The following is a 211,018-nucleotide window of genomic DNA, read 5'->3' on the forward strand; positions in this document are numbered from 1 at the left end:
ACAGCAGTCATCTCTCAAAAACAATCATAGGTCATTTGCAAAGGCAGGCAGCTAAAGCTACCAAATGTCTGCCTCAGAATCAGCATCAGATCTTACTGCCCAAATCAACTCTGCCCCTAAACAGTGGATAAAACCTACTTTTATTTTCTTCTCTGTACTTCAGAGAATGACTTCAGAGAGGTCAACAGCTGTGTGATGCATGTAAAACAAGATGTGGCAAAATAAAAACAGACCAGGTCTCTATCTTTCGGTTAAATTTTGCACAAATTATATTGTGTAGTCATACAAAATGACACTTGAGACAAACTGTACACCAAGTCAGAGCAACGTTGATCTGACATGTCGTGTGTGTGTGTGTGTGGCAGTGCTCCAGAGCTCACAACACTAAAACTGCTGGAGTTTAACAACAAACACTGCTGCCAGCTGTACAAAAATGAAAAAAGGAAAGGTTTCTGCATCTCCCAGGGCCAGATTCTTGCACGGGCCATTCGCACAAGGTTCGTTTGAAAGACTATACACGCCCCAGAGCAGCTAGAGTAAAATCCCATCTCTCAGTGCTGCTTCCTCATCTCCCTCTGGTGCCTCTGATCGGTCCTCGTCGTGACGGTGGTACCGAGTTCTTCCCACTCCGGCTCCAGTTGGGCCCGCCCCTAGCTCCACCCCGGGGGGGAGGTCCTCCTGGGCCAACAAATGCCTCATCCCGTGGGAAGCCGTCGTGTCTATCTCCCTCGTTCGAGTTGGAGCGGCCAGGTTTGGACATTCGCAGCGACGCTGATGGGCCTCCTCGTCCTGTAACACAGCCCATTACAAGCACAGGTCATTTCAAGTCCCAACACGTTGTTCACATTGAGTATCTCGTAACAAGCATCACTGCACAAGCAACAATGCCAAACCGGCCCACACAAACGTCCTTCCTCGGTGCCAGCAACCCTGGTTCTATCCTGTCCTCGGTCACTGTCTGTGTGGAGTTTGCACGTTCTCCATGTGGGTTTCCCCTGGGTGCTCTGGTGTTCTTCACTGAACAGGTGAATGGTAAATTCTGAGGGAAATTGATGAGTAGGCAGGATGAAATGGATTGATATAGGGTTAGTTTAAGTGGGTGGTTGATGATCAGTACACATGGTGGGCTGAAGGTCTAGTTTCCATGCTGTATCTCGCTATGGTTTTACGTCAGCTGCACACCTGCCTGTCCTAAGCAAATAACAAAAGGCATCTCTTCAAAAGTTACATGAGATTAAGAGGTCAAGGTTAGGCACTTTATTCAGCGACCAATGAGCCAGTAAAGTTTCCAGTCAAGACCAAGCCCTCCAATTGAGCAACTCTTCCCTATCCATCAGACAACTGTGGGTCTTGGATACTGGTGCTTTCTGTACATTTTTTATAGCAAAAGGGGGCTACCCTTGCCATCATTCATGGTTGTTGTGCTGCTTTATAATGGCAATTTCCAATCAATCTCCCTCTGAAGTAAATCCTGCACAGGTTAGACAAAGTAGATCTGACAGTTTCATCTTGGCTGGATGCGCACATTTCAAAATCTCTTGGTGCCTGTCCATGAATGGACAACCAACGGCATCCAAATCTTCCCCATCAGCCACCAGGTTCTCTTTTAACAATAATCTGGCACCCCTGGCTTTTCCGTTGACCAGTGGAATTTCCAGACTCGTGGATATTATTTCCAGTAATACCTAAACACACTTTTATGTCACTATTTTAAACATCACGTAACCATATAATGAATAATTTTAACAATCCTGGTAAGTTTTAGAGGGAGCAAGATATATACCACGTCTACCCATGTCCCTGATGTACCGGACCCCACCACCACTTTAGACCCCCGTTTATATTTTAGAAGCCTGAATTAAAATTAAAAATCAGGATATAAAAAGGAAGTTCATGTTTTGCGTTGGAATAATTTAATCTTCAGGATACCGGGTAAGCTTCACAAACATTTTCAACACTGAGATTTACTGAGAGAGGGGCAGCTTCCGACACAGCTGTGGACAATCCTAAGGGTGTGCACATGAATAATATTATGACTAGGACACAGGGACAGTTCGCCTTGACAACACCACCTTCTACTGACAGTGTTCAGACTGTAGATGACAGAGATATCCCCCTGAACAAACCTGGTTCTCTGACAGGTTCGTGGATTTCTCCGCGGTCCCCTCTGCCACCCCAGCCGTCGCGTTGACCTCCTGGAGACAATGGCCTTTTCTCAGACTTACGGCCACCTTCAAATCGTGGGAAGTCATCATGGCCAGGTAGGGGAAGAAGACCCCCTCGCCCACCTGCAGAACAGTTCAGCACATTAGACACTGAAAACGAAGCAACTTCCATCATTGTCAGGGGCCAGGGCATCATTTGTGCCTCGCTATCAGGGATTGTCAGTACTTGTTCAGGATGGGTGGAGAAGTTGACAGTGTGGATGGAGGGAACCAGTTTCCACTGAAGTGAGAGCCCAGAAGGAGGGACATGGCCTGAAGCTAGAGCAGGCCATTCGCTGTTGGTCACAGAAGCTCTTCATGAAGGTCTGTAGAAATCCAAAACTACCTTTCCTTAAAAGGTTGTTGGGACTACAGGTCATAAAAAAATGTAGGTTTTTGTTGAGTTAGGATACCAATTGTTATAGTTGCATTAAAGTTAAGATAAAGATCAGTGATAATCTGATTGAATAGTGATGCAAACCAGAATACTTGATATCAATTCAGACACTGGGACACGGTTAGGTCTTCGAGAGGTTGCTTTATAAATTTGCCCAAATTTCGGTCTACTTTGCTGCACATTAGGGCTTGTAACCCGTATCTGTTGAAAATGCAGGTTATAGGGTTTATTAGTACGCGTAACCACATACACATTTGAACTCATTTTTAAAGTGCTGCACATTTGTGAAGATAGATACTATTTGTAGACGTTCATTGTACCTCGCATCACTCCACGGCCACGCCCTCTAACTGCTGGATCACGACCCCTTGCATTCTCCTCTGTTTGGTTAAACTCATCGTCCCCCATGAAGTCATCCATGTTGATAAAAGCTTCTCTCCCCCGTGGGCCACATCCATCGTGACGAGGTCCCCCTCGAACCGGCCGGAACCTTGAGAGAAAATGTTCTGAGTCTCACTCATAGTTCTTAGTTTGACTGAACGAAGCAGTTGCAATACTTTCACACCTCGCCATGACAGCAAACTGCTTTGAGGTCAGATTATTGTCTATACTTGAGTTCAGAAGAATGAAAAATATTTCACCAAAACACATCATTTCTTGAGAAGCTTGGCAGGATAATAGAGATACATAGAAAATAGGTGCAGGAGGAAGCCATTCGGCCCTTTGAGCCAGCACCGCCATTCAATGTGATCATGGCTGATCATCCACAATCAGTACCCCGTTCCTGCCTTCTCCCCATAAACCTTGATTCCGCTAGCCCAAAGAGCTCTAACTCTCTTTTGAATGCATCCAGTTAGGCGGCCTCCGCTGCTTCTGAAGCAGAGAATTCCACAACTCCCTGGGTGAAAAGGTTTGTCCTCATCTCAGTTCTAAATGGCCTACCCCTTATTCTTAAACTGTGGCCCCTGGTTCTGGACTCCCCCAACATCTGGAACATGTTTCCTGCATCTAGCGTGTCCAATCCCTTAATAATTGTATATGTTTTTATAAGATACCCTCTCATCCTTCTAAATCCCAGTGCATACAAGCCCAGTCATTCCATTCTTTCATCATGACAGTCCCGGGAATTAACCTCGTGAACCTACGCTGCACTCCCTCAATAGCCAAACAGCTAAATGTCCTTCCTCAAATTAGGAGACCAAAACTGCACATAATACTCCAGGTGTAGTCTCACTAGGGCCCTGTACAACTGCATAAGGACCTATTTGCTCCTATACTCAACTCCACTTGTTATGAAGGCCAACATGCCATTTACTTTCTTCACTGCCTGCTGTACCCGTATGCTGATATTAACTTCCCGCCCTCTCAGGTAGCACCACAACCACTTTTCATTCAGTCTCTCCTGGTCTTCGCCCTATCACAGACACTCTCCTGTTCTTTCCACCTCTTCCAAGAGCATGTTTGATTTCCAACTTTTCTTAATACTGATGAAAAGTTATCTACCTTAAATGTTGACACACTTGGATACTGACTAACTTGCTGAGTATTTTCAGTCACTTAATATATTCAAAGCGAGATCAATGTGAATCAAGGAATATGGTAGAACATGAAGATTGATGAGGATCAGCATGCTGGTCCTAGCCTGCCCATGTAGTGGAGCAAGCTCAGGCTTTCCGCTGCTGTATTTACATTTTTATTTACACATTTGAATGGACACATTTGGCACATAACATAAAGATTTTAGGGTCATTGTTTTGTGATTGAATGTTGGGTCAGTATCTCATTGTGTTGCTTAGTATTAGAGTTGTGGTCATATAGCTCGGAAACATGCTGTTTGGCTCAACTTTCCACACCGACCAAGATGCCCGTTTACACCTGCGTCAGCTACTTCCTTGGGCAGCTAGTTCCATATATGTACAACCCTGTGTGTGGAAAAGCTGCCTCTCAGGTGCCTATTTAATCTTTCTCCTCTCACAAAACCTATTCACTTCTGTTCTTGATTACCCAATCCTGGGAAAAAATGGTGTGCATTCACTCTCCCATGCCCCTCATAATTTTACACTCCTCCACAAAATCACCTAATTCTCATGCACTCCGAGGAATAAAGTCCTAGCCTGCCCAACCTCTCCCTATTACTCAATCCCATGAACCTGGAAAATCTACCTAAATCTTGTTTGTACTCTTTCCAGCCTAATGGAGTATTTCCCATAGCTGGGTGATCAAAATGGAACACAATATCCAAGTGCAGCCTCACCAATGTCTTGTACAACTGCAACATAATGTCCCAACTTCTATAATCAATTCCCTGACTGATGAAGGCAAGCATGCCAAAAGCCTTTTTCACCCCGTCTACGTGTGGTATCACTTTCAGGGAACTTGGTATTTGTACTGCCAGATCCTTCTGTTCTACGACACTCCCACAGACCCTGCCATTCACTGTGAAAGACCTACCTTGGTTTGACTTCCCAAAATCCACACCTCACACTTATTCTCATTGACTTCCATGTGTCATTCCTTGGCCCACTTACCCAGTTGATCAAGATCCTGCTACAATTCTTGATAACCATCTTCAGTGTTTCAGATACATCTACTGTCATACAGCACGGAAACAGGCCCTTTTGCCCAGCACAATGTGCTGACCAAAGCCCCCTCCCTGACCTAATCTAATTTGCCTGAATTTGGCCCAATTCCTCCTATCCATGTTCCTGTCCAAATGTCTTTTAAGCATTGTAATTGTACCTGTCTCTATCACCTCCTCTGACAGCTTATTCCATATGTCCACCAACATTATAGATCACTTAAGGGATCCCAATGGATTTATGCACAGTGGAACTGGAGATATTATGACCTATAAAGCACGTAATTACTTTCAAATATTCTTGAAATTACTTGCAGTTTAATTGTTTAGCTAATGAACAATGTACAATGAAACATGATTAGAATTCAAAACCAACCTTGACATGAACTCAGGATTACCTTTTAATCTTATTTTTACTTTTATCTTAATGGACACCACAAACAGAAGATGGCTCAAGAATAAGGGTCCATGCCTAAATTTCCACACTAGTTACTTATGCTACTGTGGTTATGAAGGGCAGCAGAATGCAAGCTGGATTCTTTGTCGACACCTGTGGCACACTGCTCATTGCAAGTCAGAGGTACAGCAGTTATACTTGCATAAGGTACCAGTAATACATCTAGGTTACAAATAGTTAGAGCCATCAGTTCTACATACTCATCTTAAATCAACTGTGCACATTAAATGATCTTGGTGCTTTGGTGTAGAATTTATTGATTAATGAGGAAACCTGCACATTATCAATTCATTTCATGTTCTCCTTATTTTCTGGTTTCAAAAGCTGCTCCGATGATGCTTTGGCGTATGCCAAAGTTTTAAGAAATCTGTGGGGGTTAGCGAGCATTTTGATGGCAAAACTCGTCATGAGTGAATGTACATGTAGAAATAATTGTTTCAATCCAAGTAACTGGCTGCTAATCTTGATCCATTACAGGAATTTTTGAAAATAGTAAATGCACCTGTGCATAACAACGAACATAGGTGTTATCAGCGCAGTTCCTTGATTTTGGCTTTGTGGACTGTCAGCATGGACCATGTAGATGACCTTGGTCACAGAGTGTTATCTTCAAAGCCAGCCCAGTCTTCAGATGTCATGAAAATTAAAAATTCAGTTATCAGCAGTTTAGTACTTGTCCTATTGCAGGGGATGTAGATTATTGGGGATGCATGATGCATCTTTTCACATATCTTCTTGAAGATCAGGGTGCTGCTTCTTCTGAAGAAATACTTCAATTTCAAGAACTGTAAATAATTCAGGAAAGAATTTGCCTGCTTAACCCTTTTGTAATTTCATTTTACCCAATCTGAATTGAGTTTGTGGATTGCTTATAATGCTTCAGCGAATAAACTACTCATACTTCTGATGACTACCAGAAGTATCTGACATGGCTGATGCTACCCTCTGAAGTGATACAAGGTACAGAATTCCTGCATGGTATCTTGTTCTATTTAAGAAGTTCACAGCTCATCTTGAGTAAGCGATTCCAGAAAGCAAACACTTGCCAGTGGTGCAGGTAAAATATGGGGACAAGGCTTAAACTGGAACAATGAATGCACTTTACCGTTGTCTTGAGTTAATAGTCCAGCTACACATGGGTCTGGTTTTGTGCTTGGCTGTGCCCAGCAGAATTTGATGAAGTGCTTCCATTTCCAATTTCTCATAGGGTCCAGGGGAGCACTTGGTGGGCATTTAAAATTTGATTTGCAAGTCAACACAAAAACACTTATGAATCTCAAATTGATCACATGGCCAATGCCACTAGCCAAACATTGCCATCTTGATCCAAAACCTGCTCAAATCTTTAGAAGGAATTTTGAGGCATCTGCCCTAACACTGATTTGGAGATATAAATGCTGACTGCCCCCCATGAAGTGGAGACAGGCTATCCCTCACAAGCTATTTTTGTGCCTACCCACAATTTGCAGGGCCATCCTTGAAGAGACTGAGATTAATTGTAACAGGGAGAAGATTCATACTCATAAACTTTCCAAATTTCAGCTATGATTTTAGTTACATACAGTGTTTACTATGAACTATATACACCAATAATTCACGGAACTGGAAGGGTCCATTTATCCCCAGCTTCAGTTGCTACATCAATCCTCATTCTCTCTCGAAGACTGAACCATTTCTACGAAGGTCATACTTCTGAAAATCTAATAATGGACTAGATCGTTATCAGAATCACCTCCACAAACATTCGAGAAGTTTGTGCAGAGGTTTGTTCATCACCTCCTCAAATAGATTCTAGAAGTTTGAGCAGTGTAATCTTGTTCATCGAATACCATGATGATACTATGTTACTTGTGTTGCTCAAATCTACGTTTTCAACATATTATGGAATGTCTTCAGTTTTTTGGAGGATTGAATTTTAGACTCTCCAGGTTTGCATGTTTTTTTAAACAGTAGAGAATATTGACTTCCAGTCCTCTGGTAGTGGATTATTTATGGAATTCTAAAAATGTCAAAACATTGATGATATATTTCCTTGCCTATTGTGTTACAATTATGTACCATGGTGCCCCAGAGCCTTCCCATTTCTGTGACAACATTTTCTTTACTAGCTTTTTGATGTTGCATATGCATGTGTCTGTGCACCAACTTGTGATCAATGGTATTAACGTTTCCTTTCGGAAAATATGAGTCCACGTACTATATTTTCATTAATCATTTAATTCAACGTACCCATTGGGTATCTCACGTACAAGTAATATAATTGTCATTCTCTAGCTACCTGCTGTGATTTGTTTGAGCTACAATGCTGCTTGAAATGCACTGTTAGGCGATGGAAGGTTGAAATGATGGATTCAATCTGGATATTAGTTCAAGTTATGTAACATGAAGTACAGGAAAGAAATAGAAACAAAAAGGTGCAGGAATAGGCCATTCGGTTCTTCGAGCCAGCACCTCCATTCAATATGATCATGGCTGATCATCCAAAATCAGTACCCTGTTCCGGCTTTCCCCCATATCCCTTGATACCCTTAATCCCAAGAGCTACATCTAACTCTCTCTTGAAAACATCCAGTGAATTCCACAGATTCACAACTCTCTGGGTGAAAAAGTTTTTCCTCATCTCAGTCCTAATTTCCTCATCTCAGTCCCCTTATTCTTAAACTGTGACCCCTGGTTCTGGACTCCCCCAACACCGGGAACATTTTCCTGTCCAATACCATGTGCACTAATTTTGCACATTAATCTCTTGTGTGGGACCTTGTGATATGCTTCTTGAAAGTCCAGATACACTACATCCACAGACTCTCCATTATCCATTCTACTTGTTACATCCTCAAAAAATTCCAGAAGATTAGTCAAGCATGATCTCCCCATAAATCCATGCTGACTTTGACTAATCCTGTCACTGCTTTCCAAAAGTGTTGCTATAACATCTTTAATAATAGACTCAAGCATCTTCCCCTCTACCGATGTACGGTTAACTGGTCTATAATTCCCCATTTTCACTCTCCCTCTTTTCTTAAAAAGTGGAGTACATTGGCTACCCTCCAGTCCACAGGAACTGATCCAGTCGAGAGAACATTGGAAAATTTTCACCAAAGCATCCACAATTCCAAGGCCACCTCCTTGAGTACCCTGGGATGCAGACCATCAGGCCCTGAGGATTTATCTGCCTTCAGTCCCAACAGTTTACCTAACACCATTTTCCGACTAATGTGGATTCATTCAGTTCCGCTCTCTCGCTAGATCCCTGGTCCCCTAGTATTTTCGGGAGATTGTTTGAGTCTTCCTTAGTGAAGACAGGACCAAAGTACTCTTTGATTATTCTGCCATTTGCTTGTTTCCCATTATAAATTCACCTGTCTCTGACTGTAAGGGACCTACATTCGTCTTCACTAATCTTTTCCTTTTTACATTCCTACAGAAACATTTAGTCAGTTTTTATATTCCCCGCAAGCTTTCTTGCAATCCCTTTTTTCCCTTCTTAATTAACCCCTTTCTCCTCCTCAGTTCTAAATTTCTCCCAGTCCTCTGGTTTGCCACTTCTTCTGGCCAATTTATATGTCTCTTCCTTGGCTTTAACACTATCCTTGATTTCCCTCGTCAGCCACGGTTGAGCCTCCTTCCCAGTTTTATTTTTTCGCCAGACAGGGATGAACAATTTCTTGAGTTCATCCATGAGGTCTTTAAATCTTCGCCTTTGAATTTCCACTGTCAACCCTTTAAGTAGAATTTGCCAGTCTGTCCTAGCCAATTCCCATATCATACCTTCAAAGTCTCCTTTATTCAAGTTCAGGACCCCAGTCTCTGAATTAACCGTGTCACTCTCCATCCTATTGCAGAATTACTCCGTACAGGTACACAACCTTTTATCCGAAAGCCTTGGGACCAGACACTTGTCGGATTTCGGACATTTTCGGATTTCCGAATGGAAGATTTTTAGCGTAGATTAGGTAGGTAGCGCGGGCGGCTTGAAAAGTCTGGAGCAGCTGCCTCCTCCCCGGAGACCGGGAGAATCATTGCATAAATGTTAGTCAGTTAGTTTGGAGGGATTTTATGTGGTGGTGGTGGTGGAGTAGGGGTGAAGGGGGAAACTTTAATTCTTAGTCCCCTACCTGGTCGGCGACTCCCAACCTCGCAGAGCTGGGGGCTCCGTCCGGCCGCGGGCAGCGCCGGTTGGAGTTCCGACCCCGGCAACTCTACCCCTGGCTGCGCGGCTCCAAATCCAGCGACACTCCAACATTCGCGTAGCTGGGGCGTCCGGCCGCGTTGGATTTGGAGCGCCTCGCAGCCAGGGGTAGAGTTGCCGGGGTCGGAGCTACAACCGGCGACGCCCGCAGCCCCACCGGCCACAGCGCTGCGGAGCTTACTGCACGGCGACCCGGTAAGGCATTGACTGCTCCCCGCCTCTCCGACCAGGTAGGGGACTAAGAATTAAAGTTTACCCCTTCACCCCCCCCCCCTTCACATAAAAGCCCTCCAAACTAACTGACTAACATTTAAGCAATGATTTACAGATGTTTAAGCGTCTCCCGGTCTCCGGGGAGGAGGCAGCCGCTGCAGTAATACAGACCTGGGTTGACCGTGGGTCGTTTCGGGTCAAGTTTGGCGCCAAACGCGAGCTTTGGTGCACAGACGACATCTAGAAAAAATGGCCGGTTTTTGGAGTTTTTCGGTTTCCGGAACACCGGATAAAAGGTTGTGCACCTGTCTTATGGTCATTGTTGCCTAAGCGGCCTTGCGCAACAAGATCGCTACCTAATCCTTCCTCATTACACAATACCCAGTCTAGGATGGCCTGCCCTCAAGTCGGATGCTCTACATATTGGTTAAAAAACCCATCACGTATACATACCAGGAAATCCTCCTCAGCACTGTTACCAATTTGGTTGGCCCTATCTACATGTAGATTAAAGTCACCCATGATAACCGCTGTACCCTTGCTGCACGCATCCCTAATTTCCTCCTAGATGCTATCCCCAACCTCCCAACTGCTGTTTGGTGGTCTGTATACCACTCCAACAAGCCTTTTCTGCCCTTGACTATTCAGTTCTACCCATAACGATTCTACAGCATCCAAGCTAATGTCTCTCCTTGCAATTGCATTAATCTCCTCTTTAACCAGCAATGTCACCCCACCTCCTCTTCCTTTCTGTCGATCCTTCCTGAATATTGAATACTCCTGCATGTTTAGCTCCCAGCCTTGGTCACCCTGGAGCCATGTCTCCATAATTCCGACTATATCATATCCCTCAACTACTACCTGCGTATTCAAATCATCCACCTTCTTTCAAATGCTCCTCGTATTAAGGCACAAAGCTTTCAGGTGAGCTTTTCTTATCTCCCTTCTACATTTTGCTTTTGTCCTCCTTTTATGGCTCTCTATCTCCTTGCATTGGGTCCCACTCCCCTGCCCTGTTAGTTTAAACGTGACAATTCCTAGATTCTCTTTCCCGTTAGCTGCACAGATACGCTGCCACGTTGTTGATTCCACCCCCGCGCTTTTTGGTTTAAACCTACCCGTGAAGGAGAAACGTGTGTTATGGTGTCAGGACATCAACCTAGCCCTTCACATCGGCAAGACAAATGAGTTGATTGTTGATCAATGGAAGCGAGAACTAAACAAAATCCTATGCTCAACCATGGAGCAGCTGCAGAGATCTTCGACTGTTTCAAGCTTCTACTCATTCATATCACCTAACCTGGTTCCTTCCAACTGATGCAGTGATCAAGAAAATGCATCAGTGTATTTACTTTCTTAGGTATCTGAGAAGAATCAGTATGCCCACAGGGATTCCCTCCAACTTCTACAGATGTGCCGTGGAAAGCATTATGGCGGGATGCACCTCAAATTGGTACTGCAATTGCTCTGCTCTCGTCCGTCTGAACCTGCAGAGAGTGATAAACAGCCCAATCACAGGCTCGTCACTTTCTTCACAGTGCATTGCATCAGGAAGGCTGAAAATATTGTCAAGAATGCCTGCCATGCTGACCATTCCCTTTTCCCTCTTCTACTTTCTGGGAGAAGATGCAGATTGAAAGCTTGGATGTCCAGACTCAAAAACTTCTTTGCCACTGCTATCAAGTTCCAGAACCAATCATCTCTTTCATATCCCATTCCCAGAGGTGTTGCCTTGTACCCTCACTATTAACTCTACCTCATTCGCTTATTGCTATTGTACTTTAATTTTTTTGTACTATAATATTGCACCATTCTGTGGTTTTACACTCATCAGTGTATTTATCGTTACACTATACACGGTATACTCTGCGAGCTGTATCTGAACAAGAAATTTCATTGCACCCTGGTATATATGACAATAAACTAACACGATCTGATGATTTTTTAAATCCAGTTCAGTATACAACTGTGAATAAAAATAAAGAATTCTTGATTAAATAGAACTTCACCTCAGTCTCCCACTCAATAATTGTTGGAAATTTGTTCCCACCTGTCATCTCTCCGCCCACGAAAACGTGCTTCTTCAGGCTCCCTCGGGAATCGCTCTTCCGGGGCTTTCCTTCCGTCCCAACCTTGGGGTGGACACCGACCTGGGCCCCTCTGCTCCGGGTCCCCAAATTCCCTGTACTCCTGATCAGGAGGAAAATCCCGCTGAGGACCAGGACCCCTTCGCCAACCCTCCTCATGAGGGTTCGGACCCATACGGTTCTCAAACTCCCGCGGCCGGTGACCGAATCGCTCGTCCTTGCGGAAGTCATCGTGGAATTGATCGGGTCCCTCAAAACGATCGTGGTAGTCCTGTGGTGGACCTCGCCTCTCTGCAGACCCTCTGTTATCGCGGTGATCCCCCCAGTCCTGGGATCCCCTGAAAGGAGGTCCTCGCTCAGGGTCCCGCTCGGCACTATGATCTCGCCTCATTTCTTGCGAATGGCCTGTGTGATGGTTTGGTGGACCATGAGAGTCACCTGTCAGGGTAAAATTAATTGATTTAATTCAAAAAGATAAATTACATAGGCACAAAAGTCAGATCTGTCCAACTTATTTATCAAGCCAAATGTGCAATGTAAACAGCAATTACAGCTCATTGTAATGCTGAAAGACCAATGCAGCAAGAAAAATTTGTAACTCAAATTGTCATCATTGTCTACAGTATTTTTGAAACATAGGCAAGGAAGTCACCATCTAACATCTTTCTTCAGATGGGTAGGGGACTTAATCCTCAGCACTGAGCAGTTCTGTGACACCTGTATCGAGTGGGCTGCCAGAGTCCTGAGTGACCTAACAACAATACTGGGTCTGGGACAGATGAAGCCACAATCAGCTCTTGGAAACACGTGCATCACCTTGCCCCCACTAATCCAACTGCCACAGATTCCCTTGTGCATTGCATCACCATTCGTGGCGTCCCTCTCCTACCCTGATACACAATGTTTTTTTCACCATATAAATGAGACTGATCAACAAGTCAAGCAATTTAAAATGAGACATCTTTCAGTACACATGTACACTTTACTACTATCTGTAACCTCATGATGGGCACATTCCCCATTACATCATTGCCATCAAACCAGAGAACCAAGCTAGGTTCAAAGAGAAGAGTGGGACAAAATGCAGGCAGCAGAACTAGACAGTCAGTTCCAAGAATAATTATAAGGCAATATGGAAATGGCCCACAACATGCCCATGACAAAGGAAATTAATGTTTCAGGTAGTGGGGGGGGGGGGGGGGGGCTCAAGTTTTGGCAACATCTTCAGAAATCTTCTCTGGACTCCTCCCAGCTTACAGATATCCTTCCTAGTAGGGTGACCAAAAATGAACACAATACTCCAAATGTGGCCTCGTTTTGCACAACTGTAACATAACTTTCCAACTTCTGCACTCAATACCCTAACTGATGTAGGCCAATGTAACTCATAATCCTCTCCAGTAACAGAGGTTACGCTCACTGGTCTATGGATCCAAGGTTTTGCAGCTTTTCTTAAATAGAGGCGCATTAACCACCCTCCAGTCATCCAGCATCTGACCCATGTGTAAAAATGATTGAAATATCTAATCCGGCCCCTTCAATTTCTTCTCGAGATTCCGACAGCATCCTCTGATATATCTGATCAGGCCTGGAAGATTTAACTACCTTCAGATACCCGAGGATATCTAGTACCTCCTCGACCATAATAAACTGTTCTCAGAGTCATGCAGCATGGGAATAGGTCCTGCAGTCCAATTTGCTTATGCCAACCTAACTACACCACCTGTCTGTCTCAGCTGCCTGCATTTGGACGATATCTCTCTAAGCCTTTCCGATCCATGTACCTGTTCAAATCTCTTTTAAATGTTGTTTTGTCTCCATTAACTATCCCTAGCTTTCATACTTTTTTTCCATGAAAGTTGTGACTTAGCATTTCAACAAGATAGGGAAGGGGAGACAAGGGTCCAGATGATTCAGAAGTCTCTGTTCACTGCAACTTTGTCAATCAGGAACTAGTTTCAGTGGTTTGGCAGGCTTGTTATTTTTCTTATGAAGGTATTGGCCACTGTGCAGAGCAGGAGAAGCAAGATCTTCATAGCACCCATTATATGAAAGCAATTTACTTTCAATATAGCCAGCACTAAGTATTGGTCCCTTGGGAACTGTCTGGGTAGATGAGTACCCAAGGGAGGACAAGAGTGTCCTTGAGTGAAGGAAATCTCTCCTAATCGTTGAAGAATTAATTAACTGCCATTCAATAAACATGTGAAAATGGGACTTGAGTTCCAGAAGCTCACTTGTTACCAAGGTGAGCAAGCCAGAACTGTCCTGCGGGTCTGCTTTGGTGTTGTGCCTCAGTTTTAGACAACGCTTTAGTCATTGGAAGATGCTGAGCAACATTTAGAGGAGAAATCTGAAATGAAATACATTTAAAACTGTGACAGAGATCGTAACATTTGACTCATAAAGCCCACTCTGGGCCTTTTTTACATGCATGTTGAAGTTAGTTTCCAGCTGTCACACCAACTTTCTGAGTACCCTACACACAATAATCATTCCCTTTTGTCACAAGTTAAATGCTATTTCACAAGACAAATTTAATAATAAATCAGAATTTCCATGCTTTAATAACCATTATTTACAATATTATTTAACAAGGAAGTTAGAGGTTTGAGAAGACGACCACCATTTAAGTTTGTCGAATAAATCATTCCATGTGCCCTGCTGCACTTCTCACCTTTGCTTGGCCCAGGACCAGCAGGCCCTTGATTGGATGCAGGCAGGCGAACTGGTCCCTGCCCCACCATCAACAACGGTGGCACTTGGTTTGAAGCCTTTTGTTAAAAGAGAATAAGAAATGAGTCAAGTGTGAGAAAAGGGTACATTTAAAGAAAACTGTTTTATAAACAAGACTCGACAGAATTCAGATGACACACAAACAGCAGGGAAAGCACTACATAAACTCAGTTTGCACCTCAATCTTTTGTAAAACCGAACTTGGTTTAAAATTGGTCTGTGTATATACAGTGCTTTAATTATCATTCTGTATAAACACAAATCTAACTTTTCATGTTAATGATCTGAAGGTGCAGATGTTGAGATGGAATTGAATCACAGGATAGTTAGGGCCCCAGAGGGTGAATTGATAGGTTTTAGGAGGCACATTTTTAGTTATAGTTGAATAAATAAAATAAACTTGGGTCAGAAAGGGGCGTGTACATCATGAACTCTAATCCACATATCCCAATTCACCTGCAACTTGGAGCAACAGAAAATGGGCAAGTTTAATAAATGTCCACTTTCAGTACCTCTAATTACTGGACACACAATATTATACAAATATTGTAAAAAAAGTGAATCATTGGATTTTCCTAAATCTCACAAAAATATTCTCTGCAAAAAAGTCAACAGAAATATCAAATTTGCCTTCCAATGATTTTTATTGAAGTTGAAAGATCATGTGAACACATTTCATCATCCTTTTGTTTGGGGTGCTGTGCTGTTACACCATATGCCACTTGATCTCTATAAACTGTTGTCACAGTTGAAATCAATAAACTAAATTACATGCACTCTAGCTCCCAGCAACGGACAGATTTGGCAGATCTGCCTAGAGTATTGTGCAGCTCTTTCCAAAAGGCTATTGGCACCCTCAAGATTGTTGATAGCTTACTATGCAAGTATAGGAGAGGTCCAATAATACCCAAACATTGGCAAGGTTGGTATTCAATATGACTATACATGTCAAAGTTAAGTTATTAGAAAGGAGCCTTTTCCAGAATTAACATGAATAATATGGTGAATGTTTCCAAAATATATTAATGTAATGGAAAGACTAGAATCTTCAGCAATATGCTGTTGGATGTATTTAATAAGATTTTTGTTTTAATTCTGTCAGTCATTAATACTTATAATTCAGAATAGTCCATGTTTTTAAAAGAGAAGATAGTAGAAATGGAGGAGGTAAGCTAGATATTTTCACAATACACCCTGCTGATCAGAGGTTGTAAAGAAAGTCACTGAATTGTTTAAGTTACACAAACTATTTGGAATTGTCCATTTAAATCAAAATGGAATTAATATGATCAATCCTGGGAACTTCATGGTTAAAGGTGGCCAATGTCAATCATATCTATGCAAAATATGTCCCCAATTCTATAATACTAAATTACACAAGAAGCATGCTTTTAGGCAGTAACCTTATTACAATTCTGATAAATATCCAAAAGGATGTCACATTTAATGAATCATTCTGAAGCACAGTAACATCAACTCACAGCACTATTAAAATACCTAAAAAAATCCCATAACACTTCACAGGACAATTATCACTGATGCCCAGCCCCCTAGAAGGAAAAATGAGGACGTGTCCAAAGTGATCAAGAAGTACATTTTAACAAAGGTTTTAAAAGCAGAAATGGAAATAGGGCGATGGAGGGGGTTTGAAAAGCAATTATAGAATTTCAGGCACTGAGATATGAACGGAAGGTTTCTGCTAAATTTGTCAGAACTGCATGGATGCAGACAACTCAGAGGACATTACACTGAACAATAGCATAAAGCCATGAAAGGATTTGTAACCAACAATGGGATTTTTCAAATAGGTGTTGCGTAGCTGAGATCTGTCGTAGGTCAGCAAGCACAGGAGTGCCAGCTGAACCAGGTTAAGATGGGGCAGCAGGAGTGAGCATAAAAGCCAGCCAGGAGTGTGTGGAACTACAACCATTCTGCAAGCAATACAGTAGCTAGTTTAGATATGGCCTTACTAAAACACTAACATGTTTCATGGCATGGTCGGCTGCCTTTTCAAACTTCACCATAGGAACTTTACCACCCATCAGAACTAACATTGGTTTATTGTTGATCTGTAAACGATCACAGTCAACAAGGTGATGAAGACCTCCCACAATGTTTCAATGGACAGTCGTTCAAGATTCTCAATATAGACTTTGATCTGCAACATTCTGACCCATTTACAAATTGATTCATCAACCAGTATAGCAGGGAACAAAATATGATATCCAAAAACACAAAACAGAAGCTGCGGAATTAAAAATTTAATTCAGAATATAATGAAAGTGTCACATTGTTCTACCAACCGTAGGCTTGGCGATCGCTTCGCAGAACTCCGCTCGGTTTGCAATAACCAACCTGATCTCCTGGTGGCTCAGCACTTCAACTCCCCCTCCCATTCTGAATCCGACCTTTCTGTCCTGGGCCTCCTCCATGGCCAGAGTGAGCACCACCGTAAATTGGAGGAGCAGCACCTCATATTTCGGTTGGGCAGTCTGCACCCAGTGGTATGAACATTGACTTCTCTAATTTCAGAGAGTCCATACTTTCTCAGCTCTCCCTCAGCTTGCTCCTCCTCTTCCTTTCTTCTTCTCGCCCTCCCCACCCTCATATCAGTCTGAAGAAGGGTTTCGACCCAAAACGTTGCCTATTTCCTTCGCTCCATAGCTGCTGCCTCATCCGCTAAGTTTCTCCAGTATTTTTGTCTACATTGTTCTACCATCCTATTTCATTCACGACTGCCTTTTAGGAAAGAAATGGGACTTAAAACACAAAGGAATGTGATTGAGAGAACGGGTAAGGGGAGGGGTTGAGAATGGGCAATGAGTCCACAGGGTTCCAGGTGGCCTTGCAAAAAACACATACATGGAGTAAACAGAAATAAATTAGATTTGAGAAGTGGACCACTGAGCCATCCATTCTCGGCCAGAGGGAGTACAGAGAAGGTTCACCAGACTGATTCTTGGGATGGCAGGACTTTCATATGAAGAAAGACTGGATAGACTCGGCTTGTACTCGCTAGAATTTAGAAGATTGAGGGCGGATCTTATAGAAACTTACACAATTCTTAAGGGGTTTGACAGGCTAGATGCAGGAAGATTGTTCCCGATGTTGGGGAGGTCCAGAACAAAGGGTCACAGTTTAAGGATAAGGGGGAAATCTTTTAGGACCAAGATGAGAAAAACATTTTTCACACAGAGTGGTGAATCTGTGGAATTCTCCACCACAGAAGGTAGTTGAGGCCAGTTCATTGGTTATATTTAAGAGGGAGTCCCTTATGGCTGAAGGTATCAGGGGGTATGGAGAGAAGGCAGATACAGGATACCGAGTTGGATGATCAGCCATGATCATATTGAATGGCGGTGCAGGCTCGAAGGGCCGAATGGCCTACTCCTGCACCTATTTTCTATGTTTCTATTTGAACTCTTAAAACTCAAAAGATAAATTAATCAGGTTTGAGTTGTTAATCTGCCCAATGTAGGTTCGATATACTTTGATTATGTGTACCACTGTCTGTGTAAAGCAGCTGGCAGCAATCAACCCTGGGCCAGAATGTCACGCTTTCGAGCTCCTCAATATGTCCTGGGCGCATAAAAAGGCTTTTATTTACTGTATTGTCACACTTTAGAACTGACGTTATAGCATTTTGCCGAGATTAGGTCATTCACTAATTGCAACAGATTTGTAGATTTTCCTGTTGTATTGTGCAAGATCGTTCTTTGCGCACAATATAACTGCATCCATCATAGATTTTTCAGATGAAGCAGTTCCACAGACTTCATTCATTAATTGGTTTATTGTACCGTTAGAATATTGCCAGAAATATTGAAGAAACTTGAATGTGAAACACGTGGAATATCAGTGAAATATTAAAGCCATATTTTTAATATATTTTGGTGGTGTCATTAAAGTGAACTCTTTATTTTTTGAATAACCTTTACTTCTGCACAGTAACATTTATCCTAAATTGTGCCAACACACTTTCCTCCTCTGCAAAGTGCATGCAATTGTCTAGAAGAACGGAGATTAAGTACATAAAGCAAGTAAATTTTTCATCATAGTGCCTGTCTCGTTGAAATATGCTCTGGGATTCATTCTGCACTTGGCCTCTCCGATTGGCATTCCAAGAACCGGTTCAAACTGCCAAAAGGTTTCCCGATGGGCCTCGGCTGTGGACTGGGAACACAGCTGGAGGCCCTTATTGAGGCTCCGCGGTCTCGATACCTCCCAGATTGCCGCGTAGAAGCCCGGGTCAGGGCCCGGTCGGGGCCTCATGGGTAGAAGCTTGGGTCGGGCGCAGCGGCCGACGGAGCCCGCGGCTGGAGCCCAGGTCGGCACCACGGAGACGTGAAGTGGGGCGTCGACAGGGGAGAGGCCTCAGCGGTGCAAACACGCGACGATGGGGCCTCGGTGGTAGTGAAGCATCGCGACGGCGTCGATGCCTCGCGGGTCGACCCACGGCCGATGAGAACATGGAGAACCATCGTGAGGGAAAGATCAATGGACAATGGGGGGGGGGGGGGGGGGGGGGGACAAGGGACAATGAATGGGGTCTCGGCGAGCGGGAACAGCTGTGGTGGGGGAGAGGGGGGACAAAAGGGGGAGACAGTGTGCTTTGCAACTTTGTCAGCGCCGTAGGTGGCTGCAATTTGTACACATTGTGTATGCAAGCAAAGAATCTCACTGTGCTTAGTCACATGTGACAATAAAGTATTCCAAATTCTCCTATTCCTATTTACTATTTTAGGAGTTAACTTCCTTAAAATGTAGCAGTGCAAATTTTATTCAGCAGTTTAGTGATTTCAATCATCCAGGCTGAAGAACGTTTGATTAAAATCCCCATCGTTTGCTAAGCCGTTATCGGTTTTGAACAATTCATTAAAACATAATAGGTATGAGCTTCCTTGGATTTTCAATTACTGTGTATTACGTATAGATATGGCTTCTGTAACACCTACTCAACACAGAATAGCTCACCTGGTTAAAAGGCATTCTAGGTCCATCACCCAGCAATGATGGCTTGGCTGGCTGTTGGAACGAAGAGGTTTGATGAGGTGGCCCTTGTGTGTTTGAAGCACCATGCTGAGAATGTGGTGGTCCTCCTGGTGCACACCCTGGCCCTTGGGGTCCCTGCGGTCCTTGCATTCCCTGGGGATGTCCTTGTATTCCCTGCTGAGGTCCCTGCATCGGAGGGCCTTGCATTCCTCTTGGACCTGATGGTCCTTGCATTCCTTGTGTCCCAGGTAATCCTTGGGGCCCTGGATGGCCTTGTGAACCTGGATGGCCTTGGGGCGCTGGATGGCCTTGTGAACCTGGATGGCCTTGGGGCCCTGGATGGCCTTGTGAACCTGGATGGCCTTGGGGCCCTGGATGGCCTTGAGGCCCTGGATGTCCTTGTGAAGCTGGATGACCTTGAGGCCCTGGATGTCCTTGAGGCCCTGGATGTCCTTGTGGGATGGCCTTGAGGCCCTGGATGTCCTTGTGAACCTGGATGACCTTGGGGCCCTGGATGACCTTGGGGCCCTGGATGACCTTGGGGCCCTGGATGACCTTGGAAGCTGGATGTCCTTGGGGCCCTGGATGACCTTGGGGCCCTGGATGACCTTGGGGCCCTGGATGTCCTTGTGAACCTGGATGACCTTGAGGCCCTGGATGTCCTTGGGAACCTGGATGACCTTGCTGAGCATGTGGTCCTTGCGGTCCTTGTGGCCCAGGGTGGTTTTGGGGACCTGGAAAACCCTGTGAAGCATGTGGTCCTGGGTGGCCTTGGGGTCCAGGGTGGCCTGGGGGTCCTGGGTGAACTTGAGGGCCTGGGTGCCCCTGAGGTCCAGGGTGGCCTTGAGGCCCTGGATGCCCCTGGGGTCCAGGGTGCCCCGGAGGTCCAGGGTGACCTCCTGGACCATGAATTCCTTGTGGTCCAATAGGCCCCTGCATTAGTGGGGGTACTTGAGGACCCATTTGTCCTGGAGGTGCTGGTGCTCTGAAATTGCCTTGCAGTCCTGAATGTCCAAGAGGCATGTTCATCTGCATCTGTTGAGGTGGATGTGCCTGCTGAAAGGCTTGTGGACCTTGTGGAATAAATCCTTGCCCTGGAAAGGTCTGTGATGCCATGGAAGGTCCTTGTTGTTGCTGCTGAACTTGTTCAGCCTGTTTCTGTGCCATTCTCTCAATCTTCAGTTGCTGCGCAGAAGAAACGTACATAAAATATATATATTTTTGCAATTTGGAAACATATCACAGATAACAATATCTAAAGAATAATTTAGTTTGGCATGAAAGTCTATTACAGGATTACATAATGGAAGCTTCCATTGCTTTTAGGGGACTAAAACAATGCAAATGTTCTTCTAATTTTCTTCTTCTGTCTCCAATCATATCAGAAACATTTAAGCTTTTGGGAATTGTTTTACTGTCTGGGATACAGCGCGGAAACAGGCCCTTCGACCCATCGAGTCCGCACCGACCAACAATCCCCGCACACACTATCCTACCACTGTCTGGGGACAATTACACTTATACGAAGTATACAAACACAAGCCAAATAACCTACAAACTTGTGCGTCTTTGTACCGTGGGAGGAAACCGAAGATCACAGAGAAAACCCACGCGGCCACGGGAAGAAAGTACAAACTCTGTACAGACAGCACCCATAGTTGGGATGGAACCCAGGTCTCCGGCGCTGCAAGCGGTATAAGGCAGCAACTCTACCACTGCTCCAACCTACCACCCTTCCTTTGCTCTCTGACTTCCCAAGCTTATAAAATCATTGTGCACATCTATGATATCAACATCTTGACTTGCCAAATTAATCCCCTCATCTCCCACTTTAAAAAAAGTATATTATCCCATTAGTATTTAACCAATCTGTAGCAAAATATTTTTAAATGGCAAAAATCATCAAAAACAAATGGACAAAATGTCCAAAAGTTGTAAACTTCACATTAGCTGGAAACCATGAATGACAAAGTGGCAAATTATAGTTTGAAAGTGTTCTCTAACCTCCAGAAGCAATGGATTGGTGTACTGCAGGGCAGCCATCTCCTGCTCAATTTCTGCTTGAGATTTCTTCTTTTCATCCTTTTTCTTCTCTTCTGTTCTCTCGATTTTTGGCTCCTCAACAGGGATTGTGAGAACCTTGTTCTGAGACCATGCCTGTGGATGAAAGAAAAACATTCTCGCAATGAAATAAATCTCCCATCTTCAAATCGCTTATCCCCCCCATCCCATGTTTCCATTTCTTTAAATTCCCATTACTTCACTCAAAGTGTTTATAAATAGAGCAAAAGGTTTCGTTCGCTGTCGTTCAACAGTGCTACTTTTCTACTGGAGGCATGAATTAATCAATTAATTATTTAATTAATTAGTTTATTGGCCTGGTATTCACATACAAGGAATTTCCCTTGGTGCTCCGCCCGCAAGTGACAACATGACATACAGTGACAGCTGGAATGACACATAATCTAAATTATCTAAATGGTGGTTATTATCTAAATGGTGGCCGATTGGGAAAGGGGGAGATGCAGCTAGACCTGGGTGTCATGGTACACCAGTCATTGAAGGTAGGCGTGCAGGTGCAGCAGGCAGTAAAGAAAGCGAATGGTATGTTAGCTTTCATTGCAAAAGGATTTGAGTATAGGAGCAGAGAGGTTCTACTGCAGTTGTACAGGGTCTTGGTGAGACCCCACCTGGAGTATTGCGTACAGTTTTGGTCTCCAAATCTGAGGAAGGACATTATTGCCATAGAGGGAGTGCAGAGACGGTTCACCAGACTGATTCCTGGGATGTCAGGACTGTCATGAAGAAAGACTGGATAGACTTGGTTTATACTCTCTAGAATTTAGGAGATTGAGAGGGGATCTTATAGAAACTTACAAAATTCTTAAGGGGTTGGACAGGCTAGATGCAGGAAGATTGTTCCCGATGTTGGGGAAGTCCAGGACAAGGGGTCACAGCTTAAGGATAAAGGGGAAATCCTTTAAAACCGAGATGAGAAGAATTTTTTTCACGCAGAGAGTGGTGAATCTCTGGAACTCTCTGCCACAGAGGGTAGTTGAGGCCAGTTCATTGGCTATATTTAAGAGGGAGTTAGATGTGGCCCTTGTGGCTAAGAGGATCAGGGGGTATGGAGAGAAGGCAGGTACGGGATACTGAGTTGGATGATCAGCCATGATCATATTGAATGGCGGTGCAGGCTCGAAGGGCCGAATGGCCTACTCCTGCACCTAATTTCTATTTTTCTATAAAACATTGTGTCAATGGCACAATACAGTCTGTCATTTAAATAAATAAGTTGAACAATATGCGAGGTGCTCATTTTGGGAGTAAGACATCCCACATTCTCGCTCTTAACTGATATAAACTCCTTCTCTCAATGTTACAAATCAGGATGGTAACCAGGATCCAAAATCATTTCTAAACTGCTTTGGGGTATCCTGAAACATGCAAAATTTAGTAGAGTTTCCTGCAAGTCAATCCAAATAAACCAGTATTACAGCAGTGTCACATAGGATTGAACTGTATTGATTTTGACTGACCTGCTGGAACTGTACAGGAATTGGCTTTGCATAAGGGACTTTCTTCTGTATCACTTTCTTTTGATCCTTCAACATCATTTCATCCATGCCCCAGTCCAATCCAGGAATTGCCATCTCCACTTCATTCACCTCTTCTTTGCCTACAAAAAAAACACATGCTTTATAAGGCTATGAAACTCGACAGAATATTTTTAAAATATTTTTGGAATGACTCATTTCAACACATTCACATACCATATATGCAGCCAAAATCTATTTAAATGGAGGAACTGCTGGAACCTTAACAGTACCAGTCAAAGGACCGTTAACCCCCTCAATAATTATATATTATTTGGGCTGTCAATTAATCACAGTATGATTAGCACAACTGAAAATGAACATTTATTAAAATGTCACTGAGAGAAAAGCAAATTTTAAAATTAATCAAGATTTACTATGCCAAACCCATATTTCCTCTGAAGCCTAGCCATTATTTTGTGGCTGACATGTTCACCTCATCCTCCCCATCAAGTGTCAGAGACTCCCCATCAAGTATCACAGATGCCCGACCTGCTTGCCAATTTATGAATAATGGCGGACTTCCTCCTCCAGAGGTTTTCATGCCGAATGCATCAGCCGCGCCATAATAATTTTTTTTCAGTGAATTTTGCATCATGTAATTAGTCCTTAATAGTGCACAGTTCTAAATTTAAATCAATGTCAGCCACTATCTGATTGCTTGGCCCACGACAAGTTAGTAAAAACTTTCAGCACACAATGTGAAGCTTCAGTCTCCTGGTTGTAAATGTTTAAATTATTTGTAGACTACTTACAGGTCTGTTCCAGCTCCAAGGCTTGTTTCAGTTGCTCTGGAATGCCCATCCCAGGAATATTGGACAGACTGTTTGGCTCAATGTCATCTGTGGAATTCCATAGTAAATAAACGTTCAGAATTTTTACAGAGTTCCATCTTTCTAAACTATTGCACTTTTATTCCTCTGTGACCACTCTACATGGTGGAGGAGCATTATAAACTATCAAATGTATAAAGTTTAAACCACAAAGTTTATAAACATAAAGAAAGCTTTATAAACGGTTGCAAGTAACATTTACTGCACAGAATGAAGTAGGAGAATTCAGAATCGGGACTCTCTTGACTCTCTTTCCTGGGAGCAAACAGAAATCCAATGAAAAGGGAAGAAAGAATACATCTCCCAAACTATCTCCTCCACCTTTTTTCTCCTGTGGCAGAATTGGGGTGTCCTACATTGGCAGAACCCAGAGACATGGAGTCATTCCCAGCCCTGTGAAACCTAGTACGAGTATGAGATTGTAAACATCTTTGGTGCTTGTTGACTATCAGATCAATAATTGGATAAATCATATTCATTATTATTATTATTTTTTAATTCTTTATTTCGAACAGAATAAAAAAAATAAAAAGCAAGTGTGAAACAGCATACAAAAAACAAAACAAAAATATTTATAAAGTGTCATAAACAATATCTATAAATAAATGAAATCGTATGTGTACGAAAAGGAGCAGGAAGAAGCCAAAGCTTACTAATTCCCACCCCTTATTCAACTGCTTATAATTATCTTATACAAATATAGCAGCTATGTGTACACCATATGTACACCAGCAGCTATATGTACACCAAATTATTTACATTTATACACTAATCAAATATTTACAAAGCCATACAAAAAAGAGAGAAAAACAAAAAAAATATTCCCATCATATGGAGAACTATTTAGTGGAAGAACTCTGAAGTTATCCATATTTTACACTAATATTTCAGATTATACCGTAAATTAGAATACCAATGAGAACTGCAATTTACTTTGATCTGATTGGCTCCACTAATTATTACACTGTAAGATATGCATAATATATTCTGATATTGTATATTTTTTCTTACCATACTCTCCTACAGCTTCGTCTGACATTCCTGGAAGCAAGTTGAGATTATAGCGATCTCTCATTTTATCTCCAGGTCTGTTTCGCGTCCAGAATTTACTGCCAATGAAAGTAAAGTTACAGAGAATAGCAGAGTTAGGGGAATGGACACTGTCCTCTGCTGCAAAGACAGAAAGTACCCAAGGTTGTATTGCCTGCCGGGCACAAAGGTTAAGGACATCAGTTTGGGGCTGGAGAGGTTGTTGGAGTGGTAGGGGATGGATTCAATTGCATGGATGTTGTAGGCATGAATGCCTTAGGTAGGACAAATAACGAGGTTCTGATGAGTGATTATGAGTAGCTTAGGGCAAAATTGAAAAGTAGAACCACAAGGGTGATAAACAATGGATTATTATCCAAGCCACCAGCAATTTGGTTTGGATGTTAATAGTCTAGGTGTTATAGTCCTTGATTATGTTGGCAATTTTTCCAAGGCAGCATGAACTGTAGATGGAGTAGACGGTGAGGCTAGTTTGTGTGATGGACTGGGCTGCATCTATAATTATCTGCAATTTCTTACGGTCTTAGGCAGAGCAGTTTCAAACCAATAGGATGGCTTCAATAGAAATTGATAAGCGTTGTTGGAGACCATCCAAATTTTCTCAGTAGTTTGAGGAAATAAAGGCTTTTTGGATGTAAAGTAAATGATTGGATTGTGATATTTGTGCTCAGGAACTTGAAGCTCTCAATCATCTATGCTTCAGCAATGTTGATGCTAACTGGGGTGTGTAAACCACCCCGTTTCCTGAAAACATGTAGGTAAGAGATTTAAAATAAATAGGAGAGTGGGCAGTGGACCTTGCAATAGCTCAGGAACAGGGATGTTTTATAAGAGAAAATGAGAGGGCAGTGGCATGGGAGAATGAGATTATTGACAAGCAAAGTGTGACAGACTGGGTACAGGCAGAAAATATGCAGCACAGAGCAAAGCCAAAGTTAGTAAAAAACTGTAAAATACCAAAACTTGACTTGTGTGTAGCATTTGCATGGAGATAGACGTTGATAGCAGGAGAAAGAAGTTATGTTTGAAAGGAACTGAAATTGTCATGGGAGGATTTAATCTATAGATTGATTGGACAAACCATGCAGGCAAGGGTACCTTGGAAGAAAAATTGTAGAGATTTGTGTCCTTTTGTGGATTAACCAATTTGTGGCTATTAGCATGCTGACGGAGGACCACAAATTACAAAGGTTTTCGATCTTTTGAAAATAAACAATCTTTAATTCTGCCTGACCTTCTGAGTATTTCTAGCATGTTTTATTTTTCTTAGTCAAACTATTCAATGGTCAGTCAACAACTTATTAGCAAGTTATTAAGCAGTGGATTACATCAGTATCATGAGATTCCCTGATGTTTTTATTCAGATGAAGTATACCTGGTGTGATCATTGGATCCTGAACAAAGTATGTGCCCAAGTGGGTGCCAGGCTAGACTCCAAATCATTCCTTCATGAGCCATCTCCATTCCTCCAACCTCCTTCTCAACACTGCAATCAGATACATCCATAAACAGAATCAGATCAGTTCAAATACAATGGTAGAACATACATCAGATCAGCATTAAAAAAAGGTCTTCATTAAGCCTTGCACAAAACACGAACTGAAAAGACGTTGACTGTAAGATTAGATTTTGTCTTCTCGCAGGTTGATGAAAAAATGGCTACAAAATCTTCAGATGCCGGCTGGAAAAATTATACATGGGCCTGTTTTTTCACCAAACAAGTAGCAATGTTACAACATTTTGAGATTTTAAAAATCAAGTCTGCAATTTATCCCATCAGATAAAGCATAAAAAGTTTAATTTGACACCTAATTCACTTTCATATCTTCAGTATTAAAAAGGTTATGGCCATTTTCATATTCTAAAATTAGCATCTTGTTTCCCTATTGCTTTTCCATTGACTTAACTCAAAAGCTGTGATTGAGGACAGTCTAAATCCCATAACTTTCTTACAAATTAAGAGAACTGAATGAAATTTTCAGTTATTATAGATTGAAGCATTCTGAAACAAATACGAAACAATCTTACTTGGATGATCTGAAATTAAAGCATATAATTAGTTAGTTACCTAATTGTAGCTAATTACAAAATTCAATTACTACATCTTAAAAACAATTTGTTAAGAAAAGGTTAACATTTTTCAATAGCCTAAGTGTCCAAATAACATTCACACAAGAATTCACAATATAACATGATTTTAAAATCTCATTGTCATGAATTTATAGGCCAAATGGAAGGAATTTAATGTTTAATTCCCGTAAATTAAGGGGCAACTTAATCATCTTACAAGTGGGTTTCTGTGGAACGCGATCAATTGGAACGTTGTGGTTGCAGTGAATTTGAACCCCATATCGGCAGGAAAAACACTGCCGGTTCGTATGGGGCCAAAATCACATTTTCGCCAATGAAATTTTGATTAAAGTCATCCTAAGAAGCAAGTTTATGTGTAAAATACACGACTTACCTTATCCCCTACATGAGATCTGTCCCGTTGTAGGTGATGACGGCATAAGGAGTAGCTTTTTATTCTACTCCAGGGATTAAATTGTCCCGCGATTTTTAAAGAACCTTCCGAGAACGGAAGTTGGAACGATTTTTCTGCAGCAGCTGAACAGCTTGAGAAAGTTTGACTCCGACAGGCAGGAGAAATTGGCATTTTAATCCCGCAGTGGGATAGTGGCAGAACTGCAGCGCCACTGAAGGTGAGTATTGTAACATCGCTAAAACAAGTCAAAGTCAGACAGCATGGAAACAAGCCCTTTTGGCCAAACGTGTCTACGCTGACTAGGTTTGATAGTTGTTTGCCCATGCTTGGCCTTTATTCTCCAAACCTTTCTTATCCATAAAGTCAGAAGGACAAAAACAATCAGATGGTATTTTACTCACCCAACATGCCAGAAGAGCAATGAGCCATCAGATCCCCCACTGGCAAATAATCCCTCATGCACTGGATGCCAACCCACAGCTATAAACAGACAGAAGTCAGGAGTTAAAGAGAGGACAGACTTAAATCACTTTGTAATATGTTTGACTGTACTGTAAACATTTTCTAAGCAAAAAGTATTGCTGACTATTCCTAATTAATCCACGCTTAAGAATTCCCTCCAATAACTTTCCCACCATTAACAGCAAGCTCACAAGTCTGTAGTTCCCTGGCTTGTCCTTGCTGCCCTTCTTAAATGACAGTACAACATTAGCCACCTATGGCAGTCACAAAAAGCTGGAGTAACTCAGCGGGACAGGCATCATCACCCATTCCTTCTCTCCAGAGATGCTGCCTGTCCTGCTTAGTTACTCCAGCATTTAGTGTCTACCTTCGATTTAAACCAGCATCTTCAGTTCTACACATTAGCCACCTATGGGTGGCTAAATAGGTCATACTTATTCAGTTGGGGTTCCACATCAACAACAAATTGTCTTATTTTTTTAAATTATTGTCAGAAATGGTACAGCTCAAGTTTCTATTTTATTTCAGATTTTCAGAAACTGTAAAACTTTGTTTTACAAGTAAATGTATTAGTTTTAAGTACAATGGTCTAATCGGGTATTAGTCATCACTAGAGCCAGGATGATTAGGCGCTAAAAAACTCTGAAATAGGCAGGCAAAAAGGCATAATAAAATTACAAAAAAGGCACGAAAAAGGCATTTAATGACAAAAAAAGGCATAAAAAGGCATGTATTTCCACCATCAAAATATGGTTAAAAATGATAATAGGTATTCTACATTAAATGACCAAAGTTGCCTGGTTGCACATATTTACTAACATTTTTTTCCAAAGAATCTGATGTTAAACTATGCCACCAGTCAGACAGAATATGCTTCAGTTGTGAAAAACTTCTTTCTACCTCAGCTGAAATCACTGGTGCATACCCGAAACAAGCAACCAAATCTATATTCATGTCAATATCTTGTGCATTACAACTACCTTTGAGAACTTTAGCTATGTTTTGTATTTCTTCAAGATCTTTGTTAGCTAAAATCACTCTCTCACATTTTCCTTGTATGTCTTTACCTACATCGCCAGGAATTTTACGGATATTTTATCAGTTACTTTGTTGAAAACCTGCAAGTTATTCACTAATGTTTCACTACGTTTCTCAAGGGAAGTGGTAGTTTGTGGGAAGTTTGCAAAATTGGAAGCAATAAACACAAGATTACGCTGGAGGGACTTTTTCTGCATGATTTCACCAACGATCCTGACTGCAGCAGATTCTTCTTCTTCAAAACAATTGACTATTTATTTTTAATGTTTTCAAAATTTGTAGCATAGTAGAGTACAGCAGAAAGCCATGTACCCCATCTAGTCAAAACGGGCTGAGGAGGTAGCGGAATCTCGGGTGCCATTTCCTTGAACAACTGCACAAGTGACAGTGCTTTGAGGAAGATTTTCTTGACATTGGAAACTAGACGATCGACATTTGGAAACAAGCTACGTATGTGCTCGGCAATTCCATGAAGTCCTTGCACTAAGCATGTCAAATGCAACATTTTGGGGAATAAAACTTTAAGAGCACGAGCAGCTTTTTTCATGTACGGAGCTGTATCAGTCACAAACAGAAGAACATTTTCGTGTTTTATACCTTCTGGCCAAAGTATAGCAAGTGAAGATGTAAACAACTGAGCAATAGTGGAGCTGTTTGACTCCTCCAATACTTCCGATGTCAACAAATACTTCTTTGATGGTTGACCTGCCTCCAGTGTACCGATGACCGCATTGGCAATATATCTCCCCACAGCATTGGTTGTCTCATCAGGAGATCCATATTTTGTTGCAAGCAACTTCATCTCTAATATTCTGCACAACAATGTTGAAGTTGCTGTCATCATCATTTTTCCGTAATGAATCGCTCAGTACATGTTCCTCTGTGTATTTCTCTAAAAAACCTCAGAGATTTGTTTTCCAATTTCCACAGTGGATGGATTTCCAGCATCGATGAATGCCTTGCACAGATCACTCGAAAACTCAGATTTGTGACTGGAGCCAGCAGTAAATGTAGTGAGGAGACAAGCTTGGTATTTTGCTTGGGTAATCTACACCCCAACATTGACTTCTCTAATTTTAGATAGCCCTTGTCTTCTCCCTCCTCCCCCTCACCCTTCCCAGCTCTTCTACTAGTCCTACTGACTCAGCCTCTTTCTTTCTTTTTCCTGCCCCTCTCACATCAGTCTGAAGAATGGTCCCGACCGAAAATGTCGCCTATTCCTTATCGCCATAGATGTTGCCTCACCCGCTGAGTTTCTCCAGCATTTTTTGTCTACCTTCGATTTTTCCAACATCTGCAGTTCTTTCTTAAATTGATCTTGGAGAAGGCTGAACCTGTGGGCAGCGGCACAAACGAATGAACGACCAATGGTGGCGCACTCGGTTTTGCCCCGGTGGTGGAAATTTTCTTGTAAGTTATACTATGTTAACACGTTAATAATAACCTATTAATATTAAAGTGTTAATATAGAAAACATCATTGTAATCACGGTACAACTAGAGAAAATAGCACGACCTTTTAGCAAAATGGCAAAAAAAGGCTGATTTAGGCACTCATTATCTTGGTGAAATCATCAAAAAAGGCATGAAAAGGCATTTATGGCAAAATCCTGGCTCTCGTCGTCACCATTAAGCATTAACAGATTATCATGGGAAATTCACAGGCTTTCTGACAATGGAAAGGAGCTTTCAGGGATTTATTAATTCCATGGGTGCCTCAGCATTGGTTCCAGTGCCCTGGAGACTTTTCCTATCTTTGCCACTGTCTTGAGCCCAGCTTCCAAGTATGGAGAAAAAGCACAAAGAGGAAAGTTTACATCTGCACAGATACTGGAACAATATCCATAACTATCTTACTAATTTTTGGAATTAGTCTGTCTGTTTCTGATTTCAGTGTACATACAGGGGTGAAGAGTAAAGCTTAGTAATAGGGATGGACAAACTAGTGGTGGGGTGGGGGGGAGAAGCATTTTACGTTTAGACTTCCCTCTCCTCTTAAAAACGCTGTGTTCATTCACCTGATTGATGCCCCCTTCAAAATAGCCGTGGCTAAATTTTAATAGACAAAATTTGTTCTTTGAAATACCATGCTTGGGCTCTCTTATCAACTGGTAATTTCACAAAAGAATATTTAAGATTTTCAATATATTGATTTCCTCTCTCATCTTTCTTAAAAAGCAGAATGGTGTGCATAATTATCTAATCTAAATTGTCTTGGAAGGACATTTGACTTTGTTCAGATGCCCATGGATCTGGACAAATGCACCAAAATGCTTGTTGCATCCTTGAGAACTGACAGAATTCTAGATTGAGATTTTACGATTGTTGCCTGACTGCAATCCAAGGATATGTGCATACTGTCCCGAGATCTTGGAAATGGCAATGACTACTTACCTGTAGCCTCTTTTTTGTGTCCTCTGAAAACCTGTAACTCATCCTTTAAGTTCCGAATGTCAAACATTTTGCAGAGATGATCACGTGATGCCGTAAGAAGCCAGTTCCCATTCTGATTCCATTTAACTTCCATCACTGTGTTCTTGTGAGCATGACTGGGAAGAATTGTCACAATCAACATAAAGCAATGGGCTCCTTTATGGAGCAATCATAAAATAATCTCATTGTCCTGCTTACAATCTTCCTGGCTTCTAACACATGTCTAATTGTTAAATATGATTACTTTGCCCTAACCAAATTAGACTCTGTCAATAAAAGCATTCTACACTTCAACATCCAGAAATTTTGCCTAATGTCTTTTCTCATTGCCTGATATTTTTACGTTGCTTTCTGCAACCTCAAGAAAGAATACTTTCCCACTTTATGGAATTCCAAAATGTAAACAAAGTACTATTAAATCTCCTCTCTCATTTTTTTACATGTGCCATCATTTCAACTCTCCCCCTATAAGGTTATCATGCTGAGGAATCGTGTCATGTCTGATGTCCTTTAAACTGTGCTCAAAACTACAAGATTATTTAAAATTAATCCCAGTAAATTTTGTTAGACCCTATTTAGAAAATATAGTGCACTGCACTAAGTTCAACATTTGAAAAGATATAGCTGACCTCGCCACTCATTTTGTTCTTTTACCTGCAGCCATGTATAAGTAAAATAGAAACCTAAGAGATAGCAGACGCTGAAATCGTGAGCAAAAAAAGCAAACTGCTGGAGGAAATCAGCAGGTCAAGCAACATCTGTGACGGGAAAATACATGACATTTCTTCTATTGGAGAAGAGTCCTGACCTGAAATGTCATCTGTCCATTTCCCTCCACAGATGCAACCTAACCTCCTCCTGCACTTTTTTTTTTGCTCATAAATAATATTATGTATATTATTTATTATATAAAATGCTGGACCCAACAACACCGTATATTGCAAAAAAATAATCTGCAGGGGGAACAGAAGTGCCCAGATGACACAAAACGTCATCCATCCATTTCCCTCCATGCTACCCGAGTTACTCCACCAGTTCACTTTTGCTGCTGCATCTGCAGTCTCTTGAGGCATCATATCTAGCTCCCTATTAATATCCGAGTTATTTTAGAATTATTGCCATCGGAAAGAACACAACTTAGTAGTGGATGTTGCTAATTTAGAATACTTTTTATCCTTGCTCCCCAGGGAAGAGATACAAAATGCGTAAGTGAGTGACTATATCTTGGCAGCAGTTTGTGATTACAGGTATTCATGAGCTCCTTTAGCGCTTAGACTGATCATGACTGATTTGAAACTTTCCCTTTCAAATGAGGATTACAGCAACTCTGGTCCACCCATTAAAACCAATCAACAAGAAGTGCTTTGGCCTCTGACCACAATAGGTCACAGCTTGGCAGTGCAGAATCCATTACAGAGAATAGTTATTTTCTTTTGTCTTTATTTTATCTTGGCTAGCTGAGACTCCATGAAATTAAGATTTGAAATTACTGTCAAGTGAAATTACTTTCTCTGTGTTAGTTTAAGTAAATTAATCCCATCAGTTTAAGTAGTCCAGGGTACACAAATACTGTAGATATTGTCCACATTGAAACATCATGACTTACAGTGTTGCAAGACTCTGACCCGTCTTAGGATCCCAGAATTTGATTGGCTGTTGGCTGTCTTTACTTCCAGATACAACCAATCCTTTGGTCGGATGCCAGTCTACACACTTCACATCAGCACCATGTCCTAGTGGGAGCACAAACACAATTGAGTATTATTCAGAATAAACTATTCCATAATCTTCTCATTAAATTGCATTTTGAACTCGCTCATCAATCTGCATGGACAGAAATCAACCAATTCTTAGCAAGTCACTTGTTCACCCCAAAACAACTCAAGGTGAGAAAAAACTTTTTCACCCAGAGTTGTGAATTGATGGAATTTCCTGCCACAGAGGGCAGTGGAGGCCAAATCACTGGATGGATTTAAGAGAGAGTTAGATAGAGCTCTAGGGGCTAGTGGAGTCAAGGGAAATGGGGAGAAGGCAGGCACGGGTTATTGATAGGGGACGATCAGCCATGATCACAATGAATGGCGGTGCTGGCTCGAAGGGCCGAATGGCCTCCTCCTACACATATTTTCTATGTTTCTATGTTTCTATCCTTTGCACGTGAGTAAACTACTTTAACCCCAGCAGCAGACAGCCCCGTTATATTAACAATGCACTCAACTAATGCACAATATGTGTAGCCCATCTTCGTACTCAGCTCAGTAAGCAAATACACTTCCTCTCAACAATGTAGATGTTTACAGCAAAGCAACATGCGATAACTTGGTTCTGAAAATGTTGACCCTATCTTACACCAACATATAACCACTCCACAAAATCTAACCAAGTTCACTGAACTCTTCGTTAAGTAGGTAACGGAATTATTCACTAAAAATTTACTTTGAAATCAGTCGGAAAGAGGTCCTGACTCATCCATCCGGCAGTTATTTAAAGTTAGAGGCACAAGAAGTATCGCAGATGCTCCATTTAAACAGAATGAATGGTCTATTGTGAAAAATCAGTTTGCTCCATACTAGATTTAGGAAACATAATTTATAAATCTCACTTCATGTTTGAGGTACTTGCCTAGTCGGCTCCAAACCAGAGAATCTGCGAGCGTAGCACAGACCTCTGACAAAATAGTGTTAGTTTTCTGCTTTCACCATTGCCTCCATGTGATTTTACTGCCCTTTTCAAACACTGTAAAGCAATTAATACCTTTACTAACTAAATAATAGCAACAGCACTAACTGATCTACTCACACCAGAAATTCTACATTTGATTATGTTCAAACATGCAAAATACTGGTGTCCTAATTCCTACCATGACCTGCACATTTATTCTTTGATTTCTATAAATCAAGGGCTTCCAACCCGACGTTAGTGTTTCCAGCACCATCCTCCCTGGTTACCCAAGCTACAGCATCTACAAAGCTCCAATCCCTGCAGAATTGGAGTATCGACAAGTAATCACATCATTTGTCATTGCAGTTTTAGACGATTTCCATTGGTCTCAATCCTTCAGTTAATTTCCTTGATTTCATTCCATGCTATCCAACTTTTCCATTTTCCATCTGCTGTCATCTGTACCCAGACCACTTGCTACCCAGTGTTCATCTGCGCTTGATGCTCTACAACTAGTGGCAGAGTGTTGTGTATTTCTCACCACCTTGAAAGGCACTATAATTTTCCTCTGAATTTATACTTTCCTTACCAACCACTACCAAAATCATTTTGACATTCAATTTAACAAAATTAAACAACTTAATTTTGACCGCATCTTTCATGTTCCTATATTCAATTAATTACTTTTGAATGAAGAAAGTGCATGAACCAATTTGCACACCACACCCCTCTCCAGCCATTCCCCACATTCAGCGGTGTCAATCAGCTTTAGGGAAGTTATTGAGGTAGAAACATTGGTCAGAATCATCTCCCCTGTTCTTCTTTGAGTAAAGAACTTTTAATATCCATTTGAGCGCAGATTGATTCTTGGGTATAACAATTCATCTGAAAGATGGCATCCCCAACAGAAGATTATCTCAGTACTGCACTGGAGAACCTGCCTTGATTAAATTCCAGTGGATGGACTTGGACCCAGAACTTTCTGATTTCAAAACAATCCGATTCACTACCAGAAAAGTGTAAACTGCTCTGCAACATTTACAACTGTTGTTGAGAACACAAATTAGTTAAACATTTTCACTATCTTTACTCCTAATTTGGAGCTAATAAATCATTTAATTAACAGCATGCAGCACTTTTACCCTTTGGTGGCAGAGAAAAATGTATTGAATAGAAATGGAAGAATTAGAAAGCAAGGGAAAAATGCATGGTAGATATTTGTGGTTAATTTTGCAGTTGGAAGGGCAACCATGAATGGTGCACCAATAGAAGGCAATTAGTCATATGCCGGGGTCGCATTGTAATTTTAAAAGCCACTATATTGCCCCATTGCTTTGCCCATGGTGTAAGCAGTCCTTTGCAAGTAGATGTCAACAAAAACAAGGCTCAATGATTTGGCTGGGCTTTACATTAATAAAACTGTAATTTAATCCACGAGACAAGACTACTAAGGGGAAATTAAGTTAGGCTTTGTAGAATTGAGGAACAGTTCCAAGATAATGATTAATTGACCTCTCTATGTGAACAGTTGATGTAAATTTTAAAGCTTTTAATTTTTTTTTAAAACAAATGATATTTAAAGTCAAGGTGGAATTACTTTTAACATATATTGAAAGCAAGTTGAGATGACATTTTAATAAGTGATATTTGCTGCGACGAAACGCAGTTTAAAAATATTTTTATCCGATGTCATTACTTGAAATGGAGCAAAAGATATGTCAGTTATACACAGACAAACTGGGCACTTATAACGCACAGATATTACCAAGGGGCAATTCTCATATCTCTGGTCCTTCCCTTTTTCTACACCTTTTTTTTGCTATCTCAAGGGGTAGGTTAGTAACTAATATGCATTACAAATCAACAGGCTTCCACAGCTATTTTGATCACACCTCCACCAGTCAGCTTCCCTACTTGTTTTGGTGAGATTTCCCACACCAGTGCTCTAAGATTTTTTATTTTTTTATTTTTTTTACCCATGGCATCCATTACATTTGATAGGGGTCTTTTATTGCATCTGAACCACTTACACAGTTCTGCTCACCAACTCTTCTCCCATCCACAGGTGGGAAAGATCTTTGGCAGTCCTCACATTCCACCTTCCCAGCTTCCATATTCAATAAATACTGTTGACACACAACATCAACTACAGGGAAAGGTTTATGGCAGATGTACTAACTGAGTACTTGGCATCTCCAGTTGCCAATGGAGATACAGCATCCAAAGTAACAGTAACTGGAAATTGTCATTATTGGATGATAGCATTTGAAAAAGAACGGTACAAGAAAAGATTTAAGTCATCAGGTCTGAATGGAATGCATCTAGGCAAATGTGGACGTGAAAAGTGGAAAATACATACAGTGCCCTCCATAATGTTTGGGACAAAGGCCAGTCATTTATTTATTTGCCTCTGCACTCCACAATTTGGGATTTGTAATAGAAAAAAAAAATCATATGGTTAAAGTGCACATTGTCAAATTTTAATATAAGCCATTTTTACACATTTTAGTTTCACCATGTAGAAATTACAGCAGTGTTGACACATAGTCCCCCCCATTTCAGGGCATCATAATGTTTGGGACACAGCAATGTCATATAAATGAAAGTAGTCATGTTTAGTATTTTGTTGCATATCCTTTGCGTGCAATGACTGCTTGAAGTCTGCGATTCATGGATATCACCAGTTGCTGGGTGTCTTCTCTGGTGATGCTCTGCCAGGCCTGTATTGCAGCCATCTTTAGCTTATGCTTGTATTGGGGGGGATTGGCCCCTTCAGTTTTCTCTTCAGCATATAAAAGGCATGCTAAATTGGGTTCAGATGGGGTGATTGACTTGGCCACTCAAGAATTGACCATTTTTTACGTTGAAAAACTCATTTGTTGTTTTAGCAGTGTGTTTGGGATCATTGTCTGATTGTAGAATGAACCACCAGCCAATGAGTTTTGAGGCATTTGTTTGAACTTGAGCAGATAGGATGTGTCTATACACTTCAGCATTCATTATGCTACTACCATCAGAAGTTGTATCATCAATGAAGATAAGTGAGCCAGTACCTTCAGCAGCCATACATGCCCAGGCTATAACACCCCCACCACCATGTTTCACAGATTAGGTGGTATGCTTTGGATCTTGGGCAGTTTCTTCTCTCCTCCATACTTTGCTCTTGCCTTCACTCTGATATGTTAATCTTCATCTCATCTGTCCACAAGACCGTTTTCCAGAACTGTGGTTGCTTTTTATGTACTTCTTGGAAAACTGTAACCTGGCCATCCTATTTTTCTAGCTAACCAGTGGTTTGCATCTTGCAGCGTTCCTTGGTATTTCTGTTCATGAAGTCTTCTGTGGACAGTGATCATTGACAAATCCACACCTGACTCTTGAAGAGTGGTTCCGATCTTTCGGCCAGGTGTTTGGGGATTTTTCTTTATTATAGAGAATTATTCTGACATCTGTGGAGGTCTTCCTTGGCCTGCCAGTCCCTTTGCAATTAGTAAGCTCACCAGTGCACTCTTTCTTCTTAATGATGTTCCAAACAGTTGATTTTGGTAAGTCTTAGGTTTGTCTGATGTCTCTAACAGTTTTTTGTAAGTTTCAGCCATAGAGGGAGTACAGAGAAGGTTCACCAGACTGATTCCTGGGATGTCAGGACTTCCATATGAAGAAAGACTAGATAGACTCGGTTTGTACTCGCTAGAATTTAGAAGGTTGAGGGGGGGATCTTATAGAAAGTTACAAAATTCTTAAGGGGTTGGACAGGCTAGATGCAGGAAGATTGTTTCCGATGTTGGGGAAGTCCAGAACAAGGGGTCACAGTTTAAGGATAAGGGGGAAATATTTTAGGACCGAGATGAGGAAAACATTTTTCACACAGAGAGTGGTGAATCTCTGGAATTCTCTGCCACAGAAGGTAGTTGAGGCCAGTTTGTTGGCTATATTTACGAGGGAGTTAGATGTGGCCCTTGCGGCTAAAGGGATCAGGGGGTAAGGAGAGAAGGCAGGTACAGGATACTGAGTTGGATGATCAGCCATGATCATATTGAATGGTGGTGCAGGCTCGAAGGGCCGAATGGCCTACTCCTGCACCTATTTTCTATGTTTCTCTATGTTTCTCAGTCTCATAATGGCTTCTTTGACTACATTGGCATAACTTTGGTCCTTTGATGTTGATAAACAGCAATAAAAGTTTCCAAATGTGATGGAAAGACTGGAGGAAAGATTCGGTGCTGAGAGCTCTCTTATGCCTGCATTAAGGAGGCAATTAAACACACCTGTACAATTACAAACACCTGTGTAGCCATGTGTCCCAAACATCACGGTGCCCTGAAATGGGGGGGACTATGTATAAACACGGGTATAATTTCGGCATTTAATAAAATCTGACAATGTGCACTTTAACCACATGTAATTTTTTCTATTACAAATCTCAAATTGTGGAGTACAGAGGTAAATAAATAAATGATGGGTCTGTCCCAAACATTATGGAGGGCACTGTAGATACTGGACAAAAAGTTGAAACATTGAAAATATATCTTTATGCAAAATTAATTTAAGGATAAACTCATCAACTACAGACATTATTTTTGTGTGTTAAGAAGCAAAGGATTGATGAAGCTAATCCAGATAACGTACATTTGGACTTCCAAGATTTGCTAGTGTGCCTTGCAATAGACTTGTCAGCAAGTCAGAATATCCTAAAATACAAGGTGCAGTGCCAACAGGAATATAACAGTGAGTGGTAAGAAACAGAGTTATGGTTCAACAATCATTTGTCAAACCTGATGAAGATACAATGGTCTTCCCCTGCACCACCACTTTTATTGATATATTAATGGCTTGGAGATGTATGGCTTCAAAATGTGCAGTTGATGTGGAACTTGGAAATAAAGTGTGTGGAGAATAATGAAAAAAAGTCAGATAATCAAACTGCTGGAGTGGGTTAGCGTGGGGCAGATATAATTTAACGGAAAAGAGTGCAAAATGTCACATTTTAATAAGAACAACATGGAGAGACAATAAAAGCTGAAGGATGGAAGTCAAAGTTCCAAAGTTGCCACAATGTTAAGAAAGGTTGTTTTCTCCAATGTTTTCGATCTACAATTTATTTGGTATACATCATTGGATCAGCAGAGAAAATGTATCAAAAACAACAGTATATTTAAAACAAATAGAAGAATAGACTTGGTACTAAGTATAGCCTGGTAACACAGTAGAAGCAAGAATAAGGGGTAAGCCATTTAGAATGGAGACAAGGGAACACTTTTTTCCCCACAGTTGTAAGTCTGTGGAATTCTCTGCCTCAGAGGGCAGTGGAGGCCGGTTCTCTGGATACTTTCAAGAGAGAGCTAGATAGGGCTCTTAAAGATAGCGGAGTCAAGGGATATGGGGAGAAGGCTGGAACGGGGTACTGATTGGGGATGATCAGCCATGATCACATTGAATGGCGGTGCTGGCTCGAAGGGCCTACTCCTGCATCTATTGTCCATTGTCTAAGTGTGCACCCATGTTGATTGCATGAGGACCTTAGAACCATACTATAGGGAGGAGCAGTTGGAACATAAAAAAAAACAAAATAGGAAGAGAAAGTTTAGAAATATAAATAAAATATACACTAAGTAAGCAGTCAGTGATGGTCAATCGCATGTTCGGACTGGGAACAGCCTTGCAGACTCGACAGCTTTCCAGCAAATTCAGCTGATCAGCATTTCTAACATTTACATATCATATTTCTAGCATTCAATTTTTTTCCTTTTATAAAACTTAAGGTAATTATTCTACTTTATCCCCACACACCTTCTTAAACTGAATCTTTAATTAAATCATCTGTGTACAAGGAAGGATTTCAGACGCAATGTTTAATGCATTAGTGAATTAAGAGAGATAAGGCTAATGAGAAAGGACATGCTCAATTAAACACTTAAAATCTATAGAATACTGTTTGAATTATACCTGGTAGCATGAAGCACAAAGCGCTGAAGGAGCTCAGCATATCTGGAGGGAATGGACAGATAGCATTTCAGATCGGTACCCATCCGAAGAAGCATCAGGGAACATTGTCTGTCCATTCCCTCCACTGATGCTGCCTGACCTGCTGAGCTCCTCCAGCAATTTGTGCTTTGCGCAAGATGACAGCACATGCAATTTATCGTGTCTCCGTATAACTGGCAGTGCATTGACCTACTGTGTCACTGTGCAGCAATGAGTGCTATTATTTTTTATCTACAATGTGCAGTAATCATAAACAAGAATGAAACTATAAATATATCCTTTGTGGAACAAAATTAAAGGAATGTAAGTGAAAGACATATATAAAGCATCTTTCATAACTTAAAAGTAAATGGGAAAATCTCCAGCTGGGACCAAGAGCAGTGAACCCTTGAATTCCACAGGGTGGTAGCATATTCGTGATTCCTATTGCTCGATCTGCCTTGGGCTGGATTTGGGTTTGGGTGAATGTGTTTATTTCGTGGCTTGCATAAATTAATTGAGAATAATTCCATAACATTTAATTTATTAAGGAAACCCAAGTTGAACTGTTACAGACCTGAGCACTGCCTTACAGTGAAAATAATTAGATAGTTTGTCAATGTGGACAAGCAAAAGCAAGATTACACACTTCAAAAGACAGCCAAAGCACACAATACGCCTCTTATTTTGGAATGGATGAAAGTAGGTATTTGTAAGATTGCCCAAACCCAAATCCAGCCCAAGGCACATCGAGCAATAGGAATCACGAATATGCTACCAACGTCAGAGTTATAAAATCGCACTTTAATTGAAAAAACACTCCCTTCCATTGTGAAATTGGGGAAAGATCATTAATAGTGAAGTGTTGTTGACCAATCACAAAGATGAGAAAAGTTTCATTGATAAAACAAGTTTGTTGTGGATATGGCGGTTGAAACCAGTAACCTGTTCAAATTGACGCTAATGCATGAATAAAAACAATGGTGCCTAGCAAGGATGAGTTTTAGTTGCAACTGCTCACATCCATAAATTATTTAGATAATAGGATACAGTCATGTGTTAATGCTTGACAATAAGGAAAAGCTAGGTGGTGTTGTAACCAGTGTAGATAAAACTTTACACTCAATATAAAAGCCATCAATTTTGCAATTCCAGTCTTTTTTAAATGCGCTAGATTAGAAGATCAAAAAGCCTTGAGGTCCAAAATTAGGAGAAATCCCCCAAAAAGGCTAGTTAATACTATGACAAACTTTTGAAGATAAATTAGAATGTATAAAAATCTTACTAAAAATACAGATCTTCAAATACTTGATCATGGAATAATGAAAAGGCAAAATTAATCAACAAATAAATAAGAAGTATTGCAGAATGCAATATCGTTAAGACATGCACTTTTCCTCAATTTTTGATGAGGATGGATTAGAGCAAGTGGATCAGAGAACTTCCCCGCAGTTCTACTTCAGCTTAAGTTTGTGATGACAGGTTGTAGGTGATACATGTTGGAAATAGGTTGCTGGAACAAATGGTCATTTTCATTCCATTCTGCTTCGCTGTAACTTGGCACTGTCTTTTTTTCCAGTATTAGTATGAAATTCTATGACCATTAAAGGAGCCCTGACTTTCTATTTAAAAATGGAAAAGAACCAGACATGTACAGAAACACTTTAAGGAACTTTCTGATAACCTGAACCTAAACCGACCTGCTTTCCATTTGGTTCTTTGGATACTGATTGAAACTTTTTAATCATAGCAAACATTTGCAAAGAGACGGTTGGTTGCCTAAAAACAGATCATTCTGCTATAACGCAAGTCGCATTCCTAAGAAATCTTGCGTTATAGAAAATAGCGTTATAAAAAACAACTGTGTTAATTAACAAAAGGAAGGTAGGGGTTCGAGAGTTCGACTTAATAAAAAGATAATATATTTAAATGTCAACATTGTTTTTCATTTTATTTAAATTTAATTATAAAAGTTATTTATCTCACAGGATTTTCAAAAATAAAGATCTTTATTACTAGATATAATTTATTTTTTGATGCTGCAAGCTAAAAGTACTAAGGCTGTATGTTACATTGCTTAACAGAGTATCATTGCACGTGTCAATTGAAGCAACTGTTTGACAATTTCAGTGTCCTCTTGTGGTGAAACGAGCAGCTGTGTTCTTCAGGGCCAATGGTATCTGATTGCTGCAGGGAGGTTATATGGAAATTATTTTTGCTCCTGAGAGTATTTTTCACAAAACAGCTTTTATTTCTACTGGTTAACTTCCATAAGAACTTTTGAACAATTTTCTAGATTCCGGTTGAAAACGCGTTATAATCAATTTGGGCAGCATAATGGTGTTGTTTATGCAGGTCGAAGATGTCACCTCATTAAAACTAGCTGCCACCAAGGTTCACAAGAAAATTAAGTTTATATGAAAAATCCTCAACTGTCTGCGTATCCATTGAAACTGGATTAATTCATGCCACTTGCCAGTATATGAAATTAATTCAAATAATTTAGTAAATTTAGTAAACCTCAAACATGTTATAATTTGCATGTTTATAATCTAAGCTGCTATAGAGTTTGAATAGAAAACAAAGGGAAGAACATTCCTTATGTGATTTATCAATAATTGAATGCTGATAAAAGAAAACACCTTTGTCATTGGAACATGGTATGAACTGGAATGACATCACTCCTTCTTAAATAGTATTTCATAAACTTTCCCCGATTTGATTACTTGATTATTATTTTTGACGTGGAGGTCAAACAAATAAGCAATAAAATGATGTCACAAAGGAAATCAACATAAGGATTCCGTTGAGACGAAAGTGGAAAACAAGCGGAAAATGAATAACAATCTCACAGTGCCCTCCATAATGTTTGGGACAAAGACCCATCATTTATTTATTTGCCTCTGTACTCCACAATTCTAGATACGTAATAGAAAAAAAAAATCACATGTGGTTAAAGTGCACATTGTCAGATTTTATTAAAGGCCATTTTTATACATTTTAGTTTCACCATGTAGAAATTACAGCAGTGTTTATACATTGTCCCCCCCATTTCAGGGCACCATAATGTTTGGGACACATGGCTTCACAGGCGTTTGTAATTGCTCAGGTGTGTTTAATTGCCTCTTTAATGCTGGCATAAGAGAATTCTCAGCACCTAGTCTTTCCTCCAGTCTTTCCATCACTGCTGGAAACCTTTATTGCTGTTTATCAACATGAGGTCCAAAGTTGTGCCAATGAAAGTTATATAAGCCATTATGAGACTGAGAAACAAGAATAAAACTGTTAAGAGACATCAGCCAAAACTTAGGCTTACCAAAATCAACTGTTTGGAACATCATTGTGAGAGAGAGTAAGAGAGAGCGAGAGAGAGTACTGGTGACATTATTAATCGCAAAGGGACTGGCAGGCCAAGGAAGACCTCCACAGCTGATGACAGAAGAATTCTCTCTATAATAAAGAAAAATCCCCAAACACCTGTCCGACAGATCAGAAACACTCTTCAGGAGTCAGGTGTAGATTTGTCAATGACCACTGTCCGCAGACTTCATGAACAGAAATACAGAGGCTGCACTAGAAGATGCAAATCACTGGTTAACCAGAAAAATTGGATGGCCGAGTGACAGTTTGCAAAGAAGTCCTTAAAAGAGCAACCACATTTCTGGGAAAAAAGGTCTTGTGGACAGATGAGACAAAGATTAACTTATATCAGAGTGATGGCAAGAGCAAAGTGTGGAGGAGAGAAGGAACTGCCCAAACGCCAAAGCATACCACCTCATCTGTGAAACACGGTGGCGGGGGTGTTATGGCCTGGGCATGTATGGTTGCAGATGGTACTGGCTCACTTATCTTCAATGATGATACAACTGCTGATGATAGTAGCAAGATGAATTCTGAAGTGTATAGACACATCCTATCTGCTCAAGTTCAAACAAATGCCTCAAAACTCATTGGCCGGCGATTCATTCTACAGCAAGCCAATGATCCCAAAAAAATCTACTAAAGCAACAAAGGAGTGGCTGCAATACAGGCCTATACTCCACAATTCCAAATTGTGGAGTACAGAGGCAAATAAATAAGTGATGGATCTTTGTCCCAAACATTATGGAGGGCACTGTAAATATCTAAATTGACCCACTGACTAAAGTTAATTGAGTGTTATTTTTATTTGCCAATTATATAGGACCAGAGGTTATATGCCAATTATATAGGACTGGAGCAGGAAAAATGTTCCCAATGTTGGGGAGTCCAGAACCAGAGACCACAGTCTAAGAATAAAGGGGAGGCCATTTAAAACTGAGATGAGAAACAACTTTTTCACTCAGAGTTGTGATTTTGTGGAATTCTCTGCCACAGAAGGCGGTGGAGGCCAATTCACTGGATTAATTTAAAAGAGAGTTAGATAGAGCTCCAAGGGCTAGCGGAATCAAGGGATACAGAGAGAAGGCAGGCATGGGTTACTGATTGTGGATGATCAGCCATGATCACAATGAATGGCAGTGTAGTCTCGAAGGGCCAAATGGCCTCCTCCTGCATCTATTTTCTATGTTTCTATGTCAGAGCTATTACTGCTCTAGCAGCAATGACCGAACTAGAACACAATCTGCAAGTACTGGCAGACTGAGAAACTGGAACATTAAATTATTTAATCGCCATTTGGATCCATACCATTTGTACAAGAGGCCCATCAAGATAAATTGCTTGGAGACTACAAATATTTTAATTCTGTTATCATTCAGTGCATCGAGTTGGACAGCTGGGATGTTCAGTTCTATAAGGGTTTGACAGATACAGGAAAGAATGAATGAAGCGCATGTTAAATGATGCAGTTCTGACAAAGGGTCTTCGACCTGAAACGTTAACTATTTCTCTTCCCGCAGATACAGCCTAACCTCCTTTCCACCATTATTATTTTAGATTTCCAGTGGATTGATTTTTAATTGGTAGGCGGCTGTAGCAGCAAATCCTGCGACTATTAAATAAGCCATCAGACTGGGTTACTTTCTCCACCGGGAAAGTGAAGTTCTTCTTTCAAACAAGTTACACCTTTTCAAGTTACAAAACTTTCCAATATTGGCCAGTCCTGTTGGGAGCCAACTAGCATGATTGTTGTATTCAAGCCACATTCTGAAGACTCATGCTACCATGCTTTTGAGGTGTGATAGATCCTTTAATTTCTAATTACAAAGCTAGTTGATACTTAAGAGCAATGCAAGCTTGATTCAAAGCAAAGCTCAAAACAGAGCTGAAAATATCATCAGCAGGTCAATTTCCAGGAACTTAAACTAATAGCAATGTGGAAGTGGTCTTTATCACAAGGATTAGTCAGATTAAAAAAAAACAATCAATTTGACAGAGGATTACTGCCCTTAACTCAAGAATTAATACAAAAAAAGTTCAGCCAATACTTAAAAGTAAATTATAATATGATAATGCACTGGTATTAATTTAGGACTTCAATTTCTAAGCTGGTTCAGATATATTGTTATTTAATTGGGCAGAATCTCTTGCTATTTCTCCATAGCCCTGTAAAATATTTTTCATGTGCATCCCCAGAAATTAAGATTACAAAAGGTGGTGGACACAGACCCGGTGTATCACTGGTACTGACCTACCCAACATTGAAGCGATCTATAAGAGATGCTGCCTCAAAAGGCAATCAGCAGACCCACAGCACCCTGGCTGCGCTCTCATTTCAGACCATCGGGAAGGAAGTATTGGAGTTTAAAAACCATGACCACCAGGTTCAAAAATAGCTACTTCCCAAAAACGATCAGACTCTTGAACACTACAAAACACTAAATCAACTATGAACTATGGACTGTCTTTGGTTACACTAAAAACTTTGGGAAGTTTTAAAACTTGTATTGGGGTTATTAATTTATTGACATTTTTCTTACTATATGTTATCTGTCAGCACTGTGTTTACAGGCCTGTTCGGCTGCTGCAAGCAAGAATTTAATTGTTCTGTTGTCAGTACGTATGGCAATTAAACATTCAACTCTAATTCCCTTTGAAAGTTGCTATTTCATTTGCATCCACCACTCTTTCAGGCAGTACATTCCCATAATAGTTCAAACCCTTCTTGGTCCTAAATGTTCTTCACTGGTCCTTTTGTTAATTATTTTATACCATGGCTTCTCCTGATTCCCAAAGAAAGTTGCCAGTGTTTTAGTATAATGTTTTAATTTCATTCATTTATAAAATTATATTTTAAAAACATTACTTGTTCATTTATTTAACCACCATTTATGGAATCGTGCTTTATGTAAACTCTTTAAATTTTATCTGCCCATAATTATGTGGGTGGGATTCATATGCAGTCGGAGACATGTTTGCGGCTGGGATTCTCACGCAGACGCCCTAGTAATTAGTTTAGTTTAGTTTGAAGAAGCATGGAGGAGCGGTCACAGCTTTCCACCATGCACGAGTTTGGCTACGAGTAAGATCAAAATGTACTTAAACAAGAAGTTTGGATGAATAACTTACTGTTTTTACTACTGCAATAAAGAAACTATTAATTAAGACTGTGTTTTGGAAGATTTATCTTTCTACGGCATTTTATGTCTCGTGGACAGCTCGTGAATGCCTATCGATAATCTCCAAACCCGCTCATAGTGACAGAAGAATCCTTGAAACGATATAAAAATCTGTCACTACACCAGTAGTAATTATACTTTGGATGTACTTCATTGTCTGAGCTGCAATACCGTGCCATCTGAGTGGCTGTGGTTGAGAAATACCTTGTAGAAAACCACCCTTCTTTAACTAAAGTAAAGATACATTGACACTTACTTTACATCTATAATTTTGTAAAGCCGGAAAATCATTGTTTTTAAGGATTTTTAACAAAACCACCCAAAAATATCATGAAATACAATACTTTATTGCCTTCTAAACTCTTAGGAATATAATTTCAGTAATGAAAGAAACAGCTGTACATTTTAATTTGGTCAACATCTGTTGAGAATTGTATTAACAGTACGATTCCCACTAAGAGGTCTATTTTCGATTTCCCTTTCATAAAGTTCTTCATGTTCAGCGCATTTTATCTATTAAGGTTGCAACTCTTAGAAGTGCTACTTTTTTCTCCTGTTTCAAATTATTTTGTTTTGATCTGCATGATCCAAATATTACATGTACAAAATTGATTATGTATTTGCAAAGAAGTGCTGTAATTTAATCAAATAACTCTCCTGGAATGAAATGTAATAAAAAGCTATGGTTTAGAAGTACATTTAACAAATCATTGAAGTTGGAAGCTGACATCTGAGATTCGACAGTCTGTAACAGCGCAGAATGGATTTTAATATAAAAAGCTAGCAGATAGAGTCAGAATCTGAGTCAAAAGGTTACATGGCATGGAAAGCGACCTTTCGGCCCAACGATCCTATGCCCGCCAAGTTGCCTTCCTGAGCTAGTCCCATCAGCCCATATACCTCTCAACTTTTCCACAAACGTTTTAATTCTAATAGTCGGAAAGTGTGTGGAATTATCATGGGTTGGTTAGATCTATTTTAAACAAGACCAAGTATCATTCCCAGAGCTAATTTCTCACAATATAAAATAATTTTATACTTTAGGCTTGCGTTTCGAAAGCAATTTATCTGTGCTGTAAATATGAAGGTCCAAGAGAGAACTAAAGTCCATTATTCGGTCAATTCATTTATGGTGTGCATCAACGTTAGAAGAAAAAGAATTGCAATAGAATCAATATACTGCTCCCACTACTTTATGTTGTGCCAGGGCTGAGAACAAAAAGTTATGATTTCTTTCCATGCAAATTGGAGCGCGATCACAAAGATTGACGGACACATCATTATCAAATGATAATGGATGGAACACAGTTGACCCACATTAATGCCGAGGAGTGAAAACCACGGCCTCCTTGTGGAAGTTCAGTGCTGAACCACTGAAGACGGCATCAGCAATAAGGAAAGTCTCTGCAGATTTGTCGTTAACTTAAAAAAAGCACATAATCATGCCAGACAAGACAATTTTTTTAAATCTAGATTTTCCAGAGAAAGGTATGGTACAGATGGAAGAGAAAGTAATTATAAAATAGAGAACAGGGGATGCAGGAAAAAAACCCCACAAAAATAAAAAAAACAATGGAACAAAAATTGCAGTTTGAATAGACTGAATGACTGGAGTCTGATGAGTGCAAAATGAAAGTTGGGATACTCTACAATTCCCACCTCTGTATACAGTTGAGGTTTAAATTCTAAACTGGATTACTGCACGTATGCTGGATTTTGTCTGAAAAAAATCAAGGCCAAGAACCATCTAAAAATATACAAATGGCTAGGTCATAAGAACTGATTCTAAATAGTCCTGGCTTGTCAACATCATGCAATATGCAAATCTGAGGAAGGCAAGGTCGCAAGTAATCATGACCATCGTCAAGTGATTTGAATCAATAGTAATTTGGGGAAAAAACGCCAGTTTAACTAATGGAACTGGTTGGTACTGTCGTAATGTCTGCCCTATTCTATTGTACTATGTGATTAATAAGATAACAGTATTCAAAATGGGTTTCTAAGTAAAAACATGTTTTTCCGTTTGCTTATTCTGTGTTACATGGTACAACACATAATTCATGCATGAAGTCATCTAAATGTGTCAAGAGCACCGAGCTGTTCTGTAGTGCGAGGCTAACTGGAATACATTTGTTTTTGGTTTATTCACAGCTGATCAGTTCTACCTAGGAGGAAGTGGTCAGAGCAAATTTTAAAAAGATTAACTTGTGGGGAATATTGTGGACTGATTAAAAGACTGAAGTGAAAAACAATTTATCACATACATTAAGAGAATAGTCTCCAAAAAATTTACCGGCAGAAATAAGGGATGATGATTTGCTCTTTAGGATTACATGTGCGGCAGTTCAGTGTTACAAGGATGTTTCGAGCATTAACACTCTGCTGCCCCCCAGTGCCCATTTTACTGCACATCAGATATTCAATCTTAGCCAACAGCATAGATGTTTATTAGGAGGCTAACGTAATAATCAGTCACCAGCTCAAAAACAAGCCCTTCGGCCCTCTATGTCTGTGTCAAACATCAAGCACCAATATCTAAACAACATTTTAGCACACTTCCAAAAGTGACTAGACTGTAATGAAGGACAATCTTGTTTTGTACTTTCCCAACTGAAGGATACGGGGCAATTGTGCAACATGCAAAAATCAGTTTGGTGAAATCTTGAATTTAGATTAAAATAAGTCTTTAAGAGACCCGATCAATACAGTTTGCCATTCAGTGGGGTAAACAAATTAAAGAAATGGATTTGGTGACATCCATTTCACATTGTCCTCGAAAGGATTACAAAAGTGACAATTAAGTGGCTCTCTGCAAAAGTACTCCAAGGATGGTTTAATTAGTAAATGGATCAATCTCACTGATCTTGTCCATGACAAAACCCAGATTATTTTCTGAAAATTATTCTCTGACGAATTTGATCTATAATGAACAAAAATGGACTGCTGTAATTGAGATGGGAAGAAAATCTGACCTGATTATATTCACAATTCATCCCCTGTATATACATATGTCGAGGATATCTTGCATGACTTTCCTATTACTCATCTGTGGATAATGTCGAAATATTGTAAATTGCAGTGTAGAATACATGTGAGGAGAAAATGTAATACACATTATTAACTACTATATTTAATAATGTTACATTTTCTCCATAGAATGGTAAATAGGCTATATCAGCACTCTGTTCTTGACAGACTTATTTGTTCAGCAATACTATGGAATTCCGATATGTTCTCATTTTTATGCATATATGTAGCATTGAAGGTGTAACACACTGATGTACATATTTCTAGAATTGAAACCATCTCCGATTTAATTCGTTAATTATCGTCTTTATACTGGAAGAAATGTGAATCAGTGGCTACACCTGCAGTTTTCAGAAGGCTGAACAAGTATCTACTGATGCATACTAATCATGATAAACTTGATAATTATGGCATTGGATACAACAACTCCTACGGAGCAGACTATTTATAGAAGAATCAGCTGTAGTACAGAACTAGTTTATATCCTAATTATGCATATTTAAAAGGGACATCATCAAACTAAAAGCACACCGAACAGAACAGGCACAGGTAAATTAGGATTCATGAAATAAAAAGTGGCATACCCTCTTCTGTCATGGGGTAGACCAAGACTGATTCTATCTCTCTTCCCCACCCCCCCCAAATTTCATGTTTGCGTTTTGTGTTTTTTAATGACTGTTGGCATATCAATTTCCCTCCTGGGATAAATAAAGCTATATTATATCGTATCGTAAATAGGTTGATTCCATCCCAGTGTTTTAAAGAAAGCACGAGGCATTTACAAATGCATTTGCTATAATATACCAAAGCTGTCATGATTTGCCAACTGATTGGAAAGCTGTGCATGTAGCTTCATTATTTAAGATGAGGTGATGGTGGATGAGCAGAGAATTAGTTAGCCTAATAGTTGTCAAGAAATTACTTGAGTCATAATGGAAACAAAAAGCTCCAGGTGATCAAACAGAGCAAGACGACATTATACTGGGTAGACAAGGCCTGATGAAATGGAAGAAGTAATGAACAGAGGAATATCTATAGACATTGTCTGGATGGGTTTCCACAAGTCATTTGATGAAAACCCTCAAGAGGCTGTTGGGTTTGAAGAAAATTTGTAGATCTCACCATGAAATTGGCTGAACAGCCAGGGATAGGTAGGGATGATGAGTCAGTGTCAAATCCGCAAGCTTTGACTATTGGGTCCAGGATATGTGTTGGGGAAATTCATTATACTGAGATGTGACTGAGATAGAAAGCAACATATCCATGTTTTGAGGTATACACAAAAATATATTGCAAACGCTGCATTTGAAAAGCATTAAGTTACAAAAATATATTAATACCTGGTGAGTGTTAACATTTTGGCAGATTTCAACATGGACAAAGTGTGAGGTAATCCACTTTGAGCTGAGAAGATAAGAATATTTTCAGTGGTGATACACTAGAACAGATCCAATGCAGATCCAATGAGGTCACATACAGTCCTCGTGGACAGGTACAAAAAGACAAATGTAATGCTGACCTTTATATGAACTACAAAGAAATAAAAGTTAGATGGCAGCTATGGAAAACTCCAGTTGGATCAGCTGGAATAATGAAATAAGTTTTAATCATAACTGTAAGGACTTGGCAGGGTAAATCAGTTAACATTTCTCCTGGCTGTAATGTCAAGGAGCAGAGGTCAGTCACAAATAAAGGAACATTCAGGAAACTGATGAGAAGAAATTCCTTAACGCAATCTTGCGAATCTTTTGAAATTTCGTGCCCTAGAAGTCTGAGAAGGATTCGTTACTGAGTATATTCATGGTCGAACTTTTAGGTGTTATGAGAATCAATGATGTGGACAGTGCAAAAATTGTGACAAAACAGGCAGGAGGAGTAGAACAATCAACTCCTAATTTGTGTTTCAATCTGAGGAAGGAAATATTGTCTGAGGAAGAAGCGTAGCATAAATTTTACATAATGAAACCAGGATTCAGAGTGTTAACCAATATGGAGAGAATACATAAACTAAGGTTGTACTTTCTGGAATGTAAAGATTTGCTGGGTCAATTGCTAATTTTAAATGTAATACCTTTAACCAATTGGCTTAAAGGATACAAGCAAAGCCTGAAATAATAAAATCACTTCAGAGATATGGTATGATTATTGACATCGATGCCTAAAGATATGTGCACATACGTTTGAATGCATATATCATTTCCAATGTTAGCCTTTATTGAAATGAAGTGTAGCTGACATTAAAGATGCAGTATATGCTGACTCCCACTATTTCCACAACTGAACAAAATTATCACAAGATTCTTGACAGCTGTTGCGTTAAAATAACCCTTCCCCAAATAGCTGGATTTAAATGTGATGTTCCTGTGATAATACAAAGGCCGTATTCAAAATTCCTATAATATGGAGTTCCCTCCAATATTGAAAAACAGAACAGATATTTGTGCCAAGTTTTCCAGTCACACAGATTTATGCATGAAGTGACATGGTTCTATAAACAGTCGTACAAAGCACACTGTTCCTCTTCTTTCTCCCATTACACACCATTGATGTAGTTGGAACCACTTGGGGCTTGGCTACACTGACAAAAGGGCTTAAACCATAATTTAACTAAGGTAATACAAGCTAATGGTCACTACTGAACCTGAAATGCAAGTTCAATATTCACACACTGCCACTTAAACCTTGAGAGTTCACTGCCCAAGGAATACTCCCTCCAATCTTCAAACAGGTGGCCAAAAGCAAGTAAGTGTGTGCGAGTGTGTGCTGGGCCAGAAAGAATGCAGGAAAACGGAAGAGTTACTTCAAGTGATAATACAAAGGCCGCATTTAATTTTTCTTTATGTGACTTTTCCTCCAATACACTGAAAAATAGAGCAGATATTTGTGCCAAGTTTAATTTAGTCAGATTTATGCATGAAGTGGCACGGATCTTTTAATAGTTACACAAAGCACACTTTTCATCTTATTTCTCCCATCACATGCCCTTGATTTAGTTGGAACTATTGGGGCATGGCTACACTGGCACAAAGAATGCCAGTGAACTGTAATTTAACTAAGGTAATATAAAGTCACTAGCAAAACTGGAATGGGTAGAAAAATGACAGATGGAGTTTAAATTGCGCAAGTGTGAGGTGTTGCACTTGGAAGGTCAAATACAAGCGGAAAATATACACTTATGGAATGATCCTTAACAACATTGATGAACAGAGGGATCTTGGGGACCAAATCCATAAATCCCTAAAAGTGGGAACACAAGTAGACAGAGTGGTAATGAAGGAGTATTGTATGCTTGCCTTCATAGGGCGACGCATCAAATATGAGTCAGGAAGTCACAATACAGCTTTGGTTAGGCCCCAATTGAAGCATTGTGTGCAGTCTAGTTTCCCAGAATAATGCCTGGATTAGGGGGTATTAGTTACAGGAAGAGTGGACAGATTTGGATTTTCCCTGGAAAGCTGGAGGATGCAGGAAGACCTGATAGAAGTATATAAAATTATGAGAGGCATAGTTTACCCTTTCCCAGGTTGGAAAAGTCAAATACTCGACCGCCAAGCTTTCTGCTGAGAGAGGCAAACTTTAAGGGAGACGTGCGGGGCAACTTTTATTTTTGCAGAGGGTGGCGAATGATGAAACCCGCTGCTCGGGTTGGTGGTTGAGGAAAATACGAATGTGTCATTTAAGAGACTTTTGTATAGGTAGATGGATATGTAGGGAATGGAATGATACGGATAATGTGGAGTTTAATATGAGATGATCTCGGCATTATGTACGGCAGACATTGCGAGCCGAAGGCCCTGTTCTACTTGGTCTCGCCATCAAAATTTATTGTGTGACAACACTTTTTTAAATTCAGGGGCTCATTTCAAATGTCTAAACCCAGCAAATGTCATCAGCAATGCTACAATATGCACTCTCTTTTGTTTTGCATGTTGCTTTTGCATATTGGTATATCATGTCTCACAACCTAATAATTTAAATTCATCAAGCAACAGTTGCTGTTACACTTCCTTCAAACACCAGTAAAAACACTAACAGACAAATTACTAGATAGGGAATGCATTTCATTCGTTTTAGAAATCCAGATACATGGAAGGATATTTCTACTAGAAATATATAGTCACCTTTATTTTAGAGCATCAGCAAATCTTTCTTTCAAAGGTTATCAATGCAGCTGGTAGAACATAAAACCTTAAAGGATGGCACTCAATAGTTTCTAGTCAGCAGATGACAATTAGAATTATTCTGAATACACCAAAGAAAATGCTCTAGAATCTAGATAGGCGAGCTGAATGGACATGGACTTCTCGGCCCCAAACTAAAAAATACTGTTAATCAATTATTCAACAGATAGTCTATGACAATATCAGGTGATGGGTTGCTTGATGGTGTACCAATTAAAGTGAGCCCACATACAATCATGAACACGCTCTTCCTCTAATCAATTCCAGCATGTGGTATACCCACATCAGCACACAACTCCCAACAATTTGCAATTACATCACATAGATCTTGTTGCTGAAGGCTTTGTAAGCTCTGGAGTAAAACTGCAGCCTACGATTCACAAGTCTGACATTAGCGGAGCTCACTGATATCTTCAATTTACAACCTCGGAGTACAATGATTAGTGAAATACTTTCCAAGCACAACTTAATATAATGATCTGCACAGACTGGGGTTGTGAACCGTTCAGTCACTGGAATGCTGAGGTGTGATTTGGTTTTCTGCAGCACAGATTGTCTTTGCATCACATTAGCATTGGGATGGGGTAGGCAACCGATACATTTGGGAGACAAACAGTTTACATGCTAAATTAGTCACATCTTGCGTATACTAAACTAAGACAGAGAAAGAGTGGATCAAGTAAACTGGCTGGAATGTTTCTAGGTCTCTTAGTCCTTCAAGCACGAGCCTCCTACAAAGCTACAAAGAGAGCCTTGTCGTGCAAAACAGTAAAAAGGGTAAAGCAAAAAATTATACATAAAAAGCTGGACGTGCAAAAAAAATAGTAACAATTAAGAGAAAGCACTGTATGTGTAATTTGAACTAGGTTCCCAGAATCTGCCAATTTATAGGCAGCATAAAACCAAACTATTTACCCCAGCCATGATCACAATGAATGGCGGTGCTGGCTCAAAGGGCCGAATGGCCTCCTCCTGCACCTATTTTCTAACCAGTATATACAATTTAAAATCCATACTAGTTTTCTCGCCAAACCCCATCCAATCTTCCATTCTATCATCTCAGCTTTTTAATCGTATAGACTAGGCCCTATTCAATGCCTTAAACAAATTATGATAGCCAATTTCTTTCTAAACTTAGAAAATATTTATTATTTCCCTCCGGTCTATTGGTAGTTATTGCACCAAATGAGGATTTGAGGCCATTGTATTCATTTATATTTGTTTAAATATGGAACGTTTTTCACTGATCATTGTAATCTGAGGGTACAAATTCATAGGATCATCCAGCACAGAAACAGGGCCTTTTGGTCAATCTCATTTGTGCTGCCCATCATGCCTTTCTCATTGAACCCCATTTGCATGTAATAGGGCCAGATCATTTAATGCCATACATATCCAAGTGCCATCCCAAATGTATTTTAAACATTGTGGCTGTATCTGCGTTTACCATCCATACTGCTAGCTCGTTCAAGCCCAAAGTCCCTCTGTACATCAACACTCCTGCCATTTACTCTTTTTGTCCTACCAGAATTCGACGCTTGCTGAAGCATACTTAAGGCATCCATGAGCTCAGTTTTTGATTCCCACCACGCAATTTTAAATGGCCTTTTAGATTTTGCCTAAACCTGTTCGTTACTTTCCAAGAGATGAAATCACAGCTCCACTTTTATCCGTCAATACTTTCGTACTTTCTCCAGTGTTTCTTCATCCTTAAGTAGAAACAAAGAACTGCAGATGCTGGTTAATACTCAAAAGGACACAAAGTGCTGGAGCAACTCAGCAGGTTAGGCAGCATACCTGGAGCACACAGATAGGTGGTGTTTCAGGTCAGGTCTGAAGAAAGGTCACAAACTGAAACGTCACTTGTCCATATTCTCCAGAGATGCTGCCTGACATGCCGAGATACTCCACCACTTTGTGTCCTTTCTTCCTCCTTTTTGGCTTTCAGAAATCAGAACTATTCATTGTGGTCTGCAAGCAGCCTAACCAGACTCATACATAGATTTGGCATCATTACAATTTAGCATTTGTAATTTGTTCCTGATTTACTATGCCCAGCATTGTGATTTATTCACTTGTGTTCTGACATTGTTTATCGTCCAAGCTGTAAACACGTGTTTTCAATTTTCCTGTCAATATCTCAATGCTAAAAGTTTATCTGCAACTTAACTACCCTATATTAATTTTAAGATGCAGTTCTTAAAGGAAGTATTTTTTGTTCTGTTTTATCTGCATTCTAGTTTAGCATTAATGTGAACATTTGGTAATTGCCCTTGTCTGTCATCACTAATGAAAATTGTACTGAACTTGTGGAAAAAAAATGCATTCCATAAGTACATACAAGAGAAGAAGCCAGAGTAGTTAAACCCCTTTCTCACGGGGCGACTTGACGCAAGAGTTAACCAGAGTTGAACATCGTGGGAACTTCTTGCAATAACCGTACGGCATTCGTGGACGTGGCGCTAACGGCAGGTACTCGTGTAACTTGGTGACTCGGGAGAAAATTCAAACAAGCTTGAATTTCTTCAAGAGTGACTTGTACACTTGTGGTTGAACATTGCAATATTATATGCACGTAGTGGCCAGTGCGATATCCGTACTGACTCTTGCGTGTACCGTGGGAACTCCTGCGAAAGGTGAACCCGGAAGCTGGACAGAGGGGACAGAAGGCGAGTAAAAATTGTCTTCTGTGGGATTGAATTTAAAAAATAAAGATTTGCATCTGCATATGGACATCAACTTATTCATGAGTTATGTTAATGAGATTCAAGAAAATAACTATAATCTTTAAAAGGGACTTTACTGAAAGGTCCCGCATTTTTATGGTCCGTGAGAAATTTTTCACATGTACTTCTTTGAGAGATAGATGCTGCTTGGCCCGCTGAGTTACTCCAGCATTTTGTGTCTAACTTGCTGATTCAGACAGTTTTTGATTATCAAGGATTCTGCGCTGACTCTTTACTCTGAAACACGCGTTGGAAATTTAAACTTGGGCGCAACTAACACCGTCTTACTACCGTGGGAACTCTTTAACTCAGCAGCAGTTAATTGTTGTTCCCTTCAGTTTCCCAGTGGGTCGGGACAGGACTGGAGTTGGGAGGGAAAGGTGGGGGAGTCGAGGGAGAGACAGATGGGGGTGTCTTCATTTACTGGCGGCGGGTGTGTCACTGAAACAGGCAGGTGAGATTTCACATCCACCTTGTGTGTGCCTCTCTCTCCCTCCCTCCCTCTCACACAGGCTGAGAGACTCTGCCTCTGTGAGTGTACGTCTCTTTCTCCCCCTCTCCCACACACAGTAAGACCGAGGTATTGTGCTCAGTCCATCTGTGTCTCCCACCCCCTACCCCGCTCTCCTTTCCCTCCCAAATCTGTCCCGTTTCCTCCTCCTCCTCTCCCCTCCCTCCCCGCTTCTCACCCCCCCCTCCCCCCACCTGGGAGTTTGGGGGGTGGTTAATTTGAGTGTGATACCGCAGCCCCCCCTCCCCCTCCCCCCCGCAAACGCTGTTGGGGAATCAGACCCAACGGGTCTGCACTTGGTCTAGTACACAGTAAAACTCTGCTTTGTGTGTGTATATACGTCTCCCCTCATTTCTCTCTCCCCCACCCATCATTTGTGTCACGTGTTGATTTAATTACACTTGACAGTTTACAATGTCTTTCAAGATTTAACGGGAAAGCTCGGGAGACGGACAAGTCACTCGCACAAATAACAGAAATGCCAAGTACGGTGGGAACTCTTTGTCTACCCCCCCGTTATATCGTGTGATATCGTGCTAGACCACGACCACTTCACTCTGGTCACATCTTGCGTCAAGTCGCCCCGTGAGAAAGGCCTATAACTCCACTCCTCAAGCCTACTTTGTCATTTAACAAGACCATGGATGACTTTGCAACAACGTCAACTCCACATTCCCATTTACCACAGGAGCCAACTTCCTCTTTATCAAACATCTATCTGACTTAAAAATATTGAAAAACACTGCTTCCATCAAGACTTGTAAAAACTCATGATGCACTGAAAAATATGCCTCATCGCCTCCTTAAATGGCCAGCTTATTTTTCAACGTCCCTCCAATCTCAAAACTACAATTTGTATCTAACCACAGCTTCATACCCTCAGCTAATTGGTATTAATTCACTCATTGTCCTATTTCCACTTACGTTGGTCTTTGTCAAGAGTTTACTATGGGTATGTTATCAAGTCTTCTGAAAATACATCAAGGGTCTAGTGCATTTGCCTTCTGCTTCTGTTACTTCTTCAAAAAATATATAACCATTGATTAACCATGACAGCCTTTTGGAAATCATGCTATTTAAAAAAAAAAATTATAATAAAATATTTTAATTATATTTTCTGCATTTAGCTCTGCTTCTATCTCTTTTAAATTTGATTGCAATCTCTAACCTGGGCAGTGAGCAGACATAAAATAGGAATTTTAACAAAGAAAGGATACCAACCAGTGTTGCAGGCCATCAAAAACAAATGCCTCACTGAGCTATGGAGACTTCTAACTGCTTCTCCTTGAAGAAAACGGGTCATTCTGCCAATGCTTGATCTTACAAAGGATGCTGATCACTGCCATGGTAATTTAGCATTAGATTTATCGTAAAGCTGTTGAGCTTTATTGTACAATTAACATCCCATTAAAGGAAAAATATTTTAGAATCCATTTACACAATTAACTCTTGAAGCGTGCAAAGCATTCAAGATGGGCAGCCCAGAAACAATTACATTATCACCAAGCATATTATTTTGTAGTAAAAATACTTTGAATTTTTTTGTTCACATTGCAAGATGTATTATTTCTCAATTCATGAGAAGTTCCTAAAACCCAAATCTGCCCAGAACTCACTACACTACATGGAGAATTTCAAATCCTAATTTACATTTCTACCTTCTCCTTAAAATGCCAAGGGGTCCCACTATAAGGGAAACCTAAAACGGGCATTCATGCAAATCAGGAACTGTATATCTTCACAAAAAAGTCCACAAATGCCCAAATCAGTAATGGGGATGTAAAAGCTGCACAATGCTAGTTTTCAAAACTGCTGGGATCAGTGTGAATTCCAGGTCAAAGCTCTATCAAAAATGGAACACATTGAAATTGCCTCATAAAATGTGAATGAGCAAGAAAATATATTTCATGTAAAGGTTTGACCCTATCATTGATCCCACTTACAGCTGTCTACTTTGGTCAGCTTTCTTTAGTATCATTAGCCAGTTTATCATCTTTGTCATTGATTACACTAAAATCTATATCATTGATTTCAACTGTTAATAATCTCAAATTTAGAAAATAACCATAAAATCCATGAAAGTCTTAAAAAATCCCATCTAATGGTCTTCAGGTCATGAATCAGTATAGTCTACACCTTGCCATACCCACCAATGTGGTTCATTCTTAAATGACCATGAAATAGCCTATCACACTATGGAACTCAAGACTGATAACGTGCCATGAATGCAAGTGTTGTTCAGATCTTGGAATATGAATGTATTAAAAACAACATTTACTGCAAAGATAGAGGTCTAAATTGCATCTTGCTTGTTATTAGTCGAATAACGTCATTAGTGTTAAGCTGAAATCACAATCGAGACTAGATTTTAAGAAGTATTATTGGTTAATGGTTGGATCTGCAATTTGTGGGAAAGGTCAGTTTTAAAGTACATTTGTAGATCAAGTTTGCACATGAGGAGAAAGTGTAAGAGATCATTCAGTTTCATCTCTGGTCCTGAAGAAATCCACAACAACAGCTACTTAAGTTAAAAAATAAACTGGTTGACGATCTTAAACAAAATTTGCAGCAGACATGTAATTTAACTCAAATTATAATTAAATTAATTATAAAATGTAATTTTGAAAAAGTATCAACTAATAGATGGCCGACATCAGTTGGCTGGTACAGTCTTCAATAGGTCTGAACTTGTCCTTCAGACTCATGGCCCATCGAATAATGTTCTGAATCAAACCTACGAATATTTACATGCTTCAGGCCATATGAGCTTGCAAATTTCTTCGGCTGAAGTTCTCACTGTATGCTCTTCCACAAAGCATTTGAAAGCAATATAAATGCCTGGGTAAGTGCAAGGAACTAAAGATTCCAACAGCTTGCTTTAAGCAGAATTTGAAGAACTAGCTCGGGTGTAGTGCATCCGTATTCTTCATGGTTTGGAAAATGCACTGTTCGGAAAGGGATGTTAAAACTACAACTGAAATTTAAGATTTCCTTTGTCATTCAGTGATAGAGTGAATTGAGACCGCAAATACGACAAACCTTAGAAAAGATGACGTACATTGATTAATATATATTCTGAGAGAAATTTCGTATTTTTAATATTTTATGGTTACAGCAGTTTTCTGCACAACAGAGAAAAGCAGCTCACATCAAATCTGGCTAATTACCATTAACATCAGCAAAGAGATGGAGGATGCCATCAGCACTGCTATCAAGGGGCATCACTTTGCTCACCAATGCTCAGTCTTGGTTTTGCCGCAACCACCACATTCCAGGTCTCTCCAAAACTGTGGTCCAAATACGGACCAAACGGCTGAATTTCAATGCAGATGAAATGTGATTGCCCTTGGCATTGAAGCAGCATTTAACTGTGTGCAGCATCAAAGAACTCTGATAAAATTGAATTCAATGGGTATAAAAAAAGAAAGCATTCCAAGGTCTTCAAATTTTCACACATTAAGATAGTTGTGGTTGTTGAAGGTTGATTATCATGCTGAGGGCATGAATGTAGGTATCTCTCAGGGAAATGTCCTGGATCCAACCAGCTTCGGTTACTTCAATGCCCTTTCCTCTATCATAAGACTAGAGTGGATATGCTCATTTCCATTCCCAACTCTTCAGCAAATGAAGCAGTCCATGCTTCTCTTTGTACAGAAGCTGCGTAGCCTGTTGAGTGTTTCCAAGAGTTTTGCTTCAATACAAGTGCAGCAAGATCTAGATAGGGCATGGGCTGAAAAATGCTACGTAACATTTATGCCACAAAAAGGCAAGGGATGTCCATTTCGACCAATAAGGAGTCCAACCACCTTACCTGCCCATTAGCACTGATTTTCATCAGAACAATTGTAGTAGGTCAAGGCAACAGTTCACCACTGTCATCTCAAGGGCATTTGGGGATAGAGAATTGTTGGCTCTGCCAGGAAAATCCAAGATCCCAAAAAATGAATAGAAAAAAGAGCAGGTAAAATATTTCTATCTAGCATTGGACACCGACATGAAATCCAATTTCAACATAAAATGCTTTCAAAGTAATCTCAGATTTTGAAAATTACAACACAGCACTCTTATATCACACAGACACGTTGACTGTGAATTAAACTTTGAAAAATCTGGACTAATTTTACTTGTCCTTTCCTTTAGTCCATTCCTACATCTTTATTGGCCATTGGGCCAGTTAGAGAGTCAATCACATTGATGGGAGTCACATAACGATCCTTTCTGAAGGACATTAGTGGACTGGATGCAATTCCACATTGCTATTATTAATGGGATCTTTTTTATTCTAGATTTTATTTAGTTGTACTTTAATTCCCCTGCTGTCATGATGGGATTTTAACATGTGCCTACATTAATGGAGCTGGAGTCTGGATACTAACGCAGTAATATGATCAATAAGTTGCTGTACACATACTTCCATAAGTCAGGGCTAAATATTAAACTTCAATATCTAAAGTAATCATTACACCATTTCTCTAAAGTTAACCCAGTCTGCACAGAGAAACTACATTTTAAATGTTTATAAAAATGTTTAACACTGCAAAAACATTGAAACATTTTCAGAAATTAGTAAATTTGCAGGAACTTGGCAGTAGCACCTTCTGAACCCAAAATGGACATAAGCATTCAGTGATACAAGGCACTGGAAAAAGTCCCTGCTTCAAGCTCTAATCTATGCAGAGTATTGAGAAAAGTGAACGCATTCGACCTCATGCAAAGGATGCAGAAACAAGCATTAACGTCCTAATTTATTACTCGGATGGCTCTGTAAACACTTGGGCAACCCTGATCTCATTTGATTACTATCAATCTATCATTTGATTGTTATCAATCCTTTCACCACCTACTCTGCAACTTGAAAGTAAGAACCTGTTTTTTCACTTGCCCAGTTGTGATGGGTTTCCACCCGAAACATGAACTGTTTATCTTTCTGTTGATGCTGTCTGACCCTCTAAATATTTCCAGCATTTTCACTTTTTTGTTTCAGATCTTCAACATCTGCAGTTTTTATGATTTTTCATGTTGCCTTAGCTTGGTTTATATTTTTGCTCACGAGTCAGGAGGAGGATTTATAATCATGATCTGACATTAATAATGCTGCATTATTCGAGATGCTGTTCTTCAACTAAGACATGGTACAGTTATATTTAAAAGGACATAATGTGGTGGAGTAACTCAGCAGGTCAGGCAGCAACTCTGGAGAACATGGATGGGTGACATTTAGGGCGAGACCCTTGTTCAGGCTGATTGTAGGGGGTGGGTGGAGAAAGCTAAATGAGGGGAGAGGCAGGACAAAGTGTTTCAGGTAATAGAGTTGCGAATTGCGAAGCTAGAGGAAGGAAACTAGCGTGCGGGGGGGGGGGGGGGGGGGGTGAGGAGGAACATGCCATGCTTCGTCTTCCCACTCCCACCTTTCTTCTCCCTCCCCACTACAATCAGTCTGACGAAGGGTCTCAATTTGAAACATCACCTATCCATGTTCTGTGCATAGTCATTATGAACGGACAACCTTTGCAAATCCTCATTCATCACTCCAAGCTGGAATTGGACATAAACAGTCGCTGTCAGATTTTGCTGTGTTCTTGCACCTGACCCAGAACATTATTGGTATGGGACCCACTTGCAGATTAATACAAAATTGAGGCAGTACTCCAGTACTGCACTGAGGGATATTGCATGGTGGAGGATATTATCTACCACACGAGACATGAAATCATAGTCTTGTCAGCCATCTCTGGTAGATGGAAAAAGCATAGCATACATTTTGATGTACTTGGCTAAACTTGACTGGATGCAAATTGACTGTGTTCCCTAACATTAAACAATGAAAAGCACAGCATTTATATCGTTCCTGTGACAACCTTAGGACATCCCTATTACTTCAGTCAATTAAGTACTCTACCTGTTGCAACAAAGGTAAATTATCATAACTGCAGTCTGAACCGCAATAAATAATATAGTATGATAAGTTGGTTTTTTTAAAGCAATCGGTTACGAAATAATTATTGGTCGGGTCAACAAGAATGATTCCCCTGTTGTTCTTTTCTGTTCTAGACCTGAATTTAAGCATGCAACTAATTGGCTCAGCGGTTGGAATGATGTCCACTGAGAGGTGCATGACAGCTGCAGGATTTCAAAAATGATTTTGTTCACAGAACGTGTAAAGCACTGCTGAAATACATACATTTATTTTAAGCCCATGTGTCACTGAACTCCAATTTGGTGGGAAAATAAAATATACCAACAAGTCAAGAGCAGAATGTTCAAACAGCAACATTCAAACTGCAGATTTTGATTATGACTTATTAACAACTCCTTGTATTGACTCATGATTGGTAGTGAAGAGCATGGCTTTCGGATTATAAAATGTGTATTATGCATGCATCTCAAGCAGTTAATTAGTTTCTCGGAAGAAATTCTTGAAACCAAAGGTACGTGGATTTTTCACCAGTGAAATAATGATTTCAAAACTATACTTCTTACACTGTGCCAACACAAACTGCAAAGTGAGATGCATGTTATAAATTCATCACCTCAGATGATGATGTATGATATGGGACAGAAGGATATAAAAGACAACAAGTTGAAGAGGAGGTGCAGAGTTAATAGGCAAGAACGCAAGTCTTTAAACAAACATGACAGGTAACATTTATAGATATGTTTGACCCGTGCCTTTGATAAGAGGGGCAGGGGTGTAAATAGCAGACATATGACGGTCCAAACCTACGTACAAAACTGTGTGTGGATTTCCGAATTCCAGGGTGAACATGCGTACTTAAATTGGTCGGCCCAGTATACAGTAGATACAGTATCATTTTGCTTTACATACCTCGAAGTATACGTTCCTCATGGCATCGAAGAAAGTCCCAAATTCGAACTGTGCCGTCATCAGAACATGTGGCAAATTTATTATCCGTCGGTGAGAAACTGTTACATGAAGACACACAGTAGGGGAAAGATGTCAGCATTTAACACGAGCCGAACTGAGCCCAATCTGGCTCATCCTCATTTAAGTGTTCTGCACACATGGATTCCATTAGTTAACTAGAATAACTACAATGCTTTAGGCTGGAACCTCGTTTATTGCCAACATGGGAGCGTATCCTCCACCAGCAGAAACTGAGATTGGTGGACAATCAAAGGTCTCCCTATACCAAGTTTCACAGCAAGTGCTTTCAACAGATTTATTATTTAAACAGGAGCTTCCAAAATCAATGGCATTAAACCATCTCCTGTTGGAGACAAATATGTAGAGACCAAACTCTGCACTCAGATGTAGAGTTCTAGCCACGTCAGGCCTCCCCAGAATTGAAGCCACATCTGTGGCAGGGTAAAAGAGATGCCATGTCTATGGTGGGCATCCCAGAGATTACACCATCTCAGTGGCAGGCCTCCTAGATATGAAGCCATGTCTATGGTAAGCCTTCTAGAGATGAAGCCATGCCTACAACAGATGAAACTATGTCTATGGCATGCCTCCCAGAGATTATGTCATGCCTATGGTGAGCCTTCCAGAGATGAAGCCATATCCATGACATGTCTGCCAGAGATGAAGCCATGTCTATGGCGAGCCTCCCAGGGATTAAGTCACGTCAATGGGGGGGGGAAGATTACTTCTCTTCCATAATAAAGAATTGGTAGTTGTGAAAATTCAATGCAAGGACATTTCACTTTCTGCTCATTCGATAATCTTTTACCAAATCTGGTCACTAATGAAACTTATAATTGGGTATAAACAAGTACCCTGATTGCAGGTATGCCTATAACCAAGGTTCCACCATGTTAAAGACAAAAGCTCCTGCACTGCCAAGGATAGTGCATACACTGCTATATAAGATGTTATCAATAAGATGAATAAACAGTGAGTACAACTGCATCATACTAAGGTTTGCATAGCAATGTTTCTACATAAAATTTCTTGGTCCACACACAAGTGCACTTCCATATGGCAGAAATGTAAATAGCACTTTGTATTTTTCTTTCTCATCAAAGCAATAACCCTACCATGTCATTTACAGAAGCAAAGGGATACGTGGATTGTTACAAAATATTACATATTGGCTGTAGAACCTGGTTGGGGTAATGCAATGAGTTAACGGAAACCAGCTAACTTCTACCATTGTAAAAATCAGTATTAAAAAAATGAGATTGTTATTTAAATCAGACTATTTGGATTGTAACTTTATTGACCAGTGAAAGGTCTTTGTAAGTGTGAAATTTAAAGATGCATTGTTGTACTGAAAGTATTGAATATTAAAAGATGCAGCTCACTTAGCCAAGCTGATGCAAGTATCACAATGTTGTATATCTGGTCTTCAACATTCCCAGCCACATCAGTGTTAGCAGTAGTGGTGAATGCTGTTGCTAGTTTACTAATATTTACCTTCTGTTCGTGAAGGTATATGTACTAAACTGTGTAGTAACCCTGTGCTGCCGTTTGGTACTTTGGGAGTGTCGTGTCAACAAACAATAGCCCAAGAATCAGAGCATAGTCAGAATGCTAATCCATCAGCACCTGGCCTTGATAACTGTTCACTGGCTTGTTTTGGCTCCATTATCTCAATTGAAAAGTTTTAGTTTCATCTAGTGATACTACAATGTAGTCAGTCACATTACCAGAAAAAAGTGACAAAACACCAATGTAATGGGTATACAACTGAAATGGGATTAAAGTTTACTAAAAAAAAAAAAAATTGACTCCTCTCCAACAAAAATCAAACCATAAGCAAAAATTAAAAGCTGTAAAACCCACCAGCTAATTTTACATTTTTTATGTTGGAAATGCTAAAGTAATTAAAAAATTTAATTCATTTTGTACTTCAATCTTGGTTGTCACTGGTTGTAGATGGATGTCTGTGATCTAAGTATTTATTTTTAACCTCTCCATGGATCACCACCACCGGGATACTGGTGACCATTTTACTTTGATGTTTCAACTGGCTTTATTTCTGAAGTTTTAACCTTTATTCAGTTTTAGAAAAAGGAAATACTTTATTTAAAATGTCAATCTTGCTTTACAAATAACTCATAAAAGGAATACGTGTACACATTAGCACTGCAGCAAAACTCTGAGCAGTAAAGCATACTGCCAACATCCACATTTCTCAAAATTGGCAATGTATCAATACCACACCATGGTTCTATAGTAGACATGGTTCTCTGTGTAAATGAGGAAACAAATAAAAATATTGAGCATAAAATATGAAGCATCACTCCCAGGGTTTCATAGAAACCATGCACAACTTCACCTAGAATACATGGAAATGACAACATATTTATACCAATCCCTACAGAAAACTGCATAGCATTAATCCACCTGGCCTCTCTAATCGCCTCCTTGTGAGCTTGGAACATCTTCACATTGTTCATGTTGGACTGCCAATACTTCACATATCCACCATGGTCGGCTGTCAGCATCCACATATCATTATGAGACCAGGTCATGGCTCTAACAGGACTGTCATGAGCCTATTGAGGAAAAAAAATATTGATTACATTCTCAGATGCCTCACAAGTTTAATTTCCATGTCATATGAAATGCACATTTATTTTTCTTTTCAAGAAAAGTATCGGTCTAATGCTAGCTTTAGTGATATTTCATCAGCCTGGGAATCTGTTTCAGGATAATAAATACTTAAATACCGGATAGACTGGTACCGACACTAAACCTAATTTTCAATATTTCTCTGAATGTTTGCACATAACTCATATATTTTTTTAAATCAACTAGGCTATCTCTTATAAAGTTACGGGCATGTGAAGGTATCCACTGTGAATATGGAGAAAGAGAGTAGTTTTGGCATCTGTCAGTGTGCAACACCTCTGCAAGAAGTAAGGACATAATAGAAACTAGACACAACCTCTACGCTATTACAAATCATCCTCAGCAACAATGACCTCAGTACTATGAACAAGTAACCCCAGGAACAGCCTGGGAATCTCTAGGCCATGTGGTAAGCTCACACATGGCAGACATGATACAGAAGTTACTTCTTTAAATGGGGATATTGTCTCTAAAAAGTAGGCACACTAGGCACAATCAGTAAAGTCTACCAACTGAGGTCAAACATCAGAACACAACACAAGTAGGATAGAAAGCAATAAGTTGAAATCTCAAATGCAAAATGAATAGCATGAAAATATATTAAATACTTAGGATTTTTGGGAAAGAGAATCACAGGTTATGAGCTCTGATGGTGTTGAGATGATCCTAGACAAGTATGTTGTCATGACAATATTTACTAATGTTGCTCTAACACTGTTTTGTGAATTGAAAATTATGGTTTTCAATATTAACACTACTCAATAAAGATATAGCGATGGAACAAATCTACGATGAAGAATAGACACTAGAAAGTAGCAGGGAATGTCCAATAGTATGTTCTTAATCAGTCTCAGACTCTATTCATTTTCAGTTGGCACTTTCTCACTTTTTTACTCTGATTCTGTGGTAGTTAATGAAGCTAACATGGGACCTGCAATGCTGTCACATGTTGGGTAAGTGGTGCTTGGCAGAGCAGGAAGATGAAGGGAGAGATATTGTGCTCCTGGGGGACAAGTGTACATTACCACTAGGAAGTGTGCATAATTTGTGTTACATTTTCCTTAAGGTCATATTTATAATCTCAGTTTGGCAATCAACAGGGTCCATCAAGATATGAAAGTACCAGGCAAAATTAGAATAAAATACCTTCTCCATCTTGTTTATATAAATTGAGACATGGGCAGAAACATGAAACAGGTGTCAAACTGATTTGTCAAAATAGAAAAGGCAAAATGGATAAGGATGTGAAAATATGAAAATTGCCATACAGCAAAGGAACAAGTGCAATGCGACTGCAGTTTCTGACAAAAACAGCCAGAAATTGTCCCACCAACAGCCTGGATAATTGTCCTACCTTCCCGAGCAAGAGAAAACTAACAAATGAGCATTTGTTTATCAATGTAATGACTGTAATGCACAATGGGTACTTATTTCAATGGATACATTTGAAATACATTGTTAGAAATGAATTGCTACAAAACAGAACACAACTCTACAGCTCCGCCCTCTAACATTAATGTTTCACCTTCCCTATCACCCACTCCCATACCTGTAAAATAGTTTCAAAGTTAAACGTCAGCCCATTCCAGAGAGTGAACTCGCCACTTGAAGCCCCGGTGACTAAACGCCTTCCTTCAGGAGTCCACTAGATCAGAACAAAAACAATCATTTACACACAGAAATAAGCAGCTCAAAACGCAGGCATAACATAAAAACACTAATACAGAAACACAAAACAAGTTCACACCTTTCAAACATTTCATACGTCTAGTTTTTAACAAGACTGGCAATTATTTCTGGATGGTCCATGGCAGAGCCATAGGCTTAGGTCAAATGTTTAAGATTAATGAAAGATCTAATTTAGTTTTCAACTTTAGTGGAAGATATATAGAGATCATTCATTGTTATTTCATGTTGCACCTACGAAATAAGCCTTCAAGCCTTCAAGGTCGCCAAAATAATAAATCGCAATTTAATCTAGGAATGCGTAAACCCACCCATCAGGTGAAAACAAATACATGGGCATAGGAACACTCCCCCAAATAGTCAGGTATGTTAAGAATATGCGAGTTTAACATGGACTTACAAAAGCAGTCAAATTAAAATTCCTGTGCACCCTTAATTCCCACAACCAGTTTACATAACTGCACATTCATTTCAGCTCAAGTAACAACATCTAGTGTAGAAATAATTTTTCCTACGTTAATTAAATGCAGACACAAAGAAAAAGTTTTGTGGTTTGTATCAGAATGGAATTCCTCCAATCGCAACATTGATGAGGAATAACACAGAAATTAAATGTTATGATTGATTGAAAGATACAACATGGAAACAGGTCTTTCTATTCAAGTCTACACCAACTATAATCATCCGCTCATAGTTCTGTTATCCCACTTTTGCTTCCGTTGTGTACACACTTGGGACAAATTACAGAGGCCAATTAACCTACAAAGCTGCATGTCTTTGGAATGATGGAGGAAACTAAAGTATCCAGAAAAATCACGAGTGAAATAAGCAACGTCCAAACAGACACAACACCCGAGGTCAGGATCGAACCCGCACTCTTTGGCATTGTGAGGCAGCACCACCCTATGGTGGCATTAGAAGTAACAAGTGTTAATACAAAGCAGAAAACAAAAATGGTAATGAAGTGCCAATTTAATAGCACTAGAATAAAATAAAGAACATCTTGATCAAAGCATTTATGAACAAATGTGACAAGCTGACCATAGTACAAGAGCAATGGAAAAGGTTGGTGTAATAGAGATGACCCTATTTATTGTGAACAGCAAAGAGAAATGGTAACCATGTTTTGGAGGTGGAAAACTGAATTGGATTGGAATTGAAGACTATTCATTACATCTGCAAAATTGATCTCGATGCTTTATATTGTTAACCAGTTCCACAGCATTTTTGAATCTGAACTTTTTATGGTCATCCAATTCCTTCATTATAATGAGGATTAAATGAATGTTTCTTGAATGCAGAGGAAATCCACTGCAAAGTTAGAAGATTCATAACTCTATCTTCTTTCCTTGAGAACTTACCCTGACAACAAACACTGGACACTTTACTTTATTGGTTGAGGTTCGGACAAACTTAGTTGTTACAGCATTCATTGGATTCTGCAGCATTCCCATGGGTGGCACCAGCTGGAAAATATTGAAGATAGATGTAAACCAACCTTTCCATCTGCATTATAGTGCAAGATTTACCGACAGGAACAATGGCAATGGCAGCAAGAGAACCAGCAGCACAAAGATATCACAACATATGTAAAATCATCAACAAACATAACAAAAAAATCATAAACCAAATCAATCCAACAGTACACCAGAACAGCTCATGCCATTGGCAGGCATTTCAAGGTCGTCATGAACTAGGTTTGCCTGAAGGACCTTTTGCTGTGCTAAATGGCTTTATGACCAATTATAACATATTGAAATTAAACCATAAGGTCAACTTGAGATTGATTCACCAACACTGTTCATGCTCAGCAAAATTCTAAAAGAATTGTAATGGTGCAGGCACCAAATATTTGGCTCATCCAGCTAATATTAGTACCAAGTTGAGCAATCGCATCAGTCACATTCATGTAACTCCTTCTCCAGGGACATGCAAATTATTTTCTTATAAGTGACTACATTCACTTCCATTCCAACGGTACTGATTGGTTCTATTTCCAACGTTCAAGAGGCTGAAATCCTGATTATGGAACGAGCTGCGGGGAAAAGTGACGGATGCAGATACAAAAGAAACACGAGGCATTTATGCAGACGCATGATTAGGCAGATAATGGAAGGACATAGACATCGTGCAGACCATCATGAAGTTTAAATTGGCATCATAGTCCGTACAAAAACTGTGGGTCGAGGGTTCTGGTCCAATGTTCTGCTGTACCGTTCTACTGTATGTTCCACATGCAATGAATGCTGCATCACTGACACCGAGGTCAGTTCCAACATTATGGGATCTCAAGGTGGCAGCAGGAGGGAAGCTGAAAGGAATGCACCTTTCCTTGACAGACTCTGCAAAACTCCTATTATTTAAATCACACGATTGGTTTAATTCACTATTACCCACCACTGGCTCGGGGTAGCATTCTCACCTCTCTCTGACCCACCAAACTCAACTTCTAAGAGAAGGCACTCCGTTTTAAAGTTGAAAAACATTGGTTTTCAGTTATTGCTGAATAGTGAAATGAATACTACGACTAACCTCCGATGTACTACTGCCACAGAATTTATGTATTTTTTTGAAAATATTTCAGGTTCTTTCAACAAAATAAGAAGAATGATTGTATTTTCATCCGACACCAATCCTTGAACCACTCCAGTAACACTGCTCTTTTTTCAGACTTCATCTATCTATCTATCTATCTATTCTATTATTATATAAAACTCTGCGGCTGCCGACTGCCGTCCGTCCGTCCGGCTGTCTTTCTGCCTTTTGATTCGTTGACGCCTGCTCCTTCCTATCAGCTTCCAACACACTTCAATACAAAGTTGCAAGACAGGAACACTCTGAACTTTTCACCTCAATGGCATATCACACCAAGTGCTTCAACAGGAGGGGGAGGGCCAATTGGTATTGCAATTGGAACTGCTGCAGCAGGCAGGGGAGGTGCAATTTGATTTTTTTTTCAATCCACTGCTGAGGGAGGCAGGGGTGTGCTGGAATCTTACATTTGGGAACGGCTTCAGTTCCGTTGGAGGAGACGGGTGCATGGTGGAATATTGGGTTGGGGGATCACACCATTGGGGGAGCAGACCCAACGGGTCTGCACTTGGTCTAGTTGCCCCTAAATATAAGCTTAATTCGTAAATTAAACCGCAATCTTTTCCAAAGCTAGCAACCGTAAGATGTATTAGTTAAAATTAAATTGTCACTTTTATTAGCAGTTTCTTTCGACTCCATATCCTATGAAGCATATTCACAAAATGAAAGTTCATTGTCAAAATGATTGAACTATTATGGAACTTAATATTCAAAGATATACGTTTATGCACCACTGCCTGCAAAACAAACAGATAAAGAGCAAGAAAACAAAGAGAAGCTACACATCAAACAATTACAGGCTATTTACAATGATCTTTCCTTACATCATTATAATATGCCGAATCAGGCTGAATTGCTCGGAGGTCTCTGTGATCTCTCTGCCAAACCCGGTTCTAAAAATGAAAATGGAAACAATCAGTAAATAATATTATTCTGACAATCATTTGGTTCTTTAAAAGGCAACAGTACAGTAGTTATTGATCTTACACACAATAAAAAGCATTCAGTTTTCTAATCACTACTATACTTTTAACACCCATTTAAAATTTTTATAGCTATCAGCAGTGAAGTGCCCTTGTTACACGCACACACATTGACTTCAGATGAATAATTCCATGGAGGACCAGTGTGAATAAAGTAAGCTGAGGAAGTGAAAAGGAAAAGGCAAACCAATTAGAGATACAGTTGCTCCTCGACCTACGATGGATGGGGTTACGTTCTGATATCGTAAGTCGAAAACATATTTAATACAATGTGATCACGTGACTGGAAGTGACATGCGGCTCGCTGCCGTTGCCGAGCATTTGACGATCGTAAAGTCGAAATATCGGAAGTCAAAGCATTGTAAATCGGGGAGCGCCTGTACAGGGAATAGTAATTGCCAAAAAAAAATGCAAAAGTCCACTGTAGGAGCAGGAATGGAGTGGGTTAAGCACCAAGCTAAATTATGCATAGAAAGGGCAGTGTAACCGGAATAACTAAATTATTATTTTTTACTGTTTCCAAAGAAAACTGCCAAAATCTCAGATGGGAACGTGATAAGAGAAATCACACGTTGATGAGCACAGAAAAATGAGCTGTGCTTAAACAAGATATTGGTTTAAATGAGATGCATCCTGGATCGATGAGAGAACTAAGAGCAGGAGTTATACAAGGGCTTCCCATGATCTTCCAAGAGTTCCTATGTAGGTTAGGCTTCAGAGGACTAAAAAGTGGAAATGGTATTGTTCCAACCTATTTTGAGGAAGCTTATAGAAATAATAAGATGAAACATGAACTTGAAGTTTAACTTGAGAAATAAGTTTGTTAAAAGCCAAATTGCATTTGGCCAACCCAATAGATCTTTTGACCAGGCCGTATAAGACGGAAGGAAATTCATTCAATACTGTCATTGCAGAATTTTAGGTATTAGATAAACATCTCTCAAGCACATATCCTGCTTGCCATTTATGAAGCAGGATCTCAAGAGATAAATTTTAAAAATATGGTCACGGCAGATAAAAGTCACATTTTGCCCGTCTGTGATTAATACCATCTGTTAGGCTCACTCTGATCTGTTCCAGTGTTAAGATAGGTTCTGGCCCTGTGCAACAATGTCATAACTACACAGAAACTGTAACCTGCCACTGCCTAATTACAGCAGTTCATTATTAGCTAGAATGGATCCTTGCAGTAGTAAGACACATCTGGTACACCACCTTTCACAAAGCGTGTGCAGTAGGACTGGAAGCAACAGGGTCCCACTTCAGCCGGAACTGAGCGAGTGGCCGATCTGGTTTGTGTGCTGCAATGCCAAGTAATGTGTGAACAATATAACCAATGCTGGCAGACCTTTTTTTCCTGCCTAACCCATTGGGCCTTGGATCATTTACCACCACCAAAGACATGGACATGGTGCAAATGACAGCAGAGATTGCAACATAAATATGCAAAAGTAATTCTGAATTGAACCTACATTTTAAGCCAGCTCAGTCACTCTTGACATCGACAGGACACCCCTCTTATAAAGGCATCATATATAGATTTGCTAAACCACATACATTTACTCGTTTTTTAAAATGCCATCCTTCTTCTTCTTGCGTATAGTGTGCACAGCCTAAAGTTGTAGGACAACTTGTTCTATTTGATCTTATTTGATTGTGCCCGCCAGGTTGATTGCATTCGTCAAAACAGGGCGGACCACGTGAAGGTTGCAATCTCCCACCCCTTTAATGACATTGAATGCCATCGTTAAATCTCGTACAACATTGTATGCGTAAATGTTTTTGATAATGGACTCAGTCAATCGACAAATCTGCCACAATCAAGACATCAAACTTTGAATGATGTAAGATGATCACTATCTGACACGTGTGATGCTAATATTGTATCATGTCAGACCATTCCCAAAGTTGGCCAGGGCATACAACATGCCAGATACATGGCTTGTTTTTTTCTTGAGTGTCAGAGAGATTGAGACGACCTGATAGAAGTTTTTTAAATTATGAGAATCGTTAGGGTATAGTCAGAATCTGTTTGTTTAGTTTAGTCTTTCCTGAGTGGATAACAGCATCTCTGTCACATCCACTGGGTAGCTCTATTCCAACTGCATGGGAGCATAACCCAAGCATCATCACATGCGAGTCTATTGCCCAGGGTAAAAGGCTCAATTCCGCAGAAGCTACATCAGGCCAGTGCATGTTTGTCAACTCCCAGATGCTGAATGGGGAATATTGCAGAATGGGCCATGTCAGCATTTTGTCATGTTTGAATAGGTTGCCTTGGGTGGGATGTTTTCTTATTGTGCTTGGATTAAAAGTTTGTGTAGCTTTTTCAGCCATTTCAGAGGCCATATATAAGAACTTATATATAACCACTTTGGCCCAGTAAGTTCAGAGAACCATTACAGTGCAGAAGGTACATCACACTGGCTCCAAATGATTTAGTCATCAATCCTCTTGCCAGTTAAAAATTCTATTCTTTCAAATATTTATACAACTCTCTTTTTGAGCTGTTGCATTTAATTTGCCTCCCTCACTAATCATGGTGGCACATCCTAGAGTCTACCCACTTAATCATGTGACTTTTGGTTCCTTTAACAAATATTCATTTTATGCACCCTGTTTTGATCCCTCTTTGAAAAGGGCCAGTTTCTCCCACTGCAATATCCTCTCTCCAATGAGAACACTACCAGCTTCTTCAGTCCACGTAAGTAACCTTTCACATCCTCTGGGATCGTTTTGGTCAATATCTTTGCACTCTGTGCAAAGCCTTCAGATCTTTCCTTAGAATGCAGAATGGGGCAAATTATGCCACTACCATGAAGGCCACTGTTGGGTGGGCTAGGGCAAGATCAAGATGTGGGTCTCAGTTCCATCTTAGTCAGTACAGTATGCAAGAGCTATTGTTAGCTATTATTAGAAATGGTTGCTCCACATGCTGACAGACAACTTAGATCATATGGGCAGTCTCATGACCTCCCGTTGCACGAGATGGAAGTTGTTATCTCCCTTTCTCTGTTGAGAACTGCACAGTTCTCCCCAGTATAGTGATTTCCCTATTGTGTTAGCTTAATCGCCAATGGCTACCATAGAGCATAACAAGAAGCAATCTCCAAAGAATGAGCGTGTATATCCATTACAAGCTGTGAATGAGGGCCAAAATGCAAATAGGGACCTGCACTTTAGAAAGAGATGAACGTGTGTTGCTGATAAGCTTTTATTTGATCATCTTCACTCTTGATCACAAGCTGAATACAAGGGAAATGATTTTGGAAGTCCACATACACTAACAATATCACATTTCCCTTAGTCTTCCCAATAGTTCAAAAATCTGTCAAACTAGCTAAGCATGATTTGTTTTAACCAAATCCATGCTGATCTTTTTGAATCATTTGAACCTAATGCACTGGAGTCCTGGTTCTGCCCTATTATTTCTATCTAGTATTTTCCTCATCATCAAGATGAAACCGACTGGTTTGTAGTTAATGGACATCTGTTTTTGAACAAGGGTTTAACATTTCTAGTCTTCAGACACCACTCCTTAATTTATCAATTTTTGAAACATTATAGCCACTGCTGCGCCAATTTTCTTCCTTACTTCCCTTAGCATGCCAGGATGCCATGGCTCGGATAAAATGACTGGTTCAGAAAAAATCTCAACTTAAGGTTTTTTTTCAGTCTTTACCAACTTTGGATCAATACAGAATCTCAAATGGCTCTTAGTTTGCAAAGATTCCATGGTAACATCATGCATGATGACTGACAAGTACTCATTTAGTGTCTCAAGGAATAAATTTCCTTTTTCGATTTCTGATTGGTCCCTCTTCTATTCTTCTACTGCTCTTCCTGTTCACATTCCCATAGGATAATTTTGGATTCCCTTTTTATAATTATTGCCATTTTCTTGTGCTCTCAGTTCCTTTTTCATTTCCACTCTGAAGCCTGGTTTTCACTTCAGTTTACAACCTGTCATATGCTCTTTTTTTCCCTCCAAAGGTGAATGTGATAAATGTCAGAGAAGACTTTGCATAAAGGTTTCCAAGTAAGAAAAAGTACTTATCTAGTGCTCAAAGGAAAAAGATGGTTAGTGAATGGTCTTTGGTCTGACCTTTATTCTGCCAGAGTTTATTATACTTGATTTTGAGTATTAAAGTAAAATTACTCTGTTTACCAATATCTCTTGTGGTGAAGAACACCCAAAAGTGGGGTTAAAAGTCAAAAACGTGCCAGACAGACTACATTAATCCTTCTTCTCAATATCCATGCTGAATCTATAACAAACCCTGGCAATAATGGGAAGTCTGAAACAAGGATTTGTCACATGTTGAGAATTTGTAAATGGGAAGTCTGAAAATTAGGGGAGTCAGATCAGATTGTTGATACATAAAACTTCTATGTACCAACAAAAAAAGACTGCAGAAAGTGGATAGAGTGGAAGATTTAAAATGTTTCATGTGGAAATAAATAACACATGGGATGATACTGTACAAGAGTGAACATTGCAGCATTCAGTGACAGATTGATCAGTTGCAGATTTAAGTGTCACCTTAATAGAGCAATTACAGCCCAGCTGCCGTGTCCCCATGAATACGATAAGGTAGTCCAGCCTCATCAGTATTTCATATTAATAATTACCATTGTATGTAAAGTGCCTGCCAAGTTAACAACAACACCGCAGACTGTATGACTATCATATATAATCTATCTAGGATAGTCTTAGGGAGGGAGAAAGGAACGATCACAGAGGACAAGGAAGGGTATAAGTTCAGATAGGGCAAGGGAATGAACAAGGATGAAAGATCTTCAATCGAACATTTGTATAAAATATGGTTGCATGTGCGACGGAAACATTTTCTCAAGAATCAGTCTCAGAAAGCACTTCTGCTCCAACCCCCTATATAAAACTAATTGGGCCTGATCTTCTCAAACTCACCATCGCACTAAATATCAACTCCAACTCTTTCAATCTGGTTCAAAAGTAATTCAGGTCAGTTGGAAACTTAAGACTTGAACTCCAATAAACCCAATTATGTACGAGTGGTGATTTGTGCAAATATGGAAATTAGAGGGTTTACTAGAAGAAAATATCAGCATATAAACTAGCATTTAAAAAATCCTAATGAATGTACATTCCTTTCAGAGATAAAACTCATTGAGAAAAATGATCCAAAAGTTAACTGAAATTAATGATAGCATTAATCAAAAGAATAATATCGTGGAAGAAAAGCATAAACCAAGGAATTTGGAGTTTACGCAGGCAGCATAAAATAACCAAAACACCCAAATGGAAAACAGGCTGAGAATAACTTGGCAAGAAATAGTATTTTACTCCAACATCTGAGCAAAACAGTAAGCTGCAAAAGAAAATTAATTGGGACCCCGATAAAGACAATAATATGTGAATAAAGTGGCCAAACTTTAAGTGGAGATGCAAAGACAGGCAGATGCTGGAATTGTAAGCACAAAGTGCAACAGGTCAGGCAGCATCTGTGGGGGGAAATGGACTGACGGTGTTTTTAGGGTTAGGGCCCTTCCTCAGATTGAGTGGAGTAGAGAGGATAAAGCTAGAAAAGAGGTGGGGATGGGATAAAGCCTGGCAAATAGTAGGTGGATACAGGCGACAAAAGGGTGTGGGGTGGAGTTAGTGACAAAGACGAGAAGAGAAGATGAGTGAAATGTAAAGCCAGAGGAAGGAATATGGGTGGAAGAAGAAAGGAAGAGGGGAAAGAAGGGAGATGAAATTAAAACATGGGACTCATGGTCCTCCAACTCCCGAGTCACCCTGCTCCTTTCCCCTCGTTATGCTCATCTCCTATCCGGGTCCAACATTTCTATTTTATCTCCCTCATCCCGTTCCACTCTTTTCCTTCCTCCCACTAGCTTACATTTCTCTCATAACTTATCTGACAATCCTCGTCTCCTTTTCACCCTTCAGCCGTTGTCATTTATTCCACCTGCCAATTACTGGCACCCTTCACCTGAAGCCATCTATCACTTGCCATGCTTTGCCTAACCATCATTTATCTTTTCCAGCTTTCTTCTCCAGTTCTTTTTTTTTGGGCCAATCTTTATATATATATGTTTGGCTTAACTGCAAAAGGTACAGAGGATAAAACAAAGAAACTGAAAAATAATTAATATCAGTAATGAGAAAGCAGTGAAAATGTAAGGAAACCAACATCTCACAAATCATCAGGAACTAATATTGTCCGTGCTGCAGAGGAAGTGAACACATTGAATGTCTTTCCAAAATTCCCTTGATTCTGGAATACATTACCTTTTGTAAAACACAAATAAAATAACAGTATAATGAAGCAATTAATATAGTCTTACAAATTGAAAATAGCAGTCTGCTTTGACCCTCAACAAGTGACAAATCCTTGTTTCAAACTACCAAGGACTGCGTTACACCATCAAATTGACATTCTTGCGCACTCTGTACAACTGGCATCTAACTACAGCTTGCGAAATAGAAGGATATTTATCTATGAGTGTAAAGGTGAAACAATGATATTAACCAGGAGACACGTTTCACGAAGAATACGTATTTTCACATTATGCTACATGGTTGAAAATTCTCGGATAAAGACTTTCCACCAGGAACTTCCGAGCAAGATGATAAGACTACCAACTGGAGTTGTTTGCTCAATTACAGACACCAAAAGCCAGATTTTTAAAAGATTTTGGGCAACTGCTGGTTGGGGGAAGAGCAAAGTGCTGCATTAATGTTGAACTCATGACAATACAATGGGTCACGTTATCTTCTGCTTCGTGATTGTATGGAGTGGATACTGAGCCCAAACATCATCATGATCACTTCCATGGATGGCCAAAGCTCATCCTCATCTCAAATCAATGATCCTTGTCATTGTGATGTAACCAAACACGTGTGCAACGCCTCCAAAAAAAAGCAAAACTAATAACTAAATGCAAAATATTGCAGATACTCAAAATTGCTGTTAATAAATTTACTTAAAGAGCATTCTCAATGGGTGACTTAGAAGTTAATTGCTACATAAAGGTAGTTCATTAAGATACAAGAATGTTCGCAGAAACTTTAGAATAAAATTTGACAGGCCACGCTAGGTGGTCAAACATGGTCAAAGTGATGTGTTGATCAGCATTTTGAAAGAAGTCAGAGTCAAAATGGCTTAATGGAAGGTAATTCCACGATTCTATGAAGGCAGGATGCATTGCTATCAACGATGAAAGTATTAAAATCAGGGTCTACAAAGTCAGGAGCTCAGATTTCAATAGATTGCTAAATGAGAGGTTAGCTTTAAAGAGAAAGTTAAAAACAAGAAACCAAGTGTAAGGGTGAGAATAAAAAAAACCTGTTGGAATACATTGAAGCACTAACATTTATTTATAAAGATATGGATATGAATTTCAGCAACAAATGTACAAGCAAGGTGCAGATGGGCAATGTGATGGTGTAAACATTCTTTATACTGGTATATCTCTGTACCTGGAAAAGCAAGTTACACATTTGCAAACAACCTGCAATCACAGAGACATGAAACAGACGTGAAGGAACAAAATATATAGGGGTTATCAAATTCAATGGCTTCAGTCTTGCTGATGTTTAGATGCAAGAGTTTTCTTATACAGGTCAGACAACCAGCGATACAAATTGGGAGAGTGAAGTCACTATCAACAATTAAAATGGCAAGTGAATGAATACAAGCTCTGAACTATGGCACAATGTAATGGAGGTGGCAGAGGATGATACAGTAAATGCAGAGGCATGAGGGATGAAAGGAAAAATGCAACTCAAAAGCAAGTCATGAAGAGATCCATTTCTGCATATTATGATCAAAGAGTTATGGGGATATGGCACCATTGCTGTAAAACAGCACTAGGTAGAATATTAACCATAATCTTGCTGAATGGAGGACAGACTTGAAGAACCAAATAATCTACTCCTGGTCCTATGTCTCATGTGCCCTGATAATAGAGAGCGAGAGAGGAGCAAGATGATGGAAAAAATGTGACGGTAAAAGTTCAGGAAAAGAGACAGGTACAGTCAAAAGATTGTTTGCATAGTGGAAAGGAAGAATATCCAAAATACCAGCACATAAAGTTAGCATGTTAGGTCAGATATGATGGAGATAACATAAACAGAAAGCATGTGGAAAGTATAAAATGTTAGCTTATATTAGATATTTATTACAGTCTATTCTCAGGTCAAGAATGGTAAGAGATAAATCAAATTCAACAATATGCAAAAATGAAAATAAAAACAATTACATTTTCTAATTCAATGGAAGAGCAATCATCGATGAAGTGGAGCAAGTGGGAACTTAGGAGGACAGGCATGAAAAGTGTTAATGTATCCCATGATAAGTATAACATGGGATACATACATACATAAGTAATCTTTCATCTGGATGAGAGTGTTTGGTGTCAAATGAAGAGTGGTTTAATACAAGTTTAACCAAACAAAGAAATATGGTCAACAAAACCAAATGGGAATTCTTTGAAATGAGGATCAGTCAACACCCATGACATCCTGTTGAAAACGGAGATTCGGTGAAGACTAAATACTCCTAAGAAAGTGTGTTAGGGTCAGGATATTTGAAATTGCTAAGTGGAAAATTTTTGGAAAAATTGCAGACACAGCTTTGAAGATACTAGACATCTGAAGGAAAATAAAAGTTGAAATAAATTGTCGAAACAAAGAACTGCAGATGCTGGTTAATACACAAAATGACCAAGTGCTGGAGGTCAGACAGCATCTCTGGAGATCCACACGTCACCTATCCACGTTCTCCAGAGATACTGCCAAACCTGCTAAATTACTCCAGCACTTGAGTCCTTTTGAAATAAATAGTACCATGTACCATGGGAAATAAAAGCTTGACGTCTTGCATCTCCCAGAGCTATCTTGTGCCTGCCTCTTGGGGGGGGGGGGTCACAGCTGAATTTGCAGGATTGGGAAGAGTTTGGATGTTGTGGAAAGCAGTTTCCAGTTGAATTAAAGACAGTGACAGACTAGAATAATAGGACTGATAATTGAATGGTGGAGTCATACTTCATGGAGGTGTAATGAAGTGGTATTGCAGTGCTGGCATTCAGATTCTCCAAAAAAGACATCTGCTTGCCAAACAGCAATGAATCTTTTTTCTCAAACTTCATGATGTTGAAATGCAACCTGCAAGCATGGGATGCTACCACACATTCAAGACAATTAATTTAATAGGGAGAAGAGACAATGAAATAAACCACAGACTTGCAGAACTCGATGGAAGATTTTCTTCGAGGAAAATTAAGATCATGATGGCTAACTTCCACCTTATCACCATCATCGGCCATGTCCTCTTTTCACTGCTACCATCCGGTGGAACATACAGAAGCATGAAGACCACCACGTTTAAGAACAGCAACTTTTCTGCAGCTATCAGATTCTTGAACAAACTCACACATCAATCCTACCTCAACAGAACACTACGGACCATCTCTTGCATTAACATAGTTTTATTTTTCTATCCAATTGTGTTTTACGCAGATGTCATTTTTTAAGTAGTCTTTCTTTTTACTGCCTTGCGGAATTTGGTGTAATTTTAGTTTTTGTGTGTTGTCCGAGTATGTGCATCTGTGATGGTGCTGCAAGCAGGATTTTCATTGTTCCTCTACCTCAGCATACTTGCACATGACAATAAACTTGACATGAATTGCTGCAGTCCTGCTGATGGAAGTTTTTAAATTGTATTTCCTATCCCCAAAACCTGATGTTATATAATTTCCTCAAATTTGCTGGCATCTTAACAATGTTTTCTGTAGCATTGATTCTTTCAGCCACATGCAATGAAAAATGCAAGTAACATAAGTAGAAATTACAATTATTTTTGGTTACACTATTTATGACTTGACAAAGTCAGGTGTTTCTGTTCGAATTCTCCATCAGATGAGTGTTTCCTTTATTCCTACCTCCTGTCCCAATTGCAATCCATTACCAGCTTTCAATATGATTAAATTTTTAAAAACTTGTTTGAAATGTTTTTTTATTTCTTATATGTATCTTAATAGTTCATTAAGTGTTTACTTTAAAACTTTCCACATAAAATTAAATAATTTTCATTAAAAATGGTAATATGGAAACTGCGTAGCCAATGGCAGAAAGTGAAAGAGTGTGACACAGCTTCAGTTGAAAGCTTTAGCGAGAAAATAATGCATGCAAGATATTCAATCCTTAACAGGGCATGAAAGACATGACTACTTCAGTTCATAGGTCTAAAGGTCATGAATCTCAGTAAATGAAATGACTGGAAGGTAATTGGAGAATTACTCTGGAAGGGCAAAATTTATTATGTTAGGATCTTCCCTCCATAATCTCACAGTGGGTCGGTTATTTAAAAGTGGCCTTGCAAGAGAGTGGAAAAAATGAAAATGAATTGCAAGCACCGTTATCAATCAATAAACTGACTGAAGCCACATTCACAATCCTCATTAGCTAAGAGAGCCAAACTGTGCCCTGCACACCACCCCGCCAAACCGATAATCAGCATACATATAACTGCAGATATAGCCAAATACTCCAGAAGGTTTGAATCTTTCGGATCCAAGGCAAATTGACAAGGTAATAGGAGACAAAGCACGAAGGTGGATTACTTTTGTGATTGGATGTCTGTGACCCATGGTGTATCATAAAGACCAATATTGTGGGTTATAAACATTGAATGAGAGGTATGATTAGTAAGTTTGCGGGTTACACGTAAAGTTGTTGCACATAGTGAGGACAGATTTAAACTGCAGAAAATAATGATCAGCTGGTAAATTGGGCAGAATAGCCAATTGAATTTAATCCAGGTTAGTGTTAAGTGATGCATTTTGTTAAATCAAATAAGGGTGATACCTACATGAATGCAGAGCCCGAGGGAGCACATGCAGGTAATGTGGAATACTTGCCTTCAGCTGGGGCACAGAATATGGTACAACTTTATAAAACATTGGAGAGGCCACATCCAGAAAATTGAGTACAGTTTCAATCGCCACCTTGTGGACAGGATATGATGGCTCTACTAAAGTACAGAGCAGATTCACCAGGAGCCTCAATTATGAAGAGACTGGATCAGCTGGGTTTGTATTCCTTACAGCAGAGATGGCTGAAAGGGGATCTGATACAAAATGATGAGCATGAATAGGGCAGAAAACTGTAAATTCAGCCCTGGCGGTGTTTATAACCCGAGAGCATAAGTTTAAGGTAAAGAGTCGAAAGTCATATTGTTGCAACTTTATAAAACTTTAGTTGGGCTGCATTTGAGGTATTGCGTGCAGTTCTGGTCATCCCATAGCAGGAAGGATGTGGATGCATTGGAGAGGATGCAGAAGTAGTTCACTATTAATGTTGCCTGGATTAGAGGGTATTAGCTCCTTGGAGATTGGATAAACATGGACTGGTGTCTCTGTAGCATTGGAGATTGAAGGGAGACCTGATATTATGTAAAGTACAGATATGACAGGTAGTCATAACTTTTCAGGATGAAAATTCAAATACCAGAGGGTCCAGCTTTAAGGTTACAAGGGGAAGGTTTAAACAAGTTGTATGCAGAAACCATTTTACACAGAATGGTAGGTGCCTGCGTGACAGTGGAAGCAGATAGATAGCGTTGGAGAGGCACATGGATGTGCAAGGCGTGGAAGTATATGAATCACATGCAGGTTGAAAGAAGTATTTTAATTTGGCATTATATTTGGCAGATGTGACCATGTGGGATTTCTCCAGGCGCTCCAACTTCCTCCCACACTCGAAAGACATACAGGTTTATAAGTGAATTGGCTTAAGTATAAATATTGTAAATTGGACCTAATGTATTGGATAGTGCTAGTGCACAGGGTGATCGGTGGGCCAAAGGGCCTGTTTCTGCGCTGCATCTCTGAATCTCAAGTCTGAATCTCATACATATAACAATTCATAGTAATGTATGAGAATCAGCCCACACAGCACATATAAATTGTATGGAATTCAAAGCCATTGTGGAGAAGAAAAAAGTTGAGACTCCCTCGACCCAAAATCTTGCAGATTAATTGTTGTAGTTGGTAAAACTCATCTGAATTCTGCAGATTAAAATGGAGATGAGAAGTGAAATTGTATTGAATCCAGTAACTACTGAGTGAAACAATCAATACTCTTTTAGATCAGAGGTGAATACCAACATAAATTTCCAAGGTACAACTTGTTTTTCTGAATTGCAAGACTTTAAAACAAAATTGCAACAATTATCTACAAAACATAGGGTTAGCTAATTAAATCAAAAAGATTGTCAAGTGATGCAAAATTGCAGATAAGAAGTTTTTATTTGTGGGAGGATAAAAAAAAGGTGAATTAGTTACGTTGACCAGGAATAAATCCATTTGGATTGCCTCTTTGTTTCCCGTATTTTGTATTCATACAATCTTTTTCTCCCTAAAACCTAGAAAACTAGGATTATCAGCTACCCACATGATACTTTAGTTTGTATTACAGATGAAAAACATTTGCAAGAAGCTCCAGATTAAACACCATTATTGGGACGTTTACAATTCACTCCAGATGAAGTGCATAGCAGAACTTGATTGAAGAACGTTCAAGTAATTACAAAGAGCAAAATAATAATTTAAATTATTTCAACAGACTGCTGTTGAGTCGTCATTTCAGTTAGCAAATTTAACAATATGTGGTTGAGCTGAAGCAGCAGATTTCCAATACAATAGGAATTGGAAGCTTCCACCATTCCTAGTGTTAATCACTTGGAAATTCAGATCCAGAAAATTAGTGCAGAGTGGTACATTGTCCAGACAGCATCGATGGGCTGACATGATTCAAGTTTGAATTTCATCACTTCAGATTGTTACTGTGGCATCAAACAAAATGCTGGAGTGTCGCTTAGAAGGCTCGACCCGAACCGTCACCCATTCCTTCTCTCCAGAAATGCTGGCATTATAGATATGGTACTCAATCGAAATAGCACAGACCTAGGATATTGTTGCAGGAGTTCTTCACAGAAATATCCACTGAGCTTCAACAAATGACCTTCAGCTCATCAATGACTTCAGTAAGAAGGGATATTCAGTTTATTGGGAAACTGCTCATATAAGAAAGCAATCTGTGCCCTCATGCAGCAAGACCCGAAGATTCAAATGTTCAGTGATAGGGGGCAAATAACATTTACAGAAAAGCACAGATCAATAACCAAGCAATTAATTATCGCTCCAACAAATCTAACCACCTCACCAAAGGATGCAAAAAAAATTACTATTGAAAATGGTATGCCCATCCACCTCCTTAAGCATTTTGTGGCTACCATTGATTATAAATTTAACTGAACCAGACAAATATAGTGGGTAAGAAAGAACTGCAGATGCTGGTTTAAATCGAAGGTCGACACAAAATGCTGGAGTGTCGTTTAGAAGGCTCGACCCGAACCGTCACCCATTCCTACTCTCCAGGAATGCTGCCTGTCCCACTGAGTTACTCCAGCATTTTGTGTCTACCACACAAATATAGTGCTAGATGATAACATAAGTGATTTGTGATATGTGACAACTTGGAAATGTAATGGAATCATCTTCAGGCGTGCAGCAATGTAGGTTTCCAGCACCGTGCAAGGCAAAGCAACACACGTGATTACTCCTCCCTCCGGTGAATGGGATTATGGAAGCAATGAATGGGTCAACTGGACTTGCAGCCACTGGAATTTGGAAGGATGAGAGGCGATCTTATAGAAACATAAAATTCTTAAAGGATTGCACAGGCATTGATGCAGGAATTTTTTTCCCCGATGTTGGGAGAGTCCAGAACCATGGATCACAGTTTAAGAATAAGGGATAGGCCATTTAGGACTGAGATGAGGAAAGACTTATTCACCCAGAGTTGTGAATCTGTGGAATTCTGCCACAGAAGGCAGTGGAGGCCAATTCACGGATGATTTCAAGAGTGTTGAGCTTTAGCTCTTAGGGCTAAAGGAATCAAGGGATATAGGGAAAAAGCAGGAACGGGACACTAATTTTAGATGATCAGGCATGATCATATTGAATGGTGGTGCTGGCTCGAAGGATCGAATGGCCTACTCCTGCACCTATTTTTCTATGTTTCTAATGTGCACCCACCTACAAAATGAACATCAATTCAGCATGGTAGACAAAAAATGCTGGAGAAACTCAGCGGGTGAGGCAACATCTATGGAGAGAAGGAATAGGCGACTTTTTGTGGGAGAGCTGGGAAGGGGGAGGGGAAGGAGGGAGAATGCAAGGGCTATCTAAAATTAGAGAAGGCAATGTTCATACCACTGCGGTGTAAACTAGCCAAGCGAAATATGAGGTTCTGTTCCTCCAATTTGCGCTGGCCTTCAGCATGGCTTCTTTAACAACCCCATGATCACCGTCATCCAAAACACAAGAACAGATGTATGGGAATGCCATCTCTTCTTAAGATCCCTTTCCAGTCACACACATTGCAATGTGCTGTCATGAATGTCAGTGGCCAGAACCCAACATCCCCAAACTAACGGGAGACACTTTCACCACTGAAGAGGGGGAATTAAGGAATGAGCAATAGGCATTGATTGTGGATGATCAGCCATGATCATATTGAATGGCGGTGGTGGCGGCTCGAAGGGCCGAATGGCCTACTCCTGCACCTGTTGTCTATTTTCTTTTCCAGTCATACCGATGTCTTTGGAATGCATGAAAAAATGTTTGCAACAAAGTAACTTTAGGTATAAAATGTGCATAATTGATTGTACATTGAACTAATAAGATTATTGGAATATTAATTGACTGTCACAAGAAACATTGAGAGGAACAAATTGTTTACCCTACAAAGAAAATGTCAGAATATTGAAGTGACATTACACATTCCCAACTATGTCATAAATAATGAAATGGTCCAAACCCACACACTCAGCATGGAGTGAGATGCATTCCAACTTAAACTCATTCTTAGCAGTGCATCAGTTTCACTGTTATTCTGATCTCACCTCTAAGAATTTAATAACTGATGGATTATAATCGATCGTCTTCCTGTTCACAGCTTTTCTCATACGTTTGCCATCAAAGGTCAGTTGCTGCATAGCTTGCTGCTGAGCAAAATCTGGCCGCTTGTAAAAGGTATGCCTTGGTCCCTGGTGCTGAAACCTTGGCATGTGAAAAAATCGAGGAGGTGAGGTTATTTCCAAAGCCATGATGATAAAATTCTTCTAACAAATCTGTAAAGGAAAAAAATCCAAATGAATTGTCAGTTGAAATTTTAAACTAATCCTTTAATTTCTCTGCACCATCTCTACCATAATAATTTCCATACATACCAAAAAATAACATTTAACATGACAAACTCTCAGATTTGTGAACACGATCTTATAATTCCACAAATGAAACAAATTCTATCAATTGATTCAGTCTCCAGCAGAAATAATTATTGGATAAGAAATTCATCCGTCTGCGCCACATCTGCACCCAGGATGAGGTGTTCAAGACCGGGGCATCGGAGATGCCCTCATTCTTTAGGGAAACTAGGGTTCCCCTCTTCTATTATAGATGAGGCTCTCACCAGGGTCTCCTCTATATCCTGTAGCTCAGCTCTCACTCCCCACCCCCCCCCCACTCGTAACAAGGACAGAGTCCCCTTTGTCCTCACCTTCCACCCCATCAGCCATCGCATACAACAGATAATCCGAGGTACTAGATGACATAATTGAATTACCAGGTCATCAGAGATGTCCTCATTCTTTAGGGAAGGGGGGGGGGGGGGGGGGGGGGGGGTCCCCTCTTTTCATTATAAATGAGGCTCTCACTGGGGTCTCCTCGATATTCCGCAGCTCCGCTCTTGCTTTCCCTCCCCCCATTCATAACAAGGACAGAGTCCCCCTTGTCCTCACCTTCTATCCCATCAGCCGTCGCAAACAGCATATAATCCTCCGACATTTTCACCACCTCCAACGGGATCCCACCACTGGCCACATCTTCCCTTTCTGCAGACAACTCCCTGGTCAATTTGTCCCTTCCCACCCAAATCACTCCCTCCCCTGGTATTTTCCCTTGCAACCGCAGGTAATGCTACACTAGTTGCTTTACCTCTCCCGTCGACTACATCCAAGGACCCAAGCAGTCTTTCCTGGTGAGGCAGAGGTTCACCTGCACCTATTCCAACCTCATCTACTGCATCCGCTGTTCCAGGTGTCAACTTCTCTACATCTGCGAGAACAAGCACAGGCTTGGCGATCCCTTCGGCCAACACCTCCGCTCACTTCACACTAACCAACCTGATCTCCCAGTGGTTCAGCACTTCAACTCCCCCTCCCATTCCGAATCTGACCTTTCTGTCCTGGGCCTCCACCATAGCCAGAGTGAGGCCCAGCGCAAATTGGAGAAACAGCACCTCATATTTCGCTTGGGTAGTTTACACCCCAGCGGTATGAACATTCACTTCTCCAATTTCAGATAGTCCTTGCTTTCTCCCTCCTTCCTAGCTCTCCCTCAAGCCCACTGTCTCCACCTCCTTCCCCCCCCCCCGACATCACTGAAGGGTTTCGAACCAAAACGTCACCTATCCTTCTCTCCGTAGATGCTGCCTCACCCGCTGATTTTCTCCAGCATTTTAGTCTACCTATCCTAGACTGAGTTTAATTCAATAGCTAGGAATGGTGAGAGATGGAGATCTGCTATATAAATAGTTTTGGCACACAATATGCAGTGTCCAATTGTTTTATTATTAGTAATGTACAAACAGAATAAGGTGAAAATCTTGGCCAATTAAAAAAAATGTGAATTCAATTTCTGCTCCACAGCATATTCCGAGTTTTCTCTTCAGCACAGTTGTTGTTGGACTGCTATCTCAAAGAAATTATCTTTTAAATGAGGGTAAACAAGGTTTTTTTTGGTGGAAGAGAAAAAGTTAAAGAACTGTTCTGTGAGCAGCAGACTTGTCCTTGCAATTCTTATCACTCAATTTCTCTAAAACAGACTATCTAATCATTTCTCTCACTGCTATTTGTAGGATTTTGTTAAATGCAACACTTCACTAAATTACAAAGTGAATACACTTTAAGAGTACTTATCTCCTGAACAAGTGCCGTTGTTTGAATATATAGATCTTTGAGAAAAAAAGACGATCAAGTTGTCAAAAGGAAACACTTGCTTAAACTACGTGCATTTCTGCAACATGTACGTGCACATTTCTGCAACATGTATCCATCACAATTTTTGCCAACATTCATGGTACATTTAAAAACAGCAAGTATGTGTGATGCAATAACCCTTTGCTATGTTTAGGCATCCACTTTATACAAGTCAATTATTGATTGGTTGTCATTATCCTGGATCAGTTAGTCATCAGGCTAATACAAAACATTTTACTTGTTCCTTTCATGGACCATATGGGTCAAAGGTTGGCTGAAATTTGCAGTTAAATAAAACTTTAAAGCAATACAGTGAGTGGGAGTCAGACAAGAAATACAACTGTAATTTCAAATAACTTTCTTTAAATTGTTCTCACTCTGGTTACCAGAAAAACAAACCTTATCTTTGTAGAATGACAAACACTTTTCCAGTAGACCATTGAGGTATCAATTAAAATTGATAACAGTAATTGGCAATTACTACATCCAGTCATTGATTGATTAACTTGAAAAATTAATCTATATTTCCAGTCTTGCTGAATAATTCTGGAATAATAAAAATCCTGAAATGATTTGTAATTTAGATAAATTGCTGCCCCCTAGAGCCCAGTCTGCCCCGGTGCAAGACAACCACCAATATTATGCTGGACTCTCCAAAGACTTTAGTTCACAGGACACCAAATAACCATTGTTGGCCAATAGTTCTCCTCTATTAAGTAAAAAATAATATTCCCAGCTAATACAAAGCATTTTATCTGATTTTAAATGTCACTTAAAGGTTTCAATAATATAAATAAAAGTAGGGAACATAACTGTAAGCTGCCTTTCAAACACATCTGTGAAAATGTATACTATTTAAGAGTCTTTTTGATCAGATGAAGGGAATTCTGGTAAATAAACATTACCAACTTGGGTTAAAAAAAAACTTTGAACGCCCATTATTCCAACTGCCAATAATAGGTATTCAACAAATGGCTTGCAAGTTTCAGCTTGTCAAAATATTGTGGTTTGCTTTTGATTTACTATATCCTTGACTTCTGACTTTTCATGTCATGCATGGACGCTATATGCCTCACGCAGGTTAGGGTTTACTATATCTCCTGTTCTGCAAAGCAAAGTGTTCTTCAAGAAACTCAGCCCCTGTTACACTGGTGTGGGCCACCCAGTGTTATGGCCGTTAGGATAAAGCAAATTTGCCCTATGAAGTTCACAACACGCTGTCCAAAAAATTGAGATATCAAATAAAATGTTCTCATTAAATATATGCATAACATGAAGCAACAATTTTTATCACAATGTTTATTGACACATGCAGACAAAGCAACTTTGTGTTAAGCAAAGCTGCAACAAAACTTTTTTTAGAAATGCAATCCTCAACCCTATGACACAGGGTTTGCCTGTATTCATCATGATGAAAGTCGTTTTCATAAATGTTCTGTGTTTTAAATTTGAGTCAGATGAAAGCAAAAGTTAACTGCAACTAAACAGTGAAACTGGAACAGTAAAGCCCAAAGTTTATTTAAGACGTTGGAGTGAGCCACTAAGGTATTGAGTTATATCCAATAATTTTTAATCACCTGGTAACTCAAATTGTAATGCACCCAAAGTGTTTGTCCACTGTTCTGCAATTGATTCTACTCGTCACAGTTGGCTCAAACACAAATTTCTGCAAATCGTCCACAAATTTCTTGAGATTGGTCAAGGAAGGGTTGTTTTATAATGTATAATATAACTCACGGTTAAACAGATTTTTTCTGTTGCAATTGTGATGGGGAAATAATAAGAAAATGCACACTACATATAAAAGTTTCTTCTCTATTCCTTCACCTGACACCACCAGCAATCTGAAACTAACCCAAGAGTCTAACATATAGAACATCGTCTTTCGTCCCGTCCAATAAAGCAAGGAGCATAGAGCTTTGCCCCTGGCAACCATGCAGTTAGCAGAACCAAGCTAACCATACAGTCGCCGGACCAATGTTTCGGATCAAAATGACACAATGCATCTTCTATTCCATCGTACTTACCTTTCAAATGGCCACAGATCTCTGACGCTGAAATGATTACAAAAATATAATCCAGTGGAACCTGTCATATAATTGTGACTGGTCTTTCATATACTCTCATCGACACATAAATAAGGTCCAGTTACCCTGGAACGATTAATACATTCCTGAGAAAGAAATCGCAGCGTGAAAAAGCGTGTATGCGATGTCTTTTCTTGATATTATTTCCCATTTCAGTTTCCTGGTACTCCAATCAAGAGGAAAAGTTTATCTGCCCAAATTCCATTGCTTCGACTCTTAAATAGCAAAAGCAAAATATGTTAAAAAGAATGTCGAAGCCTGCAGTCCAGACCTGGCTCTGCACAGAACTATAGCCCTTCAGCTTCACCTGACCAGAGTGGTCGCCACTAAATTTTCAACATGTTGGAAATTTTTCAGCGATAGTGGGTTTGACACCAATGAGTGTAGCTTGACCTCCTGACGTAGGTGCTGTCGTCGGTTGTCGCCGGTTTTTCGGTGACCTGCTACAACCATGACAGTCTTCGGCAGTTGCCTAAAAAAATCGGCAAGTGGTACAGGCCCATCACAGATTAACACTGAGAGCAGCAATTAGCTTCTGTTAAACAATGATTATGCAACATTGATCACCTGCTTACATGACTAAACCTGTCATGTCTCTTAATTTTTTTTAAATAAAAAGTGTTTCATTCAACTTTACTTGTAATAAAACGAATAATTGATTGGGACTAAACACAAATTTGTTTTATATATTATGGTTCCATAAATTTAAAATCTCCAAATGGCAATTACAACAACTCAGCATTGGAGATGAAATCAAATTAAAATACACACCATTTAAGATGCAAGGCCTTCAAAACCCTTCAAAAATAAACCGCAGAAAAATAATTCAATTTCTCTACGTCTGGAGAACCAGATAAAGAAAACGAGCAAATAACATAAAGCAACAATATCAGATGTTTATTGGTGCAAGGATTATAAATGTATGACTTCTGAGTACTCCAGAACACAGAGCAGAGTGCTGATAAAACCAAAATAAGTTTAGTGTTTTTAGGTATTTATTTAGCTTGACAGAAGCAAAAAGTTGGCCACAAAGAGAGATGTTCAAAACCATGACTGCTTCTGATTTTACAAACCATTTGGATAGGAAAACAGTTAGAACATTTGCAATACCACTAAACTAACAGCTGGCGATGGAAGAAAGCTCTGATAAAAATGGCACATTTGATGTGAGTGTATGTCACAAATTGAAATCAAAAGTATGAGTTGGCATACACAGAGACCACATATTCCCTGCGGGAGAAGGCAGGTACAGGATATGGAGTTGATTGACCAGCCATGATCATATTGAATGGCGGTGAAGGCTCGAAGGGCCGAATGGCCTACTCCTGCACCTATTTTCTATGCTTCTATGAACATCTGGACAGGATGGAGTCTGGAGGTGCCCAATCAGATGTCAAAGAAATGAAAGGCGCGATTCGGTTTCAATTGGGAAAAAAGTTTCCACTTCTTGGTGAATCTAAAACTGATGGGGAAAATATAAATTTGACTCAAATTAATCAATTAAGGAGAACTGGGAGCACCAAAGAGAAGGCACTATACGAATAAACATGACGAAGTAACCTAAGAATAGGCAAAGTAGCATAAAGACAGTGGAAGGTGACTTGCCTTCACAATATATTTCTGTTCTTAGAATTACATACAGATCAGCCAAAACTCTTCCGGTGATTTTGGGAATCAGTGGAAGTTTCCAACTGCCAAACTGAAAACAACACACACACAAAAAACTACCATGTATATATATATATATAGCATTTTTAGCAATTAAGAAATACTGTTTTAATGAAAATGTTAATACAGAATTTTTAGCAACCGTTTGAAACAAAAAGTTAAAGATTGGGTTTTTTTGGCACTATATATTAACCCTGCATTTGGCTTAAAAATTGGTCTTCAGAGTGAAAATAATGCAGACTACGGACATGTGTGTACCTGTTCTGGACACTTAAGGGCCTGTTCCACTTCGGCGATTTTTTCGGCAACAGCCAAAAAATAGGCTGTCGTCACATGGTCGCGGCGTGATGCGGGGGTGACGCCTGTATTGTCGTGAGCAGTCTCCTCAAGTGTCGTTACTTGTTTCTTCTCGCCGCTGGATTTTGAAATTGTCAAACCCTCTCGGCGACAGTGGGCTTGACGTTGCCTGTCTTCTCCTGTCGTAGGTTGTCGCCAGGATGACGCCACGTGAGGTTGGTTGTCGCCGGGTCATGACCTCGGTGAATTCCATTGTCAACAACTTACGTCATCCTACGTCAACCGGCGAAAGTGCCGGCATCAAGAGAAGTATTTAGTTGTCTTCCTTTGTCGCCGACAGGGTTGTAGCTGGTCGCTTGTTGGAGGTAGGTTGACTTCGGGCGTCATAGGTTGTCACCTGTGTGGTCGCAGGTTGTCATAGATGTGGTTATGGGTGGACGTACCAAGTCGCGAGGAATTGTGTCGCCGGCTGATATAGCTTGACGTCGACTGGTGGTAGCTGGTTGTGGACATTGTCGTTGGGTGGGTGCATTTCCGGCGTCACGCCGCGAGTGACTGTCGCCCCAGTTGCCTAAAACAATCGCCTACGTGGGACAGGCCCTTAAGTAGTCAGCAAAGTGACTGGTTAAAATTATTGTTGAAGTCGTGGTGTGCCTTGATTAATAAAGCTACTAACAGTGAAGAACAACTTAAATTGTGCAGCTATCATTTGTCACTTCCAATTTAAATGCAATTTATTATAAAAACCCACGATTGATACATTTGCCCAACTGTAAATTTTACTGTGATAAAAATAAAATTTACCAAATTTATTGATAATATATTAAGATGCCCCAATCACCTTTCAAATATTTAAACAATTTGGCAATTCCACTTAATCAAAGTAAATTTATCTTCACCAACTGGCTTTCAAAATCAAATTTACCAATATTGTACATTTTCACCATTCAATACTTTCCCTTCCATGTTGACGTCTACTGCTTTCTAATAATCAATAAACCAACTGTAAAATTATTTGCATACTTCCCTGTGGTCTTGTCATATCAAGGTCAACCACCATTTGTGACATCTGACACTCCAGACCCACACCATCTTTCCTTCAACTGTTCATGTTAATATCCCTGAAATCTCACTGCGCATAGTTTTGTAACATCCGTATAACTGGATATATTGATAGATTTTGGCAATCGGGACCCAAGCATTAATCCAACACAAGCCCACTAATCACATCATCCCAAATACAACCCCCTGCTGGACCCTCTGCAGTTTGCATCTCGGGCCAATAGATCTGCGGATGATGGAGTCAACCTGGGCCTGCACTTCATCCGACAGTACCTAGACTGCCAGGGGACCTATGTGAGGATTCTGTTTGTTAATTTTAGCTCTGCATTCAACACCATTGTGCCAGAGCTACTACCCTCCAAACCTTCCGAGTTGACTGTGCCTGAACCCCTCTGTCGGTGGATCACCAGCTTCCTGACAGACAGGAAGCAGCATGTGAGGCTGGGAAAGCACATCTCGGACCCGCAAAAGCTCAGCATAGGAGCACCGCAAGGCTGCGTACTCTACTGCATACTCTACTCTCTCTACACCAACGACTGCACCTCCACAGACACCTCTGTCAAGCTTCTCAAGTTTGCGGACGACACAACCGATTGGACTGATCCAGGTTAGGGAGGAATCTGCCTAGACAGGAAGTGTCACAGCTGCCGTCCTGGTGCCGTCACAACAACCTAGAGCTCAATGCTCTTAAGACAGTAGACTTTAGGAGAGCTCCTCCTCCCTCACCCCACTCATCATCAACAACACCACAGTTACATCTGTGGAGTCTTTTAAGTTCCTGGGAACCATCATCTCCAAGGACCTTAAGTGGGGGGCTACCATCGACTCCAGTCAAAAAGGCTCTACAGAGGATATACTTCCTACGGCAGCTGAGGAAGCACAATCTGCCACAGGTAATGATGGTCCAATTCTACACGGCCATCGAAGAGTCTGTTCTCATCTTCTCCAACATGGTCTGGTTTGGCTCAGCACCAAGCACGACACCTGGAGGCTACAGCAAATCGTCCGTTCAGCAGATGTTATTGGCTGCAACCTTCCCTCCATTGATGAACTGTACACGGCAAGGGCCAGGATGCGAGCGGGCAAGATCATCTCTGACCCCTCTCACCCTGGCCACAAACTCTTTTTTCATCACTTCCCTCTGGAAGGCGACTCCGGATTGTCAAAGCTGCCACAGCCAGACATAAAAACAGTTTTTATCCACGGGTAGTTGCTTACTCAACAACCAAAATCTGTAGCCTCCCTTTGATCTGGTATTTTGTTGGCTCATATGCTTGATCAATGGTGTTTTATCATAAATGTTTTATTATTATTAATGTTTAGTGTTTTCTGAGTCATTCGTAACTGTCACTGTATGTCATGTTGATACTTGTGGGCGGAGCACTAAGGCAAATTTCTTGTATGTGAATACTTGGCCAATAAACTAACTTACTTACTTAATTTCTACAGGACAGGCAGCATCTCTAGAGAGAAGGAATCTCTTCTCTCCAGACCCTTCTTCAGACTGAAAGGTCTCCACCAGAAACGTCACATTCCTTCTCGCCAGAGATGCTACCTGTTCCGCTGAGATACTCCAGCATTTTGTGTCTACCTTCGATTTAAACAAGCATCTGCAGTTCTTTCCTACACTGTTTATTTCTGCTGTTTTTGTATGTTAAACAATCCATCTTACAATACAATACCAAATCCATCATATTGTAACTGTGCTTAAAACCCTCTTATGTCACCTTTTCAAAGGTCTTCCAAAATACAAACTACTCGTATCCCAAGTTTCAGGCAAAATATTTAATTTCCATATTATTTCTTTATTCCCCAAAATGATTTCTTACATCTCAGTTTTGAGACCCTGATTAATGTTAGCTAAACTTTTTCTCCTTTCTGCACATCTATAGGTGTTTTCATTCTGTTTAATGATATTACCTCCTTACTCTGCTTTCCCTTATCAATGCTTTGTCCTCCTTTACCAATTTCTGAAATTATCCAATGGTCAGGCTTTCTGTTCTTTCTGGAAACATAAGAAAACTTTTACTCAATTGAATTCAATTTCATTTCACTTGTGAACTACAGCTGTGCCACTTGCCGAATTGAGTTTTTGGTCCTTAAAAATATGTTATGAAGTATGTAATAATTCTTTAAATATTAGCCATTGCTTATTTATCATCATATATTTCAGTACATATTCACAATCTAGTAAAGCCAATTGATGCCTCATACTCTGGTTTTGTTTAGACTCAAGACACTGATTTCACAAGTTTAAACTTCACTTTCATTAGGGGTGAATTTTAAATGGGCTGTCGCTGATTATTAATTATGCCCCATTTTGTTGGCTCCGTACATTTTGGAATGCTTTTTCTGATTCTGAAGTAGTGAATAACTGTCCCAGTCATTGCATAATTTACCACCTTCAGCCATTTCAATAAAGACCTATAACCTTCTCTTTATTTAGGTTGGTGTCCCTGTCACTTGGCCAGTGACATTGGTCATTCGTTCCTATGTCAAGCAGTACCCAATTGGAGGTGTTGAGAAAATTCTAAATATTTACTATATCACCCTTGTATACACATACTTTTAAAATATAAGGTTTTCACAAACATGACTACTCTTTTGAAATTGTTAATTCTTCCAATTATTACAATTTTTCTTTACATTGAGTTACAATTCCTTTGTCTAGCCTATAGACAATTTTGTCTGATTCATAGTATATGCCCCTTCACTATTTTTAAATTGCCAGGCATACAGTAATGATTAAGCAGTAATTTTCTGTAAGTATGTGCTTAAATTCCATTCACTTGGCACCTGTGCTTTCAACAATGTATCCAAGTCATGTTTCGATCTTAAAAATACTAATCTTTCAAGGTAAATTATGAGTTAACAATGAAAAATTTTCAAATGTCTGCATGGTCACCCACTTCCCCGCATCTGTAAATTGTTCCTTGAATTTTTCCACTTCTTCATCTCCTTAAAAATATTCTTCAAACTCCGTCAAGCTTCTGGTCACCCGCTCAAGAACAAAATAGGAGTAACCATTAGACCCATCAAGCTGGTACTGCCATTTAATATGATCATCATCGCTACTTACGTACAAATGACAGTGCAGCACAGGAACAGGCCACAATGTCTGTGCCAAACATGATGCCAAGTTAAACTAAAGTTCTGTCTGCAAGTGATCCATATCTCCCCATTCATAGCCTCATCCCTTCTCTGCCATTTCCACATACCCCACTTCATTTATCCATCAAGCATTTATCCACCTTCATTTTAAATACTACTAGTGTTCCAGCTTCCTCAAATCACCAGAAAATAAAATCCTAGAGATTCACTACCACGAATCACGTGCAGGCAGAGATTAGTTTCATTTAGCAGTGTTCAGCACGGACATTGTAGACTGAAAGGCCCGTTTCTGCGCGGCACTGTTCTATGTAAGTAAGTAGCGAAGATAACCATATTACATTGGTTGAAGGGCCTCATGGTCGCTCCTATTTTCTGGAGGAATTGTATATGAACTCCAGTTTTAAATAACTTCCCCTGTATCTTGTAGTCATGTCCAATCTTCGAGAATCTCCCATTCAGGTTAACTTTTATAGTTGAGGCAATATATGAAAAGGGATTTACATTGGACAAACAGCACAATATCAATAACTGGATGAATAAGGAACGGGACATTAAAAACCTCACATTTTGTTTTTTTGTAGGTGGCTACGAGAAGAGAGATCAGGGTTCGGTGTTGTTACCTGCGCTTCCAACGTTGTATTTTAGCCAACTTTCGATTTTTTAAATTCTCATTTGTCAAAGCAAATGCATACCAGTGTAGATGTGGTAACATTTACCTCCATCAACATCATATTTTGTTTCGATCACGTGATAAACCTGGATTAGATGCACTGTTAAATGTTTCACGAATGTAAATGTTGACATATTTAACTATAGCCCGTACTTATTTTCTAGTATTACATTTCTATTTCAATTCCTCCAGGAGCAATCAAACATCCCTCCCGCCTCTTCTAAACGCACGGTGCGGCAGAGATTAAACGAGCATCTCCTCCGTGCCAGGCTCTCCAATCCGGCCTTTCCCTGGTAATGCTTCACTTTCCCCTCGAGTGTGTAACAAGTCCACCTCGAGCCTGCCTACTCTCTCCCTACCTGCCTTGTCGGCTCCTTGCCTGCCTCCCCATCTCCACCGAGAACCAACCAACCAGCCTGCCTGCCTGACAAGCACCCGGGCCTTGCCTGCTTCTCTCCGGGCTCCGTAACCAAAATGGCGGCTGCCGGATCGCGTTGCGCCAGGCTGTCGGTCTTACCCGGGTTGCTGAGGTTACCGGGCACAGCACTGCGACGTGCGGAACTCTCACTCACCACACTACGGGCCTGTTTGGTTCGACTTCGCTCCAGCGCTGCTTCCACGCCGCCGCCGCCACCCCCCTCCTCAAGTCACGGTCTCCTCGCTGCCGCCATCTTCCACAAACATCCCCTGAACCGGAACTGACGTCAAGGCGTGCCATCCGTAAGGCAACGTGCGTTCTGCGTGCGTCCGCCGTTACGTTACGTGACAGGCACGTACGCTTCCCCGTCGTCGCGGGGACCCGTTGCAGACGTGTGCGTGTGCGTGCGCGGTCGCAGTCAAAGATCTTAAAGCTCTGCTCTAAGATCTTTGGTCGCAGTCGCCTTGCTGGCCAAAGATTATGTTGCTGGCCGTGCGACCCTTTGCCTCCAGCGTTGCTGACCAGTTTATACACAGTGTAAAACTGCTATAATTATTTTGGAATCCTGACTAAAATCATTTATCTTTAGGTGGTGCAGCAATAGATTCGCTGCCGTACAGCGCCGGATACCCGGTTTGGATCCTGACCACGGGTGCTGTCTATAGGGGGGTTGCACGTGAGGTCACCGGGTCAGAGGGCTTGACGCACGGAGCCGCTCAATCCATCTGGAGGACATCGCAGCTTCAGGTAAATGATGTTAATACACGAAACGCGTACTTTCCTACCTGTTAAAAACTGCCAAAATTATGAATATTTTTATTTGCGATGTAAAAAATTGTGGAAGTTAGGGTAAGCGTGAGAGACATCTAGCCTACTTCAGAATTCCAAAAGTGAAGCAAACATAGAAATTAGGAGAAGGAACAGGCAATGCCCTTGAGCCTGCCATCCATAAGATATGATCATGGCTGATCATCCAACTCAGTATCCCGTACCTGCCTTCTCTCCATACGCCCTGATCCCCTTAGCCACAAGGGCCACATCTAACTCCCTCTTAAAGCAGCCGAACTGCTGCGCCCTCTGTGGCGAGAGTGAGCCCAAAAGTGTCTGTGTGAAAAAAGCGCTCATCTCGGTTTTAAAGGATTTCCCCCTTATCCTTAAGCTGTGACCCCGGGCGGACTTCCCCAACATCGGGAACATAGAAATTAGGTGCAGGAGTAGGCCATTCGGCCCTTCGAGCTTGCACCGCCATTCAATATGATCATGGCTGATCATCCAACTCAGTATCCCGTAGCTGCCTTCTCTCCATACCCCCTGATCCCTTTAGCCACAAGGGCCACATCTAACTCCCTCTTAAATATAGCCAATGAACTGGCCTCGACTACCCTCTGTGGCAGAGAGTTCCAGAGAATCACCACTCTCTGTGTGAAAAAAGTTCTTCTCATCTCGGTTTTAATGGATTTCCCCTCGGATTATCCTTAGTCAGCTGTGACCCCTTGTCCTGGACTTCCCTAACATCGGGAACAGAACAATCTTCCTGCATCTAGCCTGTCCAACCCCTGAAGAATTTTGTAAGTTTCTATAAGATCCCCTCTCAATCTCCTAAATTCTAGAGAGTATAAACCAAGTCTATCCAGTCTTTCTTCATAAGACAGTCCTGACATCCCAGGAATCAGTCTGGTGAACCGTCTCTGCACTCCCTCTATGGCAATAATGTCCTTCCTCAGATTTGGAGACCAAAACTGTACGCAATACTCCAGGTGTTTAACTCAAATCCTCTTGCTATGAAAGCCAACATACCATTCGCTTTCTTCACCGCCTGCTGCACCTGCATGCCTACTTTCAATGACTGGTGTACCATGACACCCAGGTCTCGCTGCATCTCCCCCTCTCCAAATCGGCCACCATTTAGATAATAGTCTGCCTTCCCGTTTTTGCCACCAAAATGGATAGCCTCACATTTATCCACATTATACTGCATCTGCCAAACATTTGCCCACTCACCCAGCCTATCCAAGTCACCTTGCAGTCTCCTAGCATCCTCCTCACAGCTAACACTGCCCCCCAGCTTAGTGTCATCCGCAAACTTGGAGATATTGCCTTCAATTCCCTCATCCAGATCATTAATATATATTGTAAATAGCTGGGGTCCCAGCACTGAGCCTTGCGGTACCCCACTAGTCACTGCATGCAACTGCACGTAAGGCAGCAACTGGGTGGCAATTTTCTGACTAAGTGCACCCACCACGTAGAAATAATGGGTAGCATCCACGACGAAGTGGCGGAGCTCGAATTGTGCCTCAATGTGAGTGAACTACACTTGAGGCTGTACCACCCAGAAAACGGGCAATTTCAGGGCAACCGCATTTTGTTGGGCGTCGAGGTTTTCGGTGGCGTTCACGTCAAAGATCAGAAAAAAACGTCCGGACCGGCGGGGTCACCACTATAGCGAGACCAGGCAGGTTGAGTTGAGTAATTTTTATTCTCAATAATAAACGGTAACATGTCGGTAACACGCGTGCCTGACTAGCTAACACAAAAATAGCTCCTGTTGCTGGGAGGAGCACTAACGACTGACTGGAAAGCCCGAGAACAAACCCCTCTTGGTCACGTGATTGAGCCAACCAATGATGAGGGTTCTGACCTCCCCGAACCACCACTGAGTGCCACTACAAGGTAAAAGATTGACCATTATCTAACAGCAAAGGGCAAATCTACCTATTGACAGTTTAATTTAGTTTGGTTTATTGTCTGGTGTATAGGGAGGTTTCACGGCAGTCGGGTAACGACCCATGACCCGTACTGTTGCAACGCTACTCCAAATGGAGTACACGCGATGAACCGCAGGTAGGCACTTACTATTGTTTCCAGCGTAGCAGGCCGGTTAAAATCCGCCGAAAATGTCAACTGTTGTGCTGTAAATAATTATGGAAATCGGGGTAAGCGTGAGAGACATTTAGCCTACTTCAGAATTCCAAAAGTGAGGAGAAATGACGGTAGATAAAAGTGAGAGCTGAAGGGACGACAACAACAGACAGAGTTCTTAGCGAACATTGGCCGTTTGCTCACTGTATTTCATCAACTAAGGCATTATTTGTGTTTTTTCTTGATTTCTTTGGCATCTAAAAAGTTTCAGAAGTGATAAATCTGGCTGTAAATTTTTTAAATCGCCCATGGTTCTCAAGTGGGGTTTTACATACAAAATGAAAACGCATCTGAAGAAAAATTTACAGCCAGATTATCACTTCTGAGACTTTTTAGATACCAAAGGAATCAAGAAAAAACACAAATAATGCCTTACTGTTGATGAAATGCAGTGAGCAAACGCGATAATTCCCAATATTTTCAATTCCGATATCTGCACAGCCAATGTTTACCAAGCACTTTAGCTGTTGTTGTCCCTTCAGCTCTCGCTTCTATTTACCTACATTTCGCTTCACATTTGGAATTCTAAAGTTGGGGATATGTCTCTCACACGTACCCCAACTTCCACCATTTCTTTCAGCGCAAAAATTCAACACTTTGGCGGTTTTTAACAGGTAGGAAAGTACACGCTTCTTGCATTAATTCGTCATTTGCTTCTAAAGCTAGAGGTACGGTTATTATTATTCGGAAAGGTATACCATTTATATCAAAGAACACTATATCTGATAAGGAAGGAACGTACACTATAGTGGCAGGATAAATTTATTCTACACCACTGACTGATAAATATTTATGCACAAAATTTTGATAACCCCCAATTTTTTAAGAAAATCACGGATATAATAGACGAGTATAATTACCAAAATGTAATATTAGGGGGGGATTTTAATTGTGTTATAGATACATATTTAGATAAATCAATAAAAGTAAGGAAGAGTAAGGTTAAATCTAAAACTAGTGAATTTTTAAACATATATATAAAAACACTAAAATAACAGACGTATGGAGAATAGTCCACCCTACGGGAAGGGAATACTCATTTTACTCAGCGGTACATAAAACTTATTCGAGAATTGATTATTTTTTAGTGGACACTAAATTAATTCCTTATACGATTAACCCTAAATATCACAATAGTATTATTTCTGATCACTCACCATTGACCTTTACCTTTAGAGGGAACGTCAGGTATAAAATCGTTTTGGCGTTTTAATACACAGTTAATTAATAATCCACAAGGTTATGAGTATTTAAAACAACAAATGAAATTCTTTTTTGATACAAATGAGACACCAGGCATTTCACCATCTTTATTATGGGAAACTTTTAAGGCATTTATACGTGGAGTTATCTCATATCAAAGTTACCAAAATAAAAAGAACTCCATAGAACAAGAGACTTTAGAAAAGGAAATTAAAATATTAGAATTAGATAACGCAAAAGACCCAACTATAGACAAACATAATAAGATCACATTATTGAAATTTAAACTTAATCGAATATTATCGGCAAGAGTAATAAGATTATTTCAGATCACAATACAGTGGGCTTATCTCCTCCTGAAACCTGTTAGTTTTCATGTCCACTGTTCTTGTCCTTCTTGAGGTGAAGACCACAGGTTCGGGAGCTGCTGGGGAAATAGCCTTGTCAAATAACCGCAATGTGTTTTACAGATCTTGCGTTGAATTCAGTGCCCCAGAAGTGAAGAGAATAAATATTCTGGGTGACTAATGAGATGACGGTTAATCTGCTGAATCCTGAATAGTTGATCGTATAAGGTGATTTTAGATTACTCTCTAGCAATGCAGAGTATCATTTTGCTCCTAGCAGGTTACTTGTAAATGCTGACATGGTAAGTGGCAAACCAAGTGATTCATTCACCACAGAAGATATGTGGAGGGGCAGGAGGTGTAGAGAAAGCATGGACTCTGCAGAAGGACTTGGACAAGTTGTGGGCTGAGAAGTGGCAGATGGAATATAGCGTAGCAAAGTGTGGAGACACGCATTTTGATAGTAGAAATAAAGGCATAGACTATTTTGTAAATGAGAATGAAATTCAGAAATTGGAGATACAAAGGGTCTTGACAGTGCTGGTGCAGGATTTCCAAAAAGTTAATTTGCAAGTCAAATTGGTAGAAACAAAGGAACAATTGGTAGAAACAAACCTGAAGTCTGAGAAAGGGGCTAGACTCGAAATGTCACCCATTCCTTCTCTCCAGAGATGCTGCCTGTCCCACTTAGTTACTCCAGCATTTTGTGTCTATCTTCAGTATAAACCAGCATCTGCAGTTCCTTCCTACACATGAAATATGAACGCATTATTTGTCTTTTGCACACATATGTTGGACCCCACTATCATGAAGAATGCGGATGTTCTTGGAGCCTCTTTCCATTAGTTGTGAGATTGTCGACTATCAATAATATCTGCATGTGGCAGTACTGCTGATGTACTACAGCTGATCCTTTTGCTGGTGGGATCATTCATCTTGGTGTATTAAATTCTCGTTTACTGCTTAGACACACCTGGGGTACTGCTCCCAGTGTGCCCTTCTGATAGTAACAGTAAAGCCAATGAGGTTACAAACCATACTGATCGTACTTGCTAGTGGTCCAGAGACCAAAAAGGATGTGCAATTTTTAGCTGTTTTATCTCAATGCATAGTTCTACCACTGGCTGGTAACCCCCACAATATCTTCACACAAACATCATGGATGATTTATTAGTTATATGTCAGAAATCTCCCCAAAGGATATTACTTCTTGCGACAAGTTCAGCATCACAGTTGAATGATAACAAACCTATAAGTTATGCTTGAGGTGCCACTATTTGGCAAACTGTATTTAGATTTTTGTCAAAGCTTTGAAACAGTGCCATGCAGGAGATTGGTCCATTAGATTGGAATGTCTGGAATGGAGTGGAACTTTTGAAAATCCATTGAAATTGGATGAATCAGAGGAAACAACGGGGAAGTTGTGCATGCACAAGTACGAAAGGAACAAGTGACAGTATGCTAAGGGATCAATGCCAAGGGCAGTACAGTTTGCAGTGAACACAATTTTTTGGTAATGGATTAACCATTAGTTAACAATGTTTTAGACAAAGGTTCTTTGATTCAATGAAAAAAATCTGATTAGGAAAAGAAATTGTATGAATTTATTTTACTAAAATCATGTTAACCTTCATAATGCTGCACATTTCATTCTCACCCCCTTTTAGCATTGAATTCCATCTGTTTCCTCAGCCACAAGTCAATTGGTTACTCTTTCCTCAGTCAAAATGTTATGGGTTCAAGTTCCGACCAAGAGAATACACAAAAACCTTATCCAGTGCAATAATGAAAGTGCGTGTAAGTTGGATGTAATATCTTTCAGGTGGCATGTTAAATGGAGTTCCTACAAAATGTCATGACACGGGAGCAATCCTTGGCAACCCGGCCAACATTCATCCTTCAATTACTTGGAGATTATCTGGTCATCACAATTTGTGAGAGCTTGCAAAATCAGCAGTCATGACAACAATTCAAAAATCATCAGTTTGCTGAAGGGCCCTGACCCGAAATTTAGGGATGTAATGCTTAGGCTCTATAAGGCGCTGGTAAGGCTGCATTTGGAATATTGTGAGCAATTTTGGGCACTATATCTGAGGATGGATGTGCTGGCTGGAGAGGGTCCAGAGGAGGTTTACAAGAATGATCCCAGGAACTAGTAGGTTAACCTATGATGAGCTTTTGCCAGCACTAAGCCTTTATTCGCTGGAGTTTAGAAGAATGAGGGGGAATGTTATTGAAATATACAGAATAGTGAAAGACTTGGATTGAGTGGATGTGGAGAGAATGTTCCCACTAGTGCCCTCAACGTGCGGTTGCAGGAGGGGGTGGCCTGCGGTGTCACACACGCACTAACCCCCCCCCCACACACACACACACACACGCTAACCACCCACCCCACACACACACTAACCACCCCACCCCCCCCACACACACACTAACCACCTCCCGTGATATATTAATATTAATAATTTGCTCCTTTTACCCCATCCCCCACGATATACACTCACGCATAGGCCCAAACTCGCAGGCGCGGCGAGGGAGGGGGCGGGGAGTAGAGAGAGAAGGCAGAGAGATAGAAAGCAGAGAGGGAGGGGGCAGAGATAGAGAGGCAGAGAGACGGCAGGGGCAGGGGCTGAGAGGGGGGGGGAGGGGCACCACTCATCCATAGGTCCCAATACCTACCCCCCACACACACACACACAAGATCAGACTTTTAAGGATATAGATTTATAGACTTAAATAACTGACTATCCCTGTTGATTCTCTCTCCAACCCTTTCATGTACCTTCAGTTTTATTTTTCTCAATTGATTTGATTTATATTTTTTTAATATTATTTTTAATGGAATACAATTCTTTAATTTGGCATTTTACAAAGTCCAGTCGTGTCCATTTATTTTTCTTACCCCTGTACCCATCTCATTCATCTACGTTAACATTTAGAGTTCACCTACCAAGACGTTGGGAGTCAATTCTCCCAAATATTCAGTAATATTTGGCCACAAACCCAGAGAGAACAAATAACAAAGAAAATCAGAAACAGCTGAATAATGAAGTCAGCTCCTGCCAGAACATTTTGGATCAATGTTTACTGCTCCATTAGATGGTATTTGAAAACAAATTTTGGTCATCCATCTACTATCTGGAAGAATACCAAAGTGAACAGACCTATCACAGCTGAGTTTGGATATGTCTTATTAGGATATTGTGAACTGTTAGGTCAAAAAGCAAGGTTATTTAAGATGGCATAGCATATCGTAGTGCCACCTCACAGCTCCATGGATCTGGGTTCAGTCCTGACCTTGGGTGCCGGCCTTGTGAAGTTTGCATTTCCCATCGGACGGTTAGATTTTTTGCTATGTTTTCTGGTGTCCTCCTATTTCCCAAATACAGCACGTTGGTTAACTGGCCACCCCAAACTGTTGCATAGATAAAAAGGGAACAAACAAATTTAATGAGTTGAAGGTATGGGATCTGGCATGGACTCAGACGTTCTGAATGACCTCATTCTGTCCGACCTGTCTGCAGTAGTGAACTTTCCTTTTTGACCAACTTTAGGGCAGTTTATTTCAACTATAACAGGTGAAGACAACACACATGAAAGGCACATTTGTTCTTGCTTATCATTTTCTAGTTCACTCTATATCAAATTAGATTTAGAAAAACAATGTATTACATCAAATGTTGTCATCAAACCTTTTAATCTAACTCAAATTTTGAGAGAGATCAGGCCACCCTTACAAATTGCAAGCACACATCCCAGGTTCAATTCGAGCTATAATCAGTCTCGGTTGAGATGATATCCAGTGAGGGAGGTGAACAATTGGCCTTGAAGATAGACACAAATAACTGGAGTAACTCAGCAGGACAGGCAGTATTCTGGAGAGAAGGAAACGGTTTTGGGTCGAGACCCTTCTTCAGAACAATTAGCCTTAACCTCTCTCCTCCAGAAATCAACCATAAGTGACCAATTCATCGGTCACTCTGTTCATCGATTCCTGCTGAAAATAAAGTGAGGACAGACTGGGCTGAGAAAAGTGACCTACACAACCTACTCTGAAGGTTCAACAGCAAGCCAGTTAAAGGACGACAACGGAACCAAACCCAGCAGAACCCCGTGACTTCAAAAACCACCAGAACGCAACCTATATTATCTTTAAATATGTCTTTCTAATGTAACTTACAAAATATCCACACAAATGCAGTATCTGGGATAATGATATAAAATACAGATGCAATGTGACTTGATTGTCACGATCAAAATATGCATTCCAAGATCTCGTGGGGCTCTGAACAGTGGTAATCAAACAACTTCAGTTCCCATCCAAATTCTTTCAGGCAAAAAAAGACGTAATGAAGGGTCCAATGTGTGTCAGCACAATAACAAAACAAAAATTAGCCACTGTGCCAAGAATGAGTTACAAGATATCAGTTTGTCCGTAGTGACAGTTATAAAATTGACACACAAGGCCACCTGGACATCTGAATGAAAAAATATCTTTTTTCTTGAACAAAAACTGTAATTCCAGAGTATATTTGCATTGAGGTTCATAGATTGTGCTAAGTGATTTTCAATGCAGAAATAACCCATGGGATTATTACTTCCGCAGGTGACCCAGTTTCTCCAGTTTCACTTTTTAAAATTCCAGTGCCAATGTTGAACACCAGTGCCAATCTCCAGACGGCAAGAGCTGGAAAGAGCTGTTAGTCGGAGCCAGTGATGTTAATACTGAAAGCTTCGTTTGGTCTGAATGTCATCGAGAATCTGCTGGAGCTCCTCGTCCTCAAATCGACCTTCCAAACTTAAATTGAAGAAATGGACAAAAGAGGAGGGTAGAGAAAAAGGCACACATGAATATATTGTAACATTTGCAGACCCTTGTAAATAAAATCCATACATTTCATACGCATAAAGCCCCAAAACCTAAAACACATTCAGCAAATATCACAGACCCAACATCAGGCCTATTGATTCCACACACAATTTACTCCATTCAATGCCATGTTGGAAATCTAAGTAGAAAATACTCGGCATAGGGCAGCACCCATATCGAGGATCTTTCATCAGAACAAATGAAAAGTCATCAACATTAAACTGTTTTCCTCTTAATGGGTGTTACTGAATATTTTTGTATTTTGCGTCTAGGTCATTCAATCTTAAACATTTTATCTCTGCGAGAAATGAAGCATAAGATGACAAAAAAATACTTAATTTATGCCAGTGATTGGTGTAATTAGTCATGCTCATAGTATGCTCAGACCTCTTGAAGATAAATACTAATGGGCCTGTCCCACTTAGGCGACTGCAGGAGACTATGGTCGACACATGTTTGCAGGTGGTTGCCGGGTCATGAGGAGTTCCCGCATTCTGGGAACTAGTCGCGGCCTCATTAGTGGTGACCAGAATGAAGCCGCCATGGAGAGTTGCGAGAATTCTCGTGCCGTTCCAGTTGCCGTTTTTTCAGGCCACTGCCGGCGACTTAACAGTCGCCTGAGTGGGACAGGCCCATCATGCTGCATTTTATTACAAGTGCATTCGCTAATCACGTTAAAGGAACTAGAAATAATTAGGAACACAATCAACCTTGGACTGTTTCCACAATACACTGCAATTATTACTTTGCTTTAGATTGTGCAGGGTAAGTGTCCAAAAGTTATACAAAGGGGTAAGTGTCCAAAGGGATGGGAGATCGCAACCTTCACGTGGTCCACCCTGTTTTGCTAATGCAATCAACCCAACGTGCACAAACAAATAGATCAGATAGAACAAGTTGAGCTACAACTTTAGGCTGTGCACGCCATACGCAAGACGGGGAAGTGTCCAAAAGTGATGATCAATATAAAAACCAATCGAAGATGGCGCCAGAAATTGGATCCTCCCAGAAGAGTGTCTACCATCGTCCATTACAATCGCTCCACTCTTTAAAATCTTTATTTCAACAGCAGCATTTCTTACACTACCTGTTTTAATACACTGTTATCTTGCACTAAATACTGTGCCTTTAATCTGTGCACTGCGGATGGCTTGATTGTAATCATGCATAGCCTTTTTGATTGGGTAGCATGCAAACAAATGCTTTTCACTCCACCTCAGTACGTGACAATAATAAACTAAAATAAAACTAACAAACAAAAATAGATTCTGCAATAAAACCTTCCTAATACGGCACCTTCAGGATTTTGATGGTGGGTATATTTTTCGGACAATTGGATATTACTATTAATTCACTACTTTTACTGAATGTTTTGAGTTAATCGGATACATTTGCTTGCAGGCGGGGGAGCCTGGTTCCCCGATAGAAGATAAGTCTGTCGATTAACTTTATGTAACTTTGTTGGGGCCAGAAACGTGGCAACACTTGTGTACTTGTGCACCATGGCATTTCCAGTAGGCGGCGCGGCTCTGGCCAGCAGCGGCCTCTGCAGCCTGTCCGCGTTTTATTATTTTTTGTCTGTGTTTTTATGTAGTTTTTGTTATTTTATGTTGGGGTGTGTGTGGGAGGGGGGGGGGGGGGACTTTTGAATCTCTCCCTGCACTGGAGCCGACCTTTTCTCGTCGGGTCTCAGGTGTCGTTGAGGCCGCAACGAGGAGCGGCCTCCAACGGGAAGAAGCCGGGGACTCTGGTGCCGACTCACCGTTGCCGTCGCGGAGCTGGCCGAGACCAGAGCGGGTGGAGCGGTGGAGGAGCGCTACCGCTGCCGCTGATGCGGAGGCTGCTACTGCGGGTCTGGCGGACTGCGGCACCGGGAGCACGCGGATCCCTGGAGGGAGACCGCTTTTCGGGGCTCCTGCAACGACGAATTCTCCCGCCCGAGTTGCCGGGTCGAAGAGCTCCTGGAGCGGGGCCTGACACCACTGCCCCGCGCGGCTGGAATGGCCGCGGGACTTGGCGAGCGCACACCGGGGGCTCTAACACCAAGACCCGGTGTGCGACCTCGCACCACCCGGCGTGGATTCAATGGCCGCGGGACAATCGCCATCGCCAGCCGGGGGCTTTGACTTTGACTCTGACATCGGGGGGGGGGGAGAGTGCAGTGGAGAGATAAGTTTTTTTGGCCTTCCATCACAGCGATGTGATGGATGTTTATGTAAATTATGTTGCGTCTTGGGTCTATTTGTGTGTAATGTATGGCTGCAGAAACGGCATTTCGTTTGGACCTCCAGGGGTCCAAATGACAATTAAATTGACTCTTGTACTGTACTGCCTAGGTGAAGCCTGTTGTATGATTTTACTGAGTTGTATGCAAAACAGGACCTAAGAACATGTGACATTAACATATCATTGAATCATTAATGGGATCATTGTGTAACAGAGCTACCGGGCAGGGACATGGGAACACATTACAAGTGGTGTACTGGATACTGCAGAATAGACATGATTGGAACTGCTTCAAGGTGGTACAGTGGAGGTGGACAGCAAAGCAAAAGAGCTTGAGTAGGTTTGTACAGACAAGTTCTCCAAAACATTCAAGTTCAGTCTAAAACACCATCTACGCTTCGCTCTGGACACTGAAGAGCTTGTGGACCATAAGTGTACAAACTATTTATCAAAGTAAAGGCTGAGCACCTGAGCTTGACATAAATTATAGCAAGGACAACATATACCAAGGAGCGATGAGTTTGTAGATTAAAGAATGATCTTAAACCTTCCCTTAGAATTCAAACATTTAAGTATTAATGACACTTAAATTTCACCAGTCTGAATGAATTTTGAAAGTGACAAAACACCTAAGTCGGATGATGCAATTCAAGATTTAATCATTTCCGTTATTTTGTCACAGGTATTTAACCATTTCATTGCCAAGACAAATGTAAGCTGTTTATTTAAACTTTGGGGTTAACAGGTGAGGCACTCACCGACATTTTATAAGGTGTAACAGATAGTTAACATGCAAAATTCAAGTCAATAAGCATGATATCTCACACAGCCTAAAAATATGAGCAAACACTCACCTGGGAATAAGAGCTTTGGCCTCTTCAGCCGTTTCAGGACATAAATTAGCCAGACTGGCTAGCTCAAATTTGTGCAATTTCTTCTGTAACAGCAGACTGCAAGAAAGATACTCCAATAAAATTGACACCGATACAATTTTTTATTTCTATCGTTGAGTAGTGTGGAAGAAAATATTAATATCTTTCCTTACTTAATTTTGATTGAAATTGAATAAGGTAACATAAGGGTGTTTTGTCTGTGTCAATTGGCATCTCTCGCTTGACCAGGTTTAGAAGAGGTTAAGGTTAGGCGTATTGCCTCTTGTCTGGGAATGTGTTGAAGGGTGGATGGTAAATGTAAACATGAAATAGTAAAGGAGATAAGGAAGTTTGTTTTTCCTTTGTGAGAAGTTACAGTAGATCACCTGCGAACCCTACCACAAGTAGCATAGAAATGTAACTGTAAATGGGGGGGCTTATGATTGGCTGCAACTGATTGAATATTTCACATTCATTTACCCATCTAATTATTATGTTGACCTCTACCCTCCGTTGTAATAGTTATGTTACGAAGTCAGGTACATCATCCATTCCTAATGTACTTACATTATCTTCTAACAAAGTGATGGAATAACTCAGCAGGTTAGTCACCATTTCCGTAAAACATGGAAAGGTGATGTTTTCGGTTGGAATCCCTCTGGTTGGGGGAGAAAGCCTCAGGACAGAAAGGTCAGTATGGGAATGGGAAGGAGAGTTAAAATTGTAAAACCAGGTGATACAACGGGTCTTGGCAGACCGAGCACAGGTGTTTGCCAGAATGGACAGGTCTACACTTCATCTAACCAATGTAAAGGAGGCTACATAGGGAACATCGGATGCAGTAGATGAGGTTAGAGGAGGTGTACATGCACACCTGTCTCACCTGGAAGGACTACTCGGCCTCTGGATAAATGTGAGGGAGGAAGTACGGTGGCAGGTGTTACATCTCCGAAAGCATAGGAAAGTACCTGGGGAGGGGAAAGGGATGAATGAACCAAGGAGTTGCGGATGGAGCAGTCTCTGCAGAAGGGGAAAAAGGTGGGGATAGTAAGATGGTGGGATCACGTAGAAGACGGCAAACACGTTGGAGAATGATGTGTTGATGCAGAGGCTGGTGGGGCGAAAGGTCAGGACCAGGGGAACGTATCCTTGTTCCGTCTGGGGGTAGGGGGAGCGAGAGCAGAACAACGGGACACAGAGGAGACAGGGTGAGTGATCCATTTATGACAGCCAGGAGGAAACCACGTTCACTAAAGAAAGTGGACATCGCAGATGTCCTAGAATGGAAAGCCTCATCTTGGCAGTGGATGCTGTGGAGACGGAGAAATTGAAAGTAGGGGATAGCTTCTTTGCAACATTCAAGATGGGAAGTAATTGTGGGAGTCGTGGGTTTGTAACTGACGTCACTCGTTAGTCTATCCCCTGTGATGGAAACAAAGATCAAGAAAGGGGAGATAGTCCAAATGAATTTGAGGGCAGGGCGGAAATTAATGAGAAGTGATGAAATCAATAAGTTCTGCTCGGGTGCAGGGGGTAGCCCCAATGCAGCTGTTGAACTAATGGAGAAAGAGTTGCAGGATGTTGCCAGTGTATGATTGGAACAAGGATTATTTGACGTAACAAACATAGAAATTAGGTGCAGGAGTAGGCCATTCGGCCCTTCGAGCCTGCACCGCCATTCAATATGATAATGGCTGATCATCCAACTCAGTATCCCGTACCTGCCTTCTCTCCATACCCCCTGATCCCCTTAGCCACAAGAGCCACATCTAACTCCCTCTTAAATATAGCCAATGAACTGGCCTCAACTACCCTTTGTGGCAGAGAGTTCCAGAGATTCACCACTCTCTATGTGAAAAAAGTTCTTCTCATCTCGGTTTCAAAGGATTTCCCCCTTATCCTTAAGCTGTGACCCCTTGTCCTGGACTTCCCTAATATCGGGAACAATCTTCCTGCATCTAGCCTGTCCAACCCCTTAAGAATTTTGTAAGTTTCTATAAGATCCCCTCTCAATCTCCTAAATTCTAGAGAGTATAAACCAAGTCTATCCAGTCTTTCTTCATAAGACAGTCCTGACATCCCAGGAATCAGTCTGGTGAACCGTCTCTGCACTCCCTCTTTGGCAATAATGTCCTTCCTCAGATTTGGAGACCAAAACTGTACGCAATACTCCAGGTGTGGTCTCACCAAGACCCTGTACAACTGCAGTAGAAGCTCCCTGCTCCTATACTCAAATCCTTTTGCAATGAAAGCTAACATACCATTCGCTTACTTTACTGCCTGCTGCACCTGCATGCCTACCTTCAACGACTGGTGTACCATGACACCCAGGTCTCGCTGCATCTCCCCCTTTCCCAATCGGCCACCATTTAGATAATAGTCTGCTTTCCCGTTTTTGCCACCAAAATGGATAACCTCACATTTATCCACATTATACTGCATCTGCCAAACATTTGCCCACTGACCCAGCCTATCCAAGTCACCTTGCAGTCTCCTAGCATTCTCCTCACAGCTAACACTGCCCCCCAGCTTAGTGTCATCCGCAAACTTGGAGATATTGCCTTCAATTCCCTCATCCAGATCATTAATATATATTGTAAATAGCTGGGGTCCCAGCACTGAGCCTTGCGGTACCCCACTAGTCACTGCCTGCCATTGTGAAAAGGACCCGTTTACTCCTACTCTTTGCTTCCTGTTTGCCAGCCAGTTCTCTATCCACATCAATACTGAACCCCCAATGCCGTATGCTTTAAGTTTGTATACTAATCTCTTATGTGGGACCTTGTCGAAAGCCTTCTGGAAGTCCAGATACACCACATCCACTGGTTCTCCCCTATCCACGCTACTAGTTACATCCTCGAAAAATTCTATAAGATTCGTCAGACATGATTTACCTTTCGTAAATCCATGCTGACTTTGTCCAATGATTTCACCACTTTCCAAATGTGCTGCTATCCCATCTTTAATAACTGACTCTAGCAGTTTCCCCACTACCGATGTTAGACTAACTGATCTGTAATTCCCCATTTTCTCTCTCCCTCCCTTCTTAAAAAGTGGGGTTACGTTTGCTACCCGCCAACCTTCAGAAACTACTCCAGAATCTAAAGAGTTTTGAAAGATTATTACTAATGCATCCACTATTTCTGGAGTTACTTCCTTAAGTACTCTGGGATGCAGCCTATCTGGCCCTGGGGATTTATCGGCCTTTAATCCATTCAATTTACCCAACACCACTTCCCGGCTAACCTGGATTTCACTCAATTCCTCCAACTCCTTTGACCCGCGGTCCCCTGCTATTTCCGGCAAATTATTTATGTCTTCCTTAGTGAAGACGGAACCAAAGTAGTTATTCAATTGGTCCGCCATATCCTTGTTCCCCATGATCAACTCACCTGTTGCTGACTGCAAGGGACCTACATTTGTTTTAACTAATCTCTTTCTTTTCACATATCTATAAAAACTTTTGCAGTCAGTTTTTATGTTCCCTGCCAGTTTTCTTTCATAATCTATTTTTCCTTTCCTAATTAAGCCCTTTGTCCTCCTCTGCTGGTCTTTGAATTTCTCCCAGTCCTCCGGTATGCTGCTTTTTCTGGCTAATTTGTACGCATCATCCTTCGCTTTGAAACAAATTTTGGTTAAAATTCAGATGGACACCAAATTACCAAAGCAAGAGCTTCGTCTGGAGATGAAATGATGAGGAAAAATATGATTACCCTGATGCTTGATTAAGCATGGGCTAGAGAATTGGAACAAATTAGATGTCTTTATCTTTAATTGTGAAACCTGGAAGAATTAGCAAGAGTTTAGAGATAATTTACGAATTATAGAAAAGCAGAATGTGCATGAAGGTGCATTGAAAATAACAGAGATTGTCATTACTGGCTTCGTTACGAACAAGGTTAGATGACAAAAGAAGATGGATCGATATGTAATGTAAATGTGAGAGTGTGGCGGTATAAAGAGGGAAACTTAATCAAGTTACAGGTGATCAACCTGGGAGGCCAGGGTGGAAGATTGCAACCTTCACGTGGTCCACCCTGTTTCAACTAATGCAATCAACTCGACGTGCACAAACAGAAGATCAAATAGAACAAGTTGTCCAACAACTTTAGGCTGTGCACGCCACACGAAAGAAGAAGAAGAACCTGGGAGGCCAAGGTTACATTAAGTGGGTTGGCTTCAGGCAAGAGAGTTTCATGCAGGAAAGTGTGAAGTGTTGCATTTTGGGAAGTCAAACCAGGGAAGGACAATCAGGTGAATAGTAAGGCCTTGGAAAAGATTGCTGATCTGAAGGCAGCTTTTGGCACGATGGTCTTCATCAGTCAGGCGATTGAGTATAGACGTTGGGACATTATATTACAGTTGTGCAAGAGTTTGGTGAGGCCATGCTTGGAGTACTGTGTTTGCCTTTGGTCACCTAGTTATAGGAAATATGCCATTAAACTGGAAAGAGTACTGAGAAGATTTGAGGATGTTGCCAGGTCTTTAAGGCCTGAACTAAAGAAGACATAGGGTAAGGCAGGACTTTATTCCTTGAAGCATTGGAGGCTGAGGAAGGATCTGATAGGTGTGTAAAATCATGAAGGGAATAGATAGGCTGAATGCACATTTTTTATCCAGGGTAGTGGAATCAAGAACTAGAATGCACAGGTTTAAGATGATGCTGGAAAGATTTAATGGGAAGCTGAGGTGCAACTCAGGTGGTGGGTATAAGGAACAAACTGCCAGAAGATGTACTTGAGGCAGGTGCAATCACATTTTAAAGACATTGGGACAGGTACATGGTTAGGAGAGGCTGAGGGAAAGGTCTAAACATGGGTAAATGGAACTAGCTTAAATGAGGCATCTAGGTTGGCAAAGATGAATTGCGCCAAAGGGCCTTTTTTCCATTCTTTATGTCTCATGCGCGCAGCTCCTGGCATTTACAGTTTATGCACTCTTATTAAACTGACCAGGGATCCATTTCACACAGTCCCACATTTCACTGTGAAAAATATAACACTAAGTAACATCTAGAAGTGAATTTAAATGTGTTAGTGTGTTAAAACTGCAATAACATCCAACAGCCTGGAAAATCTGCCAGTCCGGCACTAAATTCTGAGCATGAGAGATTACGTTTTACTGTACGATGCTTAATGTTTTAACAAATTGATGCAGTCACCTGCAGGTCAACTGTTGGCAAGTTAATTCATTACAATATCAAACGTAGTAAATATCCATATAGAAATGTCATAATCTCACCGTAGAGTGCCCCACAATTGCATTGATCTCACCCCCACACATCAAGGTGAAAGTTGAAATTCAGTAAATTAAGCCAAGCCTTTTAAAAAATTCCCACACTGACCTCCTGACACTCGCAATGGTCTCCCTGTTTTTGAAGCGACTGAACCTGGCTGTATAGTTTAACGTTTTCATGAAGACCTCAGACAGCTCCTGCTCATCCTCAGCGCTCTCATTCTGTTGCTTCCTGTGCTCCAGCAGCATGTGGACTTCAGAGTTCAACAGAGTTTCAGAGCTCTCAAATTCTGACAGGGAACACAGAACATATCCAAATTCAAGCAACTATTCAATTACCTCAAAACAAATTTACTTTTCAAATCAAATAATTTCTAACACTTTGGTTGTCTGATATCTTTCTATTCACATGGTACACCATGAGGCTTATTCAATGGAACAATGTGTTCCAAATTGTAGAAGTGATAGCAAGAAAGAATTTTGATTGACAGTTAAAAGTTAGTGCAGAGTTAGTGTGGCGGCTCGACTACAGTCGTCTGTCTTTTTTTTAAATTTTTGGCTTGTTAAATGTATGGCTTGAGCCTAGTTTTTATTATTTTTTTAGCTGTGTATATGTGGGTGGTGGGGCTATGGGGGAAACCGTTAATCTCTACGGGGACTCGACTTTTTCCCTGTCTGGTCTCCGATGTCTTGGGCCTAACATCGAGGAGCCAGCGGCGGCCTCCGACCGGGACTAACCCGAGGGCTCCAGTCGAGGATCCTGAGGCCCTGACATCGCGGAGCTGGCTCTCTTCGGAGCCAGAAGAGCTGTGGTGGCTTGGGTTTTTTTGTAATGTAAAAACTGTAGAAAATGCAATTTTGTTCAAACCAAGTTGTTTAAATGACAATAAAAGGCATTCTATTCTATTCCAGAATGGCAATCTTGAAAATTAATAATTGCGGATGCATTAAGATTAAGATTGCGGATGCATTAAGCAGGTATTTGCCATATTCTGCACTACAGAGCATGCAAATCACGTCTGAAATAGTCGTAAATTGGGAATTCTAAATGTGAGAACTTAGGAAAATGAATGACTGCAAAAGTGATATTGAGCAAATTGTTGGAACTGTAGATTGACAAATGTACGATGTTTAGTATGGCTAATCGGATGGATGAGTTTTAACCAAAATTTGTTAATAATTTCATGAAAATTTATGGTACGTTTCCTTTAGTTTAAAAGAGAGCAGCCTACTCCTTCACTCAAAAAGAAGGCAGCAGAAAACAGGTAAACCGCAAGCTAGCTACATCCTAGTGATGGGGAGGGGGGAGGAGAGTTTGAAGGATGGCGGTGTCTACGGCTGGTGGGGGATTAAGACCCCTCACCACCCCCCGGAAGGAGGAGAGCGCCCAACTCCCTCGAGTGGAGGGTAAGATACACCCTCTCCCCCGAGGGGAGCCGGGGCGGCTGGGGGTCTCGGAAGTGCGGCGAGACTGACGAGAGGGGAGATGGTGTTGCTACAGTAGGCAGGGTCTGTGTCAGCTTTCGACCTCGCCCCTGTTTCGCTGAATGTTCGTTCTTCATCCCTCACTGCTACCTTTGGGAAACACAAGCTGCGACGCGTCCTCCTCCACATCTCCGACGCGGACCTCGCTGCTGCAGGCCGCCATCTTCGCGCTCGCTGGGACCGGCAGCGCGCTTGCGCAGCAACGTCGGGGGGCAGGGCCTCTGCAGTCCACAGCGAAGCAAAGACACTAGAGGAGGCTCCGCTCTATAATCCAACGATTTTATAGCTCCGCTATAAGATCTTTGCTATAATCTTTGCAGCAAAGATCATCTTTGGTCCCTAGGCAGACACAAACATGTTGGAGTAACTCAGCGTCACAGGCAGCAGCATCTCTGGAGAGAAGGAATGGGTGACGTTTCGGGTCGAGACCCTTCTTCAGAAGGAGAGTCAGGGAAGTGGAAGACACGGAGAGAAGGAAGGGTGAGGTGTGAGAATGGGATATCAAAAGAGATGCGCATCAAGGGAAATGTAGAATAGATCATTGTTAGCTGGAGAAATTGACAATGAAGCGAACAGAGATGAAATGTAATCAAGGAGGCAGTCAGACTGGTCGGAGAACTTGGAAGGGGGGAGGGATGGAGAGAGGGAAAGCAAGGGTAACTTGAAGTTAAAGGTCAATATTCATACCACCAGGGTGTGTAAGCAGGGCCGGCCTTAGGAGGTGCGGGGCCCAATTGGGAACAATTTTAGTGAGCTCCAGGTTCCCAGCCAAGGTCTGTAGAATCATAGAAATAAAAATAAAGTCTATTATAGACTTTATATCTCTATGGTAGAATGGAAAGTAATCAAAATGTGCGCTTAAAAAGTGCCTGCGAGTTAATGGACCAAACCAATCTAAGCTACATTTTAATATAAAATTGCATACATGTAAGCCTACAAGTAAAAAACAAAATGTGTAGATCACCTCTGATACCACTTGTTTTCTTGACTGTGAAATGAAAAAAAAGTAATTTAATTAACTCGATTCTGGAAAACCAATTGGCGAAAAACCAGTCCAGGTATTACATTTTGGGCTTCAACCCCATCCTAACTTAGTTGTGTGTGTGTTGTCTGTGCGTGATATATGTGTGTTAGTTGTTTGTGCGTTGTGTGTGTGAGGGAGGGAGGGAGGGAGGGAGAGAAAGGAGGAAGGAGAGAACGGAGGGAAGGAGAGAACGGAGGGAGGGAAGAAGGGAAAGGAGGGAGGGAAGGGAGGGAAGGAAAGAAGGGAAGGGAGGGAGGAAGGAAAGAAGGGAAAGGAGGGGGGGAACGGAAGGAGAGAAGGGAGGGAGAGGGCCGGCGGCGGGAGCAGATGCCGGGGTCCGGGCGTGAGCTGAGGCCGAAGATTGTAATTACCTCAGGCTGCTAGCTGATGAAGAAAAATTGTTCGCCCTTCAGTTCCAGGTTAAAAAATAAAATTGCTGGACGATTGTGTTAAACGTGACTTCTAACGCCTTCAACATCACGGATCGCAATATCAGGACAAAGCAAAAGGTATGTCGTTTATTTAACATATTATCTTGCTTTTTGATGTGGCTTCATTTTAATCTTATGATGCAAAAAATGTTATTTAGGCCCCCATACAAATCGGCCATGTATTGCCTGCCGATATGGGCTTAAAATGTATGACAACGGCAACATTCCAATCGATCACATTCCAGAAACACCCACTCTCAAGATAATCAAATTAATTATTTTTTTGCACAATCATGTCATAAGAACATCTAAATCATTTATATTTTGTGTTATTGTCTATACATGATCAATATTTTCATACTAAATATCCACAGTACAGTTTTAGTCAGATTGTGCAAAAAATAATGATTTTGATTATCTTGAGAGTGGATGTTTCTGGATTAATTTATGGGAATATTCGTTCCATTTGGCATATAAATTCATGACAAAGTGAGATTTAAAAATCATGTTATATTGTGAATTCTTGTGTGAATGGGATCAGTTTGTTACTTAGGCTATTTAAAAGTTTTAGCCTTTTCTTAAGAAATGTATTTTCTTAAGAGCTGTTTAGATCTAGTAATTGAATTTAGATGAATTTAATTGATAGATTAATTTAATTGATTTGATGAAACTGATGAATATGATTTTTTTTGTTGGGTATTTATTATTTGTTTTAGCGTTTAACGTTATCATTTCTACCTTTTTTTCTAAAACTGCAAATAATAACTTGTTTCTGTTCATGCTGTTCAGTGTTTTTTTCCCTTTACATTTTAAACAGATATCTCCGAAGAAGAAATGCAAAATTGTCAATCTAAATGCCCAGCAAAAGAGACTAATTTAGACAGCATTTGCAGAGATTATCCAAATTTGGACTACTCCAAATGTGATGATCTACAGGACTTAATGGGAAAGTAGTGGGCAGAAAGGCTTGTCATGCGTGCTTTGAAATCAAAAACTTGTAGTTTACAATGCCAAACTGAAAAGTTGAGGAAAAACAAGGTGTACAGAGTTGCTTATTGGTTACAATCTGAGGAGTATGATGATGCTGCTGATTATGATATGCCAATGTACCAGCTAGCAACTTATCTTCTCCATAAAGACTTGATCTTTTGCTAGAAATTGTAATTTCTTTACGTGTCTGTTACAGACTTACAGCATATAATACAATAATATTAAAGTTCTGATCGTGAGAATATCACATTTTTGAATTATCAAGGCAGTCTCGGTGTTTATTACTAATTCCGTCACAATGGTCAATTTTGTAATTAGTTACAATTAGGAAACTAACTAATTATATGCTTTAATTTCAGGTAATCCAAGTAAGATGTTTCATATTTGTTTCTGAATCCTTCAATCTATAATAACTGAAAATTTCACCTTCAGTTTTCTTAATTTTTAAGAAAGTTATGGGCTTTTGACTGTCCTCGATCACATTTATAGGGAACATGATGCTAATTTCCGAGTATGAAAACCAAAGTCCTGCTCTATAATCTTTGATGAAAACGACCATAACTTTTTTAATTCGAGATATGAAAGTGAATTAGGTATCTAATTAAAGTTCTTTTCATTTCTTTATCTGATGGGATAAATTACAGGCTTGATTTTTAAAATCTCAAAATTTTGTAACATTCCTTCTGTATCACTCTATGACTCTAGGTGAGTGAAGAGCGCTGCCAAAGCCGGAATAAATGTAAGTAACGTTGTGTAAATTGAAGTTACGTATCTGCCTATGGAATTTGTATCTCACCAGGATTTGTTACTTTGCATTTGTGTATGTTGCGTGCCTGCCGGCATTGTTTGATCACCACTAGGATTTGTTGTTATCACATTGAGCCTGCCTGCGTTGAGTTTGTACCCACCAGGATTTGTTGTTCAGATTCAAAAACTTTAGAGTAAGAATTTAAGAATAATATATGGGTAATTCAGAGTCTAAGAGTAACTATGGAACAGAGAGTGTAACAGATTCAGAGTCCAAGAGTAACAATGGAACAGAGAGTGTAACATATATAGAGAAATGGTCGGAGTAGACCAATGAGAAGCAGAAATGTGAAAGAATACACTGTGTAAGCTATGTGAAATAAAGGGGCCCAGGTTAACAGCTATAAACATATGTACGTACAGAAATCGTGAAAATCAGAATCACGAGGAAAATCACGAAACCATGGTCACTTTCCACCACCTTATTCTCCAACATCAACAGAACAGGTGATGCTTTCTAAAAATAAAACAAAAACATGTGACGAGGACGATGACAGTGACTGTGATGATTGGGCTCCCATATACCCACCACCACCTGAAGGTACTCGTCCATCTGCTGAGCAAGAGGTATAGAGAGCACACAACAAGCTGCAGCCCCAACCTATGCAGTGCCAGATTCCTCCACCTCCATGCGGGGACCGGCTACACTTGGTAAAATGATTAATCTGAAGCCTTAACTCCACCTAATATACAAGCACCCATGCGAGTCTTTCCAGGTCCCCAAGATGATCCTGTTACTGTCTAAAGACCCAGGACACTCATTGAGCTGAAAACCCTGATTCAAGGCCTGTCTAAACCCAAAGATGATATTGAAGAATTCATTAATTAATTAGCTATATTGGACAAATGTTATAAACCAGCTAAAAGTGATGTTGATGTGTCCCTCGATGCAATGCTTGATTCAACTAAATGGAAAACTATTGAAACTAAATTTAATTGAGACGATATTGCAGCTTTTTTTTACTCTTTTGAAAATGCGTTATGTGAATATTATCTGGTTGTAATAGACTGGGCAAAGATTTATCATATTGTTCAGAAGCAAGACGAGGACTTTGGGAATTATCTTGATTGTGTCCATAGTGCCTTTGTAAAATATACAGGATTAGAATCAGAAACAGGCGTATCTGCTTTAGTCAGTACTATTGCACACGAGTTGCAACCTCATCTAAAACAAATGTTCTGTGTAACGTGCGTAGAATGGGACAGGAAATATATGCACGATGTTCTGTCAATTTTACAATATTGTCAGCACCAGACTGAACAACGGCAGCAGAGAGTTAATGAGAAATCAGGAAGTATCCCAGTGGAAACATCTTACCCTGTGGGTCCTTTAATGAGTCGTTAAACACATGTAAAAATACAATACATGTTTATTAAATCTACTTACAGCGCCGATCTGCAGGACATTATAGTTCCTAGCAGCCGCTCATTCTGGATGGCGTAGGCAAGCTCTTGTTAATATAAAACGCATATTAGGCGGAGCCACTACTAACAAACACTACAATTGGCTAGTATGAAATAACCAATCTACAGGTCCTAAAGCCCCGAAGGGAAGAATGTTTGGAAGAGGAAGAGCCAGGTCACTGGGAGGATGGGGCAAGTAAGAATAACTTGCTTTCATTGTGGTCAATATGGACACTGGGTTAAAAGCCAGTTAAAGTACCTTGACACTTCAAACACTAACTAGGGACACCAACCGAATGTTTACACTAACAATGTAAGCCAGACCACCCCTTTACCGTGAGAAACCCTTTCAGATCCAGGCAGCATCAAAGCCCATATATTAAATGACTATGCCACCCTGAGATATCATCACAATTGCTATCCCAGAACCAAGTTCCCAACAAGCTGCTACCACTATCAAAATTAATGGCCTCAGTAAAGAATTCCTCATTGACACTGGAGCGACATAGTCCACTGTACGACCTTCAATCTAACCTCATTTGCCAAAATCAAACTTAATGTTAAATGTTGTCGGCCCATGCCATGCCACTATCACTATCATTATCATTATCACTATCACTCTCTCCATGCCACTATCGGAAAAAAGCCTCATATGACATCCAAGGCAAAAAAGGGTGAGCACCTGTTCCTCATTGCAGAAGATGTACCAGTTAATCTTTTGGGAAGAGACCTAATTTGCAAGCTTGGATTCACCATTATATATGTTCTCCTACCGGAATGACTCTTCAAATTCCTGAATCACAGTACAGTCACGTTATGGCTCTTTTAGTATTAGAAAGAGAGCAAGGAGCCCAAGTCTGATGTTGGAAAATATTGACTGATAACCTGTCATGCCACCTGCTCCATAAGGTTGAAGGGCTCTCCAGTTTCGGATATACAATAGATCCACAAAACTGACACACCAACTTGCACTGCGCAGCCTATTATGACCCTATGGGACAAGATGACATTCATGCCAAAACTGCAACTTTTTGTCTTGGCAACTGAACTGCTTAAAATTACTTCTATATTATACTGTGGGGCAGAAGGTGTAGCAGCAGCAGTAGAATTACGTTTCGGTCAACAATAGTTATATCAAGGAAATGGAAAGACTGAACCCCATTTAACCCTTGTGTTAACAAAGGATACGAGATACGTTTCGGCCCTTCGCTCCAGAGATGCTGCCGCACCCGCTGAGTTTCTCCAGCAATTTTGTCTACCTTCGATTTTCCAGCATCTGCAGTTCGTTCTTGAACGACTATGTTTACACATTCGGTTGTGCTGCTGCAAGTAAGAATTTAATTGTTCTATCTGGGACAGATGATAATGAAACACTCTTGACGCTGCTGTAGTGGAGTGAGTGCCAAGGCCAGAGGCGGCACTGCGTCTCCATGACAACAGGAGCTGCGCCTCTTTCAGTCGAAAAGCCGCCTGGCCCGCGGTGCTCTCTGGGGAATGTAGTCCTTTTGGTGGATGTCCTGTTCTCCGCCCCACAATGCAGTGCGCGCGCAAACTGTGCTGGGGATTAGAGTCCAAAGTTTGGCATTTCTCGAAGATCATGGCTGAATGGGACTACAAACACCGAAATGCCACGGGACCGCTGTTGGTCTGAGAGTCTGAAGGTGGAGGCGGATCAAAGCTCAGTGATGGACGGGGAGGAGCTTGGTTTTGGGTCGTATCCAGCACGGTGCTGCCTCATTCCCCACCCTTTCCTGGACCGTGCCGGGCCGAGCCAGACACTAGCTTCATTTCCGCTTTCCTCCGCCATTCGGTGGCGGCTCGCCCTGTAAGGGTGCCCCCGTTCCTGTCTTTCCGTGCGGAGGCAGCTCGGCCCTCATAGCCGGTGCATCGGCCCTCCACAGCGGGTGAGTGTGCGCGGCAGCAGTCGGGGCCAACACAGCTGGGTTAGCGCCGCCGACCGGCACCTGTATAGTCCCTGCAGCTGCAGTCTGCCAAATATGTCGGGGTCACTCAGCGGGGTGAGAAAGGCTGTGGTCGGGGGAGGGTAAGGGCGCGAAGGAAAATGGATGTGCTGATGGGCAAGTGAATAAGTCGGGCGGTGCCTGGAATTAGTGTGTGTTGATGGAGAAGGGGTTGGATTCTCCCAAATTCAGGTTGAGGAGGAGGAAGAAGAAGTATGCCCGCTTGAGAGGGGAGGAGGTAAGGAATGGTCAGGTGGAGGGTCCCGGTGAACTTGGAGAGTGGGTGGGGAGGGAGGAGAGAGTTAGAGAGTAGTAGTGGCCTGGGGGGACGGGTGATGGGTGGGGGGCGCAGGGGAGGTGGAAGGAGTGGTCTGAGGGGAGGGGATGATGAGGAGGAAGAGGAGGAGGAAGAAGAGGGACGGGATGCCCGAGGTAGGTGCAAGAAGGAGAAATGTGGGTGCCAAGGGGGCTGCAGGAACAAGTGGAGTCGTCGTTGGTGACCTTAGGGGGTTGGAGGAGGGTTATGTGCCAAGAGTGGAGGAAGGGGTGTGGGAGCCAATGATCAGAGTGAGACGCGTCGATAACGCTCTCATCCGTGCTTACGATGGGGGTATTGTATGCAGTAGTAAACTGCGTAGAATGGATCTGTGTCATTCTTTGATTACACTACACTGGAAAACTTGGGAATACAATGGGGCAGTATAAATATTCACTTCAGCATAATCGGATGGTACCATTAAAAACTTCTGAACATTGTGCCAAACAACTGGGATGCTGAATCTTAAGAATTTTGTCTCATTTGTGAAGTGATATTGAAAGTCGGTTTGAGAGGTGTGTGTGTTGTGAACACATTAAGCTTTTGTAAAGAAATATGTTTTTGTTGGATAATTGAAGTGGCTGTCTAGCTGAGGGAAGTTTAGGATCAGGCAATGTATAAAAATATCCTCTTTCTGGTATTTTTTTACCAGATGTACGCAGTAAAATCTTGCACATGAAGCAGTTTGGTTTATAATGGGCATGTACTTACAGTCGTGTTGTCCGTTATGGAGCAGAGCTGAAGGTTCGTGTTCAATCAAAACTCTAATGGTTGATGAATTCCAACTCGGCGCACAGGCCTGAACTTGTACTTTTTTTTGTTTTAGTTCCTCAAAGTTACTCTGGCCGCTTGCTTCAAAATATAAGGATGTGAGAACAAATGGGCTGAAATTCTTGTGTCTCCTAATTGTAATAAAAATCAGCTGCAACCATAAAGCACTATTTGCTTTTATCTGAAAGTGCCGATGCATGAATGAAAGAACAAAGCAGCATTGATCTCGGACTTCTTTGTTTAAAGGGGATCTTACTGTTCTCGTCATGGATTATTTCATAGAGCAATAGCTCACAAGCATCAAGGAAATTACTTTTGTTTTCATATATTTAGTGAGAAATGATGGCCTGACAATGGTAATACATGCAACTTCGTGGAGTGTCATGGGACCTTGAATATTCGACTAACTGAGAAATTTAATATTGCTTTGTGGAAATAGGATCTCTAATATTGTAGCTTTGTTTCAAAACTGCAATGTGCGTGTATAATTGATATGCTTCAGTCCTCCAATTGGTCTTAACCCAGATCTTTTCAGAGGTGAGTGCTGTAGACTAATGGTATACAAGTATCCCATTTTTATTTTCATGAGGGGGGGGGGGGGGTATTGGGAGAATGCAGGAGAATGAGGTTAGGAAGGAGAGATAGATCAGCCACGAGTGAATGGCACAGTAGACTAGATGGGTCTAATTCTGCTCCTATCACATGAACTTATTGTTTTCATATCTTCCATATTTGTGTGCTAACTGGTCTTGTGTATTTAAGCAGTTTTTGGAGTCTTATAAAATGATTGTGTTGAGTGTTAGTTGGCTAACTTGGAGAGAACAATAATTGTTTGCAAGGCCTGGTGTTTGGTGTGTTATAAAAGCAAAATATTGTTGGTGAAAATTTGTAATATGAAGTCTGGAAAAAAGCAGATCAAGTAGCATCTATGATTAAACAATTTCAATTTAGATTAGGATTTTTTTTTTTTAATCAGAACCAGATATTAGACGGCTTCCCTTAAAAATGTAGTTCTCTATTTGCTCTACTTAACTGAAATTGCAGCATCTTTAGCCTGGGAGAAAATGAACTTTCACAAAATTATGCGTTGTGGCTGGGGAATAGCTAGCTGCACTGTTACACTGGCTCCTGAGAATGATTCTGTGCTGTCCATCTTGGAAATCAAAAGGGCGCGAGCTGGTTCAATGTCCTGAGAGTCTCGGGTGTACGTGTGTTGGGGCGATATGGACAATGGGTGAAGAGCATGAGTGTATTTGTAGAAAAGTGTCCTATTGTTTCCATGCTGGATTGTTGAGCATTGACTTGTTCCCCTGTCCTATGAGCCTTCTATGTAAATGTTCAGTTCCTTCAAGTTCCATGCTCGTGATTTTGTAGCTTGCCATCGCTCATCAGACTTGCATTTACGGAGGAGAGCTGTGACCTAGTATAAACTCTTCCTTCAAAAAATGTCCTGTGTTGTGGAGGCAGGGGTGAGGTTGACGAAGTTACATTGCAGAAAACCTGGTTAATTAGGGAGGAAAATTATTAGAAATAGGTCGACTGTTACACAGACAAAGCAATCGAGCATGTCTTTGGGATACCTTCCAGACTCTCCATGTGAGCCAGCAAGGTGGAGTGGCTGTACTTTATTTTCTGGTCACTGCACTTCCCATAATCCCGCAATGACTACACTTTAAAAGCACTTCAATGCCTGTATAGAGTACATTAGGACATCGTGAAAGGCTATTTCCAATGGCAGTAGTTTGTCCTTGTCTTTAGGGATAGTGCTGGCTCTGCCAGCATTAAATCCTTTTGCCCTGCCACCTGTCTAATAAAGTTCTGTGGTACTTGGCTCTGTTTTTTCACAGCCAGTTTTCTCGTCTGTTAACTTGGTGGGGTATCTATTTCCATGACTGGTGGCGGGGGGGGGGGGGGGGGGGACTAACTGGTCATTATGAACTGAAAATTGACTTTGGAATTGTTCAAATTCCTGATGATGGTGAAGCCTTCTGATGCAAGTCGAAGATATTGGATTGGTGCAGAACTGGTTTGGAGGGTATTGCTGAAATTAGATCAAGAAACTGGAGTAACTCGGAGAACTGTTCTCTGGAGAATTGAGTCTGTACCTTGAACAATTTATACAGTAGAAGAGGTTGGATGAGGTGCAAGTGAACCTCTGCCGAACCTGAATGAACCAATTGGGGTCCCTGAACAGAGTCAAGGAGGGAGGTATAGGGACAGGCAAATGTCTCCTGTTTGTTTTGTATCAAGTATAGTAGTTTAATGCAATCGAGTTTAGTACAAGCAATTCTTGAAAATGCAATACTCTGCATGGGCAGGGTTCAGGGTCATTTTGCTCAGATCAATCCTGCAGCGTTATCATTAGGAATAACAGAACATACCTCAAATACCTGACTTGCAAAGGTGGGGAATTTACTTTGCTGTGATTAGTTTCTCTGCTGCACCAAATAGTTTTGTTACTTTGCCTGGGCAGGATATCAATAACAGGAACTGACGGCTCTTTGTGGTGCTGTGTATTTGACGGCTTCCTCCTTTGGCTTCCACTGCTCTTGCATAAGTGGAAAGCTTTTAAGAGTAGGAAGGAAAGTTCAGTTCAAATGTTAGTCCTTTACCTGGAGGTAGCCAGAGGAAGACTGCACAACAGACCACCCCCACTACCTTTGGACTTTGTGCTTGTTAAAACTACTTGCATAACTGCAGAGCCTTTTTTCTTTGCTCAGAGTAAGCAACTTCCTTTTATCTTCAAATTACATGTGGCTTTTGTGAACGAGCTAATACATTTTTGAGATGGGAACGCCAACAGACTAAAGGTTAGTGTTATCTTGTGGCTGTTCGTTTTCGGGCAACCTCGAAAGGAAAGAATTGTCTGCTAACATGTTGCTAACAGGATATGGTCTGGACAAGCTAATTGCTTAGTGATTGTTAGAGTTTGTTCGTTTCTTTGAGATTTCATTTGAGTTTTGCTGCTATTTTGTAATGTACAAAAACTGATTTACACTTTTAATTTGGTGTCAAAGCTTTGTGCTTTGGCAAGTTGGTGGTTCATTTGCCACTGGTTCAGAATGTGGTTGGTGTGAATCTGTTCCAGCTTTCCACAGGATGATGATGAAAACCGACCTGTTCTGTCCCCGTTGGTGTTCATTTCTACATACCTGGAATTTTTCATCCTCTTTCCTTTAGCTGGCTTTCTAATTTTAGTGATTGGTGTGTCTAATCTAATTTAATCTAATCATTTTAGTATCTTATTGAACAAAACCGTCTTCCATGAATTTGCCATTCTTTGTAAGATTAAGATTATTACCCATTCCCTCCTTCTACCTCGAAGAAAGAGTTATTTCTAAATGGAATATGCAAGTTTGACATTTGGAAGTTGTATAGTTGCAGTTGAAATGGATGATGAAACTGACTTGTCTGCCTTGTGCAGTTTGGGAGTAGTGAAACATCTATGGGATTGTGGGGATTAATCCTTGTTCTGTGCTTGTTAAATGGTGTGAATGTAACTTTGTGTTACTAGTGCATTACTGATGTAATCATGGATCTCACAGAGTAAGGTGTAGGTTAGGGTTTTGCCAAAAGTCCAGACGCATTATGAATGGGCAAATAAATACCGAGAATGCAAGATAAAGTATAATTCTGGGTCAGTTGGCCTTGGATTAGAGCAAATTGTGGGTTTGAATGTTTCAGGCCTCTACACTTGAGTAGGTTCTTATTTGGGTATAATGCCAATGGTGTTCTGCTCTGATTGAGATGTAATTTTTCTTTTTGTAATGAGGTGTGAAATGACCCAGTTAAATTTTCTGAATTCTTCCTCCCACCTCATCTATTTGTGAAAAGCGCAAGAAGATGGGCTGGCCTCAATTTTTGTCTGTCTGTGGGATGTTATGATTGCATAGCTGACAGCATTTTGCATTCTTTGAAGAGATTTCAGTATGTTGATGCAAGTCTTGACGGAGTAACCTAGCATTTAGCATTTCTGATGCTACCCCAACTGAGTTGTCAAAATTAGGATACAGCTGTTGTAGAACTTGTGTTTAGGCCACATGGGCATTGAATGTACTTGAAACTGGTCTTCCAAACATGATCTTAGTGGACTATACAGCATTATAGGAAACCATAGAGCCTTGTAGCTTATAGCCATATGATAGCTTTATAGGATAATCCGGGGAGTCTTACTCCTTGGAGATCCGCAAGTCCTTTCCCTTCTAAACAATGCTTTGGTAAATATCTGAAAGGTTTTTGGACCTGCCTTGGAGCACTCACTATGTGATACCATTTCACCTCGTGCCGCTGTCAGTTCTTTTGCTGATCACCCTCATTCTGTGGCTCCTAATTCCTGACCCCTCTGGGGACTGTTTCTCTCGATCTGCCATCGGTGATACTTTTTAATACCCCTGTCATTACAGCTTTCTCTGTTCCAAGAAGAACGTTTCCAGTCTTTCCACATAACTGAACTTTCTGATCTGTGAAAAATGTTGATACATTTCTTCTGCACCCTTTTAAACCAACTTATTTTTTGTGAATGTTTTGCCATCTGATTCTCCACACCTCTAAGCAGCTGACTCTCTGTGCACTTCTTGCGCAAGTACCCAGGCACATTTCCTGTTGTTGCTTTCCAAGTGAGGAGGCGTAAAGTAATTCTCTTGGAAGTTGGAACTTGCCTTAACGTTCATATAAGAGGATTCTTTGCATATAAAATCTCTTATGAGAACGCAGTTGTATGTGCAAAATATCAGAGCACACATGCGATGTCATTGGGCTGAGAGATTTTATTCTGAAAAAATATGTTGTAACCAAGGTTCACTTTCTCTTTCGTACTCCCAGACATAATCCTGGAATGGTAATGGGCCTGTCCCACTTAGGCAACTTTTTAGGCGACTGCAGGAGACTATGCAGTCGCAACCTGTTTGAGGGTGGTTGGCGGGTAGTCGCATTCATGGTCTTGAGCAGTTCCTGCATTCTGGGAACTAGTTGTGGCCTCATAGTTGCCACAAATATTTCAAAAATTAGTGGCGACCAGAATGAAGTCGCCATGGAGAGTTGTGAGAATTCTCGTGCCGTAGGTGGGTTACCAAGAGGTCCTAGTGGGTTGCCAGGAAGTAAAAGGTTCTCGTAGGTTGTAGCCTGTGCTGACCGATGAATCTCATTGGAGAACCAAGGATAACCGACTGGCAATGTTAATGTCCGCCGAGCTTCACAGCCGTATATCTCAGGCTTCTTAAAAGTTGTCCCTACTCCTTGTTCCATTGAGACCAGTAGCTCTGTTTGTGCTTCACTTGAAAGGCTATTCTTCATTTGGGAAACTAACCCATGGTGCAAAAAAGAGACTGCCGGCTCTCCTGGATTATCAGCCACAGAATAATTTTGTGTGTGTTTCAGGATTAGAATCCTTGCTTCTGCATTACTGTGCACACCTGCCTACTTTATCACCACATATACAATCTGTGAATCATACCTTTATTTCCGTCAATGTGCATTGTTGCATTGAACCCTGGGGATTTGAAGGAGCTAATTTTTGGTACTCCTTGTGAGAATCCCTCCTCTGGGTTTCTTATCTCTCCGTATGAAAGTGACTCAGTGGGCCATCTGTGTCATTATGACTAAAGTAATCTATCACTCTTGATTTCCCTTGACCTGTGAGTTCAGTTTGAGAACCACGCCTGGTTCCATTCTTATAGGCCTGTCCCAGTTAGGTGACTACAGGAGACTATGCGGTCGCCACCTGTTTGCGTGTGGTTGCCTAGGAGTCGCCTTCTTGGTCCCGCATTCTCGGAACTAGTGTTCAAGAAGGAACTGCAGATGCTGGAAAATCGAAGGTAGACAAAAGTTTTGGAGAAATTCAGCAGGTCAGGCAGCATCTATGGAGTGAAGGAAATAGTAACGGCTTCATTCTGGTCTCTGCTAAGATTAGTGGTGACCAAAATGAAGCTGCCTTGGAGAGTAGCAAGAATTCTCGTGCCGTATGTGCAGTGGTAGTGGGTCGCCAGGAGGCCGTAGGTTGTCACCAGTGCTGACCGGTGAATTTCATTGGCTCATTGTGAGGGGAAAAAAAAGTAAACAGTAGTTTTCAGAACCAACGATAATGTTAATGTCCGCTGAGCTTCACAGCCGTGTATTCCCTGGCTTTTTAAAAGTTCTCCCCATCCCTTCTCAATGACTTAAGTGACCGTACACTGTGCTTTCACTGTCTTAATTACAGCGCCAACCTTCCTGTTCATCGTGGTGTATGTCTGTATCACATTGGCTTTGCACCGTGTGAATTTCACTCAGACAGCGCTCCCCCCGCTTGCCCTGTCCCTCCGCTGCATAACAGGCTGGTGAAGGAAGCGATGTGTGTATATGTTCCACTCTGTGACAGTTGCTGGTTTTTCAGGCCACTGCTGGTGACTTGACTGCCTGCGACCCCCCCCCCCCCCCCCCCCCGGTATGTATGTGTGTTCTACACTGAAAAGTCGCCTAAGTAGGACAGGCCCATTAGTTGCACATTTGTAGCCAAGTAATCACCAGCTTTGTTGTTCTTCCACATGTTACTGTTATTTTCTGTCCTCCTGTATACACCCTAGACTACCTCTGCCTTCCGATGTTCAACTTATTCTATTTACATACTCTAAATATTCAGATTGCTTGGTCAGTAATCACACCACATTTAAAAGATTATACTTCAATTTTTGAGAAGAAAAATCTTGATTTTATCAGAAAAATATAGATTGTAGTAGAATATGGGAAGAATGATAAAATCCTTGTAATTCAGCATGGAAACGGGCCCTTCAGCCCAACATGTCCATGCTGATTAAGGTTCCCTACCTAAGTTAGTCCCATCTGCCCTGCCTTGCCCCATCTCTCTAAGCATTTCTTATCTATGTACATGTCCAAACATCTTTTAAATGTTTTTATTATATCTACCTCAGCTAATTCCGTTGGCAGTTCTTTCCATATACCCATCACCCTCTGTGTGGTGTAAGTTTCTGTTTGGGTTCCTATTTAAATCTTTCCCCTCTCATCTTAATTTTTAATTTTTAATTTCCCTACCCTGGGGGGAAAAAGACTCTTCTCCCTATCTATTCCCACCATGATTTTACACGCCTCTGCAAGATCAAACGTCAGACTTCTGCGCTCCAAGGAATAAAAACCTAGTCTGTCCAGCCACTCCCTGTACAGGTTCTCGAGTCTTGGCACCTTCCTCGTAATCTCCCTTCACTCTTTACATCTTAATGGCATCTTTCCTGCAGCAGGGTAACCAAAACTGAACATAATACACCAAGTGTGGTCTCACCAATGTCTTGAATAACTGTAACATAATGTCCTAATTTCTGTACTTGATTCCCTGATTGATGAAGGTCAGGGTGCTAAAAGCCACCTTTGCCACTCTATCTCCCTGTGACACCTCTTTCAGTGAACAATGTACTTGTACTCCTAGATTCCACTGCTCTACAACATGACAACAGCCTTGAGCTGCTGTATCTTTTAGTGGGATGCACAGATTCCATTTGAGAACATGGGCTAACATGAGAACATGGGCTAACATGATTCCATTTGAGAACATGAGCTGACAGCAAGAGAAGCAGAGACTTGGCAAATAGATTTGATCCCTGTCAGCCGATGAGTCTTGACATGCAAGGCAGCTGCAGAGCACCAGATTCCAGTAGTGCATGGATGCCTGCCTATACACAGTGTTGAGGTGGGGAGAAGTATTCAACTCATAGCCGCAAGCTTCTACGTCTGACGTGATGTGACTTGTTTAGTTGTTTCTTTTTCATTAACATCTTTCATCACAAAGATAACACACCTGAAGGGAAATCTATGAATCAGGCTTGATTGGAATCCTAATGGAGCCCTGGATTCCTTCCCTGGATTGCAATAAAATTTGAGGAATCCGTAGTTGAGAGAGTTCAATTGATACCAATTGAAATCTGTTTCTGCAGGTGTCGACGACTATTTAGTCCAAGTGGCCATTCTTTGTATGCAAGTTACTTTGCCTGTCATTTGGTGCCGCTGCTGTTGATGGTATTCAGGAGGATTTCCCACCCTTACCTATAAAGTATACAATGTATCATTCTCCTTTGTTTAACTTTATTTAACTTTGCATGTTTCTATTCAATTTGCCTTATCCTCTCCACCTGGTAGCAAGTTCTGCTTTCTAACCACATTATGATTGAAGTAGTATCTCCTAATGTCCCCTTCAAATTTATAAGCAATCACAAATTTTGGATTTCTCCCAAGAAATGGTAGGCAAAATATACTTCCAGGTCAAACACTTAAGTATCAAAATTTTAATAAATCTGTTTACTTTAGAGAAAAGAGCTCTGGTTGGTGCAGTCTTCATTAATGATATCCCTTTCAATCATTTGGATCTTCTTAACTTCCCCATAACCTGCTCGTAGAGCCAAGAACCTTCCACGATGCGCTGTGACTGAAATAAGATTTGAAACCAGCTTAATTAATTACTATGATTTTCATTCATAATTTTGAATTGCATTTTCCCAGAGCTCTGGATGGTGCTTTAAACTAAATAGTACTGGGTGGGTTTGCAGGAGGGGGTTCAACAAATTGGAAATGTATGAATGAAGTTAAAAGAAAAGAGATCACTGGAGAGGTTACTGAAGTCCCCAGAAGAAGTAATAGGACTAGGACAAAGTTCAAAAATGTGTTGACTCCAAAGTCAGGCAAAATGGGGACCAATTTGAGAAGAGGGGTGGCGAATACTGAACTCAACGTGTTATATTTGAATGCTCATGGTATATGGAACAAGGTGGAAGAGATAGCACAGTTAGAAATTGGTAGGTATGGTGTTGTGGACATCATGCAGACCGTGATGGGAGTTATATAGGCCACCGAGCATTGCCAGGATGTAGAGCACAAATTACACCAGGAGATACATTCGGCGTGCAAGAAAGGCAATGTTACAATGGTCGTGGGGATTTCAATATGCAGGTCGACGGGGAAAATCAGCATCTTTAGATATATAAAAGAGGCAAGGGTGGACATTGGACCACTGAAGAATGACACTGGAGAAGTAATGACGGACGAACTGAAGATTTTTAAGAAGGAACTGTAGATGCTGGAAAATTGAAGGTAGACAAAAATGCTGGAGAAACTCAGCGGGTGAGGCATGTAAGATGGCGGCGCCTCGCGGCAGCGGCCTCTGCAGTCCTATTTTAATTGTTGTCCCGTTCAATGTGTAGTTTGCTGTGGTTTTTATATTGTTTTAACTGTGTATATGTGGGGGGTGAGGGAAACTTTTAAATCTCTTCCCTGCACGGGAGACCCGACCTTTTCCCTGTCGGGTCTCCGTTGTCGTTAGGGCCTAGCACCGTGGAGCGGCCTCCAGCTGGAACGACCTGGGGGCTTCAGTCGCGGAGCCTGCAGACTTACCATCGTAGGGCTGGTCGGCCTCGGAGTGTGGGGAGCTGTGGTGGCGTACGGCTGCGACCAGACTTTGGGGCTTCGGAGGCTCCAGCTGCAGGCCTGCGGACGGTAACATCGGGAGCTCGCGGGTCCCTGGTGGGAGACCGCTTTTCGGAGTTCCAGCGGCGGCAGCTTCCCCTGCCCGAGTTGCGGGACTGAAAATGACCTAGAGCGGGGCCTGACATCGCCCGGCGCGGCTTTAATGGCCGCGGGACTTGCCATCGCCCGCCGGGGGCTTTAACATTGGGAGAGGATGGAGAGCAGGGGAGAGACAAGACTTTGCCTTCCATCACAGTGAGGAGGAGATTCGCTGTGATGGATGTCTGTGTGAATTGAGTTGGTTGCGTGTCTTGTAAAATTGTTTCTTTTTGTTGTATGGCTGCAGAAACCAAAGTTCCTAACGGAAAAATAAAGTTAATTGAAATTGAAATTGAAATTGAAATCTAAGGAGTGAAGGAAATAGGCAACTGAAGAAGACTGAAGAAGGGTTTCGACCCGAAACGTTGCCTATTTCCTTCGCTCCATAGATGCTGCCTCACCAGCGGAGTTTCTCCAGCATTTTTGTCTACTGACGAACTGAAGATGTTTTTTTTATGTCAGTTATATTGGAAGACATCAGCAACATGCCAGGAATTGAAGAGTCAGGCAGGGTAGTTAGTGGAGTTGCTATTACTAAGGAGAGGTGCTTGGGAAGCTAAAACGTCTGAAAGTGGACAAGTCACCTAGAATAGATGGACTACACCCAGGGTTCTGAAAGAGGTAGTTTTAGAGATTGTGGAGAGATTAGTAGTAATCTTTCAAGAATCACCAGAGTGAGGAGTGGTTCTAGAGGACTGGAAAATTGGAAATGTTACTCTGCTGTTCAAGAAGTGAGCCAGACATAAGAGAGGAAACCATAAGCTGTTTAGCCTGACATCAGTGGTCAGTAATATTTTTATGGTCCATTATTATGGATGAGGTTTTGGTGTACCTGGAAGCACATGATAAAAGGGGCAAAAGTCAGCATGGTTTTGTTAAGGGGAGTTCTTGCCTGACAAATCTGTGGGAATTTTTTGAAGAAATAACAAGCAGGATAAAGAATGTTTACTTGTATTTTCAAAAGGTCTTTGATAAGGTGCTGCACATGAGGCTGCTAAATAAGATGAAAGCCCACAGTGTTAGAGGGAAGATACTAGCATGGATAGAGGATTGGCTGAATGGCAGAAGGCAAAGAGTGGCAATAAAGGGGGCATTTCTGGTTGGCAGGTGTTCCGCAGGGGTCTGTGTTCAGTCCACTTCTTTTCACATGTAATTAATGATCTAGATTATGAAATTGATGATATTGTGGTTAGGTTTGCGGATGATACGAGAATAGGTGGAGGGGCAGGCAGTGCGGGGAAGCAGAAGGATTTGGACAGTAGGAGAGGGTTTAGAAGTGGCAGATGGAATAATACCGCAGACTAAAGCGTGCGGTCATGCACTTTTTTTAGCAGGAATTAAGGCATAGGCTATTTTCTAAATGGGGAAAGGATTCTGAAATTGGAGGTGCAAAGGGACTTGGGAGTGCTAGTGCAGGATTCCCAATAGATTAATTTGCAAGTTGAATTGGTAGTAAGGACGTCAAATGTAATGTTAGCAATGACATTATCAGAATGTCATAGGGCTGAGCATTTTGCTGATGATTGAATTTGCGCATAATGATCTTATGAAGGGAAGATTCTTGACAAAACAATGGATATCCTGTTAGACTTGGTATGGTAAACTCCATTCTTGTCAATAGGCCGCTTGAACTTTTCTTTGTGCATTTAAATACAAGAATGAAAATGTCGTACATGAATCATACATGATAGGACTGCATCTGTGCAGTTTTGGGATCATTACTTTAAAGAATACACTCAACCATTAAAGAAGTGCAATGATGATTCACTTGGCTGATTACAGGGGTATTGAGTTTGCAATACAAAAAGTGATTGAATATGCCAGATCTATTTCTAAAGTTATGGAAGAACTTGTAAATTGTACAGACCTTGAGGGGCTGGATAGAGGGTGTATGCTTTCCCTGGTTGATGAGTCCAGAACCATTGATTCACTTTTTTTGGGCATGACATTTGTTAATTCGGTAGTGAAGCTTTGGAATTCATTACCCTGGCACAGTATGAAGGCCGTCATTCAGCCCATTCAGAACTTTTCTGAATATTAAGACAATCAAGAGGCACAGGGATAATGCAGGAAAAGAATGTTAAAGTAAAACAAAATCAGCCATGATCTTAATGAATGGTATACAAGACTTTAAGTGGCAAATAGCTTCCTGCTGTTATGTGCTCGGGAGTTTTCTAATAATGCAGTTTTACAAGAATTTTCAAACCACACAACACCAAAATACCAGCAAAGCCGACTCCTGGAGGAACTCGGTGGGTCAGGCAACATTTGTAGAGGGAAATGAACAGTCAGTGTGTTGGGTGTAGACACATTCTCTGGTCTCTGTCCAGAGGAAGAGTCTAGACCTAATATGCCAGCTGGCCATTTCCCTCCTCGGGTTCCAGCATCTCGAGTCTTGTGTCTACAAAAAAACCCACTTGTTTCATTCTCTTTGAAAGAATTACAACAAACAAAGTTACATGTTAATCGAGTACCTTTAATTTTGTGCGGTGTCTCTCGGCACTGCACTAAAGTTATCAGGCAAGGTTTGTTAACAGATATCCAAAAGCTTAATAAAAAAGGTAAATTTGAAGAGCATCTTTACAAAATGTATGGGTTTTGGGAGGACTTCTGAGCTCGGGCAATTGTTGTTTGAAAGCATGAACATCACTGGTGGAGCAATAAAATCGGAGGATAAAAAAAACATAAATAGAAGCAAGAGTAGATCAACTCCCATGGATCTGCTCTAAATCAGCATCACTTTCTAGTGTCTTTCTTTCACGTCGCAGCGGCCTCTGCAGTCCGTTTGTCTTTTTGTTATTTTTTGTCCCGTTTTAATGTAGTTTTTATTATTTTTTTGATGGGGTATGTGTGGGTGGTGGGGGGGGGGGGGACTTTTAAAATCTTTCCCCTGCACGGAGAACCTGACCTCTTCCCAGTCGGGTCTCCGTTGTCGTTGGGGCTGCAACGTGGAACGGCCTCCAGCAGGAACGTCCTGGGGCTCCTGTCGCGGAGCTGCGGAGCTATTCACCATCATGGAGCTGGCCGAGTCCGGAGCGGGAGGAACGGTGGTGGCGCGCTGCTGTGACCCGACCCCCGGAGATTCGGAGGCTTACCGCAGGTCTGGCAGACAGGAACACCGGGAGCCCGCGGGTCCCTGGTGGGAGACCGCTTTCGAGGCTTCTGCAACGGCGACTTCACCCGCCCGAGTCGCGGGGTCGAGGATGACCTGGAGCGGGGCCTTACATCACTGCCCGGCGTGGCTTCAACGGCAGCGAGACTTAGCTAGAGCCCGCCGGGGGCTCCAACAACAAGACCCGGAGCGTGGCCTTGCATCGCCCAGCGTGGCTTTAATGGCCGCGGGACAATTGCCATTGCCCGCCGGGGGCTTTGACTCTGACATCGGGTGGGGAATGCAGGGGAGAGAAGTTTTTTTGCCTTCCATCACAGCGAGGAGGAGATGCGCTGTGATGGATGTCTGTGTAAATTGTGTTGTGTCTTGGATCTTTTTTTTCATGTATGTATGACTGCAGAAACAACATTTCATTTGAGCCTCTATGAGGTTCAAGTGACAAATAAATTGTATTGTGTAGTACTTGGCTTGTATATCTTGGTTTCCTTTAAACCCAAGAAAAATCATGCTCAACCTTAAACATACTAGTAACTTGGTATCTGCAGCCCTCATCGGTACATTTATTTTAATGATTTACTGTCGGGGGGGGGGGGGGGGGGGGGGGTAAATAAGAAATGTCTTCAAACTTGAATGGCTTACCACCTACTTTAGGACTACAATTCCATTCATTCCAGATGTCTGGAGCTTGGGAGCTATCATCCTTGCACTTTCCTGGGAAATTCTGTAATTTTATAGGCTTCAAAATTCTGTAAATTTATAGGGCTTGAATCTAAAGTATAGTAAGTGTACTGCTTAATCTCTCACCAAAAGGCACCCTCTTCTCTCTCCCCCCCCCCCCCCCCCCCCCCCCCCCCCCCCCATCATGTCTGAATAAACCTGGTGAGCTGTAATTACACTCCCTGTAATTAAAATATGCCCTTCCTTGGATGTGGAGCCCAGAGATGTGTATAATATTGCTAGTAGTCTCACTAGTAGTGCCTTGTATATATTGGAAGTATGATCATTTCTCATTTATACTCAAATCCAGTGCATTTGCAACCCTAATTGCTTATTGAACCACAATGTTAACTTTCCATGTTTCTTGTAGAAAGACATCAACAACCTTCTGAACGGCACCATTTTTCAATGAATCACAATTAAAAATGTTTTTTTTTTTAAGTAGCCTATTGTTTTTTTTAACCAAAACAGATGACCACATTCTTCCACTGCAAGTCCATCCAACTCATTTGTTTAGCTGCTCTAAATTACCCAAATATCCCACACAATTTGTACAGCTACTAACATTATATCATCAGAAAAGGAAACTGGGTTTGGTACATTTGGTCCCCTCAACACTGAACCCTGCAGTATTCCATTAATACCTCCTTCCTATCTGTGAATGGCACATTTAACTCCCACCAGTTTAAAATCTATTAACCAGTCATCAACTGATGGCCAAATATTGCACCTAATTTAGTGCATTCAATTTTTGCTCATCAAGCTCATGTCAGGGCTTATGGAAATTCAAATAGACGATATTCACTAGTTTTCCACTTTACCTGTTGTAATGGTAACAACCTAGTTATTGTGTAGAAAAGAACTGCAGATGCTGGTTTAAATTGAAGGAGACACAAAATGCTGGAGTAACTCAGCGGGACAGGCAGCAACTCTGGAGAGAAGGAATGGATGACGTTTCGTGACAAGATGAGACTGAAGAAGGGTCTCGACCCGAAAAGTCACCCATTCCTTCTCTCCAGAAATGCTGCCTGTCCCGCTGAGTTACTCCTGCATGTTGTGCCTAACCCCGTTATTGTGTTACATTTGTCACATGACTTCCTTTCCTAAATCCTTGTTGACTCTGCCTAGTCCTATTAATTTTCTAAGTGGCCCATTATCACTTCCACAAGTTATGTCATGCTACAAAAGGTTTGCAACTTCCTATTTTCTCCCTTTATTAGATGCCAAAGCATTTCTCACTCGCTCGCACATGCCTACATGTAGTAAAGATACCTGCTTCTACCACGGTTTAAAAAAAAAACGTCTTTCAAATCCCCTATCCCTTAACTCCAACCTATGCCTCACGTACTTTTTTTTATCCTTCATCAGGTCATGAAACAAATCACAATGATAAAACAAAAAGTTTAGCCCCAACGTGTTGTGATCAGAAGGCTGCGTGTTCACCTCATGTCAGGGTCAAACTTTGTTTAATGACTTCGCAGATTAATTTCCCTCCTGGGATAAATAAAGTTCTATCATATTGTGTCCCTCTGACTTCTCTGCTCCAAAGAGAATGGCCTATCCAGTTTTGCTTGTGAATGAAACATTCCATCCCATACAACCTCCTGGCGAATCATCTCGGCACCCTCTCCAGTGCTTCCTATATGCCCCTTGTTTGATTAAATCTGCACACTACTTCAGCTGTGACCCTACTAATGCTTTTGAAATTGTACTGTAATTTTCTTGTATTCTATGTCCAGGCTAATAAAGGCAAGTATTCCATGTGCCGGAGTAAGCATGCTACTTATCTGTGCTGCTGCATTCGCGAATCCCTAGAACAAACTAAAGTCTTTCTGTTGCTCAATACTACTTTGGGGTGCAATTCAACCTGGCTTTATTACACCTCCCAAAATGTTGCACCTCAAATTTTCCAGGATTAAATTCCATTCCTGCCAACTGATCAATATTGTTATGGACTAATCTATTCAAAACGACATCATGGAAACCTGGAACTCTTTTTTTTGCGCTGTTTTCCATGTGAATCTTTGCCATAGCCCTGACTGTAGACCCCCACGTCAATTGAATTACCTCTGAAAAATTAAATCCAATTCCTCCAACAGTGCATCCTTATGACAAAGCCACGCTGACTATCCCTGGCCAGTCCTGCCTTAACTCCAAATTAATCCTAGCCCTCAGTTTTCTTCGATAAGTGACTGTCACACTCACCTACCAGGAGTTTAGCATGAATGGGGATTATGCTAATGCAGGTAGTTCTGTCTTCCACACTAGTTGTACCTTAGAAGCCCCGTGTAATGGAAAATCACATGGCCAAAACCAATTTTGTTTAATTTAGAGAGAGAGAGGGCGTGGAAACAGGCCCTTTGGCCCACTGACTCGCACCGACCAGAGTTCCCCGCACATTAACGCTACCCCACACAAACAAGCGAAATATTTTTTTAACATTTATACCAAGCCATTTTACCTACAAACGCATGTCTTGGAGTGTGGGGGGGAAACTGAAAACCCACGCAGGTCACGGGAGAATACAAACACTGTGTGCAGACAAGCACCAATAGTCAGGATCGAACCTAGGTCACTGGCAATAGCAACACCACCATGCCGCCCTCTAGTCAGTGGAGTCATGATCAGTGGAAGAAATGGAGGTGGGAGTTAGAGAGTTTGACACTCAATAAGTTATTTTTCCAGTAAGATAAAAAAAATTAAATGTGTTTCCAGTACCTGTAGTTATAAATTTTTCTTGAAACTGCGCTAAAAGTATGAAAGATTGTATGTTACATTGTTTAATAAAATATAATTACACAAGTGTGAATAATGCAATTGCCTATAAATTTCCAAAATAATTATCTTAGTCTTCTGCAGTGAAACTGGCAGCCTTAAAGCCCTCTTCCACGGTACGAGTTCATTCCAAGAGCTCTCCCGAGTTTGCCCTGATTCGAACTCGGAGATTTACGGTAATGGCTACTCGTCGGTACTCGGGGCTCTCGTGGACATTTTTCAACATGTTGAAAAATCGTCATGAGTCTTCCCGTGCTTACCTGCCGTTAGCGAGTTGTCCCGATTACCTGCTGTTAATGTTACGAGCCCCTAAGAGACGTCCCTGAGCTCTGACGTACCCGCTACGTTCATTCTCCGTGTTTACCACGAGTTTGATTTTTTTTAAACTCGGGAGAGCTCTTGGAATGAACTCGTACCGTGGGACAGGGCTATAAGTTCTTAAGAGACAATTGTGTTACAACCAATTCGGCTCGTGCAATACAAATGGTGTTCGCTGATCCATCCATCGCATTGTATCCAATTTACGTTCTGGAAATTTGTGTTATAGTGGAACAATTGATAGCTGTATTAGGTGGATGCGAGGAAAATAAACATTGCTTTGTTCTATTTCTTTACCGTACCCAAATTGAGTACAGTAAAATTGTGATAATGTGGACAGCTTTAATGCCTGCAGGGAAACTAATTTCCCTATTGTGATTTTTGAATGACCTGCATGGAGACTGGAGCTAGAGATGCAACAGGTCTTTATTCAACACAAACAGACATGCAGAGGAGATGAGGAACTTGGTAGAGTTTCTCATCTCAAAGTACAGAGGTTTTATTGACCAAGCAAAATGATAACAGCTGACAATCAAAAGTAAAAATGTGATGTGCTGAGTCATAAGTAGCCAGTCTTGAACCTTGATCACCATCTAAGTGGTGCCATAACCTTAAAGTCCCCACAAGTCTTGAACCTTTGCATCACCTTAGAAACATCTAAGTGGGAGTGCCCATATACCTTGGCTGAATGCAATCCAGTCAATAGAATCCCACCACAAGACATCTAACTCCCTCTTAAATATAGCCAATGAACTGGCTCGTGCATAGAGTTCCAGATACCGGATCTTTTTATTTCCTCCATATTAAGCAATGAAATGCAATATATTCATCTTGGAATTTTGTAAGTTTCTATAAGGAGAGGTACTTTATGTATAAGGAATCTAAGCTCTGCACATGGCAATAATGATTTGGAACCAAAACTAAGGTGTGTTGTACAACTTAACACTGCTCTGTAATTTTTGCAGAAGGCTAACATATCGCTTTGCGCTGCACCTTTACCTTCAATGATGGCCACACCCAGGTCTCGCTGCAACAGTTTCCCATGATTGATAATAGGAGTTTTTGCCAGGATAACCTCACATTTAATCTGCAAGTGATAGTTATGTATAATCTAAGGATGGATTATTGTTTTTGTGAGTTGTGCGGTTTTGATGGCACTGGTAACATTGCGCTTCTGCAATGGTGTCAGGTTTGGGTCCTCCTGGCAAAGCTTGGCTTGCAATGCAATCAGGTGGAACTTCAGCACCATAGTTGAAATGATGGTGCTGTTATACCTCGTGCATTTGGCTATTTCAAGATATGATGTACACCAAAATGGCTGCAGACTGGCCTTTGTGTTGGTGGGGAAAACACGAGAGGTCAAGTGTGTAAATTAAACGTACCTCTTGTTACCCTAGGATGTCACAGAGTACTTCACGGTCAGTTATTTTGAAAAGCAGTCACACTTGCTTTGCAATTAATCCGAAATGCAATTTGTGCACAAGATCCCACAAATAGCTTCAATCTGATGAACGTTTGCTTTAGTTATATGGTTGAAAGTTAATTATATTCCAGGGCACCAATGTGAACTCTCTTTTTCTTCGAGATGCTGTGGGATTTTCATCTTCTGCTGAGAGTACACACAAAATGACTGTTTCATTGGATGAGACTTGTTTGGAACTGTATTAATCAGTTAGTTGTCTAGCACATTTTGCAACTTGATATGACAGTTGCCACATTTTAACTTGATCCTTTGACTGTTGAATCACTTGCTTCATGTTAAAAGTTTTGCCACACTGGTTCCTTATTTCTTGGATCCTTTGTTTTTACAAACCATATTTCCATTTAAGTCGGTTTGAAGCTGGTTCTAGTTTGAAGTTGAGAAGAGTATTGAAGGAAATGCTGGATCAATCATTTCATATTGTGGTTGCCTACATTTCTTTTGTTGATGGCCCATGTTTCCTTGTTGATGTATGAATCTGGTTCTGATCTGCAACTTGCTGAAATGTGAATGTATGGTTGATGTAGTTGGATATCATGATAATGTCAGCACCAAAAAAGGATGGCTTGGGAACAGAAGTCAATCCCTTGATGCAGTTGTAATTACAATAGTCACACTGTTGTGACCAGTCTGTCAGACCACTATCCTGAATTTATCAGATATATACAGCATGAAAACACTCAATTTGGGCCACCACATCCACAGCTATCCGTGGGCACACTTCTGTGTGAATTCCAGCTCTTGGCTCAGAGCCTATGCCTAGCTGAATCACTGAGAAACGTAATGCTCTCCTCAGTTATTTACGGGGCACTCTTTGGGGAACACCAATGCATTTGTCCTGATACGATACTTGAGTTCTATTTGTGGTACTTTTTCATTTTAATTAGTGGTTTGGTACAACAGTGTGCCAATCGGCCTCTTCACAAACTGGTAGACTCGTGTTTGTGTGCAATTGGCGTCACTTGTAGATCCAAACAGTAGTTGCTCGACGTGAAGGGCATTCATCACGACTTGAGTTTTACAACAGTGATAGTTTCAACAAGTTAATCATCTGATTTTTGTTTTAGTAAAAACAACTTATCAGTTTATCTTGGGGAGAATTGGGTTTCAATAGGATAAATCTACTTTTGCCGAACTACTAATTTAGCAGAGTTCCACACTGCCACGGGCGCATAAGTAAGTTTTCGGAAACTTGCTGAAATGTGAATATGTGGTTATTGCAATTCAATACCATGACACTGTCAACACCAAAAAAGGTTGGTTTGAGAACAAATAGAATTCCATGTGACCCTGATTGGCTGCTTCCTCTCTGCTTCGGTTCAGTAACTGACAGGAAAGCGCACCTTCAGATGTGGTTAGGTCTCTGAGTAACATGTGTTTGATTAACAGTTAGTAGCAGTGGTGTAGGTACAATCTGAAATACGTGGGAATGGTGTTTGCTCTCGTGTCACCAGCAAAAAGTCTGGGATTACCAACTTTACATTTAGTCTATTATGACTACCATTTAGTTGATTTGATATCTATAAAGGACCATGTCATGAATTATTTTAAAATGCTTCCAATTTGATAATTGTTATAATTTTCTAGATAATGCTCCTGTTGTTCAGGTCTTCAGAAACTGGTTTCATATTTTAAGAGGAGATGACTTATTTAGCTATGCTTGAGTATATTTGAGCAATAGGAAAGTACATTGGTTTAATCATACTTTCTGTTGCTTTCTGTTGGGCATTTGTAAGTCCTCTCAGTGACTGCTTGGGTTTCTTCCCATGTATCAAATTATAGGTTAGTTGGCTCTAACAAATTACACAGGCTGTGGGACAGAATCTGGGAGAAGATGTTGGATTGTATGGAGAAAAACATGGCTTAGTGTCTTTGATGCTGAGTGGCTGAAGAGCCTCTTTCTGTGGTGCATTACTCTGATTCCTACTATGTGAGATTACCGTGCTTGCAGTGATCAGGGAATAGACAATTTGTGAGAGACCATAGTTTTGCTCTTTAGATATGAGCCAATCTGGAAAGTGTATTTTATTTTTGCCCAGATGCTTTTGATGTTTTACTTGGTATGGAAATTTTCTAATTTTGTAATGTACAAAAAAAATGTATGCAGTTATTCTAGTGAGGTAAATGAGGACAATCATTGTTCTTGTGTTTTAACAGGAAAGTGTGCACTAAAACATTTTGAAGAGATGGGAAGATTTTTTGATAAATTACCTAATGAAGGTCGTGAACAGTAGATTTTTGGGGGAAATTGAAATCCAAGTGTTATGTTTGCTTCCAAGCGATGCAAATTTAGTGTACCATAATTAAGCAAAGAATTGCTTGTTCTTATCCACTTTCATTTGTTTTGAATGTGTTAGGTTGTCGCTACTTCAACATGGACCCTGCTCCCATTTAAGCTAAACTGCGGTGCATGGACTTGGGGATGACTCCAATAGTGTGCTTAAGGAAGATTATTGAAATAATTGAGGGTGTTCCAATTGTCTTCCCGTTCTTATCACTTCCATGGAGAAATAGGGAATTGCCATTTGCAAATATGTGTCCTGATGTTTGCATTTCCATCAGATTGGGATATATATGTTTTTGGGGAATATGCAAGGCACCATTGTTTATTCTAAGATGAGGCTTCTCTTTGACCTGTGTTTTAAGGGATATGGTAGATATTCAGCATCTGGCTCTTTATGGTTTGATGTGTTTGTGAATTCAGTGTGGTAAATTTTCATTGCAAGATGATATGCTGGACTATTGGGTACCATATGGCGATTGCAAATACAGAGGGGTGTCACAGATGTGAATCAATAGTACAGAAAGGTGGGTGAAATTTAGAATTCACTAATATATTAGTTCTCTTAGCTAGCAGTTTCTGTACTTAATCATTGTGGTATTGACAGAGAATTAGACTGAAATGTTAAAAGATCCAGTTGATACAGTGACAGCCAATAGAATGACAAAGGTCATTTTCAGTTTGAAGATGAAGCATGGCAACGGGCTCTTCAGCCTACAGAGTCCACTCTAACCTTTCATCGCCCATTCACACAGGTTCTCATTTTCCCAATTTCTCATCCAGTCCCGACACATTAGGGGCAATTTTATAGAAGCCATGAACATTTCCTATCTTTTGGGGATAGGAAAGAAAAGCAGAACACCTGGAGAAAACCCACGCAGTCACAGAGGGAGACACAGGCAGCACCCAATGTCAGGGTCTCTGGTGCTGGGAGGAAGCAGCTCTACCAGCTGTGCCATTTTGGTATTTTGAATAAAATTATTTTTTATGGGCATCATTATAGTCATTGTCTGTAACTGATGAAGCAGACAACAGCCAAATGTTAGTGTCACTTCACCAGCAATGGGTTGCTTAGTACTGATTGGTCTCTGTTAATTAATCTTGTGTCATTGCTAGTTTTTATCGGACAGTCTCGTAACAGTGCACTCTTGAGTGTGATAATCTGATGCTTTATTGTGCTTGTGATTAGCTAGTTTTCTAGTACAATAGTTTGATTATTAAAATTATCTAACAAAAGTACTGTTGAGATCTGTATTCTAGCTTGAAAATAAAAAATGACATCTTGTACAGCTGACGGGTGTTTATTTCCAATTATATTTAAGAGAAATTGAGACTGCCACTTAAATAGGCATGGCTTACAAGGATGCAGACAATGCTGGTAAATAGGATTACGTAGATGGACCAAAAGCACGCTATGAAAGTCTTATTTCTTGCACACATTTCCTTTATACCTTCTGTGCATTTCCTGTGCGGCACACTGTCGTCACTCTCCACTTGTGTCAGCTCTTCATTATCATGTAGACAAAATATAGATTTGAGAGGTGCTTAGCTGAATGTCAGTTCTGTCTGCAAACATGACTCTCCACTTAATTCCTACTTGGATTCTCTCAGGCACAGAGTGGCATTCTGCATATTGACTTGTACTATCAGTCATATTTGTACAGCACAGAAATTGGTCTTTTTGTCCACCAAGCCTTCTTGAGTATTAAGTATAGAGGTTGTGAGGCCATGCTACAGTTGTACAGAACATTAGTGAGGCCACATTTAGTGATGTGTTCAGTTGTGGTCATCCTGTTCTGGGAAAGACGTTGTTAGACTGGAAAGCGTGCAGGGAATATTTATGAGGATGTTGTCAGGACTCGAGGGCCTGAGCTATAGCGAGAGGTTGACCAGGCTCGGACTTTGTTCCTTGGAGTGTAGGAGGATGAAGGATGATCTTATAGTGATGTACATGATCATGAGAGGAATAGAAAGGGTAAATGCACAGTATTTTACCCAGTTGGGGAATCAACAGCCAGAGGGCATAGATTTAAAACCAGGGAGAAAGATTTAATAGGAATCCAAGGGGCAACTATTTTTACAGAGGGAGGTAGGTATATGGAATGAGCTGCCAGAGGAGGTAGTTGAGGCAGGTACTATCACAATGTTTAAAAACATTTGGATAGGTAAATGCATCAGCTAGGTTTGGAGGGATATGGGCCAGTCCCAATCAGGTGGGGCTGGTGTAGATGGGGCATGTTGGGCAGATTGGACCGAATGGCCTGTTTCCATGCAGTATAACTCTATGTCCATCCCATTTGCCTGCATTAGGTTTGTGCCCTTTTATGCCTTATTTAAGTGCCTGTCTAAATGTCCCTGAAATGCATTGATTATACTTGACTCCTCTCTGCCAGTCCAGATGTCAACCACTCTGTGTAAAGAAAAACATATCCCTCAGATGACCTTTAAAACTTGATCTTAGTCCTCTTGTTTTTGATGCCCTTAACGATCATTGGGGGAAAAAATCTATTGTATATATTGCCTTTTACTTTATATACCTCTACCAGATCACCCGCTGGTCTCCTTCATGCCAAGGAAAACAAGTTCAGCCAATCCAATCTCAGTGTAGCTAGTTTCCTGTTTTTTGTGAATTTGCCATCCATTTCTTCTTGTACTTAAAATTAGACAATAAAACAGACAATGAGGACAGATTTTATTCCAACAACAGGAAGAACTATACAAAAAGATGTTTTGACATTGCAAATCAAACGTACAACATGTAAAGAAATATCAGTGCCGGTGAAAAAGTGAATGGTGGATGTAGCATGGTAAATGGAGAATACTTTTACAAGGGGTCTGGTGTTGGTGGAGGAGACTTGACATCTATCGATAGATTTTCTCTTTGGGGATGATGAAGATTAAAGCTTGTCTTTTTCTCATTGCCTCGAGTTTCCTTCATTTTTTTTAGATGATGTGCATACCTTCTGGCAGGGCAAAGCCAAAGAGTTCTTCCTATGGCCCTTGTGTTTTCTGATGCAAATTAGCTGGTCTGGATTCTGTGGTTTTCCCTGTGAAATAAACAAACATATCATGACCTTTCAGCTCGCTCTATCTCAGAGGTGGTATGCTACTATCAACAGCCGATGAGCCCTGACTTCAGAAAAGGAGTTCTACTACAGCCTCGAGCAAACAGATACCTGGGAATCAGCTTGCGTCCTGATGGCATGAACGTTGAATTCTCCCAATTTTGCTAGCCCTTGCTGTCTCCTCCCCTTCCTTAACCCTTGAGCTGTCTCCTCCCATCCCCCCGCCCTCAGGCTCCTCCTCCTCCCTTTTTCCTTCCTTCTTCCCCCCCACCCCCCATCAGTCTGAAGAAGGGTTTCGGCCCGAAACGTCGCCTATTTCCTTTGCTCCATAGATGCTGCTGCACCCGCTGAGTTTCTCCAGCAATTTTGTGTACCTGGGAATCAGCTGTCAGCTGTGGTCCAACAAAAAAACTTGTAATCTAAAAAACAGATGTTGGATGGAAAGAGGTATCTGCCAGCCATTATAATACTGTCAAGAGTATCTATGGTACAAAAATGCACGTATCCTCCCTGGAAAGAATTCAGGATTGGCAAACACATCAATGTTGTTAAGACCGGAAGGAACACTCCGCACTTCTTTCAAAGCATGCTATCAATCTCAATTAGGGCTCTGCCTCATACCAGCAAGTGTTTGAAAAGAATATTCTGCAGCTCTGCTGCAAGAAAACTCCTAACCCTCACCTCCCAGCAGCCAAAGAGCTCATTCCAGTTTTGCAGTGTAGATTCTGCTCATCAGTATTGTCGATGAATATAAAATTCATTGTTCAAGAAAAATCTATAAAGCAATATTAGCAACTGTACATGGTCTTGATTTTGCAAAAGTCTTTGACTCTATCTGGGACTAATAATGAAGGAACTACAGTAGACTGCAGTTTGACAATCTTCGTTTGTCGTCATTCTATCTTGTTCACATTGGGCAAGCAGTCCATGATCCTTACATCAAAGTACTAGAAAAGTACCTCCACCACTGCCTCTGCAAAATCTGCTGACAGAACAGATATCGCAATGTCATCATGATGCTAATATCCCACTAATGAAGGCATCTTGACCATATGCTGCACACATTGCCCATGTGCCAGACACCAGCCTCCAAACAAGCACTCTAAGATGGAGATCCCTAGGAGAACTGAAATATTCTTAAAGAATATCTCTTATCCTGGAGAAAATAAAATAACCTCACCAGAACACGAGAACTCACTGCTAAAGACTAAAGCACTTAAGTACTTACCGACTGCCCGATGGGAGCACATGAAGGGTGGGCACAAAGTGCAAGGAGTGCACATTGTTTGAAACAAAGCACAATGCCCCACTTCTGGCAGAAATGCAGATTCTGCAGAGCCACCTTTAGAAGCCACAAAATCATTGTGCAAGTAACTCATCCTTAACATTAAACAACTGCCAAGGAAAGGCGTGCCCAGACTGTGGAGAGAAATGGAAAAGCAATAAATAGATCACTTTAAAATTGTCTGAGTATTACAGATGGATTGCCGTGAGCACTTGTGAATTGGCAGTTTATGATTATAACTAATGCGTGGATGTAAACTGGTTGAAGGATACAAAGATTCCTTGAAGGAATATGGACAGATATATCAAGTAGAGACACTTGACTGGACAGATACTTGGGATGCACGGATTGGGTTATGAGGAAAAGCTAGTTGGACTAGTGGAGTTTAGGTTAAACTCCATCTGCCATTTGTTCCCTCAACTTTCTAACTGAACGATATCCTGCTGTATCCTTTGCCATCTTTCCTCATTATCCACAACTCCACCAATTCTCTTCTCCTCTGCAAACTGACTAATTAGACTATCTACATTTTTATCCTAACCAGCAATGATCCTTGCAAAACACAACTGATCACAGATTTTTAGTCGGAGAAATATCACTGTACCATTATCCTCTGTCTTCTTTAACCAAGCCAATTTTGTATCCCATTTCCCAACGTACTTTGGATCCAATGTGACTTAACCTCCTGGATCAGCCTGCTATGGGAGACCTTATCAAATCCTTTGAGGTCCTGTAGACAATATCTATTACAATACCCTCACCAATAATCTTTACCTTAATTATGTTTGAGAAACTGCACTTCCTCTCCAAAAAAACATGCTGAATATCCCTATACGGTTCAAGCTCTTATATAAGTGAATCTTCATTTATTCCCATCCTTGCAACCAATATAACAGGATCGCCAGCCTATAATTTCCCAGATGATCCATTTTGCTCTTCAAGAAATAATGTTGGCTATTCTCTAGTCTTCTGGCACCTCACCTGTGGCTAAAGATCTCTGTTAAGGTCCCAGCAATCTCCTCCTTTTACTCCCAGAGTATCCTCAGACTGATTATATCAGACCCTGGGGAATTATCCACCATAATATTTTTCACAATACTCAACACCAATTTGTAATACTAACATGGCCTAGAATATCAATTCTACCCCACCTTGATCTCAACATCATCCTTCTCCTTGAATATGAATGCAAAGCGCTCATTTAGGATCTCGCATATTTTCTCTGGCTTCAGGCATTAATTCCCCCCTTTGTGCTCCAGTGGACCTCTTTCTTTTTTCTTTTTGACAGAACTTGCAGTATCTCTAGTTATCCAAGATTTGCAAACCTTGTAATCCTTGTATTCTAAGCTTACTGGAACTTGCCGAGCCACAGATCTAACTAGCTGACCTATAAATGTGGTCATCTCCAAACTCTCTCCAGTTTTTGCCTAGCCCTTTAGTAATGACCCCTCCTCACAATTTAACATTTTCATCAAGTGTAATCCTTGTCCTCGACTACCTTGGCATTGAAATGAATCATATTTTGTGGGTTATGAGACATTGTAACTCTCTTCCTCAAAGGATGGCAGAATCATGGAATATTGTGTGGTCAATAGAGATAAATTCTGAAGTGCAGGATTAAGGTTGGGAGAGGAACAATCAGCCATATAGGAGTGAACGAGGGACAAATGTTCGAGCTTTGATTGCCTGTTGGGTATTCAGTTCCTCACTAAATTCATTACTGAAAATGAAAGGATGCTTAAACACAGGGAACTAAGAGCTATGCGGATAGAATGGGTTGTTGAGCTACGATATCAGACGTTGTTATTGAGTAGTTTCAAGACTATTCTGCCAACTAGCTTGTACAGCAAATGTTGTAGATGATTATCTGACTGTGGCTTTATTTCCTTTTGAACCTCTAACTTTCTGGTAAGTCTCTCAAACTAATCTTTAGGTTCAATGATTTGAAGGATGTGGTACAGATTCTGCATAAGCAATATGAAAAAGTAAACGTGCTGTTGGGTGATGCAGTGAGCATAGATATGTTACCAATGAGAGGCATGTGCGAGCAGACTTGATGGGAAAGGTTGCATTTGAATTTATGATGAAGTGTGTATTATGTACATCACAATTTATAATAAATTACTGCTATTAAATGAAAGCTATCTCCTTGAGTGGATTGAAGGAAAAACCACATGACACCATTTCAAAAGAACAGTGTAGTTGGCCAGATATTCCCTGATCAATTTTTATGCACGAGCCAGTGGCCCTAAAAGTGGATTCACTGTTCCCATTTTTGTTGGTCTTCTGACCTTGCTATGTACAAGTTGGTTGCCAAGACTAAACTCTTAATGTACTTGTGTGCAAAATACTTCACAATGTTCCAATGTTGTACAGTATTCTAACTCCAGGAGTTTAAATTTTATCCAAGTTTTTCATCCATTTGTGTAATAAAAGCTGTCTGCAGTGTAAATATAGGTTCTTCATCCAGGTTGACAAAACCATGTGCCATTTACTATTTTTCCAGATCAATTTTAATGTTTACACTGTGGAAGCATTTCTTGAAGATCGTTTGGACATGGCTAACTTTGTATGAAGTATGTGATGGCTTCCCTCCAAAACTGTTGTAATGGAGCAGCAATCTTCAGATCACTGTTTCATGATTCTGACCTGATGATAAGCAGCAAATAAAGAATGATTGGGTGCAGCTCATAATGAGTTGGTCTGTATAACAGTGGGCAAGTGATGTCTTGCTTGGAGAATTCTACAGGAAGAAGTGGTGTGTTTTTTTAAGTATCATAATTTAGAGGAAGTGAGTGGTGATTGGGCAGCCAGTGATAAGTCATTGAGTAAATGGTGGTGAAACTCCCTAAACTATTGATCCTCCCACATTGGTGATGAGTAACTGCTGACCAGTTTACTGCTTAGCACAGGTGTTGATAATGTCCTATTACTCCACAAACATTACAGTCCACCATATTAGTACCAGTTATCAGGAAATGTGTTCAGCTTGGTTCTTGTTGGTGGTCCAATTTATTGACATTCTAATCACTTGCAGCTCTCATCTTGCTGAGAAAATGAAGATGTTTGGTCATAAGTGATAGGAGCAGAATTAGGCTATTGGCCCATCTAGTCTACTCTGCCATTCCATTGTGGCTGATCGGTCTCTCCCACCTAACCCCATTGTCCTGCCTTCTCCCCATTGAATTGAATTGAATTTATTTGTCACTCAGACCTTTCGGTCTGAACAAAATTTCGTTTCCCTGCAGTCATACATATAATAAAAAATGACAAAAACACACAATCAACACAAATTTAACATTCACCACAGTAAGTTCACCAAACACCTCCTCACTGTGATGGAAGGCAAAATCTTAAAGTCTCTGTCTCTTCTCTCTTTGTTCTCCCTCTGCGTCGAGGCGATCCAGGCTCCAGATGTTGTGACCTCACCGGGTGATGGTAAGTCCTGCGGCTCAACCGTGCTCCGCAATCGGGCCGGTTCAAACTCGCCGCCACAGCTCCGAGGCAGAGTCGGGTCGCTGCTGCCAGCGCCACAGCTCCGAGGCTGCCAGCTCCACCATTAGGCCTCAGCGCAGACGGAGACGGGGAATACGACAGAAATAAAAAGTCGCATCCCCGAAGGAAGAGACCAAAGCATGTTTCTCCCACCCCACCCACACACATACACAACTTAATAAAACAAAATTAACTAAAACATGACAAAGGAACAAAAAGAATAAAAAACACAGACGGACTGCAGGTGGGCCGCAGCTGTTAAGCCAGCGCCGTCATCTTTACATCCATATAAATCAAGATGTTACATCCATATAACCCTTAACATCCATGTAAATCAAGAATCTATAAATCTCTACCTTAAAAAATATCCATTGCCTCCACAGCCTTCTGTTAAAAAAATCCACAGATTCACCACCCTCTTACTCAGTGGCGGAAATCCAGGGGGGGCAGTGGGGACATTTCCCCCCACTGTTTTGAGAGGTGGGGGACGATCCTCCCCCCCACCCCCACTTTTTGGTGAAATCTCAACTTTCCGCGAGACAGTGGGGGTGGGACAGATGAGAGAGACGTCGGTCAGCAGGCAATGGGGGCAGGACATGATGATCCAGCGCGATTGGAGGAGGGAGGTGTCGGTCAGAGGCGGAAGTAGGGGAGTGAGACTGAGGATAGGTGATTGGAGGAGGGAGAGGTGCCAAGGTCATAGGATCGCAACGGCCGCCCTGGACACAGACCTGCGCCTACCCAGGATCGATCCCGGCCGCCTCTCCGGCGCTGCAATCGCTGCCGAACAGCCCCGTCTCCACCCGAGTGCCCCACGCCCGGGGGTTGCCAGAGACGTCGGGAGTCAGATGGGCGTGGTGCCCCCAGGCCCACAGCCAGCGCAGAGAAGCAGCGCTAAACCCAGCTCAACTCTGCCTGTCCCGCTAGGTTAACCTACAGCCCTGCCTGGACTTAAGGGAAATATGGCCCAGGCTAACAGCCAATGCAGAGAAGCAGCGCTAGCTCCACGGCTCCGGACTGGTATTCCGTCAGTCCAGGCAGGGCTGCAGTTTAACTCAGCGAGACAGGCAGAGTTGAGCTGCATTTAGCGCTGGATTGAGCTGTAATTACTGTTCACAGGGCCCCATGGCAGAAGCCTTCGAAGCCGCGCGCGCGGCCGCCAAGAAATTGTGTCTCCCCGTCCCCCCCGTCCCCTGACCCCTCCATATTTTGATAGCGATTTCCGCCACTGCTCTGTCTAAAGAAATTCTTCGTCCTTTAATTCTGAGGCGATGACCTCTGGTGGCTAGTCCCACTTGTGTAAACATCCTCTCCACATCCACTCTATCCAAGCCTTTCACTATTCGGTAAGCGTCTATGGGGTCCCACCTCATCCTTGTAAACTCCAGAGAGTTCAGGCCCAGTGCAGTCAAACGCTCATATGTTAACCCACTCATTCTTGGGATCATTCTTGTAAACCAACTCTGGACCCACTCCAGAGCCAGCACATCCTCAGATATAGTGCCCAAAATTGCTCACAATACTCGAAATGCAGCCTGACCAGCGCCTTACCGAGCACACAACTCATCTTGCATCTTTTTTACTTGTTGATCGCCCACTGTGTTTCCCTGGAAATTACCAGAATGAATCTGGTTGAGACTTTTTTTATTGGAGATTTTTGGCTGTGGACTTTAAAAGATAATTTGTTCTATTCTGAGATTGGTGGGCATGTTAGTCTGCAAGGGCTGGTTGGTCCGAAGAGCTTGTTTCAGTGCTTTTCTACTCTCTGGCTCCAGAGATGAACTATTTGTTTTAGTTCACACAACGATGTTGTAAATGTCAATGAACCTGGCAGGAAGGCGATCACCATCTCAACTTGGCAAACAAATGAAACAAATTGCATGACTAGTAATGTCAGATCTTGATAGGACCTTCAAAGGAACAAGATTCCACATTCACAGTTCAAACCATAGCCTGGTGTGTGGTCATGACTTGGGCAGGTGTTTCCAAATCATTTTGAGTAACAGTTGTGACTTTAAACGTGATGCTTTCAAACTGTGATGAGTAGAATGTGTTCATGAAGATTCTCTTGTAAAAGCATATTCACTTCTAACATGCAGCCACCTGCTCTGAGGTCAAGTATTTTGGATCAGTGTCACACTGACCATAGGAGCTAGAGTGATGTGAGTTTCCAGGAAGTATGCTGCTATTTAAAGAACATCTACATCTCCGTCTCAAAGAAGAAACCAAGATCTTAAAATAGAAAGCAATTATCCATGCATGATTCCAAAGTGCACCTTGGTGGGGATAAAAAACCGTGAAAGAGGGTTGGGAATATGTTTAATGGAACATTTCAGATTGATAGATTTTAAGGAAGTATCAAGTAACGTGTCATGAATGTAGTTAAATCAAATTAAAATTCAGAGCAGAGCAGAGTCTATTTGACTTGTTCCTGTTATTTTGAACATTCACGTTTAAAGTAGAAGCAACTTCCTTACAGTATATGGGGAAACAGATGTCACAATACTAATTTGTGCAAGATTAACTTCGAGATTGTATACGAGTTAAGAAGGATGTTTATTTCGTTTACCATGAGCAGAGATTGAGAACTCGTGCAAAATCTAAAATTCCTGGGTGAGATTCTCTGTAGACTTAACAGTGCACTCACTCTGCATGTAGACCAATTTGCAGGTGGTTCTGGAGTTAAATAAACAAGCTTAGACATTTAAAAAAAAATATGCTGTCAGAATAGTAAAAATATGCCAGAGTCGTAAAAAAGTAGAATATTAAAATTCTCAATAGGAGAGGTCAACAGACAGAATTTACAGACGGCTTTATTTTTAGTTCAGCAAAATTACTTGGTGCAGCTGAAATGGTAAGGCTTTTGTTTGTGGAACAAAACTACAATGACTGTTTAAGATTACCAGGTAGTATCAATTTCGGCAAAGACCTTTGCACTCATGTTTGAGATATGTCAGACAGGCAGCTGAAATATGAGGTTCAACACCAGGGTGTACTTGGTGCAGTGTAGCCAAGGCTGTTTGTAATTTGAATGATCTTATTGGTTTCGTTGGGCCAACTGGATGAGTATGAAGGGTGAGAGCCAATGGTTATCTGGAAAAAGGAGTGCAGGTCTACCAGATTTTCTGGCACCCTTTGTTCCACGGCATTGCCTTCATCTGTTTTGCCAGACCAACAGAGGTCATGTAATAATAATACAACAATGCAGCTCTGACCCACTAATTATACCCCTTCCATGTCTCTAAAGCACCATGGACTGTTAGAAACTTAAACAAATAAAAAAATAAATATTAAATGTCAATGCATTTTACAGCAAAACTTTTATTTCTTGCCTGGGCGCCAGTTAATGAGTTGTCCTGGGACGTCAAGGGTTGGATTGGTGGCCTCCTATTGGGCTGAGGCACTGCTTTCCAGGCCAACCTCTGCATACCTGGGATTTGTTGAATCTGCCGAAAATGTGGTAGGGTGGTGTGACCGCTGCCTCCGTCCGAGAGGAGTTCAAAGGTGGGGGGCACCTAGGCCACCGGGGGCTGAGATACGGACCTTGGAAGTCAGTTTTGCGAGCCGATCCACCAGCTCCGCGCAAACCTGTAGTTCCAGAGCCCTGGCCATGGGACAAATGTGACCCATCGATTGGCTGTGGAAGACCCAATGAGGTAGAGATCGACCACCTCACCCAGCCTAGGCGCCATATTTTCCAGGGGAGGTTCGAGCGAGCTTTCGTGATTTTGTCTGGATTAAACGAGGTGCTGGGACCACTAGTTGTCAGAAAATCTGTGATGGACATGTATTAATAAAATTGGATAGTTGCTTCAGTTGGGGAGAAAAAGTCAGTGGCAGTTGGGGTGCCTGCTATCAGGAATGACTGAAAATTAGGGACTGCGTCTTTCAAATTTAATACTGATTTTAATTATAACATTTTATTTACAACCATTGCTCTGAATTTTGGGTTAATCTTGGTGTAATAGGATACCAGTCAAATTGTAGAAAACCCTTTTACTTTGGCTCCCACAACATTTTTATTTTGTATCCATTTGAAGACATTGTTCCTTCAGTTCCTGACAATGCAGATGTTGAAAATGGTGAGGGCTCTAAACAAATTTTGGTAGCTTAATTTGTGACCATTTTATTGCAGAGCTAAAGTATTCACAGTCAAGATTTGTTCCTGATTACACTGTATCATAATTTGTGTTTTAAGACAATTAATGCAATTTTTTTTTAATTTCCTTTGACCTTCTGCCTCTGGCATTGCCTTTCTCAGGTCAACATTGTCTCTTTTTTTTTAACCAGGGTTTTGTAATCCGGAATTATGTCCAACAACGGAGAGTTGGAAGACAAACCACCTGCACCTCCAGTACGTGTGAGCAGCACCAGCTTCTGCATGAGCAATAAGGACACTCTGTTGACCAACCATAATGCTAAACCACTACCATCTGTGCCTGAAGAGAAACAGAAGCGGACAAAGCTGAAGTCAATCTTCTCAAATACCGGAGAGAAAGGTAGAGTGAGGTGCCAAAACATGACAATGGAACATGCTGAGACTGGGGTGAGAATGGTATGGAGGACATGGTGTGACTTCTGTGTCCCATGTGGAGATGTGCCAATAAAATATTGGACATTTGGCGATTGGATGTGAATTGGAGCAAAAGCCAAAGTGATGGAGGGACTCTGTGGGTCAGGAAGCATCTGTGGAGAGAATTGATGGATGATTTTTCTGATCGAGACCTTTCTTACTGATGGGTCCTGATCTAAAATGTCGTCTGTTCACAGATGTGAAGTATACAAGGGGCAAAAGGTTTAGGAATTGGATGGAAGTACATTAAATGGTAAAAGTTTTCATATGTAGCAAGTATGTTGAGAAAAACTAGTGTCATCTGTAATGCATTGTTTCTGGTGGCTTTTGGGTTTAGTGCTAGTAGTGTTTACTGTTTACTGCTTATGCATGGTATGGCAGCTGCACCATGGCAGACAGGGAGAGGCTTCAGAGGGTAACCAGGACAGCGCAGAGGATCATTGGTTGCCCTCTCCCCTCCCTGATGGACATCTACACCTCCCGCTGCCTTAGCAGGGCAAAGAAGATCACCAAAGACAGCTCCCATCCTGCGTTTGGACTGTTCGACCTGCTGCCCTCTGGAAGGCGCTATAGGTGCATCAAATCCAGGACAAACAGACTCAGGAATAGCTGCTTCCCGAGAATTATATCTACCATAAATTCAAATCCACACATGCACTGACTACACCGCCCAACACGGACTTCTATCTGTATATATGTATATATGTATGTAGCGCCGTAGAATTTGTGCACCTATTCCCCCCCCCCCATCTCCCTTCTGTTTTGTTTTTCTGTTTCTTGTTTTTTGTGTAAAATTGTATGTATGCACTGAGTACGAGCAGCTTTCAGTTTCACTGTACATGTATAGTGACAATAAATGGCATATCTATATCTATCTATGTGTATCACAGTGGCAGTAGTAAGTGTTTTAACTGTACAACACAGTTCTGTATTAAAACACTTTGGTTTTTAATGTGCTTGTGATTAGCTTATTTTCCCAGTGTTAAACAGAAGCTGACATCAGTTAACATTTCTGAAGACATTTGGGCAAAGTTTAGAATTGCACCTCCCAGTTCTGTCTGGCCAAAGTCTGCAGTATTGGCTTGTTTCATGAAGTAGCAAAGGAATCTACCGAATTATGCACTAGGCAGTCATTGGGTTTAAAGTCAATCATTTTGTCAAGGTCTATCATGTCAGTGTTCAAATGTTTGGTCAACTGGTCAAATGTTCAATATTCCAATTTTTATTTCCTTGTGTTAGGCTTGCTTGAAGGGAGTGGATGAGGTGGGAAGAACTTGTACTTTCAATAGCAACTTCTACCCTGCTAGATCAATATCACAACCGCGATACCTATTGTACTGTCTGGAGCAGTCTGGGTAACCTCCCTGTGATTGATGCATGACCGCCTTTAGCTAGGGCGGAGAAATTGTCCACTTTGTTATCAAAATAATTTATTTTTAAACACTATCCTTTGATTGTGATTGTGTTCCTCTTGCTTTAATAGTTACTCTACAATTGCATTGTTTTTACAGGGAATAAGAAGAGAGAAAAAGAACGGCCAGAAATATCTCCTCCGTCAGACTTTGAACATACAATCCATGTTGGGTTTGATGCAGTGACGGGCGAGTTCACAGTGAGTACATAATGAGATGTGCAATGAATTATGCCTTTGTGATCATTCTGACTTAATGGTTGGCTGCTTTGGAATTGGCCCTATTCCAATGAATTTGCTGGCAGTCACTACCTATTGCGTCAAACCATCTGAAGGACATGCATGTTACCTTGGAAGGTTTGCACTACCAATCACCGAGTGCTTTTCTCCTACTTGAAGGCTCATTGCGCAAATTCCCACATTGCCAAGGCAGTTTTTTTTCTGATTGTCAGAAGATATTGAGTTAGATTTAGCTCTTAGGGATAAAGGAATCAGGGATATGGGGCAAAAGCAGGATGTTTAAGAACATCTGCTGAATAGATGTTTAGATGTTTAAGAAAGAACTGGAGATGCTGGAAAAATCGAAAGTAGACAAAAATGCTGGAGAAACTCAGCGGGTGAGGCAGCATCTATGGAGCGAAGGAATAGGTGACATTTCGGGTCGAGACCCTTCTTCAGACTGATATGGGAGTGAGGGGGCAGGAAGAAGAAAGGAAGAGGCGGAGGCAATAGGCTGTGGGAGAGCTGGGAAGGAGGGAGAGAGCAAGGACAAGTCAATGTTCATACCGCTGGGGTGTAAACTACCCAAGCAAAATATGAGGTGCTGCTCCTCCAATTTGCGGTAGGACTCACTCTGGCCATGCAGGAGGCTCAGGACAGAAAGGACGGATTCGGAATGGGAGGGGGGGTTGAAGTGTTGAGCTACCGGGAGATCAGGTTGATTAATGCAAACTGAGAGCAAGTGTTGGGCGAAACAATCACCAAGCCTGCGCTTGGTCTCACCAATGTGAAGCAGTTGACAACCTAGAACAGGAGATGCAATAGATGATGTTTGAGGAGGTGCAGGTGAACCTCTGCTTCACCTGTAAAGACTGCTTGGGTCCTTGGATGATGTCGAGGGGGGAGGTAAAGCGACAAGTGTGGCATTTCCTGCGGTTGCAAGGGAAAGTACCAAGGGAAGGGGTGGTTTGGGTGGGAAGGGATGAATTGACCGGGGAGTTACGGAGGGAGTGGTCTCTGCGGAAAGCCGAAAGGGGATGAGATGGGAAGATGTGGCCAGTGGTGGGATCCCATTGGAGGTGGCAAAAATGTCGGAGGATTATCTGTTGTATGTGACGGCTGGTAGGTGGAAGGTGAGGGCAATGGGGACTCTGTCCTTGTTACGAGTGGGGGGGATGGGGAGTGAAAGCGGAGCTACGGGATATAAAGGAGACTGTGGTGAGAGCCTCATCTATCGTCGATAAGGGGAACCCCCATTTTCTAAAGAATGAGGACATCTCTGATGCCCTGGTTTGGAAAACTCCTTTTGTTCAAATAAAACATAATATCAAGTTTTCTAATTATTTTTACTCTACTGGTTTGCCCATCAATGAGAATGATTCTGATATTTTGTTGTCCACATTTGACCCACAGAGTATAACTAGTTTTTAGTCAAGATTCCCACTCTTGCTATCTCTATTCTGCTTTGTTCATGCATTAAGTTGAGGTCAGGTGCCTTGGGGATGGGTGAAATGTTGGCCTGTTATTCTGATAGTATTCATATGCCATCTGAAATGTTCTATTGTCAGTAGCTCAGAACCCAGCTGAATGTTGGCCATAATAAATGCATAGTCAGGGTGAGGAGAATTAAATACATAATTAGTAGCCCCAACACACACTGGGCAATTAAACCCTCTTGAACATTAGCCGACTTCAGGTGGGTTGAGCTGTGGAACACATACATTGATTATATGAATCCTAGTGCCTGTGATTCCGAATCTGAAGTCGTGGTGTTTTGCAGGGAATGCCAGAGCAATGGGCTCGGCTATTACAGACATCCAATATCACCAAACTGGAACAGAAGAAAAATCCTCAGGCTGTGCTTGATGTGCTCAAATTCTACGATTCTAAAACTACAGTGAAACAGAAGTATCTGAGTTTCTCAGGTAAGGCCATGAAGTGGCGTATTGAAATAGTGGGCGAGTAGAAGAAACGTTTCTGAACGGTTCTCCAACAATGCTCGAAACTAATAGTTGTGGACCAATGCAAATCCTTGGTTTAAACTCTATCTCATTTTATTTAGACCAGCAAGATGGATTTCCTGCTGGCACACCAAAAGTGAGTATCCTGTATCTTCTTCCATTGTGCCTCAGCTTTGATTAGTCCAGTATTTGAGGGATAATTGAACTGAAAAAGTCGCTCTTTTGTTTTGTCTGTTTTGTAAAAATTGATTGCAAGAGGTTTCTATTGATCAGATGGGGGAAAACATCACCATATTTAGAATGTAAATAGGAAACTGAGTGGTTATATTCAAAGAACAAATTGTATGGTTGAATGACATGGGATGAAAACATTTCAGACATGGAAACCAGAGAAAGACTTTGGTGTATGCAGACCATGGTTATGAAGGAGAAGAGAACGATGCAGTTTGTGCATAAGTGTTCTAAAACGCAATCCTCTCTCTTCAGCGCAGTTCAAAAGGCACAGAACCTTCAAACGTACCGACTGTTCCAGAGGAGGATGATGATGATGAGGCCCTGCCTCCGGCCATTGCACCGCGGCCAGATTGCACCAAATCTGTGAGTATTCCCAAACCTGCACAGCACAATGCCCAAGCTCAAGAGGAGCTTGTTATCCTTGAACTAGATAGAGTTCCTTGTTCAAACTGTCGGAACTAGTTTTCGCTCTTTTCATGTGTTCCTTTGTGATTAATTCCTTCATATGTATCATGCCTACAAGCCACTTCAAAAACGTATTCCTTCATGGGTCAAGCTTTATCTCTGTGTATTTGTGTTCTGTCTCTGATATATCGAATCTACTGCCTCTTGTGCTCCAAAGCAGTTTTTATCCTTCAAATGATCCTAATTCATCACGTGTACCGTAATCATTTATCTGCATTGAACATTTTCAATGAAGCTAATTTCTTTATTGAATATATACCAAGAGCCCATTTTGGTTAACAAGGACCCTTCTCACTTTTAATGATTTTTGGTGTTATCAGCATATGGATAAAACTCCCAATATCACAGAAGCAAAATATGAGTTACTGAAGTCATGAAATAAAAGAGAATGTTAGACGGACGCTGCTTGATCTGCTGAATCTATGAGGAAAGAAAATGGGGGGGGGGGGGGGTTAGGACACAGGTCAGATTGGATTGGAGGATTCAAATAATGGATTACTGGAAACTTTGGGTCACATAAGGCCAAATGTATGTCTTTCACAAAGGGACAATGCAATCTGTATTTGGTTTCTCCACACTGAAGAAGACTTCGTTGTGATGAATGAATCTCAGGCAACCAAATGAAAGTAGAGCAAATTAAGTCCTCTAAATTGAATGGTGGTTGGGTCTTGGGCAGTGTGAAGGAAGATGTAAACGCTAATGCATCTTTTTCACAAACACTGCTTGTATATTGCGCATTTAGCTGCCCAAAGCACCAAACCCTGTCCCTGTTTAAATCCAAATCTATCTACAAATATCACCTTTTTTCTTTGCACTGGTTGATTATCCTTTGTAGACTCTTAATAGATTTTTTATTTTTCATTTCAGTCTGCATGAACTCATTCTGAATGCTAAGTTTTTTTAAATTTTGTTTTGAGACTATAAAAATAACTTGTATGCTTGACAACTAGGTTTCTGAAATTAAAACTGGCTGATGACTTAGCACTGATCTTTCGAGGTATAAATAAAACAGTAGTGTTTCAGGGCTGCTTTCGTCGCCTACAAGCCAACGGTTCGCTGGCTTGTAGGCAACGCCGCCTTTCGGGTAGGTGGCATTTCGCCAGAGCGGCCATTCGGTGAGTTTGCTTTTAGACGACACAACCTTTCGGTTAGTTGGCTTTTAGACGTCCCACCCTTTCAGTTAGTTTGCATTTAGATGTCCCACCCTTTCGGTTAGTTGGCGTTTCGGCTTTGTTTCCATTCGGTTATTTGGCTTCCACTTCTTTGCTTTGGCTTCTCGTCCGTCGGCGCCAAGTCCGGGTACCGATTTTGAACACTTGCAGTTTACATTTATTTCACATGCCTTTTGGATGAGTTGGAGGCTGAAAACTATGGTTGAAGTTTGGTGATCATCTAGTGTGTGGTGTGAGTCTAAACATACTATGTTTAAACAAACAAAAATTGATTATTTTTCAGGTTTATACACGTTCGGTGATAGATCCAATCCCACCGACGACTGATGGTGACGGTGTTTCAAAGGGATCAGACAAAACGAAAAAGAAAACGAAGATGACTGATGATGAAATAATGGAAAAATTGAGTAAGTGTTTAATCTTTATCGGAGATCGATCCTCTGGAGTAATCACATGCTCTAATCTCAGAATGTTAGGCGTATAAAGCAAGATATTTGGATTTAATATGGTGGTGGAACTTGATGTGCTGGTGTGTCAGAGCTTCACCTAATGCAGTTGTGAAGTTTATGTGCAGAGTTGTAATGTATTAGCTGTTGGGCATGTAAAGCATTAATGGTTGAATAAACAGCCAGTAACTGCACCGGCGTCAAAGTGAGTTGGACATTGATTTAGGGGACTACCTACTCTAACTGGGGGATGCAGTCTTGAAATGCTTCACAGGAGTCACAGAAACCATCAAACCCCTGGAATTTCAAACATAAACAAAAGCCCCAATGAATGGTCTGTGCACCATTTGAATGCCTTGTCACTTTTAATAAGTTATTTTACCATCATTGGTTCTTCTTTGTACAGGAAGTATTGTGAGTGTTGGAGATCCAAAGAAGAAATATACCAGATTTGAAAAGATTGGACAGGGGTGAGTGCTGCTACTTGTTTCTCTCTGAATATTGCAACGTTGGATGTATTGGGTTGTCTGATAGAATCCCACTGAGCGCTTTAGGTTAGATACATAGAAATTAGGTGCAGGAGTAGGCCATTCGGCCCTTCGAGCCTGCACCGCCATTCAATATGATCATGGCTGATCATCCAACTCAGTATCCCGTACCTGCCTTCTCTCCATACCCCCTGATCCCCTTAGCCACAAGGGCCACATCTAACTCCTTCTTAAATATAGCCAATGAACTGGCCTCAACTACCCTCTGTGGCAGAGAGTTCCAGAGATTCACCACTCTCTGTGTGAAAAAAGTTCTTCTCATCTCGGTTTTAAAGGATTTTCCCTTTATCCTTAAGCTGTGACCCCTTGTCCTGGACTTCCCTAACATCGGGAACAATCTTCCTGCATCTAGCCTGTCCAACCCCTTAAGAATTTTGTAAGTTTCTATAAGATCCCCTCTCAATCTTCTAAATTCTAGAGAATATAAACCAAGTCTATCCAGTCTTTCTTCATAAGACAGTCCTGACATCCCAGGAATCAGTCTGGTGAACCGTCTCTGCACTCCCTCTATGGCAATAATGTCCTTCCTCAGATTTGGAGACCAAAACTGTACGCAATACTCCAGGTGTGGTCTCACCAAGACCCTGTACAACTGCAGTAGAACCTCTCTGCTCCTATACTCAAATCCTTTAGCAATGAAAGCTAACATACCATTCGCTTTCTTTACTGCCTGCTGCACCTGCATGCCTACCTTCAATGACTGGTGTACCATGACACCCAGGTCTCGCTGCATCTCCCCCTTTCCCAATCGGCCACCATTTAGATAATAGTCTGCTTTCCTGTTTTTGCCACCAAAATGGATAACCTCACATTTATCCACATTATACTGCATCTGCCAAACATTTGCCCACTCACCCAGCCTATCCAAGTCACCCTGCAGTCTCCTAGCATCCTCCTCACAGCTAACACTGCCCCCCAGCTTAGTGTCATCCGCAAACTTGGAGATATTGCCTTCAATTCCCTCATCCAGATCATTAATATATATTGTAAATAGCTGGGGTCCCAGTACTGAGCCTTGGGGTACCCCACTAGTCACTGCCTGCCATTGTGAAAAGGATCCGTTTACTCCTACTCTTTGCTTCCTGTTTGCCAGCCAGTTCTCTATCCACATCAATACTGAACCCCCAATGCCTTGTGCTTTAAGTTTGTATACTAATCTCTTATGTGGGACCTTGTCGAAAGCCTTCTGGAAGTCCAGATACACCACATCCACTGGTTCTCCCCTATCAACGCTACTAGTTACATCCTCGAAAAATTCTATAAGATTCGTCAGACATGATTTACCTTTCGTAAATCCATGCTGACTTTGTCCAATGATTTCACCACTTTCCAAATGTGCTGCTATCCCATCTTTAATAACTGACTCTAGCAGTTTCCCCACTACCGATGTTAGACTAACTGGTCTGTAATTCCCCATTTTCTCTCTCCCTCCCTTCTTAAAAAGTGGGGTTACGTTTGCTACCCGCCAATCTTCAGGAACTACTCCAGAATCTAAAGAGTTTTGAAAGATTATTACTAATGCATCCACTATTTCTGGAGCTACTTCTTTAAGTACTCTGGGATGCAGCCTATCTGGCCCTGGGGATTTATCGGCCTTTAATCCATTCAGTTTACCCAACACCACTTCCCGGCTAACCTGGATTTCACTCAATTCCTCCAACTCCTTTGACCCGCGGTCCCCTGCTATTTCCGGCAAATTATGTATGTCTTCCTTAGTGAAGACGGAACCAAAGTAGTTATTCAATTGGTCCGCCATATCCTTGTTCCCCATGATCAACTCACCTGTTTCTGACTGCAAGGGACCTACATTTGTTTTAACTAATCTCTTTCTTTTCACATATCTATAAAAACTTTTGCAGTCAGTTTTTATGTTCCCTGCCAGTTTTCTTTCATAATCTAGGTTGTCCTTAAAGGCCCATGATTATAGATGTCTCTCCATTTTAACACTGTCCTTCACATTGAAGAATTCAGATTGTACTTTCTATTGACTTGAGATTGCAATTCGTATCGTACATTTAGTCAAAAATGCGTATGATTTTGCTATTCTATCTTGTTTCTTTACAGCGCCTCTGGTACAGTATTCACAGCTATTGATGTGGCCACTGGACAGGAGGTACGTTACAGTTTAATTTGGAAACTAATCCTGAACGCAAAGCTAGAATTGGGGGCTGTACACTTCTGATCATCGAGATAGAGGGACACACTGAGCAGCAAGATGCACTAAACCCATTAGTTGTGAGCTTCAGGTGTTGCAGACATGTTTTGGATGCACAATATTTTGGAACTATTTATGGAAATAAGCTTTACTTGGATTGTATCCATGACAAATCTAAAGGGGGTACTTTTATATGTAGATATTACTACTTTATATGTAGATATGCTTACAGGTTTACAGCACAAATGAGTAAAATTGGGTGGTTAATGTTCAGTGGATGTTATGAATAATTCTACAAATGCAGAAGTTTTGCTTTCTGTTGAGTGACTGCATGATTTCACTGACAAAAGTATTCTTTGAATATTTACCATGAAGGTCTTAGAATGTTCTTGCCACCTTCAGCCAGCCAGGAAAGTCCACTTTACATGCTGGAGAAAGTTAGCCATGAGGATGAGGAAGTCTATTCATATTCTTTGAAAGTAATGCTTGGCTAGTGATGGTGTCTGCTTCTGCCTGTGTGGAGAGCATTTCTGTTTGTGATGTGGCTACACGGGATGGTGCTGGATTTAGACATGATACGTAACCACACCTGTCCTTTCCCAGGTGGCGATCAAACAGATCAACCTGCAGAAACAACCAAAGAAAGAGCTGATCATCAATGAGATCCTGGTGATGAAAGAATTGAAGAACAGCAATATTGTCAACTTCCTGGACAGGTAATGGAGAAGTAACTTTTTTTTTGTCATTCCTGGTCTGAATGACTTTGGTCTGAATCTACTTTGGGCTTCGCCCGCCATCATTACAGAGAAATGTTGTGAATATCCTTCAAAATCTTCCTCAACTAAAGTTGTTGCTTTTGAATGATATGTCTGTAATGTTTCCTTTATGGTTTACCATGGGAAAAGGTGTGTAACCTGTGCTGGAAATATAGTTGAGGAGCTTTACTGGACACTTGTGCTACAAACAAGCTTTGCTTTTTTGTCCTAGCTACCTGGTGGGAGACGAGTTGTGTGTTGTGATGGAATATCTGGCCGGAGGTTCATTGACTGATGTTGTTACAGAAACCTGCATGGATGAGGCACAGATTGCTGCTGTGTGCAGGGAGGTATGTTTCTATTGGAAGTTGCCTTCCAATTGTTCAGTAGCTTTCTTGTGCTAATAAATAAACATACTTTAGAGATGCAGCACGGAAACAGGCCCCTCGTCCCACCCGGTCCACACCGACCAGCGATCCTCGCACATTAACACTATCCTGCACCCACTAAGGACAATTTTTATATTTACTAAGCCAATTAACCTACAAACCTGTCATTCTTTGTAATGTGGGGGCAGATCTTGGAGAAAACCCACGCAGGTCACGGGAAGAACGTACAAACTCCGTACAGACACCACCCGTAATCATTATCGAACCCAGTATCCGGCGCTGCATTTGCTGTAAGGCAGCAACTCTACCGCTGCACCACCGCGACAGCACCGTGTTTAGTTTAGGAAACGGGCCCTTTCGGCCCACCGGGTCTGCACCAACCAGCGATCCCTACATATTAACACTATCCTTTACCCACTAGGGACAATGTTTTACATTAGATTTTACCTAGTCAGTTAACCTACATACCTGTACATCTTTGGAGTGTGGGAGGAAACCGAAGATCTTGGAGAGAACCCATGCAGGTCACAGGGAGAACGAACAAACTCTGTTCAGACAGCTCCCGTGGTCTGGATCGAACCCGGGTCTCCAGCACTGCATTCGCAGTAAGGCATCAACTCTACTGCTGCGCCACCGTGGCCGCCACTGTGGGAATACTATTCATAGCTACAAGATTATTTAAATCTGAGGTGTATATGAATTCTCAACCCTGGAACAATGTAGACCCTGGGTTATTGCAGGTGTTTAAAGAGGAGATTGGGAAACCTAACACAAAGGTGTTAAGTCCTGGAGCTGATCAGCCATGATCATATTGATTGGTGTGGGGTGGGGGGGGCTCTTGCTCCAGTTGCTATCTTGTGCAATTCTTCACAATTCCACAGCTCCACCGTTGGCGCTCAAGTGCTTTGTGTGGGATTCAGCCACTCCTTGATTCCTTGCTGCAAACAACATGTTGAATCAACTGCCAATTCCTAGTATGCTCTTTGTGATTTCTGACTTTGTGCATTTGTATTTCTTTTAATACACAATTGACGATTGTCAAAGTGTATGGACTTTACTCTGTAAAAGGATGGTGTAAATTGTGTCAGACACCATCTTGCATTTAGCTGATCCATCCATATCTAGAGGCTGTAAAAACTTTATGACATACACTCAAATCATTTTTGAAAAAATGAGCTTTGATTTTCTCTACTTGTGGCACCTTGCAATCATATAGTACTTGCAAAAAGAACTGTAGATTTAAGGAGAAAGAACAAAGGTGGCTTTTAAAGGTGAAAGCAGCACAGAAACTGGCCTCCAGCTATCTGCATCTATCGTTCATTAACAGCATGCCTGCACTAATCCCATTGGCCAACACCTTGTTCGAAGCCTTCTCTGGCTTTGCGATTCAAATGTTCATTGATTTACAAGTAAAAATGTTGTGGGAGTACTGAGCAATATAATCCAGATTATAATTGCACTTTGGGTGGAAAAAATTCTCCCTCAACCACTTTTAAACATCTTACCCTAAACTTATGCCCTTTAATATTTTTCACGTCTGCTATGGTTAAAGGTTTCTTTCTATTTACCCTGTCTCTGCCTCTCAGAATTTTGTGCACCTAACTCCAGTCCCTCATCAGCTGTCTTCATGCCAAAGAAAATAGTGCCGCCTATCCAGTCTCTCCTTGTAACTGAAGCACTCTAATGAAAGAATAAATATGCACATCAGAATATATCATCCACAATTTCTGTTTTCTGAGATTTCTTGCATGATAACTTCTGAATATGAAGCATTTCCCCATCTTGCTTTTTCTCTGGACAGTGCCTACAAGCATTAGAGTTCCTTCATGCGAACCAGGTCATCCATCGAGACATCAAGAGTGATAACGTACTGCTGGGAATGGATGGATCTGTGAAACTCAGTAAGTAACAGTTGCAGATGCTGGAAATCTGAAATATAGACTGAAAGTACTAAAACATTCAGTAGGTCAGGAGGCATCTGTGGAAAGAGATACAGAATTAATGTTTCGGGTTGAAATCCCCATAAAAATCTTAATTTGCAGTTTGTTTGTTTTTTTAACTTTCTTTTGAGATTCTCACTTTGTTCCTCTGGTATTGAAGTTTGTTGACCAAGGAAAGGTTGATGCTAAAAATGGTGGAGATCGAGACTCCGCAAAATAGCAAAGACCCCGCTGCTCATCATTCCACCAATGGGCGATATTGAGAGAAAATGCATCCACATGTTACAAAGGATTGTCTTTCCACTTTCCACATATCCTATTAGTAATCTACTCTAAGAAACTTGTAACCCAATCAAGTAACAATGTTCTGAAATCTGCCAACTACTTTGTTTAAACTGAAGCCTCTTTTTAATTTAAGCACACAATGAGGATGACTTGTAACCATAATAGATACTTCAACGTTAATGGTGTTGTTTTCTTTGTGTCTGTAAAGCCGACTTTGGCTTCTGTGCCCAGATTACACCAGAGCAGAGCAAGCGCAGCACCATGGTAGGGACACCTTACTGGATGGCACCGGAGGTGGTGACAAGAAAAGCTTATGGCCCCAAAGTTGACATCTGGTCGCTGGGGATCATGGCCATTGAAATGGTGGAAGGAGAACCCCCGTATCTAAATGAGAATCCGCTGAGGGTGAGTCTACTACTGCTTCTCTGAAAAGTGAAGAGATGAAGCGTATTGTCATTTTAAGTTGCCTTAATTGTCTGATAACAGCAGGAAATAAGATGTTAGTGAATCAGGTGGTTTGTGCTTTCAAGCATTTGTATCGTCTGCCCATTAGGAAAGGGGTGAAGAGAGAATGATTGGGGTCCAAGTACTCCTTGATTATGTTAATTATTCTGAAGGCAACGTGAGGTATAGATGGAGGGGAAGCTGGTTTGTGTGATGGTCTGGGCCGAATCTACAACTCTGCAATTTCTTGCTGTCTTGGACAGAGCTGTGGCCATGCCAAGCTGAGATGCATTCTGATAGGGTGCTTTCTATAATGAACTGTAGAAACTGAAGAACCAGCATGCCTGTTAGTTCAAATAGGTATAGGCAATAAATACAGGCTTGGACAACCAAGTCCACATCCAGTGTAGGAAAATTAAAATCATTGAAATGAATGGGCAAATGTTATACCCATGATCCTTGCCTCTCCAGCTTCTGTTCTCATCACTGGAGCTGGTTAATGTCACGTTCAATAAAACAATTATGGAGCATTGCTATCTCATGCCATTGATAGATTCAACATCATTTGGAGGATATTGATTAATTGAATCTTTGTTCTCTTCCTCTGAATTAAGTGGACTCAGTGAAGAGTCAGCACGGACTTCGCTGAGCCGCAAGCCTGCACGTATTTTTATTATAGTCACATTTAGAGACACTTCTTCATTTATCCATGTACGTTGCAGGCCTTGTACCTCATTGCCACTAATGGGACTCCGGAGCTTCAGAATCCAGAGAAACTCTCTGGAATATTTCGGGATTTTCTGAACCGCTGTCTGGAGATGGATGTGGAGAAACGGGGTTCTGGAAAGGAACTATTGCAGGTACTGATCATGCCTTAATCTGAAACTTCAGGCCAGTATCAATCTATTTAAATTTGCATTAAAATTCTCATTGGTACACACCCAGACACCAACCGATGTTCTTTCTTTATTTGTGTCTGTGTAAATGCTGTTTTTGCCTGCTATTATTCAAGATGACCAGTATATGTGAATAATAATAATAATAATAATTTTATTTATAGAGCACTTTAAAAACAAACATAGCTGCAACAAAGTGCTGTACATCACTAATCATTGACAAAAAAGTTAACACACACCAAAAATAACAATCAAAAGAAATAGTAGGAAAAGACATGTAAAATAAAGAAACATCAAAAACACCACAAACAGAAGCAAAGCCTCAGGCATGGTCAAAAGCCAGGGAGTACAAATGCGTTTTAACACTGGATTTGAAGATGGACAGTGAGGGGGCCTGTCTGATGTGCAACGGCAGGGTGTTCCAGAGTGCCGGAGCAGCAACAGAGAAGGCTCTATCCCCTCTGAGCCTCCGACTAGACCTTGGTACCTCCAGGAGCAGCTGACCAGCTGACCTGAGGGACCGGGCAGGAGCGTATGGGTGGAGCAGCTCAGAGAGGTAAGGCGGGGCGAGCCCATTCAGAGATTTAAAAACAAATAACAGTATCTTAAAATGAACCCGAAAGTGCACCGGGAGCCAGTGTAGGGAGGCCAGAATTGGCGATATGTGCTCCCTCTTTCGAGTCCCTGTTAAAAGGCGAGCAGCAGCATTCTGAACCAACTGGAGACGAGCCAGTGAAGAACGAGCAACACCAAAATAGAGCATTGAAGCATCTCTCTGACTCCTACTTATTTATTTACCATGTTTTCCTGTTTTCCTCAAAATTGGGAAACTAATTCAGGAAAGATGGGGCAAGTGTATGTAGCCTGAAGAATTTTCCCCTCAAGCTTAACGTGCATCCTTGTCAACATGGAAACCAATCACTATATTTAGCAAGTAACATGCTAACTACCATCTTCTGTCGGCATTTGTCAATGGTGTTAAAGGTTAATGTTGTTTCCATTTGCTAACCACCGCCATTGTTCTCACTTTGTCCTGCAGCATCCATTCCTGAAGCTGGCTAAGCCCATGTCCAGTTTGACGCCGCTGATTTTGGCAGCCAAGGATGCAATGAAAAACAATCGCTAGCTCTTCTCCTACGACTCCCCTCGGTCCCCCAAAGATTGGAATCAAATATTACATTCTGCATTGAAATGCCGGAGCAACTGCAAGGTCCCACTCGGGCCCTACACGTGCCGTTCACCAGACAACCCACACAGCAAGGTTGATGCTGCTTTTCTCTTTTCAAAGCAAAAAGTCCCTTTTCCTTCCCTCTACATTTCAATACTTGAATTTCTGATTGAAAGACAGATTAGCTGCCTCCCCTGTGGAATCTGGATTTTTCCCAGCATGCAGTTTGCTCTGCCAGTTGCTGTCTCCTCTGGACATTATGTACTGTTTCGGGTGAGTGGGGCTTCGGGATATTCTGCTTAATGCCTTTTTTTTGTATATTATGTATCTCAATGGCGATTTGCGTTAGAATTCGGGAGAGTTGTGTAGCTGTCTTTTGTTTTAAGTTTTCATTGTTTGTACTAACATTATGGAGTTCTGTCTAGTCACTAGCGCTGGCTGGCGGGGCTAGGATACCAGCTTCCTCCATGCTAGTGATTATATTTCTTTGTTAATCACAAAATGCCTTGATGATTAGTGTGCACACTTGAAGGAGAGCTGCAGAAGTTAATTTTTTCTGTGGCCGTAATTAGGTAAATGTTAGTGAATTCAGACTTGTAATAAGACCCTTGGTCCAAGTTATCTAACGGTCATTTATTTTTGCAGTGGGACTTATTCTTATGTGCATTGATCCAAATTCTCCACATATTTATATTACAGCCACAACAATGCATTGAATCGTCTTAATGTTGGGTGCCTTCATTGATGCCACACTGATTCCTATAAGGTTTCTGCTGACAAAAGGAGCTGAATGTTTAATATTAGAATCAGTTGAGCAGTCTTCAGACAGTACAGTAGAGAAGCAATGCTGCATCATGATTGTAGCATCCCAGTCTTGCAGATTCCCATAGTTTTATTTATTTTCATTAAAAAAACACATTATTTTGATTTGTTTTCACTGATATTTAAAAACTGCAATGTGTTTACAAAAAGTGGTTGATGCTTCAGGTTTCTGTAGAATGCAATCTCTGCACGTTTGATGGTAGATCACAGCATGTACCACGTGCATCCCCAGACAGTCATGACTGCAGAAACTGTACCTGGAGAACACCTGACGTGCGTATACTTCTCATCATGGTTCAATGAATCCCATTCGGGTATCTGACCCCCAACCCCCAGCTCATCATACACCTATGCTGCTGCACTGCACCCAGCCTCCACAGATACACTGAAAAAGTGCCTCATTGCAATGCAAACTTACCACTGTGCATCACTGCACAACAAAATGGTGTATCAAGTCACACTCCCTGCAGCGCACTGCACATTCCATACAGTCCCAAATCATGTACAACATCTTGTAATGACTGTTGGTAAAATGATCAGCGGGTATCTCTTTTGGGGCATATGGATAGAAGGTAGTGGGGAGCAGATTTATTGTGTCCATGCAATATATTGTGAGACTTCTAAAAATAGTTGCAATAAGATGCAGTCTCCAAGGAAGGAATGGATGACCAGATAACTGAGGTCACCCTTCTGCCTTGACCTGCCTTTCCGAGCTCTGCACAGTAATAAATGATTCAAAAGCTACAACCACTCAACACATGACGGTGGTAAACTGTTAGATGGAAAATATTTTGTGCACCTTTCTCATGTTTCCTGATAAGAGTGTTGATAAATTCTGTGGCTTATTACTGCAGTATTAACTGGTGAAAATATAACAAAGGTGAATGCATCTGTTAAAGTGCCTAACTGTTGAGTCTGATATTTCTGGGAATTAGGGGTTTTGGACTCTTTTCTAATTAATACGAAAAAAAATAAAAAATTTTAGATAAAATGTGTGTAACTTTCTGTTCATTGTATTTAATTTTGAATGAGAATGTGGATTACCGAAGGAAAATCTCATTCAGCAGGTCCAACAGACTTTGAAATAATGAGGTTAAGCATAGGAAATTCAGGTAAGTTATTGCACATTATTTACAGCATGATAAAGTTTATTGACAAGTAGACTTGCACAGATCGTAGCAGGAAACAGATCCCCAAGGAAAGCATCAACTAGAAAAAAATTACATTTATGTAACCCCTTGATACCATTGTTGCCATGCAGATTTTGCATGAGATGAATAGCTCAGTGAAGGACTTATTTTAATATTTTTAAGGAAGGAAGTGAGTTAAAGATTTGGATCTAGGCGAATAGGTGTTCAGAACCTGGGCTACATACATGTAGGTAAAAATACTACACACTGTTGCAATGTAAAGGAGATCAGCTTTGTGCAAGCAGGCAGGATTGGAGAATTGTGAAGGTCGATGAAGTGTTGGATTGGTTGTGATAGAATATCTGGAGACTTCAAAAGGAACAAATAATTCTTAATTCTTTATTACAACACATGCACCTAATTAGGTCAGTGGGTATAGGACTTGTTCCAGTTGCTTGCCAGACAGCAGAGCTTTGGGTTGATCGGGTTCAACCTAGAATGGAAGAGCAACAGATAATTGACGGTGAAGGTCAGTAAGGATTTGATGTGTTTCAGCAAAGATCTGAGGCAAGGTTGAAGATCAATGATATTGTGGGGGTGACAACGACAGTGTGGGTGATGTCGGGGAAGAGAAGTTCAGCTCAGGGTTAAAGTGGATGTTGAAAGTTGCCAACTGCCAGGATCAGTCTTAAATAGTTGCCAGAGAGAACAATGGTCATCGACAAGGGAATGGAATTTAAATTAGAGAGACTTTGTTCAGTAATTTACTGAAAATAGATTCTGATCATTCAATACTGGATAAACAATAAATCCAAGGGAATGAAATAGTTGAGAGAGGATAGCCATTTGAAATGTGCACACTGATCTCATCAGTTTAATGGGCAGCGCACACATGCAAAAAGTAATGATGATCAAGGAAAGGTAGAGACCATTGTGGGTTCCAGCTTTCGTTGATCATTGTTACTTTTTGCATATCATCCTTTCATTTGGTCTATGTCTCTCTATATCACCGTCTATCTCTCGTTTCCCTTTCCCCTGAATCTCAGTCTGAAGAAGGGTCTTGACCCAAAGTGTAACCTATTCCCAACAATGACTTTTCTAATGATTTGCTGTCCTGGTAGACCAATCATTTGTGAATCATGCACTATGTCATCCTGCAATCTCCCTCCATTCTTATTTCTTCCTCATTATTATCTTTACACAGATCTGTGTCCATTCATTTATCCAGATCACTTTGTAGTCTCATTGCCTCCTCAACTTAATCTCCTGCTATAAACAATGGTAGACTTGAAGGGGGCAGCACTAGAAGGGATAGAACTGTGAGCAATGTCATGTCGTTGGCACTGTGAAATGCAGGAAGAGGGAGAGCTAGTGAGCAGTTTGATTATAAGTAGGGTTAAGGTAGCAGGAGGCAGGTCTTCTAAATGAAGGGTGTTCAGAGGGGGTGTGAAGAGAGAAGATGGACGTTCAGGTGTAAGATGGGGCAGCAAGTGCTTTTTGCTGGAGAATCCAATGAAAGGAAAGAGCTGAAATAATGGAAGAGTTGGCTGTGATCCAAAAGTGTGCATGTCCTCCAGCCTTCCATCAAGGGAAAGTAATTCTCCAGCTGGCTGCAGTGCAATAGTTGCTGCTGCTACCTCTACCTCCAGCCATCTGGGTTTGATCGTGACTTCCAATACTGTGTGCGGAGTTTGCATGTTCTCCTTGCAATCAGTGGTGCTCTGATTTCTTCCCACATCTTAAAGCTATGCTGGGAGGCTGATTTCTCCTATTATAAATGGATTGCAAGAGAATGAACAGATAGTTGATGGCATGTGGGAGAGAGAAGCGTACCGGGAAATAATTGAGCAATAGAATTAATGGAATGTTCTGAGAACAGCATGGGTGGAATGGCCTATTGTATGAAATGGAGCAAAACTCTTTTTTGAGTTTTTATTTTAAAAAATGTAAAAAAACTTGACCCACACATCTTTACACTTTTCTCCTCGCGCTTTATAGCTATGCCCATTAGTCTTTGACAGTTCCACTCTGGGTGAAAAATGTCTGCCGATATACACTTATCCATGCCTCTTGTGATTTTATAAACTTCTATCAGCCTCTAACGCTCCACAGAAAATAATCCCAGTTTGTCCAACTGCTCCTTATTGGTAATACTTATCTAAGATCCATCTGTATATCAATGCGATTAAAGGTCGTGCAATTAACTGCATATTTTCCTCTTACCTTTGACCTTACACAGTGCAGCACCTCACACTTGCTTGTATTAAACTTCATCTGCGAACAATAATGGTACGTGCATTGATTGCTGTTCAAAGCTACTGGTTACAGACCTCCAGGCAGAATGACACCCTTCCACCATTACCCTCCAACTTGTAATGGTAACGAGTTTAGAATTCAAACCGCCAAGTCACTGGATCTCATGCATCTTAATCAGCCTACTATGAGAGATCTTGTCAAATGCCTCATCAATCACTTTGTCACCTCTTCCAAAAAAATCAAGTTTGCAAAACCTGAGGGAGCAAGCTACAGTATGTGAGAGAAATGTAAAGATCATCTTGGCCAAGAGGGTGATTTGAAAATATAAATTAATAAATATGCCCTGGACTTAGTGAAAGGCTTTGATCATTTTTCAGGCTGAATTGACATTTTGGGTACGAGAAGCATCATGGACATTCATGTTTAAGTAATGTAGATATCAGAACTGGCAACTGCACAGGTGTACACTTGCACCTCCTCCAACCTCATCTGCTGCATCCGCTGTTCCAGGTGTCAACTTCTGTACATCGGCGAGACCAAGCACAGGCTCGGCGATCGTTTCGTTGAACACCTCCGCTCAGTCCGCCTTAACCTACCTGATCTCCCGGTTGCTCAGCACTTTAACTCTCCCTCCCATTCCCAATCTGGCCTTTCTGTCATGGGCCTCCTCCATTATCAGAGTGAGGCCCAGCGCAAATTGGAGGAACAGCACCTCATATTTCGCTTGGGTAGCTTACACCCCAGCGGTATGAACATTGACCTCTAACTTCAATTAGCCCTTGCTTTCCCTCTCCATCCCCTTCCCCTTTCCAGTTCTCCCACCAGTCTTACTGTCTCCAACTATATTCTATCTCTGTCCCGCCCACTCCTCTGGCATCAGTCTGAAGAAGAGTCTCGACCCAAAATGTCACCCATTCCTCTCCAAAGATGCTGCCTGTCCCGCTGTTACTCCAGCATTTTGTGTCTATCTTCGATTGCACACGCTGGATGCAGGAAACATGTTCCTGATGTCGGGGGAGTCCAGAACCAGGGGCCACTGTTTAAGAACAAGGGGTAGGCCATTTAGAACTGAGATAAGGAAAAACATTTTCACCAGAGAATTGTGAATTTGTGAAACTTGGATGTGGTCAATTGGACTCGCCACTAAAGACTATCGAAGACTAAATCAACACCCCTGAAGCCAGACCCTGGGTTAGGCCACTGTGCGTACTCGCTCCACATCAATCCACCCTCTCCAAAATCTCCCATTGACCCCTGCGTTCTCTTGCGCTCTTGCCTGGTGCAATAACGAATGGTAATTGCAGCAGCATTACACACATTTAGAAGCAGACAGCACACAAAAAAAAAATTATACATAAATTTTACTTATTTTAAAAGAAAGGAGACGGTGAAAGAAACAAGACATTAATGAAAAACATAAATTAGAACAAAAGAAGTAAGTTGATGGTAGTGCAAGAGGTGGACCATAATGATCTGTTGAGGTAGGATTAGGGTTATATGGTATTGATGGGGCATCTTGGTCAGCATGAATGATTTAGACTGAAGGGTCTGAATCCATGCTATAAGGCACTGACTATGTTTTGGACATTTATGACATGTTTTACCTTTTTGGAGTAAAAACCTGGAAAAGAAATGCTGTCGCACCACCACGTGGTTTTACTCGACATCCACATCTGTGAAGAAGCTGTGGAACCAGGTGTAAATGGTCTGTTGATGATTGACCAGCCCTTGCCTGGCTCTGCTTTGAACACGTGTATTTACCCATAATGTCCTTGACTTCGTGCCAAATGTACACGTTTCCATTTAATCCTCTTTTTTTTTTTAAAAAGCATCAAGTGTTAGGATTCACAGTGAGTCAGGTCTGGAGCAAACCATGGCTGGGCTTAATGTGTCGTGCGGATATTTCTTTGCTGTTCTGGCTCTCTGTCAGGTGGTTAGGATGGTTTCCAGGAGACTCTTGCCACTTCAGGTCTACATCTTCCTGGCAGAGTTGGCCACTTGCTTCCAACTGGGGGCCTTCTGGCTTGAGCTCAGGATGTTGGTGGTCATCGGGCCATGGGGAGGTGGGTTTGGGATGGATGTAGTTCTGACTCTACTGTTCATCCTCTTCTTGATCCATGAAGCCACGTTGGATGGCGCACAGGCCAACCCCCTGATCACCTTGCAGGAGCTGCTACGCTCCAACTCTTCGCTGGCAGTTGCTACACTGAAGACCTTGTCCCAGTTCGGGGGGACACACTTGGCCAGTGTGGTTGCCAAAGTGTACTGGTCCTGGGAGCTGACGGACTTCCACCTCATCCAGAACATGATGGCCATTGACTGTAGCTCCGCCATTCAGACATCTGTGAGCCACGCTGCCTTGGCTGAAGCAGCCTGTGCTTTCCTTTTCCACTTGGTTGTGATGAAGTTTGAGGGAGCAGCTTTGGGCTACAGGATCCTGTCCAAAGCCCTGACCATCACTGCCTTGGTGTACACAGGTAAGCTCCATTCAAAGTCAGGGGAACTATAAGTAACAGATTCTCCTATTAATAGTCGCAGTGAGGTGATGTTGGGTTCAAAATAAAATAAAACTGCAGATAATGGAAACCTGAAATCACAACAGCAAATGCTGGAAATCCTCAGCAGGTAAGGAGGCATCCATGGGAGGAGAAGCAGTCTAGTAACATTGTGTAGTTTGGGTTACGTTGTACACACTCTGGGGAACGTTTTTTTCTCATGGTAACGTACAATCTGAGTAACCTATTGTCTAGATAACGTACAGTCTGGTTCATGTACCATCTTGATAATGTTGTACAGAGGATTACATTGTGTGGTGATTGTACAATCTGGATCACATTGTTTAGTCTAGATAACATTGTGTAGTCTGGGCAATGTTGGACCATCTGGGTAATTAACAATCTGGGTAAGGTTCGGTCTGAGTAATGTTGAACAGAATGGGTAATGTTGTCTAGTCTGGGTAATGTATGTTCTGGGTAGCATATCAGAATACAAAGTGTTGGGGTAACTCAGCGAGTCAGGCAGCATCTCTGGAGAACATGGATAGGTTGAGCCCCTTCTTCAGATTGACTGGAAGAGGAGGGGTGTAGGGACAGGTTTTACATCTGTGGTTGCAAGGGAAAGTATCTGGGGCGGAGGTGGTTTGTGCGGGAAGGGATGAGTAAGGTAAGGAGCTGCGGAGGGAGCGGTCTCTGCAGAAAGTTGAAATAGGTGGAGATGGGAAGATGTGGCTAGGGGTGGGATCATGTTGGAGGTGACGGAAATGTCAGAGTATGATGTGCAGCATGCGGAGGCTGGTGAAGTGAAAGATGAGGATCAAGGGGATGCAATCCTTACATATTTATTTCAAATGGGCCCAGCTATACCTGCCTGCCTTGTCAGTTATGTCAAACAGTCCTTGTTTCAGTCATATATTGGCCCTAAACCCCAACTCTTTCTCTGCTACATCGAAGGCTGCATCGGGGCTGCTTCCTGCACCCATGCGGAACTCATGGATTTGATTAACTTCACCACTTCCACCCTGCTCTCAAATTCACTGGGACTATCACGGAAACTTCTCTCCCCTTTCTTGATCTCCCTGTCTCCCATCACAGGGGACAGACTATCAATTGATGTCTACTATAAACCTACCAACTCCCACAGTTATCTGGACTGCACTTCCTCCCACCCTGCCTCTACAAAGACGCTATGTCCTACTCTCAATTCCTCCATCTCTGCTACATCTGAACCAAGATGCAGCTCCTTCCATTGTAGGATATCTGAGATGACCTCTTTAGTAAACGTGGTTTCCCCCATTCTGTCATAGATGGATCCCTAGCCCGCATCTCCTCTGTGTCCCATAGTTCTGCTCTTGCTCCCCCTCCCATCCAGACAGAACATTGATAAAAGTTTGTCTGGTTCCTCACCTTTCACGCCACCGGCCTCCCCATCCAACATATCATACTCCAACATTTTTTATTGAAAGACAAATTGATTAAAAAATGAGAAAACTCACTCCAATTATATTGTACTCCGATGAGACTGCATCTGGAATTAAAGACATTCGGCCTATACTCTGGGTTTTGAAGAATAAATGATCTAATTGAAATGGAAAAATGTTTTTGAAACATAAAAATAAACAGGGTAGTTTCAGAATTGATGATTGTGACTAAAACCAGGCAGTCACTATCCCAAGTTGGCCATTCAGGACAGGGATGAAAAGAAATCACTTCGCCAATGGGTGGTGAACCTCTGGGGTTCTCTATCCGAAAGGGCTGTGGAGCATCAGTTGTCGACTGTTCAAGACCAAAATCAGAGGGACTTTGGATATGAAGATAATCGAGGGAAGTTGTGGTTGGTGCAGGAAATGGAACCAAGATAAGAGATGAGTGTGGATCTTATTGAATGGTGGAGCACATTCGAGGAGCCAAATGGGCCACTGCAGCTTCAGTTTCTGTGCGGGATATGGACTTGAGCCTGGTGTATCAATGCAGAACATAAGATGTGATGGGGAGTTTAATCTGTTGCTATGTCTGGTGTCTAACCTATTATTTGCTCTCCTGTGTAGCTGGCCCATATACCACAGCTTTATTTAATCCAGCACTAGCATTCTCTGTGACGTTCCACTGCTCTGGGAACACATTGCTGGAATACATGCTCGTGTACTGGCTTAGCCCACTCATCGGTAAGTCACAGTATCTCTTCCTTCACATGCGTCCTGATAAACCCTGACATTAGTCTGTCAGTACTCTAATTCATCATGGTCAATGCACTCTGCTCTGTGCAGTTTGTCTGATGGTGACGTTAACAATATGCTGTTGAATTCCATCGATGTGTCCATGTGGCTGCACAATCCTGTCCAAGTATCTTTCTGCGAAGTTAACATTAATGGCAGTAGAGGTAAAACCATTAGATCTAACTGTTATAGAGATAAAGGATCAGCTGCACCAAAGGGCAAGACTACTGACCAAGAGGAAAGAGGTGGAGGAAGAGAGTTGCGCTTGAATTCAAATGTCATGGAATAATAATCACGCAACTACCAAAATTAACTTAGACAGAAGGGGTAGTGAACAAGGAAGGAAATATAATGTGCAAAGTGGTCACATAACTCATTTTTCCGTTTAATACATAAGAAACCTAACAAACTTGAATGGAGAGGGTCATAGAGAGTTGTGGAGATGGAAACAGATCCTTCAGCCCAACAAGTTAACCACTATGAATCCCATTTTATTCTGTCCACATTCTCATCAAGTTTTACCAGATTCTAGCGCTCCCACCCAAACTTGGGAGCAATTTACTATTGTCAATTAAAACAGCAGGTCGTTGGGAGGAAACACAAACACCAGGAAGAAACCCACATGGTCACTGGAAGAATGTGGAAACTCCATGCTCACTTCATGGTGCCTGGAGTGGACATTGAGGTCGGGGACCATTCCCACTGCCTACACTCTACAGTGTACTACCCCATTGAGGTCCGTCCTGTCAGCAGTGGGGCATTGGCTGAATGGTTCCATCTTGTTCAGTTGTTAATGTTCATTCTGTTTTTTGTGGGAAAGTTGACTCGTGTTCACACCAGATCAACGTCCAAACCTCAATCCATGTGGATATGTCCATGTGAGCAAGCATGCCAATGTATGTAAATAAATGAAACTGATAAGACACAAGGAACTGCAGATTCTGTTTACTAAGACCAGCAATGTTTATTGCTATCTGGAATTTAATGTGAATAATGAATGTTTCTCTCGTGTAGAAGGGTTGCTTAGCTCTCGTGGATCTGCTCAAACAGCTCGGCACCATGGAGTATAATGTATAAAGTTAAAAGAGATTGGAAAATACAGTTCATTCTCACAAGTCACATCAACAATATGAGCGATTTGAAAGGAATACAACTTTGAGGCATGGAGACATACAGCTTGGAAGCCGGCTCTTCAGCCCACGAAGACTGCCAACCATCAACCACCCATTTACATTAATCCCATTGTTATTTTACCCATCTTCTCATGGTTTAGATTCCCAAACAGTAAAGGAATTTTTCCGTTGGGCAATTAGCCAACTAACCTGTACATATTCAGGATGTGAGTAGAAACCAAAGTCTGTGGAGGTAAACCCACATGGTCACAAGAGAACATGCAAACTCCACAATGACAGCACCAGAGGCCAAGAGTAAACCTGGGTCTCTGGTGCTGTGAGGCTGTGATTCTCTTAGCTATGCCACTGTGCCACTTACAGTGCCCTCCATAATGGGACAAAGACCCATCATTTATTTATTTGCCTCTGTACTCCACAATTTGTGATTTCTAATAGAAAAAAATCACATGTGGTTGAAATGCACATTGTCAGATTTTAATAAAGGCCAATTTTATACATTTTGGTTTCCCCATGTAAAAATGTACAGCTGCATTTATAGATAGCCCCCCATTTCAGGACCATAATGTTTGGGACACAACAATGTCATGTTTAGTATTTTGTTGCATACCCTTTGCATGCACTGACAACTTCAATTCTGCGATTCATGGACATCACCAGTTGCTGGGTGTCTTCTATGGTGATGCTCTGCAAGGCCTGTATTGCAGCCATCTTTAGCTTATGCTTGTTTTGGGGGCTAGTCCCCTTCAGTTTTCACTTCTGCATATAAAAGACATGCTTAATTGGGTTCAGATTGGGTGATTGACTTGACCACACAAGAATTGACAATTTGTTAGCTTTGAAAAACTGCTTTGTTTCTTTAGCAGTATGTTTGGGATCATTGTCTTGCTGTAGAATGAACCGCCAGCCAATGTGTTTTGAGGCACTTGTTTGAACTTGAGCAGATAGGACGTGTCTATACACTTCAGAATTCATTATGCTACTACCATCAGCAGTTGTATCAACAATGAAGATAAGTGAGCCAGTGCCTTCAGCAGCCATACATGCCCAGGCCATAACACCGCCACCACCGTGTTTCACAGATGAGGTGGTATACTTTGGATCTTAGGCAGTTCCTTCTCCTCCATACTTTGCTCTTGCCATCACTGATATAAGTTGATCTTCGTCTCATTGAGGACGACAGATAGCACAATGGGCTAAGAGTTCGGCTGGCGACCGGAAGGTAGCCGGTTCAAATCCCGCTTGGAGTGCATACTGTCCTTGTGTCCTTGGGCAAGACACTTCACCCACCTTTGCCTGTAATGGAATGTTACGGCGGCAGGCGCGGGCACACCGCGACGCCCTGTGTCTCCCTTTCAAGGGAGATGCTAAAAATGCATTTTGTTGTCTCTGTACTGTACACTGACAATGACAATAAATTGAATCATTTCATTTCATTCATTTCATTTCATCTGTCCACAAGACCTTTTTCCAGAACTGTGGTTGCTCTTTTGAGTACTTCTTGGCAAACTGTAACCTGGCCATCCTATTTTTCCAGCTAACTAGTGGTTTGCATCTTCCAATGCAGCCTCTGTATTTCTGTTCATGAAGTCTTCTGCAGCCAGTGATCATTGACAAATCCACACCTGTATCCTGAAGTGTGTTTCTGATTTATCTGACAGGTGTTTGGGGATTTTTCTTTATTATAGAGAGAATTCTTCTGTCACCAGCTGTGGAGGTCTTCCTTGGCCTGCCAGTCGCTTTGCAATTAGTAAGCTCACCAGTGCTCTCTTTCTTCTTAATGATATTCCAAACAGTTGCTTTTGGTCAGCCTACGGTTTGGCTGATGTCTCTAACAGTTTTATTCTTGTTTCTCAGTCTCATAATGGCTTCTTTGACTTTTATTGGCACAACTTTGGTCCTCATGTTGATAACAGCAATAAAAGTTACCAAACAGAGGCCCCACACCAAGCTCTCCCAAGCACTTTTCCCTGCCCTGGTGGATCTTGAGACCCTTCAATGCATTCCTTGAGTATCACATAATCAATAGACAATAGGTGCAGGAATAGGCCATTCGGCCCTTTGAGCCAGCACCGCCATTCAATGTGATCATGGCTGATCATCCCCAATCCGTACCCCGTTCCTGCCTTCTCCCCATATTCCCTGGCTCTGCTATCTTTAAGAGCCCTATCTAGCTCTCTTGAAAGTATCTAGAGAACTGACCCCCACCGCCCTGTGAGGCAGAGAATTCCACAGACTCACAACTCTCTTCCCCACGTCCGATGTCAGGCTAACTGGTCTATAATTCCCTGTTTTCTCTCTCCTGCCTTTCTTAAAAAGTGGGATAACATTAGCTACCTTCCAATCCACAGGAATTGATCCTGAATCTATAGAACATTGGATACTTTCCTGCTCTTGATAACGATGTTGACTGCTATCCAATTTACTTTGAAGATGTTGAGAATTCTATGACTAATTATACTCATTTGTTTACAGCAACAACTTTGGCTGTCTTACTATTCCATGGGAACATTCCTCTGGTTTTCTCCAAGAATCTCCTCTATTCCCAAAGACCAAAGTACAAAATTCCCAAAGGGAAATCAACATTGGGTCCAGAGGAGAACAAGACAGCCAACAGGCAACAGGCAAGGAAGAGAAACATCCATAAGAAGGTTTTGGAGGTGGTCATGGACAAAGAAAACAATTGAGACCAAAATGTTTGCCAGTGGAGGGTTTAATTTAGTGTAAATTATTGGAAACACTGCCTGGAAAAGTGGTGGAAACTAATCGATTGTGGTTTATAAAGGGGAAGGGATAAAAACCTAAAATAAATAATAATGTTGGGCTATGGGAACAGAGCAGGGTTGAGTATGCTGCCAGAATGTATATGAAGATGGTGACTGGCTGGTATTTTACATTGGAGCTGTTTTATAATGCACACACATTTCCTGTAACATTTCATTAATTCAGCACCTTCGAGACCTTGGTGATGCTGTACTGGAAGATTTACAGACTATTGGATGTCATTTCAATTAATTTTCCAACACACATTTTTTTTTGCTGCTTTGTTTTAGACTACATTTGAAGAAAAACGGATTTATTTGGTTAGCATGGGAATTAGACTATTCTAGCTGGTCTCTCGTGGATAAGAATGAGTTGGATGAGGTGGTAATCTTTAGTTCCAAAAGAGGAGGTGACTGGGAATGAGGGCAGCAAAGACGCACTGAAAATATTGACAGATTTGAAATAGAATAGAAATACATATAGGGTGATTTCACCAAAGGTCAAATGAGCGTAGATCCCCCCCTCACGTGACCGAAAATTCTGACTGGAGGACATCTCTCAGTTTGGTACATGTAAGTGAATGGGGAAACACGCACTTTCCCACCCGTTAAAAACATGGAAAACGGCCGATTTTTGAGCTGAAATTTTCTGTGCTAGTCGGGGTGACCCTGAAGCACAGCGACCTATATTTTCAGGCAAAACAAAAGATAGAAAGTGAGGTAATTACAAGAGGGAACTGAAGGTAGAAAGCCGCGGAAATGAACAGCTGACAATTGCCGTGGAGATTTTAAGATCCAAAATATCGGGAATTATCGCATTTGCTCGCTGAATTTCATCAAAACTAAGGCATTATTAACTTACTTTTGATGAAATTCAGCGAGCAAATGCGATAATGCGACGGGCCGAATGGCCTCCTCCTGCACCTATTTTCTATGTATCTATTTATCTAAAGGGGGAGACTGAACTTGGTTGGATTAAATTATTCCCAATAGCTTTATTTCAGATGAGAGTCATGCCTGTAGGGAAATCTAGACTGAGCCCAGCTGAAATTGTTTATGGTAAACCCTTAAGAACACCTTGGAATCAGAATGCAATGAAGATAATTAACTTCCATCATATGACTGTGGAGATGACTGACTACATTCTAGCTTTGACCAGAGCATTGTACTATAGAGTAAGGGCAGCCGATAGCGAGATGACTATGTTAGTAACTTCAACTAAAGTGAAACCTGGAGACTATGTCATTATAAAGAATTGGGTAAGGAAAGGATTAGAAGTTTGCTGGGAGGGACCTTACCAGGTTCTCCTAACTACTCCAACAGCAGTGAAAGTAGATGGAAGGAGTGCATGGGTACATCTCCACCACTGTAAGAGTATCAGTGGAAATAAGGACTGCTAACTTACTTTATTCCAGGTTCTCTTAGAAACTTCATACTCTACTATGGATCAAGAGGGATTGTAAATACTGTTAATAATGTTGCAAGATGTTTGTGTTACTGTTTGATGATTGGCTGAAGTGTGAAGCCTTTTTTGAATTGTTTATACTCCCCAGGAGAATGTTGCATTACTTGATTGATTGACTTCCTTCCCGGTGTGGGGGTCGGGGGGGTGAATCTACTCGGTGTGGGGGTCGGGTGCTGGTGCCGGTGCAGCGCGGTCAGTGACTGGGTGGGCGGAGGGACCAGACTGTCACCAACTCTGCTGCAGCTGACTGGGACGTTGCTGGGTTTATGGCCCCGCTCCATCTGGCCCCGTGTGTGTGGGCGCTGCCGACCCACAGCCCGTCACAATGCGGCCGCGCATGGGGAGACGGGGCGGAGGGTGGCCGTGGCCAGACAGCGCTGACCCCGTGAGGTGAGTGGGGGCTGTCCTGAAGGATGCGTTCCTTCGGCCGCTTGCACGTTAGTGCTCGGGTTCAGACTGGAGAGTGTCTCCGGCCCCGGGCTGGCGTGGGCTGGAACTTGCCCTCAATCCGCCGGCACGCTTCTCTTTCGCAAGTCAGTGAGCAGCAGTAATTTTAGCGGTTTTCACTCACGGGTTACCCCTATTTCCACACATTTTTACAGCGCAAAAGTTGACCATTTTTGGCGGGTAAGACAATACGCGTTTTGTGTGTTACCAGTGTATGCCGGAAGCTGCCTTGTACTCCAGAAGGATTGAGATGCTCCGAGCGTCACGCCCGATGACCTTACGTGCAACCCCCCTATAGGGAGGTTTCACGGCAGTCGGGTCACGACCCATGACCCGTACTGTTGCTACGCTACTCCAAATGGATTACACGCGATGAACTGCAGGTAGGCACTTACCATTGTTTCCAGCGTAGCGGGCCCGTTAAAACCCGCTGAAATTGTCAATTTTTGCGCTGTAAATAATTATGGAAATCGGGATAAGCGTGAGAGACATTTAGCCTACTTCAGAATTCCAAAAGTGAGGAGAAATGACGGTAGATAGAAACAAGAGCTGAAGGGACAACAACAGCCAGAGTGCTTGGCGAACATTGGCCGTTTGCTCACTGCATTTCATCAACTAAGGCATTATTTGTGTTTTTTCTTGATTCCTTTGGCATCTAAAAAGTTTCAGAAGTGATAAATCTGGCTGTAATTTTTTTTAATCGCCCATGGTTCTCGTGGGTTTTTACATACAAAATGAAAACGCATCTGAAGAAAAATGTACAGCCAGATTTATCACTTCTGAAAATTTTTAGATGCCAAAGGAATCAAGAAAAAACACAAATAATGCCTTACTTGATGAAATGCAGTGAGCAAACGCGATAATTCCCAATATTTTCAATGTTTACCAAGCACTTTAGCTGCTGTTGTCCCTTCAGTTCTCGATTCTCTGTACCTTCATTTCGCGATCCGGGAGGCATCGAGACTGCGGCGCCTCGATAAAGACCTCCGACCGCGTTCCCTGTCCACAGAGGACCGTGAGCTGGTCTTGGCCACTGAAAAAAAAAGAAGGTATGAGTTCACCAAAGGAGCCAACTCTTGAAAATGACAGACCTTGACAAAGTGAATGTTGACAAAAGACATGTAGACGTGAGCAGTCAGCAATGCGTGAGTGAAAGTACTGATGCGGTTTATCGTAGCACAAATGTCCTGTGAATGAGCAGGAGAAGGCGAAGCACTATGGGGCATTTGAGAAGGTGGGTGGGCGTCCTCTGATCTGATGGGAAGGATGTGGGAGTTGGTCAGAGGTGGCTGGAGTGAATTCCTAGATCCCAAACTTCAACCCTGTACACCCAACATAAAAGTGGATAATATTGAAATATTTTTAGTGCTGTCATCTGTTACTTCAAATATTATTGTGCATTTTGTGTGTACAACAAATAAAACTGCTCCTAACCAATGTGGTTGAATCGGTGACCTTATTATTATTCACGCTTTGGCTCATGATTAAAGGTAATGTTAAATGTTACACCCCCATTGTTTCGCTAATAATGTCTATTGATGTAATTAACTCTTACAACATTCAGAGATAGTGGCTGTCATTTATTAGGATTTTCTGAAACCACTCAGATCCCTGAAGGTAGTGCAAACAACATTGTGAATCAAATGCAGCAAAATCATAATCCAGTAGTTGATTCTGACTAACAGCACAGAGAATGTTATTAATCGTACTTGATCTGTATCGTGGCTATTGCATTCTCTGCAGGTTGTCTACATGTCATAATGAATAGGAGGAGAATTGGCCCATTCGGCCCATCGGGTCTACTCTGGCATTCAATCATGGCCGTTCTATCTCTCCCTCCTAACCCCCATTCTCCTGCCTTCTCCCCAAAACCTCTGACACCTGTACTAACCAAGAATCTGTCTATCTCTGCCTTAAAAATATCTACTGACTTGGCCTCTACAGCCTTCTGTGACAAATAATTCCACGGATTCACCTCCGACTAAAGAAATTTCTCCTCATCTTCTTAAAAGAACGTCCTTTAATTCTGAGGTTATGGCCTCTAGTTGTAGACTCTCCCACTAATGGAAACATCCTCTCCACATGCACTCTAACCAAGCCTTTCACTATTCTGACGTTTTCAATGAGGTTCCCCCCTCATTCTTCTAAACTCCAGCGAGTACAGGACCAGTGCTGACCAACGCTCATCATATGTTAACCTACTCATCCCTGGGATCATTCTTGTAAACTTCCTCTGGACCCTCTCTAGAGCTAGCACATCCTTCCTCAGATATGGTGCCCAAAGTTGCTCACAATATTCCAAGTGTGGCCTAACCAGCGCCTAAAAGAACCTCAACATTACATCCCTGTTCTGTATACGAGTCTTCTTGAAATACCCTGAGTTTGCTTTCTTTACTACTGATTCGACTTGCAGGTTAACTCGTCAAGTGGAGTTATTGTCACATGCACAAGTATGACGAGGTACAGTGAAAATGCTTTGATTGCAGCAACATCACAGATACATAGAATCAGACAACACATATAAACATAAATTATACATAGATTCTGTAAGCCAATAAAAAGAAAACTATGCTAAAACAACAAGACATTTGTGTAAACCACAAGTGGTAGTGCAAGAGGTGGTCCGCTACCGATGCAGGTTAGGGTTATGCAAGTCAAGAAGCTGAAAGTAGCTGTTGCTGAACCTGGCCGTGTAGACTTCAGGCCTCTGTACCGCTTGTCTGACCTTGTAAACTAACTAAAGTAAGCGCTTTAACAGACCAATTGGAACTGAGTGTGAAGTCTCTATGAATTCCGAACCTATGATCCTGCTGTCAAAAACAAAATACTGCAGATGCTGAAAATCTGAAGCCTGATCTTCTGCTTTTATTTTACAATCACACTGTTCCCAGCGTTATCAGTGTAATAAGCAGGCCAGACATTATTACAAATAATCTTGAAAGTATCCTGAAACAATTTATAAAAGGGACAGCTTTTATAATCGATCACGGTGCTGGCAGTAGCTTGAATCGCGTTACATACAGTCCGGGCCCCGTTCATCTCACTAATGTGAACAATAGGAACAGCTTCCCGAACAAATTGCACTTTGCTGGTGAAAATGCTGCCCCGACTTCCTGGAATAACACTATCGACTACATTCATGTGATTCAGGATCGCCCGGTATCTTAGCGTCTCCGGCCGATTGCACGCACAGAAAATGTCATTGAAAATCATTCCAACTCTCTTGAGCAATAATCTAACACAAGTATCAATTACCGCAGTCAGGGAGTAGTGTCATAAAAGGGGCGAGGATCGGCACTTGTCCCAGACGCTGGTTAATTTTCCATGCAAACAGTGGCTTGGTGCACAATCGATCCCGCTTCCCGTCACTGTACACAAACTGTTGGGGTGTGTAGAACTGATCCCGCTCCCCGTCACTCTGTACAGACTGAATCGATCACCCGCTCCCAGTCACCGTACACACAGACTGTAAGGTATGTAGGATCGACCACCCGCTCCCGTTCACTGTATACAGACTTGTAGTGTGTGTTGAATCGATCCCGTTTCACGGTACACAGGCAGGTTGATCACACTGCCTCACGCCGTTCGAGGTGTTAAACAGATTCTAGAATGGTGATGGATCGAGCTTCCTGCTCCCGGACATGGGGCGGGCAGGCAGTAGGATGGTGTTGCACCGACCACAGATCTCCTGACGACTGAGTAGTTTTATAAGCAGACCCAAACACGAGAGAGAAGAGCGAGCACTGCTGCCAGTTCCCGTGCAAACCACACAGCAGCTCAATATCCAACAGCATTTATCAAGTGTAATCACTTTTATATTTAGAATCATTTGAACTTAATAAACATCAGGCTCAGTTTTCAAAGATGACTATTCTAGTTAACAGGTTAACTTTACAGCGGCCTTCATTAATTACTTATTGGCATCTCATAGAAGTTTGCTGATGGATTGTAAAAAAAAAATAATCACATTGTCGAGGCTTTAATGCAGAGGGTAGTGAATTGCAAGTCACTGAGCTGATCACTGCCCAATTCCACCTTGCTATTTTTTGCCGTGGTTTAAAATAGGTGTCACTGAGCTGCTGGGACAGGGCCAGCCCGTTCCCCACACAGCTGTTCACCAAGTTTACTCGCTCAACTGCCTGGGCGTTGCATGGAGGCAGTTTGGTGGTGGGTCTGCTGAATAATGAATAGGGCCATGAAGGCCGATAGGCAGGAGGGAGCGGCCAAGGGACGACAGCTGAAGGCTTCCTCTGAGAGGGTGTCCACAGAACTTCTCCGCCACAGGATTGGCAGGTAGGGGCAGGCTGTGGCAGCTGCTGTGCAGGGCAGAGGCGATGGGTGTCCTCTGGTCAGAGTTCGCTTCTTATTGTAAATGAGCTAATCCCCCTTAGTCTAGTTCAGTAAAACACAGAGTCAAGCACTGGATCACTAAACTTTTATTTTATGAAACAATAACGAATACCCTATACAATACCTAACCACCGCGGGATCGATCCTTGCAAGCAGATACTCCCAAAATGTTATGCAGTCCCAAGCGCTCCTCCAAAAATCGACAACGAACCTCGTGGGGGTTACCTTTTATAGGAACATAGAAAATAGGTGCAGGAGGAGGCCATTCGGCCCTTCGAGCCAGCACCGCCATTCATTGTGATCATGGCTGATCAAACCCTGTGGGGCAGGTCTACATGGGGGTGGTACCCCAACAAACATATCACAATATCGATTACATTAAAGTGTTATTGCCAGTTCCCCAACCCAATTACAGAGCACCTCATTACAATGTTTCTACAGAAGCTTCAGGAAGGAAGTCAATCAATCAAGTAATGCAACATTCTCCTGGGGAGTATAAACAATTCAAAAAAGGCTTCACACTTCAGCCAATCATCAAACAGTAACACAAACATCTTGCAACATTATTAACAGTATTTACAATCCCTCTTGATCCATAGTAGAGTATGAAGTTTCTAAGAGAACCTGGAATAAAGTAAGTTAGCAGTCCTTATTTCCACTGATACTCTTACAGTGGTGGAGATGTACCCATGCACTCCTTCCATCTACTTTCACTGCTGTTGGAGTAGTTAGGAGAACCTGGTAAGGTCCCTCCCAGCAAACTTCTAATCCTTTCCTTACCCAATTCTTTATAATGACATAGTCTCCAGGTTTCACTTTAGTTGAAGTTACTAACATAGTCATCTCGCTATCGGCTGCCCTTACTCTATAGTACAATGCTCTGGTCAAAGCTAGAATGTAGTCAGTCATCTCCACAGTCATATGATGGAAGTTAATTATCTTCATTGCATTCTGATTCCAAGGTGTTCTTAAGGGTTTACCATAAACAATTTCAGCTGGGCTCAGTCTAGATTTCCCTACAGGCATGACTCTCATCTGAAATAAAGCTATTGGGAATAATTTAATCCAACCAAGTTCAGTCTCCCCCTTTAGATAAATAGATACATAGAAAATAGGTGCAGGAGGAGGCCATTCGGCCCGTCGAGCCAGCACCGCCATTCATTGTGATCAGGGCTGATCGTCCCCTAATAATAACCCGTGCCTGCCTTCTCCCCATATCCCTTGATTCCACTAGCCCCTAGAGCTCTATCTAACTCTCTCTTAAATCCATCCAGTGATTTGGCCTCCACTGCCCTCTGTGGCAGGGAATTCCACAAATTCACAACTCTCTGGGTGAAAAAGTTTTTTTCTCACCTCAGTCTTAAATGGCCTCCCCTTTATTCTAAGACTGTGGCCCCTGGTTCTGGACTTGCCCGACATTGGGAATATTTTTCCTGCATCTAGCTTGTCCAGTCCTTTTATAATTTTATATGTTTCTATAAGATTTCCCCTCATCCTTCTAAACTCCAGTGAATACAAGCCTAGTCTTTTCAATCTTTCCTTATATGACAGTCCCACCATCCCAGGGATCAATCTCATGAACCTACGTTGCACTCAATCACAAGAATGCCCTTCCTCAAATTAGGAGACCAAAACTGCACACAATACTCCAGATGTGGTCTTATCAGAGCCCTATACAACTGCAGAAGAACCTCTTTACTCCTATACTGAAATTCTCTTGTCATGAAGGCCAACATTCCATTAGCTTTCTTCACTGCCTGCTGTACCTGCACGCGAACTTTCCGTGACTGGTGTACAAGGACACCCAGGTCTCGCTGCACCTTCCCCTTACCTAACCTAACCCCATTGAGATAATAATCTGCCCCCTTGTTTTTGCCACCAAAGTGGATAACCTCACATTTATCTATATTATGCTGCATCTGCCACGCATCTGTCCACTCACTCAACCTGTCCCGGTCACCCTGCAACCTCCTAACATCCTCTTCACAGTTCACACTGCCACCCAGCTTTGTGTCATCCGCAAACTTGCTAGTATTGCTCCTAATCCCCTCTTCCAAATCATTAATATATATGGTAAACAGTTGCGGTCCCAACACCGAGCCTTGCGGCACTCCACTTGCCATGGCTTGCCACTCTGAAAATAACCCGTTCACTCCTACTGTTTGCTTCCTGTCTGCCAACCAATTTTCTATCCACGTCAACACCCTACCACCAATAGCATGTGCATTAATTTCAGTTACCAGTCTCCCATGCGGGACCTTATCAAAGGCTTTCTGAAAGTCTAGATACACTGCATCCACTGGCTCCCCTTCATCCATTTCACTTGTCACATCCTCAAAAAATTCCAGAAGATTAGTCAAGCATGATTTCCCTTTCATAAATCCATGTTGACAGACTAATCCTCTTACTGCTATCCAAATGCTCCATTATTACCTCTTTAATAATTGACTCCAGCATATTTCCCACCACCGAAGTCAGGCTAACTGGTCTGTAATTCCCCGTTTTCTCTCTCGCTCCTTTCTTAAAAATGGGATAACATTAGCTATCCTCCAATCCACAGGACTGATCCTGAATCTATACATCTTTTCTTTTAGTATTATTCTATCCCTAACTTCTCTTGTCAGCCACGGTTGCCTCCTACTCCCCTTAGAATCTTTCTTCCTTTTTGGAATGAAATGATCCTGCATCTTCCGGATTATGCCCAGAAATTCCTGCCATTGCTGTTCCACCGTCATTCTTGCTAGGATCCCTTTCCAATCTACCTTGGCCAGCTCTCTCATGCCTTCATAGTCCCCTTTGTTTAGCTAATTTAGATTTGATCTTTCTACAAGTCCAGCAGCCTGTGGTCGATAAGCACAGTGCAAGTGCTGCTGGATCCCCAGCTGTTCACAAAATTCTTTATTGATTTGTCCAATAAAGTGTGGACCTTTATCTGAACTAAATCGAATAGGGATGCCAAATCTAGGGACAATTTCTCTCATTAACACCTTGACAATAGTAGCCGCTCTATTTAGCAATGTTACAAAATGTTGAGATTTTTAAAATCAAGTCTCCAATTTATCCCGTCAGATAAAGCATAATAAGAAGTTTAATTTGACACCTAATTCACTTTCATATCTTCAGTATTAAAACAAGTCTGGTCATTTTCATACTCAAAAATTAGCATCTTGTTCTCGATTGCTTTTCCATTGACTTAACACAAAAGCTGTGATCAAGAATAGTCAAAAGCCCATAACTTTCTTGAAAATTAAGAGAACTGAATGACATTTTCAGTTATTATAGATGAAAGCATTCTGAAACAAATATAAAACATCTTACTTGGATGACCTGAAATTAAAGCACATAATTAGTTAATTACCTAATTGTAGCTAATTACAAAATTGACCGTTGTGATGGAAATAGTAATAAATACCCAGACTGCCTTGAAAATTCAAAAATGTGATATTCTCCAGATCAGAAATTTAATGTTGTATTATTTGCTGTAAATACGTAACAGATAGGTAAATAAATTACAATTTCTAGCAATAGACCAAGTCTTTATGGAGAAGATCAGTTGCTAGCTGGTACATTGGCATATAATAATCAGTAGCATCATCATACTCCTCAGATTGTAACCAATAAGCAACTCTGTGCACCTTGTTTTTTCTCAACTTTTCAATTTTGGCATTGTAAACTACAAGTTTTTGCTCTTCAAACCACGCATGACATGCCTTTCCCATTAAGAGTGTCTTATAGATTCCATTTCTTAAGAAAATTATCATTTTTTAAAATAGCCTAACAAACTAATCCCATTCACACAGGAATTCACAATATAACATAATTTTTAAATCTCACTATCATGAATTTATATGCCAGATGGAAGGAATTTAATGTTTAATTCCCATAAATTAATCCAGAAACACCCTCTCAAAATATAATAAAAATTATTGTTTTTTGCACAATACATGTGACTCAAACTGTTGTGAATATTTAGTTTAAAAATAATGATCTTGGAGAGAGATTAACACAAAATATAGACAATTTGGACTGCTTATGACATGATTGTACATAAAAAGGGCATTTTAATCATCTTGCTTCTGGAACGCGATTGATTGGAACGTTGCATTTGCGGTGAATTTGAAGCGCATATCGGCAGGAAAAACACTGCCGGTTCGTATGGGGCCCAAATAACATTTTCACAACGTAAAATTAAATTAAAGCAATCCCAAGAAGCAAGATTACATGTAAAATAAACGACTTACCTTTTGTTTTGTCCCGTTCTTGCGATCCATCACGTTGTAGGCGTTGAGGGCATTAGAAATCACTTTTTATTTTAATCCAAATATTAAATTGTCCAGCAAATTTTTTTTTAAATATAGCGCGAACGAAAGTCCGATCGATTTTTCATTAGCAGCTAGTAGCCCGAGGAAATCCGCCTAGACAGGCAGTGCAAAACGGCATTTTAATCCCGCCCCCCCCCCCGTCAAAGGCGCCAAAGTTGCGCAAACAGCCAGTGGCAGAACTGCAGCACCGCTGAAGGTATGTTTTGTAACATCGCTACTTTATTATCAAGCCTAACCAGTAAAAATGGAAGGAGACTCATCATGTTAACCCAATCATCTCTGGGATCATTCTCCTAAGCCTCCTCTGGACCCTCTCCAACGCCTGCACATCCCTCCTCATATATGGGGCCCAAAACTGTTCATAATATTCTAAATGCAGTCTGACCACCAGCGCCTTATAAAGCCGCAGCATTACATCCCTGTTTTTATATCTTAGTACTCTTGAAACAAATGCTAACATTGCATTTACATTTCTTACGATCAATTTAACTTGAAAATCATCTTTTTGGGTAATCCTGCACCAGAACTTCAGAGCGTCTTTGCACCTCCAATTTCTGAATCCTCTCCCCATTTAGAAAATAGTCTATGCCTTTATTGAAAAGAGGCAACTGATCTTAAAAAAAAGTGGGGAATTGTCTTCAAGGGGATGAGGACTGAAGAGGATGAGGATGTAAGCTGTGTAGGCAACTACTAATGCGTGTATCAGAGTCGTCACTTATCCTCTATCAGTATTGGGCAGTTATAACCTTACTCTTCACCTCCAACTTCTTATAAATAAGTTGCCATATTAATTGAGATGGTAACCTGGAGAGTCACCGATGACGACCTTCCTTGGAACCATATTGAATCTTTTTCACTTAAGCAGGGGTTAAATAAGAGTCAGACATTGTTAATTCTCAGCTCGCCTTGCAGATGAATGCTTACCCTTTTGGGTTTATTTTCCTTTTGTTTTGCTTGTCATATCTTAATATCCTAACTCTTGGCAAAAGCTGCCAAAATGTTGACTTGGAGATAGACACAAAATGCTGGAGTATCTCAGTTGGTCAGACAGCATCTCTGGAAAAAAGGAATAGTTGACGTTTCGGGTCGAGACCATTTTTCACGCTGCCTGCAGACAAGAAAGGACTCGACCTGAAACATCGCCTATTTCTTTACTCCAGATATGCTACCTGACCTGCTGAGTTACTCCAGCATTTTGTGTCTATCTTTGGTGTAAACCAGCATCTGCAGTTCCTTCTACACAATATGTTGATTTGTTCTTCTCTAAAGGCTTTTTAGAATTTTCAGAATTAATGTGATTTCAATGATTCTCCAAATCCATACATTATTAAAATAGGTTGAATAATGCCAGTCAGCACTGCCATCTTCGAGGTACTGGCACCAACTCATAATCATGGGTTTTCATTGGTTTAATGATGAATGTTTGACCACAAAAAGTTGTACACCTTTAAACCTGTATTTCCTTTATTTCAATGTATAGGCTGGAGAAGAGAATAGAGGAACTGACAGCTCAATACCAGGAATTGGACCAGAATGCAAAGTATCTCATGCAATCCTTTGAGCCACACTCTGAAAACATTGCAAAACAAGCTGGACAGGATGAGATGTGGTCAGTGCTCCTGGACCACAGGTGACATGGGGATAGTCAAATTTCACAAGACTATTGGGATTGCTATCATTGGGATTGGAAGATCTAAGGAGGATCTCTTGTGTGATTGTGTGTTTTTTTTTTAAATGGTCAATGGATATTGGAAGAAAGAATCTTTGTTTTATTGCTAGTTCTTCAGACATGTTGGCTTGGTTCAACCAATGTAACATGATAATTTAATTCTAGCCTTAAGAAAGACAGGTGGACTCAAGAGACATTACCTTCCAAGTTTATTGAACCTGCTTAATAAGTAAATTGTAACAGCTATTATACTTCTACATCCATTATACTTAGGAAGCATATCCATTACCAATGTGTGACACAAAAAGCTGGAGTAACTCAGCGTGTCAGACAGCATCTCTAGAGAAGTGCAATAGGTGACAAGAAAAAGAATAAAAGACGTATAAGTAAAAATGATCTTGTTAGCCACTGCTGGTGTCCCTCCTTCTTTCTGGGAGAATTCAGTGGGTGTTGAGCCATCACAAACATTTCTCAAAAACTCAAGACCTTTAATTTAAATGTCATAATCAATCGGGGGGTTATTTGGTGTTATCTGTTCCATGCTAGCAGATTATGCTTTTCAGTCTTGTAAAGAGTATCCATGCCATATTAAAGTAGTTCCATGGTGGTTATATGGCTGGGTGAGTAATCCAGAAGTCTGATCAATGATCTTGAGAAGCACAATTAAATCCCACCAAAGCTGCCCTGGAGACACAAAACCCACCTAATTAACCAAGCATCCTTCAGGGAAAGAGACCCAGAGATCTCATGTTGTCTGACCTATATATGACTTCAAAGCCCACATCACGAAAAACTGCCTTGCTCTGTGGGTGAGCATGTCACAGTTGTGCAAGACTGCCATTAAAAGACATGGATTGCCAGCACTGCCCCTGACACTGGAGCAAAAACACAATCAGCCGAGCCAACCATGCAATGATCTCCTCACTGACATTTTGGGAGTTGTGTCTTAATTGGGTCAGTGAACTCTCAGACTAGTCAACCAACTGCATGACATAGTTACACTCATAAGATCATACCTTTTAGCTAGTCTTCCAAGATTATCATCATTCAGGGCATCACCTGCCCTCCCAGTCAAAAAAATGCATTCAAGTTATTGGCTCGGTGTGTATACAGTTCGGTGGAATTCATTCTTCTATGTTCATTCTGGACCCTATGAAATCTGTGGGGCAATGCAACTTTCTCTGGTCACTACCTACCACCCTCCCTTAGTTGATGAATTAGTTCTCTTCCATATTGATTTCTGCTGGGAAGGATCACTTACGGTATTGCAGACACAGAATGTACTTTGTGTAAAAACCCTCAATGCCCATCATCAAAAGCATCAGCAGTGATTGTGTTGTTTATATATTGGAAGACACGGGTTTCAGAAAGACTAGGGTGGTGGGGGAACCATGAAGGAAAAACGTGATCTGTAGCAGATGTGTAATAGCATTGTAATACCACCCATTTATGTTTGTAATAGCATTGGTCACATATTGAACATACATATCAGTGGAGGCAACAATGATCTATTCATTGATGGGTGACTACTATATTGTCCTTATGGAGATAAATTCCCACTTTCACACTGATGACACCATCATTATGTTGAGAGCTACAGTCAGCATGCGAAATGGGAATAGATTCTGAACAAATCTAGCACCACACAACAAAAAGATCAAGCACTGTGCAAATCACCTTCCAGCAATAATATATGGATGAAAACATTAAGGCTGAAGCATTATCTGACATGCTATGTGACAATCCATCTTCCACAGTGCCAAGTGGATGATCCATATTGGCCTCTTCCTGCGGATTGTGACAATGTAGAAGCAAGATATCAACCAGTTTGATTCACTTCACTTGATATGAAGTCATGAACCCAATAAATCAACGTTGCAGTGCTAATGATTCTGCCATGTATTTGACAGTAAAACATTTCCCAGTGCATACTTCACTCAAAGTTGGACTCATTAAACCAGTCCATGACTGCCCAATCTTTCTATTTGATGGCAGGTAGAATTGAAAATTCACCAATACCCTGGTTACTGGTGCTCCGTTTGAGTCTGCCTTGACCACTTAGCTTTACATCTTTCTTGTGCCTTGCTCCAAATATAGACAAAACAGCTCAATTCCTGTTGATAGATTTCTTGACTTCTTGATAGATTTTGATTGTTTGCGACAAAAAGATGCTCAGTAAAAGTGATAGTGAATCATTCCTCCACACAACATATGTATCGCAAAGGAAGATTATCATGATTGTAAGATATTAATCATCTCAGACCCAGGATATCATTGGAGTATCTTGGTATCAGTATCAGAAATATTTCAGGGGAGTAACCATCTTCAGCTATTTTACTAATGACCTTCCCTCGTTCTATGAATACTGAGACAATAAATGCAGTTTGGAGATAATGTATTCTATGGGGAGAACTCCTCAAAATTTTTCCAGCATCTGCAAGGTGTAACTATCCGGATGAGCTGCAAACTCATAGATTCCATTATGTTCAATTCCACAGCCACATGCCATCCTGACTTTGACAAATAATTGCCATTCCTCCTCTACATCAATGACCACCTGCAGTCTCTTGAGTCCTCTACCACCCTGTTTCATCCCTCCCCTCTCCCATATTCTCATCCCACTGGATCCCTTCTTCCTCCGACTGCTCATCACACCCCTCAGCTGATCTTCCCGTTTGCCTCCACCCCTCGTCCCCTTCCATTCTTAACCTCCCTTTTCCATCCAATTCCAGAATCTGCAGCCTTTTGTTTTCCACTAATTACCTCCCAGTCTCTATCACTGTCTCCACCCTTTCTCTCCTACCTGACTGTCATCTGCCAATCAACTCCTCCTCACCTGTATCTACCTATCGCTTCCCAGTTCTTACTCAACCTTTCTCCCCACCTCTTTATGCCGTCTACTTCCCCTCTACTCTTTCAGTCTAGATGAAAGGTCTCGACCAGAAACGTAGACGGTCCATTTCCTTCCACAGATGCTGCCTGACCCGTTGAGTTCCTCTTGCTACTTGCTGTCCTTTATTTTTGCTACAGATTCTGGTATCTGCGGTTTTATGTCACCATTTTGTTGCCATTCTTTCTTCACTATTTGGAAACTTCCCAGAATTAGTTATCTCACACGCTTTACCTCACAAAGACTGCAGCAGATTATACACCTCACTCACCTCCACCTTCACAAGGTCAATTAGGAAAAGGCAATTAACATTGTCATTGCCAGAAATCCCCAATTCCCCTCTGTGAATTGAAGAGGCCATTTTGCACCCAGCAAAATTGTTGGTTTATGAGCCAATTTTGAATCTGGGTAGTTGAGGATGTAGATTGATACTTTCAAACTAGCTTTAATGGTCAATTTTGCAATGCTGATTATATAAAATTCTTGATATCCCCAATAGACAACTTAACCTGTTCTTTATTTTTGCTTTATAGGTTCACAAGTGTGGAAGTTAACCTATTCTTCAGTTATGTTGTTGACATGCTTCAGTCTTTGCATTCTCGTGTGTTGGAGAAACATCCAGGGTATGCCAGCATTCTGCCCAATTTGTCTTCTGTCTTGAAGAGGAAGGTTTGGGATAGGGAACTTGAGGCCACGTGGATAAACGTGCTTTCAGAACTTGGTCTGAATGACTCTGATGAGAAAGCTCTATGCACATTCTTTGTTACTTACCACAATGAGGCGGAATATTACCCACCTCCTGCAAGAAAGAAGTACAATCAGAACATCCAAGGGGTGTTAAACAAGGCTGTGTCCAGCCATATTCTACACCACTGTCTCCTCCATCTTGTGCAGTTGGCAGAAAAAGAAAACAGCGTGATGGCGACTGAGAATCAATGCACCACGAGGGCTAACGCTCCCTAGAGCCTGCACCAAGTCAAAAGGAGGAGAGTAGGGTCCATGTACCATTGGAAATGAACTGTCTCGGGAATGGCTTCATTGGTCACATTGTAATGTAAACACTTTGCATTAATAAATTTATTGCACTGATCCATTGCAAAATTGACAATCTAGGAATGTATAAAGAGTAAGCAAAACTGCTGATGAAATCTCATAGAATTGGGAAACTAAATAAGTTATTTTGTTTGACTGGTGCTGTGGATTGGCTGAAGGATTCTTCCAGATTAATGAATCAACTTTTCATTTTAAATGAAGCAGTAAACCACTGAAAATTAATCTCTCATCACTGAGATCTCTGAATGTATCTCCCCCCTTTTACTAACCTTGGTCGTTCACTGTGACTGCACTGGATATTTCTCTGGTTACATGCCATTCATCCCCTTTTGACAACCCTTATTCCATTATGCAAGTTATTTTAGCTCCAATCCCCGTCCAGCACAGCGAGGAAATAAATCTGAAACCTGCCCCAACTGATGTAACATTAGCAAATTTGCAGATGACACAAAGCTGGGTGGCAGTGTGAACTTTGAGGAGGATGCTATGATAATGCAGGGTGACTTGGATAGGTTGGGTGAGTGGGCAGATGCATGGCGGATGCGGTTTAATGTGGATAAATGTGAGGTTATCCACTTTGGTAGGAAAAGCAGGAAGGAAGATTATTATCTAAATGGTGTCAAGTTAGGAAAAGGGGAAGTACAATGGGATCTGGGGGTCCTTGTTCTTCAGTCAATGAAAGTAAGCATGCAGATACAGCAGGCAGCAGGGGCGGAAATCCCGGAATCAACACGGCCCCCCCCCCCCCCCCCCCCCCCCCCCTGTTTTGAGAAGTGGGGGATTCCCCACCCCCCTCCATTTGTTGTAATCCCGATTTTAAAACCCGGTGAAATCTCCGCTTTCCGCAAGACAGTGGGGGTGGGACTGTTGATCGAGGGCGCCGATTGGACGAGAGAGACGTCGGTCAGCAGGCAATGGATGTGGGACGTGATGATTCAGCGTGATCATTGGAGGAGGGAGGTGTCAGTCAGAGGCGGAACTAGGTGGAGGTGGGACTGAGGATAGAGAGCGGTGATTGGAGGAGAGAGACGTGCCAAAACACTCTCGGCAGCCCTGGACACAAACCTGCGCCTCATCCGCAGCCAGGATCGATCCCGGCTCTCCGGCGCTGCAATCGCTGCCGAACCGCCACTGGACCATCCCTGTCCCCACCCGAGTGCCCCACGCCCGGGGGTGGCCAGAGACGTCGTGAGTCAGACGGGAGCTGTGCCTCCAGGCCCACAGCCAGCGAAGAGAAGCAGCGCTAAACCCAGCTCAACTCTGCCTGTCCCGCCAAGTTAACCTACAGCCCTGCCTGGACTAACGGGAAATATGGCCCACGTTTTGTGAGGTAAGTGCCTTGTGGGTAAAGTGTGAGTCTTTGGCTCGAGAGTCTTCGGCGAGGAGGTTGAGGGGAGGAGGCTACGCATAAAGCTCGAGAGGACGGAACGCGGTGAACACAAATCGGGGCAGATGAGACAGTGTGAGGCTTGCAGAATGTGGGAGCCATGTGGGAGCCCAGGGACACGGATGGAGCCTCTGGCTGCTACAACTGTGGCAAGTGCGTCCAGCTTCAGCTCCTAAAGGACTGTGTTAGGGCACTGGAGAAGCAGCTGGATGACTTCAGGGCCATCCGGGAAAACGAGAGTTTCCTGGACAGGACCTACAGTGAGTTAGTCACGCCGAGGATACGGGAAGAACCAAGGTGTGTGACGGAGAAGAAAGGGTGGAAATCGTGGAGTGCAGAAAACCCAGGTGGCTATGCCTAATGAAAACAGGTACGCCCTGTTGGGAACTGTCCGGGGAGACGATGTTTCCAGTCCAAGCGGCAGACACGTCGGTGGCTCCAATCCTAGAGATGGGTCTCGACCGGCGAGACTGACGTCGGGCAGAGCCCTAGTGGTGGGTGACTCCATTGTCTGAGGAGCGGACAGGAGATTCTGTGGTGGCAGACAAGACGCGAGGATGGTCTGTTGCCTCCCTGGTGCCAGGGTTCAGGATGTCATGAGCTGAATTCAGAACATCCTCGAGAGAGAAGGTGAACAGCCGGCAGTAGTTGTGCACGTAGGCACAAACGACATCGGGAAGAAGCGGAAGGAGGTTCTTCAACATGACTTCAGAGAGTTGGGAAGAAGACTGAACTGCCGGACTTCTAGGGTGGTTATCTCTGGATAGCTTCCAGTACCTCATGCTAGTAAGGACATGAACAGGGAGATAGGGGATCTGAATGTGTGGCTGAGGGGCTGGAGCAGGGAGCAAGGATTTAGATATATAGACCACTGGGATCTCTTCTGGGGTAGGAGTGACCTGTACAAAAGGGACTGGTTACACTTTAACTGGAGGGGGACCGACATTCTTGCAGGCAGGTTTGCTAGGGCTACACGCCACAGAATCTCCTGTCCGCTCCTCAGACAATGGAGTTAAACTAAATAGTGGGGGCGAGGGATTGACAAATTGGGAGTATAACGATGGAGTTGAAGGGGAAGTGACTACAGGAAAAATTACAAAAGATTCTCAAATTAATGGGAAGGAAAGCTCAGGAATGGACAACAGAGTAAGGCCAGGGCCAATTGCGAGCGGTGCGAGGGGGGAAGTGATTACAGAGGTGCTGTACATGAATGCACGAAGTATAAGGAATAAAGTGGACGAGCTTGAGGCTCAGTTAGAAACTGGCAACTATGATGTTGTGGGAATTACTGAGACATGGCTGCAAGCGGGCCAGGGCTGGGAACTGAATATTAAAGGGTATACCTCCTATTGAGAAGACAGACAGGTGGGCAGAGGGGTTGGGGTTGCCCTGTTGGTGAGGAATGACATTCAGTCCCTTGCAAGGGGTGACATTGAAACAGGAGATGTGGAGTCAGTATGGATAGAACCAAGGAATTGTAAGGGTAAAAAACCCTAATGGGACTAATCTACAGGTCCCCAAACAGTAGCCTGGACATCGGGGACAAGTTGAATCAGGAGTTAAAATTGGCATGTAGCAAAAGTAATGCTGTGGTTGTTATGGGAGATTTAAACATGCAGGTAGACTGGGAAAATCAGATTGGTACTGGACCCCAAGAAAGGAACTTTGTAGAGTGCCTTCGTGATGGATTCTTAGAACAGCTTGTATTGGAGCCTACCAGGGAAAAGGCAATTCTGGATTTAGTGTTATGTAATGAACCGGATTTGATAAAGGACCTTGAGCCATTAGGAGGCAGTACCATAACATGCTCAGGTTTAATCTACAATTGGAGAGGGAGAAGGGTAGATCGGCGGTGTCAGTGCTGCAGTTGAATAAAGCGGATTATGGAGCCATGAGGGAGGAGCTGGCCAAAGTTGACTGGAAAGAAACACTAGTTGGGATGACAGTGGAACAAAAATGGCAGGTATTTCTAGGAATAATACAAAAGGTGCAGGATGAGTTCATTCCTAAGAGGAAAAAAGATTCCAAGGGGAGAAAGGGACGACCATGGCTGACAAGGAACGCCAGGGACAGTATAAAAATTAAAACTAAGACGTACAACGTAGCAAAGATGAGCGGGAAGCAAGAGGATTGGGTAATGTTTAAAGAACAACAGAAGCTAACCAAAAAGACAATATGGGAAGAAAAGATGAGGTACGAAGGTAAGCTGGCCAAGAATATAAAGCAGGATAATAAAAGCTTCTTTAGGTATGTGAAGAGGAAAAAAAATAATTAAGACCTAAGTTGGACCCTTGAAGACCGAAAAAGGTGAATTTATTATGGGGAACAAGGAAATAGCAGATGAGTTGAACAGGTACTTTGGATCTGCCTTCACTAAGGAGGACACAAACAATCTTCCTGATATTGTAGTGGCCAGAGGATCTGGGGTGACGGAGGAACTGAAGGAAATCCACATTAGGCAGGAAATGGTGCTGGATAGACTGACGGGACTGAAGGCTGATAAATCCCCAGGGCCTGATGGTCTGCATCCCAGGGTACTTAAGGAAGTGGCTCTAGAAATCGTGGATGCAATCGTGATAATTTTCCAATGTTCTATAGACTCAGGATCAGTTCCTGTGGATTGGAGGGTGGGTAATGTTATCCCACTTTTTAAGAAAGGTGGGAGAGAGAAAATAGGGAATTATAGACCAGTTAGCCTGACATCGGTCGTGGGGAAGATGCTGGAGTCAATCATAAAAGATGAAATAGCGGCACATTTAGATAGCAGAACATTTGGATAGCAGTAACAGGATCGCTCCGAGTCAGCATGGATTTACGAAGGGGAAATCATGCTTGACTTATTCTTCTGGAATTTTTTGAAGATGTAACTAGGAAAATGGACAAGGGAGAGCCAGTGGATCTAGTGTACCTGGACTTTCAGAAAGCATTTGATAAGGTCCCACATAGGAGATTAGTGGGCAAAATTAGAGCACATGGTATTGGGGGTAAAGTGCTGACATGGATAGAGAAGTGGTTGGCAGACAGGAAACAAAGAGTAGGGATTAACGGGTCCCTTTCAGAATGGCAGTTAGTGACTAGTGGGGTACCACAAGGCTCGGTACTGGGACCACAGCTATTTACAATACACATCAATGATTTGGATGAAGGGATTCAAAGTAACATTAACAAATTTGCAGATGACACAAATCTGGGTGGCAGTGTGAACAGTGAGGAGGATGCTATGAGATTGCAGGTTGGTGAACTGGGCAGATGCATGGCAGATGAAGTTTAATGCGGATAAATGTGAGGTTATCCACTTTGGTAGCAAAACCAGGAAGGCAGATTACTATCTAAATGGCGTCAAGTTACGAAAAGGGGAAGTACAACGGGATCTGGGGGATCCTTGTACATCAGTCTATGAAAGTAAGCATGCTGGTTCAGCAGGCAGTGAAGAAAGCGACTGGCATGTTGGCCTTCATAACACGAGGAGTTGAGTATAGGAGCAAAGAGGTCCTTCTGCAGTTGTACATGGCCCTAGTGAGTCCACACCTGGAGTATTGTGTGGAGTTTTGGTCTCCAAATTTGAGGAAGGACATTCTTGCTATTGAGGGGGTGTAGCGTAGGTTCACAAGGTTAATTCCCAGCATGGTGGGACTGTCATATGCTCAGAGAATGGAGTGGCTGGGCTTGTATACTCAGGAATTTAGAAGGATGAGAGGCAATCTTATTGAAACATATAAGATTATTAAGGGTTTGGACACGCTAGATACATGTTCCCGATGTTGGGGGAGTCCAGAATCAGGGGCCACAGTTTAAGAATAAGGGGTAAGCCATTTAGAATGGAGATGAGGAAACACTTTTTCACACAGAGAGTTGTGAGTCTGTGGAATTCTCTGCCTCAGAGGGCAGTGGAGGCCGGTTCTCTGGATACTTTCAAGAGAGAGCTAGGTAGGGCTCTTGAAGATAGCAGAGTCAGGGGATATGGGGAGAAGGTAGGGAAGGCAGCCTCCCCTACTGAGTTTCTCCAGTATTGCCTTTTGTATGAATTATAATCCCTTGATCAAGCGGGTCAGATGGAAATGACACCTGATAAAATAAAGTCTATAATCTCATCTTTTAAGGAGTTCTGTTGTGGAGATTCCTTTCTAAACAATTCAGACTGTCTCAAGTATTCAAGCAGAGCCACACAGGCACCACCAAAATCTTGCAGTAAGTATACAACTATCTGTTTCTTCACAAACATCAAGGTGATTCCAGTCAAAAAGCCAGCAAACCAGCAAGTAGGCTTGGTTACCAAAAAGAAAACAAACTTTTGTTCCCCGCATAAAATTTGGAATATATTAAATCCTGAAAGATGCCTACCAGTGCGGGGGTCTAGTATAGACACGTAAGGGAGGTCTGAGAGTTGGTAAAAAAATTGGACATATCACTGTCCTTCTTCACTGTTATGGTAAACCTGAGAGGAGAAGAAAAACGTGGGTTATTTATTGATTGTACACTTGAAGTATATGCAAGGTACTGTTAATGAAATAAATGGTAAATAAACCTGTAGTTAAATGAAAGCCAGATATATTGTGCCAATCAAGCATGAAAAGCTCAAGCGTCTGTTGGCTTCCATTTCTCATCCATGTGCCCACACCTGCCTGTGTTAACGACACCTCTCCCAAGGAGGTTCAGTGTGTGAAAGACCTCATCTAAAGTATGTGGAAGTGCATAAATATCAGGATTGCTGATCAAATTCCTCCACTTTCATTCATTTTCTAAGAATGTAATGTGGAATTAAAATATATCTAAATTGAATTATTTTATTGATGAGCAAGAATGGTTATATTTCTGATTGCTTCAAGTGGAAACATGAACCTTAATGTTTCACCTGTCCTTTCAAACTACATTTAAAAACTTTGAGACTCCTCACAATTTTTTTTTTTTTCCATTTTAATACTTGACCTTGCCCTCAGTTCCCCTTAAAAAACTTAGCTTGGTACTTAGTTTCACAAGTAGAAATACCTAGAAAGGATTGTCATCATAAACGCTTTAAGAGCTTTGTTTTCAACAGGCATTTGCTCAAACTATGGACAATCCTTTTCAAAGATTTGAGGACCATAGCAATTATGATAAATTATGGTAATTGAGATGTAAAATATTTAACAATAAAGTGCTAGTGGGAATATTCAATCAATCAAATCAAAACTGAATTCACTCAATTAACAAAAGGGAACACATATCAAGTTTGCAGTATCCTTGGTGCACTTTGAAAACGTTGGGTTCAAATTTCAGTCCATGATCCAAGCACAAAAAAGTCGGCCGACATTCCAATATAGAGATGGCATTTGATCTCAAGTAGGCTTCATGGATCTTCTGAATTTATTCTGGTGCAAGTGGTTATCCCTGGTGACTGTTATTTATCCCTCAATTACTAAAATAGTGAATCTGGTAATTAACATCAATTTTTTAGGAAAGATTGGCTGTCCATTTCCATCAGTGACAACACCACAAAGTATTTTATGGCCTGTAAAGAGATTTGAGGAATTCTGAAGTTATAAAAGGCACAATGTGCTTGCTTGCTTTTTGGGGCAGAGAAGGAAGCCATTGAACCCATCATGTCCATGCTAACACAAAGCGGAAAAATAAACACAATAAATCAAAATATGCTCCTGTCTGGGCAACCCATTAATTGTCAAAGATGGAAATGCCATGAAGATTCATGTAGATTACTATTGATTGCGCTTAAAATAACTTCATTCAAAAACATGGCTAGTTGCATGCTATAGCGAGAGGATCTGCGTAAAGGAGCAAGGAGGTTCTACTGTCGTTGTACAGGGCCCTAGGGGACCTCACCGGCAGTATTGTGTGCAGTTTTGGTCTCCTAATTTGAGGAAGGACATTCTTGCTATTGAGGAAGTGCAGCGTAGGTTCACCACGTTAATTTCCGGGATGGCGGGACTGACATATGATGAAGGGATGGATCGACTGGGTTTATATTCACTGGAATTTTGAAAGATGAGAGGGGATCTTATAGAAACATTTAAAATTCTTAAGGGATTGGACAGGCGAGATGCAGGAAAAATGTTCTCCATGTTGGGAAAGTCCAGAACCAGGGGTCACAGTTTAAGAATAAGAGGTAGGCAATTTAGGACTGAGATGAGGAAAAACTTTTACACCCAGTCATAAATCTGTGGAATTCTCTGCCACAGAAGGCAGTGATGGTCAATTCACTGGATGTTTTCAAGAGTTAGACATAGTTCTCAGGGCTAACAGAATCAAGGGCTATGGGGAGAAAGTAGGAACGGGGTAATGATTTTGGATGATCAGATTGAATGGCGATGCTTGCTAGAAAGGCTGAATGCCCTACTCCTGCACCTATTTTCGATTGCTGATCCAATCTACATTTTGTGTAAGAAGTAACTTCCGATCCTGGTTTAAACCGAAGATAGATACAAAAAGCTGGAGTAACTCAGCAGGACAGGCAGCATCGATAGAGAGATGGAATGGGTGACGTTTCTGGTCGAGACCCTTCTTCAGACTCAAAGAAGGGTCTCAACCCGAAACGTCACCCATTCCTTCTCCAGAGATTCTGCCCAAAGATCTTTGATTCTGCCTATCCCGCTGAGTTACTCCAGCTTTTTGTGTCTATCTCCAATCTACATTTTCCCTGATGTACGTCCCTCTGACCTCACACCTTACCCATCCATATATATCTCTCCCCCTCCCCCTCCTCTCAGTCTGAAGGAGGGTTTCGATCCGAAACGTCACTCATTTCTTCCATCCAGAGATGCTGCCTGTCCCGCTGAGTTAGTCCAGCATTTTGTGTCTAACTTTGTTTCCAAAGTAGCTGAGACCTACAGCTTCTGTCCCATTGCTGTCCATGGTTATGTATCAACAGGTTAAACCCGTCCTGCAGGATATCCAGGCATTGTGTAATTTTCATATGTCCAGCATCTGTAATATTTTGCCCGTTAACATTTTCCAGAAGATTTGGACGTAGAAATGCTTCTGGAAATCTTGATTTAATCTTGGTTTAAACCGAAGATAAATACTGTCCGGTGGGCGGTGCGACTCACGTCGCAGCGGCCTCTGCAGTCCTTGCAGTATAATGTGGATAAATGTGAGGTTATCCATTTTGGTGGCAAAAACAGGAAAGCAGACTATTATCGAAATGGTGGCCGATTGGGAAAGGGGGAGATGCAGCGAGACCTGGGTGTCATGGTACACCAGTCATTGAAGGTAGGCATGCAGGTGCAGCAGGCAGTAAAGAAAGCGAATGGTATGTTAGCTTTCATTGCAAAAGGATTTGAGTATAGGAGCAGAGAGGTTCTACTGCAGTTATACAGGGTCTTGGTGAGACCACACCTGGAGTATTGCGTACAGTTTTGGTCTCCAAATCTGAGGAAGGACATTATTGCCATAGAGGGAGTGCAGAGACGGTTCACCAGACTGATTCCTGGGATGTCAGGACTGTCTTATGAAGAAAGACTAGGATAGACTTGGTTTATACTCTCTAGAATTTAGAAGATTGAGAGGGGATCTTATAGAAACTTACAAAATTCTTAAGGGGTTGGACAGGCTAGATGCAGGAAGATTGTTCCCGATGTTAGGGAAGTCCAGGACAAGAGGTCACAGCTTAAGGATAATGGGGAAATCCTTTAAAACCGAGATGAGAAGAACTTTTTTCACACAGAGAGTGGTGAATCTCTGGAACTCTCTGCCACAGAGGGTAGTTGAGGCCAGTTCATTGGCTATATTTAAGAGGGAGTTAGATGTGGCCCTTGTGGCTAAGGGGATCAGGGGGTATGGAGAGAAGGCAGGTACGGGATACTGAGTTGGATGATCAGCCATGATCATATTGAATGGCGGTGCAGGCTCGAAGGGCCGAATGGCTACTCCTGCACCTAATTTCTATGTTTCTATGTTTCTGTCTTTTTGTTATTTTTTGTCCAGTTTTAATGTAGTTTTTTTTTTTTTGGTGGGGTATGTGGGAAACTTTTAAAATCTTTCCCCTGCAAGGAGAACCCGACCTTTTCCCTGTCAGATCTCCGTTGTCGTTGGGGCTGCAACGTGGAGCGGCCTCCAGCAGGAGCGACCTGAG

General features: G+C 41.5%; 5 protein-coding genes and 1 long non-coding RNA gene across 17 annotated transcripts; 4 read left to right on the top strand and 2 right to left on the bottom strand.

Moving 5' to 3' along the window:
- Positions 1-245: 245 nt before the first annotated feature.
- On the bottom strand, positions 246-98,866 carry wdr33 (WD repeat domain 33). 4 transcript variants are annotated; one of them, XM_055645991.1, is made up of 23 exons: positions 98,718-98,866; positions 87,115-87,342; positions 72,002-72,070; positions 69,947-70,051; positions 68,449-68,544; positions 66,672-66,823; positions 64,185-64,282; positions 33,356-33,482; positions 31,711-31,865; positions 28,219-28,297; positions 26,708-26,818; positions 25,294-25,391; positions 24,205-24,291; positions 23,393-23,532; positions 21,858-22,010; positions 20,444-21,038; positions 20,207-20,305; positions 19,836-20,170; positions 14,803-14,899; positions 12,089-12,563; positions 2,922-3,091; positions 2,127-2,288; positions 246-789 (listed from the first exon to the last, which is right to left on the bottom strand). In XM_055645991.1, exons 2-23 carry the CDS (start codon positions 87,316-87,318, stop codon positions 566-568), a joined length of 3,831 nt encoding a protein of 1,276 aa, XP_055501966.1. In that variant the 5' UTR covers positions 87,319-87,342; positions 98,718-98,866; the 3' UTR covers positions 246-565. The 4 variants fall into 4 exon arrangements, with proteins under 4 accessions (XP_055501966.1, XP_055501965.1, XP_055501963.1 ...); XM_055645990.1 differs by having other exon boundaries at positions 19,836-20,287; XM_055645988.1 differs by having other exon boundaries at positions 19,836-20,305.
- Positions 98,867-98,959: 93 nt separating this feature from the next.
- LOC129703485 (uncharacterized) lies at positions 98,960-108,144 on the top strand. The gene is made up of 3 exons (XR_008724563.1): positions 98,960-99,310; positions 103,159-103,263; positions 107,645-108,144. It is a non-coding gene; the product is annotated as an uncharacterized LOC129703485 (long non-coding RNA).
- On the bottom strand, positions 105,941-123,981 carry polr2d (RNA polymerase II subunit D). 2 transcript variants are annotated; one of them, XM_055646001.1, is made up of 4 exons: positions 123,642-123,981; positions 116,351-116,531; positions 110,989-111,084; positions 105,941-107,836 (listed from the first exon to the last, which is right to left on the bottom strand). In XM_055646001.1, the coding sequence occupies exons 1-4, from the start codon at positions 123,979-123,981 to the stop codon at positions 107,758-107,760; spliced, it is 696 nt and encodes a 231-aa protein (XP_055501976.1). In that variant the 3' UTR covers positions 105,941-107,757. The 2 variants fall into 2 exon arrangements, with proteins under 2 accessions (XP_055501976.1, XP_055501977.1); XM_055646002.1 differs by lacking the exon at positions 123,642-123,981 and adding an exon at positions 117,817-118,020.
- LOC129703482 (serine/threonine-protein kinase PAK 2-like) lies at positions 118,060-174,372 on the top strand. Of its 6 annotated transcripts, XM_055645995.1 has the most exons (17): positions 118,060-118,206; positions 119,164-119,259; positions 120,877-120,910; positions 157,789-157,997; positions 159,583-159,683; positions 161,482-161,626; positions 161,764-161,798; positions 162,149-162,259; positions 163,817-163,940; positions 164,386-164,449; positions 166,592-166,640; positions 167,286-167,398; positions 167,670-167,787; positions 169,628-169,727; positions 170,260-170,456; positions 171,218-171,355; positions 172,431-174,372. In XM_055645995.1, exons 4-17 carry the CDS (start codon positions 157,808-157,810, stop codon positions 172,515-172,517), a joined length of 1,572 nt encoding a protein of 523 aa, XP_055501970.1. In that variant the 5' UTR covers positions 118,060-118,206; positions 119,164-119,259; positions 120,877-120,910; positions 157,789-157,807; the 3' UTR covers positions 172,518-174,372. The 6 variants fall into 6 exon arrangements, with proteins under 6 accessions (XP_055501970.1, XP_055501971.1, XP_055501968.1 ...); XM_055645996.1 differs by lacking the exon at positions 120,877-120,910; XM_055645993.1 differs by lacking the exons at positions 118,060-118,206; positions 119,164-119,259; positions 120,877-120,910 and adding an exon at positions 124,122-124,286.
- An 88-nt stretch (positions 174,373-174,460) lies between these two features.
- aqp12 (aquaporin 12) lies at positions 174,461-185,846 on the top strand. The gene is made up of 3 exons (XM_055646000.1): positions 174,461-179,244; positions 181,311-181,427; positions 185,084-185,846. The coding sequence occupies exons 1-3, from the start codon at positions 178,641-178,643 to the stop codon at positions 185,293-185,295; spliced, it is 933 nt and encodes a 310-aa protein (XP_055501975.1). The 5' UTR covers positions 174,461-178,640; the 3' UTR covers positions 185,296-185,846.
- Positions 185,847-187,022: 1,176 nt separating this feature from the next.
- LOC129703486 (single-pass membrane and coiled-coil domain-containing protein 1-like) lies at positions 187,023-201,596 on the top strand. 3 transcript variants are annotated; one of them, XM_055646005.1, is made up of 3 exons: positions 187,023-187,665; positions 197,435-197,584; positions 201,047-201,596. In XM_055646005.1, exons 1-3 carry the CDS (start codon positions 187,655-187,657, stop codon positions 201,474-201,476), a joined length of 591 nt encoding a protein of 196 aa, XP_055501980.1. In that variant the 5' UTR covers positions 187,023-187,654; the 3' UTR covers positions 201,477-201,596. The 3 variants fall into 3 exon arrangements, with proteins under 3 accessions (XP_055501980.1, XP_055501978.1, XP_055501979.1); XM_055646003.1 differs by lacking the exon at positions 187,023-187,665 and adding an exon at positions 188,716-190,755; XM_055646004.1 differs by lacking the exon at positions 187,023-187,665 and adding an exon at positions 190,613-191,575.
- Positions 201,597-211,018: the final 9,422 nt, after the last annotated feature.

The sequence above is a fragment of the Leucoraja erinacea genome, chromosome 14 (genome assembly GCF_028641065.1).
Source record: "Leucoraja erinacea ecotype New England chromosome 14, Leri_hhj_1, whole genome shotgun sequence".
Classification (NCBI taxonomy): domain Eukaryota; kingdom Metazoa; phylum Chordata; class Chondrichthyes; order Rajiformes; family Rajidae; genus Leucoraja; species Leucoraja erinaceus.

Bases quoted from the DNA above. Each gene is read 5' to 3' on its own strand.
- LOC129703486 (XM_055646003.1), top strand. From the start codon at position 190,607: ATGCAAACAGTGGCTTGGTGCACAATCGATCCCGCTTCCCGTCACTGT. The intron at 190,756-197,434 runs GTATGTAGGATC...TTCAATGTATAG, and splicing joins CCGTACACACAGACTGTAAG to GCTGGAGAAGAGAATAGAGG. The intron at 197,585-201,046 runs GTGACATGGGGA...TTTGCTTTATAG, and splicing joins TCAGTGCTCCTGGACCACAG to GTTCACAAGTGTGGAAGTTA.
- polr2d (XM_055646001.1), bottom strand. From the start codon at position 123,981: ATGATCTTCGAGAAATGCCAAACTTTGGACTCTAATCCCCAGCACAGT. The intron at 116,532-123,641 runs GTAGACAAAATT...GTTCCCTGTCAG, and splicing joins CAGATGCTGGAAAATCGAAG to AATTTGAGAGCTCTGAAACT. The intron at 107,837-110,988 runs GTGAGTGTTTGC...CTTCAATTTAAG, and splicing joins GCCAAAGCTCTTATTCCCAG to TTTGGAAGGTCGATTTGAGG.
- wdr33 (XM_055645988.1), bottom strand. From the start codon at position 87,318: ATGGCTTTGGAAATAACCTCACCTCCTCGATTTTTTCACATGCCAAGG. The intron at 31,866-33,355 runs GTAAGTCATGAT...AATTCTTCCCAG, and splicing joins GGTCAGAGTCTTGCAACACT to TCATGCTCACAAGAACACAG. The intron at 22,011-23,392 runs GTCAGTCAAAAT...TTTCATCCACAG, and splicing joins TTCCTGTACAGTTCCAGCAG to GCATGGTCTCAGAACAAGGT.
- aqp12 (XM_055646000.1), top strand. From the start codon at position 178,641: ATGGCTGGGCTTAATGTGTCGTGCGGATATTTCTTTGCTGTTCTGGCT. The intron at 179,245-181,310 runs GTAAGCTCCATT...TCTCCTGTGTAG, and splicing joins CACTGCCTTGGTGTACACAG to CTGGCCCATATACCACAGCT. The intron at 181,428-185,083 runs GTAAGTCACAGT...ATTTGTTTACAG, and splicing joins CTGGCTTAGCCCACTCATCG to CAACAACTTTGGCTGTCTTA.
- LOC129703482 (XM_055645995.1), top strand. From the start codon at position 157,808: ATGTCCAACAACGGAGAGTTGGAAGACAAACCACCTGCACCTCCAGTA. The intron at 161,627-161,763 runs GTAAGGCCATGA...CATTTTATTTAG, and splicing joins GAAGTATCTGAGTTTCTCAG to ACCAGCAAGATGGATTTCCT. The intron at 171,356-172,430 runs GTACTGATCATG...TTTGTCCTGCAG, and splicing joins CTGGAAAGGAACTATTGCAG to CATCCATTCCTGAAGCTGGC.